Source organism: Papio anubis, chromosome 8 (assembly GCF_008728515.1).
Source record: "Papio anubis isolate 15944 chromosome 8, Panubis1.0, whole genome shotgun sequence".
In the NCBI taxonomy this organism is placed as follows: Eukaryota; Metazoa; Chordata; class Mammalia; order Primates; family Cercopithecidae; genus Papio; species Papio anubis.
In genome coordinates this window covers 114,721,029-115,009,386 of record NC_044983.1, presented here as the reverse complement: position 1 = coordinate 115,009,386, position 288,358 = coordinate 114,721,029, and the positions used below count along the sequence as shown (strand labels likewise).

The window sequence follows — 288,358 nt, the reverse complement described above, 5'->3', positions numbered from 1 at the left end:
GTTCAAGGTTCATTAGTAACAAAAGTTTGTCAATTCATAATTCAAATTATTTTAATTTTTTTTGCTTTTTTTCCTCAAATCTGACTATGAGATTAAAAACTTACCATTTATCTTGCAATATTTAAGTACTTTTTGTGCCTTAACTATTTAATTTTAGGCCAGGCACGGTGTCTCACACCTATAATCCCAGCACTTTGGGAGGCTGAGGCGGGCAATCACCTGAGGTCAAGAGTTTGAGACCAGCCTGGCCAACATGGAGAAACCCCATCTCTACTAAAAATACAAAATTAGCCAGGCGTGGTGGCGTGCGCCTGTAATCCCAGCTTCTCAGGAGGCTGAGGCAGGAGAATCGCTTGAACCTGGGAGGCAGAGGTTGCAGTGAGCCGAGATCGTGCTGCTGCACTCCAGCCTGGGCAACAAGAGCGAAACTCTGTCTTAAAAAAAAATAATAATAATTTTAGCAACAGCCATATGAGATAGGTATTATGATTATGATAAAGACTTTGAGGCACGGGAAAGTTAAGCCAAAGGTCACAGAGTTTGTATGTGATCGCATTTGGATTCAAACCCAAGGGCCTGGCTCTATTTGTGTCTCCTAGATATGTGCTGCCCAATGTGGTAGCCACTAGCCTATGTGGCTATTTAAATAATTATATTTTTAAAATAAAACTTTAGTCCACTTAGCTATATTTCAAGTGTTCAGAAACAAGATAAACCTAGTGACTATCATGTGGATAGTGCCAATCTAGAACATTTCCAGCATCACAGTAAGTTCTATTGAGTGAAACAATTGGTTACCATGTTTTATCTTTTAATGTAGCTTTGGAAGAGCTCATCCTATGAGATGAGCGTTAGTTTAACTTTTTTCAGTTATTTGTCCACGCGTGCATGATTGTTATTATTTTCAATCCACTGTTTGTAGGAATCTTTGAAGGACAGTTGTCTATTTTGTAGTGTTTAATTAAAACAGATGATACGGGCCAGATGTGGTGGCTCACGCCTGTAATCCCAACACTGTGGGAGGCTGAGGCGGGCGGATCACTTGAGGTCAGGAGAGACCAGCCTGGCCAACATGGCAAAACCCATCTCTACTAAAAATTCAGAAATTAGCTGGGCATGGTGGCATGCACCTGTAGTCCCAGCTACTCGGGAGGCTGAGGCAGGAGAATCACTTGAACCTGGGAGGTGGAGGTTGCAAGTGAGCCAAGATCACACCACTGCACTCCAGCCTGGGTGACAGAGTGAGACTCTCTCAAAAAAAAGAAAGAAAGAAAGAAAGAAAACTAGATGTTAGGCCAAGTGCAGTGGCTCATGCCTGTAATCCCAGCACTTTCCAAGGCCAACGCAGGATTGCTTGAGTCCAGGAGTTCAAGAGCAGTCTGGGCAACGTAGAGACTATTTGTCTCTACAAAAAGTTTTTTTAAAAAATTAGCCAAGCATGGCCGGGCACGGTGGCTCACGCCTGTAACACTTTGGGAGGCCGAGGCAGGCAGATTACCTGAGGTCAGGAGTTCGAGACCAACCTGGCCAACATGGTGAAACCCCATCTCTACTAAAAAGAAAAAAAAAAGAAAAAAATTAGCTGGGCGTGGTGGCACACGCCTGTAATCCCAGCTACTCAGGAGGCTGAGGCAGCAGAATCACTTGAACCCAGGAGGCAGAGGTCGCAGTGAGCCAAGATTGGGCCACTGCACTCCAGCCTGGGTAACAGAGCAAGACTCAGTCTCAAAGAAAAAAAAATTAGCCAAGCGTGATGGCACATGGCTGTGGTTCCAGCTACTCGGGAGACTGAGGTGGAAGGATTGCTTGAACCTAGGAGATCAAGTCTGTAGAGAGCTATGATCATGCCACAGAACTTTAATTAATTCATTAAATATAAATATTAACCAGATGATATCTATAAGTTTAGCTAGCTGGACACATATAAACTGCAATATGCCAAATACTGGAATGGGTGAGAGCACCACTGTCACCAACCCCTTGATACTGGGAAATACCTAAAATAAATAAATGAATAAAAAAATGTAAATAGTAAAGAGAAAACAAAAACCAGATGATATATTTAAGTTCATTTAGCTGGACACATATAAACTGCAATATGCTAAAAACAAAAATGGGTGAGAACGCTGTCACCAACCCCTTGATACTGGGAAATACATAGTCTGATGCATGATTCAGGTATGAACCTCAGTGTCAATTTTCAGAAATAAATAAAAGCAGAGGTTCTACTGTAGTCTCCCTTTGTGTCCTGGATGCTTCTCAGAGTATGTAAGCACCCTACTTTGGAGGTCACTATTCTAAATCCTTTTTCTTACGTTCCTGTCCTATCTATTTACCTCTTCAGTGTTTTGCCATTTTATCATTTGTCTGTCTTCATCTTTACAAAGGAATAAGCAAATCTTCTATCAAACCCAGCAGAACTATTGCTCAGCAGGGGAACAGAAATCTTACAGGGACACAGATGTTTACTATGTGGAATACACGGCCAGGAGACCATAAAGAAAGGATGAAAATAGTTCTCAAGTTGCTTTGTTTGATTTCCTTAAAATATTGTCTTGACTGCTTCTGTGACCAGGTAAAATTCTTTGTAATGGTTTTTGCAAACATATTTTCTGCATGTAGTGCCACATTGTCTGCACCATTTTCTTTAGAACTTTAAAAAATGTATGCATTTATAAAAATTGCATTTTAATTGATTTTTTTCTTAAACAAGATAAGACCTGATATCTATCCAGTTGTTCATGTATGTGAGACAACGGAATGGAGGTAAGTGTAATTTCTTGTGCAAGTACTTTTCAAACTGCCGTGCAGTTTTATATGTTTGTGTTAAAGTGAAAGATGGCAGGAAAGTAATAGACATCATGCCCTGTAAGACAATGCTGTCCTTTTTTTTTTTTTAGGCAAGGTCTTTGCTTTGCTTCCCAGGCTGGAATGCAGTGGCACAAACACGACTCACTGCATCTCCAGCTCAAGTGATCCTCCTGCCTCAGCCTCCCAAGTAGCTAACACTACAGGTGCATGCCACCACACCTGGCTAATTTTTGTATTTTTTATAGAGACAGGGTTTTGCCATGTTGCCCAGGCTGGTCTCGAACTCCTGGGCTCAAGCAATCTGCCTTCTTCAGCCTCCTAAAGTACTAGGATTACGAACATGAGCCACCGTGCCCAACAATGTTGTGCTTTTCAGTGAGAGCACAACTGGGCATTTTAAATTGCCTTGAGACAATCTCATTTTATATTTTTCAAGGAAACTGGCTTAGGTATTTTGTGTAGAACTGTCTGTCCCACACTTTACTGGACAGTTAATATCTCTGGTCTGGTCCCTGCCCCCCAATCATCATGAACATATCCAGTCATTAGACAACCATAGACTCCTCACCTGTCTTTAAATGCCCCTCCTAGTGATGGGTACTGCTCGAGTTGAGAAATACTGGGCTAACCACATTCTCTTCTGACTCTCATTACTGCCTCTCAGCTTATAATACAGAGGATTGTACAATTATAAAATTGGATTAAACACTTTCATTCCAAAAAACAAAAGTCTTTCTGTTTCTAATAATCACTCTGATTCATAAGCATTCACCGTGTGCCTGGTGCTGTGCTACACACTTCATATGCATATTCTCATATGCTCATTGTACCATGTAAAATGAGTGCCAGCATCCTCATTTTACAGACGAGAAAACTATCAAGTGCACCATACGTGATTAAAATTTATCACCCAATATTTATTAAGTACATTCTGTGTGCACAATACTGAGATAAATTCAGAACGAGGTAGGCAGATTTTGTCCTCAAGGAGCTTGAAGTTGCACAGCTAAGTGGAAAGGCCAAAATTTTAACCCAGGTCTGTCATTTCTAGAACAGCATACTGCTTCCTATTTCTACCACTACCTCCACCTAAATTATCTTGAAGAGAAATTTAGCCAAATTAATCATAATTGAACTGTAAATAGATTTAGAAGAAGACATCTACAACTATGTAGTAATTTTTCTAGTCTTTCCCCTCCTCAGGGCTGCTGTAGTCTATATATATATAAACAGGCCCCTCTAGAGTAGCACAGTGCATATCCTGAGTGGCCATAAATAAGAAAGAGCCCAGTCTCTGCCTAGAATACTTTCTCTACTCTCAGTGTCATGCTTTGTATAGTGACCACTCAAATACCTGCTCTGACACATGGGGTTTTCAGGTTCTAACCAACCAGCCATCATTTCTTCCTCCATCCCTCTCTTTTCCCTCCTTCCCTGCTCCCATTTTTCCTTCCTTCATTCCCTCCACTCATGCATACGATATTTTGGAATGCCCACTGTTTTTCCATGTTCTAGGAAAATGATAAAATATTCAATAAAACATACAGTCCCTTTCCTCAAGGATCACACCGCTCAGAATTAACCCTCTGACTCCTTTTTCAGTGTATGTATAACTCTCCTAGTATTCACCATAGTGTGTCTTTCAGTGCTTTTACTGTGATATTTGTTTGGAACATTATTTAGATTAACACTGATGTACATTGACTTAAATGACATCCTTATCTTGATTGGTGTAATAACTCTAAGTCTGCATGCTAGTGTATAAGCTGATAAGCAGGGTTTTTGCAGCAGACAATTTGATAAAATATTTTATTTTCCTTCTCTCAAACATTGAAGATCAGCCTCTAGAGGCCTTTTTTGATTTTTGGACAAGGATATCTAGTTGCCTATACCAGATATTCTATGTAATATGCATATTAGATATTAAGAATACAGTAGGAAAAAAAAAGGAAAAGCCTCAGCAAATTGGGTAGATCAAAAAGGTTGAAAAATGTTATTATTTCTCAGGATAAACTTTTACCCCAAAACATGTTATTTGAATGTGTGAGTGCCCTTTTCCATTCAATTATGAGTCACTGAGGACAGGGTTCATGTCATTATCCTGTTTATGGTGTTTATTCTCTCTTCACCATCTGGTGCCACTGCCAGTCACTGTTTGCACTTTTGAATTGAATGTGAAAGCAGAAGGTGACTTTATCAGCCAGAGGAGTAAACAATGTTGTGGAGAGATCATGACTCTGGAAAACAGGAAACCTGTGTTCTATGCCCAACTCTGTGAGCACTCAGTGCTGTGTCCTGAACAGATTACTCAGCCTCACTAGAGCCAGTTTCCTTGAAAAATATAAAACAAGATTGTCTTAAAGTTTCTTGCTAGTTGCCAAACTCTTGTGATTATACTTTTGACACTAGGTAGTAAATACATAGAGAAGACTACATATTGCATAAGAAAATCTAGGTTATAAAGTCCTTATTTCAGGACTTCAAGATAGACAGCCTTGATTGCTTTTATTTGAGTTTTGTTAAAAGACATATTTTAGCTGCAGACCACCTTCCTATACTCTGAGCATAGGCAAGAGGTACTATGTAGTTAGATATATGAACATGAACACTTCCAATGAACTGTAAACTGTTTTTTCTCTTCTTTACTTTTCTTTTTTTTTTTTTTTTGACATGGAGTCTCGCTCTGCTGCCCTGGAGTGCAGTGGCGTGATCTCGGCTCACTGCAAGCTCCACCTCCCGGGTTCAAGCCATTCTCCTGCCTCAGCCTCCTGAGTAGCTGGGACTACAGGCGCCCGCCACCACACCGAGCTAATTTTTTTTTTTTGGTATTTTTAATAGAGACGGGGTTTCACCGTGTTAGCCAGGATGGTCTCGATCTCCTGACCTCGTGATCCGCCTGCCTCAACCTCCCAAAGTGCTGGGATTACAGGTGTGAGCCACCGCGCCCAGTGATACTGTTTTTTCTTACCTCTTTGGACAGGTCCATTTCCACCCCCAGGATCAACTCACAATGATGTTCATCTGCTGCTGAGTGGCTTTTAGGACTTTTACAGACTGCAGAGTCATCAAGGCTCACACCCTAAATGCCTGCTAAGAGGCAGATCCTGTGGAGAATATAGCCCCTGCCTGCAAGGAGGCTAGGTTCTAGTAGTAGTTAAGATGTATACATAAGTGGCAATCATGGAAACTTGAATCTGTAGTCTAATCTTAAACTAATCATAAAGGAATGAGAGACTTCAAATCAAACCATGGGGATGAAGAGGGAAGCCTTGCCAAGTTGTCTGCTCCAATTACAAGTATGCTCTAGAATTTCTGGTGAAGATTTTTCGTTGCATGCCTCTTGAAACTCTTGGGCCCTGCCTGTAATCCTATACCAGAGAACCTTCTTGTCCTTGAAATCCAGTGCCCAGAAAGTGAATCCAGGACTCAGAGAACAATGCCAAGACTGACCCTGTGAATCCCAGATGCTAATCTGTCCATACCAAGTGAGAAAAATTAGGATAAGGGAGTGAGATTTTGATAAAACTCATTCCACTTAAATAGTGCTGTTTACATTGAAAATAAATATTTCATCGTCCTTGCTTGGTGTTAAGAAGTCCTTTTATGAAGTTACATCAGTGGTAGGTGGTTGGGTGGTTGGTCATTATGATTGTTATTTCAGTGTTCCTGCTTGGCAAGGTCAAAGTTGATCATCTTCATTTTATTTTGTTTTTTAAAATATTTTTGAGATGGAGTCTCCCTCTGTCACCCACGCTGGAGTGCAATGGCGCAATCTCGGCTCACTGCAACCTCCACCTCCTGCGTTTAAGCAAATTCTCCTGCCTTAGCCTCCCGAGTAGCTGGGATTACAGGCATCTGCCACCACGCCCAGCTACAAAGTTGATCATCTTCAAATTGCCTAAGTCTAGCAACTAATGCTTTCAGGCTTTGTCGACATAGCTGGTGTCTTCATGGAGCTTATCTTCTGGTTTTTTTTTACCCTCTGGGAAGAAGTTAAGTCAGTAATACTCTGCTCATTTTATGGTTGAGCAAATAGACTTGGAACCATGTGTTCTACATTTTCTATTAATGTAATACAGGCTTTTCCTGGCATTGATTAAAAATCTGCTCTCCAGACACTTCTGTACACAGTAATTAGATCCATAGAGTTATTCTACATGAAGTCACCAACTCACATGTTTCTCACACCTTGCAAATGTAGAGCTAAGTCCTTTCACGTAGTAGTGGGCATGAAGGGAGGCATCATTCTCTAAATGTTGTGGTTTTCATTAGTAATGATAAGTTGTTTTAAGTGAAAAGTAGAGATGTCTATTTTCCTGGCAAAAACTTCTAACATCTTTAGAATATCTTGCTTTGAAGGGACAGTTCACACATCAGGTTTTGATTCTCGTTCAGTTATTTTCCATTCTGAGAGGAGCCAAGTATTGTCCTGAAAGGTCAATATTCCATTTTCATGATTAATTGAACAATCGTGCTTCATGGCTATTTTTCTGTTGAATACAGTTTTCTCTTAAATACAATTTTTTTTGTTGTTGTATCTTAAGTGGTTGCCTGGTGATTCAGAAGACTTAGCCCCAGAGTTGGCCATTTGTCCACTTCTTATTGCCCTAATTCAGCTGCAGGGGCTCCAGCTGAGCCATATCTTAGTATATCTATGAAGGAAAAAAATGTGTGAATCTTAAGTGTAAAAAAGGGAATTCAGGAACAATTGAACCCTTTAACAGCCTCTCCCCAGAGGTCCTAATGAATTTTTATATTATTAATGCTTAGGTTTTGGAGTCCACAGGACTGCCTTTGAATCTTGTCTTTCTTGAATAGAAACTACGTGATTCAGGGTAAGTTGTTTAACCTCTTCATTTGCAGAGGAAAACAGCTAATATTTATTGGCAGTGGATGAGGACATGGTCTGTGTTAAAAGCCTGGCATGAATGCTGTCAATTCTCACAATGCCATGAGGTAATGTGGGAGACACTGTTTAGATGCTTACCCAACAATATTCATTCTTCTCTCCCTTCCTGACAGAACCCCAGTTTTGTGTGGGCAAAATGTGTCTCCTACATACTTCCAGCTTGGGTGGCTGTATATGATAGTACTGGCTATGGAGACATAAGCAGAAATCTGCAGGGGTTCTGCCTTGGCTTTCCCAATCAGAAGAGGGTTCCTGGAGCCTGGTAAGCAATTCTGCTCCTCTTGCTGCCCTAAACACTGACATGATGCCCAAGATGCATCTGCTATCTTGTGCTCCCAAAGAAAGGGCAGAAGGAATCATAGATATCATCCCTGACATTGTTGAAATGCTAAACCAACATTTACAGTCACTGTTCTCCAGACTTTTGATTATGTAAGAAGAATAAACTCTCATTTGTTTACACCACTATTGTTACAGGAAAGGGGTCCTAATCCAGACCCTCAGAGAGGGTTCTTGGATCTCATGCAAGAAAGAATTCAGGGCACATCCATAAAGTGAAAGCAAATTTATTAAGAAAGTAAAGGAATAAAAGAATGGCTACTCCATAGAGAGAGCAGCCCCGAGGGCTGCTGGTTGCTCAGTTTTATGGTTATTTCTTGATTATATGCTAAACAAGGGGTGGGCTATTCATGCCTCCCCTTTTCAGACAATACAGGGTAACTTTCTGGTGTTGCTATGGCATTTTTAAACTGTCATGGCGCTGGTGGGAGTGTAGCAGTGGGGTCGACCAGAGGTCACTCTCTGGTCCCTGTTTTTGGTGGGTTTTGGCCAGCTTCTTTACTGTGACCTGTTTTATCAGCAAGATCTTTATGACCTGTATCTTGTGCTGACCCCTGTCTCATCCTGTGACTTAGAATGCCTTAACCATCTGGGAATGCAGCCCAGTAGGACTCAGCCTCATTTTACCCAGCTCCTATTCAAGACGGTTCACACGCCTTTGACACTTTGGCCAGGTATTCGTTTACTTGTAGTTGAACGCATTCCTAGCTGCTACCGGAATTACCCATCTCCAGATGAAGAAAATGAGGCCCAGAGATGTTAAATAATTTGTCTAATTGACACAGCAGGTCAGCAATGGAATTGGATGTCAGCCCCACAAGGCTGACTTCAGATCCTGCATTATTAACCACTCACCTTGTGGTGTTTGGTAGGATGCAATAAAATTACTTCTATGAAGCACTTCAGCATTAGCGTGGTATCTGGAATGTGGTACATGCTTATGAAAATGTTAAGACCTTTCCCACAGTCACAGCTTTGTGTTAGTGCTTAACAATGCGTTTCCCATGGGAAACAATGAGCGTCAAACCAGGGCTGCCCATGCTTAAACAATCAAGCTTAATGGCTATAGTAGGTGCTCAGTATGTTTGCTGAGTGAGTAAATGAGTAATTCTCTTAAATAAAGAAAATTTTCTAAGCATCACCCTTAGGAGGTTACTGTATGCATCTTTTATGAGGATGCTAAAATGTTGTTACATATTAGCATAGATCAGAAGTTCGGTGTGTGAACCCTGAATATCTGAGATAGGTCTCAATTAATTTAGAAAGTTTATTTTGCCAAGGTTGAGGACATGCACCCATAACACAGCCTCAGGAGGTCCTGGTGCACAGCCTCAGGAGGTCCTGACGACATGTGCCCAAGGTGGTCAGAGCACAGTTTGGTTTTATACGTTTTAGGGAGACATGAGACATCAATCAACATATTGAGATGGAAATTGGTTCAGTCTGGAAAGGCAGGACAACTCAAGTAAAGGCAGGAGAACTCGAAGCTAAGTGGGGAAGAGGCTTCCAGGTCATAGGTAAAGAGACAAATGGTTGCATTGTTTTGAGTTTCTGATTAGCCTCTCCAAGGGAGGCAATCAGATATGCCTTTATCTCAGTGAGCAGAGGGGTGACTTTGAATAGAATGGGAGGCAGTTTTGCCCTCAGCAGTTCCCAGCTTGATCTTAGCTTTAGTGATTTGGGGCGCCAAGATTTATTTTTCTTTCACAGGTGAAAGCTCTGGAAGCTAGAGTAACTCCGGTTCAAATCCAGCCTCCACCACTGACTAAAGAACTGTGTGACATTGGACAAATAGCTTACCTCTCAGTGCCTGTTTCTTTACCTGTGAGATGGAGAAAATCATCTGAATTGCCTCATAGTAGTATTGTTAGAATTAATTTAAATAATACATTCAAAAATATTAAAAGGGCCTGGCAAAGCACTCAATAAATGTTAGCTGTTATAACAGTAATTATTAATTGTTTTCTCTCTCTTTTTTTTTTTTTTTTTTTGTGTGAGACAAGAGTCTTGCTCTGTGGCCCAGGCTGGAGTGCAGTGGCACAATCTTGGCTCACTGCAACCTCCGCCTCCCGGGTTCAAGCAATTCTCTGCCTCAGCCTCCCGAGTATCTGGGATTACAGGTGCCCGCCAACACAACCGGCTAATTTTTTCTTTGTATTTTTTGTAGAGATGGGGTTTCACCATCTTGGCCAGGCTGGTCTTGAACTCCTGACCTCGTGATCCGCCCACCTCGGCCTCCCAAAGTGCTGGGATTATAGGCGTGAGCCACCACACCCAGCCAATTATTGTTTTTGCGGATACGTATGTATACTACCAAAAGTGGTTCCACTGAATGAAGACAAGTTGAAAATAAGATCCTCATGTATAGGTGCAGTAATTCAAATGTGAATTTATGATACCTTACCCATATTCAAATATAGCGGGGTCAAAATAAAAACTCATGTATCTCAGCTTGGTGTTAGTACCTACATGCTTGCTTCCCATTATAAAATATAAATTCACTTTGAGTCTTGGTGGTTGCCCTTTTTTTTTTTGTTGGTAGAGACAGGGTCTAGCTATGTTGCCCAGGTTTGTCTGAAATCCCTGGGCTCAAGCAATCCACCCACCTAGGCCTCCAAAGTGCTGGGATTACAGGCATGAGTCACTACGCCAGGCCGGTGGTTGCCTTTTAAAACCAAAAAGAAAAAAAATGTATACTCTTACCTTGACAAATTATAACATGTCTTTCCCATCTGGTTTCCTCTCCCCATTCTGTTTTTATATTTGCATATAAATTTATTTGAGAGGAGTCAAGTCATCTTGATCAGGAAGAAATAATGTCACTCTGCCTTACTGGCAATTATTATTACAACTTAAAAATGACACAACAAAAATTAGCAATTATAATGTTAACTTATGGAATTCAATTTTTAAGAAGGGATTAAGACTTCTAGAAAGGTGTAAAGAGATCTACAGCCCCATTCTCCAGTGAAACAACCATGCTGGTAAACATTATACAAACACAACAATTTAAAGTCCCTGAAAACTGTCCTAAGAACATACAGCAAATGAAGCAATATTTATTCAACAAAATCTACTAAATATGTAAAGCAGCAAGAGTCAGTGACATTTGAACCATGACCTGCTCTCTCCCTTCCTCTCCTACCAGCTGAGTTTGATGGAAGCTCCACTCCAGGCAAATGTGGCCAAAAAAGACACTGTATCACTTGATTGGTTCCCAGTCAAGAGATATAGTACCTCACAAGGAGGGACAGGCCAAGAGCATTTTTAATCTCCTCTAACTTCAGTTGACACAGGTTCACCATCTCCTGAGAAGTGCAGCCAAGAGAGTGGGGGCTCCCATCCTCAATCCGGCCCCAACTCATAGCTCAGGGGCTATTTCCTCCACCCCATCTAGGACTCTGCTCAAAAAGCAGAGGTGTCATTCCAAGAGAGGCAGGCCACTTGTCACTGTTCAGCACCTGGATCAATGGCTCAGTGACTTTGTTCAAGGTAGGAGAGGTAGTCATAAAGAATGCTTTCTCCCAAAGGAGTTGGCTTTATTTGAAACAGAGGGGAAGTTCAAGCCTAAGGGCTCTCTCTAAAACAATGGTGATTTGGTAAGAAGAGATTAAGAGGGGGCTGGTAGCTCTTTGAGAACAATCTAAACTATAGGCCATATTTATGAGAGAGAACCAGAAAAAGAGAGAGCTGCTAAGAGCCCTCCTGAAATGAGGGAAGAAAAAATAAAAAATTTTGCTTGAATTTAATTAGATCAAACTGTCACAATTTATGTCCCAGGGCATTGTTGGAAAGATTAGAACAATCAGCAGTCAATTGGTGGAGCCTAACAGCTGGGTGTGATGTAATAGGGACAGACAACTAAACAGAGAATCAGGGAAAGAGATAGTCAAAGAGAGCTCTGGTAAGGCCACTTGTATCCCAGGGTGTCATCCCATATGGGGGAAATTAGATGTTATTAAAATAGTGTAACCAAGTCACCAAACAAACAAGCAAAAAAGAAAAAAGGGCAGGGGAGAGAGAGGGAGAAATCAGTATTCAGAATTGCTGCTGTATATTACCTAAAATGTACTGTTTATTAAAAGAAAAGAGGGCAAAAAAAAAAACAAACAAAAATAACTCATACATAGGAAAAAAAGCAGGCAACAAGACTGCCTATGAGGGGTCTAGATGTCAAATTTAACAGATAAAGACTTCAAAGCGGTCATAATAAATATGTTTAAAAAAGTAAAGAAACAACGCTTAAAGGTTTGAGACACTGCAGCTTTTTTTTTTTTTATCGTTGCTCTTTGCGCTATGTATCTTCTTTCATTCTTTTACTTTTTATCTGTTTGTATCTTTTTTTTTTTTTGAGACAAAGTTTTGCTCTTGTCACCCAGGCTGGAGTTCTGTGGTGTGATTTCGGCTTACTGCAACCTCTGCATCCCAGGTTCAAGCGATTCTCCTGCCTCAGCCTCCCAAGCAACTGGGATTACAGGCATCCACCACTATGCCTGGCTACTTTTTGTGTTTTTAGTTGGCCAGGCTGGTCTCAAACTCCTAACCTCAAGTGATCTGCCTGCCTTGTGCTCCCAAAGTGCTAAGACTACAGGAGTGAGCCACTGCACCCAGCCTGTATCTTTGAATTGAAACTCTGTGTCCTGTAGCAAAAGAGGCTTGAAAATAGACAAAAAGTTATTAGATATATAAGGTCCCTCTTTATCTCTAGTAGATTTTTCAAGGTATTGGGAAAATATAATAATTATAAACATGTATGTACCTAACAATAGAACTTCAAAATACATAAAGCAAAAATTGACAGAATTGAAAAGACAATTCAACAGTAATAGTTGGAGCTATAAATAGCCCACTTCCAATAATGGATAGAACCACTAGGCAGAAGATCAGTAGGTAATAAAAGACTGAACAGTACTATAGCCATCTAGAGCTAACAGACATCTTTATTTTTATTTATTTATTTATTTAGTTTTGAGACAGGGTCTTGTTCTGTCACCCAGGCTGGAGTGCAGTTGTGTGATCTTGGCTCACTGCAATCTCCACCTCCCAGGCTCAAGCAATTTTCCTGCCTCAGCCTCCCAAGTAGCTGGGACTACAAGCATGTGCCACTATGCCCAGCTAATTTTTGTATTTTTAGTAGAGATGGGGCTTCACCATGTTGCCCACGGCTGGTCTCAAACTCCCAGGCTCAAGCAATTTGCCTGTCTTGGCCTCCCAAAACACCAGGATTACAGGCATGAGCACATGTCTGTGCACCCAGCCACAGACATCTTTAGAACACTCTACCCAACAAAAGCAGAATATGCATTCTTCTCAAGTGCACTTGTAACATTCTCGAGGATAGACTATATGTTAGACCATAAAGCAGCCTCAATAAATGTATAAGGATTGAAATTATACAAAGTATATTCTCTAATACAGTGAAGTGAAATGAAAATTTAATAATAGAAAGAAATTTGGAAAATTCGCAAATAGGTGAAAATGAAATAACACCCACCTAAATAACCAATTGGTCAAAGAAGAAAGTACAAAGAAAGTTAGAAATACTGTGAAACGCCAGGCATGGTGACTCATGCCTGTAATCCCAGCACTTTGGGAGACTGAGGCAGGTGGATGACCTGAGTTCAGGAGTTCAAGACCAGCCTGGCCAACACAGTGAAGCCCCATCTCTACGAAAAATACAAAAATTAGCTGGGAGCAGTTGCATGCACCTGTAATCCCAGCTACTTAGGAGGCTGAGGCAGGAGAATCACTTTAACCTAGGAGGCGGGGGTTGCAGTGAGCTGAGATAGCACCTCACACTCCAGCCTGGGCAACAGAGCAAGACTCGGTCTCAAAAAAAAAAAAAAAATTAAATACTGTGAAATGAATGAAACTGAAGGCTCACATGTAAAACTTTTGGGATAGAGCTAAACATTGCCTAGATGAAAATTTATATCTGTAAGTATCCACCTCAAAAGAAGAAAGATCTCAAATTAATAACTTTCCAACTTAAGACATTGGGGAAAAAAGAAAAACTAAACCCAATTCAAGCATAAGTAAGGCAAGAATAAAGATTATAAAGATTAGAGTAGAAATTAATGAAATGGAACATAGAAAAACAATAGAGAAAATCAACAAAATCGAAAGTTGTTTCTTTGAAAAGTTCAACAAAATTCTCAAACCTTTAGCTAGATTGACCAAGCAAATAAAAAGACTCAATTACTAAAATCAGAAATAAAAAGAGGAGACAGCTCTACAAATGTTACAGAAATAAAAAGGATTGTAAGGAAAGACAATGAACAATTGTATGTCAACAAAGTAACCTAAAAGAAATGGAAGATTCCTAAAAGACACAAATTATCAAAACTTTTTTTTTTCTTCAGGTGGAGTCTTGTTATGTCGCTCAGGCTGGTCTCTGACTCCTCAAATCAAGCAATCCTCCCACCTCACCCTTCTGAGTAGCTGGAATTACAGACATGAGCCACCACTGTCTCAAAACTATCAAAACTGACCCAAAAGAAATGGAAATCTGAATAGACTATAACAAGAGATTGAATTAGCAACCAAAACACTACACACAAACACACACACACAGACGCCCAGTCCCAGATGACTTTATAGGTGATATCTAGCAAACATTTTTTAAAGAGTAATGAAGACCAGTCCTGGATGTGAGAGTGATCTAGCTGCAACATCTGTTACCCCATTAATCACCAGGGTTGATTCGCCTGATCTGGCTGGCTAGGCGGGTATCCTCTTCCTCCCTCACTGCTCCATGTGCATCCCTCTCAAAGACTGTACGCTCAGTGGAAGAGGACAACCATCCCCAGTAGAGGAGGACCAGTCTTCCATCAAGGGTATACGAGTAGCTGCGCTCCCCTGCTGGAACCCCCAAACAAGCTCTTAAAGAGGAATGAAGACCAATCTTCAAAAACTCTTCCAAAAAAATAGAAGAGGGAACACTTCACAACTTATTCTTTGAGGCCAGTATTTCCCTAACACAAAGAAACACACAAAGACTTCACAGAACCATCTGCCAATATCTCCTATAAATAGAAATGCAGAAATCCTCAGCAAAATACTTGTAAACTAAATCTGGCAATGTATAAAATATATTCCACATCAAGACCAAGTAGAATGCAAGGCTTGTTTAACATCTCAGGACCAATCAATGTAATACACCACATCAACGGAAGAACAAAAACACATGGTCATTAAATATATGTAAAATATTTAACAACATTCAGCACTTTTTCATAATAAAAACACCTAGGAAACCAGAAATCAATGGGAACTAGTTGATCCGATAAAGAATATTTGTGAAAAATCAATAACTTGCATCATACTTAATGGTTAAAAACTAAAAGTGTTTCCTCCTAAGATTCAGAAAAAGAAAAAGTGTCCGCTCTTTCTATTTCTGCTCAGCATTTTGTGGAGGCTCTAGCCAAGATCATTAGGCAAGAAAATAAAATAAAAGACATTCAAATTGGAAAGAAAGAAGTAAAACTATCTCCATTTGCAGATGACATGATCTTGTATATATATAGGAAATTAAAAGGAATTCACTAAATACTATTGAAATTACTAAACGATATTGTAGGATATAAGATCATATACAAAATTCAATTGTGTATGCTTGCAATGAACAATCTGAATATATTTTTGAAATTCCATTTATTTATTTATTTATGAGACAGAGTCTCACTCTGTCACCAAGGCTGGAGTGCAGTGGCATGGTCTCGGCTCACTGCAACCTCTGCCTTCCAGTTTCAAGCAATTCTCATGCCTCAGCCTCATAAATAGCTGGGATTACAGGCGCCTGCCACCATGCCTGGCTAGTTTTTGTATTTTTGGTAGAGATGGGGTTTCACCATGTTAGCCAGACTGGTCTCGAACTCCTGACTTCACGTGATCCACCCACCTCAGCCTCCCAAAGTGCTGAGATTACTGGCATCAGCCACTGCGCCCGGCCAAATTCTATTTATAATATCACTAAAAATGTATTAATTTAACAAAGTAAGTGTGAAACACACTCTGAAAACTACAAAATGTTGAAGGAAGTTAAGTTGAAAGGTTAATATTGTTAACAGTATCTTCTGAATCGACCTACAGATTCAATATACTCCCTATCAAAATTCTAGCTGAATTCTTTGCAGAAATTGACAAGCTGATCCAAATATTCTCATGGAAAATGCAAGGGACCCAGAATATATATTTTTTCAAGTATAAAGAATGAAGTTGAAGGACTCTGATTTCAAAACATAAAACTATAATAAGGCAATGTGGTAGTATTATAAGTATAGACATATAGTTCAATGTAAGAGAGCCAAGAGTCCAGAAATAAACCCTCACATTTACAGGCAATTGATTTTCAACAAGAGTGGAGAGTAGAGTCTTTTCAACAAATGGGCTGGGATAATTGGATAGCCACATGCAAAGTAATGAAGTTTGGCCTCTACCTCTCACCACATACAAAACTTAAATTGGATCAAAGACTTAAATATAAGAGCTGTAACTATAAAACCCATAGAAGAATAGTGGAAGATTAAATCTTCACGTCCTTGGATTTGACAATAATATCACAACAAAATCACAAGAAGCCAAAAAAAAAAAAAATGAACTGGACTTGATCAAAATTTAAAACTTTTATGCTTCAAAAGACACTTGAAGAAAATGAAAAAACAACCTACAGAATGGGAGAAAAGTTTTGCAAATGGGATATATCTAAAATATTTAAAGAACTCTTACAACTACATAATAAAAAAGACAACCTGATTATAAAATGGGCAAAGTATGTGAAGAGGCATTTTCCCAAAGGAAATATACAAATGGCCAATAAGCACAGGAAAAGATGCTCAATATCATTAACCATCAGGAAATACAAACCACAATCATAATGAGATAGCCCTTCACACCCACTAGGATGACTAAAATTAAAAAGACAGACAATAACGAGTGTAGACAAGGATGAGGAGAAATTGGAACCCTCATACATTACTGGTGGAAATGTAAAACAGGGCAGCCACTTTGGAAAAGCTTGTCAGTTCATCAGAAGATTAAACATAGGCTGGGCGCGATGGCTCATGCCTGCAATCCCAGCACTTTGGGAGGCTGAGATGGGCAGATTGCTTGACCCCAGGATTTCAAGACCAGCCTGGGCAACATGGCAAAACCCTGTCTCTACAAAAAATACAAAAATTAGCTGGGCATGGGGCCATGCGCCTGTGGTCCCACCTATTTGGGACACTGAGGTAGGAGAACCATCTGAGCCCAGGAAGTTGAGGCTGCAGTGTGCTGCGATCGCACCACCGTACTCCAAGCCTGAGCAACAGAACAAGACTCTGTCTCAAAAAAAAAAAGAAAAAAAAGATTAAACATAGAGTTACTACATGACCCAGCAGTTACAATCCTCAGTAATATATCCAAGAGAAGTGAAAATCTATCACTCTTGTATGAAAATGTTCGTAACACCTTTATTTATAATGACCCAAACAAAAGTGGATACAACCCAAATGTCTATCAACTTATGAATGGATAAATAAAATATGGCATATAAATATGGTGGAATACTATTTAGCAAGAAAAAGAAAATCCTGATGCATGCTACAACATGGATACACCTTGAAAACATCATGCTAAATGAAAGAGGCCAGTTACAAAGGACCTCACATTGTGTAATTCCATTTAAATTAAATGCCCAGGAGAGGCAAATCTATAAAGAGAGAAAGTTGATTAGTAGTTGCCTAGGGATGGGTGGGGTGTCAGGGAAGGAGATGAGGGTTCACTGCTAATGGGTGCAGGGTTTTTGGTTTGTTTGGTTGTTTTTTTTTTTGTTTTTTGTTTTTGTTTTTGTTTTTTTGGTGTAATAAAACTTCAAAATTGTGATAGTTGCACAACTTTTTGAATATATATACTAAGAACCATTGAATTTTACACTTTCATTGGGTGCATTGTATGTTATATGAATATATCTCAGCCAGGCATGGTGCCTCACATCTGTAATCTCAGCACTTTGGGAGGCTGAGGTGGGAGGATTACTTGAGCCTAGGAGTTCGAGACCAGGCTGGGCAACACAGTGAGACCTCATGTCTACAAAAAATTCTAAAATTAGCTGAGTATGGTGGCGTGTGCCTGTAGTCCCAGTTACTCCAGAGGTTGAGGTGGGAGGATTGCTTGAGCCCAGGAATCTGAGGCAGCAGTGAGCTATGATTGCACCACTGCACTCCAGCCTGGGCAACAAAATGAGATTCACTGTCAAAAAATAAAATAATAAATATATCTCAATAAAGAGATTATTAAAAGGGGGCATTGCTAAGAGATACATGGCTGTCAGATGGCAGAGACAATTATGGGGAAGAGCTAGGGAAGCCTTCGTCAAAAAGTGGGATTATAAACTAGAAAAGAAGAAGTCTGGTAATCTAGAGAGTGACAGGATTTTGCTAGAGAAGCAATAGGACTGGGAATTTCACAAGTATCCAAAGACAGTTGAGTGATGGGGGAGGACAATGAAAATGTTAAGGATTTGAGGAAATGCAAAATATTCCCATACAGTGTTTGCCAATGATCACCTGCTTGCAATGATTTTAATTGCTTGTTTTCCTCTTTGCAAATTGGAAAATGTCATATTTGATTTAATATCTGCTTGTGTCCCCGAAGACAAACATTTTTTTGACATTGAAATGCAGCCAGTTGGAATCAATGGTCACTCAGGGTCTGGATTGCACCAGAGCTTGGTTTTCTCCTCAAGGAGAACAACTGCTGGAAATGTACTGACCTCAAACCATTTCATGCAAAAATGAACCAGATTTTAAAAAATCTTTTGATGCAATATTACAAAATTTCACAACCATAAATTAAGATTTATTTGCCAGAATATGCTCTTATAATATGAACTTTCTTGAGAGTTACTTAAAATTAATGACATTGGTCTGCTATTTTAGGGTAGTTTGGACTTGGCACCCTTTCAGCCATTCCGTTTTTGAGAAATTTACTCTAGTTTAGTCAACTGGATGGTGATGCTTTCATTTATCATCACTTTAGTTTTGTAGTTTCCTCTTCCAAGAGGACTTGATTTGTTTGCTATATTCCAAAGGAAACAGAAGAGTAATTTAACCCTCTACCACGAGGTGGTGATAAAAGGTTGTAGGTGCGTATTTGTAGCACTAGATTTAATGCAATCATTTTTATTCACCCAGCAGGGAGGTAAGTACTGGAGACATGAGGGTTAAAGGTAGGACAAGGATAGTCCATTGTCCTTAAGGAAATTGTGATCTAAAGGGACAGGCACTCCTAGAAACAGGTCATTTCAATACAGTATGGTAAGTATTATGTTAGAAAGGTGCTAGACACTTTAACCAAGAGAAGGGCATCAAGCAGGCAATGGTGGACAGAGATAGTGGGGAAAAAAGATTTGTCAGGGAGAGCTTTTCAGAGGAGATAACCCAGACTTTGAAATTATGTGTCTGAGGCAGAAATAGACACACATTCTCTCTTTTTCACATCAGACATTAATCTTTATTAAGTGGTAAATAATATTTTTGAACAATTTTAAAGAAAACAGTGACAATGTTTTAAAGAGACAGTGATACAAATTTTAGTTGGGAATTTCAAATCCAACAAAAACCAACTGAAGGCCAGGAATGGTGGTTTACATAATCCCAGCAATTTGGGAGGCCAAGGTGGGAGGATTGTTTAAGCCCAGGTTGCAAGACCAACCTGGGCAACATAGGAAGACCCCATCTCTACAGAACATTTAAAAATTAATCAGGTATGGTAGTGCATGCCTGTGGGCCCAGCTGCTCAGGAGGCTGAGGTGGAAAGATCGCTTGAGTCTGAGAGGTCACCACTGCACTCCAGCCTAGGTGACAGAGTAAGGCCCCAGTTCCTCAATAGAAAGAGAGAATTCCATCACCAGAATTGTGCAGACAAATACAATACCTACCTATAGCAGAGACTACTGATGGCCTCCCAACGTCTGCTCCTCCTTTCCTCTATGGAACCATCCCCAACATTTTAGTTATGTGTGTGTCCACTCAGATTAAAAGCATATTTCTCAGACTCACTTGCAACCAGGTGTGGTAATTTGATTAAATCTGGCCAATGAATGTAGGCAGGATTGTTGAGTGGCAGGATTGCTGAGTGGCAGCTTCTGAAAATCTTTCTTTAAAAATAATGATTATGCACCCTTTACATCGCTTTTTTTCTTAGTCCTTTCCTTTAAGAATAAGGATATGATGTCTGGCTCTCTACCTGATATATTGAACCATGAAGAAAGGGTCACACCATAGAGTTTCTGAGAACTTTGTAAACCAGTCACCCTACCTTTCCTGTACTGTCTAGCTCTAGACTTTTAGTTGAAAGAAAGAAATGTCTGTCTTGTTTAAATTACTGTGTTTGATACATACACATTACAATTCACCTCAGGGCAATTCGATCCTTTCTCCCTATTAATATTCTTTCCTCAAACCTTAATTGTAGTCTTAAGTCTACATAAGTAGTATGATGCATTCATTAATAAAAATGTATTAAGACCTACTATGTGCCAGTTCTAGGCACTGGGACTACAACAAGGAACTAAACTGTTCAAGCAGCCCAAGAAGCTAATATTGGGCTGGGCACGGTGGCTCACGCCTGTAATCCCAGCACTTTGGGAGGCCAAGGCGGGTGGATCATGAGGTCAGGAGATCGAGACCATACTGGCTAACACAGTGAAACCCCGTCTCTACAAAAAATTAGCCGGGCGTGGTGGCAGACGCCTGTAGTCCCAGCTACTCAGGAGGCTGAGGCAGGAGAATGGCATGAACCCGGGAGGCGGAGCTGCAGTGAGCTGAGATCGCGCCACTGCACTCCAGCCTGGGTAACAGAGCGAGACTCCATCTCAAAAAAAAAAAAAAAAAAAAAAAAAGGAAGCTAATATTATAGTAGGGAAGAAGAAACAAAATGATAGATATATAATTTATAAATGGTGATACATGCAAAGAAAACTGAAGCGTGGTTAGGGAAACAGAGGGGATATGGAATGTTTGGTGTTATTTTATACAGGATGCTATAGGAAAACCTCTCTCTGATAAAATAATATTTGAATAGTGACCTAAATGAATGGAGGATGTGATAGTTAGTTTTGTGTGTCAACTTGACTGGACCATGAGGTGCCACATATTTGGTTAAACCTTTTTTCTGGGTGTACCCATTAGGTTGTTTCTGGGTGAGAATAACATTTGAGTTGGTAGAGGGAGTAAAGCAGATTCCCCTTTCCAATGTAGGTGGGCCTCATCTAATCCATTGAAGGCCTGAGTACAATAAACGGCCGAGGAAGAAAGAATGCTTTCTCTCTGCCTGTGTTTTAGCTGGGACATCAGTCTTCTCCTGCCTTCAGATGTGAACTGAAACTTACACTGTCAGCTCTCCCGAGTCTCCAGATTGCCAGCTGAAGATCTTGGACTTCTTAGCCCTCCATAATTACATGAGACAATTACTTGATCTCTTTTTGGCATGGAGAAGAACAATTAGAAGGCCAATGAGTTTAGAGCAGTAGTTCTCAAATTTTTTGCTAACAGGCCCCCTTTACACTCCTGTAAATTGTTGAAGACCTTGAAGAGCATTGGTCATATGGATTCTGTTGATATTTATCAGAAAAAAATTTATTTTTTTCTTTTTCTTGCTCTAGTCAATTCTGAAGGCATATTAGAAATTAAAACTCAGAAAATTAGAAAATAGTTACTGATTCACTTAAAATTAGTATAATAGACATAATACATGTTCATATAAGTAATCTTTTTATTTAAATTAAATTATATTTTCCAAAATAAAAATAATGAGAGGACTAACATTGTCTTGCATTTTTGTAAACCTCTTCAATGTCTGACTTATTGGAGGACATTTCGATTCTCATAGCTGCTTCTGTATCCAATCTGTTTTAGGATTTTGTTTTGGTTTTAGCATATTTTTAAAAATCTGGCTTCACATAGATTCATGGCTGGAAAAATGGAAGAATATTTTAACAGCCTTTTCAGATCTTTGTAGTTATTCTTCCCTTTAATACTACCTCAAAACTCAACAAGTGGCAGTCTTTTGTAGAGTAAATGCAGTGTGGAATCTAAAACTATATTGATAAACTATTTGTGCTCTGAGAAAATGAGCATGAAAGCAACATGTTAGTATTAGAATAAAAGTAATTTTGACCTCCCAGATCCCTGAAAGGTCATCAGAAATTGCACTTTGCAAACTACTGCCCTAGAGCATAGTGAGGAAAGAGTGAATAAAGATGTTATCAGAGAGGACAGTTCCAGCAGATATCTGCAGGGACTTGCGGGTTGTAATAAAGACTTGGGGATTTATTCTGAATAAAATGGGAAGTCATTGTAGGGTTTGAGCAGAGAAGTGAGTTGATCTAACATGGAGAGGGTCCACTCTCTGTGTCCTTATTCATCTGGTGGATAGATAATGGGGGGTCCTTACAAAGCAGAGAGGCCAGCCAGGAGGCACTTGCAGTAATCCAGTTGAGAGATGATGGCAGCTTGGACTACAGAGAACATGGCAGAGGTGGTCTCACTTGCCAGATAAACATCCGTGAAATGATAGAAATGGAAATGTATCTTTGCCTGAGGTGGGTTTGACCCTGTGTTAAAGTTGATTCAATAATTTAAGCAAAAGCCTCAACTTTCCTTTTTTTTTTTTTGGAACAGGGTCTCACTGTCGCCAAGGTTGAAGTGCGGTGGTGCAATCATGGCTCACTGCAACCTCCGCTTCCTCGGTTCAGGCAATTCTCGTACCTCAGCCTCCTGAGATTACAGGTGAGCACCACCACACCCAGCTAATTTTTTATTTTTAGTAGATGTTTCACCACGTTGGCCAGGCTGGTCTCAAACTCCTGACCTCGAGTGATCCGCCTGCCTCGGCCTCCCCAAGTGCTGGGATTACAGGCCTGAGCCACAGTGCTTGGCCTATTTTCCTTTGTGATGCTCCTGATTGTCTACTCTTTTTTTCTGAGATGGAGTCTGGCTCTGTTGCCCCTGCTGGAGTGCAGCGGTGCGATCTCGGTTCACTGCAACTTCTGCCTCCCCAGTTCAAGGGATTCTCCTGCCTCAGCCTCCTGAGTAGCTGGGATTACAGACATGCACCACCACACCTGGCTAATTTTTGTATTTTTAGTAGAGATGGGGTTTCACCGTTTTTTGTCCAGGCTGGTCTTGAACACCTGACCTCAGGTGATCTGCCTGCCTTGGCCTCCCAAAGTGCTGGGATTACAGGCGTGAGCCACTGCACCCAGACCTGATTATCTACAAAGGTTCTTGACATCTCAACAAATCAGAGTATGTCAGAGTATAACAGAACCTCTGAGAACATCTTTGTCAATAATTTAAAATTTTTACTCTAGGGAGCCATAGGATCTCAATGAAGGTAGCACATCAATAATTATAGTGGATTAAAGCAGGGTAGTGCATCAGGGGACGCAGTAACTCCACTTTCATCTGTTTTATTAATGGGATCTTTAAAAGCTTTTGTTTAAGAAAAGGGATCTGGAGCCAGATGCAGTGGCATGCACCTATAGTCTCAGCTAATTGCAAGGCTGAGGCAGGCGGATGGCTTGAGCCCAGGAGTTTGAATCCAGCTTGGGCAACATGATGAGATGCTGTCTCTAAACACAATACAACCAAAAAATTTAAAAAAATTTAAAAAAAGAAGAAGAAGAAAGGGAAAGGAAAGGAAGAAAAACGTTCTGTTGTTAAAATGACTTCATGACTCAGTCGGCATTCCACTGTGTCAAGGTACAGCCTCAGAATCCTTTTTAACACCTTATTCCATTTATGTACTAAACATGGATCAGAATGGGCATTTCAGATGAATAATATTTGCCATTTCTCATATAAGCCCAAACTTGGTATCTTATCATGTCGTTAATTTCAATGTCTCTCACTTTGATTTCACTAGTTTCTACTTTATACCCAACCTGCTTTTATGACTATAGATCTTTCAGTGATGTAGAGATTATAAATGGTCAAGATAAAGAAATATTTGTAGAGTGTTCAGGGGTTGAAAACTCAAATGCTTTCAGAAAACAAACAGGCAGCAGGCAAAGAGCAGAGTCTAACGTGGGAAGAGAGGTGAGCCCTGGATTAACTGGGGGACAGATGTCTTGGCTAATGATATTCAAGTTCAAACTTTAAACAAAAAAAATTTTTGGCAAATAATTACAATAACTCAAAGAAACAAACAAAATATTCCACAATACCTATGGGCTCTTTTTCGACCCTCTAAAATCTCAAACTGGTCCAACATACCTATTTTAAGGATCCTTCTCATAGAGGTGCCGTGACTTGGAAGGTTATGCAGTTTGGGGCTTTAGAGCTGAGATTTTAGAGTCAAACTGATCTGGTTTGTATCTTAGGACCATAGTTGGCTAGGTACATAATCTTGGAACTTCTGTAAACCTCCATTTCCTCATATACACATCTACAGGAAGCAGCTTGCCCAGGGCCTGCTAGAGTTAAGTGTTCAGTAATGGCAGGTGTGTTTGCTGTTATTGGATAGGGTCATTGGATAGGGTCACACATGAATTGTTTGTGGCAAAGCTGGAAGATTTTCCGTTATTCTGAGATTTTATTATACATTGAGTAAGTCTACCACTGGACTTCTGACCACTGTGTGTGTGTGTGTGTGTGTGTGTCTGCACACATATGTACACACGTGCACGTGCCTGGATGCTGCTTTTAAGATATAAAAATGAAGAAGATTGGAAAAAGAGAGGACATGACCAAGGGATGATCTGAATGTGGGATGGCTATGGCAGGGCACGTGGTTCCCTTTAGCTTGATGTTTCTCAGGAACATCTGTTTTGCCTTAAGCGTGGGGTCCCTTTGGGAAATGTTTTTAAAGGAAGCCGATCTTTTCCTCAGGTTTCCCCCAGCTCTGCCATGTGATTAGGCAGAGGCCAGTGGCATTCAGAGTTTGTGCACAGGCACCTCTGCCTCTTGGGAACACCAATTTACTGAGAATAAGCATGGACGACTACATGGCTGCCAGGAGGGAACAATGTTCCGTCAATTCAAACCTAGAACAGATTTGAACTAATGCCCTGGAATTAAAAAGCCATCCTGTCTCTGGCTGAATAGACCATGCAGTTCTGAAATGCAGTGTTCAGCATGCTGCCCAGATAGGTTTTCTGTTGCAGCATACCCTTCTCTAGAGTGTTAAGCACTTTATGGAATATCTGTTGGTTGTTTGGGTATGATATGGCTTTGATTAAATCCTATTCACAATTCCGGGGAAATGTCCCATAAGTATTCATACAGTGTGGGCTTTTGGTTTCTAAAAGGGCATGCTTTTACCGAGTACCCATTCAATCAATTCAGGGTGTGGACACTTAACAATTAATCACTTATAATTAAATAATTTGCAATGTGCTCAATGGAGGGAGACGGTGTGGTGTAATACAGTGAGGGCATTGAAATTAGAAGGGCAAAATCCCAGCTCTCTGCTTTCTAAGTGTGTGACTTCACCACGTCATTTAAGTTTCTCTTTCTGTATCTATTAAATGGTTGTAAGCAACATCTCCCAGGCAGGGCTGTTAGGAAGTTTCAACTGCATAAAGTGTGCCGAGGACCCAGCTCCATGTCTGGGACTTGGTAGGTGTTCTGAACACCATATTACCATCCTCTACTCTCCAATGCCCTGATGAACAAAAATAATGAGTCACATTTATACAGCTTGAATCAGCAATACATGCATTAGGTTTCTTCAGTTGAGAAGGAGCAACTGTCATTAGTTTTTCTATAACATCGCAAGTACTGAGAAGTGAGTCCAACAGAGATCTGAGGAACCTTTTTAACTTTCCAGGCTTTCCAGTGATCAATGATAGTCTGCTTTGGAAAAGTGCAAAAAATTTAAAAAGCTGCAAAGACAGTCAGTAACTGATCTGATGACGCCAAACACATGAGGATAGATTCACAATTCTAGCAGGTAGAAAGTCAGATGGGACAAACTTCAGAGTTGGCTTAAGTCTGTTAAGGAACTTTTATTGAGAATCAAGAAAGGTAAGTTTGAGATTCCTGGCCAGATCTGGAGAAATTCCAAAGAGTCAGGCACGATGGCTCCCTTGGGGTTCCTGGGACCCAGGCTGCCTGGGAGGGTCACAAGTCCCGGACTCCACTGAGAGACCCTGGCGTGGGTTTTCTGTGTTCACCTATTCTGCTAGATGGAGCTGAGCCTGCAGTGATTTGAAAGCAGATACCCACTAACTACTGAGCTCAGGCACAAATTGTCCTCACCTTTCCTCACCTCCTGAAATACTCATAATTGCCTCAGTGTCTGTCTTTTCTTTATGTGAAAGCACTTTTTAAAAAAATTTTTTGAAACAGCTCGCTCTGTTGCCCAGGCTGGAGTGCAGTGGTGTAATCTTGGTTCACTGCAACCTCCGCCTCCTGGGTTCCAGTGATTCTCCTGCCTCAGCCTCCTGAGTAGCTGGGATTATAGGCGCATGCCACTGCACCTAATGTTTGTATTTTTTGTAGAGACGGGTTTTCACCATGTTGCCCAGGTTGGTTTTGAACTCCTGACCTCAAGTGATCTGCTTATCTCGGCCTCCCAAAGTGCTGGGATTATAGGCATGAGGCACTGCACCCAACCTGAAAGTATTTGTCTAAACTACCCACTTTCTTCTTCTCCCTCACCAAAATTAAAAAATAAAAATTAAAAAAAAAAAAAGACATTTCTGGGAGGGAAAAGTTTTCCAGTTATTACCTCTTATGTCAGATTTGAGGTTTCCAGGGAGACAGCTCCAGGGTGAAGATGAAGACATGGGGCTGGTGAGTTCTGAAGGAGGAGGTGCCTGGCACCCAACACACTCTCCTGGGAAGTGCTTCAGGAGGTGTGGTCTGAACATCTACATCACAATCCCACCTGGACTGCTTACTACTAATTCAAATTTCTGGACGTCATCCTGCACTCCCTAAACAACCTCTCAGAGGCAAAATTTGGGAATGCGCCTGTTTAACAAGCTCTTAGGGTGATCTCATCGCAGTAGTGTTTGAGGGCCTCTGTCCCCGTGGAGGGGCCCTGGGGGTGAACCACGTGCAGGGTTTTTTTTTTTTTTTTAGACGGAGTCTAGCCCTGTCACCCAGGCTGGAGTTCTGTGGCACGATCTCAGCTCACACGTGCAGTTTTAAGCAGGTAAATGTATGATACTTTTGCTTACATGGTTGCCCCGGAAGACAAAATCCCTCTGTTGTACTTCACCACTTTGCTAGAGACATCCTGCTACCACTTGTCTCCACCAGGTAACGAGGTCCTGCCGTAACTGACTGAGATGGAGAGGCAGAAACAGAAAGGAGGATGTCCTTTCTCACTTCCTCTGCGCCCACTTCTTATTCTACCCTAACAAAGGCACTAGTTACTCCCAGGTGGAAGCCTACAGACTCTTTGACCCTGATTGCATTCTGTAGAGCCCTGCTGTGAACACACCTGAATCCTGTTGTTTGGAGATTCAAGGAGAAGAGAAAAGGCAGTTAGCAGCTTCCCTCAAGGTCATCAGTACAAGGCAGAAAGATATCCAGCCAGAGCATTAGCACAATGGACTGCAACTCAGAGACTCACTGAATTCCTTTCCAATTTTGCAGGAATGGTTTGGGTATTCCGTAAGTTCTGTGGCAACCTTTGCTTTGTTTTGTCTTGGCAGAGCTGAAGGAAAACTACAGTGGGGGTAATTTTCCATATTTTTACCATAAATTTTAAACTATCCACTAGGAAAGAAATAGAGCAGTAAATTGAATGTTCTGGTCTTAAGAGAGACTCATGCAGAGAGGAAGGAAACTCACAAGGCCCTAATGACATCATTTACTAAGAAAGTCCTTAGAAACTGTCAGTGCTGCCAATGGGACTCAACTGAGAAGGTATCTGAAGGAAATTAATTGATTCCTGTTTTTGTGTTAGAGTGGAAAGGGGATTAGAAATAATGAATAGCTGCTTTTACCTTGCCACTCGTCCTCAGATTTGCAAACAGTAATAAATGTCCTGAAGTATCTTCTGAGAGACCTAGTTCAAATAAGTGAAGAGAGATACCTCTGGTGGTCTTAATTTCTAATCAGAAGGCAAGGATTTTGTACTTTTTTTTTTTTTTTTAGAAAAGTAGTAATATTCAATAGGAATGGCACAATCTAAACAACAACAACAAAAAAAGAAAAGTGGTAATATATATGCTGAGGTTTGAATAGTATAACTGCAGCTGCACATGAAGAATTTAATGATGGCTTGTATACGTTGTGAGCTTTCTTACAGTTTTTATCTCCACTTTTCATGTTAGTCAAATCAAGATTGCATTAAAGTCTGTGCATTTTATTTCGTAATAGTCATAATTTCATACATGGAGCATTGACTTTGTGTCAGGCATTGTACTAACACTTCACAAGAGATCCAAAGAAATGGGTATTCTAATTTTTATTTTACAGACAAGAGGAAACTGAGATTTGGAGATGCCCAAAGGAAAAAAAAAATAAGTAGAAGATTTGTGATTTGAAGCCAAACCACCTAATTCCAAAGTCTGTAGAGTTGAGACAACTTTTGTTTTGTTTTGTTTTTTTGAGATGGAGTCTTGCTCTGTTGCCCAGGCTGGAGTGCAGTGGCCGGATCTCAGCTCACTGTAAGCTCCGCCTCCGGGGTTTACGCCATTCTCCTGCCTCAGCCTCCCAAGTAGCTGGGACTACAGGCGCCCGCCACCTCGCCCGGCTAGTTTTTTGTATTTTTTAATAGAGACAGGGTTTCACCGTGTTAGCCAGGATGGTCTCGATCTCCTGACCTCATGATCCACCCGTCTCGGCCTCCCAAAGTGCTGGGATTACAGGCTTGAGCCACCGCGCCTGGCCAAGTTGAGACAACTTTAACCCTATAGTTTCCTTAGGGATAAAATACTTCTTTATAGGGACTAAGATAAAGAGAGATAGAGGTTTTTTTTGTTTTTGTTTTTGTTTTAAAGACATAGTCCCACTCTGTTGTCCAGGCTGGAGTGCAGTGGCGCAATCTCAGCTCATTGCAACCTCCCAGGTTCAAGTGATTCTCCTGCCTCAGGCTCCCAAGTAGCTGGGATTACAGGCATGTGCCACCACACCTGGCTAATTTTTGTGTTTTTAGTGGAGATGGGGTTTCACCGTGTTGACCAGGCTGGTCTCGAACTCCTGACCTCAGGTGATCCACCTGCCTTGGCCTCCCAAAGTGCTGGGATTACCGGGGTGAGCCACCATGCCTGGCTAAGATAGAGAATATTAAAGGAAGGAGACAAAAAATAAAAAAAGTGTCACTTGAAAAAATGGGCAGGGACTGTTAGCATCTGATGCCTCTTTTTGAGTCATTTTAGCTTTGCGTTTTAGTTGTGTTCTTTCCCTAACTGTGTATGTTCTGAAGGGCAAAGTACAATGTACTTGACTCTGGGTTTTCTTACGTATAAAAGATGGAGTTGGACGAAATGAACATTAAATTCTTTCAGTTTCCTACATGCTATAAGAATACATGGTCCCTGCCTTCAAGAAATCTGCCAACTCAGGTCAGGAGCAGTGGCTCAGGCCTGTAATCCCAGCACTTTGGGAGGCCGAGGCAGACAGATCACTTGAGGCCAGGAGCTTGAGACCAGCCTGGCCATCATGGCAAAACCCCATTACTACTAAAAATACAAAAATTAGCAGGGTGTGGTGGTGCATGCCTGTAATCCCAGCTGCTCAAGAGGCTGAGGCAGGAGAATTGCTTGAACTTGGCAGGTGGAGGTTGCAGTGAGCCAAAATCACGCCACTGTACTCCAGCCTGGGTGACAGAGTGTATTTTTAGTGGAGAAAGAAAAGAAAAAAAAAGAAAGAGAGAGAGAGAGAGAGAAAAGAAAGAGAAAAAGAAAGAAAGAAAGAAAGAGAGAGAGAGAGAGTCTAGAGAGTAGAGAAAGAAAGAAAGAAAGAAAGAAAGCAAAGCATGAAGCAAAGAGAAGTTCAAAGAAAGAATAGAAAGCTCTCTTAAGGTGGTCTTGGAGTCATTGCTAAATGATTTGTAAAAACTAAGGAAGGCATAACACTGAGAGATGACAAGAGTACTGTCATCAGAAAAATTTCTCCAAAGGGATAAAACATAAACTGGGCTTCAAAAATGTTCAGCCCAATTTGGAACTTCAAAAATTTAGAAGATGGATTCATACTGTCTAATAAATAAAATACTATAGGAGTAGGTGAAATTGAAGAAGAACTAAATAGGTAGGGAAAAAGATGAGAACAAAGGTCTGCAGGGAAGCCCTTGCCCTAATATAGGGTAGTTTTTTCATTTTGCATGTTTCCATTAATATTTCATATGTGTTTATCTAACATCACACTGTATCATCACCATCTACTTATGGTCCCTTTATTTAGTCTGGAGCTCTCTGTCAATACTTCTCTATCTCCATACTTGGCACAGCACCTGCACTGATGATGCACTTAATAAATAACTGATTGAAAGAATGTTGGCACCATTTGGAGATGTTTATTCATTCATTAAAAGAAGACAACTCTATTGAGCATTTTGTGGGTTAGGTGTACCATGCAAAGGTGTAAGCACAATCGGTCCTGTCCTCACATTTCTTCATAATCCCATTCATAAATATCTGAAATGTGAAGTAAGATGGGAAGAATGCCTCGAGGGAAATTTTGTGATTGAAACCCTGCCAATTTGGATGGACCAGAAGGAAGAGTTCAAGTAACTTTTCAACTCCTAATGCCTAAAGAGAAGAGAGAACAGGCAAATACAATCCGGAACAGCTAATTTTTTGGTCTCGTTTCTCTATTTTCAGGGTAGATTAGTTTGCTCAGTTCTTGCATATTGACTCATAAATTTCCTCTACTATTCCAGCATCTTGTAAGGCTATAAACAAGAGACTAACAATCATGTTCTGACTTTTTGGTAGAAGTGTATTTAATTCTAGAAGAATGCAGAATGTATATAAAAGCAATGCAATAAGCATTGCTTCCCATCATTGACTGGAAAAAAAACTTGAATGCAAATGCTGGCCTTGAGATTGGGAGGAAAAGGAGAGAGGAGGCTGAAGGAAAAATGGGTTGGTGTTTTAATTTCCATTTGTCACTTCATAGAGAGTTAAAGCATAGGAAGTCTAGGTAAGTGATGGTTTCATTTTAAAATTAATCCACTCATTTTATTACCAACACAAATGGTGTGCTTACATCGTGTCCAAGGCACTATACTAAGCTTTCAGAGACCCAACCCAGAGACTCCACATCTGTGTAAATCTGAGACAGAATATACAAAGTGTATAAATTTGCTCGAATGGTCGTAACAAAGTGTCACAGACTAGATGGCTTAGATAAGAGCAGTTGTTTTCTCACAGCACTGGAAGCTAGATGCCTGAGATCAAGATGGCAGCAGGGTCAATTTCTTCTGAGGCCTTTCTCTTTGGCTTTTCCATGGCCATTTTCCCCTTCTGTCTTCACCTACATTTCCTCTGTATGTTGTCTGTGTCCTAATTTCCTCTTCTTAGAAGAATGCCAGGCATCTTGGCTTAGGGCCCACCTGTGTGACCTCATTTTACCTTAATGACCTCTTTAAAGTCCCTAACTCCAAATCCCATCATGTTCTGCGGTACTAGGGGTTAGGGTTTCAACATATGAATTTTAGGGAGACACAATTCAGCCCATAATACTAAAGCTTCAAACATCCTGTCCCAATTCCAGAAGGGGAAGAGCTTGGGGCTTTCAATTTTATTCAAGTTGTTTTTTTCTAGCTTTAAAAGGTAAATAAATATATGTTCTTCTCAAAAATTAAAAACCAATTCAAAACATTCAAAGCATTAACATTTAACATTTTCCATTCACTCAGGATTTTGCTGTTTGATAAAGATGGTCATTTTTCCATATTTTGGCACCAGGCAGTGTTAACCAGCCCTGACTGTTTTGTTTACTAAGTCCTTAGTTACAGCTTGGGGTTGACGTAGAATGTCTTGCTCTGGAAATGTGTACACATTGTACAAGCCCTAAAAGAGAAAAAAAAACCATGATACTTTGCTGGCCTTAGTTTAAGATTTACTATAAAGGAGGACTTCAAGGGTATTAAGAAAGGGGATACATGATGCTGAAAAATTCCCTTCCAATGGGCACAGATTAATTGTTTGGACTTGGATAAGAGAAAACATTGTTATTTGGAATTAAGGGGAACAATGTGACATTAATATTGTTGGTTGTGCTTATCAACAGGAACCTACATGCTTGTTAAAGTCACTTCTGTTCCCATAGAGGACAATTCCATTTTTGAACTCAACAACAATATAAGAGATGTCATGAGGCTCTTGTATTGGTTGGAATTAAACTGAACTGTGGGAAACAGGAAATAAAGGCAATAGCTTAAACAAGTAGAAATGCATGTCTACCACACATTCAAGAGGTCTGTGGGCAGGAGCCAGTGGTCCATGGTGCAAGTGGCCTAAACAGCTTTTTTTACTGATTGTAATGCTGAGTACAGCTTCTGTTCCAAAATGACCTCTGGAACCATAGTGGTTACATGTAAACTCTAACCAGCAGGAAGGAAAATATAATGAAGAATAATGGGTCTCCTCCTGTTAAGAACACTTCCCGGAAATTTTATATGCCACTTTTGCTTATATCACATTGCCAAAATTTAGTTGTAGGCCTAGATAGCTGCAAGGGAGGCTGGGGAATGCAGACTTTTTTCTGGGGAGCCACTGGCCTCCCTAAATATGAGGGTTTCAATTACTGATGAAGAGGAAAAATCAGGGAGAAAACGGGCAGGAACTGACACAACTCCAAGCTCCTAAAAACAAATTTCACTGCTGATATTTCAGCAGGTATTTTTTTTTAAAAAATACAAGGTGTGGGGTGGGGCGCAATCCACTGGTCTCTGATCTTATGATTACAATTGCAGACTTTATAATAAACATACCTGATTGTGCACTGGCACTGCAAATTACTCCGTGTGTGAGTTTGGCACACACATGGAGTGATTAAGGCACATAATGCATGGGGTACTGGAAGAGTTAAGCCACAGTCCCTGGCACATGTGCAGTATGCAATAATTGGTGGTGTTTATTGTTATTGTTGTTCTTTTTAATTTCCCTATTGATAAAATGTATACCCCAAAACATGTCTAATAAAAGATATGCCATTTGGGCTGGGCGTGGTGGCTCACATCTGTAATCCCAGCACTTTGAGAGGCCCGAGGCAGGCAGATCACAAGGTCAAGAGATCAAGACTATCCTGACCAACGTGGTGAAACTCCATCTCTACTAAAAATCCAAAAAATTAGCTGGATGTGGTGGCACGTGCCTGTAGTCTCAGCTACTTGGGAAGCTGAGGCAGGAGAATCTCTTGAACCCAGGAGGTGGAGGTTGCAGTGAGCCGAGATTGTGCCACTGCACACCAGCCTTGCGACAAAATGAGACTCTGTCTCAAAAAAAAAAAAAAAAAAAAGATATGCCATCTGTATCAGTTCATTCTCCTGCTGCTATAAATAACTGCCTGAGACTGGGTAATTTATAAAGGAAAGAGGTTTAATTGACTCACAGATCCACAGGACTGGGGAGGCCTCAGGAAACTTACAGTCATGGCAGAAGGGGAAGCAAACACATTCTTCTTCACATGGTAACAGGAGAGAGAAGTGCTGAGCAAAAGGGGGAAAAGCCCCTTATAAAGCCATCAGATCTCATGAGAACTCACTCACTATCGAGAGAGCAGCAGCATAGGGGTAACTTCCCCCATGATTCAATTACCTCCCATCAAGTCCCTCCCATGGCACATGGGAATTATAGGAAATCAAATCTCATGTACTCACATTTCAAAACACAATCATGCCTCCCCAACAGTCTCCCAAAGTTTTAACTCATTCCAGCATTAACCCAAAAGTCTTAAGTTCAAAGTCTCATCTGAGACAAGGCAAGTCCCTTCTTCCTATAAGTCAGTAAAATCAAAAGTAAGTTAGTTACTTCCTACACACAATGTGGGTATAGGAATTGGGTAAATACACCTATTCTAAATGGGAAAAATTGGCCAAAACAAAGGGGCTATATGCCCCGTGCAAGTCTGAAATCCTATCGGGCAGTCATTAAACCTTAAAGTTCCAACATGATCTCCTTTGACTCCATGTCTCACAACCAGGTCACACTGATGCAAGAAGTGGGCTCCTACAGCCTTGGGCAGCTCCACCCCCATGGGTTTGCATGGTCCAGCCCCCTTCCTGGCTGCTTGCATGGGCTGGCATTGAGTGCAGCTTTTCCAAGCACACAGTGCAAGCTGTTGGTGGATCTACTGTTCTGGAGTCTGGAGGACGGTGGCCCTCTTCTCTTAGCTCCACTAGGCAGTGTCCCAGTGGGGACTTTGTGTGGGAGCTCCTACCCCACATTTCCCTCCCACACTGCCCTAGGAGTGGCTCTCCATGAGGGCTTGTCCCTGTAGCAAACTTCTGCCTGGACATGCAGGTGTTTCCATACATGCTCTGAAATGTAGGCGGTGGTTCCCAAACCTCAACTCTTGCCTTCTAGTACCCACAAGACCAACAACAAGTGGAAACTGCCAAGGCTTTGGGGCTTGCACCCTCTGAAGCAATGTCCTGAGCTGTATGTTGGCTCCTTTTAGCCACAGCTGGAACTGAAACAGCTGGGATCCTGGGCACCAAGTCCCAACGCTGCACACAGCAGGGGGTCCCTGGACCATTTTTCCCTCCTAGGCCCTCCCACTACCCATCATGTCTCTGACATACCCTGGAGACATTTTCCTCATTGTCTTGGTGATTAGTCTTTGGCTCCTCATTACTTATGCAAATTTCTGTAGCTGGCTTGAATTTCTCCCTGGAAAATGGATTTTTCTTTTCTACTGCATCATCAGACTGCAAATTTTCCAACCTTTTATTCTCTGTTACCTCTTGAATGTTTTGCTGCTTATAACTTTCTTCTGCTAGATATCCTAAATCATCTCTCTCAAGTTCAAAGTTCCATAAATCTCTAGGGCAGGGGCAAAAAGCTGCCAGTCTCTTTGCTAAAGCATAGTAAGAGTCAAGAGTCACCTTTTTTCAAGTTCCCAACAAGTTCCTCATCTCCATCTGAGACCTCCTCAGGCTGTACTTCAGTGTCCACAGCATTGGTCAAAACCATTCAACAAGTCTCCAGGAAGTTCTAAACTTTCCCACATTTTCCTGTCTTCTTCTGAGCCTTCCACACTGTTCTAACTTCTGCCTGTTACCCAGTTCCAAAGTTGCTTCCACATTTTCAGATATCCTTATAGCAGCACCCCACTAATGGTGCCAATTTACTGTATTAGTTCATTCTCATGCTGCTATAAATAACTGCCTGAGACTGGGTAATTTATAAAAGAAAGAGGTTTTATTGACTCACATTTGCACATGGCTGGAGAGGCCTCAGGAAATTTACAATCATGGTGGAAGGGGAAGCAAACATGTCCTTCTTCACATGGCAGCAGGAGAGAGAAGTGTCAAGCAAAGAGGGAAAAGTCCCTTATAAAACCATCAGATCTCGTGAGAACTCACTATGAAGAGAAGAGCAGCATGGGGGTAACTGCCCCCATTATTCAGTTACCTCCCACCAAGTCCCTCCTGTGACACATGGGGATTATGGGAACTACAATTCAAGATGAGATTTGGGTGGGGACAAATATTGGTTTGGCTAAACCATATCATCATCGAGTCAGCTGGAGGCGAATGCATACCTTGCAAGCTGCAGTCACTACAGTGCCAAAACAAGGAGATATTCTTTGCTTCTAATTAAGTTGGTTTGGGGACACATGGCTGTGAATATTCTGTGTATATAAATCCTGGTCCTGTGGCCCCATGGAATAACCTTTTCCTCTTAAAATTCTCTGTGAAGAGAGGCTAGGTGCCCTGGATAAAAATAGCATAAAGAAATTCCAGAATCTTTAAATATCTTCCCATTGTACATTCATAAAACATAACTTTTTCTCCTATTTAGGAAAATTGGAAAGTCACTGGACCCCTTTCCACCAATATCACTGGTTGGTTAGTTTTGAATCAATCGAGCCCTGAAATTGAGCATCAGTTCTGTACTCCAGCCTTGGTGTGTTCTTGGGCTCTTTTTTAAAGAGGCACATGTGTTGTGGATCCACCTGCAGTGACCTCAGCCTGGAAAAAACAACCTGGTAGAAAGAACATTCATTGACCATATGTTACGTGATAGGCATTTTACTGAGCAGCAAAAAGCACTGATGTCTTGTGGGAGAGACTAGAGCTGAAAAAATAATCTAAGAGATTAGATGATACCCTCAGAAAGAGTACTTATGATATCATCTCCCAGATCAAGGAATTTGTGTATACATCAACATACAGAAGTTGGAAATGAATAAACACAACTCGGTGTAGAAAAATTTCTGTTAAAGAAAGAACAGGGGAAGCATAAAGAGATTTTCATTGTTGCCCTTCTTTTGGTACCAATTTTGTGACTTCTATTAGTTTAGTTTCCATTCATTGGTACTTACCATGGCCAAGAATGCTACCAGCGCAGTGTGGCTAATTTGCAGGACAGAGGCTGATAAGCTAACATTATAGCAAAACAGTCCTAGGTAGAATAATTATGTTTTGCATGGCAGCCAGAATTTGTAAAAGGAATCCAGTCACAGTTTTCTAATAGGAGTCCCTAAGAAACTATTATCTGAAAACATGACCTTTTTTTTTAGGTTAAGGCATTTGTTAATTTAATATAACCTGACTTGAAAGGTAGCATAATGGAAATAGGTTGGCGCTTTGAATCCAGGATAGGATTGTATGTAAATCTAGCTTTCGCTATTATCTGCAGCATGATTGTGCAAGGGTTACTGAAAGTCTCTTGGCCTCTATTTCCTCTTCTGGAGGATTTTTCTGAAGATTAAGTGAAATGGAATATGCAAAACAGTAGTGTATTTCCCGGTATGTATTAGATTCTTACTTAATATTTGTCGTCTTCCCCTCCACTCTCATTTCTTACTCCCCAAATTGCTGTTGCCAATTGTCAAATTCAGTGGGCGATTTTTAGTGCCTGTTTTGACACTTTTCAACATTTGACCCTGCAGACTACAAATCCTTCCTTCCTTTTTTTTTTTTTTTTTTGGAGAAGGAGTCCTACTTTGTGACCCAGGCTGGAGTGCAGTGGTGCGATCTTGGCTCACTGCAGCCTCTGCCTCCCGGGTTCAAGCAATTCTCCTGCCTCAGCCTCCCGAGTAGCTGGGATTACAGGAGCCCACCACCATGCCCGGCTTATTTTTGTATTTTTAGTAGAGACGGGATTTCACCATGTTGGCCAGGCTGGTCTCGAATTCCTGACCTCAGGTGATCTGCCCACCTCTGCCTCCCAGAGTACTGGGTTTACAGGCATGAGCCACTATGCCTGGCCTACAAATCCCTTCTTGGTACTCTTTCTCCTGTTGATTTTTCACAACGTGACTGTCTCTGCGTTTTCTTCCTACCTTTGCAATTCTACCCTTAGTGAACTCAGCTTTCCCGACAAGTGCTTTAAAGACTGGTGTTCTTTAGCTTACATCATAACCCTCCTCTCACTTTATACTGTCTTTCTTGTCAAATTAATCATGGTTCTAGCTGCCACAACTTTCAATCTACTGGTGACTTCGAAATCCATACCTGCTGCCCTGACTCCTTCTTGAATCCCAGTTCCATGTTCCCAACAGCCTGATTGATATCTTCCTCTGAAGGTCCCAGGCCCTTCAACATATTAAAAAATGAATTCGTTCCCTGTGCTGTATTTCCTGTCTCAGTTAATGCATGGCATTTACTAAGTTACTTCTTCTTTTCCACTAACCCTAAACTTCCCTTTCAATCTGTCACAAAGTCTTGTCAATTTGGTCTGCAAAATTTTTTCCAGACTTTTCTTCCTGTCATTACTGCTACCCCCATCCCCCTCAGTTCAGTTTTGCTTCATCTCTGTTCTTGTTTTTGATGACTACATTCGCTTCCTGATTGATTTCCCTGCCTCAATTCTCTTTCCCCTTCTAGTCTCTCTGTTGATTAGTTTTACATCAATATATTTTCTCCTGCTTAGCTGTTTTAAAGCTAAAGTTTAAATTTAAAACGCTGGTTAGAAACAAAGAATTAAAGCCATTTCCACCCCGATTCTACCTTCTAAAATGAACTGAACAAAAGAAAAGAACATTTCATCTTCAGATAACTTAGAAAATACCTATAGTCCCCAAACTCTGAAGAATAATTGCTAAACACAGTCAAATTTGGATCTAAGGGGAGGAAGACACAGTTGTTGAAGTCGAATAAAAGAGAGAGACGAGTCTTTGAAATTTAAACATTTTATTTGGGAAGAAAGAATTTCAATTCTAAGGCCAGGCCTGGTGGCTCACACCTATAATTCCAGCACTTTGAGAGGCTAAGGGAGGTGGATCACCTGAGGTCAGGAGTTTAAGACCAGCCTGGCTAACATGGTGAAATTCTACTAAAAATGTAAAAATTAGCCAGGAGTGGTGGTGCACGCCTGTAATCCCAGCTACTTGGGAGGTTGAAGCAGGAGAATTGCTTGAACCTGGAGGTGGAGGTTGCAGTGAGCTGAGATCGTGCCACTGCACTTCAGCCTGGGTGGCAGAGTGAGACTCTGTCTCAAAAAAAAAAAAAAAAAAAAAATAGAATTTTAATTCCAGACAAACATGCAGACCAGGTGGTTTTCGGTATGTTGAAAGAATAAAGAGAAGGTCAGAAGTTTTATTTTTTTAAAAAGATAAGTGTTATGTATTTCTCTTTTACAGAGTTCATTGGCACTGGTAAGGTTTTTGTAAGCTCTGCAAGTTTTGATTGGTAGGTGATGGCAATGAGTAAGACTATTCTGAGTCACAGCAGGTTGTTTCATCAGCTATTAGATAAAACTGCTTTCAGCTTATAGCTGAGAGTTTCGGCAGCCAAGCTCACAGAGAATTACATTCTTTAAGCAACGTTATGTACCCTGAGTACTTTTTCCTCCTGATGCTTCGACTCTGATTTAGTTGGGTGTGACAAGGCTGACCCAATTTGTATAATCAACTTTCACATCGTAAATCCACATTTCCACAGAGGTCTCCAAAAGGAGGCAGCACATCCCCGAAAAGTCAATTGTGCCTGAAACAGCAACACATGTGGTTGTGCGTAGACTAGGAGAGCATCCTTGTCCCTGTTCCATACTGCAGAGCATCATGGGCAGCAGAGTCAACAGAGAATCCTACTACCATGCCACCCTTACAGGAATTCTCAGTGAGAGAGAACATCATAACCCTCTCAGAGGGTGGATGGCATCATATCAGAGTCAACTGAACAACGCAGCAGATGCATAAACACCCAACACTTGTGACAGAGGAGGCTTTACTGTGTGCCAGGCAGAGCTCCTGTTCTTCCATCAAATAATTCTCCATAAAGAAAAGCAAACTGCAGATAGATCAAAGAAGACGAAAACAGACCATGTAATCAAAAAATGAAAAGCTGAGAAAGAATTAAAAAAAAAAAGAAAACAAATAAGAGAGCAGAACTAAGAACAAGCATACATATTATGACAAGTTTAGTGAGGGTAAAATCATCTATTAAAAGAAAGACATAAAGAAGGAATGATAAAATAAAATCCAGATCTCATACCATACAGCAAAACAAGATCTTAATTTATCAAAAACATAAACATGAACTAGGAAGTCATAAAAGTGTGAAAGAAAACATGAGTGGATTTAAAAATAACATTGGCGTGGAAGAGATCTTTCTAAGCATTGGATAGAGCCCAGAAGCCATAAATGAAATGGTCAATTTTCTTATTTCCGTAATATATAAATAGCTCTTATAAATCAGAGAGGAAAATATAACAAACTAATAGAAAAATTGGCAAGGAAAAATTTTAAAAGTTGTTCTTAGACAAAAGTGCAAATGGTTTATAAACATATAAGCCATTGGCTATCTTCACTCAGTTAAAGAAATGTAAGTCAAAACAAGGAAATAAACAATGTTCAGTTATCAGATTGGCCATGACTTAAAGTTTGATAGCAGAGTTATGTAAAGAGTATACAGAAGTAGACACAGTCATATTCTAGTGGTGGGAATATGAATAGGTATTTTTTTTTAATGGGCAAGTTGAAAATAGCTCTCAGATTTAAAAAGCACATACCCTTTGATCCAGCAATTCTGCTTTTAGGAGTTTTTTTCTGCAGGGATACTCCCACATGGTTGCAAAGGGTAGATAGTGCAAGAATGGATTGAAGCCTTGTTTGTAATAATAAACAATTGGGGACAACGTAAAAATCTGCCAACTGGGGCCTACTGAAAAGATGATGTAACAATCTAATGTATGGAATACCATATAGCTATTTAAAATAATGAGGTGAAATTATGCATACTGAAATGGAAAGATCTCTATGCTATATTGTAAAGTGGAAAAGAAGCAAGTGTGATAGTGTGTAAATATTTATTCACTTAAAAGACTTATAACAGTATTTATTATACATGGACAATTTCTTGAAGGAGAAGGAATAAAGATTTGACACTGGTTACCTCTGAGCCATAGACCCCATAGTCTGGGATAAAGAGAGGGATCGATTTTTTAAATTATATCTTTCTGTACCACTTGAATTTTTTTTTTACTACATCATGGTTTTTATAACAAGGATAGAAAATACTAAAAAGAAAATATAATAAAATACAAAAGAGAAAATTTCAAAGCTCTTTAATGAGATTTGCCTTGAACCTGCATTATTTATAGAACTCAGTCTAGGTGCTCTGCATGATAAGAGCTTGGTGAACTAGCCCAGTTCACCATGCCAGCCCCATCTCTCAGCGTTTCTCTCATTTGTTGTCTTCTTACCATTCTTAACCAGTTATTGTTTCTTGAGCACACCATGGCCTCCATGTATTTATTCATCTACCTCTTTTGTATAAAATTTCTCTTATTCCTCCCCGGAAAATGTTACTCATCCATTAAATCCCAGTTCAAATGATAACTCATCTATGAGGTCTGAGCTGATTATTCGAGACTATTCCATTGTCCTTGCTCCTGTAGGGGAGACCAGAATTGTTGTTGTCTCATGCACTCGGAGTCAAAGGACAACTGGATGACACTAAGTCCTCTACAGAGCACCCTGACCAGGTCACCAGTTGCTGTGTAAATTGGCTCCAGTTCCTTGGGACTTCTGGGCATGAGATTTGCATTCAGTGAGAGTTTGGCTTTAAACTTGCTTTGGCAGGTCATCAGACAGAAAGAAGAAGGGTCAAACACATATGTTAACATCACGTAAGTGTATGTGTTTTACATAAACTATTGCTTTCAGTTTTTATAGCACTCCTTCAAAGTAGGTCTTATCCTTGTTTCGCAATGGAAAAACCTGAGGCTCAAAGAGGCTAAGTGAGTTACTCAAAGTCAGTGGGGAAATTTGGTCTCAAATATGAGACTTTCGGTTTCCAAAACCTGTGTCTGTTCCACTCTGGAATTTGTGTTTGGATAGGAGGCAACAGTGCTCTCACGTCAGAGGCTCCATCCTCCAGTTTTCTCTTTTCTTCTGATACGAAGGTGAGCAGAGACCAGGCTGAGGGCAGGGGCATGGAGGCAGCATTGGCAGCAGGATGGGGGAAGCTGGAGGAAGTAGGTGTGGTGATCTCCATTCTGCATGCCATTTGTTTGTTAATTTTCTCTCCATGAAAGTCCTGGATTTGTTGGATGCTCTCCTGACCCTGCTTCTGTCCTTCCAAGGGCCAGCTGGGGTAATACTGTTTTCTGAAATATCATAGGGTGTATGATTATTAATACTTGGCAAACTTTGGCCTAGGAATTATGAAACACGTGCCTGTTTGTGAGGTCCCTTCACATGTTTCTAATCAACCAACCAGATTTCACTTGAATCTTTTATGGCTTCCCTGAAATTTGTAGTGGAACTGGAAGCCAAGTGTAGCTCTGAGCCAATTTGTGGTTGCTGTAATAACCGTCCCTTTTCCTGACTTCTTCAACCACTTAGTGAAAATTATTATTGCAGGAAAATTTTTTAGTCATACTTTCCAGGGGGTTGCAATTTCTTTACTTGTCCTATGGATAAACATTATATTAGAGCAGTATGGTTGGATGGGTCTTTGCATGTTTTACAAAAGACACAACACTGACAGTAGGAATTAAATGTACTGAAAATTTTCTAAGTAGGATGAACTGCACCTTCAATTCAATTCAAGGAACATTTTGAACACCTCCTATGTATAAATTCACCTCCATGAGTGTAAGGCATACCAAAGAGGAGTATACAGACACGGTTACTACCTTTGTTTCTTATGAAAGTTCACAACTTAAACTGAACACATCTTAAAGAGAACTCAATATCTTTTGCACAGTTCTGAGCTTGGATGATAGCACCACCAGGGACCCAGTGCTGAAACTAGAAACTCTGGAATCATTTCCAATTTTTCTCCTCCCCTTACATCCATCAAGTCCAAGAGATTTTGACCTCCTAAATGTTTCTTGATTCTGCATTTTCATGTTCACTGCCATGATCCCTTTCCTGGTCCAGGCCTTTATCATGTCTTGCCTGGACTGTTCCAGTGGCTTTCTCTCTGACTTCCCTGACCTCAGGCTCTCATATTCCTTACTCTGCCAGAGTGATTACTCAAATCACAAGTATGAGCATGTCACTCCTCTGCTTAGAATGCTTCATGAACTCCCTATCCCCCACAGGGTGAAAACCAAACTCCTCAGCAAGACATTCAAGGCCTTCTACAATGTTGCTTTGGCTGCCATGCTGGGGAAGGGTGGGTAGACCTATGAGTGAAGACATCTTAGAAAGACTATTATCTTTTCATATAAAAATATCAAGACTCAAAGGAAAGAAACTTGACATTTTTTCATCTGTAAAATCTGAAAGTTGTGGTTTTGGATGAGCTAAGATAGATTCTCAATCCTTAGAACTGCACCTCTACAAGGGCATTCCGTAAAGGCAGAGAAAAAAATGCTTAAGATGAATGTTGGACAGTAGGTAAGGAGAAACAGAAGTTCAAAATTTTTAATATATTTATGCATCCATCCATTTATTCATTCATTCCTTTGATCAACAGATATCTGTTGAGTACCTAGACAAAGAGATTACAAAAGAACATGGTACAGACCTGCTCTCAAAGGAAGACAGATAAATAGGCAATTAAAAGACTATAGAGGCTGGGCGCGGTGGCTCATGCCTGCAATCCCAGCACTTTGGGATGCCAAGGCGGGTGGATCACGCGGTCAGGAGATCGAGACCATCGTGGCGAACATGGTGAAACCCCATCTCTACTAAAAATACAAAAATTAGCTGGGTGTGGCGCCGCGTGCCTGTAATCCCAGCTACTCAGGAAGCTGAGGCAGGAGAATTGCTTGAACCCAGGAGGTAGAGATTGCAGTGAGTTGAGATTGTGCCACTGCACTCCAGCCTGGTGACAGAGCTAAACTCCATCTCAAAAAAAAAAAAAAAAAAAAAAAGACTATAGAATGATCTCTCTGTATGAAAAACACTTGGTGCTTTGAGAACACATATTTGAGGCACCTAACCTATTCCAAGAGGGTCAGGGAGGATGATGTTTAAGTGGAGAGCAGGAAGAAGAATGCGATTTACCCAGGTGAAGAGAGAAAGAAAGAGAAGTTAAAATGGAGGAGAACATGGGTAAAGGCTCAGAAAGAAGATAGAGAGAGAAATTTTGAGAAGCTAATATGGTGGGATTATAGTGCTGAGGTTAGGATGGAAGCAAGCGTAGGGACGACTAGATCTGAGTTTACAACAGTAAGTAATAGACCCTCTGGGGCACCTCTAGTTCTCACTGGATCTTAGGCAAAAGTAGGCCATTGCCCAGGTTCATGGCTTAGCATGTGGGTTCCAACCCTACTCAACTTCTTAGCTAGGTGCCTGTGTCTGTAGGCAGCACTCTTGGCCAGATCATTGCTAACCTATATTAAGGAGTTGATGCTTTCTCTTCAGGACAGTGGGAAACCCTGCAGGGCATGACTCAGAGGAACTAGGTGGTAAGATTAGAATTTTAGGATGATCTCTCTGGCTGCAGCATGGGAGGTTTCTTAGAAGATTTCAAACTGGAGTCAGGGAGAATGGTTAGGAGACCTACTCGGTGGTCCAGATGAGAGATGATGGTGGCCTGACCTAAAGTTGTGGCATTCACTGGCATCAGTGCCATCATGACTAATTAAGAGAAGTGTATCAGCAGCCTTCAAGAGGCAAAAGTCTTACTCTTTCTCACCAAAGCCTGTCTTGGTGAGAGACGCACAATAATGGATTTGCTGAACCATGATTTAGACTCAATGAGAAAATGGATTCTTCTATTTTTTAAAAACAACTTTATCAAGGTATAAATTATATACAAAAACTACACTTATTTAATGTATACAATTGATGTGTTTAGACATATGCAAATATCCGTAAAACCATCAATACAATCAAAGTAATGAACGTATCCATCACCTCTATCCAAAGGGAAATAGGTTCTACTTCTTTTTTGAGACAGGGCCTGGCTCTGTCACCCAGGCTGGAGTGCACTGGCGCCATCACAGCTCACTGCAGCCTTGACCTCCTGGGCTCAAGGGGTCCTCCCACCTCAGCCTCCTGAGTAGCTGGGACTACAGGTATGCACCACCACACCTGGCTAATTTTTAATTTTTTTTTTTTTTTGTAGAGACAGAGTCTCACTTTGTTGCCCAGACTGGTTTGGAACTCCTGGGCTCAAGTGATCTTCCCAAAGTGCTGGGATTACAGAAATGACACACCATGACTGGCCTGGAAATAGATTCCTAACAATAGAAATTACACAGAGCAGTAGGAAGAGAAACAGAACGAGATTTCATCTGTCTCCTAAGCTGGCCCAAAGGAGCATCCCCTTGCTTCCTTCAGTTGTGTGATAACCTCACTTGAGCCTGACAAAAACATTTATGTTTGTGACAACTTATTCCATTTTTTCCTTCCACGGGGCTATTGAAGACTTTCATTCATTGCCTCAAAAAGCAATTCATGCTTTCAAGATTGTGCAATTGCACCGAGTTAAATTTTTACAGGCCCTGGCGTGGGTGAGACATGAACCTGCAAGACAAGGGTGTGAGAAGTGCAGAGAGTCAGGCAACAGTGTGATTAGCCATGGGGAGAATTTGGGTTGGTGTGTGTAAATATCCTCAGTTACCAGCCCAGGGGTGTTGGGAGGGCTAGTCCTTGACCTGGAAAAACCGCTAATGAACACAGTCACTCAGATTTTTCTCTAGTTTTCTCTTTTTTTTTTTTTTTTTGAGACAGAGTCTTGCTCTGTTGCCCAGGCTGAATCACAGTGGTACAATCTCAGGTCACTGCAACCTCCACCTCTTGGGTTCAAGTGATTCTCCTGCCTCAGCCTCCCGAGGAGCTGGAATTACAGGCACGCACCACCACACCTGGCTAATTTTTCTATTTTTAGTAGAGACAGGGTTTTGCCATGTTGGCCAGGCTGGTCTCAAATTCCTGACCTCAAGTGATCCACCCACCTCGGCCTCCCAAAGTGCTGGAATTACAGGTGTCAGCCACTGCATCCGGCCTTTAGATGTTTCTCTAGTTTTCTAACCAAGTTATAAAAATTCTGTTATTTTGACCAATGGAAAAATCCCTGCCGCAAAAGAGCAAAGTATATTCCTAGAGTTTTCCCGACCTAGGCATTGGGATGCTCAATAAGACCTACCTTCTCTGGGGCCTCCTTTTGTCCTCTCAAAATTCCTTTCAGAGTTAAAATTCCATGCTTTCATGAAATGTTTGCATTTTCAAGTTTCAGCACACAATAGGATCTCAATGCATATCTGTCAAAGGGAGGAATGAGCATTTTTTTGTGCTAGACCCAAGGCTAGACTGGGAGACACAAAGATAAAGGAAAAAGGTCCTTATTAATTAGTTGCTCACAGCGCAGCAGCCAAGATGGTCACATACACAGGTGATAATCGGGCACTGTGGTAGGCGCTGTCCTAGCTGGAAAATCATAGAGGAGGGAATGACAAGAGGGATGGTGGAGCTGAATCTGAGCAAAGGTTTGCCAGATGTGCAGGCAAGCCCGTTCAAAGCAGTGGAAGTGAGACAAAGGTTCACTAATTATGCTACACAACTTGAAATAGACATGCGATGCTTACATGCAAGAACAGCTCCCCTGGACCTTGCAGGATAATTGTCTGACCAGTTGACAGCAAAATCAAGACACCCTGTGGCTCCTTGCTGCAGTGTCTGATGCAGACAGATGTTGTGTCTGACCAGTAGATAGCCCACCGAGGGTCAGCACCCCAAGTGCTGATTTCAGGTGTATTTTGGAGACACCTCCTGAGGGCTTGTATTCAGATCTATTTAGGAGACACCACATACAGGTCTGGCACATAAGAATAGTACGAAGAAAATAAAGAAATTGTGGGAGAGGGGTGCAGGTGAATAGACCATCTGCCCTTGGTGAACGGACCCAAGTTCTGTAAAGCCAACAGACTCTGCCTACTAGTGGCACAGCTGAATATATGGTAGGAAGAACTAGATCCTTTCCATCAACTTAAAAAAAAAATGTATTTAGACAGAGTCTCACTCTGTCACCCGGGCTGGCGTGCACTGGCACAATCTTGGCTCACTACAACCTCCACCTCCTGGGTTCATGCAATTCTTGTGCCTCAGCCTCCCAAGTAGCTGGGACTACAGGTGCTCACCACCCCGCCTGGCTTTTTTTTTTTTTTGTATTTTGTATTTTTAGTAGAGATGGGGTTTTGCCATGTTGGCCAGGCTGGTCTCAAACTCCTGGCCTCAGGCAAGCCACCCACTTTGGCCTCCCAAAGTGCTGAGATTACAGGTATGAGCCACCCTACCCAGCCTTCATCAACTTTTTGTGCTAGGAATGAACCTAACCCATCTCTCCCTTCACTTTCTATGAATTACTCTTCAGCTTCACGTAAATCTTTCCACTGTCCCAGCTCACAGCAAGCAGAACGCAGATGATCATCTGGTGGTAGAATCCTGCATGGTATGTGAAGTTTTCCTAGAATAATGGTTTGCAGTACTTTTTTTAAAGCATCAGAACCCCCATTTGATATTAAATATTACTTAGAAGAACAATATATAAACAGCTGTGGTCAAGCAACAAGTGTAATCATGCATTGGTATTGACAATGTCCCAGGTGCCCCTGCTATGCCCTTGTATGTGTGCTTTTTCATTTAATCTTCACAATTCTATGATGTGGTATCTATAAAGTAGGAATTACTTCTATCCTTTTTTAAGAGATGGGGAAGCAGGACATAAAAAGTTACAGCTAATGTGTGGCAAATCTAGATTTTGACTCTGGAAGTTTGCCCTCAATGCGGGGTCCTGACAGCGCAGGAGGTCCTGCTCATATGGCCCAGCTGGGACGGGCTGGGGAGGCAGGAGGCACAGCTGAGCCCTGTTGGAATCCATCGCTCCTTCCCGCTTTTCTGGGGTAACAGGTGTAGCTAAATGTCTCCATTCTCCTTCCTCCTTACACTCTCTTACCTTGGAGCTTGGGAATTTGGATGATTTATCAGGCTGCTGTGAAATATGGTCTAAGAAATATTGCCTTGGTTCATCCTTCAAGATCTCTACCAAAGTCCATATTCCATCGTGTACACGCAATGGGAAAGGGATGCTATGGCCAAATGGGTCTTCAAAAGTGGAAGTTAATGCCAATCACAACAGACCAGGTGTTGTATGATTCTATTTGTATGAAATGACCAGAATAGGCAAACCTGTAGCAACAGAATTCTGTCTCTATGAATGGTTACTGAGGCCTGAGAGAACGAGGGACACGTGGGGAATGACTGTTAATAAGTATGGGGTTCCTTTTTGATTTGGAATGATGAAGTGTTCTAAAATTGATTGTGGTGCTGGTTATATACTTTTGTGACTATCCTAAAAACCATGGAATGGTACCATTTAAATTGGTGAGTTGTACATTATGTGACTAGGTCTCAATAATGCTGTTAACAACAACAACAACACAATCACCCAAAAATGAAAGTAGAGCATCGCGTCTAAAGTTCATTAAGCGTGTTGCTTCATTTCCTTCTACAACATCTGTGGAATGCCATTGCTGACTAGGCAGCCTGCCACACATGGGGCACAGGAGAAAAGAGCTCTTGGTCAAGAATAATCATGACACAGCAGCAGGAAGCAGCCTTGACTGCACTAATAGCTTGTCATGAGCAAGCGGAGAAGAGGCCCAGAGCCTGGCGGAGGAGCTTGCGTTGAGCCCAAACCCAGGTTTTACCAGTAGGGAAACTCCTTAGGGAGCCAGGCTGGGGCATGGATGTTTTAGTAGAGCTAGAACCACTTGAAAGATTGGGAAAATGAGAGGGCAGGGCTTGTTTGGGGGTTTGTATGCCTAGATAACAGATTATGTGAGGAGAGATCAAGGAGAAGAGGACTAAAGATAACCAGAAGCTGAATGACCCCATTCCCTGAATCATTCACTCATGTCTTCACTTCTTTATTGAGCCTCACCTGTGTCATGCAGAGGCTAAGTCAGTGGTTCTCAAGCTTGGCTTTTGGAATTACCTGAATCTCACTTCAGTGATAGCTGGTCTGAGTGTGCTTTGGGCATCAAGATTGTTAACAGCCTGGGAGATTCTAATTTTACTTGATGTTGAAATTCAGTAGGCTGTATGATGGAGACAAAGAAAAAATTTTAAAAAAAGATTAAGGCAAATATGGTCCTGGCACCTGGCGTGTACAATCAACAATGCTTTCTGAGTTGCCTAGTAGGTATGAGATACCGTGCTGAATAAAACATAAGAGTGAAGGTTCAGACTAGTGGCAACAACAGAAAATAAGCAAGCGAGCAGACTGAGGAGCTTTTCATTACAACATGAGACAAATGATATGAAGGAAACAGGAAAGGTTAAAAGATAGCCAATAATGAAGAAAAAGATGGCTCGTTAGACTGGCTGGTCAAGGAAGAACTCTTGCTTTTTTAACATTTACTTACATATGTACATATAAATGCATACATATGTATGTACAATCATCAACAAAAGCTACCATCTCCAAAAGTTCCTCGTGCCCCACTGTAATTTCTTTTTAAATTTTACTTTAAGTTCTGGCTATGTGTGCTGAACATACAGATTTGTTACATAGGTATACATGTACCATGGTGGTTTGCTGCACCCATCAACCCGTCATTTAGGTTTTAAACCCCACATGCATTAGGTATTTGCCTTACTGCTCTCCCTCCACTTGTCTCCCACCCCCCGACAGGCCCCAGTGTGTGATGTTCCCCTCCCTGTGTCCATGTGTTCTCATTGTTCAACTCCCACTTATGAGTGAGAAAATGCACTGTTTGATTTTCTGTTCCTGTGTTAATTTGCTGAGAATGATGGCTTCCAGCTTCATCCATGTCCCTGCAAAGGACATGAACTTATTCTTTTTATGGCTGCATAGTATTCCATGGTGTATATGTGCTATATTTTCTTTATCCAGTTTACCGTTGATGGACATTTGGATTGGTTCCAAGTCTTTGCTATTGTAAATAGTGCTGCAATAAACATACATGTGCATGTGTCTTTAGAGTAGAATGATTTATAATCCTTTGGGTATATGCCCAGTAATGGGATTGCTGGGTCAGATGGTATTTCTGGGTCTAGATCCTTGAGGAATTGCTACACTGTCTTTCACAATGGTTGAACTAATTTACACTCCCACCAACAGTGTAAAAGCGTTCTTATTTCTCCACATCCTCACCAGCATCTGTTGTATCCTGACTTTTTAATGATCACCATTCTAACTGGCGTGAGATGGTATCTCATTGTGTTTGATATTCATTTCTCTAATAACCAGTGGTGATGAGCTTTTTTTCATGTTTGTTGGCTGCACAAATGTCTTTTTTTTTTTTTGAGAAGTGTCTGTTCATATCCTAGGAAGAACTCTTTGGGCACGTGACGTTAAGTCAGCACCTAAAGTATGAGTAGAAACTGGCCTTGAAAGATCTATGGAAGAATGTTCCTGGAAGTGGGCACATGCTGGGTGCATGTGCTGTTGTTGTTGTTACTGTTGCAAGGAACTGGCACATATTCAGACTCCATGAGGAAACGTGGTGTGTGGGAGGGACTTTAATGTGTTTATAAGCTGTGATGTTTTATTTATCTGTGTATGTCCAGAATCAAAGATGCTTGATTATAGTTGTTTTTTTTTTTTTGTTTTTTTTTTTGAGACGGAGTCTTGCTCTGTCGCCCAGGCTGGAGTGCAGTGGCGCAATCTCGGCTCACTGCAAGCTCCGCCTCCCGGGTTCACGCCATTCTCCTGCCTCAGCCTCCCGAGTAGCTGGGACTACAGGCGCCCGCCACTGCGCCCGGCTAATTTTTTCTATTTTTAGTAGAGACGGGGTTTCACCATGGTCTCGATCTCCTGACCTTGTGATCCACCCGCCTCGGCCTCCCAAAGTGCTGGGATTACAGGCGTGAGCCACCGCGCCCGGCCGATTATAGTTGTTTTATAAATGCCTACTGCATAAAGGAACTGATGATATCAGTAGAGAAGAAGTTGAAAGGAAAGGCGATGGTTGATGAAAGAGTTTTCCAAAGGAAGTGGGAAGAGAGGGAAGCTATAATGCACAGAAAAAGAGGTATCTCTGAGGTAGGAGGGGAGGAGTGGAGAATCGATATATTTTTCTGGTGCAGGGACAGGAAATAGAATTTCCTTCTGATAACTACTGTGTTCTTTATTGGGAGAAAAGAGGTTTTTTTGCTGAAAGGAAGCCAGGTGGGAGTGGGATCAGGGTTCTAAAGAGGTGGAAAGAGTTACTTTGCATACTTAGAGAAGTGAGATGGCTGGGGACATTTGTAAGAGTTGAGGTGGTGCTGAGTGCCCAGCCAGGGGTAGGCCAGACATCAATGGTGGTGCCAATGGTCATGATTTTGGAATGATGTCTAGCTCTAGCAGATAGCTACATCTTGGGTGGAGAATTTGCAGATGGGTATGGCAATGGTAGGACAAATAAATGAACAAATTGAAGTGGAAGGAGAGACAGATTGAAATTGATATAAAGACTAGTCTAAGACATAGAAGAAGTATTGTCAAGAAGGAGCTGAGGTCAGACGCAGTGGCTCATGCCTGTAATCCCAGCACTTTGGGAGGCCAAGGCAAGTGGATCACTTAAGGTCAGGAGTTCGAGACCAGCCTGGTCGACATAGTGAAACTCCACCTCTACTAAAAATACAAAAATTACCCAGGCGTAGTAGAGGGCGCTTGTAATCTCAGCTACGTGGAGGCTGAGACAGGAGAATCGCTTGAATTTGGGAGGTGGAGGTTGCAGTGAGCCGAGATTGTGCCACGGCACTTCAGCCTGGGTGATAGAGCAAGACTCCATCTGAAAACAAACAAACAAACAAACAGAAGAAAACCCTCAATATAAGAAGAGGAAGGAACAAGGGATAAACTTCTAATGAGTCCAAAGCCAGAAGTATGATGAGAATAAAGCAGCGAGAGAACTGGAAGAAAGAGAGTGCCTTGTTATTCCACGGTAGGCACTGCACATTTTAAAGTACTTTAAAATTTAATAGCTATCTTTTATTGAGTATAACTCAATGCCTGCAGAAAGGCTAAGGGTTTTATCTACATAACTTCATTTAATCCTCATAGTATATATCACAATTCCAGTTTTACTGATGAGAAGACTGAGGCTTGGTGAGGTTAAATGTATTGCTCACATTTTTGCAGCTAGGAAGAAGAAACTGCATCTATCTGATGAGGCAAATGCTGCTAACTACCAAGCTAAGTGATGTTGATCTGTATCTTTTTGTTGTTGTTGGAGAACAATGCATGCGTGACTCCTGTATCCTTTTCTTGTGAGTTGATACCCCAGAGCCAGTTATATTAACACATTCAGCCTTGCAAGATGAAGTCCACATCCCCTAGAGTGACACAGGAGGCTGGTCAGAGTCCATCCCACACCCTTTTCTCTAGATTCACCCTCCCACACCATCTGCTCCTGCTTGCCCCGACTATTTTCAAGTTCGCTGAACGCACCACGGCAGCTTTGTACCTGGTGCTGTCTGGGTCGGTGATGTCCTTCCCCCTCTTCTTCTCCTGGTTGGCTCCTGCAAATCCTTCAAAATTGAGAGTGAGTGTCACCCCCTTTCCCCTTTTCTGAACTGAAAACAGTGAAGGTACTATTGCCTTTCACACTGGGCAGGTCTAGGTCTGGGGCTTCTCTGCAGACCTCCACCATAACTCTCCATTGCTCCCAACCCCGTCTCCATCACATTAAAATTCTGTGATGCTGACTGGTTGTCCAGTGTTTATTTCACAAGCTCACAGCCCCTTCCCTTTTGTTTAGTATTTCACTGTCTGGAAGGACCCAGAAATAAGATAGAAAGAGGTACTGATAGTGGTTAGTGATGGACTTTGGTAGCAGCCCTGGGAACACCTGGCTTGTACAGCTAAGTGGCTAGTCTGGTTACCACAGCATCCTTTTAGCAGTAAACTATTTTTTTTTTAAATGTAGCCAGTCAATTCAAGATATCTGTGAATATCAAGGAACAAAGCATCTATTATCTAATAAAACAATTTCTGACACTCACTTTTGTAATTCAAAAATTAAAATAACAGTAGCTACTGTTGCTTTATATTAATTGTGTTTTCATTAGTAGTGTGGGTCACTCAGCAGGGTGGTGGGTGGTTTCGTGGATGTGGACGGGATGCCAATTAAGAAGACCTTGATTTCACTTTCTGGTTGGGTGATTGGGCAAATATTTTTCTGAGCTTCTAATTCTTTATGTGTGAAATGGCAGTAGTAGGAGAGCCTCCCCCGCATTGTTTGGGAGGCCAAATGACAGCATGATTGTGAAAAGCCCTTTGTAAACTGTAGCGTGTTTTAGAAAAAAAAAAAAAATGGTGGTGATATTTTCCAGAGTGTCAGAGGAACGTATACAACACAGGCCTGCCCCTGTTTGACCTGGAAATGCTAGTTCAGGGAATGCATTAACAACACAGGAGGAAACTTCTGCAGCGAAATCCTTTTGGAAACAAGAGACTGAATCCTACAGAATGAAAGAGAAATGGCAACCCAGACCTCACAGAGGTTCTCCTTGAAAGATGAAAAATTAACTTAGGCACTGTCGGGGGTGAGAATGTGCACGACGGCCCCCGTCTTCAGCCTCCCGACACTTTCCTTCCCCAAAGCCATTTTAGTCAAAGGTCATGTGTGTGTCTTGTCAAAGGCCAGCTTCCAATGGAATCATTGTCCCTCGGGACAGCGGCCCCCTGACTACATCTGCATTGGAGAAATCCCAAAAGCAAACGGCCCAGTGCAAACAAGAGCAGTCCGCAGCAGCCGTCCAGAGCACAGCTCCCAGGTCGCGGGGCTGCAACCCAGGCCGAGTCCGCAGCGCCCGGGCAGGAACAGGCGCCGAGACTCCCGCAGCATGACCCGCCACGCCGATCGGGTACGGTATGCGCCTCTCTCTACCCGTCCTCCATTGCTTGGGCTCCCGGGTCACAGCTGCCATTCTGTCAAGCAGAGAAACCTTGCAAAGGGCCTCCAGGTTTGCCGGAAAACGGTCCCTGTTGGGCTGCGTTCCAGTGCACTCAGCTGGAGCAATTTGCAGGCGCGCAAATGCGGAGCTCAACTCATTTCGAGTTTTCGTTGCCAGAGAATGAGTTTGTAAATATCGAGTTTGTCTCTGGTTTCTGGAAGGCGAGCCGGTCCGACTTGCAGAGGGGGACTGTGGAGGACTCTCGGTTCACCACGGCTCCAGACTGTGCAAGCGGGCGACCCTCAGCCTTACCAGCTGCAGGGCACAGCGAGCTCTGTCCTCCTGGGCGGCGAGACGGCCGGGCTTCTTGTTTATTACCTGTGGGACAGTGGCTTGGCAAGAAGGACGGGGATTTTTAAAACAATATGTTTAGTAAGGTCCTCTGGACTCCCACACTTGCCTCCAGGAAACAGAATCATCTCCCTGAAGGAGGGAGCCCCTTCCCCACAACGCGCCCCTCGCAGGCTCCACAAAGATGTTAATTGACGTGCACAATTCGGCACAGCCAGTCTCTTGGCTCTTTGTCCTCTTCTTTTTGAACAAGCCTTTCAAAAGGATCTGGCTAATTTTGGATAAGACTAGAGGGAGCCCTGGGTTTCAACTGATTATGGGTGCTTTTGATCTGGACTTGGAAATCTCCAAGGGCGAACACTGGGGAGCGTCCGCAGGGGCAGCGGGCACAGCCGGTCTTCAGGTGCGGAGCGGGGGTCAAAGGGTTCCAGCGATTGCTGAGCTTCCACACTCTTGTTTCGTTTTAACAAGTGAAGCACGAGCCACTTCTCACTGATAGGGGGAATGGAAACAAAAGCCGCTGTAGTGCCCAGCAGGATGGAGAGGGAACCCAGTTATGGTATTGCTTATGTATTTGTCACTTACCCAGTTCCACGGAGCACGGGAGGGTTTCTGCACTTCTGCTCATCAGGTATTTAATGGAACTTCTGGTTTCCCCTGCAGTGGTCACCTCTGGCTGTCACCTCAGGTTTCTGCTCCTCTTCCCACTAAACTCCTTGAAAGAGTGGGTGGCATTTGCTGTCTCCTTGTCCTCACTACCCTTTTGCTCCTTCACACCCAGTCACCTGGCATCCACCCTCACCTCTGAGGGCCAAGCTTTGGCAAGGCCGCCGAAGACCTCCTTGTAGCAAAACCATAGAGCATTTTCAACTCCCCCCGACCCCCATGTACACACACAGCCTCTATGTCATTTTGAACTATTGGTCCTTTCCTCTCTCTGTTTTTGACTGTGTCCTGGATGCTGCAATCTGGTGCTTCCCTGGCTCCCTTCTGACCTTTTGAGTTACAATTTAATACTTAAAGGGCTTCACTTCATAAATGTTCGTGTGCACTGCTCTTTCTTCTTGACTCTCTTCGCTTCTCATCCTGCAGTCTCTCTGGATAATCTCATTCACTCCAATGGCTTCAACCACTACACATACATGATGTCTCCCAAACCTAGCCTAATCTTTCCCCTAAAATTCCAGTCTCTACTTTGATGTCCCATAGAGCACCTTAAAATCAGCGAGTTAGGACCTGGATCTGTCTTCTCCCTTCTTCTCCCAGGCCTGCTCTTCCTCTTCTCTTTGCCACTGCTTAAATGGCATTCCTCAAGTTGTCCAAGTCAGACACACCAGAATCACCCTAGGTGACTTCTTACCTTTCATTCATGACAATCATCACCAAGCCCTGTCTACTCTCATTGCGGAGTATAATTCATACACATACTCGTGTCTCCACCTCCCCCACCACTGTTATAGTTATGGCCAGTATTCCCTCAAATTCCATTCTGGCCACAACTTCCCATTAGTCTCATTTGGGGTCAGTCTTGCCCAGCGCATACCTACATTTTGTCTCCACACTGTGTCAAATGATCTTTCTTTCTTATTTTTTGAGATAGAGTCTTGCTCTGTTGCCCAGACTGGAGCACAGTGGTGCCACCTCAGCTCACTACAACCTCCACTTCCCAGATTCAAGCAATTCTCCTGCCTCAGCCTCCCAAGTAGCTGGGATTACAGGTGCCTGCCACCATGCCCAGGTAAATTTTTTTTTTCTTTTTCTTTTTCTTTCTTTTTTTTTTTTTTTGCATTTTTAGTAGAGACGGGGTTTCACCATGTTGGCCAGGCTGGTTTTGAACTCTTGACCTCAAGTGATTCACCCACCTCGGCCTCCCAAAGTGCTAGGATTACAGGCGTGAGCCACCGTGCCCAGACTGTGTTAAATGATCTTTCTAAAATGTAATAGGATCATGCAGTTCTTTTTTGAAAAGTCTTCAGCAGTCTAAAATGTAATAGGATCATGCAGTTCTTTTTTGAAAAGTCTTCAGCAGATTCCCATTTTTATTTTCTTTCAAGAATAATTTTGGTGGATACACGTTCTCCACAACTTGCCTTTTACCTTCCTCTTCATTTTTATATCTTACTACTCACTCCTCCAGATTTTATGCACCATTTTTGTACATTTTATATACATTTTGTCCATATCAGATATGAATTTAGGGATGTTAAACTATTTATTAAATAAGACTTTCTTTCTGTACATCTATGAGGTCTGTGTCTAACCTCTATTTTTATTTAGACCCAGCTGAAAGCCTCTTTCTCTTGGAAACTATGCAGATCATCGTTCCCAATGGGTTACGTGGCCCCCTCTTGTTCTCCCAGAGCTTCCTTTGTTCCTGTGGATCAGAGCACTTACCATTCTTTATTATAACTATCTATTTACTTGTCCATCCCACACCAGTCCTTAAGGATCAACTCTTTTTGTCTTAGTATCATTACAGTTAGTGCTTAGACCTAGCTCGGATGCTCAATGAAGTTCTGTGCAATTTTTGTGAATGACTATTTATGTTTAAGCATTGAATTAGATGACAGAGATACAGAAGCTTTCAGGAAATTATCAACTATAATATGCTAAGGAATAAAGATTAAGTATGATTATCAGGGAAAACATAGTTTTCTACTTATTTAGCAATGGAAGGGTTTAGACTTTCTGGATATTTGAGAATAATGTCTCGAGTCTCTGGGTCTATCAGTTCCCTCTCTAATTCACATCTCAACGGGTGGGCTTCTCCTATTGCTATTGCACCTATCCTAACCTTCCCCAAGGAAGAGCTGCAAGAAAGGCCTCTTGCAGTTTTGGCTCTGTTGACTTTGTGAAGGCAAAGGAGTCTTCTTTAGGCTGAAACCTGGCTTGGGACAAGGACACTAAAGGCCTAGATAGGTGGGCTTCTAAGAGTCCTTTGATAAGCTTGATCCAGAGAAGGCATCCAGGACCTCAGAATGGGCCCGTGGGCAAGCCCTCTAAAAACTCTTTAGAAAGTGATGGAGAATTTGGGATGCTAGAGATAAGTAAATGCAGTTTTGATTTCCTAAAGAAAGAGATGTGTGCAATCTAAACCTTCAGACAGAAAGGTGAATGGTGATTAACTTTGATAGGGAGTTATTTAAACTTGAAGTTGTTCTCAAACTGTTTGAGAAGGTCCTTTTCAGATATAGATACACACTACTTAGTGTATCCATACACTAAGTAGAAAAAAATGCAGGATACACCACATATTGCACTTTGTATGAACTTTCAGTGGGTTCATTATAAGTCAACTCTGAGACTCCTTTGAGTTGTAATGAACCTCCGGTTAGGAATCTCTAATCAAAGGAATTAATTAATTCCACAGATATTTGGGAGAGTGAAGTAGGTGGCGAATAGTGGAGCCAGCATAAATCAAATTATGCATGTTTTCTTTTTTGAGATAATCCCAATATCATGTGTGCTAATGACCATGAACTTGGAGTCACAGGACCTGGGCCCACATCCCTGCTCTGGCACTTGCTACTTGTGTAATTTTCTGAGAGATGGTTTTATTATCTATTAAAAAAGAATAATAGGTACTGGAAGATTTAACTAAAATAAAGTATGTGAATACACCTGGAACATGGTTATACTCAATAAACTGTAATCAGTTGACAACATTGATTTCAGGAAGGCACAGATTCTGTCATCTTCTTCTGGATTAGAAAAGTGCATATGTCACAATAGCAAAGACTTGGAACCAACCCAAATGTTATCAGTCTATCAATGATAGACTGGATTAAGAAAATGTGACACATATACACCATGGAATACTATGCAGCCATAAAAAGGATAAGTTCATGTCCTTTGCAGGGACATGGATGAAGCTGGAAACCATCATTCTCAGCAAACTATCGCAAGGACAAAAAACCTAACACCGCGTGTTCTCACTCATAGGTGGGAATTGAAGAATGAGATCACTTGGACACAGGGCAGGGAATATCACACACCAGGGCCTGTCGTGGAGTGGGGGGAGTGGGGAGGGATAACATTATGAGATATACCTAATGTGAATGACAAGTTAATGGGTGCAGCACACCAGCATGGCACATGTATACATAAGTAACAAACCTGCACGTTGTGCATATGTACCCTAGAACTTATAGTATAATAATAATAATAATAAAAAGAAAAGTGCATATGGATTGGATTAATTACTGGTTGAATGCATTTGTTAAAGGAGAGCTGATTAAACTATGGATTGACATGTGAATGTCTTCAGTGGCATGCTACTGGGCTCTGTCTTCATTCGTGTTTATTCAGCATCACTGATATCTATAAAGGCATAATATAAGGCTCCCATTTGTTAAGAGAAAAGACATAAGGATTAGGAGTCCAAAAGTTATCAATAAGTTATAATCTGTTTTGACTTTTAACTTTTGGGGTATGTGTGCAGAGAGGGATATAAAAAGTCTTGTGCATGGATCCCAAAAGTCAATTGCAAATTATTAGGTATGTCTGTATGTGTATGACAGAGGGGATAGGAAGGAGAGGGAGAGGGAAAGGGAGATTGAGAAAGGAAGAGACAGAGAGAGGAAGAGACAGAAAGTTAGAGAGAAGTGGCAGTTTCATATAGTTAAGGTTTAGAGATTTAAACTGATAATAAAATCAGTAGTGATATGTTTCTTTTAAAACAGAGTTTTGTCGTATTAAAAGAGGTCTAGAGACCAGGTGCGGTGGCTCATGCCTGTAATCCCAGCACTTTGGGAGGTGGAGGCGGGTGGATCACGAGGGCAAGAGATGGAGACCATCCTGGCCAACATGGTGAAACCCTGTCTCTGCTAAAAATACAAAAATTAGCTGGGCGTGGTGGCAGGTGCCTGTAGTCCCAGGTACTCGGGAGGCTGAGGCAGGAGAGGTGGAGGGTGCAGTGAACTGAGGTTGCATCACTGCACTCTAGCTTGGATGACAGAGTGAGACTCTGTCTAAAAAAAAAAAAAAAAAAAAAAGAAAGAAAGAAAGAAAAAGAGGTCTAGAGTATAGAACATGAGACATGATAGTCATTGTACTCTGTATTGTTCAGAACATATTCAGAACAATCGTATCTAGTTCTGGGTGCCAAACATAAATTTATTAGCAACTGTATTGTCTATTATTATCTGAGCACCTACTATGTGTCAACCACTCTGCTAGATGTTGAAGACAACAGTGCTGAAGAAGACCTGCTCTCATGGTATTTACAACGGAGCAGAGGTGTTCGATGAGGAACCAGGTGACTTTAATTCAATATTCTACTTGCTTTGATAGGGGAAGCTTAGGTCCCCATGAGACCACCTGAGAAGGGATATTTAATCTAGACTTAATGGGACCAGGGTAAACATTCTATAGGAAGTGATGTCTACATTGAGACCCAAAGGCTGAGTACAGATGAGGGTGAAGGTGATGGAGGGAAGAGGGCTGCAAGCAGAGGTGTCAGTACCTTCAGTGGGCTGTGCAAGGGACTAAAGAAGGAATGCAAGAGAGGGGAGGGGATGAGAGAAATGAGACTGGAATGGTGGCTGAGGCCAGAATGACATGACACTGTCCTTCTTGAAGCTGTAGTTGATCTTTACGAAAATGGGGAGCCCATGGAGTTTGTAAGCAGGGCAGTGTCACAATCGGTTTGGGGTCTTGGAAAGATCAATCTTGCTGCAATGTGAACAATGAGTTGGAAGGATGGCTGGTAAGAGAGAGACCACTTAGGAGGCGCTGTGTCATATAAGCAAGAAAAGACGGTGGCCCTAAACAAAAGGGCAGCAGGGAAGGTGACAAGAGTGGATGAATTCAAAAGCTAATTAGGAGTTATAAGAGTATGGTGACAGACTGCAGGAATGCTGTAGGAAGGGTGGGTGCAGGACATTTAACCTGTAAAAGAGAAGATTTAGAGGGTCACAATGTCTGTCTTTCCCTCTAATGTGGAAGGAAGATAATCATTGTGTTTGTCTTTGAGAGGGCAGGATGAATGAATGAATGAACCAAATGAATAAGAGACACAAGGAGATACATTTCAGCTCAATACAATAAAGATTTTTCTAACAGGCATCCCAAGGCAACGAGTTCTTTGTCACAGAGAAATTTAAACAGAGGCTTGATAGCAATTCTTGGAAAAGTTGGAGAGGCAGGAATATGGTTAACCAGGCTGGAGGGCATTGACATTTCTTTTCAACCCTAGGATTTCAAGATTCTGTGTATAAAGTTCACATATCTGAGCTTGGCATTTAAGGTGTCCTGGGATCCAGTCCTTTGTTAGGTGGCCATATGTCCTGGTTTCCTGGTACGGTCCTAGTGTATGCTTTTGTTTCCTGCATCTATTAACAACAACTTTTTTCATGCTTGAGGAGATCTTAGTTTGAACAATAAATTTTATGACCATCCAGCTCTATAACTTGATTTTCCTCCCTCGACCACTGACATTCTTTTAGAACTCCCATGAACTACTCATACTAAACTATTTGTTACTCTCAGAGTAGACCAGGCATTTTACTACAAGTCGGTTTACTTATGCCATTTCCTGTGTCAGGAATACCCTTCCTCTCCATTGTCTATGTACCTCCTGGAAAATATTCATTTTCATTAAGTCCTAATCTAAATCAAAAGGTAAGTCCTTCATTAAGTGCTTTTTTTTTTTTAAAGACAGTTTTGCTCTTGTTGTCCAGGCTGGAATGCAATTGCAATGGCCTGATCTCGGCTCATCACAACCTCCGCCTCCTGGGTTCAAGCAATTCTCCTGCCTCAGCCTCCCAAGTAGCTGGGATTACAGGCATGTGCCACCATGCCTGGCTAATTTTGTATTTTTAGTAGAGACAGGATTTCTCCATGTTGGTCAGGCTGGTCTTGAACTCCTGACCTCAGGTGATCCGCCCGCCTCAGCCTCCCAAAGTGCTAGGATGACAGGTGTGAGCCACCATGCCCAGTCTTTTTTCTTTTTAAATTGTCTTTTTATAATGTGATAGGTTGCATTATATTGCTGAATATATAATTATTTTTATACTTTTTTGAGCCCTTTCCCTATGTTATCATCTCCTAGAAGTAAGGTACTAAGATCTTTCAAAAATACAGTAACCCATTGGAATGAATGGTGCTTTGTTTGAAGCAATAAACTTTCAGAGGGAAATTTTCATTTATTAAAAAAGGTCATATTTTCATTATATGAGTGATGCATGCATTTTGTGGGAAAAAAAATCAAAAAAGGAAAGTACAAAAAAGAAACAAAAATTATCTACAATCTCACTATTTAGAGATAAGCATATTAGCTCATTAATGAATATCCCTTCTATATTCTTTTATGTGTATGTAGTCTTAAAATTGGAATTGTCCATAGCCTTCTGTAACCTGCTTGTCTTTAACAGCATACCATGAATATCGCCCCATGCTGTTATATATTTTTCAAAAACATAATCTTCAATGGGTGCCTTGTATTCTAGATGTAGCTGCCTCATGATTTGTCTGGCAAACTCCTGCTCGATATCAGGCTATTTCCACATTTTTGATGTTGCAAAAAGAACTATAATGACCAACGCCCAAGAGAAACATTCATGCATCCATTTGGTCTGGGACATTCATATTTTCCTAAGATGGCAAGACAATTATTGATGGAAAGAAGGCTACTGAGTCGCTAAGAAAGCATGAGTTAAAAACAAAAAGGGCTAACTTTGCTTTTAAAAACATCATTTTTATTTTATGTTACATATATCGATTATATATGAGATTTTTATATGTGTGTATATACTTATTAGTCCTGTAAGTTAATGAAGGTACCTTGTCTGATTTGGAAATGTGTCAACAATCTGTAGGCTTAGTACAGGAGGGATTGAAAACTGATAAGTAAATGTCTTGAACAGAAAATTGAGTCTGAAATCTACAAACTTCAGTGTTTTTGTATCAGTGTGAGACATAATTTTGTTCATAAGCTAAATATAAGGGAAAGTGACATGTTTGCTACAGAATAAAGATATTTTCGTGAAAAGAGGGGCACTGCCTAGTGTTTTGGTGTTTGGAGAAGGTATTACAGACTGAATCCTTATTCCAAAGTAAATAATTTATCATCTTAAAGCAGAAGGTGTCCATTGTAGAGTGGAATGTTTTTATCTGAGGAGAAGCAGACTTTGGGACACACTCTGAACCCCTTTGACCGCTTTTTAATAGAATAGATGAAAGATGTTGTTATGGGTCGAATTGTATCCTCTCGCAATGCAAATGTTGAAGTCATAATCCCCAGTTCCTTAGAAGGTGACCTTATTTAGAGACAGAGTCTTCAGAACGGTATTTAGATTAAAGGAGGTCATGAGGATGGGTCCTAACCCAATATGACTGATGTCTGTATACAAAGGAGAGATTTAGACACAGGAGCAGACACAGGGAATAGATGGCCATGAACAAGCCAGGGAGTGAAGCCTCGGAAGAAACCAACCCTACCGACCGACACCTTGATCTCAGACTTCTCATCTCCAGAATGTGAGATGATGTGTTTTATTGCCTTTTGTTGTTGTTGTTTTGTTTTTGTTTTGACTCACTGCAACCTCCACCTTCTAGACTTAAGCGATTCTCCTGCCTCAGCCTCCCAAGTAGCTGGGACTACAGGCATGTTCCACCACACCCGGCTAATTTTTGTATTTTTAGTAGAGATGGAGTTTTACCATGTTGGCCATGTTTGTCTCGAACTCTGACCTCACGTGATCCGCCTACCTCTTTCTCCCACAGTGCTGGGATAGCAGGTGTGAGCTACTGAGCCCGGCTGATACATTTCATTGTTTAAGCCACCCGCTACTTTCTAATATGGCAGCCTGAGCTAACTAACACACATTTCTTGAAAGCGTAATGTCCTTAGCATGGTTTCAGCTGGTAACACTCAGTACAACATTATTTCACTTTCCAGTCACCCAGTCACCGGAGTTTGCTCTTCTTCATAGAAATGATCGGGACAGTGCTTTGCAGTTTCACAGCTTGCAAAGCATTTTCATTTCTATTATCTCCTTGACCCTGACCAAAGCGTGTGAGATGGGAATTCTCTTCCTCTCTGTTTTAGAGAGAGAAAACAGAAGTTTAGAGAGACTAAGTGCATTTTTCAAGGCTGCACAGCTTGGAAGTGGTAGTGCGGAAACTCAAACATGGGTCTTCTGATGGTAAATACTGTGCTCTTTTAAGTAAAACTCAATGCATTCATCTTCATGGACATGTCAAATATCATCTTCCTTCTCCGAAGTTTGAAAAGACATAGATTGTAGCATGCTGAGCCACATTTCCCCATTTTTATAACTTTCGTGAGAATGATGTTATAAGCCTTCTTGTTGGAATATATCTGAAGCCTGAAGGCACCTAGTGTGCCTGCGTCATCATTATCAAATATTTACCAGGAATCCTTGATTTAGGCCCCTGTGTTTACTTGCAAAGAATATTTCGTCTCCACTTTGGAGCTTTGTTTACTGACAAAATAGGCTTTCTCAGTACACAGTTTGATTACCCACAAATCCAACTGCAAAACTTTGGATATGTTGGATATATTTGAGTTTTTCCATCATTAATACTGTTCAGATATTAATTCAACATAGTGGTGCGAGGGACGCCTACATTTTCCTGGAAGCTGCTCGACTTTAATCAGTAGGAACAAATGCAAGATTATTGTACTTTTTCCTTGGGTGACCTAAGCTTGTTCTTGGCATCCGTGAGTGTAGAGTGCGGGGATGTCTCAGAATGTTTCAGTGGCTTCTACACAGGGGAGTTATTAGTTTTTAACCTTGGGGATAATTCCATAAGAATGCAATTCTTTTCCTCCCTGAAAGAACAAAATATTGCTTATCTTAGGTTATCCCTGTTATGCAATAAAACCAGTGGTTCCCAGATGGTGAAACTCTAAGAGATCTATAGGTAGGGTTGTTAGATTTAGCAAAACTCAAAAAAGACAAAAACAACAAAATCCCAGGATGCCCCAGTTAAATTTCAATTTCAGATAAACAATGTATACTGTTTTAGGATAAATACATCCCCAATATTGAAAATACTAAAAAAGTATTGTATCTGGCAACTCTATCTGTAAGACAATTTTGTGGGTGGAGTGTTAATAATTCTTCAATATTTTAAAAGTCTATGAAAATTATGCATGTACCCAAGTAAGACTCCAGAGGTTATTGACAATGTGTTAAATTTCCTTGAGTTTGGTTGGGAATTTTTTTTTTTTTTTTTGACCTAACTTGAAAAAGCACTGCTTATCTCATGTGGGAACCACAACAATTATACTACCCGTTTTCTTTTCTTTTTCTTTTTCTTTTTCCCCTCCCCTCCCCTTCTCTTCCCTTCCCTTCCCTCCCCTCCCCTCCCCTCCCCTCCCTTCCCTTCCCCCGCCCTTTCTTTCTTTCTTTCTATTTTCTTTCTTTTTTTTTTTTTTGACAGAGTCTCTCACTCTGTTGCATAGGCTGGAGTACAGCAGCGCAATCGCATCTCACTGGAACCTCTAACTCCCAGATTCAAGTGATTCTCCTGCCTCAGCCCCCTGAGCAGCTGGGATTACAGGTGTGTGCCACCACACCTCGACAATTTTTTAAAAATATATGTTTGGTAGAGACAGGGTTTCACGATGTTGGCCAGGCTGATCTCGAACTCCTGACCTCAAGTGATCCTCCTGCCTTGGCCTCTCAAAGTCCTGGGATTACAGGTGTGAGGCACCATGCCTGGCCTATACTACCCATTTTCAGTGACTTGTATTCTAGGGATCATGCAAAGCCCATATGTTATCTCTTGCAATGCTCAAAATCAGGGGTTGGTTAACTATGGCCTGCAGGCCAGATATTGTCCTGCCTGTTTTTGTTGTTTTCTCCAGCACGTGTCAAAGTTTTATTTCACACTTGCAAAGCAAAAGAGAGTGAAAAGAAAAAGCTGGTTCACAAAAACAGTCTTAGGAAAGGGCACTATTAGAAATAGAAATATGTAGATCAATCTCAAATTTCAGCTGCATCAGAGTCACCTGGAGGGCTTGTTTGAACACCTGCTGCTGAGCCCCACCCCTAAAGTTTCTGATCCAGTAGGTCTGGTGTGGCCAGAGGATTTACATTTCTAACTAGTTCCCAGGTAATGCTATTTTGACTGGTTTGGGATCACACTTTGAAACCCATTGGTCTAGATTCTAAATAAAATTATTTGTTTATATATCTATGCAATTTGCTTTATTATTTAATTGACAAATCGTATGCATGAGATACAATGTGATGTTTTGATACACGTATACACTGGTGAATGTATACATTTAAAACTAATTAACATTGGTTTATCACCTCACATCCTTATCATTGGTGATGAGAATGTTTATCTGTTCCCTTAGCAATTTTCAAGTATATAAAACATTATTATGCCTTAGTCACCATGCTGTATAACAGATCTCCAGAACCTATTCCTCCTGGAGGAATAAGTATCTTTTCTAACTAAAATTTTATCCCTTTGACCACCACCTTCCCATTTCTCCCACCCCTAGCCTCTGTAACCACTGTCCTATTCTCTGCTTGTGTAAGTTTGATTTTTTTAGATTCCACATATAAATGCAATCATATGGTATTTGTCTTTCTGTGCCTGGCTTATTTCATTAAGCATAATGTCTTCCAGATTCATCCAGATTGTTGCAAATGACGGGCTCTCATTCTTGTTTAGGGCTGCATCGTATTCCATTGTGTATATATACCACATTTTCTTTATCAGTTCATCTGCTGATGGACACTTAAGTTGATTCCATATTTTGGGTATCATGAATAATGCTGCAATGAACATAGGAGAGCAGATATCTCTTCAATGTGCTGATTTCATTTCCTTTGGACATACACCTGGTAGTGGGATTGCTAGATCATATGGCAGTTCTATTTTTAATGGTTTGAGAAGTCCCTACACTGTTTTACTTAATGATTGCACTGATTTACAATTCCACGAACAGTGCACAAGGGTTTCCTTTTCTCCACACCCTAGCCAACACTTACTGTCTTTCATGTTTTTGATCGTAGCTATTCTAACAGGTCCGAGGTGATATTTCATTGTGGTTTTGCTTTGCATTTCCCTGATGATTAGTGATGTTGAGCACCTTTCCTGTACCTGTTGGCCTTTTGTGTATCTTCTTTTGAGAAATGTCTGTTCAGGTTCTTCATTCATTATTTTTTATTTTACTTTAAGTTCTGGGATACATGTGCTGAATGTGCAGGTTTGTTACATAGGTATACATGTGTCATGGTGGTTTGCAGCACTGTCAACCCGTCATCTAGGTTTTAAGCCCCACAAGCATTAGATATATGTCCTAATGCTCTCCCTCCCCTTGCCCCTCAGCCCCCCATGATCCCTGGTGTGTCATGTTCCCCTCCCTGTGTCCATGTGTTCTCATTGTTCAACTCCCACTTATGAGTGAGAACATGCAGTGTTTGGTTTTCTGTTCCTGTGGTAGTTTGCTAAGGATGATGGTTTCCAGCTTCATCTTTATATCAGGTTGTTTTCTTCCTATTGTATATTTTGGATCTTAGCCCCTTATCAGATGGATGGCTTATAAATATTTTCTGTGAATATTTCCGTAGGTTGTCTCCTCACTCTGTTCACAGTTTCCTTTGTTGTGCAGCTGCCTTCTGTTTGTGTAAATACAATTTTAATGGAACGTAGCTACCCCATTTGTTTCCGTACAGTTCGTGACCACTTTCACGCTACAACAGCAAGTTGAGTCGTTGTGACAGAGATTGCTGTATGGTACACAAGACCTAAAATGTTTTTCTCGCCCTTTACAGAAACTTTGCCTACAACTGCTCAAAACTCTCTTTGAAGCAGTACTGTTATTCTTATTTCTAGAATGAAACAAATGGAAAGCTGAAACTTGAGAAAGGTCTCACAGTTCTTAGAATTCAAACCAAGATCTGTTTGAATTCCAAAGCTTCTGCTCAGAAGCTAACCCAAGAGGGGCTGGTTGTTTGTTACCTTTGTCCTAAATTGATAAACGAAGGGGAAACTGATTTGTGACTTCTTGTTAAATACTGTCCTTTTCAAAGACAAGACAGATGGTATAGTGTAGTGGTGAAGTTCTCAGGCTCTGGGGCCACACTGTTTACATCCCAGCTCCCCCAATTCATTCCTCTGTATTTCAGCCTCTACCCCTATAAATTACAGATAATGATAGTACCTATTTGCGTGATTGTTGCCAGGTTTAAATGAGATCACGTCTGAAAAGAAATTATAAAAGCACTTAACATGTGGTCCACAAGACATTTGTTATTTTAATTTCAAATAACTATTTTTTCAAAGTAGGGAGCCTATGGAAATGAAAACAAAGAGCGTGGAAAGGTTGTCAACCAAAGCATCTCCTGTGGCTGGTTGTTAGAACATTTCCATCGGGAAGTTTCTAGAGCACAGTGGCCCCTCCTTTTCAGAAGATAGCTAGGAGAGATACTTTTTCAGTTTCTCAATATTTATGTTTATACTTATACTTTGGCCTGACCACATTTCTTAGTCCCTTGGCCAGTCAGGGTTGCCTTGAAAAGGCCTGTGGTGAGATAAGATGTTTATCCAGTGATTCCTGGACCCTGAACCTCTTATTATTGTTACCCCTGATATTTATAGTTCCAATATCTATTCCCAGTGGCTCCAGATTGATTAAAAATGTAGTCAGAGCTGCCAGAGAATGGCCTTCTTAAATAATACAAGACAAGCAATTTTCCTCAGAAATGCCTCAATTTGATCCTTAGGCAAAAGCAAGAAAAGCTATCAGTTTTTTCACCGATATCCTTCATCCTTTGAAGCATATTTTCTTATGGAATCACTAGGAATAAAATCTGTGTGTGGTTTGTTAAGCATATTAGAATGGCCTTGATCGTCTGACGAGATTAGGAGATAAAGTCGTTCCCTGAAAGGGATGGGAATGGAAGGCTTGAGACGTTGTCCATGAACTAGTCAATGGATAGATGAGATGATGTAGTCAATGTCCTGGCAGGGAAGCCTGGAGGCTTTGCTGAAGTGAAGCGTCATGAATGCATGAATGTGTGTGGATAACATCAGCAGGGGTTTGCAATTTTTCCAGCACGTTTTGGGTGCCTTGGAAAGGGGGTAAGAAAATGGTGTTATTTATTCTAGGGTTGGGGATTAGTACCGCACTAGAAAGTGAGAAAATTCTTGAGAACTCTGTTTTTTTTGTTTGTTTGTTTGTTTGTTTTTAAATTGAGACAGAGTCTTGCCCTGTAGCCCAGGCTGGGGTGCAGTGGCACCATCTCAGCTCTCTGCAATCTCCCTTTCCTAGGTTCAAGCAATTCTCATGTCTCAGCCTCCTGAGTAGCTGGGATTACAGGTGCACACTACCACATCTAGCTAATTTTTGTATTTTTTTGTAGAGATGGGGTTTTTCCATGTTGCCCAGGCTGGTCTTGAACTCCTGGCCTCAAGCAATCTGCCTGCCTTGGCTTACCGAAGTGCTGGGACTACAGGTGTGAGCCACTGTGCCCAGTCAAGAAGTCTGGTCTTGGGTGCCCAGGTTGGGGAGGGATGGAGGTAGAAGGGCCCAGCAACCCTGCTGCCATTGACAGAGGACAAAGCTGCAGGACAGTTGCCTGATCCCTTTTCTCCTCTGCCTCAAACCTCCAAACTCCAGTTATATTTTCCTTCCCCTTTCTTCAGCATTCTCTTCCTTTGTCAAATCATTCAACCAATGTTAGTTGAACATCCCTATGTGCCAGGGACAGTGCTGGGATCTGGGGACTTAACGGGAGGGACATAGACTTGGCATCTACACTGGTGGAACTCATAGTCCTATGGTCGGGGGTGGACAATGTCAGGAGTTGGGTAAGTGCTCAAGGCATAAGCATAGGGGAGAGAAGGATGAATGGGAGGGGACAAGGTGGTCAGGGAAGGTCTCTGTCTGAGCTGAGAACAAAGGATCCAGTGAAAACAGGGGTGGAGAAATAGGAGGAGTTACATTTTCCAAACTTAACCAGCTAGTAAAGTGGCAGTGCTGAAGTTTGAACCTAGATGTGCCTGACTCTAGGAACTGTCTGCTTTTAGCCCGGGCAACACAGTGAAACCTCTTCTCTACAAAAAATTAAAAAATTAGCTGCCATGGTGGCACATGTCTGTAGACCTAGCTACTCAGAAGGCTAAGGCAGGAGGATCCCTTGAGCCCAGAAGTTTGAGGCTGAAGTGAGCTATGATTGCACCACTGCACTCCAGCTTGCGTGACAGAGCTGTTTGAAAAAACAACAAAAACAGAAGCCCTTACCATTATACATGCAATATCCATATAACAAACAAGCACATGGACTCCCTGAATCTGAAATACAATTTTTGAAAAAAGAAATGTAAAGTATTTAAAACAATGCCTGGCACATAGTAAACACATAATCAATATTATATGTTATTATTTTAAAAACTGTCTACGTTTCACTAAATCTTAACAAAAACGTTAAACTTGCTCTCCAAGCATCTATATGTAACTGTATTGTGTTGCCGTGAAGGAACTTGAACAGCAACAAGACAAAAAATCATTCATTCACCCATTCTAATCATTTACTATGGCGTAGCCGCTTTGTGTGTGTAAATGCACAAGGCAAAATCCTATTGTGCAGCTGTGAGCACCAATGCTGAGGAATGCTGAGAAAAGCATTGTTAGCCTGTGGCTGGGGCAAGACAGCAAGAGTCCACACACTCTTCCAATTCATCACAATGCTCCCTTCACGCCATAGGATGACAGCTCTCGTTGAAATGCAGGGCATGTACATCCCACTTGTTGATTCCTTTCATTCCTAGACAAACACAAGTCTAATAAAGAGGCACACATGTCTGTCCAGGTCACAAGCCTGGTTGGGAATGCGGGTATTTCGGAGAGGTTAGGCTGATGCTAGCATGGTGCCATTGCATCCTGAACTTTGAAAGTCCTTTAGCACTCTGGTGTTCAAAAGTCACGTTGACTGCACTGCTAATTACGTGCTGCAACCCATGGCTAAGGGACGATGAGAAGATCTGGAAATTAGAATTGGCAGACTTCGACATACAAAGTTCAACACTTTCTAAGCCAGATGTTGTAGAACTTTCGGGAGATGATGGAGATGAAATCTCTGTTCTTGAGAAACTTTCAATTTAGTAACAAGAATTTCCAGTAGAACAAACTCAATAGAGGAGGCATGGTATGGTGTAAAAATCATGGACTTTGAACCATGCAGACTGGGTTTAAATCATTTCTCGACCACAGACTAACCATGTGGCCTTGACCAAATTATTTCATCTTTCTGAGTCTTGGTTCCTTCATTCATAAAATGAGATTATAGTCTAGCGGTGGTGGCTCATGCCTGTAATCCCAGCATTTTGGGAGGCTGAGGAGGGTGGATCACCTGCAGTCAGGAGTTCCAGACCAGACTGGCCAACATGGTGAAACCCTGGCTCTACTAAAAATGCAGAAATTTAGCTGGACATGGTGGGTGCCTGTAATCCCAGCTACTCGGGCAGCTGAAGCAGGAGAATCACTTGAAACCGGGAGGCAGAGGTTGCAGTGAACTAAGATAGTGCCATTGCCCTTCAGCCTGGGTAATGGAATGAGACTCCATCTCAAAAATAAATAAATAAATAAATAATAATAAAATAACATGATATTATATAAATACTTCATGCGATTCTATAACTACCTTGATAGATAGCAACTATTATAATCATTGCTGCAATATTGACTACTGTTATTATCAGAATATAGCAAATTCCTGCTGTATAACTGATGTGGTGACTGCACAAATAACTCAAACTCTTCATCTATAAAATATGATAATTCTAACTGCCTTATTTGTGTAATTCGGGAGGTAACTGTATTCTGTCATAACCAATTAATATATTTATATAGTTTCTGTTTTATTCCAACCAATAAAATGTAAGCTTTGTGACCAGAGACTTGGATTCTTGTGTTAGTTGCTGGACTCTTTTGTGCCTAGATCAGTGCCTAGACCATAGTAGATTCTCAATAAAATATGCTGCTGTGCAAATAAGTGAACAAGTAAATAAATGAATGGTCGATCTTACGTTAAATGTTCAGCAAGGCCGGGGCGGTGGCTCACACCTGTAATCCCAGCACTTCGGGAGGCCGAGGCGGGTGGGTCACGAGGTCAGGAGATTGAGACCATCATGACTAACACGGTGAAACCCCGTCTCTACTAAAAATACAAAAAACTAGCCGGGCGTGGTGGTGGGCGCCTGTAGTCCCAGCTACTCGGGAGGCTGAGGCAGGAGAATGGCGTGAACCCGGGAAGCGGAGCCTGCAGTGAGCTGAGATCCGGCCACTGCACTCCAGCCTGGGCGACAGAGCGAGACTCCGTCTCAAAAAAAAAAAGAAAACTTCAGCAAATGGTAGGCTCTTGGTACATGGTAGTTGTTACTGCGTTTAATATAATTATTATGATTAGAATATGGTGGGTGCCGTGAGAGGAACCAACACGGAGAGATCGCTCCCAGCTCTGTCAGTCGGCGATCCTTGTTCTTAGCACTGGCATGTCATGAATTGTGTTGTAGTTGGGAGAAACAACCAGGCCATTGTCAATAGTAAGGTCACATGAGATTAATTGCGAAAATAAGGGTTTCTGAATTTTTATCAATTCTTAGGAGGAAAGGGAAATAGCTGCAGAAAGGGAGGGAAGATTGAAAAAAGGAGAAAAACAACACCTTTTGCAAAATATTTTATCACATGAGACCATAGGCTACAAGTCTGTGATCAGCATTTACCCAGCCCCAAACTTAAAAGGCATGCAAAACCAGCTGCATCAGTCAGATGACACAAAGAGAGTATTGGTGTAGTGGCTCCAACCTGCAGCTGGGAGCAAAATGAGAAACTGCCCATGATAGAATCAGTTCTGCTTCTGAACTGTTAAAGGGACTAGGGAAAAACTTCTCAGCTGCCCCTCACATGAGAGATAGGAGGAGTTTCTTTCTTTTTTTCTTTTTCCTTTTTTTTTTTTTTTTTTTTAGGAGGGACGGAGTGTCGCTCTGTCGCCCACGCTGGAGTGCAGCGGCGCGATCTCGGCTCACTGCAAGCTCCGCCTCCCGGCTTCACGCCCTTCTCCTGCCTCAGCCTCCTGAGTGGCTGGGACTACAGGCGCCCGCCACCACGCCCGGCTAAATCTTTATTTTTATTTTTATTTTTATTTTTTAGTAGAGACGGGGTTTCACTGTGTTAGCCAGGATAGTCTGCATCTCCTGACCTCGTGATCTGCCCGCCTCGGCCTCCCAAAGTGCTGGGATTACAGGCGTGAGCCACCGCGCCTGGCCGAGGAGTTTCTTTTAAAAGTAATAAAATTAAACGTCCCATTGCATAGTGTGCTGTTGCAAGAAATGCCTAGAAACTGGGCTCTGGCTGGACGGACCTGAATTTGAATGACCTGAATCTGTCCCTTGCTGGGTATGTAAATTTGGGCCAGTTACTTAAACTTCTGTGAGCCTCTGCAGAAAAGAGAAACCAGTATGTATTTTGCAAGATCACTGAGAAAATTCAGTGAGATAATCTCTGTACAACATCTGTGACATTTCAGTTCTTCAATATATGGTGGCTACTGTTATTAGCAATTAATGTTACATGGATTATTGTATTTAATTCCCACAGCAACCCTATGAGGAAGGGACTATACTCAGTCTCATTTACATATGAAGAAATGAAGGTCTAGAGAGGGTTCCTAACTCAGTCGAGTCCATAGAGCTACTGAGCATCCAAGTCATGATTCTAATCAAACCAGACAGTCCAGATTTTCAGCAATTAACAAGTTGTACAGCATCTTTCATAAGAGCAATGGAAGCTTAGCAGGGCAACATAAGGTCCAGAACTTCTGGCATTCTCTTGCATAACACTCTGGTGGCAATCTGAGGTAATTGTATTTCAAATATGCAGTGACTCTCTGTTTACAAAGGATTATGAGAGACACAGACGTGTCGGAGAGGCAATGTAAGGTCAACTTGGTCAGCTTATTGTATGTCTGTCTTCTTGATCAATCCAAAAAAACATTGCTTCATGTCTTGCTTAAGTCCATCATAGGATTTTGTGAAATGTGTTTCTTTTTTGTTTTCTTAGCTTACCCTTGACAAGTGTTCTCTGTATTTGGCATACATTAAATTGTGCATACCAATATTTTCTTTCTCTCTCTGTTTCCTTCAGGAGGTGAAATAGTAAGAACGAGGTATGTATAAAGATCCTTACCTTTCCTTTTAATTTATCCAGGAAAAAGTAAAATGAAATTCTGATTATTTAATTTAATTTAATTTGAGTAATTCTTTTTCAGTTGTTATAGGTAGAGGACTCAGCTCTCTGAGACAGTTTAAAGAAGAGAGAAAAATAGTAGATGCTTAGAGTTGGAAAGAAGCTTAGATGTTATATAGCCAAACTGCTTCTGAATTTAGATACTTTGTAAGAAATCCTGACTACCACCACCTAGCCTTTGCTAAGTAGTGAGTGTTAGTTCATTTTTTATAACTATTTCATTATCTCTCTTACGAGACGAAGTATGCTTCTCTGTAACTTCTAGTTTTGCCTAGAAAAAGCATGCATGGGAGCCTGGGTATGGTGGCTCATGTCTGTAATTCCAGCACTTTGAGGGGCTGAGGTGGGAACATTGCTTGAGGCCAGGAGGTGTAGACCAGCCTGGACAACATAGCAAGACCCTCTCTCTCTCTCTCTCTCTGATATTTATTATATATAATAAATATATAACATTATATATAATATAATAATATAGATTATATTATTAAATTTATGAATATAACAATATAAATTTATACCATAAATATTTTATATTATATATCTAGATATTAAATATATAGATGTATCTCTCTATATAATTATATATTAAATATTATATAGAGATATATATCTCAAATAATATAATTATATATTAAGTATTTTATACAGATGCATCTATATTAGTATTATAATATAATAATATATTATATTACAATATATATAATATAATAGTATTATAATATAACACATAATATAATCTAGATATATAACTATTGTGTATAGATATAAAAGATATCTCTATATATCTATATTATGTTATCATGAATGTAATATATGTAGAATACCTAATATTATATATAGATATTTATATTATATATCTCTCTATATAATATATAATATATCTCTGTATATATTTATAGATATATAATACATAATATATAATATATTATATATCTCTAGATAATATAACATATAATAAAATATTATAAAATATATAAAGATATATAATATATATTATATTTTATATAGATATATAATCTATGTACTCTATTATATAACATATTTTATAGAGAGATAAAAATATAGAGAGAGAGATGCATAATAAAACCTGTGCATTTTGCATTAACCTTCGAATGTTTGAGGAAGAGCAATGCACACCCACCTTCTCCCCTCATGTATGCCATACGTTCAGGCTGCACAGTCACAAGCATGCTCATTAAATATCCATTTCCTGAACAGCAGTAAGAGTGAGAAACATAAATTGGACCATGTCATTGTCTGATTAAATCCCTCCAGTGGCATTTCATCACATCCAACATGAAACATGAAGCCTGTGAGGTCCTGCATAAACTAGTACCCGATTACTTCTTTGACATTGTCTCTTACTGCTGCCCCATCTCTCACTCCACTCCAGCCACACTGGCCTGACTGAGCACACTGGGCTGCTCCTACCTCAGGGCCTTTGCACTTGCTATTTTTTCCAAGACACCTGGCTTCCCCCTCACGTCACCCAGGTCTCTGTTCAAATGTCATCCCTTTGGAGAGATCTTTGTTACTGCCTAACTGAAAATAGCTCCACCCGTTACTCGTCTGTTTTCTTGCTCTGGTGCTCTTTTTTCTTTATCGTTTATCAGCTACTTGACATTATTTTCCTCTCCTACTAAAATGTGGGATTGCTGGGGCAGAGGCTGCATCCTCAATGCTTGACCTATACTAGGTGCTCAATAGAAGTTTGCTGAGTAAATAAACAAATGAATGAGTGAATTAATGAATCGATTGGACGATAAGGACCTCTCCTCATCCTGGTCATGCCTTTCTTAATGCTGTCTAGTTTTGTAGTGACCTCTTAAAAGGAGCTATCCAGAGGTGAACGCAATCTAGATGGAGTCTGGCTACGCTCAGCTGAAACTTTCCCCTTCTGGATATGGGCAGTAATCATTATTAAAGAAGCCTAGGGACCGGGCGCGGTGGCTCACGCCTGTAATCCCAGCACTTTGGGAGGCCGAGGCGGGCGGATCACGAGGTCAGGAGATCGAGACCAGCCTGGCTAACACGGTGAAACCCCGTCTCTGCTCGAAATACAAAAAATTAGCAGGGCGTGGTGGTGGGCGCCTGTGGTCCCAGCTACCCGGGAGGCTGACGCAGGAGAATGGCGTGAACCCGGGAGGCGGAGCTTGTAGTGAGCCGAGATCACACCATTGCACTCCCGCCTGGGCGAGAGAGTGAGACTCCGTCTCAAAAAAAAAAAAAAAAAAAAAGAAGCCTAGGACAAAATGAAGTAATTTAGGGTGGTAGCCAAACATGGGCTTCTATAGAGCTTGCAGGTAACACAAATGCCTAGGTTTCTTATTTTATTTTTTATTTTATTTTTATTTTTTTGAGACGGAGTCTTGCTCTGTTGCCCAGGCTAGAGTGCAGTGGCCGGATCTCAGCTCACTGCAAGCTCCACCTCCCGGGTTCACGCCATTCTCCTGCCTCGGCCTCCCAAACTGTTAGTGCTGCTCTCTCCCAGTTGTATAACTAAATTTTGTATTCTGTTTCAAGAAAGTTGTCCCAGGTAGATTGATCTGGCTGTCTCTCTCAGATCTTGTTTTTTAAACTCTTGATTTCAACCTGTCGATATACTTTTGAATTTTGATTCAGTCCATGGTACATTGTATGTGGCAGCTACCTATCACTGGAATATTGAGTTCTAGAACATATCTTAGATCTGTGATTCAGGAATCAGGAGGCTACCAGCTCTGTCACCTCCACAGGTGTGTCTTGATGCTTAGGAAGCTGAAGAATAGATACTGAAACAATATTGCAGAAAACCTAACATTTCTGATCTTGTTTGCACAGATAACTAGCTGAAAGGGACAGGAAGAGGTATCTCAATTCTGCTGTCCAAATCTCATGTGCATAACGACAGTCTCAGGAGCATAGTTGGCAGAGTCTATAAACTGTTTCTATAACCTTTTCTGCAAAAAATCTGCAGGAGACGAAGGCAGCCTGGATGTGGGATGAATGGATTGAGGGAGCCAATTCTCAGGATACGGCATCTTAACAAACTGCTGACTTCCTGCTATGGTCTGAATGTTTATGTCCTTCCCAGATTCATACATTGACATCCTAACTCCCAAGGTGATGATATAAGGAGGTGGGGACTTGGGGAGGTGATTAAATCATGAGGGTAGAGCCTTCTACCCTTGACCCATGAATGGGTCAATGTTCTTATATAAAAGACCCCACAGAGACCCTTACCCTTCCATAATGTGAGATTACAGTGAGAAGACAGCCTTCTATGAGGAAGTGGGGTCCTCACCAGACACAGAATCTGCTGGTGCCTTGATTGTAAACTTCCCAGCCTCCAGAACTATGAAAAATACATTTATGTTATATATATATATGCCACCCAATTTATGTTATTTTATTATAGAAGCATGAATGGACTAAGACACTTTACCATCTCCCAATTAAAACATGCCTTTTATCTCACTATCCTTGATATCAAGTGGTACTTGACACAGAGTAAGCTTTCAATAAGCATTAGCTAATACTGCAGTGGATGCTTACTAAATCTGTGTTGAACCACTATTATTTGAATCTGGAAAACTCTGGTTTCCAAAATTTAGGCAATTGTCTGATAATGACCAGCCTTCTCTCCGAGTTCTTAGGATTTTGAAATGACACGTCCAGGATGCCCAAGGTTCTGGTCACTTTCATTTGCCACCTATTCTTTTTGGGGGTCACAAGAAGGTCAGCCTACCATAAAGGTTAATCTGTGGCTTCTATTCTCTTCTGAATTAGGAAACATTATCAAGTATCAAGACTCATCAAGCATTTATCAGATCCTCTGCCTTTAGTAGACTCAGGTTTCTTTCAGCGCACAGTTGAAATTCCCATTCCTTTGAGGTCTTCCCAGGTTTGTAATTCTTATTGGGAAATCAAGAGAAAAGATGATTCCCCCACTTAATAGGCACTTGAACTTGGGCAAGTTGTTTGATATATTTGAAGTTGTTTTCTTATCTATTGACAGTGATAATACTGTGAAGGTTTTGTAAATATTAAATTATGCACTATGTAAATGTCCCCAGTAGGTTGCCTGGCAAAGTGCAAACACTTACTGAATACTAGCTACCACTTAAAAGAATGTTCTGTGTCAAATGTGGTACTACGTATACATATTTGCTTTTTCCTTTCTCTTCTCCCTTTCTGAAATTTTTGAGTCTTTGCTCCTGGAATTTCTTCTGCGTGCAATGCCCTTTCCCTCTTTATCTACGTAAGAATCCCCTGTCTATAATTCAACCATTATAACACATGCCCATCTGCCATATGAGCTGTCCTGATCTCCCTGTCAGAGGTCCTTTAGCTCTGTGACATATCTATGGACAGCCTTTCTGTTTTATTGATTGCAAAGCTGGAAGAGTGAGTGAGCCTTGATCTATCTAACATTAACTCTGGTTCATAGGGCTTTTTTTTTTTTTTTTAAGAAGTTTTCTTCAAATGAAAGGTATTATTGTTCTTAAATTCTCACAACTGCCTCACAAACTCTGTTTACAGTTTGTTGCCATTAAGTTTCAGGATACTTGAGATGTGTATGCAAGAACTAGGGTCTCTTCTAGGCTGTTGTCTTTAAAAGTAAAATGAGACAGAAAACCTGGTGGAAGAGATATGGCAGAGGGTCAAGTTGCTCTGACAAAGTCCCAGTAATTCTTCTAATTTTGGGGGATGCAGAGGGTTTCATCACACACACAGGGGCTCATTAAGAGCAGTCCACACCATGACTCAAATGCATCAGTCCTCCTGTTAATCATCAGGTTCAGAGGATAGCCGGGTTGACTCTGGGGACAACGTTGAATGCATGAACCTGAGAACTGAAAATCAAGGTTAATGTTCCTTTTCTGTGCATCCAGATACTTTGGAATTTGCTTCTCTTCCGGTATAATCTCATTAGTTCTTTTTTAAAATAGCAGGTTTTTTTGGGATCTAATTTATATATTATACAATTCACTCTTTTAAACTGTACATTTCAGTGGTTTTAAATATATTTACAGAGATGTGCAAACATCACCATTATGCAATTTTAGGACATTTCATCACTCCAAAACAAAAACTCATTCCCGATAGCGGTCAATACCCCATCATCTGACAGCTGCTAATTGATTTTTTTCCCCTGTGGGTTTGCCTGTTCTAGATGTTTTATATAAATGGAATCATAAAACGTGTGGCTTTTGTGGCTAGCTTCTTTCACCCAGCGTGATGGATGTTTTCAAGGTTTGTGACGTTGAAGCACATATAAAGGCTTCATTCCTTTTCATTGCTGAGTAATATTTCACCCTATGGATATACCCAATTTCTTTTATTCGTTCATCAGTTGCTAATGCTGCTGTGAACATTTGTGTTAAAGTTTGGTGTGGAAGTATGTTTACTTTCTCTTGGGTATATATATAAGAGTGGAACTTTTGAGTTATATGGGTAACTCTATATTTAACATTTTAAGGAACTGCCAAACTGCTTTCCAAAGTGACTGCACAATTTTACAATCTATTTTTCCACATCCTTTCTAACAGTTTGTATTAACTGTCTTTTCAAGTTTAGCATCCTAGTGGGGGTAAAGTGATATCTCACAGTTTTGACTTGCATTTTCTAATGATGTTGAACAAACTTTCATTTGCTTATTGTCCATTTGTATATCTTCTTTGGATAAATGTCTATTCTAATCCATTGATCATTTTTTAAAAAATGGATTATGTGTCTTTTTATTGTTGAGTTCTAAGGGTTCTTTGTATGTTCTAGATATTTGAACATTATTAGTTATATGATTTGTAAATATTTTCTTCCATCCTGTAGGTCATCTTTTCACTTTCTTGCCATATTGACAATAATGTATTCCAATGACAAAAAAGCAGATCTTCCCAAATTTAGGTCTTCTTTAATATATCTCGATGATTCTCTCTAATGGTTAGTGTGCAAATCTCACTTACTTTGTCAAATTGATTTCTAAGTATTGTAGACCTTTGATGCTATTATAAATGTAATTTTCTTCTTAACTTTTAGATTGTCTATTGTTAGTGTATAAAAATACAACTGATTTTTGTATTTTTGTCTTATTTCAAGCAACATTCATGAACTCATTTTTATTAGTTTCCCTTTTTATTTTTGGTAGATTCATTAGGATTTTCTATATACAAGATCTGTGAATGGAGATAGCTTGATTTCTTCCTTCCCAATTTGGATGGCGTTCATTTATTTACTTATTTGCCTAATTCCTCAGGCTGGAAGTGCAAAGTTGACTAGAAGTGGTAAAACCAGATATTTTTGTCTTGCTCCTGATCTTAGGGGAAAGCATTCAGTCTTTCACCATTAAATATGATGATGTTAGCTCTGGATTTTTTGTAGAAGCCTTTTATCAGGCAGAGGAAGTTGTCTTCTCTTCCTAATTTGTTGAATGCCCTTCACTGTTGGGAAGGGGAATCACAGAAATGGCAGTTTTGCTTCCTCCCTGAGGCAGTTCCACTGCGCTGGTAAGCACGTGATGACACCTGTGCAGCGGCAAGTGTAAACTTCCTTTTAGGTTTCAATCCAAACACATTCATTGAGTTAAAGCTCAACTTTTTGGGGCTTTCCAATCCAAATAGAGGGGCTTTATGATTGTGGTTGAAATGTGTCCTTCAAAGCTGTTTCCAGAATCACCCAACCCTTTGCCAAATAAGAGCTGCTCATTTTCTCATGAGGTTAAAAAGAATGTGAAAAAGGTGGATTGAAACATTATTAACTTTACTTACATATAATCTCTCCATAAAATAAAGGGATTTTCTTAGAACCTATGTCACTACTAAGCACTCTATGCCCAGCACTTTGGAAGATGCTGAGCGCATGACAGCAGATGACGCAGACCTTACTCTCTTATATATAGAGTAATGGGGAATATTTGTTTGTTTTCAGTGTTTTAGCACTGAGATACTTGCTTAACATGCATTATATCATTTGGTCTTCGTATCAACCCTGTGTGAAAAGAATAATTATTATCTTTTTATTTATTTTTTATTTTTTATTATACTTTAAGTTCTATGGTACATGTACACAATATGCAGGTTTGTTACATATGTATACATGTGCCATGTTGGTGTGCTGCACCCATTAACTCGTCATTTACATTAGGTATATCTCCTAATGCTATCCCTCCCCGCTACCCCCTCCCCACAACAGGCCCTGGTGTGTGATGTTCCCCTTCCTGTGTCCAAGTATTCTCATTAAGAACAATTATTTTTAAAAAGAAACTCATGTTTTAGAGAAGTTAAGCAAGGTCTCATGCTTGAAACGGGCAGACTCAAGTCGACTGGACTCCAGAATTCAAACTTTTTTTTTTTTTTTTCCCCAAGATGGAGTTTTGTTCTTGTTGCCCAGGCTGGAGTGCAGTGGCATAATCTCGGCTCACTGCAACCTCTCCCTCCTGGGTTCAAGTGATTCTCCTGCCTCAGCCTTCCAAGTAGCTGGGATTACAGGCACCCACCACCACGCCCAGCTAATTTTTGTATTTTTAGTAGAGACGGGATTTTGCCATGTTGGCCAAGCTGGCATCGATCTCCTGACCTCAGTGATCCACCTGCCTCTGCCTCCCAAAGTGCTGGGATTGCAGGTTTGAGCCACTGTGCCTGGCCACCACAGAATCCAAACCCTTATTCTCCATAGCACATTGCTTTTTTCCCCTGCTCTCTAAGAATTTACACTCTTATTGCTGAGACAAGAAATACTGAAAAACAGGGAACCCTAAGAGAGAAAAGTATTCATTTTAAGATTTTATTTGGAAACAAAATTTGAATGTTAAAAAAATGGCTAAAAGTCACTTAGCCTGCTAACTCTCCTTTACAAGTGAAGAGACTTGGGTATGCAGTGACAAAGCTAGTGAGTAACAGAGGAAGGACTACAAGTCAAATTTCTTTGTGCCAAGTAGTTCACTTGGGAAATATTTATTGTGTTCCTATTATATTCCAGGCAGGGTGCAAAGCCCTGTGAAGTGCAAGGATAACTGGTCCCTGCATTTGGAGAGATCAAAAGGGATAGAGCTGTCTTAAAAGAGATTGCAGACAGGCTGGACGCAGTGGCTCACCCCTGTAATCTTAGCACTTTGGGAGGCTGAGGTGGGTGGGTCACGAGGTCAGGACTTCAAGACCAGCCTGGCCAAGATGGTGAAACCCCATCTCTACTAAAAATACAAAAATTAGCCAGGCATGATGGCGGGCGCTGGTAATCCCAGCTACTTGGGAGGCTGAGGCAGAGAATTGCTTGAACCCAGAAGGCGGAGCTTGCAGTGAGCCAAGATCGTGCCACTGCACTCCAGCCTGGGCGACAGTGAGACTCTGTCTCAAAAAAAAAAAAAAAAAAAAAAAAAGAGATTACAAACAATATGGTAACACAGCCCATTGTCGTTCTGTGTGAACAGGAGGGCAAAACTGGGGAGGCTCACAGCAGAGTGACACCTGACTTGAATTTTCATAAATATGTTGGTGTTTGCCAGGGAAATCAGGTGGAGAAGGGCATTCTAGGCCAAAGCAACAATGTATGTTAAGGAATGGAGGTATGAAAGAGTACAACTTGATCAAGGAACAGAAAATAGTTCTCTAATTAAGAAAACTTAACATTTATGAACACTATTCTATGCTGGGCATTGTGCTAGGTGATTTACATGGATTATTTCATGTAATACTCTCAAGAATCCTATGAGATGGAAACAGACAAGAAAACTGAGTTTTAGGATGGAGAAGTCATTTGCCTAAGGGTCATATAAGGTCTCACAGTTAAACTGTGGTCTTGCTGGGATTTGAATTCAGGGAGTTTAGTTTTGGATCTAGGGTTCTATGGGCCTGGTTAAGCAGCTTGAACTTACCCTCTAGGTCAGTGGTCCTTAAACTCGCATCAGAAGCACCTGGTGGAGTTGTGAAAACAGATTCTGGACTTTACCCCAGAGTTTCTGATTCAGTAGGTAAGAGGCAGGCTCCAAGTATTTGCACTTCTAACAAGTTTCCAGGTGATTCTAACCTTGCTGGTCCAGGGACCATACTTTGAGAACTGCTTTGATAGGCAGCCAAACAGAAAAGTTTTAAGTTTGGGAGGAAAATCATTAGATTTGCATATTGTTTAGGGCTCTCTGGGTGATGAATGGGAATAAATTATAAAAGAGAACTTAATGAAATGGTGGTCAGAGGGACAGAGAGTACAAACAGGAAGAGCAGTTATGAAAGGACCTTCTTTTTTTTTTTTTTGAGATGGAATTTCGCTCCTGTTGCCTAGGCTGGAGTGCAATGGTGCAATCTCAGCTCACCGCAACCTCCGCCCCCTGGGTTCAAGTGATTCTCCTGCCTCAGCCTCCCGCGTAGCTGGGATGACAGGCATGTGCCACCACGTCCGGCTAATTTTGTATTTTTAGTAGAGATGGGGTTTCTCCATGTTGGTCAGGGTCGTCTCGAACTCCCAACCTCAGGTCCACCTGCCTTGGCCTCCAAAAGTACTGGGATTACAGGCTTGAGCCACCGCTCCTGGCTGTGAGAGAACCTTCTAATGTGTGTCCAGAATAATGAAGCTGAAGGGATGAACCTGAATGTTATCACATAGGAAGATAATTTAGTAACTAACAGCACCTGATAATGGATGGCAGTAGTTGTCATTATTAACTAGAATCTGTAGACATGGTGTCTGGCAAGAAAAAAGGGAGGAAAGGATTGAAATGAACAAAAAGTGAATTGAATTTAAGGTTTTCCTGAAAAGAAGTGAAATCGGGAGGGTGAACTGGTTGTGTAGGTATCTGCATTTTGGACATGTTGAGTGGAGGCCCTCGTGTGGTGTAGTAGAGAGGCGCCATGCCGCAATGGAAAGAGGACTGAGCTGGCATAGGAGACCTGGGTTTTAGAACTGGCTCAGTCAAGTATTTGACCATTTTGGAGATGTCCCATACTCTTCGAACCTCCATTTCTTTATCTGCAAGTGGAGTTTGTAGCCTGCCTATGTGAGTGAGACTGGAGGGTAAAATATGGGAGTCACCAACCCTAGGGTAAAACTTTCGGTAAAACCGTTGTTTTTCCTAATTATCCTGTCACTCATTTGTGTTCATATATCACATAGACACATTACAAACTAGACTCATAAATGAAAAACTTCATGTGGCTTACAAGCCTGCTGGCGACTCAGCCCTTCTGCAAGGTGGGAAATGTTCTCCATTCATCTGGACACTTAGCATGCAGGGTTTAGAGTAGCTGAAAAGAAATAGTTACGTTGAGTTTTGAGTTTTAAAATGTTTTATTATGAGCTAGAGTTAGGAACAAAGCTGAGTTATTTCCTGGGGGGGAATGCTTTTTAAAACCTCAATATGAATAAATGCATTTTTAGTGTTTAAAGTCCAGTATATATGTGTGTGTGTGTGTGTGTATGTGTATATATGTATATATATGTGTGTGTATATATGTATATATAGGTGTGTGTGTATATGTGTATATATGTATACATATATGTATATATATGTGTGTAAAATATATATTTTAGTAATCTCCAGTCACAGCAGAAAGTGTTTTAAAGCTATTAGCTCTGTGCCTTATTTTAACTATTTAATTCTAGGATGTTAGCAAATGGATACCTATCTCCATATCTTTCTTATGATCTAATTGAAAAGAAGTGACTTCACTGCGTATATATATATGGTTATCATAATCATTAAGTATCTATTAATTCAGGAGTCACACTTAATACTTTCTGCCCCTCAACTCCCATATCCAGTTCATTAACAAGTCTTTTTTCCTAACTCCCCCACTTGTCTTCCTCTCCACGCTGCCATAGCCTCCTTGGTGCAAGCTGTCGTGATCTTTTGTCTGGCTTACTGCCAAAGTTTCCAAACTGATCTACTATATCCATTCTTGAGTTCCTCTGATTCATATCTACACCGTACAGAGATTAATGCTTCAAAATCTGATTAAGCCTCCCCCTGCTTAAGCCTTTTAAGGGCTTTTTGTTGCCTTTAGGATAAAGACAGTATCACCTAACATGACCTCAGAGGCCCCACATGACTGGCCTCTGTTAACCTCTCCAGTCTCACTTCTCTTATACTAACTTTTGCTCTCCCTGCGCTAGTCAGACTGGCTGCCTTTTTGTCTTGTGGATGTGCCATGCCTCCATCTTACGCAGAATCTTTGTCGGTTCTCTCTCCTCTGTCTGGAATTCTTTACTCCTCTCCTAATCTGGTTACTGACTCCCACACACCCTTCCAATCACAGCTCAATGAACACTTACTCCACAAATTCTTCTCTGACTCTCTTGACTAGGTAATCTGAATGATATTTGCCCAAATAGTGACTTACCTCTATATTTCTTCATTTTCCAGAGTTGTAACTTTACATTTATTTCTGTGCCTACTTGATGAATGTGGAGAGTAGGAGCTATGTGTGGGCCAGCTCCCTACATAGTACGACTGGTTCCCAGAAGAGTGCTTGGTACATGGTAGAAGCTAATGAATATTTGTGCAATATTCACACAGGGCAGAGATTGTTCCGGTGTCGGGGCTCATACTTAGATTCCATAGGGAGTAAATGTAATGCATAAAATTTATGCCGTAAGTTAAAATCATTGAAAGATGCAACAGTGTTGATGTCAGCTTTCGATTGTGTAACAATTAATAGCACAGGCTAGTTTGCATTTGGACAGGTATATGCCGTTCTTCTGCTGGAGAATCCTGTGGGACCATAGACTACCCATAAAACTTTGCTTCTGTGGTTTAGAATTGTAATTGTAAGACTTATACATATTTGCAGCCCTGGATTGTGGGAGCAATTGAGCCAGCTTCTCGCTCTATTAGCCATCAAAATTTTCTGCTCAGTTTAGACTAGTAAATTCTTTTGCAAAGATTGTTGTCCAGTTTTAATCTGAATTTTCTAATAGCTTTCAACCACAGCGAAACTTAAAAACAAGACAACGGACTTTTAAGATAGAATAAGAAGACTATCTATGGTGTTTTCTTACTTTTGTAGTGTATGTGCTATAGTTATTGCTAAATGATACTACAGAAAATGACATGGTTAATAATTGTCTAATATCATACATAATCTTAGGATTATTCTGGGAATAATGTTAAATTGAGTGATGCCAATTCTGCATAATGAGAAACTCTGGATGTACATACAGTTTCAATCAGTTCATGATAATTAATTACTTCAGGAAGCAAGAATGATAACCCTCTATCACTTATCTTTCAAATCTCACTGTTAACCTCAAGCCCTCTTATCTTCATCAGGGCTAGGGAACAAGGACTCATAGAATAATTTCATGAAAAAATAGATTGTGCATTTATATAAATGCAACTACTGTATTACAATTAAGCAATACACACACTGCTGCTTTGTGTCACCAGCAAAGTAAATAAAATACTACTCTGCTTCTTACAGTTAGGAGATGAGTCCCCTGGAGGAAAAGCCATAGTTTGTCTTTAAGAGATCTAAACTTTATTGTCCAATTAATAGTGAATACTATTAATAACATTAAAATTCCACTATGAATTAGACCAAACAATTCAATATGCAAGGCATAAATAAATTAATTCAAAGTAATTTATTATAATGCTCTACTTCTCTAAATGTGGTACTTATCATTTTTTTTTGAGGAAACATGGATATTGTATTTATTAGACAAAGGCTTTATGTCAACCATCATTAGCATATTTAAAAAGCTAGAAATAAAAACATGAACAAAAAGTAAAGCAAATGAAGAGAACAGTTTCCCTAAACAAAGTATGTCAGTAAACAAATAATTCAAAAAATAAACAAATAGAAATTCTGGAGCAGAAAAGTACACTAACTTAAATAAAAAATTTTACTAGAGTGATTTAACAGTACATTTGAGCAGGCAGAAGAAAGAAGTGGTGAGCTTGAAAATGGATATTCAAAAAAGTATACCAAAAAGTCATTTAAACCCCAAAGAAGGAAGTAATGGAGAAATTGAGAAGCAAAACTTCTAGATTTCCTAGAAGTCTCAGGTCATCATGCAGTTATAAATAGTTCAAGGCATCAAGTGGAGCATGGCCTAAAATTAAAGCTCTATATTATGTGCTGCCTGGATGTCTGAAATCAGGAGGACCTCAGATGATCTAACTGCAAGTTCCTCCTCTCAGTGGATATGATCCTCTAGCTGTCAGTTTTTCCTATCTGGGAAACATAGTTTTTGTTTATCCCTAGGTTGAATTTTCCTGCCAGACCACAATTGTTGAAGCCAGTCAGTCACATCTGCTGCAGGAACCAGGTCTTATCTCCATAAATGTGGTTCTTATCTGACTTTCATCGAAGTAACCTATTGTGCCAGTTCTTGTCTGACCTCTAAACTCCTCTTTCTTCTCTCCACCTGCCAGACCTAATGAATCAGGATCTTGATAAGCAGGGCATAAACCTCAGCATTTTAAACAAGCCTCCAGGGTGATTCTGATGCCCAATAAAGTTTGAAAACCACAGAATGATTTGTAGGGACTGAGACTGTTGAAAGATTTGTTTCTAGTTCTAGGTTTTTTTCTGCCAGGGGGCAGTGTTCTCTGAAATATGGCTGGGTTAATAAACCATGTTGGAAGCTAATTTTTCAGTCTTTCTTATGCACTTCTTGTTTACTGAGCCAGCCACATGTGTCCTTATTACAAAATCTTAAACATCGTAGCAAGTGAACCTCTGGTAATTTAGTTTTCTTACAAAAGGTTTTGGACAAATTCCAGTCATTTTAATTGAATTTCTCAACCTACTTTATGCATTATCAGGCTTTTTTGTTTTTTTCAGTTTTAGGTAATGAGGGAGAATTTTATTTTGTAGTTAATTTGATAGTCGAGGTAGGGACTTTGGTCATCTCAGTCATTCTCCTGACAGTTAATTTATAACAATAATCTTGTAGTAAAAATCTGTTTAACTGTGGCAAAATGATGTGTGTATGCACATGTGTGCTTGTGTATGTGCATGTATGTATGTTAACACGTTCCTTATGCACGACAAGCTGGTAAAAGACAAAGTTCTTTGGCAGAACGGTTAACAGAAATAGTGGCTGAGGGCTGGGAACGGTAGTTCATACCTGTAATCCCAGCACTTTAGGAGGCTGAGATGGGCGGATCACCTGAGGTCAGGAGTTCGAGACCAGCCTGACCAACATGGTGAAACCCTGTCTCTACTAAAGATACAAAAATTAGCCGGGCGTGTTGTCATGCACCTGTTATCCCAGCTACTTGGGGGGCTGAGACAGGAATCACGTGAACCCAAGAGTGGAGGTTGCAGTGAGCCGAGATGGAGCCATTGCACTCCAGCCTGGGCAACAAGAGTGAAACTCCATCTCAAAACAAACAAACAAACAAAAACAAAAAACAAAGAAATAGTGGCTGAGGTCAACTCTTTTGGATAATGGGTAACAAGCAGATCAACTTGGCTATTACAGCTTTTTCCCCTGCACAGATAGTCTGCATATAAGAGAAAAATAAATGGATGATATTCAGCTTCTGAACTCTAACTTTTTTCCCAAGGGAACCCTCATTGTCTTCTAGCTAGGTTTATACAATATAATCAGACAAAGTCAAAAGTTGTTAGACTCTGGCGAGGGAAAAGAAGAGGCTGTTTTTGTTTTTGTTTTTAGAACATTTAGAGCACTGTGGCATATAATGAAATAACAGGATTGCCTTGATATTTTTCTTTGGGGTTTATTGTTTTCCTCTATCATGGCAGGCTTGTATCTTGACATTTAACATAAATTATAGAAAAATCTTACATGGAGTTGACATCTTTTATAAGCCTTGCTAAATACCCTACTCCAGATTTGTTCAGTATGGCATACAGACAAAAGCAAGACACTTACATATAAAAATGTATAAGCCTGTCCTCTCTGCAAGAGTGCAAACTAAAAGGATTTTAGAAAGGCAATTAACAGTTTGGCAGTATATATGTTTTCTTCTTTTCAATTAGGTATTACTAGATTCTAAGAATCTATAATGAAATCCAGGCCTACTATACAACCCCCTATAAACAAGTTTTTGCTTTTGTGCTATCATGTTTTATTTGAGCAGAGCCACTACTCTGTTAGTAATTTGTTGCATGGTAAGTCTCCTATTTGTTTACACACGAACACATGCGCTGTGCAGGAAAGATGGTCTCTGGACCTGCGGAGGAAGAGGCCAAAAACTAATCTTCCCTCATTTGAATCCTGAAGGCATGTAATATTTAAACAACTTTCCGATTTAGAGGCCTTGATTTTTTCTTTTGAAAGTGTGCTGGTTGCCAAATTGCTTAGTAAAGAAACTTTAGTAGCCACAATAGCCTCAAAGGACACAGTACTTGGTGGCTACATTTAACCAAGAAATAACTAGGGAAACAATTCTTTACATTACAATTATTGCTGCCATTGAGATTTCCTTCCTAAATTATTCAATTGCTAATAAAGCTTCCCAGGCCATCCCCTTCCCCCCACACATCCGCGTCTCAAAAACCGCCCCCCTCCCCACCGTGCCCCGCCGCTCCTCCCGCCACCCCTTCACCCCCCCACCCCCTCCCCCCGCCACCCCACCCCTCCCCGCCACCCCCACCCCGCCCAAACAATGCAGTGCACGGGAAGAAGAAGCAGAGACTGAAGTTATTTTGTCCGTCCTCCCAGGGCAGAAGGACTTTATGCTGCGTGGCTGGCATTTCCAGTATTTTGATAAAAGTTACTTCTCTAAACTTGAACGACAGCATGGGGAAAATAATGTTATCTTTTATGCTAGTTACAATTTTGCGAAATTTCATCATGAGAAACTTTCAAGGAGGCAGAAGTAGCTGAGAATATGATACTAGGGACAGGGTCGCTCAAACTGGCAGCAAAATAAATAGATAGGAAAGACAGGAACGTTATTAGGTTTATAAAGGATAAAACTTTCCTTGCTTAAAAAAATAAAGCGGTGAGGTTGACGCCATTGAATGACTGCATTGTAAACCTTAAAAGCTTAAAGCTGGTTTGGAAAGCCCATACACTGCTCTGTTTCCTTTTTATCGGATGAAATGCATTTGGTTTCTTTTTGACAAATCATGTTTTTGTGAGGAAAGGAAAATGAACATGCACTGTTACGGGCCACGGCAATGTAAGAAACCCTCCTGTTGCCAGAGGATACCACATGAAAGTGTCTGTGGGTTAGGGGAGGGACCTGTAAGGGGGCGGGGATGGGGGGGGATGAGAGCTTAAGCCTCTTATGCTCAGAGCTGCGATTTGTGAACACCCTGTGATGTAATCAAGCTCTGGACAAATCAGAGGAGTCTGTCAACCTCCCAGGTGGGATTGCTTACAGTTAATAGACTAAACCCGGAGCCCCAAACCAGTGCACTCCGTGAAGGGAAAGAGAACACGCTGCAAAGGGCTTTCCAAGAATCCTTGACATGGCAAGGAGGAGCTCGTTCCAGTCGTGTCAGGTGGGAGAACGGAGGAATGACAGGGGACATGCTTGATCTTCAGAATCAGTGACTGACTGGCATTTTCCTTTTTGTTGTGCAAATTAAGATAGCACCTTATTATGCAATTTGGAAGTGGTAGGATTGGGTGGTGATATTGAAGCCATTTGAATCGCCTTCGTGTAATTTGATTTAGTCTTGCCCAGCTGTATTTGACAACTTGATCTCTTTATTCTCTTAGATAATATCCCTGTTCACTTTTGCCATTGGAGTCAATATCTGCTTAGGATTCACTGCACATAGAATTAAGAGAGCAGAAGGATGGGAGGAAGGTCCTCCTACAGGTAAGTGTCAAAATGATTTGCATTTTCAATTCTTTAAAAATATTGCATACCGTGTAATCAATGTAAGCTTATTAAAATATTTATCTTTAATACAGTCTTGCAGTATAACTAAGTTAGTCCTAAATTTCTCTGAGTAAAACCACTTATGTGTATAATTCAGGTGGAAGAGTGTGGTTTTCATTAGAGAACATTTATGATTGTTTCGTAACTGGCTATTTCCATTTTTGTACTCAAATTTGTAAATGTTAGGATACAATTAAAGCTCTTGTTCACAGACAAGGCTAAAGTAGAAGTGGTGAGAACAGGTGTTGGTTTAATATTGGAGCTACCCAAGTCTGATTTGCTGTCACATAATATAGGATGTAGTATTTGCCACCAGAAAGTTCTGACATAGGAAAAAGGAATGGAAGTACAAAAGGCAGTGAGCTATCTTTATGAAACTTCAGAAATTGAGGACTTTAAGATTTACTTAAAATTGAAAAACCATAAAAGACAGGAGGTGCTTAAAGAGTTTTCAAGATTGATTTGTCCTCATTGTGTTTTCTTTTGGCAAAGGAAAGATAAGTTTTAATAGTGTACCTTGACTTAATAGAACCAAAGTGAAAGAGTTTGTTTTTACAATACACTACACGGTAAGTAGTGTTCCCATATAGTGTTCTCATAAAGGAGCTCCTTGTGCAGACAGAGGGGGCTTAACTGACCAGGTCTTAAGTAATGAGTTGGTTAATTTCCTGGAAATTGGAGCTCGTGATGGTTTTAGAAATAAAAAATTACATTTTAAGTAGTGGGCACTCTAGGGAGCAATATTTTCTGGACTTTTCCTGACATCCCAGCATGTTTGTCTGTCTTCCTGTGAATTTTGTGTTTCTCTGTATTTCTTGATCTGACTGTTAACCATCACGTGCCTCTGTTTAGCCAGCTTGAAATTTTATTATTAACCAAGTTACGACACATACATTGATGGAATACTAAATCTTCCTTACATCAATTAAGTGACTTTTGAATCATGCCAGTAGGTTGAAAGAATAATATTAGAAGTGAGTTAGTGAATTGAAGTGGGGTGTGGCTGGGGTGAAGAGTGAGAAAATAGATCATAAAACTTGCAGCCCCAGGGAGCCAAATGGACAAAATGAGCCGTCTTCTGTTGGGGAGGCAGAGGACAGTGGATCACTGGGCTAGAGAATGCTGTTTTTATTAGTAGCAAATGCTCTCTTCAAAGGCCTCTTTTTCACCCCCATTAACACTGACTGTGACTGAACCGACAGGGGAATCAGATCCTTAGCATCGTCATGTGGGAAAGCTAACAACTTGAGAGCCAACTTCTGGTTCTTTTCAATGAACACTAAAGGGATTTTTTTTTTTTTTTTTCTGTTTCCTCTTAATATATTACTCTGGCTAAAACTGAGATTGAAAGAATTAAATGCTGTTTCCTTAATGAATGCAAAATGGAGTCACTCATTATTTTTAAAATTGACTTCTTTTGGAAAACGGTCATTAAAATCCTAGACTGGTCCCCTGGAGTCCTGTAACTTGCTGTGTGGTGTTGGGGAAGTCACTTGTGAAGTCTGTTGCCTTAGCGGTACAATGAGGAGCAGACTTAGATGATTTCTACTTTTCTTTCTGGATTAAAAAAAAAATCCCAGGAATTATTCTGTTTCATTGCCTCTTGAATGTGTGTGCTCACTACTGGAAAACTTGAAAAGTATAGATTGGATTTATTAGTCTTTGAAAGTATTTTGTGTATAGTAAATTATTTCCACATGTTATAAGAACAGCTATACGAACTAATGAATAAATGCCACTTCTAGAAAAATAATATAGTCTATATTATAATTTGTAAACCTAAAGGGTCTTAAGTCTGCACACGAATTTGCTCCTTGAATTATTTAATTATGTCATTGGTTATTTTAGGCCTTTATGATATCATCTAAAATAATTTATTAAACTTTTAACTATGTGAAGCTTAGTCTTAGAATACAATGCAACTTAACTCTGAATTGTATGGTTTGGGTATGCCTGAACACTTTTTAATTTTTCTTTTGATGCAGCTCATCTGCTTTTTAGGAACTGTGATTGATTTCTCCTGACTAAAAATCAAAGATGTACTTAGTAAACTAGGTAAAAGCATACTGTAGACAGTGGAAATATCTTTATCTTTTTAAATGCTGCATATGCTTAGATTCTCTCAACTGATACATGTGACTGGTTATTCTGACAATTAGAAAAGCCTTCCTATCAGAAAATACTGGGTGAATTTTATAAGCCTGTAAGAAGAAGTCACTAGGAGGGGAGGCAGCCATGCCCATTTCCAACAACACTTTTAGGCGCCAAAGAAATTCTGGGAAGCTCAGTGCTCCAAGAGTGCAACAAATAGAAGGAACACAAAGGGTATTGATATATGGCTAGCTTCGGATTGATCAGAGTGAGATTCACCATTCAAAAGCATGCAGTTGTTTAGTAACCATAGCTTCTCAGAGTCCTCAACAATAGCTGAGAATGTTCTGCACACATGGATACCCTCGCTGCTGTACTATGGACTGGGGTGTTAGTTTCAAGGCTGTGGCAGTGCAAACAGACTGTTATAATTAATTAACTAACACACTTGTTATCTGGATTTATTGTTAGGATAGGAAATAATGGCTGAACAGGATTTTTTATACCAGGTCGTAAAAGATTTATAGATTTATTAGGAGACATGAAATGGGAAAAGCTACTTATAATTCTGTTGGGTAAATACAATGGGCATTCAGGTGAATGAGATAGTGAGATGGCTAGAATAAATTTTCAAAGAAAATATAAACCTGTGATTTAGTTTGACATCTTTGTCTCATATGTCTGAGGTGGCCCACTTGATTTGCCTTTAAGACTGCAAGAGAATTTATTTGTCTACAGGTGTCTGTGTACTCACGTGTGCTTGCAGTGTGTATGTTTGTGATGTTATGCAGGAGTCTATTTCATTGAAACTTGTGATTTAGAAACTGTCTCCAGGTGGAAATAGAATATCCTCTTTGATATGTAAGTACTTTAATTATTAAAAGACAAAAGAAAATCTGTGAGCTTGTGAATAGCTGGCTAACAGAGACTTAAAAGCTCAGTTTAATTCATCCTTGTTTTTAGTGGCTTGAAAGGAAAGTTGAAAAGTGTGTGAATGAAATTCATAGGTTCCTATGAAATGTAGACTGTCTCTAACAACTTTATGGGTACACCTTTTCTTTGAGACTCATAGGGAAATCAGAAAATGGTACTAGAAGTGAGAAGGTTGATGTTCATTTGATAATTTTAGAAATTTTGCTCTACAATGAAAAGCTGCTCAAATGTTGGCACAGGAGATTGTAGGAAACTGTAAAGGGGACATAGATCAGCCATTTGCTCGGTGAGCAAAACTCTGTCGTGAGGAATATCCTCTCATGGGGCTTTATGTGAAATTTCAGGTAGAAATTGGGGAGTTTAAGTCAATGGAATGAAATTATCTGAACTGGAAGCTAAGGAGGGTACAGATTTTTCAGTGCTTGGTTAAATGGAGCTGTAGTGTCGTGATTTTTCATTTATCTGAAAACTGTAGAGACTCCTCTATCTAGTTTACATACTCAGAAACCTCAGTCTTCCATGAAATTCAGCCTAGATTTTTGAATCAATAACATCAGCAAATATTCCCCAAAATTATATTTTGAAAAGAACTTCTAAAATTTGAAACCTATGTACAAAAATTTGAAAAAACCGTTTGTTAATGAAAAAAATACTGTAGTTACAGTGAGATGATCTAAAATTTTATCCAGGCCTTTGCTAACTCATACAAGGCCTAGAGATCTAATTTTCCAACCAGGAAAACGGGGATACAGTTGCTTTTATTTATCTGAAAAAGTTTTTGAAAATGCCTTTAAGGCTGATGAGAACTGTAAGGTGTTAAGCATATGATAATGCATTTAATTAATCTTCAATTAGGTTTGAAGGCCAGTGTTTAAACTTATACCTTATTGAGATAACAATACCTTTAATTTTAAATGACAACATTTCATTGTTTGGTAGCAGATGTGCAAATCATTCAGATTTATGCTACTGATGACCATTCAATTCTATTTAAGTGGTTTAGATGTTGAATTAAAGTTTTTCACTTTTAACTTCCATTACATAGAAATCTTTTTTTTCCCTTCTAGTTTGTGAGCTCTATATGAGGACATTGTATGTATGTATGTATGTATGTATGCATTTATTTTTTGAGAGAGACAGTCTCATTCTGTCACCCAGATCGGAGTGCGGTGGCGTGATCTCAGCTCACTGCAGCCTCCACCTCCGAGGTTCAAGCACTTCTTCTGCCTCAGCCTCCCGAGTAGCTGGGATTACAGGCGCCCATCACCACACCCGGCTAATTTTTGTATATTTAGTAGAGATGAGGTTTCACCATGTTAGCCAGGCTGGTCTCGAACTCCTGACCTCAGGTGATCCACTTGCCCCGGCCTCCCAGACTGCTAGGATTATAGGCATGAGTCACTGAGCCTGGTCAGGACATTGTATTTATAAATGTTTTGAAAGCACGGGTGTTTAAAAACTTCCCAGGTGGACCTATTTATTAAAAAAAAAAAAAAGTTTATGAAATCTGGCCTAGCAGCTGTGAAGAGAAGAGAACAGTGATGTTGCAGTAATGGATGTTTATAAAAAGTGATGTCTTTAGGAAGCAAAGATACTGATATGTAGGCCTGTGTGTAAGCTTTATTTACTACAAGTGAGGTCAGAAGCATCAAGAAAAAATGGCAAATTCAATACAGAAAAAGTATGACCAGAAAGAATGAACCATATACTCCAGAAGAGACATAATACAGTATTAATTCTAGAGCTGGGCAGCATCTTGAATGCCACGCACACTGTCCTCTGCCTTGCCCTGTGGGTTATGCTTCAAACGGGGCAGCAGACACAGGGGAACTTGTCCTGTTTTAACGCTCTTGAGAAAAGGAGGTGGTATAACCACAGCTGGTAACACATTTTAAGGTTTTACTCTCACTTTCAGGAAACACCTGGGCTAAGAACCAAGGAGAATGGGAGGAACAGATAGACAGCAGTATCATAAACAGGAGCAGACAAAGCTTAGAAGAACCTTCCAGCTTTAGGCTAAGCTAAATGTTTCCAGACTTAAATACTGCCTCTTCTATTGGCCATCATCCAGATTTGAGTATTTGCATCTTGTGGGGGGAGGGATTTAGAGGGAAATATGATTGAGCCTAAGATGAAGTAGTGTTTTGGCTATAACTTTTGTCATCAGTTAGGCTCCTTCCAATAATTTAAATCATTATTATTATTATTATTTGCATATTATGGAACAAATGGCACTAGAATTCTTTTTTCGTTGTTGTTTTTTGAGATGGAGTTTCACTCTTGTTGCCCAGGCTGGAGTGCAATGGCATGATCTCGTCTCACCGCAACTTCTGCCTCAAGCGATTCTCCTGCCTCAGCCCTAGCTGGGATTACAGGCATGCACCCCCATGCCCGACTAATTTTGTATTTTTAGTAGAGACAGGTTTTCTCCATGTTTGTCAGGCTGGTCTCGAACTCCCGACCACAGGTGATCGGCCTGCCTTGGCCTCCCCAAGTGCTGGGATTACAGACGTGAGCAACCGTGCCCGGCTGGCACAAGAATTCTACAACCCTACCTCTTTATACATATTGTAAGATGGAATATTTTAGACATTAAGTTGACTTAAGTAAAAGTAATTGTACCTGTTTCTGTCAGAATTATGAATTTGAATGAAATAAAGTACGTTTTACCTTGGTGTTTCTTTAAATCATGAAATTATGCTTTTGTGAAAAATAAATGCATTGCATTGTTGTTATACATGTCATATATGTACATATGTGTATTTTAAAATTTGAGGTCTCTATTTTTAAAAAGAACACTATATAAAACTATAAACATTTGTTTTTCAAGATTCTGGAATTGACTTGCATCTTTGAAGTAAAATAACATCGTTTTTAATGGTGTTAATTAGTTAAACATGTAATTTATAAGACAGCAACAGAATTTGAATCTCATAAAGGTATTAGCAAATACCTCATAAGAAATTCCAAGTCTCATACTTATCATATATTTCTGCCTTGATACATTTGAGAGTACTTTTTGTTTGTTTGTTTGTTTGTTTTAGTTGTTTTCTGAGTTTTTATGGTGATCTCAGTAATGATGAAAAATTTGGGATACCACAGGTTCATTGATGTTTCAGTTTTCATCCCACCTCTCAATAAGTTATGCATCTGAAGTGCTTATATCAATGTTCTCTTGATTTAGGTCAAGTAAAGGAAGACAACAGATTTTAAAACTCAGACTTCTAATAAATCAGATAATCTTTCCCTATTTGACATTACATCAGGTACAATAAAGAGAGAAGTCCTAAAAACTTCAAATGCATGCAGGAACAAAGGACTAAGGGATGAGCAGAATGTTCAGATAGATGGCTTGGGTGAGCCTAGAAATGAGATTTAACATCATTCTCCTTCTGCTTCTTGCTTTTTCTTGATTTTAAACACCTTAGCCTGGGTGCAGGGAGAAGGACAGGGAACGTGGACACTCCAAGTATACTGACTTGATTTTTATCAACTACATGAATGTATTATCACCCCAAAACTATGTACCTCTATTATTCATCCATAAAAAAATGATTAAAAAAAGAATATAAAGGTGGATTGCAGAACTCCTAGGAAAACAGTTGGGACTAGAGCTTGTCATGAAAGAAGATGGCTGGGATGGAATAGACCCTGGAAAGGCAGAGTGAATATTCCACTCTATTGTTCTATTTTATTTATTTGTTAATTTAATCATTTTATTTATTTATTTTTTGTACACTCAACTCATCAAGATTGTCTTTTCCATTGCACACAGGAGTGTGTGGCATTACTGAGGTGTCACCATACACTCACTCTGTTTAAAAGAGATAGGCCGGGCATGGTGGCTCACGCCTGTAGTCCCAGCACTTCGGGACGCCGAGGCGGGCGGATCACGAGATCAGGAGATGGAGACCATCCTGGCTAACATGGTGAAACCCTATCTCTACTAAAAATACAAAAAATTAGCTGTCTTTACTAAAAATACAAAAATTGCTGGGTGTGGTGGTGAGTGCCTGTAATCCCAGCTACTCAGGAGGCTGAGGAAGGAGAATCCTTTGAACCTGGGAGGCAGAGGTTACAGTGAGCTGAGATTGCGCCATTGCACTCCAGCCTGGGCAACAAGAGCAAAACTCCGTCTCAAAAAAAAAAAAAAAAAAAAAGGAATGAAAGACACAGGGAAGAGATGATTATGATGAAGGAAAGCAAGGCGCATGGTTGCAGGACAATTTCAAATGCATACAGGAACACCGCACATCTGTAAACAAATTGCCTTTAGATCTCTTTGAAGTATCTCAGCTATCAGCATAGCTAAGCTTATTTATTTAAGCTTGTTTATTTAAGCAGCTCATGGGAATGAATTCTACTGAAAATTTACTAGATAGATGTTGAAATGAGTCTATCTAAGCGGTATCCTTAAGGAATATTCTATTGTAAGTACTTTCCTTATATTTATTTTTACTGTAGGACTTTCTCTATTTTTTTCTTTCTTTTTTTTTTTTTTTTTAACTTCTCAACCCCTCCTGCCACCATGGTTTCTTATGGTTCAGCATGCACTGTTGATAGGTTGGTCAAAGACAATAGAAAAATGTGGTTTATGGACCTCTGCATTGGAAATGAATATTATTTTCTAAACTGAACTGGTATGGTTTGTATGTCTTTCAACATCCTAGGAGCAACCATGCAAAAGTGTTTCACATCTCATGGTCTGGTCAATCTGTTTGCTTTAGTTGAACTGATCTGATGCCTTAAAGCCTGGGATTGGATGACTCTGACTTTAATGAGGACAAAGGACAAAGAATGTTCAGATAAATGGCTTGGGCGAACCTAGAAGTGATATTTAACATCTGTTCTCCTCCTGCTTCTTGCTTTTTCTTGATTTTAAAAGTAAGACATATGAATTATAAAAATGAAAAATTCATAAGCATGTAAATAAGAAAAATTATAAATCACATGTCAATAATATTTGTTAGGATATTTACATATATTATGTGGTATATATATTATACATAGATACACAAGCCCACACGCACATATATGGTATATATTTTGTACATATATACACATATCCAGACACACATCTATTATATGATATATATTTTGTACATATATACATACCCACACACACATATATGGCATGTATTTCATACATATGTACATATACCCACACAGACATATATTATACACTATATATTTTATACATAAGTATACATACCCCCACACACATATATTGTATGGTATGTATATATAATGAGAGAGAAGGAAAGAGAAGGTAAGTAAGCAAATAAAAGACCAGGCAACTACATGCAAATTTGTAGAATGTTAGAAATTTCAAACAGGAAGGTAAAAATCTTCTTCCTCTCTTTCTCATTTTTCCTAAATGTAATTCCATAAGCTGTTTCTTACAGAAGGAAAAAATTTATTCACACCTGCATTTTAAAAATGTGACACAAACTTGGACATTTTCTCCCTCCTTCTGCCCCACTCTGTCACTCACTCGTCTCTAGTTCTGGCTCTGTTTTTAGTTCTACCTTCGTTTCTATCCTTATTGTCCTGTTTATCTCTATTTTTAAACACAAAGTCTAATATATAGCACTCTACCCTGTATTTATTCTTTAAACAACTTATTTATATCTTTTGTAGATCTTTCCATATTAGCCTACACAGATCTGACTCATTCTTTTTAAGGGGTGTGCAATAGCCCACTTATGGATATAGTGATTCTTTCTTTCTTGATGGGAAAAACAACTTTGGTTGATTTCAGGGTCTCTACCTGTAACAAAAGGGCTGCAATGAACAATGGACATTTTTTTGTACATGTAGCTTGGCAAATTTTGCAAATATGTGTAAATGGTAAATTTCTAGTAATAGAATTTCTGGGTGAAACATTTATAAGCATTTTAAAATATTGATAGGTCTTTCTAAATTAAGTTCTACTTTACAAACATTTTAATTCCTAGAAACATTTATGAGACTGTTTATATTTTCCATTTATCAGAAATTGTTTTGTATATTGAGATGAGACTCTAACTTAATTATTTCTAGTCCCTACTTACTGATGGGGCCCCATCCACAACATTAATCTACATATTTTCTTTTCTTTTGTTTTGAGACGGAATGTCGCTCTGTCGCCCAGGCAGGAGTGCAGTGGTGCGATCTCAGCTCACTGCAAGCTCCGCCTCCCGGGTTCAGGCCATTCTCTTGCCTCAGCCTCCCGAGTAGCTGGGACTACAGGCGTCCGCCACCTCGCCTGGATAGTTTTTTTGTATTTTTTAGTAGAGACGAGGTTTCACCGGGTTAGCCAGGATGGTCTCGATGTCCTGACCTCGTGATCCGCCCGTCTTGGCCTCCCAAAGTGCTGGGATTACAGGCTTCAGCCACCGCGCCCGGCCAATCTACTTATTTTCTAGTATCAAACTGCTTTGATTATTTAACTTCAGAATATACTTTGCTATCTAGTCTTTATCAAATTACTTTTCCTTTCAAGAGGTTTTCTATTTTAAAATATTTTATTTTTAAATAAGCGTTTAATATTTTTTCAAGTTTAATGAACTCTCAATATTTTTGGCTGTGATTGCATTGAGTCTTCAGGTTTGTTTGGGAAGAATTAGTATTTTTATAATATTGATTTTTTTACCTTTAAGGTAGCATGTCTTTCATTTTAATTAGATCATATATATGTGTGTGTGTGGGGGGGTTGTGTATGAGAGAGAGAGAGAGAGAGAGAGAGAGAGAGAGACCTTGGCTCACTGCAACCTCTGCCTCGCAGGTTTGGGCAATTCTCCTGTCTCAGCTCCTGAGTAACTGGTATTACAGGCACCTGCTACCATGCTGGGCTAATTTTTGTATTTTTAGTAGAGACCAGGTTTTACTGTTTTGGCCAGGCTGGTCTTGAACTCCTGGCCTCAGATGGTCCACCAACCTCAGCCTCCCAAAGTGCTGAGATTACAGGCATGAGGCACCTCCCCCCACCTTAATTAGATCTTAAATTTATTTTTTTTTTGGTAGAGTTTTCTTATGTTCTTCATGTAGGTTCTACATACATATGATTAAATTTATACCAAATAAAATACCTAGCTATTTTATCATTTAGGCAGTACTGAGAATGAAACTTCCATTTAATTTTGAAACTACATTGTGTGCATATTACAAATTTGTGGAATTTTTATCTCACTGAATCCTTTTTTCTCCCAAATTTTAGTTGATTCTTTTGATTTTTACATACACTTATATCATGTGAAAATATTGATGGAAGATTTTTTTGAGAAGCCGAGATTGTAGAGCTTGTATTTGTAAAACACCAGCTGAAACTGTAAAAGTCTTCCATTTCAATCTCATATATTCGGTCTGTTCTTGGAACATTTGAGCTGAATTTTCCTTGCAAAAAGTTTTGGATTTTTAAATAGGGACATGCTCTCTTGTTTCTAAGGATATAGATCAAGGTACGTTCTCTGTGGTCATCGTTAGCACCCATGGGGCACTAACCATCACAGATTTGCAGTAATAATAATTATAAATAGTAATTGAACCAATCGCCAACACTTGTTACTCTTTCTATATGTCTGACATGTGGTTAAGTGTTTTACATGGATTGATTCATTTAATTCTTATTTCAACATAGAGTTACTTTTATGAGTCCCCCACTTTACAGATGAGGAAATCGTAGAACAAGGAAGTTGGGCAGCCTGCCCAGGGTACGTGGGTAGCAAGTAATGGAGCCAGTCTTCTCCTCCAGAGTCCACTGCAGCATCACACCACGCAGCTTCCCAGTGCCACCTCTCCGTGGTGACACGACCACTCTCCAATTCATTGTCTTTGCCTCTTGTTCTTTGCAGTGCTATCGGACTCCCCCTGGACTAACATCTCCGGATCTTGCAAGGGCAGGTGCTTTGAACTTCAAGAAGCTGGACCTCCTGATTGTCGCTGTGACAACTTGTGTAAGAGCTACACCAGTTGCTGCCATGACTTTGATGAGCTCTGTTTGAAGACAGGTATGTAACTAATGAGTCCTCTCTACCTTCAAGTAGACGGCTGAAAGGCTGCCTGCTATTGTATGCATCCTAGAGTGGCCACCCTGCTTTGGTCTATCCAGATTGTGGATTGTAGTTTCGTTTGTTGAATGATCATTGGTTGTATGAAGAGCATACCCTGTGCCAATGACCATTGTTTCCACACAAGATCCAGCAGAGCGAGGTTCTTTGCAGCTGCAGTCATGATGTACTGGTTTTGGAAATGGTTTTTTTTTGTTTTCGTTTTTGTGTCTTCACCGTCTTCCTTTCTATCTCTTGCTGTCAATTCCCACATTCACTGCTAGGGCGTGTGAGCTCAAATTGCGTATGTTCTTTTTTATTACTTATTTATTAAGAGACAGCGTCTCACTGTGTTGGTCAGGTTGGTCTTGAACTCCTGGCTTCAAGCAGTCTTCCCACCTTGGCCTCCCAAAGTGCTAGGATTATAGGAATGAGCCACTGTGCCCAGCCTAATTGTGTACATTCTTTTCTTTTCTTTTTTTTTTTGAGACAGAGTCTCGCTCTGTCACCCAGGCTGGAATACAGTGGCATGGTCTCAGCTCACTGCAAGCTCCACCTCCCAGGTTCACGTCATTATCCTGCCTCAGCCTCCCGAGTAGCTGGGACTACAGGCACATGCCACCACGCCCGGCTAATTTTTTTGTATTTTTAGTAGAGATGGGGTTTCACTATGTTAGCCAGGACGGTCTTCATCTCCTGACCTCGTGATCCTCCCACCTCGGCCTCCCAAAGTGCTGGGATTACAGGCGTGAGCCACTGCGCCTGGCCTGTGTATATTCTTTTAAAAAAAATTTTTTTCTTGCTTAGCCAGCTTCTAGCATTTGTTTTACTTCATCTTATTGTATAGTAACTGTTAGTCTGCCTGTCATTCCCTACTGTCTGTGCAAATGGAAAATTGTTATGGAATTCTGTTTGGAGTTTTATGCTCTGGGTAGCTCTAAAATCTTCCTCCACACTTTTGGTGACTTTCTTTACATTTCTTTTGTATTGGAACAGTTATTAGGATATACAGGCTTCTGTATGAATGCACATAAGTTGAGAAAAACACCTCTGGGGACTTCTGCCATCCTGCCTACTAGGTTTTCAAAGCCCAGTATTTCGGATAGGATTTTTTAGATATCTTGTAAGCTATCCACCATGCTTCTGGACAACACCATATTCAAACTCTCTGAGAAAGACAACAGTCAATCCTGTTCTTGACATCACCAGAAGCAGTTTCCACAGTTTCCTTGGCCAGATATTTCTTGTTTTTGGACTTTTAAGCTTAGACAATTCTTTCAAAGGCCTAACTCTTACTATCATTGCTGTTAGCTTGATCTTTCAAATGTTATCATTAGAAACAGATATTACCGTGTTTTGCTTAAGTGGTAACTCTTGATTTATATGAAATCCAACATAAACTTCCTTACTAGTTCTAATTGGTTTTCCTCCTGCGATCCTGCAATAAGAACAGCTTCATTAAGCTGTTTTTTGCAGAATACATTTTCCAACCATTTAACCACTTTTTTGGGGGTTGCTTTCCTTTGGAATTTCTCCCAGTTTCTTTTAGTTGTGGGTCTGCAAACTAAATTGCTGGGACTATTGTAAGCTGAATGTATAGATGGAACAGATGTTCCAGCAGAGATTTTTGGCTCTAAAACATTATTTCAAGCCAGCAATCTGTGTTTGCTTGGCACTAAGGAATTTACTAATGTTTTATGTTTCCTCCTTACCTTGAGTATCTTGTCTGTGGCATGTAAAATCAAACTTCTGGATTCCTGGTCTGAGAATTCTTTGCAAAATGTGATGAATCCCTGACTGTAGCTTAGCTCTCTTTTGAATGTAGTTCATGCCTTTGTTCCTCAATTTTTTAAGGATGGGATATAATAATATCTTATAGTCCATTTGCCTGTGTACAAAGATAACATATCCTGAATGTGAAGGAATCAAATATCAAATAATAATAAAAGGATGAAGAGAAAAACAAAAGTCTCTGGGATTCTCTTTTGCTGAGGGAGCACTGCCTAGAAACAACCACAGTGTTTCAGTGAAACTTTGATAACTCTGTGTGTGTTTTCAGTATGTATCTATGTGTGTATGTATATTTTTCCAACTGTATGTATATATATGCATGTGTGGGAAAGTATCTGTATTAATAAATCTTTATACACATCATCATTTTGAATGGCTACGTAGTATTCCATTGAACTGTTGCAACCTAATTCGCTGAGTAATTAAATGAATATTTCCCTGAGTTTTGCTATTATGAATGGTGTATCAATGAACATAATTTATGCATATTCATACTTTAGCCTATTTTCCTTAAGATAAATTTTTGGAAGTGGGATTTTGGGGTCAAAATATATATGCATTTTTAAAATTTAAATATACATTACAGAATTATACTTCTGAAAGTTTATGTTTCTACCAAATGACACAAGGGCCTTTCATCACTTCCTTTTAAGCATTGAATATTCTTATTTTTAAAAATATTTTTAAAATAATCTGGTAGGTGACCTCCTCCTTATTTTCTAATAAGGTTAAATATTTTTTATGTTTATTCCCATGTTTGAAAATTACACAGATGACTGACTTGTCCTTTGTGTATAGTTCACTTTAAACTCTGGAATTATTTTTGATTTCATTCGTACATAATAGTTCCTCAATAAACATAGCTTATTAATAATGATATTCTTTTGTAAGTGATGTAGACATGATTTTCTTATGGAATTAGGATTAGAATAAAAGTTTATTGGTGGATAGAATCACCTTGAATTGAAAAAAAACCCACAATATCTCTAGTCAAAGCAACCTTAGAAAATTGCTCATCATTTGGGAAGAGCAGGTCATGGGAAAAGCAATACTAAGCACTTAATCTGCTCAAGAAGAGAAGGGAATGGAAACAGGATATTGAAAAATCAGAATGGCTGGGTATGGCGGCTCACATCTGTAATCTCAGCACTTTGGGAGGCTGAAGGAAGCGGATCACTGGAGGTCAGGAGTTTGAGACCAGCCTGGCCAACATGATGAAACCCCATCTCTACCAAAAATACAAAAATTACCCAGGCATGGTGGGAGGCTCCTATAATCCCAGTTTCTTGGGAGGCTGAGTCAGGAGAACCACTTGAACCTGAAAGGTAGAGGTTGCAGTGAATTGAGATTGTGCCACTGCACTCCAGCCTGGCTAACAGAGTGAGACTCTGTCTCAACAAAACAAAACAAAACAAAACAAAACAAAACAAAACAACAAAAAATATCAGAGAACAGAGTCAGGATGCAAGGGTAATTCTAAAAGAATAAAAATTAAATAGAAGTTGCATAGTTTTCTGGCTAACGATTGACCAAAAGGGGCAGGGGTAGCACTTATGCCAAACAACTAATATCTCTTTTTTTTTTCTTTTGAGACAGAGTCTCCCCATCGCCCAAGCTCGAGTGCAATGGCGCGGTCTTGGCTCACTGCGACCTCCGCCTCTCGGGTTCAAGCGATTCTCCTGTCTCAGCCTCCTGAGTAGCTGGTATTACAGGCATGTGCCACCATGCCTGGCTAATTTTTTTGTATCTTTAGTAGAGATGGGGTTTCACCATGTTGGCTAGGCTGGTCTCGAACTCCTGACCTCATGATCCGCCCGCCTTGGCCTCCCAAAGTGTTGGGATTACAGGCATGAGCCATTGCACCCGGCCTGTAATATCTCTTTATTAATATATTCACCTAACAATAGTTTCTCTTGGTAGAATATTACTAAGAGGCAGGATTGCTTTCAAAATCATTCCTTTCCACTTATGACATATTTTAAGAGATAAAGACCTGAAGTGTTCATAGGTATTTTAGCTCAGTGACACCTTTCTTGACCATTCTACTTCCTGGAGTAGCACCCTGTTTCACCCTGTCTTTCTCTATCAGTGCCACCTGTTACTTCCTTCACAACACTTGGCACAAGCTGAAATGACCTTGCTTACTTGTTTACTTGCCTATGATCTGTCTTTTCCAATGGGAGTGTAAGCTCCATGAAGACAGACCTAGTCTCTCCTGTTCTTTATGACATCCTAGCACTGAGAACATGGAAAACATGGTATAAGAGTCAATGAGTAAATGAATTAACTATGAAAGTTCTCAATACAGTAGTTGTGAATTTAAAGAGTTATATTTTATCTCCATAGTCATTTCCAATTCAATTTAATACATATTCATTGAACACCTAGCAGGTGCCAGGCACAGCCTCCCAGGTTTACAGTCTGCCACTGGAAATAGAAGAGCGAAGAGAGAGGTGTTACTTTTCCTGCCATGGAGCTTACACTCTAGCAGATGAAAAAGTCAGAAAACACAGCACTCCTTTTAAAATGGAAAGGTTGTTTTGCTGAATGTAAGAATTAAGCAGTGAGCCCTCAATCAGAGGGAAATCTGTAACCCATTTACTTGGCTTGTTGAAAGTAGGAACTCTGACCTGTCTTTGTAGGTAGGACCACACTTGGTCAGTGGTTAGAATCTTGAGCAAACATCGTAATGCCCCCTTTATACTCTTCACATCCTATTTAGGACTTTAACCTCCAAGTGCAGATAGAAACCATGTAGTGGTCCTGTGATTTGTGTTTGAATCACACTGATTAAAGCTAAGCACAGCTACTTTAGGCAGGGCGTGGTGGCTCATGCCTGTAATCCTAGCACATGGGGAGGCCAAGGCAGGAGGATCACCTGAGGTCAGGAGTTTGAGGCCAGCCTGGCCAACATGGTAAAACCCCGTTTCTATTAAAAATACAAAAATTAGCTAGGCGTGGTGGCATATGTTTGTAATCTCAGCTACTCAGGAGGCTGAGGCGGGATAATCACTTGAACCAGGGAGGCGGAGGTTACAGTGAGCCGAGATTGCGCCATGGCACTCCAGACTGGGCAAGAGAGCAAGACTCTGTCGAAAATAAATACATACATAAATAAAAATAAAGCTAAGCATATCCACTTCAGAAAGTAAAAGAGCCAAGCTACAGAGGCTGTCCCTACAATAATAGGTAGCCCTATCACAAACCTTCGATGCCATAAATGTGTTGGATCCTTTAGGACAATTGGAGAATGGCAGGGATACTTGCTTGCCTTTCAGGGCCCCGTTTTTCCAAAGGAACCCAATTGCATTGTGATGTTGTTCTCTGATTTGAAAACTTAGAAATTCATCTTATCTGTAAGTTCTCCAAATGTCATCTGGGCCTCAAGCCAACTCAAATTTCACAAGCAGAGTAAATGATGTGAGATTTTAGCTCTCTTCATTGGAAATCCTGTAAGCAATTGTGGCTTCTTTCATTTGGTTAGTGTGCAGCAGTGAAAATGTTTTATTGGGATGATTTTAGCCCGTGGCTGGGAGTGTACTAAGGACAGATGTGGAGAAGTCAGAAATGAAGAAAATGCCTGTCACTGCTCGGAGGACTGCTTGGCCAGGGGAGACTGCTGTACCAATTACCAAGTGGTTTGCAAAGGTACGTGTTTCTTTGGATTGGCCTGAGCTTCGAAAGAATAAAAACTGGAGGTGCTCCAGGAGATCCTGGATGCTAGGAATAGACCACACTGGATATGAGTGTGGGAGGAAGGAATGAATTGTCCTTTTTAATTTCTCATGCTTCTTCATTAGTTTTGCTACTCTGCATTTCACTGATCTGAAGTAAAAAGGAAAGAAACCAGAATTTCTTAATTAGACAGAACCATAATAATGAAGAGATTTCTAAATTTCCTGTCTTGGTTTTAGGTCAAGTTTTCTAGAAGCAGAGCCTGGGACAGGAATTTGGTACGTGCAGTTAATTGAGGAAATGGATATACTGCAGGAAAACCATGTCGGAGGAAAGGGAAACAGGATAGGGAAGTAGGAGTGTGGAGAGGCAAGTGAGGACGTGCTCTCGGTTAGCCTCACCTCCCTTTATTGCTTGCTCTGAAAAGTAAATCCAAGTCGCTACTCTTGAGGCAAGGGGCCAGGGCTTTTTCATCCATTGGATGTAAGCTGTTCACCAAGGCATTGGCAACGGCCCAGGGATGGGGGTACTTGCTGGTAAAGGGGATGAGGGGACCAGCATTTCCTGTAATACCCCAAAGCCATATATGCATGAGTGTTGGCTTTGTCTGGTTGATTGTGGAATATGATGGTTTTATTCCAATAATTAACAATAGACAATGGATTACAGAAAATATAAAAGATGCACTTACTCTCTTTAATGGGTTTAAGTTGCCATGCAACCCACTTATAGAAGTTGATAGGAAGATCCAAGAATCTTTACCTATTGTTCGTTAGTCACTTTTTAAATTTCTAAATCAAGTCCTTTTCATTATCTCTGATGTGGAACTTTTAAGAAGAAGTTCGTTAAAAGATTTCAGGAAAAAAAATCAAGTCAGTTCTGCAATATGTAAGGTGTTTAGCTGTGGCAAGAGGGTATTATATTAATATATTTGAAGAATTTCCCCATACAAACAATTATTGTATTGTTAATTTCCCCTACCCAATAATTATGCTTTTATTTTGAAGCATAACATTGGTTGAGAATTTATTTCCCTTTCTTTTTTAATTTTCCTGTGCAGTAAGTGTACTAGGAAGCCACAAAGGCTATTAGAAATAATTTTTTTTTTTTTAAAAAGAAGCCCTTGGTATCATTGATCATTGAATCATTAAGCATTGGCTTTTACTGGTGTAAAATTCTAGTTTCAGTACTTTTGTGAGGCCCACATGTGTGCTCTGGGTTACTATATGTGCACTAAATATTCTTTATTTTAAGGAGTATAGTAGTTACCCCATTGTCCAGTAGTTAGAGTCTTACTGACCAGAGAAAATTTCCAGTTCTCTCTACATGGGACCAATTTCTCCAATATGTTGGTTACGAATTTTACTTCTGTTCAGGACATGTAACTTTTGTTTGTCTTAAAATAATTTAAGGCAAATTCTTTTTGATAATTTTTATTTTCTTCAAAGGAAAGCGTATTTTTTATTGGAGGCCTTTTCTGTTCTCTATTCTCGATAGTGGTAACTCAGGAAAGACAGGTGTATGCTCTTAGATCTTGGTGGAAGATAAAAAGTGAAATTCAGCATTTTTTTTTCCTTTCTAAATTCAAGGGCTGTATGCAGATTTATTGGCAAATAATCTTTCTATTGTAATGTTCCATTTATTATCTCTGTAGATTCTAAGCTTTTTTTTTCTTTTTCTTTTTTTTTTTTGCATCTAAAGGGATGTTTTGCCATGCTTTCTATGTCTTTGAGATCTCCAGTGGTGGAGAAAAGAATGTTCCATCTAATGACCAAACAGTTTATTTCTGGAGGGATACAAACATGAAATTTTGTTCACTGACGCCACTGGTTTTTTTAATCTACAAACCATTTAGACTCGGAAGGCTCAAATAAACACCTCACCACTTGCGGTTATTAAATCTTAGCTTTCCCATCATGTATGGGTGTACTTTATAAGCCAAACCAGAAACTAGAGTTTTTTTCAGTTTTTTTTTTTTTTTTGGTGATATCCCGTAAAGAAAGTATCAAACAGGACACAGATCCCAGAATTGCGAGCTTCAAGGCATGGCATTTGTAATTAGATTCAACAATACATTTACCCGTTTTTCCTTATAGGAGAGTCCCATTGGGTTGATGATGACTGTGAGGAAATAAAAGCTCCAGAATGCCCGGCAGGGTAAGTGTATTTTATGACTATTTTGAAGTTTTATGTATTAGCTGATAAACTCTCACAGGAAATGAAAAGTGTTTAGAAACAACATGAAGCTGAAATCCTCTTATACAGGCAAACTTATGAGTACTTAGGAGGAATTCATCAGTCGAAAGGTTGAAGGTACGTCTTGAAATGGTGACAGTTTTCTTTACCCCAGTTTTCTCCAATCATCTCTGCACATACTATGGGGTCTGAATATCCCCTATATTCCACCTCAGCTGAAGATTTTACAAAGTGCATCTGAATATTCTGGCTAAGACTTTTTTCAGTGTTGTTTTTTCTGGAGTTCTTGTTTTGCCTATTTTGGGGGGAGTGGGGAATGAAACAGGAAGTCTAGAGAACCTTTAAAACTATGTTATCCAATAAGTAATTATTACTTTTTGATTACACACCTGTAATCCCAGCACTTTGGGAGGCCGAGGTGGGCAGATCACTTGAGGTCAGGAGTTTGAGACCAGCCTGGCCAACATGGCAACACCCCGTCTCTACTAAAAAAACAAACAAACAAACAAAAAAAAACACACAAAAAATTAGCCAGGCATGGTGGAGCGCATTTGTAATTCCAGCTACTTGGGAGACAGAGGCATGAGAATTGCTTGAACCCAGGAGGCGGAGGTTGCAGCGAGCCAAGGTAGTGCCACTGGACTCCAGCCTGGATGAAAGAGACCCCCTCTCAAAAAAAGAAGTCATCCGAGACAGTGGAACATCCGGCTTCCGAATGGGAACCTTTATAGCACCAATGACCAAAGAGAGAATTAAATATGGGTGATGTTGAAAAAGGCAAGAGAATTTTTGTTCAGAAGTGTGCCCAGTTTCCACACTGTTGAAAAGGGAGGCAAACACATGGCTGGGTCAAATCTCTGTGGTCTGTTTGCAGGGAAGATAGATCAGGCCATTGGATTCTCTTATACAGAGGCCCATAAGAACAAAAGCATCACCTGGGGAGAGAATACACTCATGGAGTATTTAGAGAATCCCAAGAAGCACATCCCTGGCATACAAATGATCTTCACAGACACGAAGAACAAGGCAGAAAGGGCAGCCTTGAGAGTTCATCTCAGAAAAAGCTACCAATGAATAATAACAGGTCACTGTGTTATTTGTTACAAAACAGAAATGTTTCATGACTTTTTAATTCGTACCATAACTTCACAGATCTCATACACAAGAATTCAGATAATGCAGGACTGACAGAATATTTTTGTTGGGCAGTCTAGATTTAACCATGACTGGCTTGTGGTTAAATGGTTAAATGAATATGTTCGGTTTTTTAATTTAATTTTATTTTTTTGAGATGGAGTTTCACTCTTGTTGCCCAGGCTGGAGTGCAATGGTGCGATCTCAGCTCACTGCAACATCTGTCTCCCCTGTTCAAGTGATTCTCCCGCTTCAGCATCCCAAGTAGCTGGGATTACAGGTGCCCGCCACCACGCCCAGCTAATTTTTGTATTTGTAGTAGAGACGGGGCCAGTCTCAAACTCTTGAACTCAGGTGATCAGCCCGCCTCGGCCTCTCAAAGTGCTGAGATTATAGGCGTAAGCCACTGCACCCGGCCGAAGTTTTTTCTTGGAAATCATTGCTCCCATTATTGAGAATCACTAGGAGTAATGGCAACTCTGTGGCAATAATGTTTCTAAAAGCTTAATGTGTTACTGTTTAAGGTTTGTTCGCCCTCCATTAATCATCTTCTCTGTGGACGGCTTCCGTGCATCATACATGAAGAAAGGCAGCAAAGTCATGCCTAATATTGAAAAACTAAGTAAGTAATTTCCATACTCTGTGTTCTCATCTGTAATCCAGGATCTCCACAGTAACCAGTGGGTTGTGGGCTTTGAGATCTATGAGCACGTAGTTTTAAATGTGTTTTATTATTTGAAATACAAAAGTGAAGGCGACACGTGTCTGAGTGTTTATAAAATGGATTTTCTATAAGCAATTCCTGTTGGTTCTCTTGTTCTAATATTTGCAATTCTCTTTCCAGGGTCTTGTGGCACACATTCGCCCTACATGAGGCCGGTGTACCCAACTAAAACCTTTCCTAACTTATACACTTTGGCCACTGTAAGTATTTCTTCAAATGATATATGTTCAAAGGGCTGATTTCATCCTGGAATGACTTTAAAGGGGAGACTTTACTTTTAAAATGTGTTCCTTAGTGTTCACAGAAAATCTTTCTGTTTTCCATCTTATCTGGGTCGTTTGTTCACAGCAAATGCCTTTTACAGCTTTGTGGGCGATTGAACTTCATTCCAACTTGAAAGCTGAAACCTTTTTTCAGGTGCAGTTCTGTTTGAACATATACATTAAACTTCTCTCAAATACCAGAGGGTCTATTGTTTATTTTCTGAATTTGCAAATAAAAATGTTGACTTCAGGGCTATGTTTTAGTTCTCAGGTACTTCAAATTCTATCACTCGTTCTTTAAAACATAATTTATTTATCTTTTTAAAAATTGATTTGGAGAGGAATAGAATTTAGAAAGAAGGAAAAGTGTATTTAGAAATAGAAGCTTCTTTGGAGGCGCATGTATACATTCCAAACTAAAGGTTAATTTATAATAATGAAAATTATTGTCATTTTATTAAATTATAGCAGTAAAAAACCCCAATATTAAGTTTCTTATATCAAGTTTCTCAGATGGCTTATAATTTCTCCCATAGATATTATTCACGTTTGCTCAAACAGATACACAGTGAAGGTTATATATGTCTTATATAATTTTGGAAATTAAGTATTGCTATAAAACCTTCTATGCTAAGAAAATTTATACTAGAACTAATGTATGTGGATTATTGTATTGTTATTTTAACAATAAATTTGCTTTTACAAAAAGGGGCTGTATCCAGAATCACATGGAATTGTTGGCAATTCAATGTATGATCCTGTATTTGATGCCACTTTTCATCTGCGAGGGCGAGAGAAATTTAATCATAGATGGTGGGGAGGTCAACCAGTAAGTTTGCATTTATTTTGTGTGTGTGTGTGTGTGTGTTTGTGTGTTCATGTATTGAAACATTTCATCCTCAAATTTGTTAGATGTGGAAAAAATGCATATAATTTCCTCATACTTGGCAATGTTTCCATCTTTTGATACTTTTAATATACATATAAACATGAAATATGTGTATATATGCATTACATATGTATATATGTATCTGGATATATGTGTATATATTGTATATTTATATATGTATGTATACATACAAATGTGCACATAGAACATACATGTATGTATACATATGTGTATGTGTCACTGTGTGTATATATGCATGCATGTGTGTGAGGCTATGATTATAAAAGTGTGAGATGATGAATGTCTTCCCTAGGATTATGGTGGTGACAATGGTGATGAGGTGAATTTCAGAACCATTTTGACAAAGAATAGATCTCATTGATTTCCCAGATTTAAGGGTATAATGAAAAAGAGAAGTGCATGACTATGACTTCCCCAATATGTTAGCCCCGATGCTATAATAACAGAAACAGGGAAACTTGCTGAAAAAAGGGAACTCACTGAAATCCACAGTAAATTCATGAATTCTTTTATTTAATCTATTTTTTAAAAATCATGGAAGTTAAATATAAAAAGCAGAATCCTACCTTGATACTGAAATAGCAAATTAATACTTTGAAAAGAAATCACCCTGTTTACTTCGGATCAAATGACTGGGCAGAAAATAAAAAGGGTTGTAGGTGGCTTTCTACTTAATGTTTTTCCTGTGACCGTGTGTATGGTTATGCAACTTGCTTTGGTCAGACATGAGCAAAGCAGCATAAAGCCACAGTTGTTGAATGTGCAGAGCTGGGCTGAAGTGTACAAGCTTCTGGCCAGAAGGATCAGAATCACCTCGGAACATATCCCAGGGCACACAGGCAATCAGAAACATGTAGAAGTAAGATGGTAAGTGGTCCCATCTCATGCCAGTTCTGACTGGAGATGGTGGCTTCCTGGAGCACTGGTTAGAGAAGAGGGCTGGGAGAACTTTGTGCACTCAACCGTGGCGTGACTGGTGGGCAGTGTCTGCACACATCCATGTATCCACCATGCCTCAATGATCTTGTACCTGGAAATGTTTGCTGCAATTTATGGACAAAATAAGGACTACAAATAGAAATTTTTTCTTAAGGTATCTCACTTTAAGAAAAGGTCATTTGTGATCAAAATATTTATATTGCATAATAGGTAAATCAGTATGCAAGGATAAATATGAGCTTTTTATTAAAAAAATAAACATTGGAAGTTCTTGTACATCTGCAGAAAAGTTTCTTTATAATAGATGTTCTGATTCTGCTGTCTTTATTCAGGCTGGACTCCCAGAAGTCCATAATGGCCTAGGGTGTGATCATAGTGAAATTTGTTGACAGGGTGGATTTTTCAAAGTTTATGATAGGGGAATATTTTGTGAGTAAACAAAATGATTGAAATTAGAGCTCCATTAAGATTTCACTAGTGGGTCTTTTATATTAATTTGATCATGGAAACAAACTTACCTGAAGAACCTTAACGGATTAGAGATAAATAGTAATTTTATCAAATTGGATCACCTTACATCAACTGTTGACATAAGGTTTGCCCTGGGTTAGGATGACTCAGAAGAAGATGAGGCCACATATTCATTAACTTCTGCAAAAGCAGAGCAGAGGAAATGCTGTTAACCTGCCCAATGAAGTGAAGTCTCTGTTTCAACTCTGTTTACCTGTTTCCTCACTAACTCCCAAAGTTGACGCATCTGACCAAGTTTAGTACTCTCCTCATGCTGACCAAGATTTGTGGTGAAATTGACTTATGTTTCTGTCATCTTGGGCAAGATGGCCACCATAAGAATTCCTAGGAGGGGCCGGGCATGGTGCTTATGCTTGTAATCCCAGCACGTTGGGAGGCTGAGGTGGGTGGATCACGAGGTCAGGAGTTTGAGACCAACCTGGCCAACATAGTGTAACCCCATCTCTACTAAAAATACAAAAAATTAGCCAGGCGTGGTGGCGGACGCCTGTAATCCTAGCTACTTGGGAAGCTGAGGCAGGAAAATTGCTTGAACTGGGAGGTGGAGGTTGCAGTGAGTTGAGATCGCACCATTGCACTCCAGCCCGGGAGACAGTGCGAGATTCCATCTCCCAAGGCAGATGGATCACAAGGTCAGGAGATCGAGACCATCCTGGCTAACATGGTGAAACCCCGTCTCTACTAAAAATCCAAAACAAATTAGCTGGGTGAGGTGGTGGGCACCTGTAGTCCCAGCTACTCGGGAGGCTGAGGCAGGAGAATGGCGTGAACCCAGGAGGTGGAGCTTGCAGTGAGCCGAGATCGTGCCACTGCACTCCAGCCTGGGGGACTGAGCAAGACTCAGTCTCAGGAAAAAAAAAAAAAAAAAAAAAAAAAAAAAATGGAATTCCCAGGAGCATAGTAACTACAATTTAAAAGCACATTTTATTGAAATTTGGCATATTGGAAAAACATATAGACAAAGTATTATTGTTTTCTATTATACAGTAGGGTGTCCTATTATACAGTTGGGTGACTATAGCAAATAACAATGTAGAAGATTTTAAATGTTACTGAAAAGAAATGATAAATGTTTAAAGTTATGGGTATGGTGATTACCCTGATTTGATCATTATACAATGTACACATACATTGAAACATCACACTGTATCCCATAAATATACACAATTATTATATATTAGTTATAAATACAAAATAATTAAAAAGAAACTTTAGTCAAAGTATAAGAATATAAGCAACTAAAAGTACTATAGGGAAAATAATTAATGAATATTCTATAAGCATGTATACCATCCTTTCAGAGGCTTCTATATTTTAAAATCACCAGTGAAAAAATATTTATAAAAGTCTTATAAAATTTTATACATATAAGAGAAAATATTTATACAAATCTTAGACTGATAATTAAATTAAACTCAATTTATTTTTACTGAGGGACTAAACCATGCAAGACATTTAGCCAAATGGCATAGGGGTCAGATTACTTGGTGAATAAGAGCCACTTCTTGTCCTAGCATAAACTCTAGTAGATGGGATGAGGCATTTGTACAATGGCCATTTGAAAATTTGAATCTCACCAGGCATCTTCCAAAAATAATTTAATTTAATCTTTTATAATTTAATTTAATCTTTTTTCTTTAGCCTTGATATAGCCAATTAAGCAAAGTCTAGTCTGCTTTTAATTTGCTAATACTCAGCATGCATTGCTAGAAGCAGTCATTTGCTGTAGGACCCTACATTTCTCATAAGTAGTTTAATGCAGTTCCTTAGGTGGCTTGGTTTCTTTGGAAATTCTCTCTGCTACGGTCCTGCAATTTCTAATACAAAGATACTTCCATGGGGTTGTTCCCTGTTCAGTTTAATCTGGATTCTCAGCAATGGGAGGAATGAATGGGATTCCTAGGAGCTGACTAAATGTGGAGATTTGAGAAACAAGTCTAATACTCCATCATGATCCAAGTCCTCTGAAGTCAGCATTTCTGGAGTAAGATGTTTCTAAGAGAAGCAGATTGTTATTTTTTTAAATGTATTATTATTATTTTTAATGAGACAAGGTCTCAGTATAGTTACCCAGGCTGGAGTGCAGTGGCATGATTTTGGCTCACTGCAGTCTCAGCCTCCTGGGCTCAAGCAACTCTCCCACCTCAGCCTCCTGAGCAGCTGGGACTATAGGCTCACACTGCCACGCCTGGCTAATTTTTGTATCTTTGGTAGAGACAGCATTTCGCCTTGTTGCCCAGGATTGTTTCCAACTTCTGAGCTCAAACGAGCTGCCTGCCTCAGCCTCCCAAAGTCTTGGGATTATAGGCGTGATCCCAACTGCAACTGTCCAGCAGATGCATTCTTATTACTTAAGTTGCTTGACCTCTAGAATTGCTCTCTGTCAGTATCGGTGATACAATGAGTTGGAACAGAAACCATTTTAGTAAATGAATGCAGTGTAAAAATGCAAGAAATGTGTGTTTAAGACAGAGACAGCAAGGAGAAGAAGAATGACACAGAATAGGGGTGACTTTCCAGGCCAAAAGGGATTGACTTGATGGAAAGTACAAGTCATTGCTAACCTCTTTTTATCTGTTTTATTGTCCTGATAAAGGGACATTTCTTTTCAGGAACATTTAACCTATTCTTTATTCTGTCGTTTCTTTTCCATATACTACTGTAGACCTGCAGTTTTTTTCTCCTTGTACTGTATCATAATGTCCCTAGTTAGGGCGAGATCTGCTTACCTGGAGCCTTTGCTTACCAGCCTCTTATTTTTCTTCCAAATTTCAGCTGAAGTGTCTGTCCCCAGGAGGCCTTCCTTCCCTCAGCATTTCCAGCTCTGGCTAAGCAAAGTGACTCTCCTTTGGGCTTTTATATTTTTTCTATCATAAATTTGACAACCTCTTATTATTATTATTATTTTTTGAGACAGAGTTTTGCTCTGTTGCCGAGGCTGGAGGGCAGCGGCACAGTCTCGGTTCACAGCAACCTCCACCTCCCGGGTTCAGGTGATTCTCATACCTCAACCTCCTGAGTAGCTGGGATTACAGGCACGTGCCATCATGCCCAGATACATTTTTTTGTGTTTTTAGTAGCGATGGGGTTTCACTATGTCAGCCAGGCTGGTCTCGAACTCCCGACCTCAAGTGATCCGCCTGCCTTGGCCTCCCAAAGTGCTGGGATTACAGGTGTGAGCCACCATGCCCGGCCTGACCACCTCCTTTTGAAGTTGGTTATTCACAGGTCTGCTTTACCCTGTGGGTCCCATGCAGATAGGGACTTGGTGTATTTCTGTTCTGAAGACCCAATCCAGAGCCTGGCTCTGCTGTTGTGTTTTGGATGGAACTGTTCTTTGCTTCCTTCAGGGGCATTTTGCCCGTGCTTCCCCTAGGGTAGGTGGGCTTAAGGACAGCCCTCCATCTCAGCCTCAGCAGCTCCTGGCCACATGCCAACAGCTTCCTCACTCACCTCCTTCTGGCCCTAATCACGTGGAAAGCAGCTGCATCGGGCCCCAGTCTCTTCTGCTGCCTCCCCCAACCCTCACATCCTTAATGTGTTCTGATTCTCAGCAATTGATCTGCTGAACCAAGTGCCCCACCCATCCCCTGGTCTCCTAGAATTCTGTTTATCCTAGCTCAATGCCTTTGAATGCAAAGGAATGATTTCCCCTCGAGGAACTGCTAGAAAGACTACACTAGTAGTTTATGTTTTTTGAAAAAATGTTTTTGGCTAATATTTTTCTTTTTCCAAACTTCTCCTTTTCTCCCAAAGCTACATGCTGAATTTGAGAAAGTGTTGAATTTCATATTTAACCCATTGGTTCCTGTAGAGGAAGCTTTTTTGATTCCTGATAAATAGCATATCACAACATATAATATCATTCCCATTTGTCCCCTTTTCACAAGGCAGCATCTAGGACACAAATGTCGAAAGCTGGGCCTCCTGATAAAGGAAAGCAATGCAGGGAGTTTTGGGATTAGAGGGAGAAAGCCCAAACCCAGTGTTTACTTAAGCTTATTTTTTTAGCTGTGTGATTATTATTATTATTATTATTTTTTAAAGACAGAATCTCGCTCTGTCATCCAGGCTGGAGTGCAGTGGTATGATCTCAGCTCACTACAACCTCTGCCTCCCAGGTTTAAGCGATTCTCCTGCCTCAGTCTCCTGAGTAGCTGGGATTACAGGTGCCCATCACAAGGCCTGGCTGATTTTTGTATCTTTAGTAGAGACAGGTTTCACCATGTTGGCCAGGCTGGTCTCAAACTCCTGGCCTCAGGCAATCCGCCCTCCTCCGCCTCCCAAAGTGCTGGGATTATAGGCATGAGCCACTGCACCTGGCCTGATTTTTTTTTTTTTAAACCACCCTCAGAAGAAATTTATATTGCATTCAAATTCAAGAAATTTTAACACTTATATCTCTGAATTAACAAGGAACCGGGAAGCTTCTCTCTCTCTTTTTCATAACCTTATCGGCTTGTATTCACTTTTCTTTTCTGGACCAATATTTTAGTGCCTTTTTTTTTTCTCCCCTTGGGAAGAAAATGTGCTTTTCGTTTTAAGTATTTTATCTTTTTTGTTCACTTTTTATACTTTTCTGATCATGCTCTCAATTTTCTTTTTGAAAATGTGGTCAACCTGACTTTTACCAGGAATCAGGCAGAATTTTTCTGCTTTTTGATTTTTTTTAGAAGAAATACAAATTTTACCTTTAAATTGCCTCCATGGTTTACACTGTATGCTTCTAAGACACACTGCTTTTTAAAATTGGTTAGTTTTTTTTTTCTGATTACAAATAAGTTGATTGTCACTGTAAAATTGTTGGAAAGTACAGAAAAATATAAAGAACAAATGATCTTAATTTTGCCATCATAATAATTTTAACATACCCTGTCATTTTCACTCTGAATGCTCCTTCCTTTTGACACTATTAAGACCTCTTCAGTGATCTTTTTTCCCTGAGGATTACTGAGTTAAATTAACTCTCAGAGCTTCCTGTCGCCCTGATAATGCCACCATCAGCATGTATTCTACAGTATAATATTTGAAAGTGCAGGGTTATTATTTGACAAATTTGTATTAAACAATTGTTTTCCTTTAGGAAACTCCACATTAATCTTAAATTTCATAGATGCCAAGTATTGCCTAGTACAATCTCCTTGGAAATAGCAAGGCAGTACATCTAGGAAGTTGTTTGGATATTGAATATGCTAAGATTGTGTATGTGCAATTAAAATAAGTATGAAAATAGATCCCTTAATATAAGGAACTGGCCTCTTTGGGAACCGGCATGGTTTTACAGTGTGTCCAGCACTTCATTTGAGCTCATCTTCTTGCTGGTGGAGGTGCTGGAACAAGAATGAATGAAAGTTCAGGACACATTCTGAACCCTGGTTGGGCTGGGGTTCCTGGAGGATGCCAGAATTTGTCTTTAAAGTAGAAAGAGCTTTGGACTAAATGGAGTGAAGGGCTCTCAGAGCAATCTGAGATTCTTACGTCTCCGAACATCCCAGGGAACCAAAAGTCTGGCCAAGAAGGTCTGGTCCCTCAGAGCCATGTGAATAGGATGAGGTCCCTACCTCTCCCAGGCTGATGAAATTCACCAGCAGCTCAGAACCCACAGACTGAAGAGTGCTCTGTACATTCTCCTGCCCCATCCCTCATTTGCCAGCTACAGTAGCTGCGAGTTTGGGGCTGAGGATTTCTAGAGGCTCCAAGGGGTCTGGAACCCTTTTCAAGCTTTCCCAGGGCAGGTATCCCAGACGATTTTGAAACAATGGCTAAGCTCCTGGATGTTCTCCACCTCCCAGTTACCCATTTCCTGAAAAAATACGTTGTCACTCTTTAAGGATACTCTCAAAGGCTGGAGACAATGAAACCAGAAAAGGGGTTGGCTATAGTTCCCAGATCATTTTTGTTTTGGTTTGAGGCAAACCACAGTTCTCTCTCTTATTTGCTTCTATTCTCTTTCCTTAAGTGAGGGGGTTTCTTCTCATAGACTTCTGTTCAGTGGGACACTTGCCATCTTAGGCTGTTTTTAATGTTACTAGAATAACTGGATTATTTATTTCCATTATTGCATAACAATAAAGACGGAAATTTATCGAGTGTTTGCCAGATGTTAAGACACTGGTTTAACGACTTTAAATGTATTAACTCATTAAAGCTTAGAATAATCCTCTGTGCTAGATAATATTATTTACATTGTAAAGGAAACAGAAACACAAAGATATTAAGTAACTTGCCAAAGGACTACATGGCTGGTAAGTGACAGAAACAAGGCTTAAAATCCAAGCTGTCTGGTTGCAGAGCCTAGGTTCTAAACTCCTATATCTTATGCCTCCCCAATAGCACACGGTGTAAAGAATATTTTAAAAACCTTAATGAAGTGCTTGGTTCACTTAACTTATTCTAGGAACTCTCGTCTAAAATAATATTTACTAAAAGGCTAGGTAAAAGATACAGGAAAAATCAAAATTAAAAATTAGCCTTCTTCCCCCTTCTCATTCATCTAGTTTAAACTAAAACAAGTCAAACAGGGTTCCAAAATTCTGACATCTGGGTGCCAAATTGGGGCAGTCCCTGAGTCTTTCAATAGTAAAGGAAACATATGGCTCATTCTTGGGTCCTTTCATGAGCAGAATTCTGCTGCGTCAGTTAATTGTTCAAAACGATGATCAGAAAAGACAGGTACAGGAGAGAGGCTTTTGAGATAAAATAAGAGTTTTAAAAATATGTCACTAGAATCATAGCAGGAGCTTTTGAGAGCTTTTGCAGAGAATGTATTGAATAATATTTGTGGAAATAATGATTCTGACTTTCAGATGTGAAAATAAATGGTTGCAAATAATGGGAAATTTATGTTGGGGTGTGAGTAGAGTGTAAGATATCTGATCTAATGTGTCTTAAAAACTTTTTCTTTTTTGACCAAAACTCAGAACACATTTTAAGCCGCTTATATTTTCCTCATTAGCTATGGATTACAGCCACCAAGCAAGGGGTGAAAGCTGGAACATTCTTTTGGTCTGTGTAAGTTACCTTTATTTTGTCAATGTTTATAAAATGACAGCTGTGACTCCATTTATAAAACATCAATTTAGTTTTTATTTTGTTTCAGTTAAATGTGAAAATATAGAATTTTTGAATATTTACTAATTCAAAATAACCTTCCAGGTGTTTTTTTTTTTTTTTCCTGAGGTCCTCTCTCTGTGCCTCATCCTACCTTCTCTTTCTCCTCCAGCTCTCCTTTTTTCCATCCTGTCTCTCTCTCTTTTTTTTTTTTTTTTGAGACAGAGTCTTGCCCTGTTGCCCAGGCTGGAGTACAGTGGCGTGATTTTGGCTCATTGCAACCTTGGCCTCCCGGGTTCAAACGGGTCTCCCCTCAGCCTCCTGAGTAACTGGAATTATAGGTGCCTGCTACCACTCCCAGCTAATTTTTTGTATCTTCACCATGTTGGCCAGGCTGGTCTCAAACTCCTGACCTCATAATCCGCCCGCCTCTGTCTCCCAAAGTGCTGGGATTACAGGCATGAGCCACCATGCCCGGCCCCATCCTCTCTTAACAGAATGTAAGTAAGATGGTCTCTCCTTCTTCTGGATGTCCTTTAGATTTTTCTATTCCTGTCTGTAGGTTTTTGGTAACTTGCCATCTAGGACATGCATATTTCTCTTAGACTGTTTATGGCAGTGGCTTTCCTTATCATTTTCTATAAATATATGAGAACATATTATATTTATTTTGGTTCACAACTTAAAAAAATCTAGATGACCTCAGGCCTCTGGGGAGCAGATGGAGTGGTCTAGAGATTGAAAGTTCCAGACAGGAGGCCGAGGGGAAGCCTCTATTTTCACTTCATTTTCCCACTGAACTCCAGGATTTTTCTAATAAGAAAATGGGGCTCCTTCCCATCCCTAAAGAAGTGATGGGGGATTAAGGAGTTAATGTTCATAAACCTTAAGATGAATCTTACCTAATAAAAGTATCAACATGTTGATGATTTCTAAGGTTCCTTAGTAAGAAAAGGAATCTGTTTCAACTTTCACGGGGATTTTGTTCCCACTGAGATGTTCTTTCCATCTTTTTTTTTTTTTTAAACCACCTAAAGCTGTTTCCATATTTGCCTCTATGCCTAACAAAAATCTGACTATTCTATAATAGCAGTGTGCTGAGAGCCATCGCAGGCTCAAATTAATCCAGAACGGTACTGTCTATATTCTCTAAAATCAGAAATAAAAGTAGCTTTTTCAGATTTGAAGGGCTAAACTGAAATCGGATTTGGTGATTTGAATCTAGCACAGAGCGTCTCTTTAAAAGATTTCTTTCTTTTTTTTTTTTTTTTTCTAAAGAGGTTTCTGAGTTGAAAAGTAAGTGTAGGTAGGTTAGAAATGATACTGCTTAATATAAACAGCATGTTGATTTACCAATGTTATCCTATGCCTGACATTTCTTTAACTCTTGACTGTCATAGATGCTTATAGAAGTAATTTCTTCTGCTCTGTAACATATTTGCCTGGCAGAATGGAGAGTAGCCAACAACATAATTAATACTGAGTCCCCACCTTTGCCCCCCTGAAACTGCTGCAAAGCCTCATTGAAAAGGCCCAGTGTTCTGGTTTTGAATGGCAATTTTCTCCACCCATTTGAAACCACTTATAAGAAGGTGGCTTTTGTATGCTCCAAAGATGTCTGTAGCTTTCATTTGCTTCTCAGACTATTATTTTATCTCTGTATCCTGGAAGTGACTTGGATTCATTTTTTTCCCTTTTTTTTGGAAGCATTTTACAACTTTAAAAAATAAGATCATACTTTCAGTTAAGAGAATATATATGTCAAGGAAATCTACACAGTGTATATTTTGAAAACTTAAAAAAATTTAGAACCTGATTCAAACCATAGACTTAGACTTTGAGGGCCATATTTTTAACATGGTTCTGTACTGCAACCTAGAATTAGTCTTGCTTTTTAATGATAGTATTTCATTCTGAAATAATCTTCGGCTGATGCTCCATTCTTTTGTGCCAATTCATGTTCAAAGACAGTAATTCCCACTATGTATGATTGTTTACGTTGATTCTCATCCCAGCTTGGCTGCTTATTAGATTGGTGACCTTGGACTAGTGATTTAATCTCTCAACAAATCCATGTCCTCATCTTCAAATAAAAGTTATAGTATCTTCGGCCGGGTGTGGTGGCTCACACCTGTAATCCCAGCACTTTGGGAGGCTGAGGCAGGCAGATCACCTGAGGTTAGGAGTCGAGACCAGCCTGACCAACATGGAGAAACCTAGTCTCTCCTAAAAAAAAAGAAAAAAATTAGCCGGGTATTGGGGCGCATGTCTGTAATCCCAGCTACTCGGGAGGCTGAGGCAGGAGAATGGCTTGAACCTGGGAAGCAGAGGTTTTGGTGAGCTGAGATCATGCCATTGCAATCCAGCCTGGGCAACAAGAGTGAAACTCTGTCTCAAAAAAAAAAATATATATATGTATGTATATATATAGTATATATATTTATATATGCATATTATATATAGTATATATATTTATATATGTATATATAAAATACATATATATATAGTATCTTCATCATGGGATGTTGCAAAGATGCAATGAGCTAACATATTTAAAATGCTTATGCCAGGCATGGTGGCTCATGCCTGTAGTCTCAGCACTTTGGAAGGCTGAGGCAGGTGGATCGCTTGAGCACAGGAGTTTGAGAACAAGCTGGGTAACATGGCAAAACCCTGTCTCTACAAAATATACGATAATTAGCCAGGCATGGTGGCACATGCCTATAGTCCCAGCTACTTGGGAGACTGAGGTGGGAGGATCACCAAGCCCGAGGAGGTTGAGGCTACAGTGAGCTGAGATGGCACCACTGCACTCCAGCCTGGGCAACAGAGTGAGACCCTGTCTCAAAAATAAAACAGGCTGGGTGCGGTGGCTCAGGCCTGTAATCCAAGTACTTTGGGAGGCCGAGGTGGGTAGATCACGAGGTCAGGAGATTGAGACCCTCTTGGCTGACACAGTGAAATCCGGTCTCTACTAAAAATACAAAAAATTAGCCAGTGGTGGTGGGTGCCTGTAATCCCAGCTACTGAGGAGGCTGAGGCGGGAGAATGGCGTGAACCCGGGATGCGGAGCTTGCAGTGAGCCGAGACCACACCACTGCACTCCAGCCTGGGCGACAGAGCGAGACTCCGTCTCAAAAAAAAAAATAAATAAATAAAACAAATAAAATGCTTATTAGGGTACTGGTACATAGAGAATAACTAATAAATGGTATTTGTTTTCTTATTCACATTCTGTCTTTCAACATTGACTAGACAAAGGCTATATGTGTCTTAAGGTAATTTGCTCCCCTTTACTAGTAAATACTTAATTTAGTCTTTTTTTTTTTTGACCATGTCTAATATACTTGGTCTCACGACAAATTCTCCATCAATCAGTGGTGGTGAAGACAGCAACATGTACCCTATTTCTTTTTTTGCTCTTTCTTGGTCAGATTTATTTGTGCTGTCTGTGTATGGTATTTGAATATTTGAAACACTATTGGCTAAGGGCCATATCCTTTTGGTCTCTGAGGCTATTTCATAAAGATAACCTAGAACTCCTAGGAAACTTAGGGACGACCTTGCCCAACTCCTCATTTAAGAGATTAGAGGCCGGGTGTAGTGGCTCATGCCTGTAATCCCAGCACTTTGGGAGACCGAGGCGGGTGGATCACTTGAGGTCTAGAGTTCAAAACCAGCCTGGTCAACATGCTGAAACCCTGTCTCTACTAAAAATATAACAATTAGACGGGCGTGGTGGCAGGCACCTTTAATCCCAGCTACTTGGAGGCTGAGGCAGGAGAATCACTTGAACCGGAGAGGTGGAGGTTGCAATGAGCCGAGAGAGCAAGACTCTATCTCAACAACAACAACAAAAAAAAAAAAAAAGAAAAAGAGAGAGAGAGAGATTAGAACACTAAGGCCTAGAGAGGTTAAATGTTGCACCTAAGGTCAGAGGTAGAATGGCTACTCAGACCTCCAGCATCCTCATCGTATTCTCTTAATACAAACACAATCAGCCCCTGCCCAGAAAAGAATAATAGCTTGCTTATCTTTCTCCAAGCAAAACGGCGACTCCTCCATAATAGTGTTTTTGGTAGGAATATCTTTATTTATGTTTACACAAATGCCTTAAACCCAATATACCCTTAACAAATATTTTGTGAATGACGATATCATCTCCGTGGACCTATAAATTCAGTATATAACAATAAAAGCTAACATTTTTCTAAACCCTTTCTATGTGCCCAGCACTATTCTAAATGCTTTAGATGTATTCTCTTTTCAACTTCACAACAACTTTATGAGATAGGTACTACTATTATTGTCCTCGTTTTCCAGAGGTATCAAAAGTTTAGATAACTTGCCTAGTCTTATCACCAGCATTTGCTGGAGTCAGGATTCAAACCCAAGCACTCTGGCCTCATAGCTGGTGCTTTTAATTCCCTGTCTACCATTGTTCAAGTACCCCATCCAACGAGGGCATTCAGGGGTGAGCATTCTGAGCTTGACACAGATTCTGTTAGTTTGTATTTTTCCATTAGTATTAGAAGTGGATTCATTAGGGCCCCATTTCTGTGGCTTAACACCAATTACGTAAAATAAAGCAGGTTTTAGGCAGGTAGTGAAATAAGGTAAAATGAAAAGGCTCTGGCATTCACTCTTTTTTTTTTTTAAACTTAGGAAAGAATTCAAAGTATGCAATTATTTTGCTTAGATACAAAGGATTTCTAAAGCTGAAGAATTAAATTCCTTAAGTGATTAACCTAGCTTTGCTCTGCCTATTTCTAATTCAATTACAGGATATAATGGACAGGGTCACATTTATCCAATAGCATTGGGATATGTTTAAATTTGGACTCATTTTATGGCACACATGATTTTCTGGTCTTGTGTGATAGTTCCAGAAAGAGAGGATGCCTGGGGAATGACAAATCCCTGTAAGCTGGATGGTGATGGGGGAGGCAGAGAGACCACTTGATGAGAGCCCCTGCTTGAGGATTTATCGTTCTCCCAGCTCTCTCACTGCTCATGTCCACTGAGAGTAAAAGTTTAAATGGCTCACCAATGTTCCACAATAATTTTTCCTGACCACATTTAAACTTGTGCTTTAGTTTGAATTCATCACGAACATGCCTCTAAAGCCTGGTCTTGGATGGGGGAGTGAAAACGCATTTTGAGGTCCCTGTTGGGAAAGAGTGGATGAATTTCCCCTGACTAAAGCTATCTCTCAGCTTGTGAGCATCTTAATGTAACTCAGCCTGGGATGCAGTACTGTCATGTTAGCTGCGAGCCCTTAGAGCCCTTAAAGCTAGTGCCAGACTTAGGGTAATTATATTTCAACAGAGGAAAGAAACTTAAACACAAAAGTCATTGTGGATGAAGATTATACCCTTTTTGTCAGTCTCTTAATTATATGTGCCTATTCTTTTTTTTTTTTTTTTTTTTGAGACAGAATTTCACTCTTGTTGCCCAGGCTGGAGTGCAATGGTGCAATATTGGCTCACTGCAACCTCTGCCTCCCAGATTCAAGCGATTCTCTTGCCTCAGCCTCCCAAGTAGCTGGGATTACAGACATGTGTCATCATGCCTGGTTAATTTTGTATTTTTAGTAGAGATGGGGTTTTCCCATGTTGGTCAGGCAGGTCTTGAACTCCTGACCTCAGGTGATCTGCCTGCCTCGGCTTCCCAAAGTGCTGGGATTACAGGCATGAGCCACTGCACCCAGCCTATTCTTGGTAGATTTTCATAGGGCTGCAAGAAAATGGCAAGAATACCTTCCCTAACCCATTATTTTATAGAGGAGGAACTTCAAGTTTCGGGTTAGATAATATTTCTAAAGTCATACTGTTATTTAGGGGGAGAATGATGACCAATTATGATCATTAATAAAAATATGTTTTTAAAGAACTTACTGTGTCTTAGGCACTGGACATGCCCTTTCCTTGTCTTGTTTCATTTCATCCTTACAACCAAGCTGTACAGTGTCCTTTGTTGTTAGCTTTATCTTACCGATGAGAAAACTGAGACCAAGAGGTCAAGAGAGGTCACACTGCCAACAAGAGGCGGATTGGGGATGTAAGTACTGACCCCTTTATGGCCACAGCTAAAGGCTCGACAGAATAAATGACAACGATTCTGAAACCAGGGTCCTCTCTGCTTGTAGTGGAGTTTCTGATTAGCAAGACAGGTTCCTCATTTTGACTGTGAATCAGAGTTTCCAGTGTAGTCTTCTGTGGAAGAGGTTGAGCAACGTAATATGTTGCAAATGGAAATAGTAGTTTAAACGCTAATTCGAAAGAGGGCCTTTTACTACAAATGAAGTGAAAACAGATGGTGGTAAATAGAGAGCATTTGGCCTGGGTGCAAGAGCAAGCACTCATTAGGCTTGAGTTTGTGGAAATGAAACCTAACAACATGCTTTGCTTGCTTTTACCCTCCAGTGTCATCCCTCACGAGCGGAGAATATTAACCATATTGCAGTGGCTCACCCTGCCAGACAGTGAGAGGTATTTGTTTCTCTCTTTCTTCTTTCTTCAGTACATTTCCATCTTAACTTAGAATTGCATGAAACACTAGACTGTGGAATAGAAGCACAGCCAATGTTTGGAATTAAAAGTTTTGTGGTTCTTAGCCTTAAGTGTTACTTCCCTAAGAAGGATACAATAGACTTTGGTTATTGGGTCCATTTAATTACTGGATTACTGCAGCTATTAATTCTGTCCACTACAGCAGAGCCGAAGGAAGTTTCTGGCTTTGATAAATGAACCAGCAGCATCCCAAGGATTGCAGAAGTATCAAGAGAGACGCTTGTCTGTAATGGAGTTAGTTGTTCTTTCAGGCTTCGGATTGCACAGCCCATGTGAATTACCACCAGGCTCTGTTACCTTGAGGGTCAAGGACCCGAGTACATGTTCAAGTTTTCCTTTGTGACTTTTGAGTCCTGAAGGTGGTTCCAGGCAGTTACCACAGGTGGGGTGGTGGTCATAGAAGCAATAGAAAAAAAAAAAAGTTTTCCATGCTAATATGAATAGTAGTTAAAGGATAAATTAAACTTGAGAACATTTTTTTAAAGTGTGTTTTTAAAAAATATGTGATATTTTTTGTTACGTGTGGTTTAGGAGAGATTCTGAACCTTCCAATTTTCTTATAGGCCTTCGGTCTATGCCTTCTATTCTGAACAACCTGATTTCTCTGGACACAAATATGGCCCTTTCGGCCCTGAGGTTAGTGGTTTAGCATCTGCCTGAGAAGAACCTTTGGCCCTGGGCTACCTGACCTACTGACCTTATTTCAGGATTTGTATAAAGTCTGGACGGATGTTTGTATCTACAAGGTTTACGCAAAGTCAAATAACTACAGGACTAAAAATATTTTTTTCAAAATCTTAAAACTACCCGTTTCTCTTATAGGAGCTTCATTTCAGATTGCTTTGATATTTAAATAATAATATATCCTGAACTTGATGTTAACAGGAAATGGGGTATATTCTAGTCTTGTGGGCGTCAGTTGGAGGGTGAACAGTCAGGAAGGGTTGGCATTTGCCTTCAATGGGATAGGCATGGAAAAAAATCTTGAGATGAAACCTGCAATACAGAACATTGTAAATGAATTTCAGCACCCTTAAATGATTAGGCAATTTAGAGAGGGTAGATCAGCTCAGCGGCTCCAATAACCTTAGCAGATATAATCCAGTCAATCTGGCATAAGTTATGGTAATGGACCCTTTTGAATTTAATACATTTTGGCAGAGGTATATATACTGTGAAATTGTCACCACACTCAAGATATGAACATATTCATCATCCCCCAAAGTAACGTAAATTCTTGAGAGAAATATACCGCTAAATGAATCTGCTTATTCAGAGCAGGGTGAGTTTTAAAAAAATTTTTTTTTGAGATGGAGTATTGCTCTACCACCTAGGCTGGAGTGCAGTGGTGCGATCTTGACTCACTGCAACCTCTGCCTCCCAGGTTCAAGTGATTCTCCTGTCTCAGCCTCTCAAGTAACTGGGATTACAGGCGTGCACCACCATACCCGGCTAATTTTTGTATTTTCAGTAGAGCCAGGTTTCTGCCATGTTGGCCAGGCTGGTCTCGAACTCCTGACCTCAGGTGATCCACCTGCCTTGGCCTCCCAAAGTGCTGGGATTATAAGCATGAGCCACCACACCCAGCCGAGGGTGACATATTTTTATCAAAGACTCAGCCATCATCGTGGAAGGCAATCTGTAAGGTAGTATCCAGTATAATTTCAAATTCAGAAGGTGGGAAAGGAATGGCTAGAAACGTTCCCACATTTCAGCATAGATAGTAAAAAATACGATGGAGTTTGCAAATCTAAACTTTTACGTATTTTTAAATATTTAAGTAGCCTAGTAACCCATAGCATACTGCTGACTATAATTACGTTCATTGTTTTCAGATGAATTAGAGATACAGGTAAACATATCTTGCTTTAAGTATTTTTGACAAATTGCAGCATGTAACCAAGGAGTCATAAGTGTTTCTGAATGCTTTGACATCAATACAGAGGTGATTTATTTAAGCACTAGTAACTAATAGCTACGTAAAACCATTCTTAGTTTGTCTTAAATCATTAAACTTATATAAGTCGGATGCTCTTTTTCTGTCCCTTTGAAGTTTAACCCGTCTTGTATGATTGTGAAACACAAATGATAAAATGAGATAAACATCTGCATGCACGATGCCGGTAAACAACACCTAAGGAAGAATGGCTGTTTTATCTTTAGGATGACTTTCTTGGAGATTCACCTACAGGGAACAAAAAGAACCACATTTTATCAAAATGTTCACAAAACAAAACAAAACACCTAAGCAGTTCCATGTTCCCTACTTAAAAGTTTGACTTCTTGGGTAATAATATCCCCTCAAAGAACCTGTGGGGTAAGCAAAACAGGGATTGGTATAGCCATTCTTTTAAAAGTAGGACTCTGGTACTTTCGCTTGACTGCTAAGTAGAGAATTTGAAGACAGCACCACAGAACTTTTGACTCCCAGACCACAGTCCCTTCCATGGAACCATTTAACCCTCCTTCAGTCCAGGAGATAAGCAAAGTGGTCAGTTAATAACTATGTTCAAATTATACAGAACATTTTATTTATGGCAAAAGTTGGCTTTTAATAATACAAGTGAGGTATAACTCAAACTTTAAAAGTTATATGGCTTGATGATAAATGTTCTTAATCAATAAACATCTTTAGGTTTCTAATACGTGTAGTTCAGTTACAATTACATACATGAAAGTATATGTTTGTGTGAATTAAGAAACAAACACGTTTTTTTGAAAGTACTGAGTAGCAATAAATGAAGCAGGATACAGGATGCTTTAATTTCCTATAATAATTTTTCTATGCCCAGGGTTGCTCATAAATATATAAACAGAGATTTTTCCTATAGTACCTTTGAATTAAGAGTTGAAAGTACTCATGTTATGTTTTTTTTCAGTATTACTACTTCTTGCAGCTAGGGTATTTTCATATGTCTACTGGGTAAACTCATCCATCCCTCATTCCAATTGGGTATCTTGGAGTATATCTTCAGTAATGGTAATCTGATAACCTGGTCATTTTCTTCTCATAAGGGAAAGGATATTTTCAGATTTCAATTATTTCTCATCTAGTTCTAGGAATCTTATTTTAACTGAAAGAAAAACAAAATTGTTTACACTTTTAAAACATGAAACCAAAGCAAGTCAGCAAAAGTTCTCTTCTATTGTAAGCTAATTGTTTTATATACCTATGTATCCTATATGCCTACCTATATATCATTATTTACACTTATTATACATGAAAAGATTATAACATACTGGTTGAAAGATTATTTTAAAATCAGTAACATATCTTTTACATGTAAGAAAATAACATACTTGAAATTTCATTGAAATGATTTTCACTAGCAAAATGCTATATGCTACAGTAAGATGAATTCCGTTGAAATTTGTGCTTTATTTGCTAAATATTTGAGTACACATTTTTTCAGGATGATTCTCAAAAGCTATTAAATGAGATGACCAAACATTGAGCTAATAGCTTCAAGAAATGGTGTATTGCTCCTGGTTTCAGAGTGTAATGGTGAATGTTAAAAAATATGCTTGCTTTTGATTATTGGCGCAATCTTTTTCTTTTTGACCTTCTATGCTTTTTCTGTGACCCCTTGTTCGGCTGCTCTTCCGGGCCTAGAGTCAGAGCTTTGGCTGGCTAGTCTCTACCTTCAGATGGCAAAGTATCCTGAAATGCAGGGAAATTTGCACCTGTACCTCCCATCCTCTTAATAACCTTAGGCTAAAATTTCTAAATTCAGGCTAAAGTATGGCTGGTCAGTGAAAACTTAGCTCTCATCTACCTCTAACATTTGAAGAAGGAAATACATGCAATATAATCACTGGATGAAAACCCAGTTTGACTAAACCCTACTCTTCTGCTCCTCTAACCTGCTGCAATCGGAAGGGCTCACCTTTGGAGTCTTTGGAATGTTGAGGTCTCTTGCAAATGGCATAGAGTTTGATGGGCCGACTTGAACGCTAGCAGAATGTATTCAGTGACCATGAAATGGAAAATCCTCTTTTACTTTTGCTGCTTTTCTTATGGAGATTTGCCTAAAACTAGGAGCATTAAAAAACAAACAAACAAAACCAAAGTCTTTGGGGCTGTCTTTTGATCGCTCTAGCGGAGAGAGAGGATGAGACAGAAACAGAAGTGCCTTTGCCATGGCTTGCCCTGGAAACAGTGAAATCGCATGGCAGATGTTCCCCTTCTTGGATACACTAACATTGTTCCTCCTCCTGCCCCTTCCTGCATCTGAATGGCTCTCAAGACAGTCCTCCCGAGAGAAGTCAGTGAGGTAGACAGCAAGGCTTGCTGCTTTAATTCACCTTTGCACCATCAGCAAATCAGGGGCCTGTTTTTCCTCCAGCATTTGGAAATCCCAAAAGGTTATCTTCAGTTTATGTGTCGACTTTACTGCTCTCTGGATTTTCAAAACAAAATCCATAGCATGCAACTCCCCTTAAAAGCAGGTTTCTGATAGCAAGAGCATAAGTAGACTCTTTCTTGGTCTGTATATACCAAGACAAAAAAGAGATGACTTTTTGATGACTTTTTAGATTTTACCTAATTTTAAAAGAGACTTTAACTTAAAGTTCCTCTGTACTAAAAACCTCAGTTGTCAGTGAGTTCTCTCCTGCTGAAAATCCTGATCTGTGGGAGTACGTTTATGATTAAGGAGGATTGCTTATTATTTATGTTTCATTCCATCCTTGGTTTTAAAATTTTTCACTGGATCCTTGCCAATGAAGGTGACAGTTGCTTTGACATATTTGCTGGCGTGAACAGAAAGATGCCTGTCAGATTCTGAATTGGAAACACTTACATGAACCTCATTGTCATCTTGAAATGACCAAGTGGCTAGTATTTGGCCTACTTTTAAGTTAGTTCTTTATAAATGGAGAGCTTTTCATAACCAAAAGCCAGTCTCTCCCTAATGCAGGAGTTATGGAATACAGAGCTTGTCTAATGTCACTTTCACATACATCCACAAATATCAGCCAAAAGAAACCCACATGACTAGATTTTCTTGAATTGGATTCTTGTTCTCAGCGAAGAAGCTGTGACAGCAGCATCAACATCAATTTAGGAGGCTTCTCTCCATGGAGTTCCTCTAAGCATCCATCCCTCATTCCAATTTTTTCTCACTTAAGGAGACTTAGTTATTCTAACTGAGACTCTGCTGATCCCAGATGGGAAAATGTAAGCTTTATATCTGACTCAGAGGGACAGACGACTTCTGAGTCCAGCCATCTCTATCCGCCAGTACAGGAGAGTAGTTATGGCTCACCTTTTACTCCGGCTAAGAGACCTAAGAGGAAAGTTGCCCCTAAGAGGAGACAGGAAAGACCAGTTGCTCCTCCAAAGAAAAGAAGAAGAAAAATACATAGGATGGATCATTATGCTGCGGAAACTCGTCAGGACAAAGTAAGTTTATCTATTGTTCCAAAGCTTTGTGGCGGGCAGGTCTGAGTTGAAGGTTGCCTTCAGTGCCTTGGTTGGAAAATCGGCTGAGCAAGTTTTAGAAAACTCTGGTGCGTTGACCTTGGCTTTGAGTCCAGAAGAATGTGGTACTTCAGAGGTTAACAGTGATGTGAAGACTGCCTGAACTCAACATGACAGAAAAAAAGAAGTCTTATCCTTTTTTTTTAAAAGCGTTAGTTGCCCTAAAACTAGTATTAACATTTAAGCTGGAGTGACTATTAAGATTGGTTTTGTTTGTGCTTATTCACAGAATCAGTCACATGGTTTGTGGCCCTGGTTCTTGAGAACAACCCTGCAAGGTAAAAGGGAGTATTCTCAAAGCCAATGTGCATTAGAACTCAATAGGAAGTTGGCTTAGATTAGGGGTCTGCAACTTCAGAGATCAGAAAAGGTGTAGATTGTAGAAAAGGAAATAGCTAAGACAGAAAGAAACAGAAAATAATGGGCGGATAGAGTTGTATGTAATTTCCACAAGTAATGTCTACTCTTCCCAGTATGTTCAGAAGAGCCTGTCGGTTGTTGCTTTTACTAAAATCTTTGAATACCTCTGAGGCAGTATCTTATTTGTGATCCTCTGAACTGATCCCTAAGAAGTAGGTTCTGGATTTTACCTGAGTCATCCTGCTGAGTAAAGGAAAATAAGTCATTGCCAAAGATGAAAACATGTTGTGCATTTGGTATTTCTTTATCTAGACAGAGATCTTCGAGGAGAGCATGATTTTCTCGGAAGCAAATACCACTTTGTTCCACACCTATTAGTCCCTTCCGATTATATTACACATCTCTTTCTGAAACTTTCAACTGTGACTTCCTCCTTGGGATAGGACTTGAAATACTGACTCCTGTCATGAAGAATAAAACAAAAGTTTACACCTGATTTCCCTAATGAAATAATAAGAGGAAAGGTCTTGATTCATCTGAGAAGATGCTAGTGGAAGATGATATTATGTGTCTGAGTAAAAATGATATTCACATCCCTTCTGTTCTTATCTTAATCATCTTGGGTATATGTATGTGACTGTGAGCTAAGCTATAAAATTTCATCTAAATATACTTCCTGTATCTTTCTATTCTTTGTCTGATGAGATGTTTCTTAAAAATCTTTCCATTGCACAGCTAAAGATGAAAGGGAGACGGAGAGCCTCTAGTATGTGAGAACATTCATGCTGTTAGAAACTTCCATTTGAAGTAAGAAAATGAGAGATGGATAATGTTTCTTAGGCTTTGGAAATGGTCTTCAGGAAAGAATTGGGTTTTTGTATTTTGTTAAAAAGAAGAAACCTTCTAGAACAAACTCATGGTTCATTTCTGTTTAAGTTAGGACTCTTATAGATTCTTGTTTCACTCAAAATCAGCTTTAAAAGAACTAAAGTGAGAAGTAATAATTTATTTCTTAGAATAGGTTCTTCTGTTAAGAATCTATTGCTTTCAGATGCCAACATTTAAATTACTTAGAACAAGATAGATCTCATTGTATTAGTGCTATTCTAATTTATTATCCAGTGGAAGGTTATGATTTTAACCTCAGGACAGCTTTGCATTCACTTAGTGTCTATCTTCTTGCCATGGTTCAAAATCTAATGTGATTTCACTTAGGGAACTGTCCATCTGACTTTCTGTCATCAAAACTCTTGGATTTAAAGGATGCTGTCACATTTTAGAAAGTGATTTTATCTCTTACAGAATTTTCATCAACAATATTTTTGACATTTTTATATCAAAGAATCTTTAAAGGGATTGGATGAGGAGAGGTTTTAATTCTCTCAAAAGAATACAAATATAATGTGCTTAGACCAGATTTCCATTAAGAATGGCAGGTAAATCTCCCCAGACAAAGCTCTGCCTCTGGGCCGGAAGTTTTCTTTCCAAAATGCTCTAGGGGTAGAAGATCTATGAGAGACTGAAAGGGAAAGAAAGAAAACCCTGTGGGGACTAACTTGCTTCTTTTTCCCAGATGACAAATCCTCTGAGGGAAATTGACAAAATTGTGGGGCAATTAATGGATGGACTGAAACAACTAAAACTGCATCGGTGTGTCAATGTCATCTTTGTAGGAGACCATGGTAAAGCTTTGTTTTTTCTTTGCTAATAGGATAGATGGATAATGTTTCTGATCATATTGAGGAAAAGAATCCTTGCCCTTAGAAGCCAAGATTCCATTCTTAACCTCCTTTCCCCTTTCTTTAAGATGGGGATAGAAATCAGGTCATGATTCAAAAGTATGAGATGACCTGAGAGATCCCTGTGTTCATTTTGATCAAAAGCTGGGACTTCTTATATATTTCTGTTATTTGCAGGAAAGACCTTTCTACAAAAATCTGTCTCTTATTAAAGCGATGCAGACAGTTTCCTTGTGATATTAATAGCTTCTTCTGTGAATGTGACATATCAGGTGATAATCCCCATCCCTGCCAGCCACATCCCCAAAAGGAGCCCATGGAGTTTATATGGTTAAAAAATACATCCAGATATGATAAAGAAGCAGAGACATAGGACTCTGGTCAGAGAAGTGGCATGTAAGTCAAATGATTTCCCTGAATCCACCGAGGGAAGTCAAGGTCCAAACCAGAAGGCCCTGCTGTGATTCAGATGAGTGATAAAGAGAGGAAGAAGCATTATAGGAAGTAGTTCTTCTAAATCACTTTATGAAGTAGAAAAATTTATGACCAATTCTTTGAGGAGATCAAGAGCATCATAAACATTATGTGACTATAGAGCTGGGTGGGGGGTGGGACTCAGAGACATGCAGACTCAGTTCTAGAGAGTGTCTCCTGTATTCCGGAACTATTAGATTGAAACAATAACGTTGGAATTTGGGGCTTCTCCCTTCTAGTGGAGTTTGGAAGATGAAAATTGGCTGACTCTTTGGCAGTTCTGTTAAGAATGGCAGGCAAATCTTCCTAGCTCTGGTCCTGAAGGTCTTTCTAGAATGTCCTAGAAGATCTATGAGAAATTAGGAAAAAAAAAAAAAAAAAGGCTAAAGGGATTAACTTTCTCCTCTTGAGTGGGCTAGATGTAACCCTTTGCAAAGTCACGCTCCATGTGTTTGGCTTGGTGGAGAGCTACACACAGGTCAGAGAAGTTGGAGCATGCGTCAAAGCTGATCCAATTTAAGTTGCCCAGAGGTGTCAAGAGCATTTGCTCACATGCTGGAGCCAGATGTCTTAGTAGAAGGGTCCCAATGAGTCATGTGCTGAGGCATTGTAAAGGTCATGGGTAGGTTAAAACCTTGGCTTGTCAGTGTGCAGGCTTCCAAGATGAGCAGATCCATTTGGTTTGGGACAACTACAGCACTTCTTTTTTTTTTTTTTTTTGAGATGGAGTTTCACTCTCATCGCCCAAGGTAGAGTGCAATGGTACCATCTCGGCTCACTGCAACCTCCACCTCCCGGGTTCAAGTGATTCTCCTGCCTCAGCCTCCTGAGTAGCTGGGATTACAGGCACCTGCCACCAGGCCCAGCTAATTTTTGTATTTTTAGTAGAGATGGGGTTTCACCATGTTAGCCAGGCTGGTCTCGAACTCCTGGCCTCAGGTGATCTGCCCACCTTGGCCTCCCAAAGTGTACAGCACCTCTTTCTTAAAAGGTGGTATGGTTTAGTGTTTTAGGGCATGGTCTTTGGAGTCAGAATGAATTTTAGTGGAGTTCAAATTGCACTGTGTCACTTAACATCTACATGACACTGTACACCTTTTGTGGCCTCTCCAAGTCTCAGTTTCCTCATCTGTCAGGCGAGAACATTAACACCCCTCCTCAAAGTTAGTCTGCAGAGTGAAGGCTGATGATGCTTAAGGAGCACTTAGCACAGTGCCTGATGGACTTCAAAAGTAAGGGAGATTTTTCACATTTGGGGTGCCATAAGGGACTGCCTAGAAATAAAACAAATGGGAGAGGCTTTCAGCCCTCTATTAATATGTATTTGGGTACTTTCCCTTCCTGGGCGAACATTGTACTAAAACATAGCAGCTCTTCGTTGCTCTATTTTTCTTCCTAAGGGTTTAACCATTAAAGTGCAAGATATATAATCTTTATGCTATGTGTTTTTTCTTGCTTTTCATTCCAATTTGTATTAAACAAGGGAAGGTTCTGGATCTGGGATCCCAGGAGGTGATTATTTGAATTTTACCAGATCTGGGGCACTCTGGGTTGTATTTCCTTATTTTAAAACCTTAGGGCATCCTTTACAGGATATGAATATATGAATATTCTCCAACAGGATTATTTTCCCTATTAGAGAATATTCATATGTTGAATTGTACTGAGCAATATATTAAAACGTTCCAGGTCATCTCATACATTTCAATAAGGTCTCTAGTAGCCTCCATAGTCTATGATGCTAAGATTTGAGTTTACAACAATGTTTTAAATAAAAGCATTTTGATAAAGGAATTTTCCTTGATGGGGACACGCAACAAATCTTGGGGTGGAGGAGAAATATTTGTTGTTTTAAAAAATTCCCTACCTAGAACCTTCTTGTGCTTTAGTTGCTAGCTTTCAGTTCTGACTAATTACATTGTTTACAACTTGTTTTCAATGTTATTTTGTTTTTCAGTTTGGGTGGTCATTGGAACTGACATTTTTCTTTCTCATCTCTTGTTGCCAGTATTGTTTTGTCAGTAACATCCAAGGCCACCAGTGGAGACAGTGAGGACTGGTGATTATGTACTCAAGACAGGAGATATATTAGAGAGTTGGAAAATGCCATTTTGTGAGAGACACAGAACTGTATATTCCATTTATGCCTCCCCCAACTGGGAAGAGTTTGAAGCAATCTAGGGTTTTTTTTTTTTTTTAAAAGAATAGATATTTTTCATAAAGACTCTGTAAATAGTTGTGTTTATTATTGTTGTTGTTGTTTAAATCATGGTGACTTCCTTTGTCTTGCTGTTCTGGCTGAATGGCTTAAAATGTAATTGAGGTAATGTATTTTCACCCTTCTGTGCTTGCAAGATGACATGGCTAAGTAAAAGTCCAGAGAAAAGATTATACAGAGAAGCCTTAAAACATTTAAAGTCAAATACAAAAATCTCAAAAGTCCGGGCTCTTCCCACTAAGTTATTGAAAACTAACTAAAGAGATGCCTGATGTTATCTTTAGTGTCTATGTTAAGATTTTCATTTCAATATTACCTGAAAATACTCTTTTTTCTCCCTCCCCATAGGAATGGAAGATGTCACGTGTGATAGAACTGAGTTCTTGAGTAATTACTTAACTAATGTGGATGATATTACTTTAGTGCCTGGAACTCTGGGAAGAATTCGACCCAAATTTAGCAATAATGCTAAATGTAAGTTGATTCTTAAAACATTAAGTGGTTAGAGTGGTAATACAGTGGAATAGGTAAAGGCTTGTTTTCTAAAGCTGAAATACTTAGGTAAAAATTCTGGCTCTGCTACCACTTAGCTGAGTGACCTTGAATAAGTCATTTAAACTCTAAGCCTCAGTTTTTTCTTCTGAAAAATGGGAATGATAAATGCTGCAGCTATCTGTAGAAATTAATCTATACATATTGCTTAGAGTGGTTCCTGGCACATAGTAGCATTATATAAATATTTGCTCTTATTCTTATCATGTGGAAATTGCACTTAGTTTGAAGCATGTTCATGACCGCAAACTTCTGTTTATAAAGTAAGATTTTTTTCAATAAGAAGTTCAGGCTGGTCCTTTATAGCCAAAACTAGAGGATCTGTGTAGGGGTTGGAAGAACCACATTTGGACTGTGAGGGTTCCTAGGAGCCTTGTGGAACAGAGCCCATTCTCTTTGTAAAAATGACCGGTAGAACCTAGTAGGAAAATATATTAAGCCCTTGGGAAATGGCAGATGAACGATTAGAAATAAAAATGAACAGGAATAATCTTGTCACTTATGTTTTACATGTTCCGGTTATGATCTACCACTGATACAAACTTAATTTGTGGACTAAGATTTTTAGGTGCTGTCTACCCAGCTTTTGAGAAGTCCATAGTTTTCTTGGGGTTATGTCACACTTTGAAAAAAAAATTCTTTAAGGTTTTTAGCCTTGGGATTAAGAAACCATTGACACCAACCTTACAGCTTTGGAAAATTAAGTTTTTCCCTAACTATGTTCCTGAGTCAACACAAATGGAACTGTTCCAAGGTCAGCTCCAGGCAATGTTGTGAAATAAACAAAATGTGGGTGTTTCTGCCCTCTCTCCTCCATGACCTTTCCTGCTCCTGTGTTCTCCCTTTTCTGCCCTCACTTAGACAGGACACAGTCACTATGGCGCCCCTTGATTTTAGTATTTGCACTTCAGGGCTATGCAAAAAAGATTTTCTCTATTTTTAACAGTATTTCTGACATTAGTACATGTAATAGGGAGGTTGGTTTGGAGGGGAAAAAAAAAACTTCCCATGGCCCATGAAATCATACCTATCAATGATGAAAAGCTTTGAACCTTACAAGAACACTTTCCAATGTGGTTTCATTTTGTGGGAGACAGTAGCATGGGGTGGTGACAGGCATAGATGTCTGGGTTCATATCTCAGCTCTGCTCGGTACTCACCATGTGAGCGCCCTGTACCTCTGCTTCCTCATCTACAATGTAAGGATTGTTAGGAAGATTAAATAAGAGATTGTGTTTACATAATTTAGATCAGTGCTTAGCACATAGTCAAAGCTATATAAAGGTTGGATATGATGATGGTGTCTTAGTCATACCACTATTTCTGAGACTCTGCTGATCCCAGATGGGAAAGTGTAAGCTTTACACACACACACACACTTATTTAATCATTTTAATAGCATTGTGTGATAAGTGTCACTATCCCTTTTATAGACAGTAGAAATCAAGGCTCAGAGAGGGGTGAAGGTACTAGCTTCAAGGATGGTGGTTAGTAAGTTGCAGGTCTGAGATTTGAAGCCAGAATAGCTGAACCACTGCCCTTTGTTCACACAAAATGAAGACTGTTAGCCTGAAAAGAATGAGTTCTTCAGAACTGAAGGATTGATGTCCCCAGCATGGACTCCGGCATTGGATATTTCCTAGTAATTCTCTGGGACTTATCTGAGTACATGCTATTTACTTTTCTTCATTATCAAAGACCATGAACTTACTCTATCTCGTCCCTTTGAGGAATATGATTTATGAGGCCTGGCTTGCTCAGTCAGATTGCTTGAGTGCCAGAGTGCCAACTCCTCCTCCTTCTGAAAACCCATTGGCTTACTGAGAATTTGAACAGCATTTACCTCCCAGGGTTACTGTGAATGACCAGAGAGAAAGTGCCTGCAAAGCTCTCTCTTTTTTTTTTTTTTTGAGACTGAGTTTTGCTGAGTTGCCCAGGCTAGAGTGCAGTGGCTCCATCTTGGTTCACTGCAACCTCTGCCTCCCTGGTTCAAGCAATTCTCCTGCCTCAGCTTCCCAAGTAGCTGGGACTACAGGCGCCCGCCACCACGCCTGGCTAATTTTGTATTTTTAGTAGAGACGGAATTTCACTGTGTTAGCCAGGATGGTCTCGATCTCCTGATCTTGTGATCTGCCCACCTCAGCCTCTCAAAGTGCTGGGATTACAGGCGTGAGCCACTGCGTCCGGGTACCTGCAAAGCTCTTATAGAAAGACAGGTACATAGTATGAAATTTATCTGGGCTATTTTTATTTCATTATTACTTATTTGCTTTCCAGTAAGAGATGCAATTAAGGCCAATGGAATACACATTTTAGTTTTGGTTTTCAAGCTTTAGAACTAAGATTCTGAAAATACTCTTTGGAGTCTGTATATGTATACCCCAAGGCAAGTTTATTCATGCATTTTTGATGAATATGAACAAATATTTATTAACAAATGTCTATTGAGTGTCTGCTCTGCACAGGCCCAGGGATGCAGCAGCACGTGATACAGATAAGGCCCACTCCACTGGTATTTAGATGCCAGGGAGGGCTGCCTCGTGATAGTTGCTATCTCTTCTGAACACAACTTTCGTTTTCTGCTGATTCTGTAATAACATACTGAAGCAAACTTCCTGAAAACAAAACAAAATCCAAGCAACCTACAATCTCCTCTGTCTCCCCACATTCCGCCCAAAAGGGGAGCTTCAGATAATATAATCCCGTCCACAGTTTATGCACAGCCATCATTTGCATAGTTTTGCTTTCAGCTAGTTCCGAGTATTGACTAAAATCTTTTACTTGATGCTATTGAAAACAAAGGAGGTGCATGCACGTGTGCGTCTATGACTGGAGAGGTGCGGCTACCTATGTAATTACGCCCAGGATATAACTAGGGAAACAAAACTCTCTTTTAAAACATAACTCAATGGATTAGAAGTTTATTCTTAAAGTGGGTGAAGACTTGTTTCAAAAATCTGCAGATAAATAATAAGTTACATTAAAAGCCCCAAATGCCCAGTTTAGTTCCTGAGGTCAAACTGCAAATAAACTATGTCTTGAGGGGAACCATTAAGGGGAACTTAAAATAAGAAGCAATTTACCTAGCAGTCTCCTGGTGCTATGGAAGGAGGAATTCCCTCCAGAAGAGCTGAACTGGACCTAGGAGGGCAGTTTACTGTAGGATTTGTTCCACTTGCTTAGCTGCATTTCAATAACTGAAATGTTGAATACCCACACACAATTATTTATCTTTCAAACAAAACACTAAAGTGTTAGTCTTCTGTGGGATGGAAGGAGAAAGAACTGAGTATCTTGCTGCATAAATGATTTCTCTTGGTAAAGATTGTTATTTCTTCTGAAATCTTTCTCCTCTCTTTGAACAGATGACCCCAAAGCCATTATTGCCAATCTCACGGTAAGTGTTGCCAGTTGTCCCGCCTCTGCCCTCCCCAGGCCTCTGCCTCTGGAGCAGCCTCCCTCCCGTGCGTGACTCCCCCCAGCGGGGGGCAGGAGGAACACTTTCCTCACTGCCCTGCCATCCTGTATATTTGTTTCCTTAAGAGCTTTCAAAACTTCTGGCCCGTGGTCAGCTGCAGGCTCCCTAATGGTCTTGGCAATGATACAAACGGAGACTATCTGATCCTTCCGTTAGAACTGAGAAGTATTCATTCATGATTAAACAAATCTTTACTTTCTCTGAACCAGAACTGCCCACCCACTCTGCTCCATTGTTCCCGGATGCTGGGTAGCAACCTTAATAGCTTAAGAGCATCTAACCAGATAAGCCTAAACCTATGTGCTCCTCGCCTCCCACTGACACCCCGCCCTCAACCACTTGACTTGAAGGAGTTGGGAAAGGCCTAGGAGTGTGAATTGCTCTTAGCGATGGTCTCACAAGCCAGGAATGCATCTTAAAATTCCTAACTCTTCTTGGATAGCCTGTCATATCATCTCCAAGGTTACTTAATCTCTTTCGAATCTATTTGTTTTCAGCGTACATTATTTGATAGAAACAAATTTCATTTATTCACTAACTAACCTTTAGTTAGGCTTAAAATCTCCTTCAGCTTTCTAGAGAAAGAATTTGTGAGAATTTTTCCAAAAGGCATTCCATCTAAAGTCTGATTTCCATTTCTATTTCAGTGTAAAAAACCGGATCAGCACTTTAAGCCTTACTTGAAACAGCACCTTCCCAAACGTTTGCACTACGCCAACAACAGAAGAATTGAGGATATCCATTTATTGGTGGAACGCAGATGGCATGTTGCAAGGTATCTGGTATATGGGCTATTTCTGTTTCTCATTTCCACAACCACCCTTTTGGCAACTGGAACTATTTTATCATCCTTAGTCATCGCTGAAGGAAATATCAGTTGGAAATCTCACTGTTTCCAAAGATTTTGTGGGCTACGTAACCCATCAGTGATGAGACAACATATCTCTATGTTCTGGGTCTCAGCATCGTGGTGTCTCTTTATAGTCTGTCAGTGCATCTGTGTGTGTGTGTGTGTGTGTGTGTGTGTGTGTGTGTCTCTTTCTTTCTTCGAATTTACATTCTAACCTCTATTCTTACTACTTGGTTAAGTCAAAAGTATAAATGGGACCTTGCCCTAGTATATTGGGCTGATTTGATCTCAGTTGTTGAGACTTTGCTTGTAGCAATATTTATAGAGGACTTCAGAAAATGTTAACGTTAAAAACTCTGTTATTGTGGGCACTTTTTACATTACTTTAAATATTCCCGATGTTTGCCTTCTATTGAACTACAAGAGACTCTCCAATGTTGAAGAGAAGATTCCTTGCTTTTGAATGTGGTCTAGGACATGTCTGGAGGCTCTAACAACTTGCAATGAGTTAATTATTAAGGATTTATCCATTTTCACAGAGACCTGGAAGTAGCTGTTTCCCACTCACTCTTACTCCAACTTTCTGCTTAAGAAAAGTGCTGTGAATTTGTCTATCTCAATAATTGAACAACTGCCACATGCACTCCAGCTAGGTACTAGTTTGCAAGAGAGAGAAGATAACAAGAAAATATTTGGAAACTCTAAGTTCTAAGAAGAACTTAGAACTCTAGAAACGTGTATCAGTATGGGACGCTTAGAGAGACACATGGGACAGATATATAAATATCATGCTGTAATTTTCTGGGGTGTACTTAGAGTTAAATATGTGGGATTATGAAGAAAGATGTATGAAGAACAGGAATTATTGGAGTCTTTTAAAACAGTTGTGGGAAATCCTCATGGAGAATTTACAGGGATGTGACTGAAATTAATTGGCTAAGTATGTGCTCCTGAAGAATTAATTGGCTGAGTATGCGCTCCCATTTATGTGTGGGGCAGCTTGGAAGGGGTCACACTGGCGCAGGTAGTAGGTTCAAATGGCAAAAACATGGGAGCTGAGTAGAAGTTAAGTGAAAGATGATGACAGTTGGGCAAATTAGTGTAGCCCAAAAGCAGGCATGTTGGTTAACAATACATCTTTTAAATTGAACTCTTCTTGCATTGTTGAGGTATTATATGCGTATGTCTTATTATCCCAAGCCCTTATTATTCCAAGGTTGGAGACCCATGTGTTAGATTTTTTGTTTTCCCAAAGTACTTTCAGTGCTATGCACACATAGGTACCTAGGAAATGTTTGTATTAAATAAACATGAAAGTTATTTTGGAAAAGGGTCACATGACACTTTTGCAAAAGGTATCTTCTGTCACAAAAGGAAAGATCAGATGGTCTTGATGTCTAGAGTATTTCTGTTTTCTGTTTCTAAATGAAGATGTTGTCTAGGTGAGCCATGCTTTTGTCAGATATGTCACGATTACTGTTAAGTTGGCTGCTTAGTTGTACTCTAGTTGTATTGTATATTGATAGATAAAGTTGCATGCAAACATTTTTATAGAATATAGATCTCCATTCATTGTTTAAACATCACATATTTATTTTATTTTAAATTTTAAATTATTATGAGTATATAATAGGTGAGACATCATATTTTTTTAAAGTGCCTACTACGTCTTGACACTGAGCCTAGGGAGGGGTACATAGAAATGAAACAGACAAACATGGTCCTAGAGTCGAGAATCGTACAGTCTTGGAGCTAGTGAAGCACCTAGACAGGCAGAGCATGACTTTTGACAAGTGCCCTACTTGGTGTCCTACTTGGTGTAAGCACGAGGTTCAAGGAAAGCATCATGACTTCTGTTCACAGGTCTCCATTTATCCTGCGATAACTGTCAAAGAAAGTCACTTGGAGAAAAGAATAGGATCCTCTTTTCATCATCACAAGAAGGATGCAATTAAAATAGAGACAAATAGACTTTCAAAAGCCCCTTCTTAGAGTTTCTTTGTACCCTGAAATTACCTTTTTATCAGAGTAATTTCATTAAAAAATCCTAACTGATCATGAAATTGTTTCAATTTAGGAAACCTTTGGATGTTTATAAGAAGCCATCAGGAAAATGCTTTTTCCAGGGAGACCACGGATTTGATAACAAGGTCAACAGTATGCAGGTATGATGGCACTACTGTGAATTGAAGTTGTGTTTTAGTGATTCTTTGAAAGAATAAGTAATGATGGTGTGAGTGAAGTTGTATGGTAGTCATAAATAGAGGAAGGGTTCTACCTAACAATACTTAACTGTTTTTGTTTTTCTTTTCTTTTGGAAGACTGTTTTTGTAGGTTATGGCCCAACATTTAAGTACAAGACTAAAGTACCTCCATTTGAAAACATTGAACTTTACAATGTTATGTGTGGTAAGTCACTTATTTAATCAAAACCATTGAAACAATCTTTAGTTAGTATATGATCTTTCTCAATGTCAGAGAAAGAAATGAGGTGTCTATTTTCTGGGACCACCTCCTCTTCCCCACAAAAGGTTATAACTTGCCCATTGGTTCAAAGACAGAATATTATCCCCTTCTAAGGCTTCTTTGTCTTCCTTCAACAGTTGACTAATGGGGCGTTTTCATAGTGTTGCTGTTGGCAGCCTCTGGCTGGTCTAACATAGCATTACAGTTTGACACCTCTGGTCAGAGACCTGATGAAGCAAGAGTTCTGCACAGAGCCCTCTCCACCTCCATCTCTCGCATTGCAGCCCAGTTAAAAATGTTGCCAGCTTGCATCCTGGCCAGCTATTTATGTGCTCTTAATTATTTTTCTTCCTTGAGCTTCTAGTTGCTGAATGAGGACAACTTTTCCTATTTAGTAAGGGAGTGCCAGTCTGGTGGTTAGAGGGGGAGTCTGCAAGTCGGGTCTCCTGGGTTCTTTTCCCATCTTGGCTGCTAGCTCTCCCCTGTCCTGCCTCTGAGCTCAAGCAAGTCACTGAATATGCACTTGGCAACCATTCATTTGCTATGAAATCAGCCTGTTCATGGCTCAGTGGCACTTCAGGGGACAGGGCCAAAGCCTCCTCACGTCCCCACACTTCTGTGGAGTCATTAGAGGGCAGACTTCTAGTTAGCTATTGATTATAAGTCTCATTTCAAAAGGTGGAATTAAACAGTCCCAGAGAAGTGCAGAAAAAAGTGATAGTGACATGGATGGTCCTTGGGTTGTAACTATCACAGATATGGGCAATAGTTAATCAAGGTCTTGTTCCTTCACTCTTTCTTTTGGGAATCTCTCTCTCTATTCATGGTCAAGCAATGAACTTGGCTATTTCAGAAAGCTGTGGCAAGATGTACTCAGTCCAGAATGGTTCAGGAGGTAAGGAGGGGGTGCCTGCCATCTACATTGGGTTTTGTCCAATTCTGATTTGTGTTCAGAGTTTTCAGACCCCATAGAAGGTGAAGGCTTTTAAACCTTACCATATCTCATCAAAAAGATGTAAGAAGCACCTGCCTCCTTTTCTTACTTTTCATTAGATCTCCTGGGATTGAAGCCAGCTCCTAATAATGGGACCCATGGAAGTTTGAATCATCTCCTGCGTACTAATACCTTCAGGCCAACCATGCCAGAGGAAGTTACCAGACCCAGTTATCCAGGGATTATGTACCTTCAGTCTGATTTTGACCTGGGCTGCACTTGTGATGATAAGGTAGAGCCAAAGGTAGAAATAATCTTTATGTTTATTATGGAGGAATGTGTTGGGTGGCTAACAGTACTGGTCAGTAGAACTTTCTGTGACAGTGGACATGGTCTATAATTGTGCTGTCCAAAATGGTAGCTACTGGCTAGTGTGACTGAGGAACTAAATTTTTATTTTATTACTTTATAATTAAAGAGCCCTATGTGGCTTGTGGGTACCATATTGAAAAGAACAGGTATAGACCATGAAAAACAAAAAGTAGAATTCATGTTGCTAATCTGTGGAGTCACAGTTCTCAACCAAAATCTTTTTCTATTTTCTTCAACTGTGGATCACATGTCCGTTAGTCATGGTCCCAATGGGAAACAGGTGGCCCATATAGAAGAGATTTTGAAAAAGAGTTTAGGCCTGGCGCAGTGGCTCATGCCTGTAATCCCAGCACTTTGGGAGGCCGAGGCAGGCGGATCACTTGAGGTCAGGAGTTCCAGACCAGCTTGGCCAACATGGCGAAACCCTATCTCTACTAAAAATACAAAACAATTAGCCAGGCACAGTGACGCACGCCTCTGATCCCAGCTACTCGGGAGGCTGAGGCGGGAGAATCACTTGAACCCAGGAGGCAGAGGTTGCAGTGAACTGGGATCGTGTCACTGCACTCCAGCCTGGGTGACAGAGCGAGACTCTATCTCAATAAAAAAGAAAAAAGGAAAAAAAAGAAAGAGACTTTAAAGGAATTGTTTCAGTCATATTTAATGGGTAATTTACAAGGGCTGAGCAGCGAGATGGATGGAAGTCAATGAGGAGTGGTGAAGTGCCCTGGGGTTTGCGTGGTACCCTCCAAAGCTTGAAGGGTGAGGGGAAGGAGTAAGTTTCCAGCATATGGAAAGAGAGCTGAATAGAAAGGAACTATTGTCTTTGGCCAATGAGTGCAGCTTGTGCATTGCAACCCAGCAGGGAGCACTCCCAGCAAGGGGAATACTACCCTCATCTCCCTCCCCTGTACTTCCTTTCACATGTTTCCCCTTGATAGCGCCCAACAGCGAGCCACAGGGCAAGTTTGCTCTTTGATGCCATCCCTAGAGGTCAGCCTCCCAGGACACAGAGCAGGGTGTGGGAGGGTGTAACAGGGATGTGGTAGTGGTGCAAACAGAGACTACTCCTGCATACTATGTTTGGACAGTTTTTCTTTTTTTCTTTTAGATGGAGTCTTGCTCTGTTGCCGAGGCTGGAGTGCAGTGGCGCGATCTCGGCTCACTGCAACATCCGCCTCCTGAGTTCAAGCGATTCTCCTGCCTCAGCCTCCAGAGTAGCTGGGATTACAGGCACCCACCATCACTCCCAGCTAATTTTTGTAGTTTTAGTAGAGACAGGGTTTCACCATGTTGGCCAGACTGGTCTTGAACTCCTGACCTCAGGTGATCTGCTTTCCTTGGCCTCCCAAAGTGCTGGGATTATAGGCGTCAGCCTCCATGCCCGGCAGTATATATCTATTAAATAATGTATTAAGTAATCTTTTGTATAGTTTCCTAAAATAACCTATACTATAGTTTTGCATGTTGTAAAATTTTTTTTTTTTTTTTTTTTGAGACGGAGTCTCGCGCTGTGTTACCCAGGCTGGAGTGCAGTGGCGCGATCTCGGCTCACTGCAAGCTCCGCCTCCCAGGTTCACGCCATTCTCCTGCCTCAGCCTCCGAGTAGCTGGGACTACAGGCGCCCGCCACCACGCCCGGCTAGTTTTTTGTATTTTTAGTAGAGACGGGGTTTCACCATGTTAGCCAGGATGGTCTCGATCTCCTGACCTCGTGATCCACCCGCCTCGGCCTCCCAAAGTGCTGGGATTACAGGCTTGAGCCACCGCGCCCGGCCACGCATGTTGTAAAATTTTAAAAAATATTCTTATATGTATCTTGCAATTATTTTGTTTATCATTATGTTTTTGAGACATGTATATTAATACATGAAGTTTTAGCTCACTTATTTTTATCACTAATACAGTGGTTAATGTTTAATTGTATAAATATACCATAAGAATTTTTTTTTCATTTTCCTACTTAAGAACATTTAGTAATTTGCACACGTTAGCTCTTACAACGATGTTACCACAGACATTACTGGAAATGTCTTCTTGTACACATAGGCTAGGATATATAGTGAAGGGTAGAGTTGCTGACTCATGATGTTTCAGAATTGCTGAGTCATTACTTTTTAGCTTTGGTGAAAAGTGATTTCATAAGTTAGTTTGGGAATCACTTCAGTGTGCCTAGAGATTAATCTGAAACATTTAGGCATTATCCTAATTAACATACATACATATGCCCAAAGCATCATCAGTACCGACATGGGAAATTGGCACCGTGATTATCCATAGTTTTAAGGAAAGGAAACAGAGATTGAAGAAGGTGCTTACAAACGTAGAACTGCTAGAAGTGGAGCCCAGAATGTCAGTTTGAGAGAAAAGAGTAATTCCTCAAAAGAATGTATGACATAGATGGAGTTTAGAGTTCGCTTTTGAATTTAGCAGGGTGCTAAGTAGACAGCAGGGCATAGGAGAGAAAGAACATTTCTGATTTGCTTTCTTTTTCCCTTAACTGGTTTTCACACATGAAGAACAAGTTGGATGAACTCAACAAACGACTTCATACGAAAGGGTCTACAGAAGGTAAGGGGTTGATGCAACACAATCAGATAAGGTTTTTCTAGTTTTCAAAAATCTAAGAGGCTTCTTATTTACATTATAGTGTAAGCACGATACTGTTTAAAATTAAAATTTATATTGCAAAGTGACTTTTATACCTGTCTGGCAAAGGATATTGGTTTATTCCATGTACAGAGGATGCCAGCTGTGTAACAGAAAAATTCCAATAGCTTTTCTCCCCCTTCAATAGCTTTCAAGCCCTCTGAAAAATACACAAACGGTTTGTATCTGATGGGTCCTAAGTTAAGGTGCTATGGGGCACTCCTCTAAAGGGAATGATAGTCACAATGATAAATAATAGCAGCTGGTGCCCATCCCGAAACGATCTACCTCAAGAGTCAGTGTGTATATTGTGAAAGGGAGAGATACACAGAAGGAATCAAATCAGAACTCCCTCCCACATGAAAGATCATCTCGAGCCCTAACTCTTACTTTATGTACAGTGATAACAAGCACATATTAGTGAACTTTTGCAAGCTTATGATATGACCAAAAAAAAAAAACAAAACAAAACCCAGTGACTTTAAAATGGTTTCTTGCTCCCATTTTACATTTTAGTATGCTGGCTGTAGGCCAAGGGCAGCTTTGCCCCATGTGTGTTCTTTATTCTGGAATCCAGGCTGAAGGAGTAGCCTCCATCAGAGACATGTCTTGCTCTTGGCAGAGGGAAAAGAGTGGCAGAACTGTGCACTGGGTCTCAGTGCTTCTGCTTTTATGAGGTATATGTCACTCCATTCACAGTTCGCTGGCCAAAGCTGAGCACATGAAACCAATGGTGTAGGGAAGTGTATTTTTTCCATGGGGACTCTATCCTGCAAGTCATATGGCAATGGGTGGAGGCAGTAAATAATGAGGAACAAGAACACAATCTACCATGCAGTCTTTTTTTATCTGATTGTGAAGTTTCACAAAATTGGAGGAAAATAGAAGGGGAGCGGAAACCTCCTATACATGTTACTAGAGTAGATGGGACAGCATGTTGAAACAGCCAGGAAATGACTAAAAGTGTATGTAAAACGCAGAAAGAACTCAAGCATAGCAGCCACAAGTCATGCAGCAAAGATGCACATGGTCAAATTCTCCTGAGAGCATCGCTTGAGTTATTAGCTTACATATGGTTCTGTTTATCATATACACTCTTTCCAATCTGATTAAGTAGAGTTGAGGAAACCAGTAGAAGATTTGATTTACTTGACTTATTTTTCCTCTTTTAAAGATCTTCATCTGCCTCCTTCTTCCTTTTCTGTATCTCCATCCCACTTCTCCCTTTGATCACAGAACACACAGACTCTGGCATAGAACTGAATGAACCTCACTTTGAAGATAGGCCATTGTTGGTGGAAGGCACACAAATCCTTCACAAACTCTACAAGTGATTTGCAATGTTTGACACCTAACCTCTAGTGGACTAGAGTGTCATTATAATTAGAACAATTAGAACATTGCTAGAGTCGAAAGATGGGGAGTCTCATGATTCAAGTTTTTCAGATATTTAGTTGCCAAGGCAGAGAAATACTACTCAGATGTTTCTCTTCTAAAAGTCTGTAATGACATTAATTATGGTAACTTCTATTGGACTCCCATGATTTTGCTGATTCAAAGTCTGACTGTTCATGGTACTAAAGCATTTCTGTCTGAGAAAAACATTCCTGCATTTAATTTGTTGGTGGGTGGCAGTGTCCTCATGTGACAAAACCAGTCTCACAATTCGGTATAAACAATGACTGCAGCTGGGCACAGTGGCTCACGCCTGTAATCGCAGCACTCTGGGAGGCTGAGGCAGGCAGATTACCCGAGGTCAGGAGTTCCAGACCAGCCTGGCCAACATGGTGAAACCCCATCTCTACTAAACAAATACAAAAATTATCTGGGCGGTAGTGGCGTGCGCCCAGCTACGTGGGAGGCTGAGGCAGGAGAATTGCTTGAACCCGGGAGGCAGAGGTTGCAGTGAGCCGAGATCGCACCACTGCACTGCAACCTGGATGACAGAGGGAGACTCTGTCTCACAAACAAACAAACAAACAAAAAATATAATCACCTCAAACTTTAGAGCATAAAAATAAGAGACATCTTCTTAGTGAATCACTGACTCTCAGGGCTGTAAGGAGGGATATAGTTAGGAAGGTTATATCTCCATTGCTCTGCTCCGAGTGGAACATGAGTTTCTTTCTTATATCACTGAAGTGTCTTTTTCTACCACGGAAGCTTAAAGTTTATGTATTTTCATGGAAACAAACCCTCGTGGATTCGTTCAGCAAGCATTTGTTGAATACTGACACTGGGCTGGCACTGGTTACTCTGACGCAACTGTACCACTTTTAGTTTCTAATTCATGGCTTCAAAGTGGTGGCATAAAATATTGAGGGGAAATCTAGAATAGCACAGGTTATTCTAAATCTGCTCATAGCCTAGTGGCAACAGCCTTTAATGATACAAGAGCATCTTCAAAAGTATTTGTCTTATTATGTGCAATGCATTTGCTTGCTTAGAGGCTGGAATGTGTATAAACCTCAATGCTCTTTCTCCTGTTGCTCTTTCTCTATCTCTTTGTCTCTTGGGCTTTGTCCCCTTTTGGGCTCTATCTCGGTCGTTTCTTCAGTGGCAAAGGGACGTTTTCTTGGTCTGAGTTCTTTCGGACCTTTATGATGTTTCCTGTGTTATAAATTTGGCCTCCCATTTAAAATGTTCAGTGTCTGCCCTACTGGAGGAGATCTTTGTGAATGTGAACACCATGTGTGTGAGCACATGTGTGTATGTTCAGGGGAATTACTTCCCCTTTCTAGGTACCTTTGAATACATATCAAGGCTTTTAAAGTAGTTTGTAAACCTAAACTTCTATGTAGCTGTAAAGTTGTACTATTTTTATTATTAGTTTTTTAAAACACACATGTAAGTAGTTGATATTTTTCAGAATACGTCATGTGCTATACACACTTCACCTATAACATTTATATGTGGCTGTTTTAATGTCATATGCTGTAAAATCACTCATACATCTGTACAAAATACATGAGTAAAAGCTGAACGTTCCAATAGTGAAACAATTACGGGGATATCTGTGATAAAAAAAAAAAAAAGAGGTGTATTAAACTAATCTTGGTCAATATTTTGCTATAAATATTTAAACTGTTATGGAATCAAATCCTTTACTAAAATAAAGAGAAAGAAAAATGTAATCCTCAAAAATGGCAATCTAAGCTGCTTGCCAAACTTTAATATTTCTAGATATGTGGTAGACTTCAGAGCTTAATTGTGTGCCTGTTGTTATTTCTGGATCTCATAGACCTTATGTCTTGGCAGACTTTCCATGCAGCAAAAACTCATTTCCTTGTGGCATTGAATCCATGGATGAATGAATGAATGAAAAGAAAATTTAAAAAATCTCTTGTAGCAAGAAATTCTGGCACTATAGCCAAGTATAATTTTCACTGCAAGAATAATTGCACCATTTATTTTCACCTTAGCCTTTTCTCTATTTACATTGCTATAAAAAAGTGTCACATTTTCTTAGGTTAGCACTCACCATCATCTTTGTGAAAAAGGAATTAAAAATAATTTTAACACCTATGTATACTTGGCTCCTTATCACACACAATGAGAAGTTAGTTTGGATAGGAAAATGACTTAAACACAGCTGGACACAGTGGCTCACACCTGTAATCCCAGGACTTTGGGAGGCCGAGGTGGGCGGATCACCTGAGGTCAAGAGTTCAAAACCAACCTCACCAATATGGTGAAACTCCATCTCTACTAAAATTACAAAGATTAGCTGGGCATCGTGGCATCCACCTGTAATCCCAGCTACCAAGGAGACCGAGGCAGGAGAATCGCTTGAACCCAGGAGGTGGAGGTTACAGTGAGTCGAGATCTCGCCTTTGCCCTCCAGCCTGGGCAACAAAAGCGAAACTCCATTTCAAAAAAGAAAAAGAAAATTGACTTAAACACTAGTAATTCTTGTTAACTTTAAAGCAGAGTCCTGAATATGGCTACAGGGGGAGCATCTTCTTTAGCTTTTGTCAATTCCGGAATGTTTCTCATTTGTGTTATTTCTTTGGAGATATTGGTTGTTCTAGAGAAAGAAGGAGATAGCACTCACTCGTGTTTCTGAGTGTCTGTGTCTGCGTGTGTTATCTGTGTGTTTTTGGGAATACTTGGAAGAAATCAATACATAGTAATTGTTTTTTGTTTATAGTAGAATTCAAGATGAATTTGATGGTAGATTGAATTTTAACAACTTTTACCTAGCAATATTCTTTGCCAGTATTGAGGTAGAGCACATACCCTTTACTAAACAGTACAACTGCATCTGCTACAACTGCAGCTACTTTGAGTTAAGACTAAACAAGGCACTTTACATATTTTGCCTGTAAACAGTGCAACATTCCAGGGAGATATAAAGCTTTGGGAGATTAAGTTACAGAGTACCAGAACTATAAAGAGCTGAGATTAGATTTGAATGCAGTTTTATAGGGCACTGAAGCCCATGTGCTTTCATCTGAAAATGCTTCTTATTCTAAGAGTGGGAACAAAGGGAATATGTCAAAAGGAAATTTTGTTTTTCATGTACATTTTGTAGCCTGAGTAGAGAGACTTTTTGCTCAACAAAAAAATTTGTATGTCAAAGTTTGGAAGTTGCTTCTGAAATACTAGATGCTTTGACAGAAACTACTGTCCTCATTAGCTTCTCAGTGGGCATTACTCGGGCAGGGCTCATGCTTGGGAGTAGGTGGATCTTTATTCCTGTATAGTCTCCATAAAAAAACCCAGCAGCCAGCACCCAACTGGAGACCATCCAAAAGGCCAAGCAGAAGAATAATGGACCAGGAGGGTGGAGGCCTAGGATTCTAGTGCTGCTATGCAGCTGAATTATTTTGTGCAAATCATAAACCTCCAGTTCCTTCATCAGTAAGCTGGAGATGATACTATTGATCTGCCCAGTGTACCTTTCAGGGTAACATTAGACAGGTCATACGTAGAAAGCCAAGATTTTAAAAAGTACTTATCATTAACTTATCAACAAGTGTTTGCCAGGTGGATATTATGTGATTGGCATTGTTGGAGATGGAAGATACAGTGGTGAGTAAAACAGATGAAGTCCCTGTCCTCATAAAGTTATTGTTCTGTTGTAGGATTTATCTAGTTGATACGTTACAGCATAATGTTTTCAAGGTTGGGTAAGAAAGAACAGGGCACTAAAGAGAGGCCTTGAATCAAATCTCAGAGGAGGTTGAAATGGCAGCAAATGATAATAGGCACTTGTAAGGCAAAGGAGAAAGTACGCAGGAAAAGGAAAGATCTTGGGTAGAGATTTTGTGGTAAGATTTAAGAGCACATTATTGTGGGAGTGAATGTTTTAAAAAAACAAAAAAGAGGAGAGATTTTCATGTGGCTCTCAAGACAGCCTGCTCATCTGTGGGAATCTGAATCAGGAAGCTGAGGAGGGAACAGGAACACAAACTCCGGCCTCTACGACTCAAATTTGGAAGACAAAAAGAATGAGTGCTGGGGAAGTCCACACCACTTAAAAAGATTGGCCTCACAGTATTTTGCCAAGTGTGGTATCTGGAGGAGAACCTTGGCGTGTACCAAAACTGCCAAAGACACTATTGTAAACAGGGAACTGGGGTGTGGAATGAAGGCTTGGTCTGGAATTCCATGACAGGCATTCCCAGCCTGGGAAGACCAGGTTATACTAGATCCACGTCAAGAAATCCCGGAAACATATTGCAAAAGCAGAGGCTTGCAGGCTAGTCTCCAGGGTTGCTGGTCTCGAGATACAGATCTCAATGTATGCCGAGAACAAGATTCAAGTACATTTTGTGGCCTGAGTAGAGAGACTTCTGGCTCAACAAAAATGCAATGGGTGGCTCCCCCAAGATGTCATAAAGACTAGGAATGACTCTGAACCTGTGATTCTTTGATACTTAACTGAAAAAATAAAATCTAAATTTTGATTCTGGACCTTAAAATGGGTGTTTCTTACTGCAGAGATTATTTTCCCCTCTTTCTTAGATGAAACTATTAAGCTCCAGGAAGACCCAAGTAGATTTTTTGGGTCATTGGAGACCTTGGATGGATTTTTAGGAGGCTGTAAAAACCACTGTACTTTTTCCCCTTATTATGCTGTTTTTGCTCAGTAATAATTGAGAAAAAAACAGTCAGATAGTGATACTTTTGTGTTACAGCTGTGTGCCAAAACTTGCAGTTATGACAATAGCTTGGAAGCTATGGAGCTATGGAACTCAAATTTCTTTTTTTTTTGAGACAGAGAGTCTTGCACTGTCACCCAGGCTGGAGTGCAGTGGCACAATCTTGGCTCACTGCAACCTCCGCCTCCCAGGTTCAAGCAATTCTGCCCCAGCCTCCCAAGTAGCTGGGATTACAAGCGCATGCCACCACGCCTGGCTAATTTTTGTATTTTCAGTAGAGACAGTGTTTCACCGTGTTGGCCAGGCTGGTCTCAAACTCCTGACCTCAGGTGATCCACCCAATTCAGCCTCCCAAAGTGCTAGACTTATAGGTGTGAGCCACTGCACCTGGCCAGAACCCAAATTTCTGAAGCAAGTTGAATCTATATATATAGAGCAGTACAGTGAGTAGAGATGGAGAAGCTTTATTGAGGAAACTTTTCAGGAGAAAATGAATCTTTTTTTTTTTTGAGACAGAGCCTCGCTCTGTCACCCAGGCTGGAGTGCAGTGGCACAACCTTGGCTAATTGCATCCTCCACCTCCTGGGTTCAAGTGATTCTCCTGTCTCAGACTCCCGAGTAGCTAGGATTACAGGTGCGTGCCACCGTGCCTGGCTAATTTTTGTATTTTTAGTAGAGACAGGGTTTTGCCATGTTGGCCAGCTAGTCTCAAACTCCTGGCCTTAGGCAATCCACCCGCCTTGGCCTCCCAAAGTGCTGTGATTACAGACATGAGTCACTATGCCCAGCAGAGAAAATGAATCTTAAGATATCTCTACCCGTCTTGGCCCCCTTGCCGTTTCCTCTCATGTCTATTCCATGAGGGCTGAATATTTGTCATACACTTTTGAAAGTGAAAGGGGACACTATTAACAATTATACTAGGGCAACAGGCATAAAACTGGAATATGGGGCCAGCCTGGTTTAACTTCATGTGCTCCATAAAGGACTTTATTGATGCCACCTCCACCCCATTTCCAGCATTCGTCATCCTCTGCTTTCCCATCACACTCTGTAACTATCTTTGATACGGTGCAGACCACATGGCATCTATTATTTGTGCCATGTTTGTCTCTCCCATTGACTCGTGAACTCTTTGAGGGTAAGAGCTCTATCTTAATCATCTTTGCCCAGTACCTCCGTTCTACAACCCAAGGTCTGGCACAACCAAGGTCTGGCCCAACCAAGGTGCTCAATGTTTGATGATGAAGAATAATCGATAAATTTGGAAGGAGACAGGTGACAGACTGGGCAAAGACTGGAGAAGTTATTTCTGGTAGAGAGAAAGGAAATAGCATATATGATAGTGTAATGTTGCTAACAACAATTGTGAAGAGAGTGTTGCAAATATATTAGCCTTTGTGGAATAGAGTGTTACGTTGACTGCTTAGAAATGAGGAGAATTTAGAGGAAGAGCCAGAATTAGTGGAGACTATAGATTGTCCAAGAGTCTTGTTTGGTGGTTGCTCTAGGGATGGGTATTGCATATGGGAACATGGCTGCTATTTTATTGTCCCCTAATGGAATAGATTAGACACCAAGCTTGAATTTGAGTTTGGAGGACTGTGTGTGGTAACCATGAAAACTTAAATGATAAAAAGAGAATAGCTTCTCAAAGAATTTTGATACTTCTGCTTCCAGCTGAAACCAGGAAATTCAGAGGCAGCAGAAATGAAAACAAGGAAAACATTAATGGAAATTTTGAACCTAGAAAAGGTTTGGTTTGAGTTTTGAAGGAAAGTCTGGGTTGTTTTACTGCCCCTAAGTACTACTGTTACGATTTGCTGGCGTTTTATTTGTTTATTATATTTCATTTATTTAATATTGTCAGATTATGTTCTAATCTTTAGGGGTGGGTCCCCAAATTTGGCAGCTTAACTAAGGCTTCTACATTTACTGCAATGCTGGAGCAGCCAAACTAGCCAGAACAGGCTTGTGTTGTAATAGCGTGGGCCGCTTTGTCTCAAATTCGCAGTTCTACTTGGGAGGGTCTTGCAAAATATTCTACGAAGAATTTTCTCCATTACTTGCATAGAATGGTAAGACTTTAATTAAAGCAACATGTATACATTATTTAATAAGTGTTTTTCAGAACTGATTTTCTCTAGTAGAAAAAGTAGTACAAGAAATTTTTGTAAAATTTATCACTTAAGGAATTGTGAATTGCCTAAGCCTCAATCTCTAAATATTTTGGTCTGTAGGGCCCCAAATTTCCAAGAATCTATGGAAGTTTTGACTTTAGCCTATCCAAAGTGGGCAGATCAAGCTCCAGGTATTTATTGCAGAGTGTGGAATGAAGATTTGTATACTGAACTCTCATCTCGTCTTCTGCAAAGAGTGAAGCTTCAGACCTTTTTTCCTAAGAAGAGAGCTTTCCTTTGGAGGTCTGAATCTGCACTGGGGGTCTTAACTGAGTTCTTTGGTAACTGATGAACTTCCCTCTTCTGTACTTAGAAGACCCTCTTGAATGCCCACTTATTTTATCTATACATGTTCCTTTAAGTCCTTACCTAAAGAGTTTTCCTCTGTATGACAAAGCTGCTTACTTTAAATGCTCATTACTACTCACTTTTTGTGCTGAAGGAATGCATCTTTGAGTTGCAGTACGCATATAATGATCAACGTGTGCCTTCTTCTTAATTAAATCGTTGATGAACCCGATAAGCCTCTTCAGGGGTCAAAATAATTAATTCTACAAAAATCCAATCCTATTGGCTTTCCATTCAGCTGAATCATTTCAAAATGTATTACATAATGTTTCCTTTCTGTTCAAATTGTAAATTTGAACTAAAATTTAGTTCAGCTAAAAAAAGCATTACGTAAATACAGCATTTACATTATGGTTTTGATAACTGTGAGGCTTGACCCATGCTTAGGTGATCAGATAATCCACAAAAATGTTAGGAAAACTAACTTGATTAAATTAAGGAGAAGGTTCTATATTATTAATAAGTAAGCTAGCACATTTTAGGGAACTTGACTCTTCCAGTATTTCTTTAACCTTTGATGTAAAATTTAATACACATCTAACACAGTTTTTTTTTTTTCTTTCTTAGAGAGACACCTCCTCTACGGGCGGCCTGCAGTGCTTTATCGGACTAGATATGATATCTTATATCACACTGACTTTGAAAGTGGTTATAGTGAAATATTCCTAATGCCACTCTGGACATCATATACTGTTTCCAAACAGGTCGTTGAGAACATTGGATTTTATATTCTTTATTTTATTATATTCCTCACGTTAATACAATGATTCCTTGCTTAATAGAATTTTGTCTTAGAAAATATTTTATTTTTTCTTAATGAGAGAAATCCTATGTTGGATTTATTGTAAGATATTTTGAATTAGTCTTTATTCCATGTTCTGGTAATTGCATGGGAATATGTTAAACATTGAAGGGAGATCACTCATTCTTTTATTTTCTCTTACTCTGCCTAAGTCATTGCCCAATAGTTATGGAAACCGCCAAGGTTTGTTTATTTATTTTAATAGACCTTATTTTTTAAGAGCATATTTTATTTCCCAGCAAGATTGAGTGGAAAGTGCAGAGTTCCCACATATTCACCCACCCCCCTCCGACCTCCCCCACTATCAGCATCTGTTTTTTTTTTTTTTTTTTTAATTTTTTGAGACCCACTCTTGCTATGTCTCCAAGGCTGGAGTGCAGTGGCAGGATCTTAGCTCACTGCAACCTCCGCCTCCTGAGTTCAAGCGATTCTCCTGTCTCAGTCTCCCAAGTAGCTGGAATTACAGATGCACACCACCACACCTGGCTAATTTTTGTATTTTTAGTAGAGATGGGGTTTTGCCATGTTGGTCAGACTGGTCTCAAACTCCTGACCTCAGGTAGTCTGTTTACCTTGGCCTCCCAAAGTGCTGGGACAGTGCAATAGTCTTTTTAGAGTGCTGAAAGAAAAAGCTATAAAAACAGAATTCTAGACCATCAAGAATTTTTTTTTTTTTTTTTTTTTTTTTTGAGACAATCTCACTCTGTCACCCAGGCTGGAGTGCAATGGTTTGATCTTGGCTCATTGCAACCTCTACCTCCAAGGTGCAAGCACTTGTCCTGCCTCAGCCTCCTGCGTAGCTGGGATTACAGGTGTGTGCCACTATGCCTGGCTACTTTTTGTATTTTTTAGTAGAGACAAGGTTTCACCATGTTGGCCAGGCTGGTCTTGAACTTCTGCCCTCAGGTGATCCACCCACCTCAGCCTCCCAAAGTGCTGGGATTACAGGTGTGAGCCATCACGCTTGGCCCTGGTTTGTTTTTTAATAAAAGTTTTATGTTGGGGGTTTCAGTTTTGATGAAGATGAGATAAATAGGTATATATCAGGAATTAGAAAATGTTACTTGGCAGTTGAAGCATATTTTAAATTTTTTAATACAAAGGAGGAGAACACTTCTACTGCCCCAAACACAATTTGTTGTTTATTTGTACTGTGTACACATATGTATGTTTTTGTACATTCTATACACACGCAAATACATACATATAGATACATGGTCTATTTAGAGGAGATATGTCTATATTGTTTCTAAGAGGGTTATTTTATAAGTTATCTTCGATGAGATTCTATTTATTATTTCAACAGTGGGATTTCTGCTTTATGTTCTGCTTTCTATATTGTTTTACTTAAGACTGATAAAGAGTTCTGTTGATTAAAAAAATTTGAAAATTTGTGACTTACGGTACTTAAAATTAAGAACTTTTAAAAAGAAGTCAGACTATCAAATATAAAAAATTTAAAAAGGAGTCAGACTGTCAGAATACAAGCTGTAGGAGAAGCCAGAGGGGTTTTGATTTCGGCTGCTCATAACAGAGCCACGGCATTGCTGAGTGCCTCTGACTCCCGTGCAGGCTGAGGTTTCCGGCATTCCTGACCATCTGACCAGTTGCGTCCGGCCTGATGTCCGTGTTTCTCCAAGTTTCAGTCAGAACTGTTTGGCCTACAAAAATGATAAGCAGATGTCCTATGGATTCCTCTTTCCTCCTTGTAAGTTACAGAGTATCAAAATCTGATGCCTTTAGAGGGATGTCACATTGTGCAATCTTGGTATTTAGAATTTCTGTGGCTTGGGTTTTCTTCAAGAGAGGGTGCTCAAAAGATTATATAAATGAACTTTTATGGGATCCTTCCAAAATCAGCCGAAAAGTGACTCGCTTTCAAAAAATCTAATTCTCCAGGGCAATTCTAATGTGCAAGGGAATCTTCTGTGTCCCCGCCTTACATTTTTAAGTGAGAATCTGAAAAGGAAACAGTGAATCATTAAGACACCAGTCCTTTATGTAATACTGTAGAGGGGATCTCTTAAGATTACCTGAGGCCAGGCGTGAGCCAACACTGAAATCCCAAAGTAATCCCAGCACTTTGGGAGGCCGAGGTGGGAGGATTGCTTGAGTCCAGGAGTCTGAGATAAGCCTGGACAACATAGCAAGACCTTGTCTCTACAAAAAATTCAAAAATAAAAATTAGCTGAGCTGGTAGCACACGCCAGTAGTCCCTGATACTGTGGAGGCTGAGGTGGGAGGATCCCTTAAATCTGGGAGATTGAGGCTACAGTGAGCTGTGATCAGGCCACTGCACTTTACCGTGGATGACAGAGCAAGATTCCATATTTAAAAAAAACAAAAAAATCTGAAGCCCTTAAACCATCTCTCATTACCTTGATGATTTTTTTTTAAGTCTAAATGGCACTGATGAAATCAAGGAGTTATTTTACATAATGTTGGTAGACTCAAGAAGTAGATAGTAAGAAAAAAAACATTGCAAATGGCTTTTGGGAGAGAGCTATTGAGTGAAGAAGAGACTGAGTGGGAGGGGAGTAAGGAGATGTTGTATAAGGCAGTTAGGAGTAGGAATAAAGGAGTAGATTCGTTTCTTCATGTTGTTTGGACCATTTAAGAAAATGCTTGCTCCCTCCCCCCCACCTTTTTTTTAACTGATGTAGATTTTGGTAAGCAATGTATACTATTTGTTTTCCTAATGTTTAGATCTGAGCTCTTCACCTGAGGCTAAATATGATGCATTCCTTGTAACCAATATGGTTCCAATGTATCCTGCTTTCAAACGTAAGTCCAATATTCACCTAATACACTGCTATTTATGAAAATAAATATTTCTAAATTTACCCCTTACCTTTTCTACCTCTGTTAATTTTAATAAGAATACTTTTCATGTGTTTAACCTTTATAATTTTTGAGGACCTTTCATGTAAACTTTCTACTGTTGATCCAAAATTTGAATCTGTGAGGAAGGTTGGCTGGTAGTTTATCCCTGGTTTATAATTAAGAAATTGATATCACAGAAAGTGACCACAGGTCATGCATGGTAGAAAGTGAACTAACTCAAGTTTGTGTTTTTCTTCTCATCTGGTTGTTATTTTTATTTCAATGCTTATTATTTTAATGGTTAAAAAGGATCTTCACTATATTCTGAAGGCCACTTGATATTTAACAGCATCTATATTTATTTGTGAGCATTACAGTAAAAGCCAGTAGCACCTCTTCCTCTTGGGGTGATGACACATTCTGAATGTTGGCCCTGAAACCCAGCAAGAGCCAAAAGGGTCTTCTGAATCATCAGAGTGTTTATTTCAGATGATTTTAGTCCTGTACCAATTATTTTATTTCAACATTTGTAATTTCTTTGTACCTGACATAAATATATCCTGATGCTAGTGAAGTCAAGAATTGTATAGGCACAATGAGCTCGGGCCCAAAAAGCCAAGTTCCTGGAGTGTGACCACAGGCTGTGTGATCATAGACATGTCATTAAACCTCTCATTTGTAAAATTAAGAGATATAATTGCGTGACCTCTAAGGTTTATATGGATTTCTGACTTAATTATCCAATGGCGAAAGCACTGCATTTTTTGTTTCTGTTAAATATTCATCTATGTCTCCATCCGTCATTCATCTATCCATCCATCCATCCATCCATTCATCCATCCATCCATCCACCCATCCTTTTATCTATCCATGTGTTCAAAGATAGAGTAAGCATTATGAAGTAGCTTTTACCACCTTTCGGTACATTTGCAGTGAACGGAACTTACATCGTTATGGGAAAGGTAGGAAAAGGAAGCACCTCTATGTGCTTCCACTTGATGGAGGAGATTCAGGCTGTGTTACAGATCTCTCCGGGCCGAAAGGGAGTCTCAAAATAGGAATGGGTGATTGCAGAGTGTCAGCTACAGTGGCGGGCCTCCGCAGCTTAACATTGGTGAAAAGGGCCACATGGTTTAGAGAAGAAAATGTTTATTTGATGTCCTAGTGAGTAAATGAAGGTTTATTCAAAGATAGAATTTATTGCTTATGAGTGAAAAATTAAAGTATGCTTTTAAAAGGTTTCTTGGTTTATTCTCAGACCCAACTGAGAAGCATTTCAGAAACTCACATAGTTACATTTATCACAATATTACACAGAATGCAGCTTCATTTAATTTCCGCAAATCAGGGTTCCCTGGATTTCTTTATTCTTTATTGATGTGTTTTTTTGACCAAATGGAAATGGTAATCAAGGCAACACACGGTACCACCCTGAGGCTGGTGTGGAAAAGGCCTTTCACAGAGAGCTTGCTGTTCTTCACGAGGGGGTTGGTTTTTTCACATGCCACATTTCTGTGGGCCTGGCCTTTTGACTGTTCTCATTGTTGTTTCTTTCCTTCTCTCCCTCTCCATCTTTTCTTAATGCTTAAGTTAACGTTTGAAATAACCTTTCTTACTGTCTGGCTTCTTTCTCGACTGCAAATAATTATCTAAGGTATTTTGGCTCTTGTGGGCTGCTCTGCCTTTCCGAGTTTCAGAAGGCATGAAGAGCAATTGAATCACTATAAGAAGGATGGCCAGGTGCTTTTTAATAAGGGGAGGGAAGGGGGGTTAACAGCCAGAAGCTTATGACACCCATGTTGAAGACAGCATGGCAAATTTGATCTAATATTTCAGAACCAACCCATTGCTTGCCTGTCCTGTCTTCTTCTGTTATTCTCTTGTTTTTCTCCGTTTCCATTCTGCCTCTCTTGTTGGCCATTATGGAAATTAGAGGCAGAGGGGACAAGGCAGTTCTCTGCAGGGGATGACAGTGAAAGTGAGAAATGAATTATAGAGGAGAAGCAGACATGCACAGATCAGGTAATGTTTTTCAGACAAAAGAAAGAGCAAGTGCAAAAGCTTAGCCTGAAATAAGTTTGGCAAAGTTAGGGGACAGGAAGAAAGCCTTGTGTGTGATAGGGAAAGGGGTAGGAAGTAGAGTCACAGAGGTAGGCAAAGACCATGGTGGGGAGTTGGGATTTCATTCTAATTACAATGAAAAATAATCTGGAGTGTTGGATATGGGTGGGGTGTGTGTGTGTTTGTGTGTGCATGTGCAAGAGAAAGAGATGATCTGACTTATGATATGAAAGGATCCGTCCGTCTACTATATGGGGGAGTGGGCTACAAGGTACAAGGGAAGTAAGTGTTTCACAGGGAGCCCAGAGAGTAGTCTTTTGTGGTGTGATCGTTCACTTCAGAGAGGATGTAAGTTAGACCAGGATAGAGCAGAGAAAAGATGAGAGGTGGTCAGATTTGGGATAATTGGGATGTACTTTGGTGACAGCACTGATAGGAATTGTTCACATATGTCTATAGCAAGGAGAGAAAGCAAGGATGACTCTTAGGCTTTTGGCCCAAACACCTGGGTGAGTGCCAGAGCCATTATTATAATGGAGAAGGCGAGGGTTGGGGCAGGATTAGGAAGGAACATTAAGAATTCTGTTTGGATAATATTTTGCTTGACATGAATATTAGGTATTCCAGTGCATTAGGAGGTAGGTGGTTGGATAACATGTCTGGAGCTCCAGGAAAGGTCAGGGGTAAAGCTTAAACCTGGAAACTAGCATATTGATGAGATATGAAGGATGGGAAGAAAGAGTAAGGCCTTATTTTCACTACTCTGAAATATCTTGCTTCCTCTTTTGCACATTCTGTTCCCTCTGCCTGGCATGTTCTGCTTGGGAAACACCACCTACTTATTCATGCTTCAGATCTCAGCTTGGGAGCCTCTTCATCTGGGAATCCTTTCCTGACTTTCGGACTAGGTTAAACTCCCCTACCATTGTTTCATAGCTCTACATTGTTCCCTTTGCTGGTTTGTAAATGACACACACACTGGTAATGACATAAAATGGATTCGTCTCATGAATCACGACAGCTCTCTTGTCTCTTGGCTCATGACATTTGGCTCGTAGCCTGCATCCTAGAGAGAATTTGGCCAGAGTAAGGAGTTTTCTTCATGAAGAATTGATTTTTGGATTTTTTGTCTTTGCACAGGGGTCTGGAATTATTTCCAAAGGGTATTGGTGAAGAAATATGCTTCCGAAAGAAATGGAGTTAATGTGATAAGTGGGCCAATCTTCGACTATGACTATGATGGCTTACATGACACAGAGGACAAAATAAAACAGTAAGCCTTTCATTTCTACTCTGTGTGAGTCTTAAGTCCCAAGATCTCACTCAAGAAGTTTTTCAAATATTCATGTACTAGAAAAGAGATGACACCCCTTCAATTTTTTGAATTTTTCAATTCTTTTTTTTTTTTGAGATGGTGTCTTGCTCTGTTGCCCAGGCTGGATTGTAGTGGTGTGGTCTCGGCTCACTGCAACCTCCGCCTCCTGGGTTCAAGTGATTCTCCTGCCTCAGCCTCCTGAGTAACTGGGATTACAGGCATGCGCCACCACATCCAACTAATTTTTGCATTTTTAGCAGAGACAGGGTTTCACCATGTTGGCCAGGCTGGTCTTGAACTCCTGACCTCAAGTGATCTACCCGCCTCAGCCTCCCAAAGTTCTGGGATTACAGGCATGAACCACTGCGGCCAGTCTGAATTTTTCAATTCTTTTGATTAAATGGGCATTGGTGGTTGGAATGGAATTTTGGGTTTTGTGGTAAATAAATGTACTTTTTTGTTCTATGAAAAAAATGTATCAAAGAATTTAATTTTATTTAGTCATTTCTTCCACAGCTCTTCAATGGGAAGATGACCATTCCCACTTGTCTTCATTATTTGGGTGGGACTTAAGAATCCCTTAGATTTTCTGAGTCAGTACCTCTCAGTAGGAAAGTGTGTATGGACTTGGATTGAATCTGGTTGTCTCTGTCTCTTTGGTGCTGTTGGGCATATAAAAGCCATTCTCTGTGCTCATAAGGGACCCCACAGTCTAGTGGAGAAGGCAAGATTTAGAGTGATTGGGATGTATTTTCGTTGTATAAAATTAAATAACAACACTCTGAATTTGTCAACAAATTTGTTGACAATTTGTTGACAAATTCAGAGTGTTGTTATTTAATTTTATACAAGCATGAAACAATCAGAGAGCAGCCCAGAATGTAAGAGAGGGTTTAAATGTGATTTAGAGATAATTACAGAATAAATTGCTATTTTATAAATACAGATAAATAAGTTAGACATTATCTTACTTCTTTTCCAGTCATTCTGAAGAGAAATTTTGTGTAAATTGCACAATTATTTTATTGCTGATCATTATTAGCCAAAATTAGTAGTTTAATCATAATTTTAATACTTGAAAACTGAATAAAATTAAGATAATAGAAAACCAGGCAAGGAATTATGAATTTCTGTACTGATCTGTACTGGAAAATATTTTTTATACCTCTAGGTCCATCATTAGCACTCAGTCCTTAGTACTTCCTTTGGTAAATGAGTTCCTTGTATCAAGTTCTGCATTTCATTGTAGCTTGAAAGGGTCATTATTCTCCTAGCTCTAATGTCTCTTGCCTGTGGTCCATTTTATACAACTCTAGGAAAGTTATCTTCCTGAAACATGGATCTAATAATTAATGACACTCCCTAGCACAAAGCATTACTACCACATCCCGGCACTCAGAACCCACCATAATTTGGCTTTTATTGACTCTTCCAGCCTTTCATTTCTACCGCATTGGTCTATTCACCATTACCTGTCTCCAATTCTTAGATCAAGCCATTTTCTTTGCCTAGAATATCTTTCTTACTCTGCCAGGTTGACGAGTGAGGGGATTTCAGGCAAAGAAAACATTATCTTCAAAGACATAGAAGTGGGCTAGTGCTTAGAAGTGAAAAATGATTCAATTGAATGGGGATTAATTTTAGTGATTCAGGCAATATTCATTGGTCACCATTTAAAAAAAGAAGCTTCAACATCAGCTCATCAACTGTGACTTCGTTTCACCTTCCTGTTTCAGGTACGTGGAAGGCAGTTCCATTCCTGTTCCAACTCACTACTACAGCATCATCACCAGCTGTCTAGATTTCACTCAGCCTGCCGACAAGTGTGACGGCCCTCTCTCCGTGTCCTCCTTCATCCTGCCTCACCGGCCTGACAACGAGGAGAGCTGCAATGTGAGTTTACAGAGAGAGTCCTTTAGGATTTGCTTCCATAGTTCACCTTCGTTTCTTACTTTGTATTTCTATCATTGAACTAGAACATACTTATTATAAAGCATTCGCCCTAAACAGAAAAAGAAAGGAACCAAACAGAATTTTGCTTAACATATAGGAACTTTGCCTTCTAATGGCTTTTTATTTTTCAATGTATGTGTGCATTTAACATAATTCTATCAATGTGTACGATTTTGAGAAATAGAAATAAGTGTCCAAATGTTTTTCATTTTACAAAAGAAAGTGGAGAATGACAACATTTTATAAAAAAAAGTCGAAACTAGCAAAATTTTGATAATTGTTGAAACTTGGTAAGAGGTCATGAAACTTTATTATATTACTTCACTTTTCTGGATATTTGAAAATTTGCATATTGAATTTTTTTTTTTTTAAGCTCTGTCACCCAGGCTGGAGTGCAGTAGTTCAATCTTGGCTCACTGCAACCTTCACCTCCTGGGTTCAAGTGATTCTCCTGCCTCAGCCTCCTAAGTAGCTGGGATTATAGGCAGGCACCACCATGCCCAGCTAATTTTTGTATTTTTAGTAGAGACGGGGTTTCACCATGTTGGCCAGGCTGGTCTCAAACTCACGACCTCAGGTGATCCACCCACCTAGGCTTCCCAAAGTGCTGGGATTACAGGCATGAGCCACTGTGCCCGGCCCATAATGAAAACTTTTTAATACATACACACACACACACACACACACACACACACACACACACAGACACACAGCAAGAGCAAGCAAGAAAGAAATCTATACCTTACCAATCAGGTTTGCTACTAGTTATGATGGAGGTGTAATAGTCATGCTTTTCTCAGATAGCACAGATGACTCCTGATTCACTCATCCTATGGGGAGACAGCTGGGATGCAGGATGGCATCATGAAAACACTAGGGAGGAAGACAGGAGCCATGCTATATGCTTCTGGCTCAGTACTAACTTGGCACTCAGGGACAAATAGAAAAATCTTCAGGTCCTTTTAATCTGATGGAAAGTCTGTGCTCAAAGGTTGATTTTAGAAGTAATAGTCTGTGCTTTTATTTCACTTGATAGAAGGAGTAGAGATGTAATCTACAGAAGATAATCTTTAGTCAACAAGTACTACTCAAATTCCTAAGTTGTATAAGGTACTCTAGGAGAAACAAGAGTGTTAGACATAGTCACTATTCCTAGGCAGCCCACAGAGTGGGTCAACAAATAAAACACATATGGAAATTGCAACACTGAAAGGTAAGGAGCCATAAGCTTCAATAGAGATGATCAGCTTTGTGGGCAAGATAGTTTTTGATCTGTGACTTCAATTATGGGTGAAGATTGAGGCTATGAATGTAGAAGAAAATTAGAAAGTTTAAATATATCCCAGAAAGTGAATTAAGTTTTGGCTGAATATTAGAAACGAGGGCAAATAGTGGGAGAAAAGATTTGAAAAGTTGATTGGATTCAAATTTTAAAAAAGTAGTAGTAGTAATAGTAACAACAGCAGTCATGATAGTAGGAGCAGTAGTAGTAGTTGTTATCATTTATTGATTACATGTTGTGATCCAATTCTGTGCAGGTCCTCTCTATATATTCTTTCTAGTCATATAATCATATAATCACAGTATGAGGCAAGTATGTATATATATGATCTCTCCCCTGCCTTTTTGTTAAATGTTGAGAAATTTATAGCTACTAAGGGGAAAGTATGTTTGGTTACTTGGTTAGTCAGCAGAAGAGCAGAGCTTTAGATTTAAGACCTCTGACTCCAAGAGCCCATCCTCTTTCCAATTTATCAGACTTCCAAGGTAGAACCTTGGGACTTTAGGAATTTTTTCTTACTATTCAGGCATTAGGTACCCAAGGAAAATGTTTAGTTGGAAGAGCAACATTTTAGGCTCTGCTTTAGGAAGATAAATTTGAAATGGAGGAGGCCAAACATGGTGCTCAAAGGGCTTTGGCAAAATTCACAGGAGTGAGGCAAGAGAGAACTTGAACTGGGGTTGTGGTCTTGGAGATCTAAAAGGAAGGATGGAAGACAACAATATTATACTTGAAGGATCCATAGGGTTTTATAAATGATGGAATGGGTGGTAGAGAAATGTAGAAACTGCAAGTGAGAGATAAGCTGTTATCAACTTACTGGCTTGACCCTCTCAATTTTGGTTGTTTACAACCACAAGAGCCCCAGGTGGATGTAGTGCCTCTGTGTAACATGGTCTACATTCTCTGAGCTTCAATTTTATTAGAAACTTGTGGGGAGGTGAAATTCTTGCAAAACATTAGACAGTTGTATTATGGGGTAAAAATAAAAATTGCCATACAGTTCTGAGATGAAAAGACTACAAAGGTATTTCACATGTATAGTAGGCCATTTAAGGTGTACCTAGATTCTTGGGGAATACATATTCAAGTTCGGTCATTAGAGGAATTTGGTGATGGGGAGTTTTAAAAAATACTGCTCTAAACTCAGTGCAAAGGATGTTCTATAATTGATCTAAATTTTATGCCTGAAAAATGAAATCCACTGAAGTCCTCACAGGTTTTCCTCTCCCTACTGGTTCCTGACTCTGCACAGAGTTTGGCGGCATTTCTTGTAGAGTTCACAGCCAGCATGCTTCTCGCTGAAGGGTCACCTGTTCATGTAGAAACTGTCCTTGCTGTGAATTTTACCTTAAGACTGCTGGGACTTGAATTCAGAAACCTGGAGAGAAAGTCAGGGAGAAAAGACAGGCGAAGAATAAATGTCCATAATGAGGAAGACAGTAAGCAAGTTCATGGATTGTGCTTTTGTTTGCATTAATATTCTAAGCGATTTATTTTTAAAGTCTTTCCTGTCCTCCCTACTTTGCATTCATGTACTTTTATTTGAATTGTCTTATTTTTGCATCTTGCAGCACAGTCTTCATCAGCGAATGCTTCTGTGGATGGCCAGCTAATATCAATGCCACATAGCTAGTATTTCCTAATGATGAATTATAGAACAGATTTCAGGGTGTGAGAACCAGAAGAGACTGCCTCTCCAGTGAAATTGGCAAATCACTTCCCAAGGAAAGAAATAGCAAAAGACAGATGTTTTTGCAGAATTCTTATAATCCCAGCTAGCCATCATTTAAATTAGGAAAAACCTTTTCACCCCTGTCCACACATTCAAATGACTGCATTTACAAAGAAAAATTGGACTGACTGACCATTGAAAAATCAAACAAATGAGCTGAATATGAAAATTCTCTCAAAATACAGGCTCATGCTTGCCCTGCTTACTCTGAGGGGGTCCTGACCCATCTGGAGACCTCCTACTTCGTTAATTATAGGGTCACACTGAGGACTGGTCAGTACCATTGTGGGTAGAGTTATATTTAGGTCTTTTCCTTTCCTGTGAATCGCAGAGATCTTGGTTAGGTTGGGTTAGGAGGGTGGGACATGAAGGTTAAAATTCTTACCTCGCCAGCCTGCAAAGCAATTTCTTCCCCTTTCTTCATTTTGCCTGAGATGGCCAGGCATCAGCTTCCTGAACCAACACCCTCCCGGAACATATTTAGCACTGGCACAAGCTGCTGCAGTTCCCTGTCCAGGTCTGTGTGGGTTGGAGCTTTCCGAGAAAGCCCATTGCAGGTTCTTGGGCTTTGGTGGATCGTTCATTGAGACCACTAGTGGTAAAGAGTTGGATGAGGGCATGTCTGAATATTCCCAGACCTGGGACATGCAGCCACCCTTCAACTTGTAGAAGGGCTCTTGGAAGCCATTGCAATTCCAGAGGCATTTGTGAATGGAATTACTTGCAAAGGCCCTCCTGCTCAATCTCTGCTAATGAAAGTAGACACTGCTCCATATTCACAGGGCTCGCAGATCTCACTCTTTCCCTTAACTTCCCACAATAATGAAAGAAGCTATTTTTGAGATGCAAAGAACTGCTTCCCCTGAATTACCTTTTAGTTTCAAGTTAGACATGAAATAAGTTGTTTGATGTAGGACGTCTGAATGTCTTTCATCTGAAACTTGTGTCAGTGGGGCAGTTTTTGGCAAGCAGCTAGGACAGAGATTCACTTCCTTTCTTCCACATTTCCTTGCTTTACCTTTCTCCCCCCCTTCTTCCTTCCTCTCCTCTCTACCTCCCAGGGAGCTGCAGAAGTAAGCATTATTATCCTTGTGAACCAAGGAAGAAACTGAGGTCTCAAGAAGCCAAGTAGCTTGACCAAGGTCTCATAGCCAAAAAATAGTACAGCCTCATTTCCAAGTCTGGCCTCTTGGGCCCCAAAGTGCCAGATGTATCAGCTGAGCGGCTTCGAGTTGACCTCATTTTTCAAATAGCAATTTATGTATTCTAGTAGATGATGTAGTTGATACAGCAGTTTCTTTTGAAAAACTAGGAATACACACACATAATTTTGTGCATTAGGCTTAAGTTCTTCACTTTCCTTGGGAAGCAGAAGCGTATTCCAAATTACTTGTACTCTGTGCTCAATATTGCAATTTGACAGCTTGGAAAAGAAACAAATTACGGAATTCTCTAGGGCCTTTGGTTTTCCTAATTTTGATTTATGTTCTGAGAACCTATTGAGTCAAATGCCCTCTGACACCACATGTCTCGTTTATTTGGTACAGTTAATTGCTGTTGAAAATGTTTGCAGCCAAGGGCAGGTATTTGTGGCACGTTACCAATAGGAATGCGGTAGAGTGGCAGGGAGGCCAGAAAGGATCAACATGCATTGGCTCTGTGTGCAAGAGTGCACAGAGGTCATTTGTGGACTTGGAGTAAACTGACCATTTGGGGAAACTCCTCTGGAAAATTCTGATTCTGATTTCGTTCTGTTTCCATTGCAGAGCTCAGAGGATGAGTCGAAATGGGTAGAAGAACTCATGAAGATGCACACAGCTCGGGTGCGTGACATTGAACATCTCACCAGCCTGGACTTCTTCCGAAAGACCAGCCGCAGCTACCCAGAAATCCTGACACTCAAGACATACCTGCATACGTATGAGAGTGAGATTTAACTTTCTGAGCATCTGCAGTACAGTCTTATCAACTGGTTGTATATTTTTATATTGTTTTTGTATTTATTAATTTGAAACCAGGACATTAAAAATGTTAGTATTTTAATCCTGTATCAAATCTGACATATTATGCCTGAATGACTCCACTGTTTCTCTCTAATGCTTGATTTAGGTAGCCTTGTGTTCTGAGTAGAGCTTGTAATAAATACTGCAGCTTGAGTTTTTAGTGGAAGCTTCTAAAGGGTGCTGCAGATTTGATATTTGCATTGAGGAAATAGTAATTTTCCAATGCACAGTTGCCACATTTAGTCCTGTACTGTATGGAAACACTGATTTTGTAAAGTTGCCTTCATTTGCTGTTAACTGTTAACTATGACAGATCTATTTAAGCCTTATAAACCAATCTTAAACATAATAAATCACACATTCAGTTTTTTCTGGTTTTATTTGGCTTTTATTTCACTTATAAATTAGAGGGTTTGCATCATTCTCAGCAAACTATCGCAAGAACAGAAAACCAAACATCGCATGTTCTCACTCATAGGTGGAAATTGAACAATGAGATCACTTGGACACAGGAAGGGGAACATCACACACCGGGGCCTATTATGGGGAGCGGGGAGGCGGGAGGGATAGCATTAGGAGATAGACGTAATGTAAATGACGAGTTAATGGGTGCAGCACACCAACATGGCACATGTATACATATGTAACAAACCTGCACGTTGTGCACATGTACCCTAGAACTTAAAGTATAATAATAATAATAACAAAAAAAGAAACAGAAAATAAAATAAAATAAAATACAAGTTAAAAAGGAAAAAAATAAATAAAGGGTTTGTTTCAGGTGTATTCATGTGTGTAAGGAAACACATTTCTTGTACTAGGCCCTTTTCCTAGTTGCTTATATGACATTTAACCACAGTGGCCTGGATAAGATGGTTTAGGTACGTATCTATAGGAAATCAGAAGGGCAGAGGGAAAGAGGAATTAGAAGCAATTCTGAATACAGTCTCTCAATGTATATCTTTTAAAAGTATTTTGAAGTTTGGAAAAATATTTTGAAGTTTTGACCAAGTTGGTCCAAAACTGTAAGTATTAGATTCAACTTAAACTGCATTGAACATATATTCTGTATAAGGTATTGACCTAAGCACCCTGGAGGATATAAAGAGAAATAAGACAGTGGGATGAGATACGGATATAAACATGTAATTAGCCAATCCAGGTAGAGAATAACAAATGCCAAGTAAAAAGTATTAGTAACAACACAATAGGACAGAAAGGTCTGAATAGTAATATGTGGGGGTAATTTTAGATGGACATAGTTATGGTTTTAAATACTAATGATGCACGGAGTGAAGAAGTCATTCCAAAATTTTCAGTCCTTCTAATTATGTCATAGAGAAAGACTCAGAATAGTGTTATCATATCTCTAACAGTTGTTAATCTCCCTTAAAAAAAGAAAACAAGGTCGAGTGTGGTGGCTCACACCTGTAATTCCAGCAATTTGGGAGGCTGAGGCAAGCAGATCACTTGAGGTCAGGAATTCAAGGCCAACCTGGCCAACCTGGTGATACTCCGTCTCTACTAAAAATAATAATAATAATAAAATAATAATAATAATAAATAATAATAATAATAAATCCCTGCATGGTGGCACATGCCTGTAATCCCAGCTACTTGGGAAGGTGAGGCATGGGAGTAGCTTGAACCCGGGAGGCAGAGGTTGTAGTGAGCTGAGATTGCACCACTGCACTCCAGCCTGGGTCAAAGAGTGAGACTCTGTCTCAAAAAAAGAAAAAAAAAAAATCAGAAGAAAATAGCCTATTGTTTTATTTATTTTCAATTGTTCCCTTTTATAGTCAGTGAAGTGGGTTTTAATTTCTATAAATCTTCCTTTAAAAATACATTAAGAAGAAAGACATTATGTCAAACAAAAATAATTTACATCAAAAGTAGCACAGTAAATTTGATGGTATTGGGGATATGTGAAAAATTGAGAAGGCGGTAAGGGAAAAACTGATGTCCTGGAAACAGAGCTGTAGGACTACACTGGAAGAAGTGATCATGGTGATACCAATGTGGCTGTATTTATAGAGCACTCGTTTATGGTCCAGGCATGCCTCTGGCACTTCCTATGGTTTGTCTTTGAATGCTGAAAAAATGGGAAGCTCAGAGAAGATTTCATGGAAAGAAGAAGAATGAAGGTATGAATGAGGAAGGATTTTGGAACTGGGCTTTGGAGTTTGGGGTAGGGTGAAAAGGGTGGTAGAAATGAATTAGAATATGATTCATTATTCATTTAATATTTAACAATAACTTACTGAGCATCTACTATATGCCAGTACCTATACAGGTTGAGCGTCCCAAAACCGAGAATCTGATATCTGAAATGTTCCCAAATCTGAAATTTTTCGAGCACCAACACAATGCTCAAAGGAAATGCTTGTTTGGACATTGTGGGTTTCAGATTTTTGGATTTGGGATGCTCAACCTAGGCATAATGCAAATATTCCAAAATTTGAAAAATCATAAATCCGAAACACCTCCTGATCCAAGCATTTCAGGTAGACAGTAGACAAAGGATACTTTCCATTGAGGATAAAACAGTGAATAAATAAACACAGTTTCTGGCCTCATAGAACTTGCACTTTAATGAAAGAGACCCTTTTAAACATCTCCAAAGCTTGGTTATATGTGCTATGAAAGAATTAAACAGGTGGAGGAGAATGATAAGAAGGTGGAAAAGGAATGGCTTCATAGGTGACTTTCTAGCCAAAACCTAGGAGATGAGAAGAGCTGGTCTTGAGAAAAAGAGGGACAAAAAGGAAGAGCATGGTCAAGGACGGTGGTCAGGAAAGATCTTGGGATGTGTGAGAATCTGCCTGAATGAAAACAGATGTGCCTGAATACAGTGGTGAGGTGGGTTGGGATCAGGTCAGGTCTCATTGAGGCCCAATAAGCTCCACTGAGGCGTTTTGATTCCATTCTAATTCTAAATGCAATGAGATATAATGGAAAAGTCTAGGACAGAAGTGTGACAGGATCTGCTTTAAGGTCGCACTCAGTACATGAACCCCACGTATTAGGTTCGTGCCCAAATTAATTGCCATTTTTGCCATTGAAAGTGATGGCAAAGACAGCAATTAATTTTGCACCAATCTAATAATAATCACATGCTATGCTCTAGATATAATGCCACACAAAAGTACATCTGATAAGAGAAGGTCCACTTACTAGGTGCTGTAATTGTCTTCCAACAGTAGCATTACAAGAGAGAAGGGTTAATTTTGATTAAAAACAAAAATTATCATGAACTGTTTGCTAAGCTAGATTCCTCTGTCACCTCAGGTTGAACTCTTCTCCAAATAGGTTATACCTGAGGCTGCTAGGGAAACCGGTTGCAAATTTAGTTGAGTACTGCTGCTCTATTTTCATCTTTAGGCTAATTCTTTGTGTCTTAAAAGTAAACTCCAGACCCAGAGAGGACATCAACCACTGTATATTTTCAGGTGAGTGGCTTTGCTGATAAACACGTCATTAATTGTGGGGTTATTTATGAAAATCCCTGAATGGACAGGGACTCTGTTAAAATGAGGTCTACAAGGCTATTTTAAGCTGTGTTTTTTTTGTTTTTTTTTTAAAATATTGAGACTTTGGTCCATTCATGCTTTCATTGAGCAAGTTGCAAACCACTCGCCAGCACGGTGGTCCTGTTCCAGTGGTTTACCCCATTACAGTGAGTTCCTTTTACGGAGGCAGTTTCTGAATCCATCCACAAAGTTTCCCAAGGGTGAAAACATTCTGAGTTGTTTATAAGAGGGCTGATTTTTTTTTTTTTTAATAATTATTTGAACAAAAGCAGTGTTTCCTGCCAACTGGGTTTGCATAACTCTGCCCAAGAGCCACAGCCCCAAAGCTTCCTGTGCCCATTATTCCTTGTGGTGATTGGAAAGAGGGTGGCTGCAGATGAGTCCAGATGATTCCTCTTACTTCAGCTCACCCTCACTATCCCTCTGCTGAGTCAGGACCAGGCCGCCTTGTGGGTGGGAAGTGTAAAAGGCAATGGGAATTACCCCAAGGCTTTGAGGAGAGGGATGGGATGGGACAATGAAGAACAAGACTGACACGTTCAAGTCTGTAGGCTGGGGCGAAGAGCACACTGCTGGAGGTCCAGCCTAGAGTGGAAGTGGCTCCTGTTTGGGCTGCATTTCTAGGAAGTACATGCCCTCAACCCCTCTTGGCAGGGGTGTCCAGTTGTGGCTGGAAGGTAGAAGTGAAAAAGATGAGCCCCGGCTGCTGCTTTTTTTTTTTTTTTTTTGAGAGAGAATCTCGCTCTGTCGCCCAGGCTGGAGTGCAGTGGCATGATTTCCTCTCAGGGCAACCTCCACCTCCCAGGTTCAAGCATTTCTCCTGCCTCAGCCTCCCGAGTAGCTGGGATTATAGGCGCCCGCCACCTCGCCCGGCTAATTTTTTGTGTTTTTAGTAGAGTCGGGGTTTCACCGTATTAGCCAGGATGGTTTCTATCTCCTGACCTCATGATCCGCCGGCCTCGGCCTCCCAAAGTGCTGGGATTACAGGCGTGAGGCACTGTGCCCCACTGGTGCTGCTGCTGCTGCTTCTTTTTTTTTTTTTTTTTAAACTTTATTGAAGAAAAACTGACAGAAATAGACTACACATACTTAAAGTATACAATTTGATACATTTTGACATCTATATACACCCATGAAACAATCAGTACAATCGAGATAGTGAACACATCCACGGCACCTAAAAGTCCCTTCTGTCCCTGAGTAAACTTCTTCTCATACCTACCACATACCATCCGCCTCCCCCAATTCCCAAGCCCTGACGTGCTTTCTGTCACTACAGATTAGTCAGTATTTATAGAGTTTTGGAATACTACAGTATACACTTCTTGTTGGACTTCTTTCACTTAGCATAATTCTTCTGAGACTTATTGAAATTGTGGTACGTATCAGTAGTTAATTTCTTTTAAATTGCTGAGTAGTATTCCATTGTATGGATATACCAATGTTTGTTTATTCATCTTTTCTTTTTTTTTCTTTTTTTGAGAAGGAGTCTCGCTCTGTCCCCCATTCTGGAATATAGTGGCTTGGGATCTCAGCTCACTGCAAACTCCGCCTCCTGGGTTCACACCATTCTCCTGCCTCAGCCTCCCTAGTAGCTGGGACTACAGGTGCCCGCCACCACGCCTGGCTAATTTTTTGTATTTTTAGTAGAGACAGGTTTTCACCATGTTAGCCAGGATGGTCTCGATCTCCTGACCTCGTGATCCACCTGCTTTGGCCTCCCAAAGTGCTGGGATTACAGGTGTGAACCACCACACCAGACCTGTTTATTCATCTTTTGATAGACATCCATTCATCTGTGGATGGACAGTTATTTCCATCTGTTGATAAACAGTTTTTAACTATTATAAACAAAACTAGGAACATGTGTGTACAAGTCTTTGTTTGAACATATGCTTTCATTTCTGTTTGGTAAATACCTTGGTATGGATGGCTTGATCATATGGTAGGTAGGTATATATTCAGCTTTTTGAATAATTTCCAATGTGTTTTCCAAAGTGGTGGCTGTATTTTACATTCCCAAGAGCACTATATCAGAGTTCCACTTACTTCACAATGTTGTCAACTTTTAGAATGGTAACCTTAATTGCAGCTATTCTGATAGGTAAAGTAGTGGTACCTCACTGTGGTTTTTATTTGCATTTCCCTAGTGACTACTGATGTTAAGCGTCGTTTCATGTGATGATTTTCCACCCGTATATTTTATTTAGTAAGTGTCTGTCCAAATATTTTGCTCGCTTAAAAAAATTGAGTCATTTCCTTGCGATCAACTCTTAAAAAGTCTTTACACGTTCTAGATTCAAGTCCCTGAAAAATATGTGGCAAAGATTTTCTCCCAGTCTGAGACTTGTGTTTTCGTTCTCTGCAGTGTCTTTTGAAGATTAAAGTTTTAACCAATTTTGATGAAGGCCAATTTACCAATTTGTTCTTTTATCGATTATACATTTAGTGTAGTGTCTAAGAAATCTGCCTAACTTGGGGTCATAAAATTTTTCTCCTTTGTTTTATTCTAGATGCTTTAAACTTTTAGGTTTTACCTTTAGGTTTATTATTCATTTTGTGTGTGGATGAAGGTATGCATACAAACTCTCTTTTTTGCATATGAATATCCATTTTCTCAGCACCCTTTTTAAAAAAGGCTATATTTTTCCATGTGTCTTTTTTTTTTACCTCTCATAAATCAGTTGTGCAGGTAGGTGTGGGTTATTTCTAGGCTCTTCATTCTGTTTCATTGATCTATTTGTCTTATTTTATACCAACACCACACTGTTTTAATTACTATAACTTTATAAACATTTCAAAAGTCAGGTAGTGTTAGCTCTTCAACTTTGTTCTTTTTTGGTAATTCTCTCTATTGTAGATCCTTTGCATTTCCATATGAAGTTTAGAATCAGCTAATTAATTTTAGAAAAGTGCCTACTGGGATTTTTATTGGAATTTTGTTAAATCTGTATATTGATTTAGAATTGACATTTTAAGTAATATTGATCCTCTTTACCTGTGAATAAAGCATATTTTTCACTTTGTGAGGTCAGCTTTTGTATGCCTGAAATTTTTTATTTCATTTATAACCTTTAAATTTATTTTTAGTGGATAAATACTTCTCAGTTGACAATTATTTCTTTCAGTGCTTCAAATATATTGCTCCATTGTCTTCCAGCATGTGTTATTTTGGATGGGAAGTCTGTCATTCTTTTAAACTTTTTATTTATTTATTTATTTTTGCAGAGATGGAGTCTTGTTTTGTTGCCCAGGCTGATTTTGAACTGCCTTCAAGTGGTCCTCCCGCGTCAGCCTCCCACGGTGCTGGGATTAACAGGCGTGAGGCACTGCACCTGGCTGAAATCTGTCATTCTTTGTTCTTTTCTTCTGGCTGCTTCTTAGATTTTCTTTTTGTCACTGGTTTTAAGAAATTTGATTATGATGTGCTGTAATTTATTTTTCTTCATGTTTCTCATGCTTGAGATCTGTGAGTTCATAGTTTTCATCAAAGTTAGACAATTGATGGCAATTATTTCTTCAGATACTGTTTTGTATGACTTCAGGGATGCAAATTATGCATATATTTGGTTTATTGAATTTTTTTCACTGCTCATTTATTTTCATGCTTTTTTATGAATTTCATTTCAGATACTTTCTATGGCCATGTCTTTAAGTTCACCAATTTTTCCTCCTGCAAACTCTAATATGCTGTTAATTGCACCTAGTATATTTTTCATCTCAGATCTTAGAGTTTTTATCTATAAATATTGAATTTGAATCTTTTAAAAATATCTTCCATGTTTTTACTTAACATGTTCTATCTCTTCTATAGCTTTCTGAACATATGAAATATAACTGTAATACATGTTTTAATGTCCTAGTCTATAAACTCTACTCATCTATGCCATCTCTGGGTCAGTTTCAATTGATTGTTTTTTTTTTTTTTCTTTGTTGTAGATTATATTTTTCGGCTTGTCTGTATGCCTGGTAACTTTTTAATTGTATGTCATGCATCGTAAATTTTACCTGTTTGGGTGCTTGATATTTTTGCATACCTTTGAATATTCCTAAGCTTTACTCTGTAATGCAGTTACATTTTTTGGGAAAAGTTTCTTGAAAAATATTTCTCAGAAAAAGGAACATGTTTGCTTTTAAACTTTGTTAGTTATGACGGGAGCTGTGCGAGGTGAGACCAGCACTGTGTTTAGTCCATTTCATCCCTACTACCGAGGCAAGACCTTCCTTAGTATTCCAAATGATGACCTTACCCTATGAAAGTTTGCACTGTGGCTATTGGGAACAGGCAGAATTCCAATGTTTGTGTGAACTCTGGGCACTGTCCCTCTAATTCTTTCAGGTGATTCTTTCCCTGGCTTTCGGTAGCTTCCTCACAGAGAGCCTCAGTGCTGATCTGTGCCCAGCTAAACAGTTGAGGGAGACCCTCTGCAGCATTCTAAAGTTCTCTTTGTGCAATTCTTTCATCTGGCATTCTGCCCAATGAAATCCAACTGTCTTGATATCTCTGGACTCCCAGCTTTGTCTCCTCAATTACAGAAGATGGTTGGGCTCCACCTGGGCTCTCCCTGCTTTGTGGCTTGGCCCAGTTTTGGACAATCATAGGGCTTTCTCATTTGTTTTCCATTTCTCAATAATCCCTGTCTTTTGTTGCCTTATGGCCAATGTCTTGAGTGTTGTTTCAGGTGGGAGGGCAGCTTTGGGCCCTCTTAGTCCATCTTGATCAGAAATGGAAGTGTTATTCTTGATCTTTGAAGGCAAGAATTTACTCACCTTTGTGTTCTCTACTTCCCCAAGCACTAAAACTTGAACATAGTGGGCAATGCGTACAGTTTTTTGCTAAATTGAATGTATTTAACACTTAATCTAACATTTAATTTAACGAGTAAGACTGAGATACGCACTGTGAATATAAAAGCACATTTAAAATGGCTTTTAATTTTCAAAACCTTACAGTATAGTGGGTCGTGAGTATATGTTAAAATCTATTTACACTGCAAAAAAACACTAAATGAGAACAGAAAGAATGACTCTACCTCAATGTGGAAATTAATGTTTATTAAGCAGCTACTATATGCCACACTCTGAGCCAGTGACCTTACATAGGCTATCTTTCATTACTCACAATAATCCTAAAGTTCATGTTAAACTCCTTATTTTATAGACGAGAAAAATTAGGATCATTGATGCAAAATTATAGTTCAGAATTACATAAGAGCAAAAAGGCAGCATTTGAATCTTTCTCTGACTCCAGGTCCCATGCTATTACTATGTGCCAAGCTGTCTTCCAAGAAGGAGGAAGGTAGTAATAAATCAGAAAAGCCACTGAGAAGTGATGGTGTGGAAGCCAGAAAGGTATTTGAAAAACTAGAAAATGCCTTTTATGAAGAAAATTAAAGAAGTCAGTTCTAGCTAATACTTGGAAAAGTTGGAGTTTTGAGAGATCAAAACATGCTCAGGAAATGGAATTAGCTTCCTGTAGCATGCTAATGCTGGGTTTGGAATCGGGGTGTTGGGGCCAAAAGTTAGATTGGTGAGGCCAAGTTCAAATAACAAAGAAACTCGCTGAAAGAATCTAAGCTTCATTCTAATGGCACTTGATTACCACTCAATATTTTAATGTGGGAGACTGATACGACCAAAGTTGTGACTTAGAAAGCTCTAGCTGTCTTCAATACAGAGCATAATTTGGGTAGTCAGCCAGTAAAGCGTCTTACTGTCACTGGGTGCAAGGACGAAGGCCCAAACAATGTCAGCAGCCTTGGGGATGGAAAGGAAGGAAAAAATGGACACATAAATAGAAGACTCAATGACAGAAAGAAGGAGGGATAAGGATAATTCAGAGGCCTTTAATTTGGACAGCTGGGGAGATGATGGGGCCACTAACCAATAACTCTGGAAACAGGAACAGGTTGGGGGGATGACAGAGTAACAAGGAAACAATAAATTCAGTTTTGGAAGGGCTGAAATTGAAGTATAAACAAGACATCCTGGTGGAGATGACCAAGAGGCAGGTGAAGAAGGAGACTCAAGCTGAGGAGAAATTTGTGTACCCGGTATGTGGTGTCAGTTAATATAATATGTGGGGATAACATTATTCTTGGAAAGTATATTGAGTGAAAAAACTCAGACTAGAGAAAGAGCGTCAGCATTTCAGGGCAGAAACAAAGAAACACGCCATATTAGGCAGTAGTTAAAAGCTAAAGGTTTGCAGTTGTATTGCCTTGGACAAGTTAAATTCTTAAGTATAAATTTTCTCATCTATAAAGTAGTTATGATAAAACTCAGTTCTTAAAGTTACCATAAGAATCATGCAAGGAGACCTCACTGAAACATAAGTTGGTAAATTTTTTTATGCATTTTAATCTCCACTTCCCACTGAAGAAGGAGTACCCTTTTAGAGTGTTTTCTTGGTTTGAGTTTTTTTTTTTTTTTTTTGCAGAGGAGAGGTGGTACAGAAGCAATCTGAAATTCATGGATTTCCTGTCTTTTGTGAGAGGCTACACTAAGTGAAGAGGTGAAAAGAAATCGTGTTTACAATGCCATGAAAGAAGGGGGTGCTTTCCCTGGATTGTGAAGTGGAGAGAAATCTGTGCATCTGAGCAGGCGGTTCATTCCAGGATGTGCTGTGTGATTTTCTAAGGGAGATAGAACCCTAGGCGCTGGGGGTCCTGGCCATGGTGTGCAAACAGAAGGCAGGCAAGCCTCCACAAGCACAGTGAAGACGTGCATGCCTCATGCATTTCTTCCATCATTTTCCATTTACCAGATTCTGGTATGACCCTGGGGAGAATGTAGGAACTACAATAAAGACTGAATCAGGGTGGGGCACAGTGGCTCATGCCTGTAATCCCAGCACTTTGGGAGGTCGAGGCAGGTGAATCACTTGAGGTCAGGAGTTTGAGACTACCCTGGCCAACATGGTGAAACCCTGTCTCTACTAAAAATACAAAAATTAACTGGGCGTGGTGGTGGGTGCCTGTAATCCCAGCTATTTGGGAGGCTAGGGCATGAGAATCGCTTGAACCCGGTAGGCGGAGGTTGCAGTGAGCCAAGATCCACGCCCTGCACTCCAGCCTGGGCGACAGAGTGACACTCAGTCTCAAAAAAAAAAAAAAAAAAAAAAAAACGGAAAGAAAAGAAAAGACTGGGCCTGGTGCGGTGGCTCATGCCTGCAATCCTCCCCACTTTGGGAGGCCAAAGGAGGAAGATTGCCTGAGCTCAGGAGTTCGAGACCAGCCTCAGAAACATGATGAAACCCCATCTCTACTGAAACACAAAAAATTAGCCGGCCGTAGTGGCGTGCACCTGTAATCCCAGCTACTCAGGAGGCTGAGGCAGGAGAATCGCTTGAACCCCGGAGTGGAGATCATGCCACTGCACTCCAGCCTGGGCAATAGAGCGAAACTCCATCTCCAAAAAAAAAAGAATCAGAACATCGCATTAATCCAGGCAGGCTGGACATTTAGATTCCTATTTTAAGGAAAAGTTTTTATTTCTTGTGACTTGAAGTATATGCCAGCTACATTTGGAAAATGCTTAGCACCATGCTTGCTACATGTCAGGTGTTCAATGAATATTAGCTAAATAAAATCAATCCAGAAACAAAAACAAAAACAAAAGACTGGAAGGAGCAACCTGAGAGGTAGGGAGAGAACCAGGAAATAGTGGATATTGGGAAATCCAAGGATAGAGACACTTTCAAAATGGAGGCAGTGGTCAATGACGTCAAATGCCAGAAAGAAGTCAGACGGGAATTTGAAAATATTCTTTGAATTTTGCAAGAAAGTGGTCACCAGTGACCTTCTTGGCAGCACATTCAGTGAGGTGGTCTGGAAAACAGTGAAACTGCACTGGGGTGAAGAGGGAATTAGAGAACACACTGGAAGTAGCCAGGAGAGGCTGCCCTTTGAAGAAACTGAAGAAGGAAATAAGGGAAATAGGTAATAACTGAAGGAAGGATGTAGAACTGAAGGAGGATTTTATTTAGGATGGAAAAAAACTTTATAGGCTGTTGAAAAGAAAATTGGAAGATCCAAGAAAGGAACTAATGGGTAAAGCAACTGAGTTATAAATGAATTTAAAATTGAAAGCAACTGATGGATAAAGAATCAGGTGTAATAATTTGCCTTCAAATAGAGAAACTAATATAATTACCTCATGGGGTAGGTGTTATAATAGAACATGTGATGTACCTTAAACTTTGTAAAATGGTGGCCTGCAGGCTGGATGCAGACCACAAATTGCTTTGTTGCACCCACATAATATTTTAAAAATTGAATTAGATGCCCACATTTAACAGTCAACGAATTTCACAGATTTTTTTTCTACCTTTTTAAAAACGTTAAAAGGTTTTTTTTAACTTCATCATTGTTTGTAGGCTATTGCTCTCGTTAAGCATCATCAGAGGGGGCCTATTTGGCTGTCCTGTAGATCAAGGTTGGCAAACATTTTCCATAAAGCAGGGGTGTCCAATCTTTTGGCCTCCCTGGGCTACACTGGAAGAAGAATTACCTTGGTCCACCCATAACATGCTAACACTAATGATAGCTGACGAACTAAAAAATATCGTGAAAAGAATTTCATGTTTTAAGCAAGTTTACGAATTTGTCTTGGGCTGCATTCAAAGCTGTCCTCCACCGCATGCAGGCCGCAGGCTATGGGTGGGACAAGCTTGCTGTCAAGAGATGGACAATATGTATTTCAGGCTTTTCCACATAGTCTCTGTTTAATTTCTCGGTCCTGCTGTTGAAGTTCTAAAACAACTATAAATAACATGTGAATAAATGAATGAACAATACCGTGTTCCAATAGACTTTATAGACACTGAAATTTGAATTTCATATAATTTTCATGCATCAAGAAATATTAGTCTTCTTTAAATTTGGTTTTCAACCATTAAAAAAAGAAACAATTCTTAACTTCTTGGCCACATAGACACAGGTGGCCAGCTGGATTTACCTGTGGGTCATAGTTTGGGACTGCGACTCCTAGATTATGAGTCTTTGTATTAGTTCCTTCTGAGACTACTATGAAGAAATACCTGAGAGTGGAAAATTTATAAAGGAAAGAGGCTTAATTGACTCACAGTTCTGAAAGGCTGGGAAGGCCTCAGGAAACTTACAATCATGGCAGAAGAAGAAGCAAATACATCTTTCTTCACATGGAGGCAGGAAGGAGAAGTGACAAGCAAAAGGGGGAAAAGCGCCTTACAAACCATCAGATCTTGTGAGAGCTCACTCACTATCACCAGAACAGCATGAGAGTAAACACCCCCACGATTCAATTACCTCCTACTGGATGTCTCCCAGGACATGTGGGGATTATGTGAACTACAATCCAAGATGAGATTTGGGTGGGGACAGAGCCAAACCATATCAGTCCTATTGTACCCCTTTGTGCCCTACATGGAGTACAAGTTGTCCTTTGTTTTGTTTTGTTTTGAGACGGAGTCTTGCTCTGTCGCCCAGGCTGGAGTGCAGTGGCGTGATCTTAGCTCATTGAAAGCTCCGCCTCCCGGGTTCACGCCATTCTCCTGCCTCAGCCTCCCGAGTAGCTGGGACTACAGACGTCCGCTTCCATGTCCGGCTAATTTTTTTGTATTTTTAGTAGAGATGGGGTTTCACCGTGTTAGCCAGGATGGTCTCGATCTCCTGACCTCGTGATCCATCCGTCTCGAGTTGTCATTTTTACTGTGTCTGTGCTTTTGTTTTTCTTACACTTATCCTACTTCATTAATTTACTTTATCTCTTTATAGGCATTTGATTTTGACCCTCAGATAGGGTGACCAGGCATCTGCAATTGACCTGAATTGGAAGGTTTCAGCATGAAAACTGGGCAAGTCTTGGGCAACCAGGATAAACTGATCACCCTACCCCTATGTTTACCTTCTTTTACATTTCTATTAGTGCTTTTCTATCAAAAAAACACTGTACTATAATTAACTAATTTAATAATCTTTTGGCTCTTTTCTCCCTTAGGGCTTTGTCATCTCAGTAATAACTCCAACTAATGTTGCGCTTTGATATATTTTTCTCCCTCATCTTAAAAGTGGTGGGCCTTGCCTTGTTCATTATTATGTTCAGAGAACTTTGTATGGTGCCTGGCACAAATTTAATTTCCACCTAGTGGTAGTTGAGTAGCTGACCAACCTGATTCTCTTTTCACCCTTTGAGATAGTTAATGTCATTATGGGTGAAAATCATGAGGCTGAGATGAAGACAAAATGGTGCTCCAGAAACTCTCGTCTTACAGCTTTGTCTTCCTGAAATAAGAATGGCCTGTTTTCTGTGTGCTGATGACACCCTCTCTGGGCTATGGAAACACCCTAGCAGGAGACCTGAAGCGTTTTTGTCCTATTTCCCCATTCTGCTAAAACTCAGCTACCCACTTGGTCAAATGAATCCAGTCTCTCTGCTGTCCCCTTCCCATAAACAGCTTGAATCTGCAACATGAGGAAAGGCTCTGGGACTTTGAAATCAGACATGAGTTCAAGTCTAGGCTCTGCTGTGCACTGGTTCTTGGGTGTATTTCTCATGTTGTGGTCAGCTCATTTATAAATTAGGGATAGTCATACCTACTTCTTTGAATATTTGTGAAAGTTAGAAATCTTGAATATATAGCACCTAGTATTATGCCTGGTTCAATGAATGTTTGGTATCTTCACGGAGAAGAAAATCCAGGGGTCTGGCAATGGAGATGTAGACTAATCATATTTCTATTTTGAGAGCTTATCACATTCCAGACACTGTGCGGAGCACTTTGCAGGCCTTACTGTATTTAATCCTCACAAAATAGAGGGTCACCCCTGTCCTGGGACTGAGGGGCCTCCTGAGATGTGGAACTTTCAGTTGTTTATTTATTTAGAGACAGGGTCTGGCTTTGTCGCCTAGGCTGGAGTTCAGAAGTGCCACCATGGCTCACTGCAACCTCTGCCTCCTGGGCTCAGGTGATCCTCCCACATCCGACCCCTGAGTAGCTGGGACCATGGCACGTGCCACCACTCCTGGCTAAAGGACCTTCGGTTTTAACACTGGAATAGTCCCAGGCAAACTGGGACAAATAGTTTGCCCTAAAATCTATAAGTTAAATGTATTAGTGGGCACATTTGGTCTGTGAGGATGCTGCGGTTTTGAGAGGCTAAGTAACTTGCTGGAGATCATATGTCTGAGGCAAAGCTGTGATCCCAAACCACATTTATGAAGTCAGATCCAGAGTTTCCAATTTTGACTCATGCTCGTTCTCCTCTCTTCTGGCTGCAGTGGACGTGGGAGAGTTGGGCTGTCAATTCCATAGCCTCCCTCCAAGGAGGAAGTAGACTGAAAGCTGAGTTTCACAGTAGCCTGAAGTTTTGGTTTTTTTATTTTACTTTTTGAAGGGGTGGCTGGGATTGGTAAGGGGAAGGAGGGCAGCTTAAAGTCTATTCTTTATTTAACATGAGAAGGAAAACTTTTTTTTTTTCTCGGTGGGGAAGTATTTTAAACTGGGGGTGGGGTGTGAAGGTGGAGGTAGGGTCTGCTGTCTTTTCTTTTTTTACACTCTTAGTAAAAGCACGAGATAAACTTAGTCCTGTCAAAGTCACTGTAGACAGCTCTCTGCAACTTGTACAAAAACATATCATATATATCTGTTGATATATAAAGGAGTTCTGTTGCTCTGAATCTGGGTAAATAAAGCCTCCTTATCTCTGCATTTACAAGTCAAAAGTTTTATCCAGATGATGTAAACAGTTTTACTGGATCTGAATATGAAAGTGTACTTGTCTTTGACAACATGGATACATAGCATCCACCCCCATCATGACAAAAGCACAAGTATTTGAGGACAAAATTAACTCTCTTCTGAATCCCCAAATATTTTGTTCCTAAGCAATACTTATTAAAAAATAACAAGGAAAAAGTAGCTTTCAGTAATGAAAAGGTAGGCCCATGAGTAGGGATGCTCAATAGGGAGATTCCCTAATGTAGGATTCCCTAATGAATATGTGCCTTTCATTGTGCATTGTACCTGAGAGAAACAAAACAAGAACAGTGACTTCAGAGGAGAGCTGCACAGACCTGGAGCATCCCAAGGAGCAGGAAACAGCTGGTATCTTTATGATGTTTCTTTCCTGGTCTCAAGAAACAAAGCCATCTGGGGACTGGAACCTGGGGATATGGCCATGTGGGTGGCTATGGCCTGTGCTTTGGTATTGAGGAACTCTCCCATTAGAAAAACACTTCCTCCCATTCCATTTTCTGGATGTCTGCAAGTCTTGCTCTCACAATACTCTCTGCTGTCTTTATTAACAGTAACATCAATATATTGCCTTTAAAATATTAAAAACTGTGTTCTAGAATGTGCTGATGGGAAACTTTCTTCCTGTTTCAACTCACCCTTTCCTCCACAAGTTGAGCTTCTGAACCGTGGTTAACTTAGTTTCTCAAAGATCTTGGCTTCCACACATTATGGGGCAATAATATTCCTCATGCTCTTACCCAAGGCAGATTTCCACTAAGGTGACTCGAAGCTGATAGTTTGTGTCAAAATAATCTTGGGAAGAAAGAGAGTAGGAGGAGGACTCAGGATGATTTCTATTTTATAATGGATTAGCTAGAATACTATGATCTACATGTTAAAAATAAATAATTACTGACCTCTAAATGAAAAGATTTCTATATAGAAAATGTAAACCAGTATTCTGTTCAATTCAAGAAAAAAATTTTCTTCTTCATGTCTAGGTTGGGTTATTTTTTTCTCTTCTAGTTTTCTTGAATTTTTGGGGGGAGATTGGGGCACAGGGGGATTTCTCCTGGGGGGAGAGGTAAGGACTGTTCGTTCCTATTGTTGGTCTATCCTGACAGGAAACAGAAGGCATATTCAAAGGGAGCAATTGAAGAGGGTTAAATGAATGTCTGTTTGCAAGGGGTGTACAGGGTTAAAGCAAACCTACAATGGGTGCTAAAGCTTTCTGGCAGTAGGAGAGGGTAGACACTGCCCCTGGGCCTGACGAGCCATTGAGAAGGAGAGGTTATTGAAACCTGGAGAGACAGCTGTAGCTGTAGATGGCTCTCTAGTAATAGGAATGGCCTGCAGAAGAGGGATGCGGCCATACCAAAACAAAGCCTGGAAGGGGAAGACCAGGAGATAGATACCGTGAACCCCTCTCTTTCCTGCTGGTGCCTTCCATTGACCAAACCCATGCAGACGCCAGACGGCAAGGTAACCTGTTGATGAGCTCATAGCCTCCTGTTGAACAAAAGAAGAAAAGAATGGAGAGTGGGGCTGCAGGGGCAATCAGAGGAAGTGTAGCGTGATTTAGGCAATGAAGGTGAGCTTTTCATCTCCCCATGGAGCACTCATTGGTCCTTATTCTCTGGCTACTTTTCAAGGGATCCACTCCTTTCAAAAGCTCCACTGGCTATTCCTCCCTTCCCACCCACTCTGCATCCCTGGTGTCTGTATTTTATGATCTTTGTCTGCAGCAGCCTCAACCTCTAGAGCCCCTCAGGCACATGGACAGTGTTTTATTCAACACTTTACCAACCTCAGGTCCTAGCACGTGTGACCCACAGTAGATGTACAGGACCTGCTGGTTGAACTGCACTGGATGAAAGCAGATGAGCCCCAGGCTAAATCACGAATATGAAAACCCAGGTTCTAGTCTTACGCTGCCACTAACTTTCAGAGTGATCTTGCCCACTCTGAGCCTCAAGTTTTTCAAGTGCAAAATGGGAGTGGATTGAATAATTCCTCAGGTCTAATACAGTGATGAAAAACCTTATGATTTTGAGTCGAAATATTCTGAACTTCCCCCAGCTCCACCTCTGATCTCTGAATATCTTGGTCTACTCAATTCCAATGTAGAGCTCTTCATGCAACCTTCACCAACAGTTTGTTCCAAAGTCAAAATTATTTGTTCCCATCCATCTTTGTGTCCCCATGCCAATCTATGCAAGTAAGAGACATCGTTTATCTCATTATTTTATAGTTAGTTGTTTGCTGCTGGTTCCTCCCAGGCTGAATTCTAAACTATTTGACTCAGCCTCTGTTACATGTCACTCAGTGTCTGCTAAGAACTTGATAAATGTCAGAGGCATGGATGAATGCATAAGAACAAGGTGTTGTAAACGCTTTTCATGGGGAGGAGAAAGACACAATATTACCTTATTTAGCACAATATAATATATATTAATTTTGTATTTATGCTGCCCAGGGCCTTTGCCAATGGCTAGGTCTTCCAAAATCCATCTTCCCCCACACTTCTCTCTCAACCTCTGCTCCTTATTTTATATTTCTTCTGCCCTACCTGGCTGCTTGGAGAGACTTCAATAACCCAGCCAGATGGACTGAATCTAGACCTCAGTGACGTTTTGACTCTGCAATCGAGCTTTGCTTGCATTTAACTTTGAAGGGGAATGAATTCAAGGAATTCTTAGGAGTGAGCTGGGCATCACAGCTTTTATTTAATCACTTTTTTTTTTAAGAGACAGGATCTCACTATGCTGCCCAGGCTGGGTTTAAACTCCTGGGCTGAAGCAATCCTCCCACCTCAGCCTTTTGAGTAGCTGGGACTACAGTTGCTACAATTTTTATTTGTGACTTCAAATTATGCAGGTTCTATAGGCATCTTCCCTGTCTGACTATGGGTGAGACAGTTTGTCCCTCAGAACTTTTGAAAAAAAAAAAAAACAACTTCATATGAGAACTCTGGGCCATATTTTACGAATCTTTGACGATTTTAAGTGGGATATCTGGTTTAAATCTGTTTGACTGTGAATTTTGACTCATCCACTGATTATAAATGAGACCTCGTAATTGTCACTTAACTTCATTGGGCTTCACTTTTCTATCTTTAAAATGGGGTTAATAAAGCACCTACCTTATAGGATCATTGTGACAATTATATAAGATAATTCAGTTAAGTCCTGGCATAAAAATGAGCAATGTTTATTGCAGAAAAGTTAATAGGGTCATATGAATCAGACTATTTAACTGACTCTGATTTTGTTAATCTTTGGAGCCATCAGAGTATTTCACAAGACCTGGTGTCTTGGTTCGTTCATTCAGGCTGCTATAACAAAATACTTTAGACTAGGTAATTTATGCACAATAGAAATTTATTGCTCACAGTTCTGAGGGCTGGAAAATCCAGGACCAAGGCACCAGCAGATTCAGTGTCTGGCGAGGGCTTGCTCTCTGCTTCAGAAGGGCTGTCCTCCTATGGTGGAAGGCATGAATTAGCTTCCTTGGGCCTCTTTTATAAGGGTACTGATCCCATTCATGAGGGCTCCACTGTCATGACCTAATCATGTTCTAAAGTCCCTACTTCTTGATACTATTGCATTGGAAATTAGATTTCAACATACAAACGTTGGAGGCATACAAACATTCAGGCTATACCACCTGGTTAACTGTATGCCCCATTTTGGAAGTAGCATGCCAACTGCCTCTTAAGAAACCATCTTTCTTGACCCCCTCTCAATTCATGCAATTTGAGTAATGTGGATCTATTCCAGTTCAATGGGTATGGTACACAGGTCTTCCCTGGGCACAGATAGTGGGCTTGAGTGGCATATCACCTAGTCAGGACCAAGAAGAAACAGTGGGACTTTGGCTGGAACCTCAAGAAAGGGGAACATGCTAATTCTTGCTAGCCTTAGACTTGGGAGGATGTAACACTGGGTGTGATGTTCTCCTTTTCTAAAGAGGAAAAACCGTGCTACGTATGAAATCATTACAGTGGACATGGAGCTGAGGTAAAGAGAAAGAACCTGAGTCCTCTGCCTAGGCCAAGCCTGTAGCTGGATACCCCCACTAAGCTACAGTAACATGGACCAACAAATGCCTTTTTGCTTAAGTTAATATAAAGTGGGTTTTGACATGCAACTGAAAGAGTTCTAATTCACATAGGAACTGGTCATGTCTTCTTTCTGCAAATTAAGGTGGATGGATCAAATCAAGATTCAGAAAACAATCTTAGTCACATATACCCTATCCCCCCATCATCATTCACTCTGTTTCAAAACTCTTGCATCAACTTCTAACTTTTTGCCACACAACCACCTTCACTAATCCATCTTCTCTATGTCCTGCCTTGGTTGCAAACTCACCCATCCTCCTGGTCCCTGTAATCTGCTCACTAGCTCACTCCTAGTGCCTTGCTCCCTTGTTCATGCCCATCAATCCTTGACTGACTCTAGCCTTGCCACCAGCACCCATCAAGTGCTGCAATGAACAAATATGTAACCAATACTAACCTAACAACGGGTCCCATCTTATTCCTCCCAAGTTTTCTCAGTTAAAGGGATAAAAACAAGTATTTTGGTCCTATGTGAGGATGGAGGGGAGGCCTGGTTCATTTCTCTTTCGAAAACCCAGGGACCAGCTCATTCAACAGAATTAGATGAGAAGGGGCCAAAACTTCAGTGGACTCCACTGTGAAGCTTGTAGGGTCCTCACTTGTAGAGGCTGGAGAAAAGGGGGAAGGCAGAGAGGAGAGAAAGGGATTTGATTACAGTATAATTTTCCTCCCTCTGGGAACATGTCAAGTATATTCTACAAATGTCAGGGAACCAATGACTCATCAAATAGTTGAGTGTTGGTTTTGGAAAAGGGAGAGGAAGTCACTGCTTTGGAGCTCAGTGATGAATTTGCACTAAGGTAAGATCTTATCTCACCAGTGGGACTGAAATGTTGGCAGTGATCCTTTGCTCCTTTCTGAGCCTTGGAGAGGTGCCATGTCTCCCAGATCCCAGCAGCGGGGTGACGCACTTTTAGTCAGAATACATTTAGCCTGAGCCTTCCAGTGGTGATACTTCCTGTGTCTCCAAGTCCTCAAGAGCCGCAAGTGTGAAAGAAAGCCTTAAGTCCCTTAGGACTTGGAGAGGACAACCCTTGCCTTCTGTCCCACAGTGTTGGCAAAAGTGAAGGGAAGAGAGGATCTGTTGCCTGGTTACTCTGGGCAAATGTGAGCTACAGAAAAAGAGCAGCTGTAAGAGAGAATTTTGCCAGACTTTTCCACCCTAGGCTCTTATCTTTGCTCCATTTGCTGAGTTTGGGAAGAAAGAAAGCACAATTATTGATTCAGAAGCATGAGAGAGGGACAAAAACACAAGAGGGGAAAACAACAGTGAAACAGGGATATTCTGCAAAAAAACAAACAAACAAACAAACAAAAAACCATAGTTCCTTACGTAGCACTTAATAGAAGTCAAGTGTAGGTCACACAGGTAGCTAACGTATGATGTGTTAAGGTGGAAACAATACATTAAGGTTGCCGCACATATTATTACTATTTCTCTTTTTCCTATCCCTTAAAGACTTACTGAGCAAAGACAATGACTTTCTGACCACTTTTGTGTCCTCCAGAAGGGCTACAACTCTTCTGTCCACTCTCTTTTCTTCTCTTTAAAAGTGATAATAAAAGTGCGTGCAGATGCTTTGTATATGTCTGGTGGCCAGCATGGGGGGAATGAAGTCCCATGGTTGTAGGGCCTTTTCTGCCTCTTCTTAGTAAGTCCTGGTAGCACAGTGAAGAAAAAGGAAGGAGGCAAGGGTCTGGCCCCAGTGGGAGCAGCCAGTGTTGGAAGCTCTCTTTAGAACGTGACTTGTACATAGCAACTTGGTCTTCAGTTTTTGGCATTAGCTGCAATTCTGAGATTCCAGCAAAAGGTCCACACAGTGGTCTGTCACACCTCTGTGTAAAAAGAGAGCTTTAGTGAGAGTCCTCAGGCAGGCTTTTCTCTCCTCACAGCTTTCTTGTTTGCCTTTTTTTTCACGTTGATATGGCAAAATCCTAACCTCATTTCCAACTTTTCCATATCCGTATCTGAGCAGTGTGGTGATGGTGGAGAAAGCCACAAAATAGGACTTAGTGGTATCACAGTAAATTCATGATCACACCCTTCATATGGTCCATCAACTTTCATCTCCATTCCACAGTGACCACCGTCAATCTGTCCCAACCTCTGACCATGTTTCATGCGCCCCTTCACCCTGAGCCTCTGATTTCTTCCCTTATTTTCAGAGGCAATTGAAGCCATTGGATTGGAACTTCTGATGCTTTGTGAAGTGTCTTCCTGCAGGGCACATCATCAGGGTGTCCCTTCTCCTAAGGCCAACTCTCCTCCTGTGCGTTACCTTCTTCATTCTTCTGTCTGCAAAGGGATTTACACTATCAATGCATTTCCTTAAGTGGATTTTTCCATAAATAGTTAAATACACTGAACTGTCTTCAATCTCCAGAAAATTCCCTTTACACGATACCTGCCCCCTTTTATGACTTCTCCTAACCATTTTCTCCTTCACTTTTTGTGCTCCTGTCACATAGGTCTTTCTTACGTGTCTTGATTAGGTCAGGCTCCATATGGACCTAGGGCTTTTGCACATGCTATTCATATTAACAGAAGGAACTTTCTTTCTTCTTCTGCCTAGTTACTCTTAAACTCTCTCTGTTCATAAGCATTTCATGACCTCACAATCTGGATCAGAGCCTTTTGTTATATGGCCGTATGAGGTCACAGCACTCTTCCTTGTTTAGGATAGTACATGCACTTGGGCTGTATATCGGTATCCCTGGCTAAACTCTAATGAAGCGCAATGATTTGCTCAGCATTGTATTTGCAGTATCCAGTATAAAATCTCACACTTGGTCAACACTCAACAAATATATGTTGAATGAATCTGTCAAAAGTCCTGTTAGGTGGGCCTCATTGTCCTCATCTTATAGACGAAGAGACTGAAGCTTAGGCATGTAAGTGCTGAAGCTGTGTAGCTAACACAGATGTATCTGATTCTAGAACTCATGTAGTACCTGGTATTGCAATATCTTGTGCAGTCACTAGAGAAACAACACTAGTTATAATGCTTTTGTGTGTGCGTGTATTATTGCTGTCTTAAAATAGAGAGTGCAATACAAAATAATTTGTTAAAATCTCAAATCACCTTCGTTATTCCATGGCCTGTCATTAGGAGAAAGACCTAGATAACATAGAACTCTTTGTTCTTTTGTAATCTTACCATAGCTTTAGGATGATTATAATTAGGTAGGTTGACCTGATTTATATCTGTTATTCAGGTGTAATTTTTAATAGTGCCCTCTTTAACACTCAAAAGTGTTCTCTATTGGGCCATACATCATATGGCTATACTGTCTATTTATAGGTGTGGCATCAGGAATCCCTAAAGAGATCGAGAATTAAAGCCTTGGATTTTAGTTCTACTTCCGCATTTAGATTGTGGTAAGTTACTTTGGTAAATTGGAAAGACTAGGCTCTTATTAGCTTGTGCTTTTGAGATTTTGTGATATCTTTAAGATAAAACATTAAAGACAGGTAGGTTTTCAATAGTAAGACATAGTAGAAGGATTCCCCAAGCTTAAGAAATACATGAACAAGGCCACAGAGATATTAAAAGTGCATACATTATTCAGGAGCATGGGGAACTTGGCTGGAAGAGGCAGAAATAGATTTGAGAAGGTTAATTAGAACAGATCTTTTTACTGTCTGACTGGGAAAGAATATTTGATGAAGGGAATAAGATGGTTTAACATATACACTAGATACTTTTGGTATGAACAGAAAATAGATCTGAGACGCCTCTGAATAATATATGAGACATTTATTTGAAACATACAGTAAAAGATGGGATGGAGGACCACAGTTGAGCAGTAAAGATAGTGAAGGAAAGGGAGTTTGAGAGAAGAACAACTAAGTAGGTAGAAATGAAAATATTTGTTGACTAGAGAATGACTGGATTGGGGAATTCTTTATTCAACAAATATTTTTAACATGTATCTTGTGCCAGATACTACTTGGGGTTTTAGACTGTAAAAATGAAAAGTCTTGATTATTATCTCAAGGAAACATAAACTAATAGTTATAATAAATACAGCATAAATATTAGAATGGACTTATGTTCAAGGAACAGTTAAATCATGAAGAAGAAACTTTTAAGACTTCCTGGGAAAATAAAGACAAGCATCATAGAGGAAGTATTTGACCTGAAAGAATGAGTAAGAAGAATTAATAAAAGAGGTTGGGGCCGGGTGCAGTGGCTCACGCCTGTAATCCCAGCACTTTGGGAGGCCAAGGCAGATGGATCACGAGGTCAGGAGTTCAAGACCAGCCTGGCAAAGATGGTGAAATCCTGTCTCTGTTAAAAATACAAAAAGTAGCCAGGTGCAGTGGCAGGCACCTGTAATCCCAGCTACTTGGGAGGCTGAGGCAGGAGAATTGCTTGATCCCAGGTGGTAGAGGTTGCAGTGAGCTGAGATTGCACCATTGCACTCCAGCCTGGGCAACAGAGTGAGACTCCATCAAAAAATAAAATAAAATAAAATAAAATAAAATAAAATAAAATAAAATAAAATAAAATAAAATAAAGGTTAGGAATAAAAGCAGAGTCTTCAGTGCCAAGGCTTGTGTCTTACTCATCCTTGTAATCCCAGAGCCCAGTGTAGTATCCAGAAAAGACACCAAAAATGCTGGGGTCTAGCATGAGAGGCCTGCAAGGGGAGGTAGAAGTAAGATGATGAAGCAGCGAAGGACAGAAGGAAATGATGACAATTCAGAGGTCAGCCTTAAAGACTGCTTTGGTATCTTCCACATCCTGGATGGTACTCTGGTAGCCTGACAGAGTTGATTCTGCTTTTGAAGTTTGCTAGCCTACAATTAAGAGAGTTTATTCATCAGGAGAATGTGACTCAATACACAGAATTACAAATTTCTATTCTAATTACACCCAGAAACTTTAAAAGATTTGGTCATATTTTGGTCTTAGGGCTAGGCCACAGATTTAAGGAAGTCAGGAGTCTTGATATTTTCAAAATCTTTTTGCTCATCTTTATTTGAAAGGATATTCACTTTTAAACTTAGTTTTCAGGTCAACCCAATTATGCCTCGCAGTGACACATGCTCTCATTTCACCTTGGCAGATTGGTTTCATTAGAAATAATCCACGGTGGGGGTAATGTTAACATAATATTGCTTCTAAACTAGGCACAGTTTGATGAAAGATTTGGATGTACTTGGTGGGTTGCTGTTCCAATTTCAGCCGTTTTGCTGGCATTCCCTGAGAGTCTGCCAAGAGCAAGGGAAGACAGCTAAATGGGCTTTTCATACTCTGAATGTGGCAGTGGAGGTTTAGCCTTGTGACTCTCTTTAAAAGTCTTGGGAAGTGATGATTGAGAGGACCTGAACTCTTTGGAGAAATGTTATTTCAAATGAGCACTAGCCAACTCCAAATTCACCAGTTAAAATTTGAAGATGAATTAGGTCATCTCTCACATTTATACAACTGTTGAATCCAATTTGCCATGCAATATCAGATGTATTATCTCATTTGACTTCATGGTAACCCTGGGTTGTAGTCAAGAATGGCCTTGCTTTTTCCATTTTATGGATTTCACAGATGAGAACTAGGTTTAAAGAGAGTAATTTGTTTGTCCATAGTTGCACAGATAATTAAATGTTTTATAGGTCTGGGAATCAACTTGGTTTACTCATTCCCAGTCTAGTGCTTATTATACTTAACCATGAGGTCTTACTAGTGAAACTATTAAATACGTGAATTGAATCAATGACAATTCAATCTTCGCAGCAAGTAATGACGCTACTACAGATTTAGGCAGGCAAAATGAAGATAGAAAAGGCACTAAATTCAATGGCTTTGCTCTTCAAAACTTGAACTTTGGTGTACCTTCCTGTCCAAACAATGGTAATCTTACTAGTCCCAACGTAGGTTATCCCATTATGTATATATACCAAGAATCTCCTCCCAAGATGTACACAGGGGACTTTTCAAAGAATGGGAAATCACTGTAATGGAAATCTTTTATGGTTAGAAGCTTGATTTAACTAAGATAATTTGCCTCACTAACTTAATGGTACAAATAAAGCTCCGTCTTTAATTTTTTAATATTCAAACTGACTACATCCCTAGTTACTTTAGCAGAATGACATTACTGGTCCAGATACTTACACCTGCCTACAGTGACCCTTCAAGGGAGGGTGATCATACTTTGTCATTGTTATCTGGGGTCAACCATGCTCCATGGGGGACCTGCCATTGTTATGGCCCTTTGGCTTATCTCCATTCAAAGATATTATTCTCAAAGCGCCCAGAATGGCTGATTGATCAGAAAGAACTTCAACATCAGCCTCATGATCAGTTGGAAATCAGTTCCCTTCCTATAAGCAGTAGACCTTGGCTTTGAATATAAGTCTTCTGTCCATGCTCAGTCTTTGTTCACTGTGAACCCCCCTCCCTGGCTTTTGAAGGCCTTTGATGGATTTAAGCTAAAGCCATCTAATCTATCATAGCAAAACTAACAACAATTTGATGTTTGGCCTGTCCAGTCAACTTGGTATAGTGATGTCTTAGACTGCTGAAAAAGCTGAAAGCCTTAGTGTAACACAAATATTTGGATAAGCCTTCTCTATAGAAGCAGACCTTTTTTCCCTGGCATTTGAATATTGAATGGCTCTAAGAAAGAACTCTAAAATCTATAAAGGAATAATGTGATGATTAGCATTAGGTGTCAACTTGATTGGATTAAGAGATGCCTAGATGGCTGGTCAAGTATTGTTTCTGGGTATGTCTGTGAGGATGCTGACAGAGGAGACTGACATTTGAGTTAGTGAACTGGAAGAGGAAGACACCCTCAATGTGAGTGGGCACTATCCAATTGGCTGCCAGTGCAACTAGAACAAAGGAGATGGAAGAAGGTGGAGTAAGTTTGCTTGTGGAGTCTTCTGGCTCTCTTTCTTTTTCCGGTGCTGACTGCCTGCTTCTGCTTCTCCTATAGTTGGATATCAGACTCCAGTTTCTTTGGCCTTTGCGCTCTGGGATTTGCAACAGTGGCTTCCTGGGCGTTCTCGGGCCTTTGGCCACAGACTGAAGGCTGCACTGTTGGCTTCTCTGGTTTTGAGGCTTTTGGACTTGAACTGAGACACTACCAGTTTCTCACTTTCCGCAGCTTGCAGATGACCTTTGGTGGAACTTCGCCTTGTAATCACATGACCCAATTCTCCCTAATAAACTCCTTTATATGTATACATATATCCTATTGGTTCTGTCCCTCTGGAGAACCCTAATTCAAACGATAAACATATTCCTATATAAACAGCTGACTTCTAAGCCCCCACTCAAGCTACATTTCATTCTGTTGTCAGAGAAAGGGAGCAGAATGAATTGTCTTATATTAGAATGCCTGAGGGTGGGTAGGGGGGAATTGGATTAGAATGTTGGACGGGAAAAGCAGCAGAGTTCTGAGTTCAAGAAAAAGAAGACTGAGCTGCATATTGAGACTAATTCTGGAACTGGCATAAGAATAATGTGAAAATGTTGGGGTCAGTGAACTGCTGTGAAGTCAGAGGTTACCTGGGACAACTGTGATAGAGTTGAGTAGTCAGTGGCAGAGGGGTTCAAGTTCAGTAGTATTGGTGCCGTCACTGATGGCACAGAGTGTTGTACTGCAATGATATTAATGGTAGTTTTGGTTGTGTTCAGATTATGTTTTGTCTCCTTTCACGGATGGAAGTCTAGAAGCCCAAGGCATATAGTTGAGTGCTACTGATTAAGCTATCATCCTTGGTAATCTGAAATGAAATGTGCTTTAAAGGCAAGATGTTGGTGGACAGAGTAGTTGGTGCCCTAAAATAGAATAAAGAGCCCCAGGAATTTGAGAATTATGAGTTGGGGTGGGTATTATTTGTGGTCTTATCAGGAAACAGATGATACACCTAAATGAGGTTATTTGAGGAGAGATTAACAAAAGGCCCATTCACAATATTGTGGGCAGGGTTAAGGGAAATCAACGTGGAATGGTGAAGTATTTTAGGGATTTGAGCTACAAGATCCCTTACTGCCCTCTGTGCTTGAAAGAGGAAGAAGAAGGAACAGTTACAAGAACCTAGAGAGCTGTTGCTGCAGCTATAGTTACAGAAGAGGGTTTTATTTTATTTTTATTTTTTAATTTTTATTTCTTATTATACTTTAAGTTTTTGGGTACATGTGTACAATGTGCAGGTTCGTTACATATGTACACATGTGCCATGTTGGTGTGTTGCACACATTAACTTGTCATTTACATTAGGTATATCTCCTAATGCTATCCCTCCCCCCACCCCGACCTCACGACAGGCCCCAGTGTGTGATGTTCCCCATCCTGGGTCCAGGTGTTCTCATTGTTCACTTTCTAGCTATGAGAGAACATGTGGTGTTTGGTTTTCTGTCCTTGTGATGGGTTGCTCAGAATGATGATTTCCAGCTTCATCCATGTCCCTATAAATGACATGAACTCATCCTTTTTTATGGCTGCATAGTATTCCATGGTGTATATGTGCCATATTTTCTTAATGCAGTCTATCACTAATGGACGTTTGGGTTGGTTCCAAGTCTTTACTATTGTGAATAGTGCCACAATAAACATATGTGTGCATGTGTCTTTATAGCAGCATGATTTATAATCCTTTGGGTATATACCCAGTAATGGGATGGCTGGGTCAAATGGTATTTCTAGTTCTAGATCCTTGAGGAATTGCCACAATGGTTGAACTAGTTTACAGTCCCACCAACAGTGTAAAAACATTCCTATTTCTCCACATCCTCTCCAGCACCTGTTGTTTCCTGACTTTTTAATGATCGCCATTCTAACTGGTGTGAGATGGTATCTCATTGTGTTTTTGATTTGCATTTCTCTGATGGCCAGTGATGATGAGCATTTTTTCATGTGTCTGTTGGCTGCATAAATGTTTTCTTTTGAGAAGTGTGTGTTCATATACTTTGCCCACTTTTTGGTGGGGTTGTTTGATTTTTTTTCTTGTAAATTTGTTTGAGTTCTTTGTAGATTCTGGATATTAGCCCCTTGTCAGATGGGTAGATTGTAAAAATTTTCTCCCATTCTGTAGGTTGCCTGTTCACTCTGATGGTAATTTCTTTTGCTGTGCAGGAGCTCTTTAGTTTAATTAGATCTCATTTGTCAATTTTGGCTTTTGTTGCCATTGCTTTTGGTGTTTTAGTCATGAAGTCCTTTGCCCATGCCTATGTCCTGAATGGTATTGCCTAGGTTTTCTTCTAGGGTTTTTATGGTTTTAGGTCTAACATTTAAGTCTTTAATCCATCTTGAACTAATTTTTGTATAAGGTGTAAGGAAGGGATCTAGTATCAGCTTTCTACATATGGCTAGTCAGTTTTCCCAGCACCACTTATTAAATAGGGAATGCTTTCCCCATTTCTTGTTTTTGTCAGGTTTGTCGAAGATCAGATGGTTGTAGATGTGTGGTATTATTTCTGAGGGCTCTGTTCTGTTCCATTGGTCTACATCTCTGTTTTGGTACCAGTACCATGGTGTTTTGGTTACTGTAGCCTTGTAGTATAGTTTGAAGTCAGGTAGCGTGATGCTTCCAGCTTTGTTGTTTTGGTTTAGGATTGTCTTGGCAATGCAGGCTCTTTTTTGGTTCCATGTTAGCTTTAAAGTAGTTTTTTTCCAATTCTGTGAAGAAAGGCATTGGTAGCTTGACAGGGATTGCACTGAATCTATAAATTACCTTGGGCAGTATGGCCAGTTTCATGATATTGATTCTTCCTATCCATGAGCATGGAATGTTCTTTGATTCGTTTGTGTCCTCTTTTATTTCGTTGAGTAGTGGTTTGTAGTTCTCCTTGAAGAGGTCCTTCACATCCCTTGTAAGTTGGATTCCTAGGTATTTTAGTCTCTTTGAAGCAATTGTGAATGGGAGTTCACTCATGATTTGACTCTCTGTTTGTCTGTTATTCGTGTCTAGGAATGTTTGTGATTTTTGCACACTGATTTTTTATCCTGAGACTGCTGAAGTTGCTTATCAGCTTAAGGAGATTTTGGGCTGAGATGATGGGGTTTTCTAAATATACAATCATGTCATCTGCAAACAGGGACAATTTGACTTCCTCTTTTCCTAATTGAATACCCCTTATTTCTTTCTCCTACCTGATTGCCCTGGCCAGAACTTCCAACACTATGTTGAATAAGAGTGGTGAGAGAGGGCATCCCTGTCTTGTGCCAGTTTTCAAAGGGAATGCTTCCAGTTTTTTCCCATTCAGTATGATATTTGCTGTGGGTTTGTCAAAAATAGCTCTTATTATTTTGAGATACATCCCATCAATACTGAATTTATTGAGAGTTTTTAGCATGAAGGGCTGTTGAATTTTGTTAAAGGCCTTTTCTGAATCTATTGAGATAATCATGTGGTTTTTGTATTTGGTTCTGTTCATATGATGGATTATGTTTATTGATTTGCATATGTTGAACCAGACTTGCATCCTAGAGATGAAGCCAACTTAATCATGGTGGATAAGCTTTTTGATGTGCTGCTGGATTCAGTTTGCCAGTATTTTGTTGAGAATTTTCGCACTGATGTTCATCAGGGATATTGGTCTAAAATTCTCTCTTTATTTGTTGTGCCTCTGCCAGGCTTTGGTATCAGGATGATGCTGGCCTCATAAAATGAGTTAGGGAGGGTTCCCTCTTTTTCTATTGATTGGAATAGTTTCATAAGGAATGGTACCAGCTCCTCTTTGTACCTCTGGTAGAATTCTGCTGTGAATCCATCTGGTCCTGTACTTTTTTTGGTTGGTAGGCTATTAATTATTGCCTCAATTTCAGAGCCTGCTATTGGTCTATTCAGGGATTCAACTTCTTCCTGGTTTAGTCTTGGGAGAGTGTATGTGTCCAGGAATTTATCCATTTCTTTTAGATTTTCTATATTATTTGCGTAGAGGTGTTTATAGTATTTTCTGATGGTAGTTTGTATTTCTGTGGGTAGTTTGTTTATAGTATTTTCTGATGGTAGTTTGTATTTCTGTGATATCCCCTTTATCATTTTTTATTGCATCTATTTGATTCTTCTCTCTTTTCTTCTTTGTTAGTCTTGCTAATGGTCTATCAATTTTGTTGATCTTTTCAAAAAAACAGTTCCTGGATTCATTGATTTTTTGAAGGGTTTTTTGTGTCTCTGTCTTCTTCAGTTCTGCTCTGATCTTAGTTTTCTTGCGTTCTGCTAGCTTTTGAATGTGTTTGCTCTTGCTTCTCTAGCTCTTTTCACTGTGATATTAGGGTGTCAATTTTAGATCTTTCCTGCTTTCTCTTGTGGGCATTTAGTGCTATAAATTTCCCTCTATACACTACTTTAAATGTGTCCCAGAGACTCTGGTATGTTTGTCTTTGTTCTCACTGGTTTCAAAGAACATCTTTATTTCTGCTTTCATTTCATTATGTACCAGTAGTTATGCAGGAGTAGGTTGTTTAGTTTCCATGTAGTTGTGCAGTTTTGAATGAGTTTCGTAATCCTGAGTTCGAGTTTGATTGCACTGTGATCTGAAAGACAGTTTGTTATAATTTCTGTTCTTTTACATTTGCTGAGGAGTGCTTTACTTCCAACTATGTGGTCAGTTTTAGAATAAGTGTGATGTGGTGCTGAGAAGAATGTATATTCTGTTGATTTGGGGTGGAGAGTTCTGTAGATGTTTATTAGGTCCACTTGGTGCAGAGCTGAGTTCAATTCCTGGATATCCTTGTTAACTTTCTGTGTCATTGATATGTCTAATGTTGACAGTGAATGTTAAAGTCTCCCATTGTTATTGTGTGGGAATCTAAGTTTCTTTGCAGGTCTCTAAGGACTTGCTTTATGAATCTGGGTGCTCCTGTATTGGGTGCATATATATTTAGGATAGTTAGCTCTTCCTGTTGAATTGATCCCTTTACCATTATGTAATGGCCTTCTTTGTCTCTTTTGATCTTTGTTGGTTTAAAGTCTGTTTTATCAGAGACTAGGATTGCAACCCCTACTTTTTCTTTGTTTTCCATTTGCTTTGTAGATCTTCCTCCATCCCTTTATTTTGAACCTATGTGTGTCTCTGCATGTGAGATTGATCTCCTGAATACAGCACACTGATGGGTCTCGACTCTTTATCCAATTTGCCCATCTGTGTCTTTTAATTGGAGCATTTAGCCCATTTACATTTAAGGTTAATATTGTTATGTGTGAATTTGATCCTGTCATTATGATGTTAGTTGGTTATTTTGCTTGTTAGTTAATGTAGTTTCTTCCTAGCATCGATGGTCTGTACAATTTTGCATGCTTTTGCAGTGGCTGGTACCGGTTTTTCCTTTTCATGTTTAGTGCTTCCTTCAGGGAGCTCTTTTAAGGCAGGCCTGGTGGTGACAAAATCTCTCAGTGTTTGCTTGTCTGTAGAGGATTTTATTTCTCCTTCACTTATGAAGTTTAGTTTGACTGGATATGAAATTCTGGGTTCAAAATTCTTTTCTTTAAGAATGTTGAATATTGGCCCCCACTCTTCTGGCTTGTAGAGTTTCTGCCGAGAGATCTTCTATTAGTCTGATGGGCTATCCTTTGTTGGTAACCTGACCTTTCTCTCTGGCTGCCCTTAACATTTTTTCCTTCATTTCAACTTTGGTGAATCTGACAATTATATGTCTTGGAGTTGCTCTTCTTGAGGAGTATCTTTGTGGCGTTCTCTGTATTTCCTGAATTTGAATGTTGGCCTGCCTTGCTAGGTTGGGGAAGTTCTCCTGGATAACATCCTGAAGAGTGTTTTCCAACTTGGTTTCTTTCTCCCCATCACTTTCAGGTACACCAATCAGAAGTAGATTTGGTCTTTTCACATAGTCCCATATTTCTTGGAGGCTTTGTTTGTTTCTTTTTGCTCTTTTTTCTCTAAACTTCTCTTCTTGCTTCATTTCATTCATTTGATCTTCAATCACTGATACCCACTTGATCAAATCAGCTAATGAAGCTTGTGCATCCATCATGTAGTTCCCCTGCCATGATTTTCAGCTCCATCAGGTCATTTAAGATCTTCTCTATGCTGTTTATTCTAGTTAGCCATTCATCTAATCTTTTTTCAAGGTTTTTAGTTTCTTTGTGATGTGTTCAAACATCCTCCTTTAGCTTGGAGAAGTTTGTTTTTACTGATCATCTGAAGCCTTCTTCTCTCAACTCATCAAAGTCATTCTCCATCCAGCTTTGTTCCGTTGCTGGTGAGGAGCTGCATTCCTTTGGAGGAGAAGAGGCGCTCTGATTTTTAGAATTTTCAGCTTTTCTGCTCTGGTTTCTTCCCATCTTTGTGGTTTTATCTACCTTTGGTCTTTGATGATGGTGACGTACAGATGGGGTTTTGGTGTGGATGTCCTTTCTGTTTGTTAGTTTTCCTTCTAACAGTCAGGACCCTCAGCTGTAGGTTTGTTGGAGTTTGCTGGAGGTCCACTCCAGACCCTGTTTGCCTGGGTATCACCAGTGGAGGCTGCAGAACAGCAAATATTGCAGAATGGCAAATGTTGTTGCCTGATCCTTTCTCTGGAAGCTTTGTCTCAGAGGGGCACCCGGCCGTATGAGGTGTCAGTCTGTCCCTACTGGGAGGTGTCTCCCAGTTAGGCTACTCGGGGGTCATGGACCCACTTGAGTAGGTAGTCTGTCCATTCTCAGATCTCAGACTCCATGCTGGGAGAACCACTACTCTCTTCAAAGCTGTCAGACAGGGATATTTCAGTCTGCAGAAGTTTCTGTTGCATCTTATTCAGCTATGCTCTGCCCCCGAGGTGGAGTCTACAGAGGCATGCAGGCCTCCTTGAGCTGCAATGGGCTCCATGCAGTTCGAGCTTCCCAGCCACTTTGTTCACCTACTCAAGCCTCAGCAATAGTGGATGCCCCTTCCCCAGCCTTGCTGCTGCCTTGCAGTCCAATCTCAGACTGCTGTGCTAGCAGTGAGCGAGGCTCCGTGGGCATGGGATCCTCTGAGCCAGGTGCGGGACATAATCTCCTGGTGTGCTGTTTGCTAAGACCATTGGAAAAGCACAGTATTAGGGTGGGAGTATCATGATTTTCCAGGTACCGTCTGTCATGGCTTCCCTTGGCTAGGAAAGGGAATTCCTCGACCCCTTGCACTTCCCAGGTGAGGCAATGCCCCACCCTTCTTTAGCTCATGCTTAGTGGGCTGCACCCACTGCTGACAGGCCCCAGTAAGATGAACCCAGTACCTCAGTTGGAAATGCAGAAATCACCTATCCTCTGCATCGCTCATGCTGGGAGCTGTAGACTGGAGCTGTTCCTATTTGGCCATCTTGGAATCTCCCCAGAAGAGGGTTTTAAAACAGAAGTTGTGGACTTTGGCAACCAGCCACTGCTAACTTACGGCTTGGCAGTGAAGGGCCAGGAAGTCAATGCCTCCTTGTCTTTATCTGATCGCCACCTAGTACATCCCACTGTTTGGACTGAACCTGGTGCTAGAAGGTTAAGGTCACTTGGTCGATGCAGGTCAGGGAGGTCAGACTTCTGGGGCAAAGAACAAGTTAGAAAAGAACTGAGTGTAGATGAAGATGGGAAAATGCAACTATCCATCATAGGATGGCTACTTCTAATGGTGTTAGGTAGCTTTAAAGAGATTGCCTACTCAAATTCCTACATTCTTGGCTCAAGGAACAGCCTGAAATAGAAGTATTTTCTCTGACTGTGGAAAAACAATATCTTTTCTCTCAAATCCTTTGTGCTAAAGTAGCCAAAAATCAAACAAATAGTTTAATTCTGTTGTTTGCCAAATTATAATCAGTTTAATTCAGTCTCATTAGCCTTTTCCCAAAGTTGGGACAGTGAAATAGGATAAGACTCCGTGGATTAGAATGGGAATATGTGGAAGAATTCAGTTTCTAAACTCATAACCCCATTGAGCCCCTATAGCCAATTGAAATAGCTCTTCCATTTTTAATTAAATGGTGGAACCTTGCTAGAAGATTCTGTTACTAATTCTCTAATTCTTCCAAGGGAAAGCCAATCCTTATTTTCTCCTCTCTCCATCAACATCATTGACTCTGAATCTATAGTTTGCTCCTAAATTTGAGAGGAGAAATCTTATTACTTTTAATTTTTATAGGTTTAGGGGGCAAAAGTACAATTTTGTTACATGGAGGTGTTGCATAGTGGTGAAGTGTGGGTTTTTAGAGTAATCATTACCTTAGTGCACATTGTACCCTTTAGGTAATTTCTCATCCTTCACCCCTCGCCCATCCTCTCACCTTTCTGAGTCTCCAATGTCTATCATTCTACTCTATGCTTATATGTAGACATAATTTAGCTCCCACTTATAAGTGAGAACACTTCATATTTGACTTTCTGTTTCTGAGTCATTTCATTTAAGCAAGAGAAGAAAACTTGTATTCGAAAGTATTCTAAGACTTCACTAATTTGTGTGGACAAAAAAAATCTAAAATGTGTGGAGGAATGAATTCCAAGGGTGTTGGATCAAGAATGGAAGAAGCTAATTTTATTTTAGGCTGAATTTATTGACATGGGTTCATTTTCTGGTTATTTTGGGTTCAATGCACAAGATTGAACCATTGGGAGTGGTTCTAATTATCTTTTGACTTGGTTGACTGAAATCTGGACCTACATGAAAAAAATGTCAGTTTCATGTAGTCATGGAATCTAAAGACTTTTAGGGATACAAAGGTTTAAATGAATTAATCATGTATGACTCAGTCACCCATTGTCTAATCAGGGTCTCCCTAAGGGCTCAGAAGATATTTCATGAAGACCTTGAGCAAGGTGGGTGGGAACATCTTTAACAGTTCTCGAGTGGTCATTCTCTTTAAGATGAGAATACTGACATGCATCTTCATAAAGATGCATGGAAATAAGCTTCCTAATTTCTGTGCAGATGGGGGACTCCTGGGATGGCAGAAACCAAGTGTGTCACTCAGCAAGACTGTTGTTACCCAAATAGGCTGTAGGACTGGTACAGTCACCTTCCATGGGCTCTGATTGATCATGAAGTCTGATGACCAAGGTCCTACTTGATGTGGATAACCAAAAAACTGGTAAAGACTGAACTGGTAATTTCCACACTGGAGTCAGTAAGGAGTCCTACAGTTCCTAGGTAGAAGGGAAGGGAAAAAAACCCTGCGAGAAGACTGTAATAACAATCCAAGAACATCCGCTCTATGTCTTCCTTCTAGATTTCCCTGAAGGGTCCCTAATTATTTGCCAAAGTCACTTTGTGCTTACACTGTTTGTGGAGTCCAAGATTCTGGCTGTGGAATAACTAATTTCTGGAGAATCAGAATGCCAGTGTGGTACTTATATAGCTTTGATAAGTCCACCGTAGCGTAGGAGCATTGGGAATTTGAACTATTGTCATGTTTTATTATTTGTTATACCAATTTTCTGACTGAATAGATAGAACAAATATCTTCAAGAATGTGAGAAATCCTCACAATGTCTTCCTGGCTCACAGAATGAAGACTATTAAGATAGAAGATACTGGAATTCAACCTTCCTAGTGAAATGGAAAAGAGTTAATAGCATCCAAAGGGAACTGGAGGGATTTGTGTCACCATCAATGACTTGAATGAAATGGGGTGGTGATTACTATCAAATTCCCATTTATTTCTGCAGTTTGGCAGATGAAGAAGATGGATGACTTGGGGGAGAGTGTCATGGGTGATTGCTTTATAGTGTGTGGTCTCCTTATCAGAGAAAATTAGCATACCTTCTGATACCAGTTGAGAAGCTATTGATTTAATCACTGCTTTCCTCTATGTCCCAGTGAGGAGAAAACTCCAGGTACAATTTACTTTAATGTAAAAGAATCACCAGAGGATTCTATCAAAATTTTGGCTCTGGGCTATAATTTAGACTGTAGGGATCATGACCATCTTAGGATATTTTGCTGGTCCAAGACATTAAGGACATGAGGCTGATAAGACCCAGAAAGCAGAAGAAGGTATTCATATGTCTGGTGTTTAGTGAAACATACATGGATGGTGATAAATCCAAAGAATGTACAGGGTTATTCCACTGTACGTTATAGTGAAGTATCGAGGGATTCAGTGACATAGGGAATGTCATAAAGAATTACTATTATAATCCTTTAAAACTGAACGACAAGTGGGTCCTAGGCCTCTAAGGAAGAGACAAAGAAGCTTGACGGGCTTCTTTGTATTTGGAAGAAATACAGATCCCATCTGGGTGTGCTGCTCCATTTTATTTGATGGGTGACTCAGAAGGCTAACATGTTGATGTAGGATCTAAAGTCTTTCTAGCTGATCCAGAATGTAGGGCAAGCAATAATATTATTCAGTGCATTCGAATGTTAACTCCGTGAAAGTGATAGACACTTCGTCTCCATCTTATTCATCAATGACTCTTCAGAGTTGGGCATGCAAATAAATACTTGTTGAACGAATAAGTAACTCAGCAGCTTCAATGGTACCCAACTGTCTAGGGTAGAGCTAGAAATTCTGTGCAGTCTGGGACTGTGGTAAGGCTTCACAAAATATAACCTAGTGAAGGCCCTTATTTTGACAGAAATTATGCCCTCTTGAGAAAGTAACTATTGAGAAAAGTCCGTGGTTTGCCTATAAGCTTCAGTATGTTATGTCCTGAACTGATTGCTATCTGATATATTAAGCTATGAATTTGAGAGTTAATGAGAGCTCTTAACATATACTGAACCTCATTTATTCCAAGACTACATGTTTCACATTTGAACATCTCTAAAATGTGTTTATATGTATATCTATTATATATCTATAATTCATGGCACACTAGTTTATTTGGAAGCATTTTTTTCCCCTGGGAGGAATGTGAAGTGATGCCGTCTCTTACAATTGAGGAGATAGGTGCTATTATTATTATTCCAATTTAAAAATGAGGAAACAGACGTAGTAACTTGCTCAGAAGTCACATTTGCTAGTAAGTGATAGAGTACGGGTCCAAACCTAGGCAGTCTGGCTTCAAAAGCTGGCTGTTAGCCATTGTGCTATATATCTCTTAGAAAGTTTAAAGAGGAAATATATTATTCCATATCTTAAAAATTGATAGAGTGGGGGAGTTGATATATGAGGGAGTTCTCTATATGCTCTACTCAATTTTGCTGTGAACCTAAGACTGCTCTAAAAAATAGTTTGTTAATTTGAAGATTGATCCAATGTATCTAAAAATAGTTGTATGCATTGCAAGTTTTTAATGAAAGACTTCCTTTACCAAGAAGGCTTTTAATCCAGGACTCAAGATGTTAGAGAATCTTTTCCTAATTCATCCTGATGCTTATAAACTGACTCATGTGTAAGATGTTATGATGCTTCTTGGGGTTGAGATTAGGGATGGACTCTATACATGGGCTTAACATGATCTGCCACTTCACCATTGATGAGCTAGCAACCACCACTAACAAATTTGTTGGCATTAAAGATCATCCGTGAGTCCTGATGGAAGATTTATTAAAATGGACCCATCTTCATAGAGAAGGTATGATTTGTCCTCACTGCATTTTGCCAGAGCTACCATTTATGAACCTATGAACGCCCTACACAATGTTACGGCATCTCCAACAATATTGTTTCTTACCAAGGAACTCACTTAGTGTAAAGATGTTGGAGAATGAACTGATGCTTGAGAAATTTTACTGGCCATATCCTATTATTTTATTTTATTTTTTGAGATGGAGTTTCGATCTTGTCGCCCAGGCTGGAGTGCAATGGCGTGATCTCGACTCACCGCAACCTCTGCCTCCAGGGTACAAGCGATTCTCCTGCCTCAGCCTCCAGAGTAGCTAGGATTACAGCCATGTGCCACCACGCCTGGCTAACTTTGTATTTTTTAGTAGAGACAGGGTTTCTCCACATTGCTCAGGCTGGTCTCGAACTCCTGACCCCAGGTGATCCTCCTGCCTCGGGCTCCCAAAGTGCTTGGATTACAGGTGTGAGCCACTGTGCCCGGCCTACTGGCCATATCTTACCTTTTCATATCAGTAGTCCTTATTGAACAGTGGATCATCCTATGAAGTCTCAGCTCTGCCTGTAGAAGGGAAAGACTGTAGTGTGAGTTTGGACTTTAGCATCCTGAAGAATGAAGGTTTAGGTTACCCCACTGGATAAAGAATACTAATTAGCTGAAGTGCTTGTTCAAGACAAAGTTAATATAGAAGAGGAAGAAGATCATAAATACCAGCTATGATGGACACTGTGATGCACCAGCTAGATTACCCCTCATTGAATGAATTGTTGCCCCAGCTTATGGGAGACTGTCTGCAGAGATCCTTTAGTTTTCAACCCCTTCAGAGATTGACTCAGCTATAGAGAGCTGCCTCACTCAAGTTCATGCCCCTTCATGGGGTGACCCATGTTCAGTAATGGATCAATGTGGGGATTTAAAGACCTGGTCATCTCAGCCCAACTGGAGTCAACTCTGAGGGGTCATTCTAGCTCTCAAGGTCCCCACAGCACTAACAAGGGCTGTTGGGTCAGCATTTCAGCTTGCCTTTTTCCTTTGTCTACTCTGCTCCCTTCACTACCCTTCTACAGGAGTTGATCCCAAGAGCTCTCCTAAATAAATATCCTGCAAGCTAAATCTCATCTCAGAATCTACTTTCCAAAGAACCTAACCTGTAACCATAGTTGTAGCCTCATGTCAGTTACCAATGAGGAATATGGCCTCAAATCATGTTTCTTTTCTTAATGTAGTATGTATGTGTGTGTGTGTGTGTGTGTGTGTGTGTGTGTGTGTATGTACTTTCTTTCCTTTTCTGCTCTCTGGCTCTATCCCACGTTTATATGTATGCACAATATTTTGTGTTGTTAGGGGCTGACTTCATTTGGTAGGATACCAGGGAGGAGAATAGACATCATATCTGGAGTTGGCTCCAATGCCAGTTGAGGCTTCCTTTTGCCTCCCATTCAGGAGATGGTGACTTTTTGGTTGTCCTGAGGGTGGTTTCATTGCATTAGACAGTAGCAATGTTTTTGGAAATGGTAAGAAGAAAAGATGGATCCTAGAGGTTGTTAGCAAAAGTGATGGGCTATAATGGATGGTGGTCATTTTGGCTACGCAGAATTTAAAAACATCCTTTGTGTTTTGGGGCAAGTCCTAAGATAGGTGGGGGGTTATTCTCTCTACAGAAAGTGAAAGGAGTGAGCCATTCTATCCCTAGCTCAGTAGCTGAGGCATCATCATGGCTAGTCAACCACATTCCCTAGTGTCTACTTTGAATGTAGAAGGAATGATGCAAGTGGCACGGTCAGTTAAAAGTTATTCATGGAGGCTGTGGCAAAGTCATAAGTCCTTGTCATTATAGCAAGAATCTGATGGCGAAGATCACCAGTGGTGTTCTAGGCAGACCATTTTTAGGAAGGACCTTGGCTGAGAGTCCCTCAGTTCCTGCCAAGGCTGGTTGTCACAGTTTCTTGCCAGTTCTGTAAGGTATCCAATACCTGTGTAGTTAATTCCTTTTCTGCATAAGGTAGCCAGAGTCTGTCTCCACAATTTGTATTCCAAACCATAATTAGTCTACAAATACCCCAGGATACTAATAAGTGCGAGCAGCTTTGATATCTGATGGGGTTGAAGAAGAGTTCAGGCACTTAAACTTCAGGGTAAATAGGTGCAAGGTAGCTGGAAGCAAAGGTAAATGAGCACCCCTTGACTATTGAAAAAAAACAAAAAAACAAAAAACCCTGATGAAATACGTTCCTGTTGTTTTCCCTAGGAAGCTTGGGTCTTTGCAATGAGAGAAATGACTCTGGGATAGCCAAGCAAATATAAGCAGCAGAAACTTACCATTCTTCCATGACCCTAACTTTCTTCCTTGTAGTATTTACTCCTTGTTTTTCATATTTACTTGTGACTCTGGGACATATTTTCTTGGCAGGAGCACATCCCAGATATTCCCACTGCCGGAAGATGAACACAAATCTGATTTTATTAATGAGTGATTACTAGCAAATCAAGAAATAGCTGTGTCATAGACTTGGACTGATCACGTAATAAGTGGTCCATGGTCATCTCAAGGGCCTTCTTTCCAATTCTGCAGCAGCTATAAAACTGTCAGAAACAAAGAAACTTGTTAATCAGAAATGACAGAGCTGTAGACCTTGTCTCCATCAGAGCAGTTCTCCCATTTATTTATTTAGGTGCATTCTTAAAACTACATGCCAGATCTGTGAATATCGCAGCAATGGCAATTAAAGAGGTTGCTTGGCAAATCCCAACATACTGCCAAGGCAGCCACAAGCTGTTACACATTCCTTCCTGAAGCTTATAACATTTTCATTGCAACATGTAAGTAATATATCTCCTCTTATTTAAATGGCAGATGTTAGAGAGTGTTATGTTTGTTGAGGTAAACCCATAAAAGAGGAAGGTTAACTCATAGCATCTGGAAGGTAGGGAATAGGTTAATCACTTAGGAGCCAGGAAAGGGTTGAGAAAGGAAGTCTGAGCTGTTAAGACCACCCTAGGGACCAAGAATGAACAGAACAGGGCTTCCCTTGAAGTCTGGAGTTGGGGCACTGCTAGCAAAACACCAACATTCCCTTCCAACTAGGAAGGCAGCAGGTATCTCATGGTTAGATGGGAAATCACTCATTAGAGGGGCATAATTATAATAATGGCTTGGATCTCACAAACATCTGAACTCTAATACTAATGCAACAGGAATTGAGAAAACATATCGAGTCTTAAGAGATTTCTAAACAGAATCACCCTATATTATTTGTTACACTTTATGAAGCACCTGCTGTATGCTAGTTGCTGTGCTCAGCACTGCACATACCTTTGTTCATTTCATTTTCTCAGTCATGCTTTATTTTGTGCATTTGACAGATGAGGTTCCAATTAAGTCACTCATCAAAGCATCCTTTTCTGTGCGACAGGGTAAGTCAGAATCCAGCTTTGTCTGATTCTGAAAGCCTAGGCTGTTTTTACTACACTCTAGAGATGGAGACCTTCATAAAAGATCTGCCCATGAGAGAGATGTGTTTGTTTGCCCAGGGCGTGTCCCTGTGTCCCTTGAAGGTTAACAACAACCAGCATGTCCCTGGGTACCACTGTCAGATTCAGAACCTCAGGCTCTCCTGAAATTTGATCCAGCCCAGTGTGGGATCTTTCATATTCTGTTCTTTGGCCTCACGGTTTACATAAAGCACTACATAAATCTAGTTTACCCTGGAACGAGTTCTAAGAGAAAGCATATTACTTTACATGCACAGGGAAGAGAAGATAAGGGAGTTAGGTTTGAAACAAAGTTTGTTTTGTCACAAGGGCCTTTGTCACGTGGTATTTTAAAAGAACCCAAACAACCAAACCACTGACTTGAAGAGTGGTTTTAAAGACATACGGTTTGAATCACCCCTGTTCCATAGGGCAACTGAAATAGGAGCTGAAAATGACCTGCTTGTCTATCTTACCCTTCCGGAGACAGTTCAGTACAGATGGTTCCCTGTAGACTGGGCTTGCCTTATTCCTACTGGGTTTGATGAACTAAGCGCCAGGGCACCCCTCATTTACCTCCTAGATGTGTCAGTCACCTAACAGTTCTTACTGCCTGGAAATTTTCCTGACCCAAAGCCAAAGTGTTCCTCTGTTCCATTTCATCTCATTACTCCTTTTACACTTTTGGGCCTCTGAGTCATTCTTTTGTATCTAGAAGTTTCCACTCTTTCCAAAGATGGCAGGCTTAAGGTCTTCTTCTATTGGAGTTTCCCCAGTGCCTGGGCTTTTCCGAGTGGGCATTGGTACTTCGTCTTCTTCCAAGATGGGGAACCTCTAGAATGATCCCAGAGTCAGATACCCAAGGGTGGACTTGGGAGGTGGCAGGGAGCTTAACTGAGTTTTCCCCATGACTTCTCCTCACAAAATATATTAAAAAAAAAAAAATTTTCACTGCAAGCCTGTAATCCCAGCACTCTGGGAGGCCGAGATGGGTGGATCACTAGGTCAGGAGATCGAGACCACCCTGGCTAACACGGTGAAACCCCATCTCTACTAAAAAATACAAAAAACTAGCCGGGCGAGGTGGTGGGCACCTGTAGTCCCAGCTACTTGGGAGGCTGAGGCAGGAGAATGGCGTAAACCCGGGAGGCGGAGCTTGCAGTGAGTGGAGATCACACCACTGCACTCCAGCCTGGGTGACAGAGCGAGACTCCGTCTCAAAAAAAAAAAAAAAATTTCACTACTAGATGTGAGATGTACATATTTTAGGGGTAAATGGATAAATTGATACATTCATATAATCAAATAAAAGTAACTGGAATATCCATCTTCTTAAATATTTATCTTTTCTTTATGCTAGAAATGTACAAATTATTCTTTCTAGGTATTTTGAAATGTACAATTAATGTTAACTATTGTCATTCTATGGATCTATCTAATACCAGGTCTTTTAATGACTGAGAAGAGTGAACGTATATCTCAGAGGGATTTGCACTGTGGCCCAAAGTGATTTGAGATTTCCTTGACGTTGCCCATTTTGTCTTAAATATTCACATCTTCAATGAATCTGTATTTGTTTTAATATGAAACTATTTTAAACACTAACGAATTAAGTTATTCAACCCTTTGCCCTCCCCCAACCTGCAACCCCAGTCCTGTGAAATCCTTAAATAAAATTGTCACTGCAGAAATGTGCTTTATGCTAAGACTGTGACCTCAAATACCTTCAACATTCTAATAATAGTATACATTCCAGTTCAAGAAGTATGAATCTAAGAAATATAAAGTGCCTATGAAAGTAAGGTGAGAGTGAAGAATCTAGAATAAAGAAAGGGGTGACAGAGTACAGGTAATAGAAAATGGGCACACTGTTTTTGGGCAGATTAGTTTTGGTAGGTGGCCTTCAGCGGCCAGCACCTTCAGTGTGATTGTCTCATGGGCAGAGAGGCACCTTGCCCAACACCACATCCCAGGGTGGTCCCATCAATGTGACCATCTCAGCTCAACAGGGGATGTTAATGTTAATGTTAACATTAACATTCATGTTAAATGAATATCATTTAACATCTATGATATTCAGCTTCTGCAGTGAGAAAAATAAGCAAAACAGATCTCATTTTGAGGTTTTTAAAGAGAGAATTTGTGGAAATACCTAGCACAGTGTTTAGTATAGTTGGTATCAAATAAACATTGTCTTTTTACGTGGGGGTGAGGGGAAGGCTCTGGAGGAGGTAGAGAAGAAAGTTATTCAAGCTTCCTTCTGAGTCATTTATCTTCCTGCCATTACCTTTTCCAGCCCCACTCATTTGCTGGAACAGAAAACTTTCAGCTCAAAGACAGCCCTTACTTATTGTCTGAGCCAGTCCTGGCCAATTGGGCTATATTTCAAGAGCCCTCCCCTTCCCTCTAGAAAGAACTTGGAATTACTATTGTGCTGGGGGTGGGCCATGGGTATGTGCCCACTTGCTGAGCTTTCGCTTTTCCTCTCTAACCTCCATCTTCTGACTGAGATTTGGCCTTAATATCCTGAGTGCAGTTTAATTACTTCGCTGAGACCAAAAGCCTTCTGTCAATACCACATCTATCCAGCTTGACCCAGCATTGCATAACGTTCGTTAACCTCTTCTCGCGAGCACTGAATCCAAGTGATGGTCTGGTGTTTAGTGTGTCTGCTTTATCAGCCCACTGCCTGAATGCCCTTCATGAGCTTGGAGTCTCCAACATCTGCATAACATTAACCTCTTCTCATGAGTACCAAGCCAAAATTGATGGGTCTTTGCTCTTTAAGCATTTTTAAAAAATCAGTACAGTGCCTGAACCCTCTTCTGATGTTTGAAAATCCTTCTTTACATGAGGAAGTCTGAAAGGCCAGATGTTGATAGTTAGAATGTGGGCACCTGTGAGTGCTTGGCCAACAGATGCTCATGCTCAAGTCTGTAAATTTGAAACCAGTGATGTAGAGTGGCAAGGAATAGGCCAGAATTCATTCCCTCTGAGAAGTTACATAAGCTAGAACTTGACTAATTCTCCTTCACCTGGCAACCCAGAAGTGCCTGAAATTCTAGGTTTTGCCTTCAACGACATGACATAAAAAATAGATCATGGGATTCAGAATTAGACATAGAGTTGACCCTTGATCACACACTTACTAGCTGTGTAATTTGGCGTAGGAAGATTAAACTCCCTGAGTTTCAGCATCATCATCTATAAAGTAGAAATAAGAGTGGTTTCATAGCCTTGTATGTATAAAATGAGACAGTGTAGGTAATTTTCTTTTGCAAAGCCAAAAAAGTGTGCCGGATTAACATGACGATGGCTATCATCATTTATTTGTTAGACCTTTCGTTTTTGTTGCTGTTATTTATGAAAACACTTTTTCCTTTGAGAATAACACTTTAGCTGTGTCAATCATTTGCATTTAAAGTGAATGAAGAAATTAAAGAAAGGGGGAAGAGATGACTGAAGAAGGGTGCTGGGAAGTGGAAATGGTAGACTGTGCTAAGAAAGAGAAAAATAGGCCACCGAGGAGGCTTAACATGTACTTTTTCCTCCTCAAAACACTAGCTAGGCTTGATTCTTCCAAATCTTCCATGTGCCTACTAGGTTTCCTTTCTTTTTCTTAACAAGGAAATGTGAAAAATGTAAATTTTCATTCAATAAAATACGTATTTATTGAGGTGGGGGCACCCAGTGTTTCCTGGGGTCAGAAGAGAGATTCAATCCGGACTGCTTCTATAACAGGATCTTGGTTGAGGTTCTGGATGTCAAACCTCTATTTGCTATTTCTGCACATTTTTGAGCTTGTTATTTCGTCCTTCTTGTCACTTTCCTGATCTGGTCTATGCCCTTCCATAAGTTCCTTTAAGCTTTAGGTAACGAGTCCTTTTGGATGTTTGCATCCAAGGACCCTGACTCAACAAGTCCTGCTTTAATCCAGGCCGACCAACCTCAATCATGATGCTGCCACCTGCTGGATTCATTGTTTAATGTCCGTATCTCAGGCAAGATTATGACCCCCTTGAAGCAGCGACTGTACTGTTCTTTGGGATAAGCACCATGGTGTGTCCGCCAAATCTCCTGTTAATGAAGTACTCGTTTCCCCAGATGCAAGGAGTGCTGTTGGTAGGTGGCCTTCAGCGGCCAGCACCTTCAGTGTGATTGTCTCATGAGCAGAGGGGCACCTTGCCCAACACCACATCCCAGGGTGGTCCCATCAATGTGACCATCTCAACTCAACAGGGGAGAACTCTAAGGATCATCCTAGCTCCGGAGCTCCCTGTGGGGTTTGCTGAAGCTGTCCTTGGACGCGCATTGCAGTTTGACCCTTTCTTCTGCTTGATCCTGCTTTTACCCTCTCCTTTTATCACGTTACTGATCTTAATAAATCCCTTTAAAAAACCTTCCTGCGTGCTGACTTCCATCTTAGAGTTGGCTTCCTGGAAAACCTATTGATAACAGTCTTTTCGATAACCAAGTCGTTAGGACCTAGCCTCGTTTCACATAAAGACTGAGTGCAGTTATCTATTTGTTGAATAACTAGGCGATTCCTTTTATCAATGGAGAGGCCATCCTTCTCTGAGCTAAGACTGATCTCTGCTTCTTCTCTGAATCTCATCTCCTCCTACCTCCTCTTGCCTAGCTATGAAGATCTTCACCTTCTTCCTCTTTCTTACATTTACCCAGTCAGTCCTTAATCGGGGAAAATCTCAAGGCTTCTTCTTGGGCTTTCTTCGCTAGGTCAGATTCCATGGACTGTGAGCAACAAAGGCGCAGTTGACAAGTCTGTTTGTGAGATTCCGGACACCTTTCATAGTGCTTGCCACTTAGTAGGTATTCAATAAATGTATATTTTATGGAATAAAAGTCCAGATCTTCTACATTTCATTGTTAGGGAAAATAAAGCAAACCTAGTAGCAGCATGGAAGAGACAGGAGGACCAAGCCTAGCAAGTGTTTTGAGGAGGAGAAAGTTTATGTTAAGTCTCTTAGGTAAACTATTTTTCTTTCTTAGCGTGTTCTGCCATTTCCACTCCTCAGTGCAGTTCTTCAGTCATCTCTTTCCCCTTACTTTTATTATTCATTCACATTAAAATGCAAATAATTGACATGGCTAAAGTGCTATTTTTATTATTATTATTGGCACAGAGTCTCACTTGTCACCCAGGCTGGAGTGCAGTGGTGCCATCTTGGCTCACTGCAGCCTTGACCTCCTGGTCTCAAGCAATCCTCCTGCCTCAGCCATGCAAGTAGCTGGCACTACAGATGTGTGCCACCATGCCTGGCTAATTGTTTTGTAGACACAGGGTTTCACCATGTTGCCCAGGCTGGTTTTGGCCTCCTGAAATCAAGTGATCTGCCTGCCTCATCTTGCCAAAGTGCTAGAATTGCAGATGTGAGCCATCGTGCCTGGCCTAAAGTGCTATTCTTGAAGGAAAAAGTGTTTTCATTGATACTAGCAAGACAAATGAAAGGCAAGACAAATGATAACCATCATCTTGTTAATCACGCACATTTTGTTTGGCTTTGCAAAGCAGAACTATCTACATTGTCTCATGTAATACAATGCTATACAAACATTCTTATTGTTTCTACTTTATGGATGATGACACTGAAACTCAGGGAGTTTACCCTTCCTACCCCATGTTACACAGCTTGTGAATGGAAGAGTCAGGGTCAAATCTGTATCTGTTTCTTTCTGTATCTTATGCTCTTTTATGTCATGTTGCTGAAGGCAAAACCTAGAATTTCAGGCACCCGTGGGTTGCCAGATAAAAGACAATTAGTCAAGTTCTAACTTATGTCACTTCTCAGTAAGACCTGTCCTGCTTACCAAATCTGAAACCTAGCTTCTTTCTGTGATGGCTATTGAAAGGGTAAAGCCCCTCAATACCCCTGCCTAGCTGTTTAGCCTTCCCTAAAAGAGTTCCTGGTTGAAAGAGAAGCATATTTTCATTTGGAGAGTTCATCCAATTTTTAGGCTTTAAGGACAACATTTGTCATGGGAATCAAAGTGTCAACTAAGACAAAAAAAGAATAACAGCACACAGCTGGCGCACCTCTACTAATCTAAATGTAAACATTTCACCAAATTTTTTACAGGAGCAAAAGTATCAGTGAAGTTATTTCTTTAAAATGGATGGAGAAAAGAGTTTGAGAGAAGAACCAAGTTGTACCCTGATAGTGATCTGGTCCCAGGCTCGATATCCATTTATTTCTCTTAAAACATGGTGTTACTCATAGAGCCCTTCATCCTGGAATACCAGCTGTGACTATGCTATATTTTTCATTTGGAAACAGACCTTCCTTTCCAGTTTCCAAGCCTGTCTGTCTGACCACGTTCTTGGCACACTATCTGATCACAGCTCAGAGATTTTAACCTGCCTGAAAAATACTGTGGATGGATTTTCCAGGAATGCTAACCTGGACTTGAAAACAATGTTTGATTTTAAGTAGTTTCTTCTTTATTTTTGTCCAGTCTCTTGTACAAAAGATATCTCAATAAGCTGCTCTCTCTCTCTCTCCCCCCTCCGTGTGTGTGTGTGTGTGTGTGTGTGTGTGTGTGTGTGTGGTGTTTGGAGACTGAAAAGCAATTCCAACTTATTGATGATACAGAAAGGAAAGTGCTTGAGTCTTGGGCTGAACATTTTTTCTCTTGGTTTGATCGTTCACAGATGTGATGGGCAAATTCAATATTGATAATGTGGAAGAACTGGCAAAGTATTAGACAAGAAAATGCAATAGTTAGTATGGACCCTTTATGAGGTCTGAGTATAATTCTTAAACATCTGTGTGCTCTCTGCTTCCATGTTCACCATCTGAAAATCATTCTTACCCACAATTTTAACCATTTCTTTGGAGCTTCCTGGGTTGTTACTGCTTCTGCTGCTCCTACATCTTTATAGCTAGTATTTCCTGAGTGCTTACTACCTGTGTAAGGCATCACTTAGGAGATTTGTGGATGTCCCTTAGCCAAAACCTTACAACCCCAAGAGATGGGTATTCATTATTATCTCCATTTCAGATGAGGATGTTGAAGTATGTACAGGATAAGAAACTTGTCTAATGTCCCAGAACTTGTAAGAAGCAAAGGCTGTATTCAAACCCAGGTAAGTCTGACTCCAGAGACTGTACTTATAACCATTAAACCAAACTATCTCTACCTAAAAAGCTGCTAAAGGTGCTTGCTTGACCAGAAGACCTTTCCAAACTGTCTCCAGGTTCCAGACCTCCCAGCCTTGACCTCTATCCCTACTCTGGGAGCTTGGTAAGTGTGTATGTTTTTCAGACTGAATGTGGGGTAAAACTTAGTGGACAGAGGAGCCAAAGAGACAATGAGTTTAACAAACACAGACTTTCCCTCCCTCAGAATGAAGTTGCTGGCTAAAGGTGGACCGGTTCATTAGCAGTGGAGACAAGGATCTGCTCTGCTGAAGAGAGTTTTATGGCATAATAAGGACTGTGTCTGTGGCCTTTCCTCCTCCTGAGAAAAGCAAATGCCAGGCAACAGGATATGAGTGAATAATCCATAAAATCTAGTATAGAGCACATCCCAGCTATCCTAATGCCTTCTGCGAGTGTCATTGCCAAGGGAAGTCAGATTGCTATTTTCCAAAATTTGTTTGTTTTAAAAATTAATCAGATTTTATTTTATTATTTTATTTTTTGAGAGGGAGTCACCCAGACTGGAGTACAGTGGCATGATCTCGGCTCACTGCAAACTCCACCTCCTGGGTTCAAGCGACTGTTCTGCCTCATTCTCCTGAGTAGCTGGGATCACAGGCGCACGTCACCATGCTCGGCTAATTTTATATTTTTAATAGAGATGGGGTTTGGCCATGTTGGCCAGGCTGGTCTTGAACGCCTGATCTCAGGGGATCTGCTGACCTCAGCCTCTCAAAGTGCTGGGATTACAGGCATGAGCCACCACACCTGGCCCCAAATTAATGAGTTTTTAATTGAAAAATAAAAAATTGCATGTATTTACTGTGTGCCACATGATGTTTCAAAATATGTATACATTGTAAAATGGCTAAATTGAGCCAATTAACATGTGCATTACCTCACCTACTTTTGTTTTGTGGTGAGAACACTTAAAATCTACTCCCTTAGCAATTTTCAAGAATACAATACATTGTTATTAACTATAGTAGGCATGTTGTGCAATAGGTCTCTTGAAGTTACTCCTGGTATCTGACATTTTGTATCCTTTGACCAACACTTCCTCAGTCCACCCCTCACCCTCAGGGCCTGGTAACTGCCATTTACATCTGTCTTTTACTGGTCCAGATTTTGGTTCTTCTTTGCTGCTTCTAAGTGGGGCACTTTCACTAAGGTAATTTAGAAAGCACCAGATTTGTCTCAGTAATACAACATAGAGAAATGCAACTTTGACATTGAAAACATTCTTGGCTGGGCATGGTGGCTCACACCTGTAATCCCAGCACTTTGGGAGGCTGAGGCAGGCGGATTACCTGAGGTCAGGAGTTCGAGACCAGCCTGGCCAACATGGCAAAACCCTGTCTACTAAAAATACAAAAAGTAGCCAGGTGTGGTGGTGGGCATCTATAATCCCAGGTACTCGGGCAGCTGAGGCAGTAGAATCACTTGAACCTGGGAAGTGGAGGTTGCAGTGAACCAAGATCACGCCACTGCACTCCAGCCTGGGCGACAGAGCAAGACTCCGTCTCAAAAACAAACAACCAAAAAAACCAAAAAACATTCTGGCCCATACAGAATGAGGGAAGGAGTATCTTTTAAAGAATTTTTTTTTTTTTTCCTGTGACACATAGCAGAAAAATAAACTGGTGTAATTAATAAGAAAATGTAGTGCTTTACATAACTGTAAAGTCCAGTGTTGGTGTGTACTTCAGGCAAGGTTTGATCTAGTGGCTCAATGGTGGAGCCAATGTGTGCATGTCTTTTTATTGTTCTGCTTCACCTTCCAAAGGTGTTAATACTACAAAGTCTCCTCACAGTCTAAGGTGGCTGCTGGCAGCAACTGAGGCCAAATGTCTTCTTGTTTACATGCAGAAGGGAAAGAGGGAATCTTCTCTCCACCGTCGAATTGAAGTTCTTTGCTTAACTATGATCAGCTTGTGACATAAGTGTTTCTATGAATCAACCACTGCTGTCATATGATGTGGGAGATATCAACTTCACTGACTCTAGGAGTGGGTCCAGATCAACTTAAATCAGTCAATATAATCCTACCTTTTTTCCCCCAGTAATTAGTTCAGGACTGGACATGTAATTCAGGTCTAAGCCAAGTGGCATTTTTTGGGGGCAGTAGTTGTTTCACAGTGAATGGGAGAAAGTCAAATAGATGCTGGGCATGCAACTATACTGTCCACTACAGGAGGTAAGACCAAACTACAGTCATCCAGTCAGCACTACTTAATACTTTGGTCATCGAGAGAAATGCTTACACGTAAGAAAATTAGTTACACTACTTTAAACCAATATAATTTTATTTATATTCTGATTCTGCTTCTACTTGCCAAAATAGATTAGAATTTCTTAGTTCACGTTCCACACAACATTGAGGCAGGTGATATGGGCTGGTAGAATTACTATTTCTGGTCAAAGGATTTCTGGAAATCTTTAGATTTAGGAACACATCTTGTTTTTTTGTTTAAAATTTCCCAGCATAGTGAGACCTGATCTGTACAAGAAACAAAAAATTAGCTAGGCATGGTGGTTTGTGCCTGTAGTTCCTGCTACTCAGGAGGCTGAGGTGGGAGCATCACTTGAGCCTGGGAAGTGATAGCTGCGGTGAGCTACGATTGTGCTACTGCACTCCAGCCTGGGTGACAGAGTGAAATTCTGTCTCTAAATAAATACATAAATAAACAAGATTTCCTCACTGAATTTCCATGTACAATTATAAAAAATGTTCATGCTAAATTAATTCAATGCACAATTGCAAAGTTCTGTAAATACTCATAAATTTTTTCTTCATCCCAGTGACCCCAGAGGTAATTAATGTTAACATTTGATATATTTCCCTAACTTTTTTTCCAGTTTGTAGAAAACTGCATAAGCACATGTATAGAGTTGTTTTGGTTATTTCTTTTCATAAAAGATGAGATTATATTATTCATATTACTCTATAATTTTTTTCACTTAATGATACATCACCAATTTATTTCCACATCTATAGCTATACATTTAACTTAGTCTTCCAAGGATCCCTGTTACTAATGTACAACAGAGTTTATCCAACCATTCCATTAATTGATGGATATTCAAGTTATTTTCATTTCTTTTTTTTTTTTTTTTGAGACGAAGTCTTGCTCTGTCGCCCAGGATGGCGTGCAGTGGCACGATCTCGGCTCACTGCAACCTCCGCCTCCCAGGTTCAAGCAATTCTCCGGTCTCAGTCTCCCAAGTAGCTGGGATTACAAGCATGCACCATCACACACAGCTAATTTTTGTATTTTTAGTAGAGACGGGGTTTCACCATATTGGCCAGGCTGGTCTCACACTCCTGACCTCAAGTTATCTGCCCACCTTGGCCTCCCAAAGTGCTGGGATTACAGGTATGAGCCACCACGCCTGGCTATTTTCATTTCTTTTCTACTAAAAACAATGTTATTTCACTTTATTTAACTTAGCATAACAGCTTTTTCTTAGCAGACTATGAAATAGCATATTTAACTAATGAATCCAATATCAGAGCTTGATCCTGTGATTACGACACAATATCAACTAATTCATTTCCCTTTGCAACATGAATTTAGAACATTAACCAAAGTAGTGAGTAATTCATGAAGGGGCACATTCCAAGGCATTTATAAACCTTCCAATTCTTGACATCACTTTTATTAGGCAGAAACCAGCTTTAAACCAGGTGGTTGGAGTGAGTTTAATGAATGGTCTAATTACAAGAGTGAGAGCTGATTTAAGGGAAAGATTTAAGGGAAACCAACTAGGAATAGTGAAGCAGCACAGAGCTAGGAAGAGGCCTTACCTTATCCTTAAGCCTGAAGAGGGAAGGGAAACGTGGACAAAGGAATTAGAGAAAGAGCTGTAGTTGGAGAAGACAGCCTGTCCCAGAGAGTGACAGAGGGGAACCCATGGCCTGCCAAGGGGGAATTCCAAGGGAGTAAATGCCTCAGCCTCATTCTGCTGTCCTTTCAGCTGCAGCTCTTGTTTCCCCATTGGCCAAAACTAACTGGAAAGAAAGGGAACCCAATGATGCTGTTGATAAAAGTCAACCTTTTTGGCTCCTGAGCAGGATGAAAAAGGATGGAGCATGAAGAATACCCAGAACCTTCCTCTAGCATATGATTCACTTCTGAAAGTTCAGGAAGTGTGAGTGAAAAATGTAAAATGGTCTCTCAGGTATAATTGTATACACATGGGACTAGAGTCATTTGCAACACTGTTTTCCTGTAGAAGCATTACTATCTTATCTCTTTCCATTTTCCACCACCATTTGCAATAAGAATATTACAAATTCTATAGGACAGGATCATGCCTGTCTTGCACAGGGCTGATCGGTTTGCCTCAGAAATTGTTTTCTCATTAGCATCATTTATATCCAGATGGGCTAGAAAATCTTATAAATCATCCAAGATAAGGACTCTCTCCTACCATGGTGAAACTGATGATGAGTAAGTGGCATTGCATGATTCACTTATTAACTCAGCAAACATGTGTTGAGTAAGCACTCTGTATCAGGACTTGTGCCAGATACTGGAAAAAATATAGCAAGGAATTAGACACAGCCCTCAAGGAGTCTGCCGTCTTTAGAAAGAGACAGGTCAGCAAATATTTACAGTTCCATCAGTAAATTGAGTGATGGGCCACACATGGGCAGTGAAAAGCAGGGGCTACGTGCTTGTGTTTATGATCTGGTTCCATCACCTATTATCTCTGTGGCCTTAAACAAGTTACTAAACCTCATATAGGTAATGATAACTGTGACAGATTGGTTTCCAAAAATGGCCGTAACAACTCCCATCCCACTGCAATGTGACCTTGGTACCTCCACTTCCCCACTTCCTGTCAAAGGGTGACATTAGGTTTACTACCGCTTTGAGTCTGCGCATGTCCAGAGACTGCTTTGATCAAAAGACTATGGTGGCAGCAGCACTGTCAGTGCTAGATTCAGCTCAGGTTTATCTGGTCTGGTACATTCCATGTCTTGCCTTTTGGAATGCTAGCTCTTGGGATGTTTCTTCTGGAAACATAAGCACCAGGCTGTGAGAAGCCTGTTAAAGTGAACTAAACGTGGCCTGAGAAGGACCCCGTACTTCTGTATTTGAGTCCTTGTGAACCAGCTGTAACCTAAGGTAAGAGGTAGGCAAGATTGAAAACCTAATTTAGGAGTGTGCGCCTGTAACAACAGCTGAGTCTCGGACAACCCCAGCAGCCAAACCACCCATACACTGTCGAGTGTTCAAATTGTGTTCAAATAACGCAAACACCAACCTGTAACCAGGCAAGTTGTTTCTGTACCTCACTTCTGATTTCTGTACGTCACTGCTTTTTTGGTCTACAATTTGTTTTGACCCCGAGGCATCCCTGGGGTCTGTCTGAATCTGCTGTGATTCTGGGGGCTGCCCGATTCACGAATCATTCATCGCTCAATTAAACTCCTTTAATTCAATTTGGCTGCAGTTTTTCTTTTAACGAGCCCAAGTCACAGGGAGACGCTGTACACAGGTACTCTGTGTTAGCCCTCACTGAACTCTTCGCCCACAGACGTGTGAGTGACGCATCTTGAACATTGTCCCACTCACAGCTTGATGACTCCGGCCACGGCTACCATCTGACCAGAGCCACGTGAATGACCCCCCACCAGGAGAACAGCCAGAAGAGCCCAGGCTACCCGCAGAAATGTGAGAGGTAATCGTCTATTGATTTAAGGCCCTACATTTTGGTGATTGTTTGTTACATGGTTATAGATACCCAGAAGAGGGATGATAATAAAAGTATATACCTCATAACACTGATGTGGGGATTAGACAAGGTAACTTGTAGAGTGCTTATTACAGCACCTGGCATAGAGCAAATGTGGGAGAAATGTGACCTATTTTCAGTCTTGTATTATTGAGTTATGATTCTGTGGGATTGAGGAGGAATTCATGCTATAGCTTATGTTGTCTACAAGTGTTGGAGGGATGGATGTGAGTTGAGGCTAGAGCAGAGGATGCCAGCACCTCGTCCGAGAGGTGATGCTTCTTCTCTGGTTGGGTGGGGAGCATCTCCTCCAGATTCTCTGTGGCACCTTCATTGTACTCACTATTCTGCATTATAACTCCCCGGGAAAGTGTCTCACCAGCTAGGCTGGGAGCGTTCTCATAGAAGGACTTTGTCTGATTCCCAGCACCTGGCACATAGTAAACCTTCCTAACTGAATTAACTCATTCAGCTTCTGTTGCTCTGCTGAAATTTACATATTTGCCTAGTTTTACACATAATGAAAAAATGTTCCCCATGTTAGCAGAAATTAAAAAGCCATACTCCTCCTCCCTAAAAAAGCCATACTTCCAAGAGCAATGGGGTCCCCTTACTTGGACTGATATGCTTCAAATGTAAATTTCAAAATGAATGTTGTTTCCCAAATCCTAGAAAAGGTAAAATTAATTAATTACATGTTCTGTTAGTTTTTCTTCTCATAAAATTTTCCTAAGTGATAGTTTCACTCATCTGTACAGAAATCTAGAAGTCAAATTTTTATTTTGCCCAAAAGGATATAGGTTATTATTTTGATTGCAATATATCAATACTTCTTGTGATTCTAAGAAAGAGAAAGCACTATGACTTCGGGATTAGCTACCACCTGCTGTGAGACATGTACCTAAAGCAGGTATTAAGTTTCTTTGCTCTTTCTAAACTCAGAGCTATTTTGCAGGACATGACATATAGAAGGCAGTATCAACATGCTGGTAAAGTGGCCTCATTTTCAAGGTGTATTAGTCTGTTCTCATGCTGCTATGAAGAAATACCTGAGACTGGGTAATTTATAAAGGAAAGAGGTTTAATTGACTCACAGTTCTGCGTGGCTGGGGAGACCTCAGGAAACTTACAATCGTTACAGAAGGTACCTCTTCACAGGTCAGCAGGAGAGAGAATGAGAGGTGGACAAAGTGAGGAAACCCCTTATGGAACCATCAGATCTGGTGAGAACTCACTCATTGTGATGGCTGATACTGTCAACTTAATTGCCTTGAAGGATACAAAGTATTGATCCTGGGTGTGTCTGTGAGGGTGTTGCCAAAGGAGATTAACAATTGAGTCAGTGGACTGAGAAAGGCAGACCCACCCTTAATCTGGGTGGGCACAATTTAATAAACTGCCAGCATGGCCAGAATAAAAGCAGGCAGAAAAATGTGAAAAGAGGAACTGGCCTAGCCTCCCAGCCTATATCTTTCTCCTTGCCAATTGCTTCCTGCCCTTGAACATTGGACTGCAAATTCTTCAGTTCTGGTACTTGGACTGGCTCTCCTTGCTCCTCAGCCTGCAAACAGCCTATTGTGGGACCTTGTGATTGTGTGAATTAATACTTAATAAACTCCCATATATATATTCCATGTACATATTCTCTCTATATATTCCATATATATTCCATATATGAATATATATATATCCTATATATATATATATATCCCATATATATATATTCCATTAGTTCTGTCCCTCTAGAGAACCCTCATACACTGTCATGAGAACAGTGTGGGGAAACTACCCTCATAATTCAATGATCTCCACCTGGTCCTGCCCTTGACATGTGGGGATTATTAGAATTCAAGGTGAAGTGTGAGTGGGGACACAGAACCAAACCATATCACAAGGATAATTACTTTGGAAAGAAAATTATTTCAAATATGTATGGACTGCAACTACAACTAAGATCCATGGGTAGCTAGGTAGATATAGCGAGACAGGGTAATATGATATTGGAGTTCCATTTGTAGTTATTTCAAAGTGTTGTGTGTAGTGGAGAAATAATAAACAGTCTTGTAGAAAAGCTTTTAATTATTTTTCCCTGGTATTAGTGTTTTATTGTTATCAAGCACTTGCATCTGTTTGCTAATCTGATCTTTAGCACACCTCACGTAAGCATCATCGTCTGCATTTGGCCAATGAGGAAATTAAGACTAGAAGGAGAAGCTACATGAGTGGGCAAAGGCAGGCTGAGTGGTGTTCATGTTAGGAAGTCCAAGGCTAACAGCCTGGCTTGGAATCCTGGCTTGTGTCTTCCCTTGAAGGGGGTACCAACAGGCCAATTACCTTCGCAGAATCACGGAGAAGCCTCATTTGTAAAATGGGATACTGATAGTACTTCCCTGGTAAACGCATATGTTGAAGCTCTTAAGACAACGCCAGGCAAAGTAAGCCCACTAATAAACATTAGCAGACAGGATTGTTGTCAAGGTTCACTAGGAGAGGACAGAACAAGACCCCAGACCATCTCTCCTGTTTCCAGGGAATAGTATTTCTCCGCGACACTACAATTGCCTCTCAAGAACCCTCTGTTGCATTTCTACAGCCTTTTACAATTTTCAAGTGATTGCACATATGGAATGCTTGATCTTAGTCCAATTTGGATTTTGCTCCTTGTTTCATAACCATAAGGGATGGATTGGGCAGGCACAATTGTTCCTATTTTTCAGATAATAAACTAAGGTTCAGTAAAATATTTGTTCAAAATGACTTCACTTTTACTTCCACATGACATGTTTTTCATCCCTTTACGTTTACAACATTTTTGCTTTTGAGTTGTACTTTTCTTTGAATGGAGAGCGGCCAATGTTTTTTCCTTGAATACCTTTGTGTAACTTTTCCTGCATCCCTGATGATGGTGAGGACACTGGCAGGTTGATTTGTCTGAAGGAAGGATTGTGTGCAGGAGTTTGGGAAAGAATCCCTTGAAAATCAAAAAAGCAGCCATGTGATCTAGTTAGATTTTGGATTTAAAAATACAGATGTATTTCTAATGATATGTTTGGAATATTTTTTCTCATTGTATTGATAATGTCTCTGACATAAATGGCCTGGAACCTAAAAGAAAGATGATGGAACATGAATTTGGACTGTGGCCATCACCTTCAGAGCTCAAGTGTGGAAAATTTCACCCAGCGTGATTGCAGTCCAGCATCTACATCACCCCATTTAACAGAGTTCATGTTAACCATTTGGCTAACGTCAGTGGCATCTAGATCTATAAGAAATCTAAGTTGGCCAGGCGCGGTGGCTCAAGCCTGTAATTCAGCACTTTGGGAGGCCAAGGCAGGCAGATCACTTGAGGCCAGGGGTTCAGTATCAGCCTAGCCAACATGGTGAAACCCCAACTCCACTAAAAAAAAGAAACCTAAGTTGAGGAAGGCTGATAATAGAAGGCAGAAATGTGTAAGTGTCAGAGTCAACAATTTTGGGTTTTTGTGGCTAGAGATAATTGCTTCTGCCATACCACTTCCCAGAGTGGCAAGCAAAGGTGCTAGCTTCTAAATACTTAGCGGCAGATATAATGTATGTCTTTAGATGGACTTAGACCTTGAGATAGGCAGGCAAGCAAGGAAGTTCTCAGGTGGTTGCAATTTCAATGGATTTTTTTGCTCTTGTTGCTAATTGACATTCTCACTACTTCTGTTGTATGATTTTGGACCACTCACATAACCTCTCTGGGCTCTAATGTTCTCATTGGTAAAATTGGGATAATGTCACACTACCTCATAGGATTATTGTGAGGTTAAATAAAATATCTTATGTAGGGGCTTAGCACAGTGCTTAGCTTATAGAATTTATTTAAGTTTGCCAGTTGACAGTAAAAACAAAATTATTGGCAGGGCACTGTGGCTCATGCCTGTAATGTTGGCACTTTGGGAGGCCAAGGCTGGTGGATCACTCAGGCTCAGGAGTTTGAGATCAGCCTGGTTAACATGGCGAAACTCCACACACACACACACACACACACACACACACACAAAATTAGCCGGGCATGGTGGTGCATACCTGTAGTCCCTGCTACTCAGGAGGCTGAGGTGAGAGGATCACCTGAGCCTGTGAGGTAGAGGTTGTAGTGAGATGGTGCCACTGCATTCCAAACTGGGTGACAGAGTGAGATCCTGTCTCAGAACAACAACAACAACAAAAATTAGAGAAGGGCCTTAAGACAGTGCTCGTATCCAGGGGAAGTCAGACTAGTTTTGCAAACCTCTAGTTAAAGTGTTTCAGCCTCAGAGCGTTCATTCAAGAGAGTTCTTAGCTGTTGCTGGGAGTGTGTTGCTGCTGCCTCCTTAGTGCAGGAAGTTTCGGTTACTTTTGAGATGTCGGTTAGGATAAAATTGGCGTCTATAGGATTGTTTCTGTGTTTGTCAGGGGTCTGCTAGTGACTGGGTTATTAAGTCCTAAAATCTAGAGAGAAAATCAATTCTGAAAGTCTTTAGAAGGTCAGCCCAGCTATCCCTACTACTTCAATAATTTTAGACTAACCCTTCTCAGCCTCGCTTTACTTATAGAATGGGGATATAATACCTTCCTTACAGGTTTAGGAAGATTGCAGGAGATCATATATGCAAAGCACCTAGTGTTGTGCCTGGAAGAAGGTGGTGAATACGCATTAGTTTTCATTCTCCTGTTTACCCATCCCCAGCTGCTGTGAGTATTCAACAGCTCACTGCTGTCTGTTCCCTTCTCAGGCAGGGAAAGCTACTTAGACCAGGAGGGTACACACCATTGGAACCAATGACAGATGACCTCAGAGGTACAAAAGACTGACCCTGGCTTTAATGTGGGATCACTCTGAAGTGTAGCTTACGTTCCAGAGAGCCCTGGTGGGTCAGACCAAGACTAGACCCTACCTGGACATTCTTGTCTCTTTCCTGTTTGCCTTGCTTCGTTACTGGTTCTGAAGATCTTCCTGAAGATCTCTTCTTCAATAAATCACATTTATTGGCTACCCCAATTATGGCTTCTAGCGAACCAGACCTAAGACACTTATCAAAGGGCCCAAGCTAAAAGAATTCTCAAAGTATTTTGACAACAATTCCCACAGAAACAGGTTAAATGCCTTTTCTATCTTGGATCATGTCAAACTTCCTCCATTCCAACATGGACCCAGGGAACTTGCTGGATTATCAGGGGCCTTTCACTCGAAGAAATCCAGTGTCATATTTATTTAAGGGACTGACCTGTGGCTGGCTGTGAAGGCTATCTTGCTTCTACCTTTCGATAGGTTTTTTTTTTTTTTTTTTTTTTTTTTTTAAGAAAATGGAGGTTATTTAGGTCCCAGAAAGGATATGTGAGATTTTCTAATGTGGCATAGCTTGGTTTTGAAATTGGTATGCCTCTAGAAGCAAATATTCTCACCCTGAAATTAGTTGATGTATTTGCACAGAGTTTTCTTTCTCTTTTCTCTGGTTTCTCATAAAGGAAGTTCTGGGGGCTGGTAACCTGAATGGAAATAAAGACTTCTGTGAGAAAACATTGGGTTTAAAAACTGTTCCATGTGGTTCAAAATATGTTTTAGACATTTCGTAGGAAAAAGTGTGGACTTAATCATAATAGTGTGATGTGGAAAAGGTTTCTGTCGGCAGAAAACCCCAGGGAGTAGCTGGAGGTTGAGCCATAACCTTAAAAGATTATGTGCAAAGACTGTTCTCACCAGGTTGCTTCAAAGGAGGGAACACGCTGACTAAAAGATGGGTGATGCTGGTGGGAATTGGGTGTGAGGGGTGTATAAAAGATTTGGAACAGTCTCTCCAGACATTAAACAAGGAATCAGCTATAAAGGGATACAAGGATTGTTAACATGCAGGCAGGTCTAGTAGAGATCTGATGGTAAGAATTTTAGTAGAGCCAAATTTATTCATTCATGTCTCATATACATTCAACAATATTAAGTGTCTTGTGTGTAATGGGGACATAGAGATGAGTAAGACCCCGCAGGGAGGTTTCTGTACTCAAAGACCCCTGGCAGATTTAGAAATAGAACCCAACTATTTCACTTAGCATAATGTCCTTCCCTGAGTCTGTTTGTGCTGCTATAACAAAATACCTTAGATTGGGTAATTTATAAGGAGCTGGATTTTGTTTTCTCACAGTTCTGGAGGCTAAGAAGTCCAAGACCAAGGCTCTGGCAAATTCTATGTCGAGTGAGGGCTGCTGTCTCCTTCCAAGATGGCACACGCTTCTTGCTATGTCCTCGCATGGTGGAAGGCATGGAAAGGCTAAAAAGGGGATAAATGCTATGTCCTTATTTGGTGGAAGAGCAGAAGAGAATTAAGCACTCACTCAAGCCCTTTTATAAGGGCTCTAATTCCATCCATGAGGTGTCTGCTCTCGTGACTTAATCAACTTCTAATGACCCCACCTCTTAATACTACCACAAGGCCATTAAGTTTCAACATGCAAATTTTGGGAGACATATTCAGACCATAGCTGTCCTCAAAGTTCATTCATGTTGTTGCATATGGTAGGACTTCCTTCTTTATGGGTGAGTACTGTTCCATTTTATGGCTAAATACGATTTCATTATGGCTAAATAAATCTGTATACCAGTTTTTCTTTATGCATTCATCTATTAATAGATATTTAGATTGTTTCCACTTATATAAAGTGTGTAAAATAGTCAAACTCATAGAAGCAGGAAGTAGAATGGTGGTTGCTGAGGGCTGAGGGGAGGAAGACGTGAGGAGTTGCTGTTCAGTTGCATTGAAGTTTTAGATATGTGAGATGAATAAGTTCTAGAAAGCTGCTGCAACATTGTACATTGTTAATGATCCACAACTGTACACCTAAACTTTATTAAGAGATCAGGTCTCATATTATATGTTATCATCACAATTTAAGAAAGATGAAACAATGGAACCTGGGAGCATCTTGGTCTCAGACTTAACAAGAAACAGAAGTAAAAAGTTGAGTGGATAGGGATTCTAGGAGTCTACAAAGAGGCTGGATTAGTAAATCAGTGTGGACAGGAGAAGATGAAAATATGGAAAAAATAGAAAGAAGCTGAAAGCTGGGGGCCTGTGACCACACTGAGCAGAGAGCAGAAAGAATTGCCAGGATAGACAATTAGGGATAGAGAGGTTTATTTCACAGTTTGCTACCCTGAATATAGATAAATAAGGTTTAGGAAGCCCCCATTTTAACATATGTACGTTTTTTCAAACTTTCTTTCCCTGCATACATACAGAATTTTGCATGTGCTCATAAATTGCATTCCCTTCCCTGCCCAATCCAGTCCATCTGGTTCCTAAGGATTTTAAAAAAGTATTTTTAAAGCCTAGTTAGAAAAATCAGAGAGGAAAAGACAGGACTGCAGGGGTGGGAGGAAATGGAAAAGAGGTATTCTTCAGCGTCTCCTTTGTTGTGGAGAATATGATCCATAGATATGGCAGACGGTGAAGCCAAAAAGAAAATGTCAGTGAAGCAAGACCAACCTACATTTTAAAGAGCTGAAAAAGACACAGAAGAAGAAGCAAATCTGGCAAAATGGCAGAGAGAGAGAGAGAGAGCGAGAGAGAGCGAGAGAGTGTGCTTATAATGGCAGAGAGAGAGAGACACACACACACAAAGAGAAAGAGAGAGAGAGAGCGCAAGAGAGAGCCGGAGAGTGCACTTATACCCTAAAACAGCTGTAGGATGGGAGAATAAGAGAGAAGAATAAAGGAGATTTTTAAAAGTTTTCCTTGCATTATTGACTGAATTTTCTCTGAGAGATGAAAGTAACATATGGAATTATTTCAGTAATAATTTTTGTAACAACGATTTTATTGATTGGCATATTTATTTGAGTCTGAGCTGTATTAAACCTTGAGATTTATTCAGAAAATGGAAGTTCTATCATTGAATATAACTTCAAATTGATCCACTGATGATCAAATATTAATTATAAATATTCCCCAGTTTATATATGCACATTGAGGATGGTAGCTAATAACCAGTTCGCTCTATGTTACAATAATAATAAGTAATAGACTTTAGGGTTGAACTCAAATTTGTTAGACTTCATAGGTTCTGAGTTTTCGGCTGTCTAAAAATGGAACAGCTCCAAATGAGAACTTAGATCAAGGAATACCCTTGTATGTGTTGGACTCTAAAAGAGTAGTGTGCAGATCATAGGAGTTAGAAAAAATGGGCAGATGTTGAGCCTACATGTGTAGGTGGTGGGATCTTGGCAGGTGATGGGGGAAAGAAGAGAATTATGAGCCGGATTCACAGGGCATTTATCCACCTCCCATCACAGTATCGTCACTTACTCAAATAAATATTTATTCTTTAATGAAAATGAGATAAAATCCTAGGGTCCATGGATGCCCCAAAGGAAGAGAATGGTTCAGGAAGATGGCATGAATTTACCAACGGTGGGACTGTTAGGCAGTAGTGGGCGAATAGCAGGAGAACTGTTTTCCACTACATAAAATAAGATGGGGTGGGTGGAGAGGTAAGAAGGAGAAAGTACCATTTATTTATTTATTTATTTATTTATTTATTTATTTATTTATTTTACAGTGGAAGATTTGAGATCATTTCTCTGAATCTTGTAAACTTTCCATAATGTAGTTACATTGTTTTCTGACATTTAAAACTATCTTTAAAATAAAAACTATCACACGAATTCCAGAGGCTATGTCTTGATTCTGTTGTTTACTAAGTGTATGACCCTCAGCAAGTCACTGTTGGCCATCTGGGATTATTGATCTGTAGAATAAAACTTATGAGAATATCGCCCAACTGAGATCATTATTAGGCGTTACCTTATTCAGAAAATATATGTGTAAAGGACTTTGCCAACTAAAAAGCATTCTACAAATGCTAGTTTTATTGATAATGAAAGACATTTTGTGTTCATATAGCACTGTAAATATTTTTCATATTTGTAATAATGTTCAATATTGTCCCAAATTGATGCATCCTAATTTACTTATAATGTAAAATTAAGTGACTTGACTGAGGTTGCCAGGAAGTGTTAGCACCAGGATATGAGCATAGCTCTGTCTGACCTCAAAGCTCATGCTATTAATACAATCTTGTCTAGAAATGGAAATAATTGTACTGGAGTTGTCCAAACTCTCTATTCCTGAACCATAAGAAAAATAAAGAATGAAAGGTAACTCTGCAAGGATATGGCATAAATCTAAAACAGTGAATGTTCTCAGAGAAAGAAGAAAAATGTGAGTATGTGCCTGTGTGTGTGTGTGTATTTGTGTGTGTGTGTGTGTGCAAGTGGGTGTTGGATGTAGGAAAGAATAAAAAAGAACAAAAATAAGTTCTGCCTGGGCCAGCCAACTAAGGAAAGATGGGAAAGGAGTAGTTCTTATTTTGGAACTGAGGCTTCAGTGCAGTTGTAGCTCAAGGGTAAGGTCACCTCCTCCCCTTAGACAAATAGGGAGATGCTGGCTTGTTAATGCCAGGACTGCTCCAGAAGCCATGTGCTCACCTGGGAAGTTCAGTCAGTGAGGCGAAACACCTTTGAAATAACATTTGTTTCCTTCAACTGTTATTCTGTTATTCTTAGGAGTTGTTGTTGTTTTTTTCTTCTCCCAGAAAACCACAGCCTTGAGTATTAGTCTTCAATAATACCGACCAACTTGGCAATGGAATAAGGCCAGCTATGGTTACAGATTCAGTATGAAACTTATAAAAATCTTAAGCTCTTTGAGGAAACTGATCTTTAAACTTGATCTTTTCTCCAAAGAGAAAGAAAAATGCCATCTTCTCAGAATGGGGAAAAATATTTTCCTTCTTAAAATCCTGTTTAGAAACTTTGGGCCAACTTTTCGTTCATCAAATATGCAATGTTACCAGAGTAGGATGCCCAGAGCCACAGCAGCAGGATTGCAAGAGCTTGCTACCTCTCTTCTCTAAAATGTCTCCAGCAATGCCCTCTTTCCCACTTGGCAAATGTGGACAGAGGCCCAGACCCAGCCATTGCAGTCACCTTCATAGACTAGTGATTGGAGTGATTGACAGCATCTGTTTAGTGCATACCCGTTGCATGCAGAGTGCTCTGTTGGGCTTACCATGATGAGTGGGAAAAAACGGAGTTGACCCTGTCCTCACAGTGCTGGTTAGTTAGTTAGAGGGAGGTGTAGTGAAGTATGAGTTCTTGACTAAGGAGACTGCATGTCCAAAGGCAGGAGCTCATATAAATCATGGATTGCTGGGATGACAGGAAATGTTAGTGGGACCGACTCATTGCATACAAGCTAGGGAGTCTTAAAGGATGAAGCTTGAGAATTAGGTTGCTACCAGATCATAAAGGGCCTTGAACATTCTGCTAAGGGTTCTGGAATTCATTCTGCAGGCAATAGGAAGTTTTTGAGTAAGTTTAAGCAGAGGATTAGAATAATTTGAAGTTTTGAAAGCCCAAGCTGAATCAGGCATGATGGGTCACGTCTGTAATCCCAACTATTTGGGAGGCTGAGGGAGGTGAATAGCTTGAACTCAGGGGTTCAAAACCGGCCTATGCAACATGGTGAAACCCTGTCTCTACAGAAAATACAAGAGCTATCTGGATGCGGTGGTGTGTGCCTGTGGTCCCAGCTACTCAGGAGGCTGAGATGGGAGAATCACTTCAACTCAAGAGGTCAAGACTGTAGTGAGCCACGATTGTGCCACTTCACTACAGCCTGAGGCACAAACCAAAAAAAGAAAAAAAAAAGAGGTGGGGTGTGGTGGCTCATGCCTGTAATCCCAGCACTTTGGGAGGCCGAGGTGGGCAGATCACCCGAGGTCAGGAGTTCGAGACCAGCCTCGCCAACAAGGCAAAAACCCGTCTCTACTAAAAATTACAAAAAAATTAGCCAGGCATGGTGGCGGGTGCCTGTAATTCCAGCTACTTGGGAGGCTGAGGCAGGAGAATTGCTTGAACCCAGGAGGCAGAGGTAGCAGTGAGCTGCGATCATTCCATTGCACTCCAGCCTGCGCAACAAGAGTGAAACTCCATCTCAAAACAAAAACCACAAAACAAAACAAAAAAAGAAAGAAAGTCCACATTGATGGGAAAAGGACATGTTTAGTGCTTGCCTGGAGGCTATTTCAGTGACTAGATTCAGAGAAGTCGAGTGTTTGAATTATGTCAGTGGCAGCAGAAATGCACAAGAGAGGGTCAAATGATGTTTAGGAGGCAGCCTCAGTGGGACTTGGTGTGAAAGGTGAGGGAGAATGATGAGTCCAGAAAGATATCTAGGTTTCTGGCTTGGTTTCTACATTGATGGTGCCCCAAAAGAAGGAGAGTGATGTAGGAGGCATAGATTTTGTGTTTGTAGCTAAAGAGTTCAATTTCTGACATGCTGGGTTTGAGATGAATTCTCCAACACTCTGAGATGCAACAGAGACGCACATTGACAGTTTTATCTAGAGAACTGGGTTTTAGGAGTGAGCTCCAGGAAAGAGATATAGATCTGGGTTCACTGTCTGTGTTAAAGGCAGGAGAGTGAGTGCATGTGATCACTCAGGGGACAGAAGATTGAACTTTTGTGAACACCTTGGCAGGGGATGGGAGGTAAAAGTGGAGGAAACTAAAAAGGAGCAGCCATAGAGGTAGAAGAAAAACCAGGAGGGAGTGATGCTCTAGAAACCAATTGCAGCCAGACTCTAAAGAAGGAGGAAATGGTATGCAGAAACAGATAATGTTGAAAAGGCTCATGTGTAGAGATTGATAAATATTTGTCTGTTGGATTTAGCAACAGGATGAAAATAGCTGATTTTGGCAATGGCAACTTCAGAAATGGCAAGGGAAGAAGCTGGCTTAAAACCAAGCAAAGTGAAAGGAGGTGAGAAAGTGAAAACAGTATCAAATGCTCTTTTCAAAAGTAGCTTGGCTGTGAAGAGAGTCAGAGATAAAGGGTGATGAAGAAAGAACTGTATATGTTAAAGGGATAGATTTTTAGAGCTGGAAGAGACTTGGACATGCTGTGTGCTGCTGAGAAACAGCCATTAGGAATGGAATGCCTCAGGTGCTGATGAGAGAAGAATGGCTGGTAGAGTGAGCAACCAGATGGTCACATGTTTCATCTGCAGTCATTGTGTTTCTACTGCTTCTGTCATCTTGCTTTGTGTCTCTCTCTCTCCCCTGCTTCTTGCCTTCTTTGCTCCTTATTACTGGTCTGGTGAAATCTGTAGACAATATCTCTGTTTGTCTTGGTACCTAGGAGGGGCTACATGAGCTAGAGGCAGGCAGACGCTATTCTTATTTCCATATGCAGGACTGCCATTTATAAACCAAGAACACCCAGGATCTATGTAAAGTTGATTTCCATACCCCATAACAAAAGAACACAAAGAATTCTGTATCTTTTCTACAGGCATCATATCAATAAATGCACTTGGAACTTGGTCCCAGGCCACTGATAATGTGGCAAGGGTAGCAATAAAGTGTCCCTTGGTTGCTGTTATTACTTTAATGGAATTGCAAATTGAAATGTAAATTTCATGTCCTATTTTTCTGAGCGGCCAGGATTCTCTGATGAAAGAAGAAAGCAGAGATCTTCATGAATTGGTCAGAGAATGAGAGCTGATTCATCAGCCTTCATTGCAGTATTTTACAGTTGACATTTACATAGCTCAGGAGCTCTGTTGGGGTTGATTTTATGCTAAAAAGTTTAACTCAGGCTGGACACTGAAATCTTAATGAAGCTTTTGTTGAAGTGTGGTCCCCAAAGCTTAGGCAAGGTGAAGAGGGCATCCATGCAAGAGGGGCAGAGTGTGGGGCCTGACTGGATTGAAGAAGATGTCTATGCATGGGGCAGAATGGGGACAGCACCCCCAGATGGGTGATCTAGGGTAGAATCAGGGGGAGGAGGGCATCTGCTTGGATGAGGAACCCTGGCGTGCGAAGTCAGAAACCAAGTGAGATGAGGAGGATGTTTGCATGGGGATATGACCCTGGATTGAGTGTTGATGCCTGAGTGGGTGAGGGGCATTCTATATGGGGGAGGAGGTGGTGTATAAGAGGAGAGATTTGGCACAGAAAGTGGGATTGCTCATGTAAGTAAATACATTAAAGATAAGAGAGTCAGATTTCCCTGTTGGAGAAAGGAGTTACAAATATGGAAAGAAAGAATACTCAAATTAATTTGATGGTATTGAATTGGAGTTGGAAGTATATCGTGACCTTATGGTTTTCTTTCCTTTTTCTTTTTCTTTTTTCTTTTTTTTTTTTGAGACAGAATCTCACTCTTGTCAGCCAGCCTGGAGTGCAATGGCATGATCTCGGCTCACTGCAACTTCCGCCTCCTGGGTTCAAGCGATTCTCCTGCCTCAGCCTCCCAAGTAGCTGGGATTACAGGTGCCTGCCACCATGCCTGGGTAATTTTTGTATTTTTAGTAGAGAGGGGTTTCACCATGTTGGTCAGGCTGGTCTCAATCTCCTGACCTCAGGTGATCTGCCCACCTCGGCCTCCCAAAGTGCTGGAATTACAGGCGTGAACCACTGTGCCTGGCCAGTTTTCTCTTTTATTTTTATTTTTTGAGACAGAATTTCACTCTTGTCGCCCAGGCTGGAGTGCAATGGCATGATCTCAGCTCACTGAAACCTCAGCCTCCTGGGTTCAAGTGACCTCAGCCTCCTGAGTAGTTGGGGTTACAGGCATGTGCTACCACACCCAGCTAATTTTTGTATTTTTAGTAGAGGCGGGGTTTCACCATGTTAGCCAGGCTGATCTCGAACTCCTGACTTCAGGTGATCCACCCGCCTCAGCCTCCCAAAGTGCTGGTATTACAGGTGTGAGCCACTGCGCCTGGTATGGTCTTCAATACATAGAGATGTATAAACAAATACAAGAATGCATGGGTATAGGTATACATGTACACACACACACACACACACACACACACACACACACACACATTCCCCATCTCTGTCCACTGAGACATCCCAGTAGCAGGAAACACGCTTAGCACCCACATCTTGGCTTCTAAATATTGTTTTCCAGTAAAATGAGCCAGGGATCCTTGAGGAAATGGCTGATTTCAGGTCTAGAGCAGGGAAAATGTAACATGAACCTAGAACATTCTCAAGGAAGCAAAGGAATGCTCAAACAATAATGGAGACTCATCAAAGAAACATCACAGCCAGTTTGAAGGGTTTTTTAGTGGGAAGTGGGGATGACAGTAATAGGTGTTAATATATACATTAGTATAAATAGGTGATAATGTATACATGAGTAAAGTAAAAAACTAGATTTGATATAGACATAAATATATGAATACATGGAAAATTTGGGGTGGAATGGAATATTTACATAGTCTTAAACCTCTTTTCTTCAAAATACGTATTAATTTGCAAGGAAAAAAAATAATAGTGGAGAAGCCTAGGAAACACCATTTCAATTCAGTGATAAAATTAACATCATCAGTAGTGGGACAAATTGAAATCAGGTGCCCCCTAATGAGAGGCATTGAAGAGTTCAGCAATGCTTTCATGATACTTCTGCCAAGGGTGGATAGGTTGAACCTAATCATGAAAAAACATGACTATACAAACGTAAATTGAAGAACATTCCACAAAACAACTTGCTGTAACTTCCAAAAGAATTGAGATCATGAAAGTCAAGAAAAAGCAAACTGTTTCACACTGAAAAAGTCTCAGGAAACTTGGTAACTAAATGCAATATGTGATTTCTTTTTATGTGAATGAGACAGTTGGTGAGAGTTGAACAAGGCCTGAAGATTAATGGTAGGACTGTGTCAGTCTTAACTTTCTGATTTTTTATTTTTATTTTTATTTCTTTTTTAGACAGGGTCTGGCTCTGTTGTCCAGGCTGGAGTGCAGTGGTGCAATCATGGCTCACTGCAGCCTTGACTTCCTGGGCTCAAGTGATGATCCTCCCACCTCAGCCTTCTGAGTAGTTGAGACTACAGGCACGTGCTACCATGTGTGCCTATTTTTTTTTTTTTTTTTTTTTTGTAGAGTGGGAGTTTTACCATGTTGCCCAGGCTGGTCTCAAACTCCTGAGCTCAAGCAATCTGCCTGTCTTGGCCTCCCAAAGTGCTGGAATAACAGACATGAGCCACTGTGCCAGGCCTAACTTCCTGATTCTTATGGTTGCTTTGTGGTTACAGGAGAATGTCCTTGCTTGTAGGATATGCACATTTGGGAAGCTGAAGCATCACGCTTGCTTCTGAATCCTAAAGGCTTTATAAAAAAGTCTGAACTGTGTTTGCAGCTTTTCTGTGAGTTTGGGATTATTCCAAAATAAAAACAATATCTTTTTAAAAAGTACATTTCTCTGTTCTCACCCCTAGAGATTCTTCAGGGAGTCTTGGGCGGGGTGGTGGTGGGGCTCCTGAAATTTGTCTTTTAAAATTAATTTTTAGGAGGTATGATGCAGGGTGGCATACAGAGTCCAACCTTTGAGAATCAGTGGGCTAAACAGTACAAACAAAAAGGGAAGTTGTCAATCAGAGAAACCTGTGAAGATCAAACCCATTTAAGTCCAATCACTGGATTGGGAGACATGAAAAACCCAGCCTTTTCCTTAAATGCTTCATACCCAACAGAACTCAAGGGAGGGCCACTCAAAAGAAGATTCTCCTTATGTCATGAATGTGCTCATTTTTTTTTTCGGGTGAGGAAATTGAAGCCCAGAGGGTTTAAATAGATTTTCCAAGAGTTCATTTTCCAGATTTCTGACCCCTCTGACACCTAAGTTCAGGCTCTTTTCTCCAAGTCAGATTAATCTTTACTCCATCTCCCTACTCTTTCATTGCTAATGATCCAAGGAAGAGGTTTCAAAGTCAACCTTTTCCACATCTTCTCTCCATTTTTTTTTCCTGTCATCTCGATTTTCCCTGTCAATGGCTTTCTAGACTTGGCAGCCCCCCTGCAGATCTTTGTTTGGGACTGGAGGTGTGGGTGATGGTGACACCATGGTGTGCTTGGGTTAACTCTTTGGATACAGTGCCCAGTCTGATTTCAGGTCAGCATAACTGGCTGTTTGGACAACACAGCAGTTTTTGGCCTCAAGTGCTTCCAAGCAGAGGAAGGAAATGGTCTGAACTTCAAAGCGAGCCTTGCATGGTGCCATAAGTTCTGATCATTTATTAGCGTGCTTTAATAGTTGTAAATTAATCTCAAATATACATGGAGGCCAGAACTAGCTGGAGGTGTGGGCACAGCCTGATCTCACCCTTGCTTCCTGGAAATTTAGAACATTTCCCAGTTTCAGTGCTCAGAAGGTTAGGGTCAATTTGGGGGTTATGGTTATTTTCAAAGCTTTAAACAAACCCAAGCCTGTTCTTGACCAAGTTAGTGCTATTTAATTTATGCTTCATGTATTTTGTAAGTACTTCTATTTTATTCATTTTTCCACTCCACGATTTGTTAAAAAGCAACTTTATTGAGGTATAATTCACATATAATAAATACAACTTTTAAAGTATATAGTTCCATGAGATTTTACAAATGTAAACACTCATGTAACCACCATCCCAATTAAGATATGGAATATTTCCATGAACGCAGACTTTTCAGTCAGTCCCTTCCTATCCAGGGACACTCACTGATAAGATTCCTGTCACCATTGATTTTGCCTGTTCTAGAAGTGCATATAAATAGAATTATACAGCATGTGCTCTTTTTGACTCTGGAAATGTTTTTGAGATCCATCTATGTTTTTGCATATGTCAGTAGTTTATTATCTTCTACTTTTAATCAACCATAAGTTTATATACTTTATATTTCTAATTGTTTATTTTGAAATGTTTAGACCTATAGAAAAGTGGCATAATATTACAGAGTTCTTATATAGCCTATATCCAATTTTCCCTTAACATCTAACATAATTGATACAATGATCAAAACTAAGAATTAAATTTATATAAAATACCACTAGTGAAACCATAGACTTTATTCACATATCTCTATTTTTTCCACCAATGAGCTTTTTTTTTTTTTAATTATACTTTAAGTTCTAGGGTACATGTGCACAACGTGCAGGTTTGTTATATATATATACATGTGCCATGTTGGTGTGCTGCACCCATTAACTCGTCATTTACATTAGGTATATCTCCTAACGCTATCCCTCCCCACTTCCCCCTCCCCACAATAGGACCTGGTGTGTGATGTTCCCCTTCCTGTGTCCAAGTGATATCATTGTTCAATTCCCACCTATGAGTGAGAACATGTGGTATTTGGTTTCTTGTTCTTGCGATAGTTTGCTGAGAATGATGGTTTCCAGCTGCATCCATGTCCCTACAAAGGACACGAACTCATCCTTTTTTATGGCTGCATAGTATTCCATGGTGTATATGTGCCACATTTTCTTAATCCAGTCTGTCACTGATGAACATTTGGGTTGATTCCAAGTCTTTGCTATTGTGAATAGTGCCGCAATAAACATATGTGTGCATGTGTCTGTATAGCAGCATGACTTATAATCCTTTGGGTATATCCCCAGTAATGGGATGGCTGGGTCAAATGGTATTTCTAGTTCTAGATCCTTGAGGAATTGCCACACTGTTTTCCACAATGGTTGAACTAGTTTACAGTCCCACCAACAGTGTAAAAGCATTCCTATTTCTCCACATCCTCTCCAGCACCTGTTGTTTCCTGATTTTTTAATGATTGCCATTCTGACTGGTGTGAGATGACATCTCATTGTGGTTTTGATTTGCATTTCTCTGATGGTGAGTGATGATGAGCATTTTTTCATATGTCTGTTGGCTGTATGAATGTCTTCTTTTGAGAAGTGTCTGCTCATATCCTTTGCCCACTTTTTGATGGGGTTGTTTGTTTTTTTCTTGTAAATTTGATTGAGTTCCTTATAGGTTCTGGATATTAGCCCTTTGTCAGATGGGTAGATTGTAAAAATTTTCTCCCATTCTGTAGGTTGCCTGTTCACTCTGATGGTAGTTTCTTTTGCTGTGCAGAAGCTCTTTAGTTTAATTAGATCCCATTTGTCAATTTTGACTTTTGGTGTTTTAGACATGAAGTCCTTGCCCATGCCTATGTCCTGAATGGTATTACCTAGGTTTTCTTCTAGGGTTTTTATGGTTTTAGGTCTAACATTTAAGTCTCGAATCCATCTTGAATTAATTTTTGTATAAGAAGTAAGGAAAGGATCCAGGTTCAGCTTTTTACTATGGCTAGCCAATTTTCTAAGCACCATTTATTAAATAGGGAATCCTTTCCCCATTTCTTGTGTTTGTCAGGTTTGTCAAAGATCAGATGGCTGTAGATGTGTGGTATTATTTCTGAGGGCTCTGTTCTGTTCCATTGGTCTATATCTCTGTTTTGATACCAGTACCATGGTGTTTTGGTTACTGTAGCCTTGTAGTATAGTTTGAAGTCAGGTAGCGTGATGCCTCCAGCTTTGTTCTTTTGGCTTAGGATTGTCTTGGCAATGTGGGGTCTTTTTTGATTCCATATGAACTTTAAAGCAGATTTTTCCAATTCTGTGAAGAAAGTCAACCAATGAGCTTTTTATAACCTGCTTCAGGGTTCAAGCCAGGAATCTAGATTGTATTTAATTATCATGTTTCCTTAGTTTCCTTCAATCTATGACAGTTTCTCGGTCTTTCCTTAGCTTTCATGATGTTGACACTTTCGAAGAGCAGCCATTAGGTATTTTGTAAAATGCCCCTCCATTAGGCTTCTTATGATGATTTCTCATGACTGGGCTGAAGTTACAGATTTTTGGGAAGAGTACCAGAGAGATATGTGACATGACATTGAGGGCACATAATGTCAATGTGTTTTATTATGGATTATGCTAATTTTTATCACTTGTTTTGGTGGCATCTGTCACGTTTCTTTACTGTACAGTTATTTTTTTCTTTTTTCTTTTTTTTTTTTGAGATGGAGTCTCACTCTGTCACCCAGGCAAGAGTGCAGTGGTATGATCTCTACTCACCACAACCTCTACCTCCTGGATTTGAGTGATTCTCCTGCCACAGCCTCCCTGGTAGCTGGGATTACAGGCGTGCACCACCACGCCTGGCTAATTTTTGTATTTTTGGTAGAGACGGGGTTTCATCACGTTGGCCAGGGTGGTTTCAAACTCCTGACTTCAGGTGATCCACCTGCCTCGGCCTCCCAAAGTGCTCGGATTACAGGTGTGAGCCACCACGTCCAGTCAGTTATTGTTTTCTCTGTTTTCATGTTCTATTTTAGAAGCACGTCATTAAGTTTAGTCCACGCTCAAGGTGAGGGGAATTAAGCTTCCTCTCTGCACATCTCTGAAGAGAGGAGTATTAAAGAAATTTTAGATGTACATTAAAACTACTACAGTAATTAATAAATATTTCTGGGGAGATAATTTGAGACCGTGCAGATAAACTGTTTCTCTTGAAAGCTTGGCTCACTGATGAATTTTAGCATTCATCAGTGAATTTTGCCTTTAGCAATGATTACTACAGTGTTCTAATGATCGTTTCCCATGTTTCTCATTTCTGCCTCATTTATTAACTAGAATTCTTCTATAATAAAGGGTTGTCCCTTCATCCCTATCTGTTTTTTCAAATATTTATATCAGTATTAACTCTCATGGCTATGTATATTTCATTCTTTGGGTTATAATCAAAACTGTTATTCATTTGGTTGCTCAAATTGTTTCTGCATTGACCATTAGGATTTCTTTCAGGTGGCCTTTACCTTTTCATTTTTTAAATCACTTCTTTTCTCTCTGGCACCACAATATGCTCTAGGTTTATATAGTGCGAGTTGTATTTTTCCTGTTCAAGTCCTAGAATCGACCATTAGTCCAAGGAATCCTGGTTTCTCATATGGGAGAATGGTATTTTGAAACCAAAATCTGGGCACCCAATATGTGTCTTGCTGCTGGAGTGGCAGTACCTCCAGGCTCTATTAGACAACAGAACTAGGAAATATATGTACCTCTACTAACACATGTGTACACATAAATCTATTTTTATTTCTGTATATGTCTATTTGTATATACAAAGATATGCCTACAGGTAGAAATACAGGTTCTAGTATATACATACACACATTAGGATGAACATGAAATCACAATGATATCCCTGACTCCAATCCAGCAGCACCACAGGGTTCATTCTAACAACTCCCCTTTGATTATTTGAAACTTCTTTTTCTGGCACTGAGAAACTTGGCTCTCATTCTCTGCAATTTATTTACTAAATGCTTCAACCCTAGTTAACATTCTGAAAATTATTTCAGAATGGTACCTCAAACCTCTGTGAAAAAATGAATCTTCCAACTAGAATACAGTGTTTGTGTACATTTTTACTCTCTAACCTTATTACATATGGTCAAAACACTTCTAAAGAAAGACAGGTCAGCTCATTTCTCTCTACCCCATCTGGTTGGGGTATGCCATTCATTCGTAAAAAAGTTAGGTTCACTTTTTACACTCTGCATTCTGTCTTGGTTTCTTCCCACCATTGTGATTGAGTTAAAAAAATTTGCATATGGTAAAATTCATTCTTTGTGGAGTACAGTTCTATGAGTTTTGAAAAATGCATAGAATCGCATAGCTCCCACCATAGTAACATAGAGACCAGAGATCTGTGATCCTAGGAGTTCATTATTTATAGTAGTATTCAATTGACTAAATATACTATAATTTTTTCATTTTTTTGTTGCTGGACATTAGAATTGTTTCCAGGGCTGGCTGTTTTAGATAAGGCTGCTGTGCACATTCTTTTTTTTTTTTTTTTCGAGACAGAGTCTCACTCACTCGCCCAGGCTGGAGTGCAGTGGCGCGATCTCGGCTCACTGCAAGCTCTGCCTCCTGGGTTCACGCCATTCTCCTGCCTCAGCCTCCTGAGTAGCTGGAACTACAGGCGCCTGCCACTACGCCCGGCTAATGTTTATTTTTTTGTATTTTTAGTAGAGACGGGGTTTCACCCGTGTTGGCCAGGATGGTCTTGATCTCCTGACCTCGTGATCCGCCCGTCTTGGCTTCCCAATGCTGTGCACATTCTTAATTCAAGTCTGTTTGTGAACACATGCCTTCATTTATTTGGGTAAACATCTAGAAGTGGAACTGCCAGGTCGTAAGGTAGGGATATGTTTATCTTTTTAAAAAAGATGTACCAAAATCCTTTCCAAAGTGGTTGTATACTTTTACACTATCAGTAATGATGAACGACTATTCCAGTTGCTCTACATTTCTTATCCATATTTTGTACTTTAAGTTTTAAATTTTAGCCATTCTAATGTGTATGAGGTACTGTCTCATAAATAATGATGTTGAACGTGCTTTCATGCTTATTATCCTATAGACTTAATCACATCTACAAAGTTATTTTTGCCATGTAAGGTAACATATTCACAGGTTGTGGAGACAGGGCATGGCCATCTTTGCGGGGTCATTATTCTGCCTACCAAATATGGAATGGCTGTCCCATTGCTTGTTAATAATTCACTTATTAAAAAACATCTGGGTTTTTCCAGTTTCTGCCTATTATGAATAAAGCTTCTGTGAACGTAAGTGTACAGGTGTCTATGTGAACATAAGTTGTCCTTTCTCTGAAATACACGAACAAGATTTCAATTACTGAATGGTATGGTTGTTACATGTTTAATTTTTAAAGAAATGTCTAAATTATTTCCCAGAATGGCTATACAATTTTACATTTCCACCAGCAATGTATGAGTGATCCGGCTTCTCCACATATTCAGCATTTGGGGTCATCACTACTTTTTATGAATCATTCTAATAGTTGTGTAGTTTCCATTGTGACTGTTAATTTCCATTAGCTGTTAATTTCTCTAACAGCGAATGTTTTTGAACATCTTTTCATGTACATATTTGCCATCTATATATTCTCTTCAGTGAAATGTCTCTTCATGTCTTCTGCCTATTTCCAATTGGAGTACCTTTTTAATGTTGAGTTTTGAGAGTTCTTTATATATTCTAGAGAAAAATAGTTCTTTGCCCGATATGTGGTTTGCAAATGTTTTACTCCGTTCTATAGCTTGCCTTTTTTATCCTCTTATAGATATGTTTTGCACAATAAATTAAATTTTGATGAGGTCCAATTTTTTATTTAAAAAAACCGGTTATGCTTTTGGTATCCAGTATAAAATCCTGAAGATTTTCTGCATTTTTTTTCTAAAAGCTTTGCAGTTTTACATTTACATATGTTTGTGATCCATTTTTTCTTTTTCTTTTTGTATTATATGTGGGCTTAGGTCAAAGCTTATCTTTTGGCCTATGGATGTCTACTTGGTTCAGCACCATTGAATTGCTTTTGTATCTTTGTAAAAAATCAGTTGGTGTATTTGTGTGGATATATTTCTGGGTTTTTTATTCTGCTCCATTGATATGTATGTCTATAAATCACTTAAGAGAAGGAGAAGAACTGTAAAATTATACTCTCTTTGGTAATTATATAATTACCTTTACCAGTGCTCTATTTTTCTATGTGATTTCAAATTACACAGGGGTCATTTGCTTTTAGGCTGAAAAGCTTCTATTACTATTTACTATTTCTTCCATTACTATTTACTAAAAGCTTCCATTATTTACTATTTACCATTACTTCTATTAATATATCTTGTGTGACAGATTTACTAGTAACAAAATCTTTGTTTTTGTTCCTCTGGAAATGTCTTTGTTTTGCCCTCATTTAGAAAAAAAAATTTCAAAGCAGTAAGATTTTGTTGTCTGTTTTAAAAATAGTCTCTTTTAGTGGAGGCTAAAAGCTGAATATAATACCAACAAAGGCAGACCACTTAGCAGAAAGCTTAAGAAAATAGGTAATAAAAAAGAACCTTGCTCAAACCACTATTGTCCAAAAGTGGGCAAGTTTCTTCTTTTAGGTTTTTTAAGTGAAAGCTTAGATCAATAATTTTACACACTTTTTCTTATTCCAGTTACTAATGCTGCATAACAAATCTTCAAAACCTAATGAAGTAAAAGAACCATTTATGATGTTCATGGGTTCTGTGAATAAGGAATTTAGAAGGGACTCAGCTAGGACATTCTAAATTTCTGTTGGAGTTTCCATTGGAGTTGCAGTGAGACATCTGGTGGGCTGCAGTTGTCTGAAGGCTTGAGTGGGACAGGAAGGTCCTCTTCCAGTGTGCTACACTCACATGGCTGGCAAGTTTCTCTGCATGTCTTTCCAATATTTGAGTGATTTCATAACCATGTGGCTGGTTTCCCAAGAGTGAATAATTCAAGAGGCCGAAGGGGAAGCTGCATGCTTTTTTATGACCTAGCTTTGGAAGTCACTCATTTTCACTTCCGCTATTATCTGTTGGTTACACAGTCAGCTCTAATTCAGTGTTGGAGTGGATTACTTAAAGGCATGACTACTGAGAAGCATATATCTCTGAAGTGTGAATGCCATACAACTTTTCTAATAGAAGCATTTCATACTGTGTACTACCTTTAAGAAAAGCTTTAGCTGTATCTCACAGATTTTTATCTCTCTCTCTCTCTCTCTGTCTCTCTCTGTATTTTTAACTTTTATTTTAAGTTCAGGGGTACGTGTTCAGGATTGTGATACAGGTAAACTTCTGTCATGGGGGTTTGTTGTACAGATTATTTCAACAACTGGATATTAAGCCTAGCACCCATTAGTTATTTTTCCTGATCCTCTACCTCCACCTGTCCACCACCCTCTGATAAGCCCCAGTGTGTGTTCCTACCCTCTGTGTGTCCATGTGTTCTCATCATTTAGCTCACTTATACTTATAAGTGAGAACATGTGGTATTTGTATTTTTGTTCTTCCATTACTTTGCTAAGAATAGTGGCTTCCAGCTCCATCCATGATCCTGCAAAGGACATGATCTTATTCTTTTATATGGGTATAAAGTACTCCATGGTTATAAGTGCCACATTTTCTTTCTTTCTTTCTTTTTTTTTTTTTTTTGAGATGGAGTCTCATTCTGTCACCAGGCAGGAGTGGCACGATCTTGGCTCACTGCAACCTCCACCTCCTAGGTTCAAGCGATTCTCCTGCCTCAGCCTCCTTAGTAGCTGGGACTACAGGCACGCACCACCATGCTCAGCTAATTTTTGTGTTGTTAGTAGAGACGGAGTTTCACCATGTTGGCCAAGATGGTCTCCTTCTTTTGACCTTGTGATCCGCCCACCTTGGCCTCCTAAAGTGCTGAGATTACAGGCGTGAGCCACTGCGCTTGGCCGCCACATTTTATTTATCCAGTCTACCATTGATGGGAATTTAGGTTGATTCCATGTCTTAGCAGTTGTGAATGGTGCTGCAATAAACATACACATGCACGTGTCTTTATAATAGAACAACAATTTATATTCCTTTGGGTAGATACCCAGTAATAAAATTGCTGGGTGGAATGATATTTCTGTTTTAAGTCTTTGAGGAATCTCCACACTGTTTTCCATAATGGTTGAACTAATTTACAGTCCAACTAAACAGTATATAAGCATTCTTTTTCTCCACAACTTCACCAACATCTGTAATTTTTTTTGACTTTTTAATAACAGCCATTCTGACTGGGGTAAGATGGTATCTCATTGTGGTTTTGATTTGCATTTTTCTAATGATCAGTGATGTTGAGCTTTTTTTCCATATGATTGTTGGCCACATGTATGTCTTCTTTTGAAAAGTGTCTGTTCATATTTTATCCTCACTTTTTAGTGGGGTTGTTTGTTTTTTGCTTGTAAATTTGTTTAAGTTCCTTATTCAAATATACAGATGCTGGCTATTAGACCTTTCTCAGATGCATAGTTTGCAAAAGTTTTCTCCCATTCTGTAGGTTGTCTATCTGTTGATAGTTTCTTTTGCTATGCAGAAGCTCTTTCATTTAATTAGATCCCATTTGTCAATTTTTTGTTTTTGTTGCAATTGCTTTTGTTATCTTTGTCATGAAATCTTTGCCCATTCCTATGTCCAGAATGGTACTGCCTATGTTGTCTTCCAGAGTTTTTATAGTTTTGGGTTTTAAATTTAAGTCTTTAATCCATCTTGAGTTAATTTTTGTGTGTGATGTAAGGAAGAAGTCCAGTTTCAATCTTCTGCATATAGTTAGTCAGTTATTCTAGCACCACTTATTGAATAGGGATTCCTTTCCCCTTTGCTTGTTTTTGTCAGCTTTGTTGAAGATCAGATAATTGTAGGTGTGTGGCCTTATTTCTGGACTCTCTATTTTGTTCCCATTGGTCTATGTGCCTGTTTTTTGTACCAGTACCATGCTGTTTTGGTTACTGTAGCCCTGTAATATAGTTTAAAGTCAGGTAGCATGATGCCTTCAGCTTTTTTCTTTTTGCTTAAGATTGCCATGGCAGTTTAGGCTCTTTTTCGGTTCTATATGAATTTATTTACTTTTTCCAGTTTTGTGAAGAATGTCATTGGTAGTTTAATAGGAGTAGCATTGAATTTATAGATTGCTTTGGGCAGTGTGGCCATTTTAACAATATTGATTTTTCCTATCCATGAACATAGAATGTTTTTCCATTTGTTTGTGTCATCTATGATTTCTTTGAACAGCGTTTTGTACTTCTCCTTGTAGAGATCTGCCACTTCCCTGGTTAGCTGAATTCCTAGGTGTTTTATTCTTTCTGCAGTGATTGTGAATGACTCTGATTTGGCTCTTGGCTTGACTGTTGTTTGTGTATAAGATTACTGGTGATTTTTGTACACTGATTTCATATCCTGATACTTTGCTGAAGTTGTTTATCAACTTAAGGAGCTTCTGGGCTGAGAGTATGGGATTTTCTAGATATAAGATCATGTCATTTTCAAATAGGGATAGTTTGACTTCCTCTCTTCCTATTCGAATGCCTTTTATTTTTTTTCTCTTGCCTGATTTCTCTGGCAAGAACTTCCTGTACCGTGTTGGATAGGAGTGGTGAGATAGGGCATCCTCGTTTTGTGCCAGTTTTCAAGGTGAATGCTTCCAGCTTTTGCCCATTCAGTATGATGTTGGCTGTGGGTTTGTCATAGATGGCTCTTATTATTTTGAGATCTGTTCCTTTGATACCTAATTTATTGAGAGTTTTTAACATAAAGGGGTGTTAATTTTATTGAAAGTCTTTTTTTGCATCTTTTGAGATAATCACGTGGCTTTTGTCTTTAGTTCTGTTTATGTGATGAGTTACATTTATTGATTTGTGTGTGTTGAACCAGTTTGCATACTAAGGATAACACCTACTTGATTGTGGTGGATAAGTATTTTGACGTGTTGTTGGATTTGGTTTGCCAGTATTTTGTTGAGGATTTTTGCATTGATGTTCATCAAAGATAAATGGCCTGAAGTTACCTTTTTCGTTTTGTCTCTGCCAGGTATTGGTATCAGGGTGTTGCTGGCCTCATACAATGAGTTAGGGAGGAGTCCCTCCTCCTCATTTTTTGGAACACTTTCAGTAGAAATGGTACCAGCTCTTCTTTGTACATCTGATAGAATTTGGCTGTGAATTTGTCTGGTCCTGGAATTTTTTTTGGTTGGTAGGCTATTTATTAGTGATTCAATTTCACAGCTTGTTATTGTTTTATTCAGGGATTCAATTTCTTCCTGGCTCAGTCTTGAGAGGGTGTCTGTCCAGGAATTTATCCATTTCTTCTAGATTTTCTAGTTGATGTGCATAGAGGTGTTCATAGTATTTTCTGATAATGATATGTATTTCTGTGGATCAATGATTACCCCCTTTGTTGTTTCTAATTTTGTTTATTTTGATCTTCTTTCATTTCTTCTTCATTTGTCTAGCTAGCAGCGTATCTATTTTATTATTATTTTCAAAAAATTAACTCATGGATTTGCTGATCTTTTGAATATTTTTTCGTGTCTCAATTTCCTTCAGTTCGTCTCTGATTTTGGTTATTTCTTGTCTTCTGCTAGCTTTGGGTTGGTTTTCTCTTAGTTCTTTAGTTGCTTCAGTGGTCATGTCACACTGTTAAACTGAGACCTTTCTAACTTTTTGGTGTTGGCATTTAGTGCTATGAATTTTCCTCTCAACACTGCCTTAACTGTGTCCCAGAGATTCTGATATATTGTATCTTTGTTCTAATTAGTTTCAAAGAATTTCTTGATTTCTGCCTTAATTTCATTATTTAACCAAAAGCCACTCAGGAGAAGATTATTCAATTTCCATGTAATTGTATAGTTTTCAGTGAATTTCTTAGTCTTGATTTCTAATTTGATTGTGCTTTGGTCTGAGAGAGTGGTTGTTATGATTTCATTTCTTTTGCATTTGCTGAAGAGTGTTTTATGTCCAATTATATGATCAATTTTAGGGTATGTTTCACGTGGCAATGAGGAGAATGTATATTCTGTTGCTTTCAAGTGGAGAGTTCTGTAGCTGTCTATCAGATCCATTTGATCTGGTGTTGAGTACAGATACTAAATATCTTTGTTAATTTTCTGCCTCAATGACCTGTCTAATACTGTTAGTGGGGTGTTGAAGTTTCCCACTATTATTTTGTGGGAGTCTAAGTTTCTTTAGAGGCCTCTAAGAACTTGCTTTATTAATCTGGGTGCTCCTGTGTTAGGTGCTTATGTATTTGGAATAGTTAGGTCTTCTTGTTGAATTGAACCCTTTACCATTATGTAATCCCTGTCTTTGTCTTTTTTGCCCTTTGTTTAAAGTCTGTTTTGTCTTAAGATTACAACTCCTGCTTTTCATCATTTTCCATTTGCTTGGTAGACTTTTCTATACCCCTTTATCTTGAAACTATGGGTGTCATTGCATGTGAGATGAGTGTCTTGAAGACAGCATACCAATGGGTCATGGTTAGTTATCCACCTTGCCACACTGTGCCTATTCACTGGGAGCATTTAGCCCATTTGCATTCAAGGTTAGTGTTGATATGTGTGGATTTGACCCTGTCATCATAAGGTTAGCTGGTTATTATGCAGACTTGTTTGTGTCATTGCTTTATTGTGTCACTGGTCTGTGTATTTAAGTGTGTTTTTGCAGTGGCTTGTAATGGTCTTTCCTTTCCATATTTAGTGCTTCCTTCAGGAGTTCTTGTAAGGCAGGTCTGGTGGTAATGAATTCCTTCAGCATTTGCTTGTCTGAAAAGAATCTTCTTCTTTGCTTATGAAACTTAGTTTGGTTGGATGTGAAATTCTGGGTTGAAATTTCTTTTCTTTTTTTTTAAAAAAGAATGTTGAATATTGTCCCCCAACCTCTTCTGGCTTATAGGATTTCTGCTGAGAAGTCCACTGTTTGTCTGATGGGCCTCCTTTTGCAGGTGACCTGACTTTTCTGCCTTTAACATTTTTTCTTTTATTTTATTCTGACCTTGGAGAATCTGATGATTATGTGTCTTGGGGATGGTCTTCCTGTGAAACATCTTACTGGGGTTTTCTGCATTTCTTAGATTTCAACGTTGGCCTGTCTAGCTAGGTTGGGGGAGTTCTCTTGGATGATATCCTGAAATATGTTTTCTGAAGTGCTGACACTCTTCTCATATCTTTCAGGGGCACCAGTGAATTCTAGATTTGGTCTCTTTACATAATCCCATATTTCTCTGAGGTTTTGTTTGTTCCTTTTTATTCTTTTTTCTCTATTCATGTCTGATTGTCTTATTTCAGAAAGCCGGTTTTCTAGCTCTGAGATTCTTTCCTCTACTTTGTGTATTCTGCTATTAATACTTATGATTGCATTATAAAATGTCTGTAGTATGTTTTTCAGCTCTATCAGGTTTGTTACATTCTTTTCTATACTGGCTATTTTGTCTGTCAGCCCCTGTATTGCTTTATTGTGATTCTTAGCTTCCTTGAATTGGGTTTCAACATAATCCTTCATCTTAATGATCTTCATTCCTGTTCATATTCTGAATTCTATTTCTGTCATTTCCACCAACTCAGCCTGGTTAAGCATGTTTTCTGGAGAGGTGTTGTTTTGGAGGAAAGAAGGCACTCTGGCTTTTTGAGTTGCAGAGTTGGTTCTTGTGCTTGTTCTTTCTCATCTTTGTGGGTTGATGTTCCCTCAGTCCTTGAAGTTGCTGACCTCTGGATGGGTTTTTAGAAATTTTATTCTCTTTAATGACTTAAGGGTTTGAATGTATATAAGGTGGATTCAGCTGACTGGCTTTGTTTCTGGAAGATTTTAGGGAGGCAACACTCAGCTCTCAACTCCAGGACTATGAGCTCTAACTCTAGAGAATTTTTATCAGGGCCCAACTTTGCTCTCTGTCTCCTTGAGGTTAAGAATCTACTGTGCTGGGGTAGGGCACAAGGTGCTCCTGGACTGCTGGTAACTACACTCCAATGGATGTTGTCAGCCACAGTATTTTGTAGTGTGGTGGCGGTGGGATCTATCCTTGTTTGCACTTGCCAGCAGCAGTGGCAGCAGCAGTGGCAGTGCAGTGGGGTGCATGCTTGTTGACTGAAGGGAGGTACTAGCTAGCAGGTACCGGGTGCCTGACTCTGTGTGGGTATTCACTACTGTGGCAGAGGCAATGTGACTCACGGGGCTGGAGGATGGTACTTGCTGGCAACTGTGCATGGGGTCACGCTGGTGGTGGTGTTGGTATGGGGGCAGGGTGCTGGCAGGTGCAGTTCTTTGTATGTCCTCTGTGCACCACAGGCAGGGTGGTTGCTCAGGGTTGGGGAGGGTCCACTGTTTTCTGTGCCTAGTTTCACTCCTGCAGCAGTATTGGCACAAAGGCAGGCTGCTGGTGGGGGTGGGACTGGCTGGCTCTGTGCCTACCAAGGCTTTGGCTGCAGTGGTGGTCAGTGGCGGGAGTGGGGAAGGTGGGAGGGGTTGGGGGTAGTCTACACTCTCACTGTAGCAGTGGCAGGACAGGATGTACATACACACATGTGCTGGTGGAGCAAGGAAGGGAAGAATCTTTCCATGCACACATGCAGGGAAAGCAATGTAGGGAGTTGCTATGGGCCTGGGGGAAGATGTACTGTGGGGAGGGAATGGGTGGGCTGGTGCATGACTGTGTGGGCCACCCTGCTGGAGCTCTCTGCAGGTAAGTCATGGCCTGCCAGTGCTAGAGCTATCATGCTGGCCCCCAGGGTGCCAGAGGCTGTCCTGCAAGTAGCCGTGGCCAGCCTGGGGCCCTGGGAGAGGCCGGCAGACCAAAGGGTGCTCCGATCCAACAGCTCATTTGATGGGCAAGACATGCCTGCAGAGTTCAGGTCTGACAGTTCCCCTAGGGCTGAAGTTTCCTCTGGAAGAAAGTCAAGCCTGGGGAGATAGGCTTCTTTGGCGGTGCTCTGCTATGGAGACTCCCACACCAAACCCTCTGGGCTCCACATCAGCTGGCATGCTGCCCCTACCACTTCTCCAAGCAGCTCTTCCTGCCAACTCGAGTGTTTGTGGTGGTCAAGGGGTCTTCTCCTGCTGTAATTCCAGAGACCTGTGATGAGAATGAGTTTCTTCTTGACAGTTCAACTCACTGGTTCTCCCAAAATTGCTGGTGGCCAAGAGTGAGTCTTGGTGCATAGTGGCCCCATGCAGCATTCCTAGTTCCTTCCACTGAAGCCCAGCTTCTGTGTGTTTCCTCTGTCTGCTCTTGGTGCCTTCCCTCTGAAGATCTATTAGGAGTGTGCCAGTCGTCTTGGTCCCTAGGTGGCAGCTCTTCCACTGGGCTGCGTCTAGTTAGCCATTTTGCCTTCTCTATCTTTTATATTTTTATTATCATCTAGTATGAAATAGTTTATAATTTTCCTTGTGATTTGTTCTTTGATTAGGAGCTATTAAGAGATGTTTAACTGTTTTTTCCCAATACATTGAAGATTTTGTAGATATTTGTATTGTTATTGATTTATTGATTTATTTTGAGATGGAGTTTCCCTTCTGTTGCCCAGGGTGGAGTGCAGTGGCTCATTCTTGGCTCACTGCAACCTCTGACTCCAGGTTCTGGCAATTCTCCTACGTCAGCCTCCCAAGTAGCTGGGATTACAGAGACCCACCACCACGCCTGGCTAATTTTTTTTTTCTTTTTCTTTTTTTGTATTTTTAGTTGAGACGGGGTTTCCCCACGTTGGTCAGGCTGGTCTCAAACGCCTGACCTCAGGTGATCCACCCACCTTGGCCTCCCAAAGTGCTGGGATTACATGTGTGAGTTACTGCACTCGGTCTGTTATTGATTTGAATTCAACTGAATAGTGACCTAGTCAGAGAATATACTCTGTGAAATGACTTTTTAAAAATATTTTTGATGCTCGTGTTATGATCTACCACATGGGAGATCCTGGTTAATATTCCCAGGTGCACTTGAGAGAATGTGTATTCTGCAGCTATTTAGTGTAGTCTTATGCAAATTTAAATTAGATTAAATCAGTTGATAGAGTATTCACATCTTCTATATCCTTATTGTTTATTAATTAATTAATTTGTTGAGACAAAGTCTCGCTCTGTCACTCAGGCTAGAGTGCAGTGGCACAATCTCGGCTCACTGCAAGCTCTGCCTCCCAGGTTCACACCGTTCTCCCGCCTCAGCCTCCTGAGTAGCTGGGACTACAGGCGCCCGCTACCGCGCCTGGCTATTTTTTTTTTTTTTTTGTATTTTTAGTAGAGATGTGGTTTCACCATGTTAGCCAGGATGGTCTCGATATCCTGACCTCGTGATCCGCCTGCCTCGGCCTCCCAAAGTGATGGGATTACAGGCCTGAGCCACCGCGCCCGGCCTATCCTTATTGATTTTTAATACACTTATGTCAAATATGTAGAGATGTATGTTAAAATCTCCAGTTCTGATTGTTAATGTGTCTGTTTCTCAGTTTTTGTCAATTTTTGGTTTATATTCTTGAAACTCTAATATTAAGGGCATCCACATTTCGAAGTGTTATCTTTTCTTGTTGAATTAACTATGTTGACATTATGGAGTGGTCTTCTTTTTGATGACAACTTTTATTGTAATATACTTTATCTTATTTTAAAATAACTACATCTACATTCTAAGTGTTTTCACAGATGTTTTTCTGTACTTTTATATTCTGCATATCCATTTATACTTAAAATATTTCTCATGCAAATAGCATGTAATTGGGTCTTGCTTCAGCTCCACTGGCTGAGGGAATGTTCTATACCCTTTTTGGTAGCTCTGATGGGGGTGCTAATCAGTACCAATCAGGATGTGATCTGTTTTGGAATGGTGTTTTGAATTTGATCTCTCTATTAAGGCCATTAAAAAACCAAGAGTCCAAGGTGATTTTACTTCTTTTCATTCCAACCCCAACCTCCTTGCTGCCATAAGACTGAGATATTGGTTTTATCAGAAGTTGTTTTGGGATTTTGGTGGCAGATTTGGCTCAATGTCATTAAATGCTTTGAAGGTGATTCAGGGTTCACCCTTTAGAAGTTTCCTGGGACTAAACATTGAGAACCTGTTTCACCTTAAAACTAAACTATGAAACCTTAAGATTGTTAGACTCAGGTTTTGCTAGATGGTGAGGCTTTGATACAGTGAAGTCATGAGAACTCAGAACCGTAAGACTGTAAATTCAGGAAACTTTCACTTTCCAGCCCCACCCTAGCCTTTGCTTACTTTGAAAAATCCCCAGGTGAGAAAATTACTGGATAGAAAAGATTATATCTGGGGCTCCTCCATTTTCAAATCTGGCATGCCAGCCCACGGGGTTGTCAAAAGCTGGGCTACTTTCTTCTCAAAGTGATGTGTGCAACATGTGTGTCATATCCTTAAAGCTTGTAGGCTTCTTTCGCCTTTATTCTTAATGGCTAGGAATTAGTGACAACCAGAGCAACTGTCTAGGACCCAGAACAAAAGTTAAATTTAAGACTGGCAGAACTTCATTCCTGAGTCGCCTTGAGGAGCAGCGCTACTAGCCCCTTAAACTACCAACCTGTGGGACTGTTTTGTGATTATGAATGAAATTTCATCTTCCTAATCCCACTGTAACTTGGGATCTCTTTGTTACAGCACTTCAGCCTGTACCCTGTGTGATACAGAGTTTTATATAGATGATATGTCTTGCTTAACATATTGTACTTTGTGTTATCTAGAGATTTATGACTTTAACTAAAATCTGATTAGGCTAGGTGCTCATGCCTTTAATCCCAGCACTTTGGGAGACTGAGGTGGGAGGATCACTTGAGCCCAGGAGTCTAAGACCAGCCTGGGCAACATAATGGGACCCCATCTCTACAGATGTGTGTCTGTAGTCCCAGGAACTCCCAGCTACGTGGGGGGCTGAGGTAGGAGGATTGCTTGAGCCTGGGAGGTAGAGCCTGAAACGTACTGTTATTGTGCCACTGCACTCCAGCCTGGACAACAGAGAGAGAGACTCTGTCTCAAAATAAAATTAAAAAGTAAAATAAAATAAAATAATAAGTCTGACTAGTCCTGGAAAGTTCTAAGGCATTATCTCTTCACATACTGCACTTTCTTAACTCTCTCTGTTCTGTCTTTCTGGAACGTTGATTAGAAATCAGGCATTTTAATTCTATGTTTGGTATTTCTCGACTTCTATATTTTCCATGTTAGTTTCTTGTGCTACATTCAGTATATCTTCTTGAGAGCTATCTTTTAATTCACTTCTGTTATGTCTATTTTGCTCTTTTATCCATGTATGTAGTTCTATGTTTAAATAACTGTTATTTTATTCCTAAAAGTTGTCTTTGTTGTTTTCCAAATCTGTGGGCTCATTATTTTGCTCTTTGACTAATTTTTATCTTAGCTTTATTTAAACTGTCTATACCTAGCTATTTTATATTCTGTGTCTGACAATTCTAATATCTATAGTAGTAAAGTCTCAAAATTGTTGATTTGTTGCTTCTAATGACTTTCACTCATGGTGGCTTATCTTATGTGTTTAGAGATCTTTGAGTATAAATAAGCTCAGATATAGTTGGGTTTTTTTTTTTTTTTTTTTTTTTTTTTTTTTTTTGAGGCGGGGTCTCGGCTCTGCATTGCCCAGGCTGGGTACAGTGGCGGATGTCCCAGCTCACCACCAAGCTCCGCCTCCTGAGTTTACGCCATTCTCTGCCTCAGCCTCCCAAGTAGCTGGGACTACAGGCACCCGCCACCCTCGCCTGGCCTAGTTTTTTGTATTTTTTAGTAGAGACGGGGTTTCACCGGGTTAGCCAGGATGGTCTCGATCTCCTGACCTCATGATCCGCCCATCTTGGCCTCCCAAAGTGCTGGGATTATAGGCTTGAGCCACCGCGCCTGGCCTATAGTTGGTTTTAATTTGTGGGGATTCTCAGAATCTAAGCTAAGGATACTTTCTTCCAGAGAAGATGTGTATTTGCTTTTATTTGAAGGCAGAGGTTGCTCTTAACTTTAGGTGACTGGTCTTAAGGCAATTTCAGCTTTTGCCTTTTCTTACTTGTCCCTCAATCAGTTTGAGATTATCCTTCATTTTTCTTCATTGTTTTTTTAAAGGAGAACTTGAAGTTTACCTTTTCTTCCTCCATTTAGAAGGTATATTTTTATGCAGTATTAGTTGTTTTGTAGAAAATAGGCTTCCAATCGTGAAAATTTACGCCTTGTCCTTTTAAATTTGTTTTGATATACTCTTCCTAAAGTTCCTTTTCTCTCCCCTAAGCTTGGCCAACTGTCATAGACTCAACCCGGTTGTGCCCAGATTCCTTCTTTGTTGCCATATACATAATAAAAGAACACCATAGACATTCTTCCTTTGTATTAATTCCCTCTTAAAAACGTAAGAAGTTATTTATCTTTTTTACCTTAGTGTGTGAATGGACTCATGGTGGATACATACCACTGTAACCCAGGGTCCCCAAGTTTTTTGGGGTACAACTGTGAAAAAATAACCATGTGTAACTGTTGCACCTTGAGTTCTTGTTGTTTCAAAAAATTCCAGGAAGAAACTCAGCCCCAGAAAAACAAAAAACAATTGGATCCAGAGATGCCTGAATTGGAGATGAATTTTGGCGAACTCATTACCATACTAAAAACCCTGCCCAAGGAGGAGCTTACTCACCATTTTCTATATGTGCGACACATGTAGAAGAATGATCAGTGACTGCACTTGAGCTGACTTGACTCCATCTCTACATACAATGACTCAGCCAGCCAGCCTCATAACAGCCCTGTTTTCACATTGTTCCAGGAGGCATTGCTTTGGGGAACTGTCTGTGGTGTCCTCCTTCCTTGTTGCAAATAGTAAAATCCCTTTATTAAACCCTTCTTGGTCATGGTCATTGGGCTGTCACCTGCCAAGCAATTGAATCTATCTGTTGTGTGGGTAACATCACCTCTTACTTTTCCTGTACCTTTACACTCCAGTACAGGGTCTGGTGCCCAGTAAATGCTGTTTGAAAAATTTTCTATCTTCCATGTCTTCTGTGGCTTGCACATAATTGGAGACTTGGAGATAAAGTGATGAATGAAGAAATCGCTAGAGTCACAAGAGGAACAAGAAGTTCAGTTTCTTCTTTGGAAATATTCCAAATACAATTATTTGTGGAAGGATTTTTGACTGGTATGAAGAATGGAGATAAGGGGCAGGACATTTACATTTTAATTTGCTTGGAAAAATAAAAAAATGGCTAAGCAAATGTAGATATAAAGAGCTTTTTGTTTTCAAAACTAATTTTTGCCCCAAGATGATAAATCACTCGAATGTGTACAAAGAAATATATGCAACTATAATGCTCCCTAGTGGTCACTTTCTGCCAGAGCAAAGAAGAAAATTGAGGTGGTATTCAACAAATAGGTGTGTTGGGTATTCTGAAATGCAGAGACTACAGGTTTTTTTTTTGAAGTCAAAGTTGCCCATGCAGAATTCCAAGAAAGTTTCCTTTTCCCCAGAAAACATTCCAATCACTCATAAATGTACATAACATTGGCTGAAGAAATAAAACCTACTTCATTATAAAAAATCATATACATACTAAAATTTTTCTTTCTTTCCACCAACATATTGACATTTGCTGTCTGACAATCAGAAAGGTTAATTACTCATGACTTGTGCTCCCAAAGTGCTCAGAATATTATGGGGTTTACAACATCATAAACAAAAACTACTACTCACTGGGATAAATTCAATAATATGAGTTCGCATAAAATTAAAAGAAAGGAAAGAGGGCAGGTCAAGGATGGTATAAAAAGGAGCTGGCCTTTGATTTATGCTTTAAAGGGTGACTATACATCTATTAGGTAGAGCAGTAGGAGATGGGAATTCCAGGTGGATGAGGTGCACGGATGAGCGAGACACATGGTTTACTCAGGCACTTGGCAGTAGTGGCCTGAGCATAGGCTACATGTGGGGTATGGAAGGAGATGGCTACAGGAGTCAGACAATGTGAAGACACGGATGTAATACTAAGGAATTTTGGTTTGTGTTGGAAATGGGGGTTACAGTAGATTTTAATCTGGAAAATGATTAAAATTTAGTTTTAGTGAGAGATCCCTGGTGTTAGCATGGAGCGAGGACAAAAGGAGGGAATCACTAGTATAAGTCTGATGTGATAACCCACGAAGAAAATCATGAAGTACCTATTCAGAATGTTGCAGGAGAGACGGAGAACAGGAGACAAATTCCAGAGAGCCTTTGTAATACACTTGAATGGACATGGAGACCAACTGAATGTAGGAGAGGGGAAAAAATGGGAGGTGACACTACTTAGAACTGATCTGCTTGGATAAAAATCTTATTAACGTAGCGAAAGAATATAAGGGGAGGAGCAGACCAGAGCAAGGAGGGATAATGATCAAAGATAGTCTATTTTGGGATGAGGTTGGTACGAAACATCTGCAACAAATGTTGAGAGGGATTTTACTACCTAGTTGAAATTATAAGTTTGGAACTCAGCAAAGAGGTCTAAGGTGGTGCTACCTATGTGAGGAACATTGGATGGAGCTGAAAACATGGCATTATTGAGAGTTCCCAGGGAGAATGCATGGAGCAGGGATTTCCAAAATATGGACCAGGGAGCCCTAAAGTGATTGATGGATGGGCTTTAGGGGGTCCCTAAATTCCCCAAAATTATGCACTCACCTATATGTTGTGGGTTTGTGCATTTTAAAGATAATTTCTTCCATTTTCTCAAAGCAACCTATAATCTAAAAAGGACATGACAGACTGATACAGGGCAAGAAGAGAATGGAGCCAAGGGCAGAATGATAAGAGGTTATTCACAGTCGGACATGGTGGCTCATGCCTGTAATCCCAGTACTTTGGGAGCCCAAGGTGGGTGGATCGCCTGAGGTTCAGGAGTTTGAGACCAGCTTGGCTAACATGGCAAAACCCCATCTCTATTAAAAATACAAAAATTAGCCGGGCGTGGTGGTGCACACCTGTAGTCCCAGATACTTGGGAGGTTGAGACAGAAGAATTATGTGAACCTGGGTGGTGGAGGTTGCAGTGAGCTGAGATCTCGCCACTGCACTCCAGCCTGGGTGACAGAGCATGAGACTGTCTCAAAAAAAAAAAAAAAAAAAAAAAAAGGCTTATTTACATTTAAGACACAATGGAAAAGCAAGACTGAATGGAAAAGGGCACAGAGATACTGGGACATTAGGATAGGGTGATGTGAAGTTACTTGTTCCAGTAGAAATTTGTGGGAAGAAGGAAGTAGTCAATATGTTAAAATTCTGTAGGAGGTTCAGGCAGAAAAGGGGCTTAAAGTTTGCATGACCGACCACTGCATTCCCCAGACACTCTCTGTCTTTAATCTAAAAGACTGGTGAACATAGCCAATGCTGCTGGCCAATTTACCAAGGGTCACTCTCTTCACTTCTTCCCTACAGGCAGGGTCTCCTGCTGAGATAGTCTTAAAATGCTTTTGTGGTTTTCCTTGTTAGTAGAGATGGCCATGTGATTTAAATCTGATCAAGGGGAACTACAGGAAGACTGCTAGGGAATGTTTTCTCATGGACGAAAAGAGAGAGGGCCGGGCATGGTGGCTCACGCCTGTAATCCCAGCACTCTTGGAGGCCGAGGTGGGCAGATCACGAGGTCAGATCGAGACCATCCTGGCCAACGTCGTGAAACCTCGTCTCTACTAAAATACAAAAAAATTAGCCGGGCATGGTGTCGTGCACCTGTAGTCCCAGCTACTTGGGAGGCTGAGGCAGGGGAATCACTTGAACCCAGGAGGCAGAGGTTGCAGTGAGCTGAGATCACGCCACTGTACTCCAGCCTGATGACAGAGGAAGACTCTGTCAAAAAAAAAAAAAAAAAAAAAAAAAAGAAAAAGAAAAGAGAAAGAAAATAATGTTTAAGAAGAACCTTCTTCCTTGTCTCCTGTTCCTCCTGTTCCACCTGTCTGTGGAAGTAGTTGTGTAAGGATGTGATCCCTGAAGTTGCAGTGGCGATCTTATAACCATGGAGATGCTCTTAAAGGCAAGAGGCCTCCATCTGAGGATGAGGGAATCAAAGAGAGGAATGAACTTACATATCTGAACATATTATTGTGCATTAAACCAATGCTGGGGGCCACCTATCTCCTAGCTTATTATGCGAGTCAATAGAATCCAATTTGTTTGGGGAAATTTTTAGTTGAGTAGTCTGTTTCTTGTAGCTGTAAGAAAGATACAACAATTAAGTAGAGAAGGGAGCATAAACTATTCTTTCAAGAAGGCTTTCTGTGACTGGAAAGCAAGAAATGTGATATAGTTTGGATATTTGTCCCTGCCCAAATCTCATGTTAAGCTGTCATCCCCAGTACTGGAGTTGGGGCCTGGTGGGAGGTGTTTGGGTTATGGGGGTAGATCCCTCATAGCTTGGTGCTGTCTTTGTGGTTCAGAGCTAGTTCTTGCAAGATCTGGTCATTTAAAAGTGTGTGACAGTTCCCCCCACCCAACCCTACTTGTTCCTGATTTGGCTGCATGACATGCCTGCTTCCCACTCACCTTCTGCCGTTATTCTGAAAGCTCCCCGAGGCCTCCTCAGAGGCTGAGTGATGTCAGCACTACGCTGCCTTTATCCAACCAAACCTCTTTTCTTTATAAATTACCCAGTGTCAGGGCTTTTTGTTTTGTTTTCTTTTTCTTTTCTTTCTTTCTTTCTTTCTGTCTTTTTTTTTTCTTTTTTCTTTTTTTTTTAGACACAGTCGCACTCTATCGCCCAGGTTGGAGTGCAGTGGCGCCATCTCGGCTCACTGCAACCTCCACCTCCGGGGTGCCAACAATTCTCCTGCTTCAGCTTCCTGAGTAGGTAGGGCTACAAGTGTGCGTCACCATGCCCAGCTAATTTTTTTTATTCTTAGTAGAGATGGGGTTTTGGGGTTTTGCCATGTTGGCCAGGCTGATCTCGAACTGACCTCAAGTGATCCACCCACCTCGACCTGCCTAAGTGCTGGGATTACAGTTGTGAGCCACCGCACCTGCCCTCCACTGATTTATTTATAGTGTTTTTTGGTGCATATCTTTGTATAATTTTCTTAGCGGCTGCTCTGGATATTATAATATACATATGTGACATTGCAGTCAATGTATCAATACTTTATTACTTCAAGTAAAATGTGGAAACCTTACTTCCATTTAGGTTCCTTTTACCTTTTCCACTTTTAAATATCATTGTCTTGAGTTTCAGATGTTATAAGTTTTGTTTCAATGATCAAATATTATTTACAAAACTCATGAGGAGAAGAACAGATCATTGTATGTAGCTGTATTTCTGTCCCTCTTTTTCCTCTATTAACTGGCAGAAATGCTAATTTATATTAATGAATTAGCTTATAGTTATGCTGACATTAAAAATATACTCATAAAGATTTATTGGAATATGTCCCCAGTAACTCTATCCAGGATCAAAAATATTTCTGTTGAGTGGAGTCAGGGGTTTTCAGTGTCGTTACCTATGAAATAAAAAGGGTTGGAACTGATATCCATTCTAACTTATAATATTGTAGTCATTGGGCATATTTCTTCTGTGAAACAGAAATCATAGCTTTGGGGAGAAATTTATAGTAATCTTCTAATACTTCAAGCTGTGAGTTCCTCCAAATTTGGACTAAGGGTTTGCTAGCTTCATTGTTCTTTATTTGTGGTAAAATTTTTCTAATGGGGAAATTTTTCCCAACATCATTATTCTCTAGATGAAAGACGGGATAATTTAAAAGTTCAAATAAAACTGAGAGCCAGTCAGCACCTCTAATCCTCACTTCCGTATCTCTTTTCTCTTTTCATGGCTATTTTCTCCCTTTTGCTACCTGATAGTGGGAGTGTATGAAAAGAAACTGATCTGTCATTCATTCAAAATCTTTTCAATCCAATAGGGAAAATTCTGATAACTAGAGCTTTTTTTTTTTTTTTTTTTTTTTTTTTTTTTTGAGACGGAGTCTGGCTCTGTTGCCCAGGCTGGAGTGCAGTGGCCGGATCTCAGCTCACTGCAAGCCCCGCCTCCCGGGTTCGCCATTCTCCTGCCTCAGCCTCCCGGTAGCTGGGACCTGAGAGCGCCCGTTACCCACGCCCGGCTAGTTTTTGTATTTTAGTAGAGCCGAGGGTTTTCCCGTGTTAGCCAAGGATGGTCACCGATCTCCTGAACTGATCCGCCGATCTCGGCCTCCCAAAGAATGCTGGGATTACAGAGAGGCGTAATGCAGCGCCCGGCCGATAACTAGAGCTTTAATGGTGCTTGGTCATTCTTACCTTCTTTGGGGTAACTACAATTTCAAACGAAACCCTAAATTTATACAAAGTATCTCCTTTCCAATTTTATTTTATAAATTAATTTTGTACCCCAGCCATCTTTAGTAAATTCAGGAATTTCCCTTTCTCTCATTCTCCCACCTGATGGGGCATCGGGATCTTGACCTCCAACCAGTATAATCTACTAGGTAGGGGGCATTTCCTAGTAGTTTCCATTTCCAAATTCTCTGAGAATTGCTTTCAATAGGAGCCTCACATTGTTCTGAGTTACTTAGTAACAAAAGCAACTAATAAGTGTACTATCTGCTACAGAGCTCTTCATGTTGAAATTGTTAATTCTATGTTATGTGAATTTCACTTCAATTTAAGAAGAAAAGCAGCAACTCATGACTTTCCCTTTTAATCCTTCCTCTCCCTGAGCAGAAATAGTGTTAGATGAACCAGATGAAAAGCTTAAAGCTTGCCAGGCATGCTGGCTCATGCCTGTAATCCCAGCACTTTGGGAGGCTGAAGTGGGTGGATCACGAGTGGTCAGGAGTTCAAGACCAGCCTGGCCAACATGGTGAAACCCTGTCTCTGCTAAAAATACAAAAATTAGCTGGGCATGGTGGCGCTCGCCTGTAATCCCAACTACTTGGAAGGCTGAGGCAGGAGAATAGCTTGAACCCAGGAGGCAGAGGTTGCAGTGAACCAAGACCGCACCATTGCACTCCAGCCTGGGCAACAGAGTGAGACTCCGTCTAAAAAAAAAGGAAGAAGAACTTAAAGCTGCTTCTCAGAAACTGCACATGTAATTTACGTTCATATTTCATTGGCCAAAGAGAGTTACATGACCACATCTGACTGCAGTAGGGCGGGAATATGAAATTCTCACATTGGATGAGGAAGGATACACTCTACAACACATCAACACATGGACTCTAGCCTCAAGGAGCTAACTGACTAATATGCGAGATAGACATTAAACAAATAAATAAATGTGTAATTCTAGTTTATGATAAGTGGTATAGAATAAGTGAATGGTATGTATAAGGTAGAGACCTATTTAATTAGAATGGCCAGACCAATCTTTTCTGAGGAGTTTGTAATTAAAACCAAGTCCCAATGGATGATAGGAGTCAGCCATGTGATGTTAGGAGGCAACAGCAGAGACAGAAGCATCTGGAAAGACTCTGAGACCTTGGGATGCTCATGTAACTGAAGGACACTGTTGTAACTTGGGTTAGATGGTTCAAGGAAAGTGGTCTGAGAGTAAGGACGGGCTGGTTAATGCCAGGCCTTGGAAGCTGTAAGTGTAAGTAAGGGTAGGCTAAACTGCTGTTAACAATTAGACCTCAAAATAAAGACTCAAACACAAAAGGATTCTATTTCTCATTCAAGTTCATATCCAAAGTGTCTGGTAGTTGGGAAGCTCCCTTCAATATATTGATTCAGAAACCTATGGCCCTGCAATCATCATTTGGCTTTGCCATTTCTTGGGTCTAATCACATTTTTGCACCCTGCCAATGAAAGGAGAACTAGAGTATGAAAGAAGCCACTTGCTTCTTAAAAGAGTTGACTCAGAAGTAGTAAAACTCACCTCTGCTCACATTCTATTGGGAAAACCAGTCACAGGTATGGCAGTTTAAAATATGTCCCTGACTTTTTCTTAACAATCTCTTTAAAAGGTGGAGCCAAATTTTGCACCCTTTGAGTGTGAGTTTGATTTAATGATTCACTTCTAATGAATAGAAAAGAGAGTGGGGGAATGGTGTTTTGTGACTTCAGAGACTGGGTTATAAAAGACACTGTGAATTCCTGCTAGCTTCTCTCTTGTATCACTTGCTCTGGAGGAAGCCAGCTGCCATGTTATGAGTATACTCACCAATAAAGAGATCCACATAGCAAAGAAGTAAATCCTCTGGCCATCAGACAGCAAGAAACTGAAGCCTTCTGCCAATAGCTACATTAATGAGGCTGGAGGATCTTTTAGCTCCAATCAAACCTTCAGATGACTGCAGCCTTGTCCAACATCTTGACTGCAAGCTCATAAAAGACCTTGAGCCCAAATCACTCAACTAAGCTGCCTCTGAATTCATGCTCCACAGAAACTACACAATAATACGTTTTAATTGTTTTAACTACTATGTTCCAGGGTGATTTGTTAAGCAGCAATAGATAACTAACACACAGGTGACATGTAGCCACAGGGCTGTAACCCTGGCTTGGCAGCTGCTTCTCTGACACAACTCCATTTCTATGGTAGGAAAGAAGAGATTAAGAGATTTTAGTAAATTGTGAGTTATCTTCTCTACCTTATAGTAATGAATTTGGGTTTTGATAAAAAAAAAAAAAACCAGTGAGCTGCTGAATGATTTTAAAGACAGAAGTGAATAATACATATGCTTTGTTGTGAAAACGATAGAACATAGTTAGAAAGGAAATGGGAAGATTAGGTAGAAAGCTCCTGAAATGGTCCAGGCAAGAATTGTTTGTGCCTTGAACCAGCATGGAAGCAATGGGGAGAAAGACATGTGCACATTTAAACTGTATTTTGAGAGTACTATGGTAAAGATAAGAGAACTAATGAAGGGATTAAAATTTTCACCACTCCCAAAAAGTATGGGGGGGAAATGTCTTCTCAAGGCAAAGAGAAAGACCAAAGTATGAAGCCAAACAAAACAAAGACCTTCGGAAGCCAAGATGTCAAATGGTTTTAAATGAATGGAAAGAACACTGGCCTAAAGTAATTCTCAAATATTCCTATAGATCTCTGGAATTGTTCTTGATCTGGTTCTTGAGTGGGCTTGCTGGGTGTGTTTAAAGCGACAAAATGCTGCAGATGTAATAAACATTTTTATCCGCAGAGTCAAATCAGGGTCTGGAACCTAGGTGAGGATAAAAACGGCTGTATTTCCATCCAGGTTCCAATATTACATAGATTATCTCATATAATTCTCATAGCAACTCCACAAAAGAGATCTATGATAATTCTTATTTTACAGAAAAGTAAACCGAGGCCCAGAGAGAAAAAGGGACACAACCAAGATCACAAAACTCATAAGTGGCAGAGTGTGACTTGAATCAGGAATGTCTGACACCAAAGTCCTTACTTTTAACCACTAAGCTTCACTGCTATATGCAGCAGGTGGTCAATTAATGTTGAATGAATGAATGAGTCTGAGGATTCTAATTTTGCTCCCTCTCCTCACCTCTGCCGAGAACCCAGCACATCTCTGACACTTGAAACTTGACGAGCTTTGGCAGCTTCCTGAGACAGCTCCCTTGTATATTATACTGGCATTCTCAGCATGGGTTGTTAACAATGACAATGAGAAGTCTGTCTAAAGCAATGTTAGGGACAAGTATTGACTCAGGGAAATCAGAACCTGATAGAAAGACTATAGAAGGTTTTCAAATGGTGTCAATAGCTAACAGACTGAATTGTGAGCATATACGAATGTTTTGGAGCATTATTAAAATCCTTGAAGGAAGGATTGTGTGTGTGTGTGTGTGTGTGTGTGTGTGTGTGTGTGTGTCAAAGGGAGGGAGAGAGAGAGAGAGAGATCGAGAGAAATTCTAAAGATGAAGTTAGCAGTCAAGAGCAGAAATTTTGGTTATAGATGTAAAGGTCACTTCATTTGTGTCTGGAGACAGTAAGGACATGGTGACTTTGAGTTACTGCACTGTTGGATTCAGGGAGCAATTTGTGCAAAACTGATAAGTCATTGATCTGAATAAACCTGAGTAGACTTGTATATAGAAACCTAGAACTGGAAGGACTTTAGGCCTGTTACTTAAATGTGGAATTCTTCTCTAGGTAGAAATAAAAGTCATTTCTGTCATACTGTCTTCAGAGTGATTTAAAAATATGTATATATTCTGTGTTTAATTAAAAATTTAGCTTTCCTGCAGGATGCAAATGTATTATAAACATTTCTCATTCATTTATCTAATATAAACTGCAATTTGAAGTCAAAGACTCGGCCTATAGACAGTGGCCAAATATTTTGAAAGCATAATAATAATAATGTAATTATTATACAACAGCAACAAAATTAGGTGATCTTTTCAGTTCAAAAGACCTTATTGAAAACAGTATTTAGCGTTTGTATGTATGCTATCTCAGTCAACTCTCATGGTGAGGCAGGTATTACGATCTGCATTTTGTATATCAGTATACAGAGGCTCAAAGAAGTTAAGGAACTTGTTCAAAGTTACACAGATAATAAATGAAAAAGCCAGGACCAGAACTTATAGCCTATTAGCTGGGTGTGGTGGCTCACGCCTGTAGTCCCAGGACTTTGGAAGGTTGAAGCAGGTGGATCACTTGTTAGGAATTTGAGACCAGCCTGGCCAACGTGGTGAAATCCTGTCTCTGCAAAAATACAAAAATTAGCTGGGCACGGTAGCACCTATCTGTAATCCCAGCTACTTGGGAGGCTGAGGCAGGGGAGTTGCTTTAACCCCGGAGGCAGAGGTTGCAGTGAGCTGAGATTGTGCTACTGCACTCCAGCTTGGGTGACAGAGCAAGATGTTGTCTCAAAAAACAAACCAAAAAACAAAACAAAACAAAACCCACCAAAACTTACAGCCTATTGAGCTTGCCTTCCCGGTATTCATTCCACCTTCATCTAATATTTCCTCAATTTCAGATTTTTCCTTGGGAAATCAGTGCTCCCCCACACACAGTCCGTGACTACCTTGGGTTGGGTTGATCACACTCCCAATGCCAATAGATTGTGCCCTATCCAATCCAACCAGCCTTAGTGCTGCCCACAAGTTCCCCTGTTTTACCCCTAGTCTATCTACTCTATCTCTAGTTCTTGCTCCCTCTTCTTCTCTCCTCCTCACTCTCATCAGGGTGAGAAATGTTAAGCAACAAGAGAAGTTCTGCAAGTTCCCACCACATTATTTATCCATCCACCTGAATCTGGTTATTTTCTCTGCCTTGCCTCCGTTTATTATGGAGAGAATGTCTATATGCTTATATAAGGCCAACCCTTCTGTTTTTGCCCAAGATCCCATGACTTCAGCAATTCTATCTCCCATCTCCCCACCTCTAATTCAGGTAATTTTTTTTTTCTTCTTTGCCTAGGTAATTCCAACTGGCATATAAGCATTCTATAACGTACTTCATTATTGAAAAAACAACAATAACCCCAGACCAACCCTGTTTACTTCATATCATTCTTCAAAATTTTTTTAAGTTTAAAATTGTTATTTCTAGTTTTACACATAATAATTGTACATATTTATGGGGTATAGTATGATATTTCAACACATGTATACAATATATGATGATCAAATTAGGGTAATTAGCATACCCCATTACTCATTTATTATTTATGTCTAGAACATTCAAAATCTGCTTTTCTAGATATTTGAAAATAAACAATATTTGGACACAGTGGCTCATGCCTATAATCCCAGCACTTTGAGACTTAAATGTGGAATTCTTCTCCAGGTAGGAAAAATAATCATTTAGGTCACACTGTCTTCAGAATGATCTAAAAATATGTACATATTTTGTGTTTACTTAAAAATTCAGCTTTTATACAGAATGCAAATGTATTACGAACATTTCTCATTCATTTATCTGATATTAACTGGAATTTGAGGTCAAAGACTTGGGCTCTAGACAGTGGCCAAATAGAAAAACAGGGACAAATTGCCTGGGCCGGGCGTGGTGGCTCACGTCTGTAATCCCAGCACTTTGGGAGGCCGAGGCAGGCGGATCACTTGAGTTCAGGAGTTCAAGACCAGCCTGGCCAACATTATGAAACCCTGTCTCTAATAAAAAAGCAGATGTTAGCCAGGTGTGGTGGCACATGCCTGTAATCCCAGCTACTCTGGGGGCTGAGGCAGGAGAATCACTTGAACGTGGGAGACGGAGGTTGCAGTGAGCCAAGATTGTGCCACTGCCTTCTGACACAGTGAGACTCCGTCTCAATTAAAAAAAAAAAAAGAAAGAAAAAAATTGCCTGAGGGTAGGGAGATGGGAGAGAGAATTGCTGGAGTCAAGAGAGATACAGCACAAACAGAAGGCTTGGCCTTATATAAGCATATAGACATTTTATCCATAATAAGTGGAGAAAAGGCAGAAAATAAGCACAGATTCAAGCAGACGGCTAGATGATATAGTAGGAACTTGCAAAACTTCTCCTCTTGTGGCTTGAAAGTTTTTACTCTGATGAGGCTGAGGCGGGCAAATTCCTAGAGATCAGGGGTTCAAGACCAGCCTGGGCAATGTGGTGAAACTGTCTGTACAAAAAACAAAAATTAGCTGGGTGTGGTGGTGTGCTCCCGCAGTCCCACCTACTTGGGAGGCTGAGGTGGCAGGATTGCTTGGGCCTGGGAGATTGAGGCTGCAGTGAGCTGTGATGTTGTCACTGCACTCCAGGCTGGGTGACAGAGTGAGACTCTGTCTCAAACAAACAAAAAACCGACCAACAAAACCAAACCAAAACAGAAAACCAACCAAACAAAAAAGAAAATGCACAATAAATTGTTGTTTATTATAGTCACTCTATAGTGCTATAAAAAACTATAACTTTTTTCTCCTCTCTAGCTATGCTTTTGAATTTGCTAACCAACCTCTGACTATGTCATTCTCTTTACTTTCCTTGAAATATTATCTGCAATTGCCGTCCCCCATTTCTCTCCATCCGTTATCCATAGACTCTAATTCTTTCAGTCAAATATCCTGTCACACCCATAAAACTGCTCTTATCAACATTTTCACGACAAGGGTGACTGTACATCTTAATTTGTGCAGAAAATACTGGCCCCTGCCTATTCTCTAGGAATAAGTTTTCAATTATTATTATTGAAATGATAATTTGAATATTACTGAAATAATAATTTGAATATTACTGAAATAATCATAATTGAAATTATTATTTTAAAGTGACTTTATTTGGATGATAAATTATACGTTCAAGACTATTTATGATCTCCACACTGATAAATCCAGCAGTCAGCTCTCAGTTCTGATTATAAGCACTTAACTTACATATTTCCTATGTGTTAAGCTACTAGTATTTAACACACATTTTCATGTCTGTCTTTCTCTTGGCTTCAGGACCTCATGATCTCTTGGTTTTCCTACCGTTCAAGCAGTTTCTTATCTTCTTAACTGGCTCATTTCTGCTTGTAGACTTAATAGTGAGGGTTGCAGTCCTCCAGGGCTCAATCAATTAAATACTCTTCTTCTCTACCCCATCTATGCTAATTTCTTTGTTAACTTCATCTGGTCTCATAGCTTTAGACACCATTTATGCACAATTGGCCCTCCATATGCATGGATTTCACATCCGTGGATTCAACCAATAGTAGATAAAAAATATTTTAAAAATTGTGTCTGTATTCAACATGTACAGACTTTTTTTTTCTTGTATTATTCCCTAAGCAATACAGTTTAACAACTATTTACATAGAATTCACATTGTTTTATGTATTACACATGATCTAGAGATGATTTAAAGTATAGTACATGGGAGGATGTGTGTAGGTTATATGCCAATATCATGTAATTTTACATAAGGGACTTGAGCATCTGAAGATTTTGGTATGTAAGGGGGGTCCTGGAACCAATCCTTCACAAATGCTGAGGACCACCTGTACTAATTATAACCCACATTTAAAATCGTCACCCTAGAACTTTCTCCTGAACTCCAGACTCAGAGATCTAACTATTTATCTAATAATATCCCTATCATAACATGCTCAAAAGTGAACTCTTGACACACCCCTACAAGGAAATTTGCTCTTATCCCAGTCTTCCTCATCACAAGTTCAAACTACAATTCGCCTGAAGCAAAAACCTTGAATTCATCCTTGACCTTCCCTTTTCCTCACACCTCATATCTAATATGTCAGTAGATCCTCTTCTAACAACAAATCCTACACCTCTCACCACCTCCACTATTACCCCATGCATCTCTCACCTGGTTAATTGCAGTATCCTCATAATAGGTCTTTCTACTTCCATCTTTGCTTCTATGGGATATATTCTCAATAGGACTGCCAGAACAATGCTTTTCATAAATGTCATATGACATGTCACTCTTCTACTCAAAATTCTTTAATATCATATTTTACTCAGCATAAAAGCCAAATTCCATGCAGTGTCCCACAAGACTTTTTTCATCTTGCTCCATTTATCTCTCTGATTTATGACTCCCCTTTCTCCCTGTGCCTCACTTTGCCCCAGGCACAAGAACACCCTTGTGATCCTCCTGCCTCAGGGCCTTAATATTTGCTGTTTCCTCTGCTTTGATTACTGTCGCACACATCCCTATGAGTTGCTCCTTCACCCTCTCACCGAAGCCTTTCTTTGCCACCCTTTTAACAGTAACAATTCTCTCTGTTCCTGTATTAGTTTCTTAGGGCTGTCTTAACACAGTACCACAAACTGTGTGGCTTAAAACAACAGAAATTTATTCCTTAACAGTTCTGGAGGCAAACCAGCTGACATCAAGGTGTCATCAAGACCATGGTCCTCTGAGAATCCTTTCTTTCCTCCTCCCAGCTTGAATATGGCCAGCAATCTTTGTCATTCCTTGGCTTGCAGCTGCATCACTCCAGTCTCTTTCTCTGTCATCGGATGGGACTCTCCCAGGGTCTGTCTTCATGTGGCATTTCATTTTCTTATGAGGACACAAGTCATACCGGATTAGGGCCTACCTAATGACCTCTTCCTAACTTGATTACATCTTCAAAGATCATATTTCCAAATAATATTGCATTAACAGGTACAAGGAACTAGTTCTTCAATATTTTGGGGGGAAATGCAATCTAATCTACGACATTTTTAAAAACTCATTATTCCCTGTCCCGCTTCTGCCTTGAAATATTCTAACAGTAGTTACTATCATTTGATTTACAAAACCTATTATTTATATATTATGTTACTAACTATAAATATACGCTCCACAAAGACAGAGAGGTCTTTAACTGCTGTCTTAGTCTGGGCGGTTGTAACAGAATATCAGATACTGGGTCGCTTAAACAACAAACATTTATTTTCCACAATTTGAAGGCCGGGAAGGCAGGGTGCTGGCAGTCTGGTATCTTGTGAGGGCCCTCTTGCTGCTTTGTAGATATCTAGCTTGTTGTAATCTTGCATGGCAGAAGGATGGAGATGAAGTAAGTTCCAGCCTGTCTCTTCTTAGACACTAATTCCATCATGAGGACTCCACCCTCAATACCTCATTATCTCCCAAAGGCTCCATCTTCAAATGCCATCCCACTGGGGACTAGAATTTCAACATTTCAACATTAAATTTTGAGGGGATACAGCACTTGGTCCAGAGCAACTGTCTTCTACATTGCTGTGACTGTGGCACTTAGAACAGTGTCTAGAACATGCTAAATAGTTGTATTAATGTTAGTGACTGAATACTGATGTGTCTTTTTGCAGTGATTCTTCCAGTTGCCTTAAAATTTGGGGGAGGGAAAGGGGCAGTTGCATGTGCAGATTGAAAGAGCACATACATTCTATCTTCTCATGCAGGGGTTAACAAACGGTTGCCAATGGGCTGAATTTGGCTTGCTATCTGCTTTTGTAAGTACAATTTTATTGGAATGCAGCCATTCTCATTTGTTTACATATTGTTTAATGCTGCTTTTGTGCTATAACGGAATAATTGAATAGTTTCAACAGAGACCATATGGCTCACAAAGCCTGAAATATTTACTGTCTGGCCCTTTACGGAAAAAGTAAGTGTGCCAACTCGTGTTCTTTTCTGCTTTCATAAGTTTAACTGTGGGGATTGTTGATGATTAACAGAAGATCAGATTTAAAAATTAATAAATGTTTCTGAAGTGAAAATAAAATGAAGCAGGAGATGGCTTTCAGCAACCCAGTTAATTTAGACCACTGGGTGTCTCTCTTCCCTAAACTTTACAAGTAGATGTTCAACCAGCCATCAGCCAACTGGGGCTGTGACATACCGGACAAATATTGACAGTTGCTAAGGCAACTGGGATAAAGTATTGGCCAGAGGATAATATAGGCGCCAATTGTGCATGCCATGTTTCTCACATAGGGAGACACAAAGAGAGAAAATGAATGAAAAATATATTTCAAGATCTGTCTTCAACTGTAGTGTAAGAACAACTCACAGTGGATGTTTAACTTAACCCCTCTATCCTCGTCTTTCAATTTTTCTGGAAATTAACACTTTAGGGACTTGGAGGCTTTTAAGTCAGCTAACATGCATCACAACAGGGAAATCTGTTTGGGCATCAACTCTTTTTTCCAGTTGTCTCTGGCATTTACTTTTCCAAGTTGTATTGTAAGACCCAACTGGAAGGCCATTTTTTTTTTTTTTTTAAGCTTGGTTGATTGTGTCACAAAAGTGGTCTTGGCAACATCTCTTTTCAGAGATTTCTTATTCACCATTGAAATAATTAGACTGCTTTCTTTCTCTGCTTCCTGCAACATGGTATGAGGGAATTTTTATCTGTGGTTAAAATTGAGCTTTGGCCATTGGTTAAACTTGAGTTTTTGCCATTTTGCGAGTGCAAGGCTTTCCAACCATGGCATTATTGACATTTTGGGGCAGATAATTTCTTGCTGTGGAGGGCTGTCTTGTGTAGGATATTTAGAATTATCCCTAGCCTTTACCCACCAGATGCCAGTGGCAGTCCTCCCTCAGTTTGCTATGATCAAAAATGTCTCCAGATATTACTAAATGTTGTCTGGGGACTAAAATTATCTCTGGTTCAGAATGCTATACTAGTAAATTCTAAAGCTCCTATTCTTCAGATTGTTCTTAAAATATCCTCAAGTAGAGCTAGGGTTTCAAAGCACCAGTGGAAGAAACGGAAAACATTAGACTTGTCCAAATTGTAAAGGAGAACCTCAGTTTTTCACAAAGTTGAGCAGTCCAGAAATTAAAGATATTGATTAATCCAGAGAGACCAGTTAACAGAAACTTCTTTCAGTAAGTGAGATATAAAAGATCTCCCAGAGGATATTTTGGTGTCCTCTTCTGCATGGAACGTTTAGAAATTCTGCTACTTGAAATCTCTTGGATAGTGAGAAGTCATTCACTATGCTCTCTGAACATGCCCATGCTTTGCTGTTCCAAAGCTTCTTCAATGAGTGACTTTGGCTCTCTGAGTTTGGAACAGATGGGACTGATTATGGCATGGCATCTAGGAAACTTCTACATCTGACATTTTTCTTCTAGAAAACCATCAGCCTATTCACAGCCCTTGTGAACTGCCCAGTGTTTAAGTCTCCCCTCGAAGTCTGAGTAATTCCACTTTCCCCACTGGACAGGAGGGGCTGGCTGAGGTCATTATGACGATTTATAAGCAGCATGTTGGGCTGTAACTCCCAAAGGAACTTGAAATATTGATTTTATGCATGTCATGCTAAAGATTGAGCAGTTGTAATCTTGCTTTGTATATTACTTCTTGAAGACTTTAAACAAGATGGTTTTGCCACCAGCATAGCTGACACATTCTAGTTAATCTTTGTAAAAAGAGTTTGACATGTTTAAATGAGCTCATCCAAAAAGCATCAGTTATCCTTCTGGATATTGAGAATAAATTGAAATGAAACATGATTTAGAGAGAATAGAACACTCACCCTCATTTCTTAATTTTTCTTGGGTAGGTCAGTCATCTGCAAAGTGGGTTATCATTTGTAAAGTCTGTGAAAGTGTGTTAGATAACATATTTTCTATGCCTTATAGTACAGAGAAATGGGTATACTCTTGGTCCATGATGACGGATTGATGTCTATTTAATGAATATTGTATTCTGTAAGTTATCTAATGAAGACTGCTTAAGAGCTTTCTAGAAAAGGGCAAAAGTCACACAACCAGGAGGATGCCTTTCTATTCCTTTGAAAAAGTGAGACAGTTAAAGGTTTAAGTTGTTCGTGGGAAACATGACTGATGGTTCAAATGAACTTATTATATGTTATCTCTTTTGAGCTTACAGATTGCATATTTTTCTCTCAAATGCCAGAAGCATTAACTAAAATGTAAGCATTTTTAAGGTACCTTAACAAATAAAATGGGCAGAAATATCCATGCTCAGTGGGTAGTTTTGAACGTTGAATGAGATAAAGCATGTAAAAATGTTTGAAATGGAACTTAACCTAGTTAGAACTGGAGCGACCTATCAAAATGGAAGAGAGTCAATCAGGCCTAAGAAACGGTCACGTGCTCCTCCTTCAATAATTCTAGGATCCTTGTTTCCCCAAAGGGTGAGGTCAAAATCATGCTGAAACGAGACATTTCATTTTTCATGATACCAGAATAGATTGTATTTTTTGGTTTCGGTTTATTTTTTGAGGAAAAGTCAATCCTTGCCCTGAGGTTTTCTCTCTTTTTAGGTAAACTTTTGAAATCAACTGACCCTGTTTATGACAAAAGATGAAATTCAAAACATTTACTTTCTGCTTCATCCACAGGAATCTCTTCTAGCACTGTCCTCATAAGTCAAACAGAACCAAGTAGAGTGGAACCTCCATTAACTCAGGCCAATGCCTGAGGCACCTGAGTTTGTAGAGATTAAGGCTTTATGGGGAAGGCAGAGTTATGTGAGAAAACGGATTGGACATTGGAGTGGAGAATTTGAAAGAGGGTTGTGTGAACCAAATAATAGAATATTAAGGAAATGTATAGAATTCATATAGGATACCTTTCTTTTAAGGATTTCCTTTCCTAGTGAGCCACAAAGGAATGAGTAAGTTGGACAAAGTTAACCTATCCTCCTATTACCACATACTGTTCTCTTGAGATTTACCCTACTTTATCCTTCACTTGTTCCCATCATAGCCCAGGAGATATTTGGCATGAGGAAGAAAGGTAAGATGGCTCTCAAGGGAGATATAGTGTGTTATGTCACTCTTGTGGTGATAGAATTGGGAGAGCTAAGTTCCCCTGTTTTCTCTCTCACTCTACTGTAAATTGCCAAATGAAGGTATCACGAGTATTGGGGTAATGGCAGCAGGTTAGAGACCTAGAATCTGATAATGGCAGCAGAGGAGTTCTCTCCAGGCTGGAGGAAAAATACAATTGAATTCTTCTAATATCCTTCAGAATTTAACAGTGACTATCTTCTGTGATAGGAAAGGAGGACGTTGTCATGTTTGACTTTCAAAAGTGCTCAGTAATGTTAGGTTATTACTTCTCAGATGATATACTACATCTTTGTGGAATTAAATATGAGGATCTTAGACATCAAGATCCTTGGGCATTTTGCATATCAGCTTTATGGGAATAACCTTACACATGCTGGTTGCTTAATAAATATTGTCTTTTAAAATTAAATCAGGATACAGAGGAGTTTGCCCATAGAAACTTTTACCTTCTTAGCACCACAAAGAATACTTGTAAGAGGAGTTACTCTCTGAAGCATTTGATATGATCCAAAAAGAACAGAAACATATCCAAAACCAAGATAATTGTCTTATCTGCCACTTGTCATTTATTCTTTCAGTTAAATGACGCACATTGCTTGCTCATTTTTGCATATGGTCAAATTTTTAAAAATCTAGCTATAATATTTCAGTCTCTGCATCACAGTTAGGGTACTTAAGCATTATAGAGAAAATGTCTACAAGATAACAAATATTGACTCTTCCTGACCCTATTGCTTCTTTAATCATTCAGGGGGTTAGGTCTAGAATGCCAAATAGGCTTTTTCAAATAGCAACCATCTGGACAATCAAAATTTTAAATTTATATTCAAACCTCTTAGGGTTGTGTAGACAGCTTGTGACCCCAAATAGTAACTTACTTCAATGAGGATTTAGAATTTGCAAACTGCTCTTACAACATTTTCCCATAGAGTTGAAGAGGTTACTGCCTTCCTTAAACTACTATGGGTTTAATCCTGAACAAAATTAAAAATCTGATGGCAAAGACAGACCTGTAATTCACAATCATGTGAGAGTCCTTTATTATTCAGGCAAAGGCAAAGAGAATAAACAATATCAATTAAAATAATGCTGATCTTAAGTTTAACAACTCAAGTAAATGATCCAGTTCCCACAACTTGATGGACAAGTTGGAAGAAAGAGAGTCAACTTAGCTGGCCAAGCTCACGAAGATGGAAGGGGCAAATTGGGGAGATCATGGCTGAAAGATATACATCAGAAATTGTGCCAGGGTAGGGTTAGGAATAGGAATCAATAGAAACAATGTACACTGAGGCACAGAACCAAAAGGAGAAGTACTGAGAACCAGGAAAGGGAACGTGAAGTCCTTGATGGGAGGAAGTATGAACTCTGTACAGATTTCTGAGATGAATGTTAATGGAACTTTTTACACTTCTAGCATCAACTTTACAAAGGCATATTTTGCTTTTAGAAAAAGGAGGAAATAGTAGTCATAAAGTTCTAGTTCTCATTTGTTCATCTAATTAATACCTTTATCCACCCTTCTAATTTCTCCACTTAATATCCTTCTAGTTTTTCATCAATTTATTCCTCTTTTTAATCTAACGTTTGTTGAGTGCTCATTTTGTGCGGAATATTGTTTGACATTTGTAGAGATGTGAAGGGTTAAACACACTCCATAAGGTATTATCTGTGACCTATAATAAGGACTATGATAATTTCAGATCGAGCATGAAGCTGCTTGATGTACTCTATTATTGATGGATCAAGGTTCTTTCTTAGTTGTTGTTATCTAGAGATTTCTCCTATGTTTGCCTTCTACCTCTCAAGTTTAAGGATGATCCCAAAGATGACTTTCCAAGCTTGATGAAGGCAGTTGTGATGGTTTATCCTAGAAAAGAGGCCATCAGTGAGCACACAGAGTAAGTTCAATGTCATCCAGTGGACCAATGGCCTGGGGAGTGCCTGCGCTTTCCAAAAACCTTTGAAGAAAAGAAAGCAAGGCATTGATACGTTGGAGAGAGAGAAGAGAGGGGAAGGCAAACATGAAAATCTTGGAAACAAAGAAACACCTTTTTAATATTAATCTAGGTGGTCCATGGTGAGTTGTATTGTTACCAACCCTTTAAAACATTCTCATGTAGCTAGCCAGGAATTCTGAAACAGTGAGAACATGTAAATAGGCTTTTATTCTTTAGAAGATGCAAATCCTGAGCAATTTAGAATTTGGCCAAGTGCCTATAAAAATCTCTAGATGACAGTTCATTTCTAGGCTTACTAGAAGCCCATGTACAAAATGCTATATACACCTAGCTAGCCAATGTGGGGTTGAGGGCTCCTAGCAGAAATCAGGGGGCCTTGGCTGTTACTATATTATTTGGAGTGAGACTGTAAAGTCCAGGGACATCCAAGTCAAACAACGCCATTTTTTCCCCTCAGAATACGATAGAATACCTTCTCTGCACATTTGCAAAGTTAGTCTTCAAATAAGAGATAACACAGAAGTAATAAGTAGATGGAAACTGAAGAAAAAGGTGTGTGACTTATGAGATTTGAGGATCTTGTAAATTCACAACCCACTTACATAGAATTGAAGAAATGTATAAATCAATACAAAGTTTTGTGAGAAAAAAATGCCCGTTAAAAGGTAGGGTTTTGTGTCATTAAGAAGGGCCATGGAAAATAATTCTTGGACCTGGTGTTTAGTCTAACCTTGAGCAGTATGTACTGCATTAACCATCTTGGAGTGTACTGAAGTTCAACAGTTTTGTTAAAGAATCTGTGTCCAACATTGTAAGAATTTATCTGTGATGACCAATGCAATATGACAAGAGGTGTGTGGTTAGACTTTAGACATGCCCAAGTTTTAATTGAGTGAAGGTATTAACTAATTAATATATTTTTCTCAGGTACATTGTACAGATTGATTTAAAAAATGTTAGTGAGGCTTTACCAAATGGATGAATTGTTTTTAATAGATCAAATGGGCAATAACTAGTTAGTAACTTGGGTTACAAACAAATTGTTTGACTGAAATGACCTGTTAAAAAAAGAATCTGACCAATTCAATGAATCAGTCTACGCTTTACATTTATAGATGCACCTTGATATCTCATCTGAGCAGACTGCCAAAGCAAATGGTCCCATAAAAAGAGAAGTAAAATTTGTTCATTGGATTTCTTTTTTCTTTGTCTGTCTTTCTTTCTTTCTTTCTTTCTTTCTTTCTTTCTTTCTTTCTTTCTTTCTTTCTTTCTTTCTTTCTTTCTTCCTTTCTCTCTCTCTCTTCCTTCCTTCCTTCCTTCCTTCTCTTCCTTCCTCTCTTTCTTTCTCTCTTTCTCTCTTTCTTCCTTTCTTTCTGTAGATAAAGTCTTGCTCTGTTGCCCAGGCTGGAGTGCAGTGGTGTGATCTTGGCTCTCTGCAACCTCCACCTCCTGGGTTCAAGCAATCCTCATGCCTCAGCTTCCTTAGTAGCTCAGATTACAGGTGCGTACCACCATGCCCAGCTAATTTTTGTATTTTTGGTAGAGATGGGATTTCACCATTTTGGCCAGGCTAGTCTTGAACTCCTGGCCTCAAATGATCTGCCTGCCTCAGCCTCCCAAAGTGTTGGGATTAAAGAGGTGAGCCACCACACCTGGTTGGACATGGTTTTAACGGCTGGCTTCATAGTTGGCTTTTCTACGTCTCTACCATTTTCTGGGATGTTGTGTAGATACAATTGTAATTAATATTTTCATTGCTGATTTGTCACTCCTTGCCTAGAGAGACCAGGATGAATCTGAAGGATATGGTGGTTATTTTCTAATCCAAAAACCAGAAGCAGTACTACTACAATGAGGTGAGCCTTTAGAATGATCATTATAATAAAAGAGAAAAAGAGGAGGAAGGGCACCACAAGCTCTTGGGAGCTGTGGTGTGTCATGCTGCTAAGAGTTTGGGCTGTAGAGTCAGGCACCCCTGGGTTGGAATCTGTTCCAGTCTCATCAATAAATAAGGCAATAGTACTCATCTTGTACTTGTAGGAAAAATAGGTTTATAAAAATGATACAACACATAGTAGATACCCTGTAAGTGTTAATATAGATGGGACCACAGAAGTTGTTGAAGTCAACATCCTCATTTTGTGGACATAGAAGCCCAGAAGCTAAGCAACTTGGACGTGGCTTGGTTTTTTGACTCCAAGTTCAGTGTTTGCCAATATGTTCTGCTACCATGTTTTGCCTTGGTTGAAGAGGTAGGGTGGGGATTGGGAAAAGCTTAGTAAATATAAATAGCATTTTATGGTGGGTGGATCTTGAACAATAAAAATGATTTCGAAAGATGAAGTTAAAGGAAGGAAGACACTCCAGGTAGATAATACAGTACCAAGAAGGGTATGGGCACGATATAACTTGAGCCTTTCTGTCAAAGTGAAAAAGAGCACTACATGATGTTTCTGAATACACTATTGAACATAGGCTTGGGGATTAGATGGTTCTCGTAATGAATGAGGTCTTACAGGGGAGATCTCTGAAACCCCTAACTTTCTGTGTACTTCTGGAATTGTCCAGATGTGTATTTAGTAGGTATAAGAGATTCTCCTTCCCCATGGTTGTTGCAGAGAGACCTACATAATTATCTCACCTTCACATGAGAAATTGGCATCTGAGGAGGCTTCAGATGAGGAGCTGGCTTACAGGAAGGGGTCTGAAATGCTTCAGACTCAGCTCTAGGGATCTTTTCTGGAATTTGGGGGCACCAATAGTGGGGCTCAATTCTAAGGAGTCCACTCCTATGAGCATAAAGTGGTAAGCGGAAAGGCAAAAAACAAACAACACCACCAAAAACAAAACAAACAACAACAACAACAACAAAAAAAAAAACCAAACCTAGATAATTTAGTCCAGGGAATCAAGGTTGAAAGAAAAACTTATACAACCCACCAGACTATAAGCTTTAGGAGGGCAAGGACTGTATTTGCCTTGTTCACTGCTTTATTCCCAGTTCCAGCAAATGACTTGGAATATGGTAGATGATCACTACATTTTTGTTGAATTGATCAATTACTTAATTAATACAGAAAAGAAAGACCACTACCTTAATTTCAGGGACCAGTGAAAAGCTTGGGACCATATTCCTAACAGTTCTTGGTCACAAAATTTTTGGCCTAAGTCAACGGTTTTCCTTGGCAAAAGATTTGCATATGGCCCCCATGCATACTGTTGGGGAAGTTCCTTAGGTGGTGACCAATATGCAGGCACAAATCCTTTACAGCTTAGTAGCTGGTCATTCATTCATTCATTCTTTCAAGTTTCTTGTGTGACCATTACTTGTTTCTCCAAATGGAGTACAGGTAACCCAGAATATAGGCAACAAGGCAGAGTAAATATGCACATTTTGGATTCAGAATGTGAGGATTCAGATTCTGGCTTTACCACATAATAGGTTTATGATGCCATGCAAGCTATTTTTCTTTCTAAAGCTTCATTTTCCTCATCTGTAATTTTGAGATAAAATAGTACTGACCTCAAAGGATTGTTATAAGAATTAAAGCAAATCAAGTAATCTATGTACAGCACTTTGCGTAGTGTCTAGTACCTAATAAGCTTGATAAATGTCGGTTTTTTTCCTCTTCCTCCATTTCCTCCTTTTTCATCTTTTTTTTCTAAATTTCGTATATTCTAAAATAAACATTGGATTTTTTTTTTTCAATTCTGAAAGTGATATGAGTGTTCCAATTGATGATGTGTCCTGGGTCAATTGACAGACTTTTAAAATTTCTTTTTGATATGTACATTAATAGTATACCTTACAATCGATGGCACCTAAATTGAGAGAGAATTTGGAATCTTTTTTTATTATTACTGCTAATTTGACTACATGAAATATGCAAGAAGATGCAAGAGGCCTCAGTGTAAACATGGTTTGTTTTTCTGGAGCATCAATTTTACTTGAAGGTTTGGTAGGGAAAGTTGAATAATCGACTAAGGAGAAGTCAAAAATTACTTGCATTTTTAGGAGAAAATGTGAGAAGCTATTGAAACTTTGGCCTGAAATGTTGGGGTTTTGCTGCTAGATGGTTAGGTAATAAGTGTTCAGTCTGTTTAGCTGTTTGGAATGCTGTGCTGAACAACCTTGAGAAGCACTGTGTAAAACAGTGGTGAGAAAACTAGACAAGGTCCTTGCTTTCATGGAGCTTAGGGTTTAGTGGGAAACACATATGCAAACAAGTAACAGAGATATGGTGTTTCAGCTGCTATGATAGTAATTGTTACAAAGAGCAGTTGGGTACAAAAGAGGGTGGGTCAGGCCTGTTGTAGTCAAAAGGGTGCTGGTGAAGAAGGCTTCTTAGGGAAGGTGAACTTAAAGTGGATTCTTGAACCATGAAATGGAATTTGGGTAGATAACATGGCACAGTCAATATGATCCTTGTGGTCTTTATCCTCTTTTCTGGGGGCTGTGATTTTCTACAAATTACTGGGGAAGAGTCTCATTGCTCAACTTTCAGAGGAGCTAGAATGCCCACTTACTGGCATCTCCTGTATCAAAGTCCTCCCAGGATCTTGTAGGTGGCCTTGCTTCAGCAGGACAAACCTGGGTCAGCTTGGAGCATACTGACCCATATTTAACCCAAGCTAAGAACTTTATAACTTCTTCCAAACTTCTGATTCTATGCTACAAGCAGAGTCTGGTTCTCAGATTTGGCTAATAAAATATAAGTCCAAGCCACATTTTCTGCTTGGATTATAAAATATTTGTTGCCAAGTTCCTTCCAGTAGGACCTGTGGGCTGTTCATTCTGTGAAACCTTGTCATTTGAATGGAATTGTATACTGGGCTGAAATTCAGACCTTTGTTTTTTTGTCCTAAGGAGAAAGACACACATTCTTTAGGAAGACTGGTACAACATTGCCATCCTTACCCTTTGCATCTCCTGATTATCCCCAGAACAGCTGGCCTAATGTAACAGTAATTCACGGTCCTCAGCTGGAAGGCTGCAGATAATCCTTCATTATTCAGAGTTTAGCAAGTGCCAGCGGCATTATTGAAGTAGTAATTGAATTTTGTGAACCCTCTGTGGTCCAGACAACATAAGAATGCCTGCAAGAACTGTGCAGTGTGGTTAAGATGAATACATTTCCAACAATATTGGATCGTCAAACTAAACCCTATAGCCCATAGCCAAAAGGACATACTGTTTTGATGATTTGACTTGTGATGTTGAACATTTTGGAGTGAAACCCATTTGGAAACATGACAACATGTACCTACAAGGAAGACATTGTGAGGGAAATCTAGTACTGCCCAGAAATCTCCATCAAAGCTTCATTGACAATCTCATCAAGTGCAGATATGTATGTAACAAATTAGCTCTTTGTATAGTTAAAGATTTTCTTACCTCATTGTTGAATTGAATCTTTGTGTGGAAAAAGAAAAGAAAAATCTCCAAGTAATTTTCATTGAAATGTGAGTTATCACTACACCAGCAATTAAGTGCTTTCAAAATTTGACATTCACAGAATGATCTCAACAGTCTCACTGCTTTGCAATGCTGTTACTAAAAGAGAACATTTATAGTTTGGGAAAATAGCACAAAAATGAAACTGTTGGAATTGTTTTGGTTGCTGAAAATACACTTGGCCTCAGCGTCTGTGGCACTGTGTAAAGGAAAGAGCTTTGGCTCTGAGCTCAGACAGACCCTGAGTTTGAATCCTAGCTCCTTCATTTACTGTGTCCTTAATAGGTCATTAACTTCTTTGAGTTTCTTCATCTTTCCATGTAAAAATGAGGTCAATAATGTCTACCTTTGAACTTTAAATGCTTGGCTCTACTAAATACTTATATCAACATCTGCCGTTTGCAGACCTAATGTGTGCCAGGCACAGTCAAATGCTTATGAATATATATTATAATACTATGAGGTTGATATTTAGGGTGACCAACTTCTCCCAGTTTGCCTGGGACTGCCCTGATTTTATAACTGAAAAGTCCTGACTCCTAAAACAAGATAAACTGGAGCAGTTGGTCACCCTATCCATACATGGTCTCATGTTACAGATGTGAAAACTGAGTTCCAGAGGCTGTGCAGAGCGCCTGGTATCCTATAGCTGGGAAAGAGTAAGCCTGGCATTCAGACCCAGACTTGGATAATTCTCAAGCTTGTGCTCTTTCTGCAGCCCTAAACTCTGCTCAGTCAATGTTTCTTGCCTTGCTGTATTACTAGAACGTTCTGAAATTTGCAAGTATTTGTACATCACACCACATTTTCTGACTGCCTTTAATTTTAAATTCAGGAATGCATGCGTGTGTATTTATGTAAGTTAGAGAGCTCTCCAGGTGATAGTGATAATGAAAATGATAGCCTAACATTTTTTTCAAAGACCATTCTGCCTTCTGCCAATGCAGAGACCATTCATTCATATATTTATTCATTCATTCAACAGGTATGCACAGTGAGGTCTTACTGTGTGTCAGGGACTTGGGCAGATACAGAGAACTAAAATGCTGGCCTCAAGATACTCATAATGGGGTTATAGAGTATCAGTTGTAAATACTGTGAGAACTTTGATGATAGAGGCAAGTCCTGATACTCTTGCCCCTGCAAATACATCGTCTCCCACCTCTCCTCCCATTCTGTACTCTAGCCTCATGGATGGTCCTTAATACTCCCTGACACTGGTTTTGTTTTGTTTTGTTTTACAGTAGATGTTACATCTCACTGGAAGATTCTTTCTCTTTTGAAATGTCACCTCTTTAGAAAGAATTTCCTTGCCTCAAGCTAAATCAGCCACCCAGAAGTTTTCTATGTTATCACCCTGTTTTGATGATCTTCACAGATTTATTTATGCATTATTTGGAATTTACCTTCTTTGTTTGCTGCTTTTTTGCCTACCTTTCCCAACAGCATTATGTAAATTTTTGGAAGAAGAGAGAACGTGTTTATTTTTATTGTTTATTTTACTCATGGCTGTGTTCCCAGGATCTAAAACAATGCTAGGTACACAGAAGCAATCAGTAAGTAGTTTTTGAATGAACAGAGTGAATGACTTAACAAATGCTTTGACTGCTGGAAGGAGCAGCTATGTCTATATGAGTAAATAGAACTGCAAGGAGAACTGTGCTAGAAGGGACATAAGTCAGCCTTAATTTTTGTTTTTCTGGTGATAAAGGTAGTATATCCTCAGTTTAAAAAAGAAGTTGGTAAAGAAGTGACAGAAAAGAACAAAAATGAGACTAGCCTGATGTAATCACTAATCAGATTTTGTTACACGTTCTGTCCTAGGTCTCTTTTGATTCATGTTCATGGATACTTTTGAACAAAACCAAATCACTTTTTTCCTAGTTTCATGCCATTCTGGGGCATATTTTCATATATCTTTTCTTATATTCTCAGCTTGAAGATTGCTTTGTTTTTCATCTTAATGGATGAAAGATAGATCATCTTTGCAAGGATCCATGTGTTAGCAAGTAGAAAGTAAAAGGACTTTGGTTTGAATTCTAGATCCACCAGTTTCTTTTAACTTTTTTTTTTTTTTTTTTGGTTTCCTCATCCATAACATGGGTACATGAAGAATGCTTACTTCATAGAGCTATTGTGCCAGTTAAACAGCATAATGCAAGTGCAGCTCTTAGCACAATGTTGTTGTGCAATGCATGTTTACTGTCCTTGAAAATTTCATGTGAATAAACTCCTAAAAGGCAAAATTTCTTTCTAATCCATCTTTAAGGACAAACGGAAACTAGCTAAAGAGAGGGGCAGGAAGGAGGGGGCAGACCCCGGAAGTGAAGATGGTAATAGTAAAACTCTTATAAAAAGATCTTTCCTTACAAATTATAGAACTTGAGAGCCACACTGCATCAGCAAGAAGCTTCCAAACACAAAACTTCTATTACCTGTGACTCCGCCCACTGGGCAGCACAGTTTGTCATGCAACTCCCCATGATCAATGGAAATATGCTTTTCTGGGTACTTGGCAAAGTAATACTGATCAAGAAAGTGCTGGCCATTTAAGCTGTGCAGTTGGGAGGGTGGGATGCCCTTTGATTAGATAAGGAAGTCACAGAGCTGAATTTTGTTTGGTCAGATAACAAGT

At 40.1% G+C, this 288,358-nt stretch overlaps 1 protein-coding gene and 1 non-coding gene across 8 annotated transcripts; one reads left to right on the top strand and one right to left on the bottom strand.

Annotated features, from left to right (window-relative positions):
* The first annotated feature begins 53,205 nt into the window (after positions 1-53,205).
* ENPP2 (ectonucleotide pyrophosphatase/phosphodiesterase 2) lies at positions 53,206-171,186 on the top strand. 7 transcript variants are annotated; one of them, XM_021942582.2, is made up of 26 exons: positions 53,206-53,403; positions 89,633-89,735; positions 100,655-100,810; positions 106,163-106,288; positions 108,412-108,472; positions 110,170-110,267; positions 110,490-110,569; positions 111,342-111,461; positions 119,968-120,023; positions 126,488-126,553; positions 127,198-127,270; positions 134,050-134,158; positions 137,256-137,381; positions 140,825-140,856; positions 141,585-141,712; positions 143,865-143,952; positions 144,109-144,196; positions 145,307-145,479; positions 148,078-148,129; positions 155,995-156,069; positions 157,410-157,546; positions 159,217-159,352; positions 160,351-160,428; positions 163,669-163,801; positions 165,580-165,736; positions 170,580-171,186. In XM_021942582.2, the coding sequence occupies exons 1-26, from the start codon at positions 53,383-53,385 to the stop codon at positions 170,748-170,750; spliced, it is 2,643 nt and encodes an 880-aa protein (XP_021798274.1). In that variant the 5' UTR covers positions 53,206-53,382; the 3' UTR covers positions 170,751-171,186. The 7 variants fall into 7 exon arrangements, with proteins under 7 accessions (XP_021798274.1, XP_021798273.1, XP_021798276.1 ...); XM_021942581.2 differs by having other exon boundaries at positions 145,307-145,491; XM_021942585.2 differs by lacking the exon at positions 53,206-53,403 and adding an exon at positions 89,277-89,412 and having other exon boundaries at positions 145,307-145,491.
* LOC116268739 lies at positions 96,555-96,632 on the bottom strand. The gene has a single exon (XR_004175906.1). It is a non-coding gene; the product is annotated as a small nucleolar RNA SNORD55/SNORD39 (small nucleolar RNA).
* Positions 171,187-288,358: the final 117,172 nt, after the last annotated feature.

Bases quoted from the DNA above. Each gene is read 5' to 3' on its own strand.
- ENPP2 (XM_021942588.2), top strand. From the start codon at position 89,380: ATGGCAAGGAGGAGCTCGTTCCAGTCGTGTCAG. The intron at 110,268-110,489 runs GTAAGTAATTTC...TTCTCTTTCCAG, and splicing joins GCCTAATATTGAAAAACTAA to GGTCTTGTGGCACACATTCG. The intron at 157,547-159,216 runs GTCGTTGAGAAC...ACTCCCGTGCAG, and splicing joins CATATACTGTTTCCAAACAG to GCTGAGGTTTCCGGCATTCC.